The sequence below is a fragment of the Hippopotamus amphibius genome, chromosome 16, assembly GCF_030028045.1.
Source record: "Hippopotamus amphibius kiboko isolate mHipAmp2 chromosome 16, mHipAmp2.hap2, whole genome shotgun sequence".
NCBI lineage: Eukaryota > Metazoa > Chordata > Mammalia > Artiodactyla > Hippopotamidae > Hippopotamus > Hippopotamus amphibius.
In genome coordinates, this window is record NC_080201.1 from 153,960 (window position 1) to 370,382 (window position 216,423).

Sequence of the window (216,423 nt, forward strand, 5' to 3'; positions counted from 1 at the left end):
TCATTTGCTGATGAGCATTTAGGTTGCTTCCATGTCCTGGCTATTGTAAATAGTGCTGCAATAAACATTATGGTACATGCTTCTTTTGGGATTATGGTTTTCTCTGGGTATAGGCCCAGTAGTGGGATTACTGGATCATATGGTAGTTCTATTTGTAGTTTTTGAAGGAACCTCCAAACTGTTTTCTATAGTGGCTGTACCAACTTACATTCCCACCAACAGTGCAGGAGAGTTCCCTTTTCTCCACACCCTCTCCAACATTTGTTGTTTCCAGATTTTGTGATGATGGCCATTCTGACCGGTGTGAGATGATGATACCTCATTGTGGCTTTGACTTGCATTTCTCTGATGATGAGTGATGTGGAGCATCTTTTCATGTGTCTGTTGGCCATCTGTATGTCTTCTTTGGAGAAATGTCTATTTAGGGCTTCCGCCCATTTGTGGATTGGCTTATTTGCTTTTTTGGTATTAAGCTGCAGGAGCTGCTTGTATATTTTGGAGGTTAATCCTTTGTCCGTTGTTTTGTTGGCAATTGTTTTTTCCCATTCTGAGGGTTGCCTTCTTGTCTTGTTTATGGTTTCTTTCGCTGTGCAAAAGCTTTTAAGTCTCATGAGGTCCTGTTTGTTTATTCTTGATTTTATTTCCATGATTCTAGGAGGTGGGTCAAAAAGGATCTTGGTTTAATGTATGTCATAGAGCGTTCTGCCTATGTTTTCCTCTAGGAGTTTTATAGTGTCTGGCCTTAAATGTAGGTCTTTAATCCATTTGGAGTTTATTTTTGTGTATGGTGTTAGGAAGTGTTCTAATCTCATTCTTTTACATGTTGCTGTCCAATGTTCCCAGCACCACTTATTGCAGAGGCTGTCTTTTTTCCATTGTATGTTCGTGCCTCCTTTGTCAAAGATAAGCTGCCCGTATGTGTTTGTGCTTACCTCTGAGTTCTCTATTCTATTCCATTGGTCTTCCTTTCTATTTTTGTGCCAGTACCATACTGTCTTGATCACTATGGCCTTGTAGTATAGTTTGAAGTCAGGAAGCCTGATTCCACCAACTCCATCTTTCCTTCTCAAGATTGCTTTGGCTATTCGGGGTCTTTTGCGTTCCCCCTAGTCAGCTTCAAAGTCCTGGTCTGAGGCGGATGTCTTCTCACAGGCAGCCCGTGGTGAAGACTCGCTTCAGTGTTGCCTGACACCAGGCTTCCTCCAAAGCCCCTGTAGCCCTGGCCCAGCCTCTGTTGGGGAGGACCCCCCAACACACTCGTGCTGGCAGCAACCCCTGCACCTGGTGGCCTCCACATGCTGCGCTTTATCGTACTTGTGTGTGCACCCGCTCATTTTTTTATTATCTAAGCAAGTCGTTTTCAAAGAATTTTAAGAGCCAAAGTCTTTTCTCTCATGTGAAGCTATTTGGAATTCCAACTCCTGAAATACGAGCAGGATGTGTTCTTTGCAGCTGGGGAAGGTGCCCTAGCGAGGGGACGTGCCCTGCCACGTGGAGGCGGGCAGAGTTAAGGGTCACGTCCGTCCCACGCTCACTGTGCCGCTCCCAGGCTGCAGCTGTCCCCGGGGCGGGGGGGACCCGTGAGGACCGGGCTCCAGCACCCTCGCTTCAAACGGCGGCCCTGCCCCTGGGGGCCGTGGGCAGCTTTCCCTATCTTGACCTCAGGCTCTTCCTCTGAAGCACCTGCCTCACACGTTTGCCAGAACGTGTGACCTGGTGGACAAAGCGTTCAAGGCTGCCTGGCTCCCACAACAGGCCCCGCGGCAGGGCTGCCAGGGACCCCAGTCTCGGATTCCCAGGTTTGTAACTGAGGAAAAATTGCTTAGTGTAAACATGTTCCCAAGTGGAATGTTACTTATTCTTCATCGGAAATTCCCGTGAAACTGGGCATCCAGTATTTGCTTTGGCTGCCCTGGCCCCGGGTGTGAGGCCATCTCCTGGCCCCTGAGCAGCCCCGCGTGCCAGGCTGAGAGCACAGGGCCAGGGCCGGGGCCGGAGGTGTGCCCAGGTCTGGATGTCCCTGGCCCATCACCCAGGCTGAAAGGGACAGACGGACCTGAGGTAAACAGCCAGTGAGGTGGGTGGCCCCAAAGGCCATCCCATAATGCAGTCAATAATAGATGGTGCTGGGCCGGTCAGAGCCCTCCTGGGAGGTGCAGGTGAGGCTCAGTAGCTCCCGAGTGGGCTTCTCCTGCCGCCTGGTGCCCAGACAGCCCTGCAAACAAATTCCCCTCACCAATAATAACAGGCATACAGGAGCTCACAGTGAGGGCTTTTGTTATGGGCCACGTGCAGTTCCAGCCACCGTCCACGTGTGTCCCTGTTTTCAGGTGCACAGTGAACCCCTCGGAAAAGGAGTGACATAAATAAAGCACAGCCATTCACCTCACTCAAGGATTCTGCGGGTCAGGGATTCACGCAGAGCCAGGGCTGGCTTGTCTCTGCTCCACAGTGTCTGCGACGTAGGGTAGGAGCGAGGCTGCAAGTGAGGAAGACAGGGAAGAACTAAACGTCCCGGCCCCTCGTAAGAAAGGGAGCTGGAGGCTCGCGGGGCGGGGGTGAAGGATGCAGCATCAGGAGAGGAGCAAGGGCTGAAGGAAGGAGGCGCCAGGCCCCTCCCGCAGGAGAGGAACCGGGGGAGCGGCAGGGGCGTCCCAGGCTCCCGTGGTCTACAGAAGGGCCACGCGGGAAGGCAGGGTGGCCCGAGGAGGCCAGCTTCATTTACGTAACCCGGGCCAGAACAACGTCCTCACGCGTGCAGGCGCTCAGGAGGCAAGTGGATTTGTGGCATTTTAAACAAAGTGGAGAGCTACACAGCCTGGGCCAGACCCGCAGCTGTGCCATCTGCCAACTGGCAGACCCTCACTTTTCTGAGCTCGTTTCTTGCCTGGGAACCTGGTGGCGTCCCTGTACAGGTAACGAGGCGCAGGTCTGCATCCACCAGGAGAGAGCCCGGGAAGACCTGCGCCCAGGGCCCGGCACGAGCCCCGGCCTATCAGGAGCACATCTGTCCACACGCGGCAGGAGGCTCAACGCTCTGGGGGCCACCGAGCCCCTTGAGAACCTGAGCTGTGGCCGCCCCTCCCCCCCAGCTGCGTGGAGGCTGCAGCCTTGTGAAGCCACGTGCATGTGGGGCCGGGGCCCTCACCACCCCGTGCGGAAGGCCCAGCGCAGGGCTGGAACCCCAAAGGACAGTCACGCGTGCTGTGAGCCGGCCGCCTCGTGTGAGGTGGGTGGGCACAGCTCTTCAGGGTCAGCGGTGGGAGGGGCTACAGCGGGCCCAGCACGGAGCCGGCGCCGGGAAGCATCCGCTCCCGCCAGAGCCCAGGCCTCTGTTCCCTGGTCCAGATCAGCCCCTTCAGCCTCTCTCTGCACAGGTATCCACACAGAAGGTCGGCACAGCATTGTCCTGGGGCAGCGGAGCTCGATGAGACCCTGGGCTTCGAGGGCTGGGGTGTGGGGGGGGCCCGTCCAGCTCTCCTCAGACGCGCCCGGGCCCCAGGCAGGCAGCACCTCTGGGGTTCCCCTTCTGTCCCTGTGCGGGGAGGGGCGGCCAGGCTTCCCCTTCCAGCAGGATCCCCAGTGCCCTGCAGCCATGAGGAATGACCGCCGGGGGCGCGCAGGGCCAGAACTTCGCTCCCAGCCGCCCAACCCCGCCCAGGTGCTGGGGCCACAACTCCTTGAGCTGACCAGCCCTTCCCCAGGGCCCAAACCCCAAACCTGCAACACAGCACACTTTCCGGGGGTGTCCTCAAGGTCCCCTATCCTCACTCTGGTTTGGGTCTTGGCTGCCTGCCTCTAGTGTCCAGCACACAGAAAAGCCAGAGGAAAGCTCTGCGGCGTGAGTCACCTTGGGTGGGATGGGGCCCATCCCGAGTCACCTGAGAGGACCTCCAGGCTTCCTCCAGGCACGGCCACCTTCTCCAACACTCCTGCCAGGAGCTCCCCCGCAGCGGCTGTGCCTTGAGACACCTGCAGGTTCCAAACGCAGGTTGTCTCAGCCCCCACTTGGGAGACAGTGGCCCCACCGGGTCTCCCTGTCTGCCCCCCTCACCCCTCTGGCCCCAACTTTCCAAAATGAGAAGAAATCTCCAGCACCAGATGGGTATCTGACAGCAATAAATTTATTACGTGTCCCACCAAAATAGAAACACAAAACAGTAAAAAAAAACAAAACGAACCATAAAACATCAGGCCTGGAGCTGAAAATAAAGCAGAGAGACAAACGGGCCACATGGAATGGATCTGACCTATGGCAGGAGACAGCCGAGCGGACTCACGCAGGGCGGGGGGGGGCCTGTAAATGCTGAAGGACAAACCCTCGGGAGCCCTAGGCTGAGGTGACCAGACCTGGTGGGGGCGAGGGTGGGGGTGTGTCAGTGGCTACGTGGCTTGGGGGACAGACCGCTGGGTCCTGGCCGCGGCCACGTCCCACCCCTTCGCTGCTTCATTTGGGGCCCTGGGCCTCGGACTCCTCCTCGTCGTCTTCGTACATCTCGCCCTCCTCCTCGGCCGTGGCGTCCTGGTACTGCTGGTACTCGGACACCAGGTCGTTCATGTTGCTCTCGGCCTCGGTGAACTCCATCTCGTCCATGCCCTCGCCCGTGTACCAGTGCAGGAAGGCCTTGCGGCGGAACATGGCCGTGAACTGCTCCGAGATGCGCTTGAAGAGCTCCTGGATGGCCGTGCTGTTGCCGATGAAGGTGGAGGACATCTTGAGGCCGCGGGGCGGGATGTCGCACACGGCCACCTTCACGTTGTTGGGGATCCACTCCACGAAGTAGCTGCTGTTCTTGCTCTGGATGGCCAGCATCTGCTCATCCACCTCCTTCATGGACATGCGGCCCCGGAACACGGTGGCCACGGTCAGGTAGCGGCCGTGGCGCGGGTCGCAGGCCGCCATCATGTTCTTGGCGTCAAACATCTGCTGGGTGAGCTCGGGCACCGTCAGCGCCCGGTACTGCTGGCTGCCGCGGGCGGTGAGCGGCGCGAAGCCGGGCATGAAGAAGTGCAGGCGCGGGAAGGGCACCATGTTCACGGCCAGCTTGCGCAGGTCGGCGTTGAGCTGGCCCGGGAAGCGCAGGGAGGTGGTGACCCCGCTCATGGTGGCCGACACCAGGTGGTTGAGGTCCCCGTAGGTGGGCGTGGCCAGCTTGAGGGTGCGGAAGCAGATGTCGTACAGGGCCTCGTTGTCGATGCAGTAGGTCTCGTCCGTGTTCTCCACCAGCTGGTGGATAGACAGCGTGGCGTTGTAGGGCTCGACCACCGTGTCCGACACCTTGGGCGAGGGCACCACGCTGAAGGTGTTCATGATGCGGTCGGGGTACTCCTCGCGGACCTTGCTGATGAGGAGGGTGCCCATCCCGGACCCCGTGCCGCCGCCCAGCGAGTGGGTCAGCTGGAAGCCCTGCAGGCAGTCGCAGTTCTCACACTCCTTCCGCACCACGTCCAGGACCGAGTCCACCAGCTCAGCGCCCTCCGTGTAGTGGCCCTTGGCCCAGTTGTTGCCGGCTCCACTCTGACCTGCGAGGGGGAGCAGGCAGACACAGACGGGGTCAGACCTCCAGCCCCTGCCTGGACAGCCCGCCCCGGGGGGCAACTGCAGAAGCACCCTGTGCCTATCTGCCCCCCAAGAAGGGGGTGGCCTGCACCTCTCACCCTCTCCCTGGCTCTTAGCACCAGCCACACTGCGTGTCGGGGACGCTGTTGCCTGGCACCCAGTATTATGGGGTCTGGACAGAAATGAAGCACCTGGAGTTCCGGCTCCTGCTCTACCTCACGAGGGGCTCCTGGGGGAGTCGATCAGCCCTCCCCTCCAGTCCACCCACCCTCTGGCCAGCTGTGCTGGAAGGCTAAACGACAACCCCCAGAATCCCTTGCAGCCTGGGGTCAGGATGGGGGTCATGCCCATGAGTTGGGGTGCTGAACTCTGGGAGATGGAAACAGGGTGAGGCCCTCCTCCTGTCGCTGTGTGAGCACTCAGGGCCCTGGCTCGGGGCAGGACCAGAGTCACAGGCCTGAGGACCGCTGACCTCCTGACCACGGCAATGCCACACGCTCGTGAGCTGGCACCCTCTGGAGGTCCCGCTTCCGCCCCCTCCCACCCCCAGCTCTCTATCGATCCTATAAGCTCAAACCTCTGTTTTACATATTGTTCTGCTTGAAATCACAGGTGGTTTCTGTTCCTTGCACAGAACGCTTTCTCTGGGACTCTGTCGCCAGCTGCAAATCAGGGAGACCAGTTCTGCCCTGCAGGGTCACAGGCAGGGGTGACTCTGCCCTTGTTTCTGTTGATCTGGGTTTGCTGGCAGGGGAGTCCCCCACGAGAGGGACGGGGGAAACTTACCAAAGATGAAGTTATCAGGCCTGAAGAGGTGCCCGAAGGCCCCAGACCGGACGCTGTCCATGGTGCCAGGCTCCAGGTCCACCAGGATGGCCCGAGGCACGTACTTGTGAGCTGAGGGCAGAGGGGTGGGTTGTGTGGGTCACAGAAGCTAGGCGCCCTCCTGCCGCCCGAGTCCTGCCAGGCTCGTGCTCTCACCCTAAGAGCTCAGACTCTGGGGTCAGAGAGGCAGGAACCAAGTGGGAGAAGGGGGTCATGGTTGACACCCAGACAGCCACGACCAAACCCCACGTCTACATGGGCAAGCTAGTATTCTGCCAGTTCACTAAGGACACCATTTCACACCAACTGCGGAATCTCTCCTTCCCAGCCTCTCCAGGTGACCCTGCTCTGGACCCTCCAGTGGGCCCCGTGGAGGGGCCTTTGGGACCCAGCCCAGCCCTGGCCGCTCCCCTGGACGGTGCGTGAGCCTCGTGGCCATCCAACACACGTGAATCTCGCGAGGGTTACTAGCGTTCCTTGTCTTTATTCTGTGAGTCTCGGGTTACACCTGCCAGCCACCCGAAAGGAGGGCAGCGAGGCTGGGCCCCGGCAGCAAGGCCCCCCCCACCCCCCGCCCTGCTCAAGGGTGGGAGCTCACAAGAGGCCTCGTTGTAGTAGACGCTGATGCGCTCCAGCTGCAGGTCCGAGTCCCCCACATAGTTGCCACTGGGGTCTATCCCGTGCTCGTCACTGATGACCTCCCAGAACTGCAGGGGGAACAGAGGGGTCCGTATGTGGCCGTGACCCCAGCCAGGCCCCCTCCCTCCCGTGGCCTCAAAGCCCTGGGATGAAATTAGGGGTTTGGACCCGAAGCCTCCAAGCGTCCCTCTGAGTGACTTTGAGAAAGAACCCCAAGCTCTGATGTCTGTAAGAAAATTGTCATAACAAATAGGAATAAATATGCAGGCCCACGGAGACCAGAGTCCCCAGCGCAGATCAGGGCTCACCTGACACGGACCCGGGCCCCCAGACCCAGCTCTCCCCTTGCTGACCAAGGGCCTCAGACAGTCACTCTTCCATGAGGAGGTAAGTAATACTCACCCTCTTGGGGTGTTTTTCTTTTTAATTTCCTCTTTCCAGGTGAGAAAGCCGAGGCACAGGGAAGGTAAGCGACGGAAACAGGGCCCCGGGCACGCACGCCCCCCAGCGACCGGGCCTGGCAGTGTCCAGCACATCAGAGGCCCCAGCCGACAGGAACCACAGGGGCCTGAGCGGGGCACGGCTTGCCGGGGGTCGCCCAGCCCGTCTGAGCTGAGACAGCAGCCCCCCGTCGAGGGCTCGCTCTCCTCACTGCCTCCTGCCCTGCTCGCCCTGGGCAGGAACCCACCCCGCTCCTCTCAGGACTGGGGCAGGACAGCACCGCACAGGGCCTCGCTCGGGAGCGCGACCACCCCTCCCAGCTGCGTGACCTTGGGCAGGCCCTGAGGATTCTCTGCGCCTCAGTGACCTCACCTGTTCAACAGGCCTGATGATGAAGCCAGAGTGTTGTGAGGATACAGCAGGTTCCTCTGTGTGACGCGCATGAGCAGTGAGCACCATGCGGGATCATCAGCCCTCAAAGACGCGCGCCCCGGGCGAAGGCCAGGCTGCACACCGCGGCGCGCCCCAGGGGCACGTCCAGGCTGCCCGCGCCGGCCGGAGGCTGTGGTCACCGGTGCCCTCCCCTCCGCCCCTCAGGTTCGGGGCGACTCTCAGAAGAACGAGTGTGGAGGCCCCTACACATGGGTCACGTGCTGGGGAAAAGACTGCTCCGTGGGAAAGGCAGCTCGAAGTCAGTTTTCACGTGCGTCTCTGTGTACAGACGTCTCTGACAGACACTCAGCAACCCACCCCGTCCTGGGCTGGGGAGAGGCTTTTGCACAGCACACACTTTGGTTCTTTTGGAATGTTTGTCATGTGCACATGTTAACGTCTCAAAAAAAAAAAGGTTAGTTAAAAATAAAAAAAAATGTTTAAACCTGGAAAGTATGAACAGTGTCATTATTATAAAATGCAGTTCACCCAGAGAGACTGTTATCAGAGGTCGGGTCACAGCCAGGGTGGAGGCTGGACTTCTTCCTCCTTTGTGTACTTTTGTCATTGATAAGTTTTCTTCTTTTTTTGTGCATTAAGAGTGTATTAATGCTGTAATTAGAGGTGTCACTGAGGCATTCAGGGCCTGGTCAGAGCTTCCTCCCATGTCCTGGTTCCCCATGCCCTCCTCAGGAAAGCCTGAGCCGGGGGGCCTTAGCCCCACAGCCCTGGGAAACCCCAAACCTCTGGCTTCAGGGACACCCACAGAGCCTGTAGAGAAGGGATGAGCTGGAGATGACAAGTGTGGGAGCGGGAGAGAGTGACTCAGCCACCAACCCCGCCCCCCGACCATCAATACATCCATGCACAGTTCTCTGGACCCAGCTGTGGAAGGCGTAGGCTTCCAGAATGCAACAGACCCGAGTGAGTGCAGACCCTGGCGCTGGCCGGGGCCAGTGACTCCACCTCTCGGGACCTCTGTTTTCTCATCTGTAAAGTGGACATGATATGGTACCCACTTCAAGCTGTCAACTCAATGCCTGACACATGAAAGCAGTTAGCACATGCTAGGCTCGCTGAGCTAAAACGCCTTAGATGTTATTTAAATGTGTGAATGCATATTCACTGATAAATAAAAGATACTTAAAAAAATCCGTGTACTTTGCAATATTCTGTGCAATACAGGATCACCACTGGTACCAGCAGATCTCCGAGGCACACCCTGAGGGAAAGGCACATCGCCCTGATGTGCAGAGTAAGAATGAAAACCTCACGGCAGATGCTACATTGTTAATACACGGGCGTATGTGCACAGAAAATGGACCATCATAATGGAAAACAACTTGTCCCTCCTGAAGAGGGGCGAGGTGCTCAAATGCGCACTTTAGCCTTATCTGGAATGTTTCAACTTTTTAAAAGGAGAATATGTTAATAATAGCTTTGGTTGCCAATAGTAGTTAAAACGAACACAAACTGTAATTTAAATTAATAAAGAGCTTAGTAGAATATATTACCTACATTACATAACATTTAATAAATAACAAAATACTGTGTTATAAATTAAACAATAATTACGATCGTTACAGATGATAAAACTGCGCGATGGCGCGCGCGCCCCAGCGTCCCCGCCGGGCCTCGCATCTCAGAGCCCAGGGTCTGGGCGCCCGGCGCTGTCCGCGGTGCTGACCTCCGCCGGACGCGGCGGGGCGGGCGGCTCCCGGGAGCGAGGGCCGGCGGCCTGCGGGGCCTCAAGCGCCTCCAAGACCCCGCGCCTTCCCCCCGCCCTGCGCACCGCACGCGCCACCTGGACCCAACCGGGAGGTGCAGGGGGTGGGGGCGCGGGGGGCGGAAACCGGGAAACCCCTCCTCCCATTGGCTGCCAGGGCCAGAGCCCGCCCCCGAGGCCCCGCCCAACGGCCGCGAGGCTGGGCGCAGACAAAGGCGCTGGGACCCGCCTGCCCCGCGGGGGAGGAGGTGGGATCCCCAGACGCTTCGCCCCATCGTGGGGGCTGGGGATTCTCCGCCCATCCTGAGGTGTCCGCACAGGCCTAGATTCAGACTCCTGCCCTGTCCCTCCCGGAGTTTTCCTATCCTTGGCGGCAGGGCGACACCCCGTCTGACCGCAGCCTTGAGAGGCGCACCGCCCAGCACGGAGTGACCATTGTCACGAGTCACGACTCACGTCATTCGTGTCGCCGTGTCGCCTCCTAGCCCCGTTCGCCCTGACCTCCCTTCATAGCCCCCCCCCCCCCCCCCAGCACCCGGGCCGGAGGCCCGCCTCCAAGCAGGGAAGCAGCCCCTCCTGCCCTCCCCAGTCAGCGGCTGCAGGTGACGGGCGGCAAAGGGTTTGCTCTCCCCCCAGCAGGAAACAAACAAGCCCAAGGGACGGCCTGTCCACGGGGCGGGCGCCGGGTGCCGGGGCGGGCAGTGCCCCACACGCCCTGAGCACTTCCAGTCCGGCCCTGGAGATTTTCCAGGGCAGGGAGGCCGGAAGGAAGCCACTCGAATGCTTCCACTGGTCACTGCCAAGGGCAGCGGTCGCAGGGGAAGAAGCGATTCCCCTCTCCCCAAACCCACCTCTCTCTTTTAAGTTGTTCAAAAGGATCAGATATTAGTTTTAAAAACAAACAAGAGTTAAGGAAATTAAGCCAAAATGAATAAAAAGGAATGAGCAAACCCAAGGGCCACTGCACTTGAAGCGGGGAAAAACCTCCGCGGAGGACACTGTCCGGCCCTCGGGCTGCCGCCTCTGCCCCGCCCCCCACCCACGGGGCTGCCGCAGGGCATGACCTGCCTCTGCCTGGCCTGCGCCCGTCCCGCCAAGGAAGGAAGCTGCGGGACTGTGTCACCCCCCCCCCCCCCAGGCTCATGGCGGGACTCAGGCTGCCCTGCTTCGGTGACCCCTGACCCTCGGTGGAGCAGATGCTCAGGGCAGGCCTGGCCCCTGTGACCCCGTTAATGAGCCCTTGGCAGGGCAGCTGTCAGTGATGGCCTCCAGAGCCCTGATTTAATTGGAAGCCTCGGTCCCCCAGGCCTCCCCTCCCCCAGCCCCCTTCCTCAAGCAGGCACAGCTGTCTCCTCGGTGATTAGGGTGTCTCCCCACTAAGCCCGCCCCCATCTGAGGCGCTTCCACCCTAGAGCCCGAGTTGCAATTCACATGTCAGCCACGTGGCTGCCCCAGCCCTGTGGTAATTAGCTTTTTGTTCTTGCCCGGTTTCCAAGGCAACAGCCTCCAGAGGAAGCCTTTCCTGCCCCCTTCCCCTCCAGGACCTGTCTCCTCCCACTGCCTCCTTGGGGAACCAGCTCGGCACCATCCCTGGCTGGGTCCCTGGCCTTGGTGCTGACAAAGGCCCCGGCCCCTCCTCTATATTGCTCCGAGGAGAGCACAGGAGGCAGCAGGCCCCACCCACCCGGCCTGAACCCTGCGCTGGGCGTCTGCAGGGACTGAGCGCCAGAGGCGGAGAGGCTCTGTCTCCACTTGCTGTGACCTTGGACAACGGACAGCTTCCCTGGACTTGGGGATGTGACACCTGTCTCCTGGGCTCAGGCGGGGATGACGCCATCCCCTTCCCGCCTCAGTCCCAACATCTGTGGGGTGGGCTAACAATGGAGGGGAGGGGCCTAGCGGTGAGGCAGCTCTGCACCGCCCCCCCCGCCCCAGCCCGGCTTTGTTTCCACCTCCAACCCAGAGACTCTCTGTCCCGAAGTGGATTTGGTCCCACCCCATGCCGAGGGACGCGGGGTTGCCCAGGCGGAGCCACACTGAGAGAGTCCAGTCCTGGACCAAGGTCATCCCGAGTCCGGGCCCAATTCCTCCCCCAACAAAGGAGAAGGGTGGGGCCAGGAAGCTGAGGGCGGTCAAAGCTAGGTGGGGGCATGCGGGTGTCTCTGGACCCTCGGAGGATATCAAGTTCCTGGCGTGGTGGGGGTGGGGGCAGGGGAATCATTATGGCTTTGGGGGAGCCCCACCCAAACCTGCCCACCCCACCCACCTCGCTTGAGGTTGAGCTGCGACCCCAGAGAAGAGGGCCACGCCCAGCCAGCGCCCGCGACCCGCACCTGCCGCGGCGGGTGGATGGAGCGCAGCCGCTGACCTGCGCTGTGCTCCCGCGGGCCAGAGGTAACCCTGGGAGGGGCAGAGGAAAGGTGGGGGTGGGAAGGGCAGAGGGAGCGTCCCGGAGTCCCGGCCGCCCGCAGCGAGGCCAATCCCGTCCTCTTTTTCTAGGCTTGGCAGTGGCGCGTGAGGCTCGGGGTGCGGCTCTGTGCGCGCAGCGCCTCCCTGCTTCCCTCCCTCCGGGGACCGGCTCAAGCAGGGCACGCGGGATGCGCGCCGGGTGCGGGGCCCGGCGCAGGGCGGCGGCGCGCGGCCTCACCTTGGCCCCGATCTGGTTGCCGCACTGGCCGGCCTGGATGTGCACGATCTCCCTCATGCTCGGTGCGTGTGGCGGGCGGCTGCGGGACGCGCGCGGACGGGCTGGGGCTGGCTGCGGAGGACCTGCCGCCCCCGCCGCCCGCTCTTATACGCTGGGCCCCGCCCGCCGCGCCGGGCCTGGCGTCACCGCGCGCGGCCAATCCGGGGGCGCCGCCGCAGAATGCGGCAGGGCTGCAGCATCAGCACCGCGCATCCCCTCTCGACAGCGCGCTGCGGCGCCTCCTCCCGCCGCCACCAGGGTCTGGGGGCCCCCGCGCACCCGAAAGGGGGGGCTGGCGAGTTCCAGGGAGGACAATAGAAGCCCCCCTTGGCCCTCGGTCCCCGCCTCCGTTGCCTTCTCTACCCCACCCCTCCGGCAGCCTCACCCCTCGGCTTTGCGCAGAGGGTCTTTCTTGTCCACACCTCTTTAGGGACCAACCCCATCTTCCCACCACGAAAGGCCAACGTGGACGCCTCCCAGCTCCCTGTCTTGTGTCGAAGAGGGGCAGACCAGGTACTCTGAGCTTTGCCGGATCCCTTAACGGTGGGGGAGGCAGGAAAAGGCTGCAGCAGACACTGAATTCTAACGAGAAGAAAGCAAGCGTGGGGCTAGGCTCCCAAACGTCTAAGTCAGAAGGGCTGTGGGTGCAGGAGGGTGGCGGTGGGTTGATATGGCAGCTCTAAGTTTCACTGTTCTTCCCTGCAGTGGGGGGATGCCACCTGCCCCTTCTTCCCCAGGGGGCTGCCGTGAGATTCCAAACAGACCTAGCATGTGGGGAAGCTTTGTACCCCTGCCAGGCATGGCAGCTGGTATGTAGCTGCTGCTCAGTGAACACTGGTGTCAGGAATTGTCATAAGGACACAAATAAGCCAGGCACAGAACTGATGGGGGTGGGGCCGTGGTTTCTGTCTGACTCACTCCCTGATGTCACTCGCACCCCTGGAGTCTTGGTCCAAGTGAGGCTAAGGACATTTGGGGGGGTGTGTGTGGCAGGGGGGCCTCTGTAGGGAGACAGTGGTGGCATAAGGGAGAGTTCACTGGTCAGAAGAAGAGAGAGGGGTGAAGCAGACACGCAGTGGACACCACCACCGGCCTAGCAGTCTCCTGCGTCAGGCGCTATAGTGAAACCACCTATGGTAAAGTCCTTCTGATATTTCAGTAATGAAATCTTCAAGAAGGGTCTCAGTCACGGCGCGCAGGCCTGCTCCTGTCTGTGTGCTCGCACTACCCGTGAGGTACAGCTGTGTGTGCCCCGCTTTCCCCTCTTGAAGCTCCCCAGTCTGGCAAGTCTAGAAATGGGTCTTTTGTTCTCAAGAGACGCCCCTCCCCCACAGCGTGGCCGTGATGTGGCTTTCTGTGGTTGGCTTCCAGCTGGCTGGGGCCCCTCCCTGTCCCCCTTCAGGGGGTCTGGCTGCACCTCCCCGCTGAGCAAAGAAAGAAGCTTTGCATCCTGCTGACCAGGACCCATCCCCCACCCTGCCGCCCTGCGGGATGGCACTGGGCCAGGCCAGCACCCCCTCCATCCCCGGAGGGCTCTGGTGCCCGGCTCGAGGCTGACTCATCGTCCCGTCTCCCAGCAAAGGCCAGCCCTGCTGGGAACCAGCTCCCAGCCCCGAGGTCAGCAGTCAGGGCTGGGGCTGCCAGCGTGGGTTGGGGGGTACTGGCCGGGACAGAGCTGGGGTGGCTGGCCAGGGGGCTGCAGGGGCTGGCTCGTAGCATCACTTTTTCCTCCACTGAGCTTGTACCAGGAAGGGGGTCGGCCGTGTGCTGTGTCTTTGGAAGAACCGGCTAGGAACTCAGCTCAGGGTTGCAGCAGAGGGAGGACCCGTGCGCTCCCAGCACCAGGCAGCCTGGTCCACCCCGGAGGCCCCCCCCCAGGACTCGGACACCCCTGCAGCCCCTGGGCAGGCTCCCCCCATCCTGAGTGGCCTTGCCTCACACTTCCCAGGGCTGGCGGAGCACTGACCCTCCACCCAGAAGGGCGGTACCTGGAGGAGAGCAGACCCCAGCCGCCAGGCACCCTGCAGCAGAGGTGGAGGTGGGGCTGCAGGACCGGGCCGAGAGAGGGCCACGCTCTGGCCAGGGCCACACATGCGTCACCACGGTCCTGCTTCTGCTGCAGCTGAAGGCAGCCTGGACAGCGTTGGGGTCTTGTCACCATCAAGGTGACTGGGGGCAGGACAGCTGCCGTGCTTATTCCAGGTGCTCTGGGCTGGGGTTTGCACCCCAGAGAGAAAGCAAAGACACAGGGTCGCGTGTGTCCACGCCCTCCCCTAGGAGGGTCCTCCGGCACTCGGGCTGTGGTTTCCTCACCTGGGGGGCAGGCCAGCCTGGCTTCCGGCTGATTCCTGGGACGGACTGCTTTCCCTCTCCACCCCCGCCCCCACTCCTCCACCTCAAGCTTCAAGCAGCTTCTGGAAAGAGGCAAGACAGATGGCCAGGAGGCTGCACCAGGCATAGTATTTATTACTGGGCTGCTTCCTGGCCCTGAGAGCCTGGGTCCCCGTCCCCCATTCGGGCCGACGGCCCCTGCTTCACCCGGAGCAGGCGTGGCTGGCGCTGTCTGCCGGGTGTGTGTGGTGCAGACAGATGGGCTGTGTCCTGGCTCTCTGGTCACCACTGAGCCTCAGAAGAGAGAAGTCCCACCCTCCCACTGTGGCCCTGTGCCTTCTTCCTTGCTGGTCACAAAGTCCTTGGAGCAGCACTGGGACAACTCTTGCCGACACATGCCACATCCCAGTGGGTGGGGGTGAGGATGGGGGCACAGTGCCCAGAGTGGGTGCGGCGGGTCTCTGGATGGAGGTAGGGCTCTCCAGGCGTGGGCAGTGCCCCGCCGTCCCCCAGCCTCCTCCATGCCCCACAGCTCCTCCTGGAGATTTGTGCGTTTCCTCTCTCAGGCCCCAGAGGGTCCGCACATCCACCCTCTTTACCAAGGGACTGCCCCAGCCACACAGGACTCGGGCCACACGACAGCACCGCCTCTCTGCGCCCGGCAGCTCACCAGGAGCACTGCAGCACCTCGTGGAGGGTCTTCCGGAGCTCCTGGCTGCGGAAGGCGTAGATGAGAGGGTCCACGATGGCGTTGCAGATGATGAGGGCAAGAAAGAGGTTGAAGTTCTTGAAGACGCAGCCACAGGTGGGGTGCTGAGGGCAGAGGACGATGAGCGAGAGATGCAAGAAGAAGGGGCCCCAGCAGAGGAAGAAGATGCCCAGGAGGATGGTGAGGGTGGCTGCACCCTTGAGGCCGAAGCCCTGGTGGACGGGACGCTGCCTCTTGTGCAGCCGTGCGATGCGTCGGGCGTGCTGGCATGCCCGGGCCAGCATGTGGGCGTACAGCACCGCCATGAGCGCCAGCATAGCTATGAAGAAGCCGATGAAACAAAGCAGGACAGCCGTGTGGCTGTAGTAGGCGATGAAGAGGGTGCTGGCGAGGAGGCCGGCCACCCAGATGGCCGTGATGGCCCGCCACGCCCGGGGCAGCGTCACGATGCTGTGGTACCGCAGGGCGTAGAAGATGGAGATGTAGCGGTCCACGGCGATGGCGCCCAGGAAGCAGAGGCTGGACACCATGGAGCTGCAGATGAGCACGTCCATGACGTTGTCCAGCTGCTGCACCACAGCCGCGCGGGTGGCCAGGGCGCCGGCCTCCAGCAGCAGCATGACGGCCGTCTCCAGCACGTTGCTCACGCTCACCAGCAGGTCGGACACGGCCAGGCAGCAGATGAAGTAGTACATGGGCGAGTGCAGGTTGTGGTTCTTGGTGATGGCAGCCACCACCAGCACGTTCTCCACGAGACTCACCAGCCCCAGGCAGAGGAAGAGCCCGTCGGGAATGGACACCACCAGGCACGGGGACTCCGTCTGGTTGGCGGCCAGCCCGAGGCGGGGGGTGGCTGGAGGCGTGGAGTTGAGGGAGCCCAGCAGCCGCCTCTGGGGGCCAAGCACCGGCATCACCCTGCCAGGGAGCAGGAGGGGTGCTTGCTTTTGGGGTCCTGCTCAACTCATGGCTCCTCCGGGAGGGACTGCACACGCCCCCCACTCCCTGGCGGGACAGATATCGGCCCAGGCATGGTCCCAGGCCTCTCCACCAGGGTCCCGTCCCTTCCCAGCTAGGAGCCCAAGCTCCGTCCGCGGTGCCAGCCCTCTAGGCTCAGCGTCTCTGTCCTGGTCCTCAGCCCATCGCCCCGCCTTTTCTCTGGAGGTGTGGTTGCTCAGGTCCAGACATTTCTAGGCCTCTGGCCGCCTCCTGTCCTGTGGGACTGCCTGCCTTCCTTGGCATCTTTAAAGTCATCCACAGAGCCCCTCCTCCTGAGGGCGGCCACGTGACAGGCGCGTGCCCGGGCCGCACCGTGAGGGCCACGGCACCAGGCCTGCCGCTAGATGGCATGGCACCGTCGGCCCAGGCTGCTCGGCGCTCAGCCCACCGCCGCGGGGCCAGCCGTGCCTGTGCTCAGCCCACCTCCCCTCCAGGTATCGTGGGTGCGACCCCCTCTCTCGACCTGCCTCTGAGACGTCCAACCTTTTTCCAGGCCCAACGCAAAGCTACCACCTGCTGCCTGAAGCCTCAGAACAGTCGCTGACGGTTGACTCTCCGTGCCCCACCCTCACCCCAGCCCCCCGCCCCTGCTGACTGAAGGCAGCCCTGCCCCCAGCACTCCCACCCCGGGGAGGGGCGGGGACAGAGCTGCGAGTGCTCCCCTGACAGCCCCCGCTGCCTCTGCAAAAGGTCACCCACTCAAGGGTAGACCTCTGTCTCCAGCCACGTGGCGGCCCCCAGCTCGCTCCGCTGCAGCGCCGGTGCTGAAGACAAAGCCTCCTCTGAGGGGCGGGCGGGGGGCGCAGGCCGGCCCTCCACGGGTGGAGGACGTCAGAGGTGGGCTGGTGTTCTGAAGGCGCTGGTCTGTGATGTTCCCCCTAGACAGGTAAGGCCGCACCTGCTCACCAGGGTCGCACTGCTTTCCTTTCCTCCCACCCCTCACACGCCCTTTCCCCCTTTGGCTTTGTTGGTGCTGTTGATTGAAGCGCGGCGTGTGTGCAAGTACACGAACTATGAACAGGCAGGTTTGGGCACGCCTCATCCAAACACAGCCGGGAAACCAGCACCCCAATCCGTCCATCCATCCATCCACCCAACACCGATCGCACCAGACCCGGAACCTCACACGCGTGGATGCTGGACCCTTCCTCACTCAGCAGTGAGGCACCTCCGTGCGCTGCACAGGGGTTGTGACCACACAGGCCCCCGCCTGTCACAAGCATTGCTGGTGGGCGACACGTAGGGTGGGATCGTGTGGTCAGAGGCACACCTTCCGCTTTGGTGGATTCGGCCAGGCCACTTTACATCGTGGCAGACCTGTCTGCCCGTTTCTCGCCTGCGCACAAGGCCCCCGCCCCCCACGCACAGGAGGGTGAAGGAGGGCCTCCCTGAGCTCTGCGGGAACCAGGTGGCAGGTGCCCCTCCCCAAAGGGAGCAAGGGTCCCAGGGCAGGACCCCGAGCCAGAGCCACGGCGGGGGCTGTGCTGACACCGCGGCCCTGACCCACCGCCCTGCTGTGTCTGTCACGTGAGTCCAGCACCCCCCAGGAGGCCGCTGGGCGCGCAGCGTCCTGCCTGCAGCTTCTGTCCTCTCTGCTCCATAAACGAGGCCTTTGAGATGTGGTGCCTCCCCCTTCCCCCAGCCTGAGACTTCAAAGGGCGTGAGAACCGGGCGGCCTTTACCAGGAGACCACAGCCCTCTTCCTGGGGAGGCCCTGCAACTCCCTGTCTGGTTCCCACCCTGCGGGAGGCGGACAGCAGGTACAGCTGAGCTGTGATTGGCCACGGTCCTGGGAGGCATCCACGTGAAACACAGCTACGTCTGCGGTCAGTCCTACCAGCTCGACCTCCAGCACCCCCGGGAGAAAGAGTGAGGACCGGCCAGGAGACGGAGGGTGGCAGCGCCACCCCCTCAGAGGACACACCACGTGAGAGCACATGCTGACCACTCGTGAGGAGACCGTGAGAGCAGGAACCATGTCAGGGCTGGGTCCCAGCGCCAGAACAGCACCAGGCACACAGCAGGCCCGCGACACACTGGAGCTGGGGCCTGGGGAGACTCTGCCTGCACAGCCAGGGGTGTCTGTGTCCAGCCACGGCCCCGCCGCAGAGGCCTGCCTTCATGGGGGTCCCCTGAGGGCAGCCAGATCTCTACCCCACCACCACCACCATGGAGAGACCTCAGGAAGGCCTAGCCCAGAGCTGGGTCGCAGGGTCTTGGTTCAAGGGCTCATTTCCTTTGAACAAGGGGAAGGAACAGGCTTTGTGCCCACCCTTCGGTGCCCACACTAAAGACCTGAGGTGGGGCCTGACTTGGTGGCAAAGCACACAACCCATCAGCAATCCACAAGCAGTGTGAGGCCCCAGGGGTCAGCTGAGCCTTTAGAGCAGGTGTCTAGAAACGAGGGCCCTGGCTGTCTTCTCGCCCCCATCAGCCAGCACGGTATGGCTGAGCATCAGGCCTGGCGCGGAGCAGCTTCCTCATCGCCTGGGCCCAACCTCTGCTTCACTATCCCCAGGACGCTGGCTCTTCATTTTAAAGTTTGACTCCTGGTTGCAAGATGGCTGCTGTAGCTCCACACATCACACCCTCACCTAAATGTACTTAAGGTAGAATGTATTTTCAGCAAGGTACCAAGCTCTCCTTGTTTGCCTGTCATTTTCAGAGGACAAACCCCTTCCCAGAAGACCCCCCAGCAGTTTGTCTTATTGAGTGAAGTTCATCACAGGCCATCATGTGGGGGCCATGGAGCTCTAGGGCAGGCTTGGTCTGGAGCTGGGAGTGCTTGGTGGGAGGCGTAACCACGTCTGCAGGGCCCTGTCCTTGCCACGGGTGTTCAAAGCACAGAGGCACCCCCGGCTTGGGAACAGCTGGAAGGAGGACCTCACAGGCCTCCACAGCACGGCTAGGATGCCGTGACTTCCTGGAAGATGGGCTGACGGACCAGGACTTGGGTGGATGCTGACAGGAGACGGCTGGGTCACACTCCCCGCCACCATGACTGGCCTGGGGCCCCGATCCCACCCTGGAGCACACGGGCAGCCTCTGCAGGTGGAGGTCAGGGCTGGGCGGGTGCCCAGTGGACAGCGTAGCCCACGGGACTCACAACCTCGGTGGCCCAGATCCTTGCAGAACCAGACAGGCTCCTCGGTCAGGGCAGCCCGGGTGGCTCTGAGCTGTCCCTCAAGTGTGCCAGGCCGCGCCCCAGCTGACGCGCCTTCCCCTCCGCACCCCGCGGTCTGGTCACCCCTGGATCAAGGGCCCCGAGTCTCTGCCACGGACACCCCTCAGAGCTCCCAAGATGAGCTTCTAGAACACTTCTCAGCCTGCCCACCGCAAGCACAGACGCACTCTGCAGTGCCCCAGGCTGGCAGGGCAGCGGCGGGGAGGTCCCGCCCGGGGCTGGGACTGGGACTTGGCCGTGAGTGACCGCAGGGCACGCTCTCGGGGAGCCCTGGGGGCTGTGCGGATCTGGGGGCACCAACGGCAGCCCCGGGAAAGAAGAGCTGACGCCTGGCAGAGCGCACCCCGTTCACGTTTATAGAAGAGCAGAGGCAGGCAGACAACACGGCAGCGCTTCTAGGTCGGGCCTGGCTGACGCGACCCGCACAGAATCCGGAACGTGACCGCACAGCGCCGGGGCCCCGCCCGCGCCTCAGTCCCACTCCCCGTCGCCCTCGGGGTGGTCCTCGCGTGGCACCTCCAGGTCGTGGAAGTGGAAGTTGGCCATCATGTCGCGCACGGCCAGCATCAGCCTGTTCAAGCCCTGGTCGTGGTGCGGACCCCCGGCCCCTCCGTCCTCCGGCCGCTCCCCCTGCGGCAACGAGACACGTCTGAGCCGGGCCTGCGGGGCTCCGCGCCCCCGGCTCGCCCCCCAGGCCCCAACACCGGTCTCGGAGGCTGGCGGCCCCTGCGTGCCGGGCCCCACCTACCTCCACGGTGTAGTTTGGCAACAACGAACGGAAGAAGAGGGCGATGGTGTTTCCGTGGCTGACGGGGCTGAGCCTGGAGGGGAGTCAGGATGGTCAGAGAGGCCCCAGGAGGGCCACCCCCTCAGTGGCTGGGGCGGGGGGGGGGGAGGGGCTCCAGAGTGGGGCTGGCCCTTGGGAACACGGCTGGCTGAGTGGAGCAGAAAGTGGGGCCGCTGCAGCCAGCCCCCCACCTGCTCTCGAGAGCAGCTGTGTCGTGGAGAGGAGCTCCTAGGGCACGCGTCACGGGGGGCCCCCTGGACTTTCTGGGCACCCAGAGCCAGGACGACACCCAGCCCTCCTCAGTGTCCCCAGCCCAGCACGTGAGCTTGGTTTTGAACCCACCGACACGAATCGTTAACGGTTTCCATCTTACCCTACGGACCATTTAACGGAGGACTGTGTTCCCTGTGAATGTGTGCTTTACCTTTTACAATTCAGCAGAGAAAAAACAAAAGGACTTTACTCTACAAAATATATCTGCCAGAGGCCTGGAAATCAGAAAGTCTGTCTGTGACTCTCCCAAGTTGGTGACCATGGCTCTACATGAAGGGACGCAATTCCTCAGGTTTAAAGAAGGAAAAGGGGAGAAAAGGCCTCCCTGCAGCCCCATTCTGAAGGCAGCCTGCCCGCTCGGGCCCTCCTGGCCGGGCCTCGGGCTCCGACCCAGCCTGACGCTGCCGGGCCCTGGTCCCTGGCGGGGCCTCCGCACGGGCTCGGGCTTCCACACCTCAGGCTCGCCCGCTGCTCCCCGCAGGCTCTCCCTGCGCCTGACTGCGCATCCGTGCCTGGACTCCAGAGCTGCTCCCTACTCCAGCTCCACCACCTGCTGCAGAAGCTGACGGGAAAATGGCCACGGCCTGCAAAAGCTGACCCGTGACCCCAGGTCACTGTCCCCTGAGGGCCTGTGGCGGAGGCGGCAAGACCTCCCTGAGCCCCGGCACTGACCTCAGAGCCACGTGAGCAAAGGATCAAAGCAGGAAGTACCTCTCCGGCCTGACATAGGAGTAGATGGTGTCCAGGGGAGGCAGGGGGTCAAAGCCCAGCACAGACTGCGTGGTCACGTCCTTCAGAAGGGGACAGAGAGGACGGGGTGACTTTCGGCCGATTCTACTCTGGACGGGACCTTTCTGATCGGGGCCGGCAGCGTCTGACAGAACAGCCCCCGTTTGCGAGGCTGAGTTCCCTGTACTGAAAATCGGGGGCCGGGGGGCGAGATGGCCCTTCCTCCCCTAGGACGCTCATCCTGCCCTCTCAGAGGACTCGGACAACCCAGGGGCAAGCGTGTGTGTGGGAAGCACAGGGCCTCCGCTCACACGGGGCGCCTTTCCCGCACCACGTCAGGGCCTCCCTCCAGGGCTCCCAGCTGCAGGCTGCGGGGCGCCGCCGGGTCCCCGCTCTGAGCCCCGTGAGGTCACGGGACGCCGCAGGCACGGCTCTGCCTCTGAAAACGCCGTCTCCGCGAGGGGAGGGGCCTCCGCACATGACCCTGAGCCGGGGGCAGAGCTGCTGGCGGGACAAAGCAGCCGTTCAGCCGCTCCCTCACCGGAGGCAGGGCGGCAACGGCTTCCTCGATCTCAGACAGGACCACGTGGCGGTGGATGTTCCTGGGCGCGCGCTGGTACAGCACCTTGCGCCTAGGGCCAGGGCGACAGGGGTCAGCGGTGGAGGCAGCTGCGGCCCTGCGCCACCCACGAGATGCCCCTGGCCCTCCGAGCGCTGCCACACCCCGGGCCCGGGCTCACCTGCTCTCACACGCCTCCACCGCAGGGTCCCCGGCGTCCACCGCCTGCAGGACCTCGCGCACGTTCTCCTCCAGCCAGCTCATGGTGGCGGGCTCCTTCCAGAGGAAGTGTGACCTCCCGAGGTACAGGCTCACCAGCTGGCTCAGGGCGGGGGGCTGGCTGTGGGCAGTGGGGCCCGTGAGACCCCCACAGGCCCGGGCGTCACGTGCCTGCTGGCGACCCGGAGCGGGAGGAGGCCCCCAGCCCGGGACGGGAACCCCAGGGCGCGGCACACGGCTGTTTGCTTCTGTGCGGCGGCGTTGACTCAGAACAAGGTCCCCGACCAACACGCCCACATGGGGAGGACGTGCACACCTGCGCACGCAGACACCCGAGGACCCGCCCTGGTGTACTGACCGGGCTTGAGGAGGCTGGCTCCCTCGCCACATGTTTCTCTGCTCTCAACAAGAGATTTTAAAAGGTAGCCGGCGCCCACACGGACGTCTGAGCCACACGCACGGCTGCGGCAGCGACGGTACAGCCCTGGCACCTCCGCTGTGTCTGACTCCCACGTGCGTGGGGCTCCACAGGGAGGACGGTCCCGCCACCCACCCCCCGCCCCATCCAGGGCACCCGCCCGTCTGTACCTGATCTCGGCGTCGGGTCCGAAGAAGCGGTGTGCGGCCACGGCAGCGTCGGGGCGCACGCCGCAGTGCTCGAGGAGGGGCCTGAGCGCTGCGGGGGGCGGGGGGGGCATCACGGTCACAAGGCCGGGCCCAGGGGCCTCGGCCACCGTGGAGGGCCGCCCGTCCCGCTGCCCACGGCCCCACGTGCACCTGAGGGGCCTCAGCCAGCAGCCCCGCGCACATGCGCACCACGCCCTCAGCCCAGAGACCACCCCCACCCCCGCGCCCGCCAGGGAGCTTCCTGGGTTATGGAGACAGACTCCGCATCAGCGGGCGGGCCCTGCGGGAGGACAGGGCTCCGCTGTGCAGAGGCCCCAACACCCCATCAGGGGCTCAGCAGGAAGGGGTCGCTCGCCTCAGACCCGGCAGGGCAGCCCCGCGTGTGGATGGAGCCGGGCAAGATGAGTGAAAGGGGTCGCCTGAGGACAGGTCTGCTGCAAGCCCCGCGGGCCCAGGCCTCCCCTGCCCCGGGCGCCCACAGGCAGGCGCACTGCTGGGGCGGGAGCACAGGGCCTCCCAGGAGCCGCACGCGGCCCCGGACCCCAGCTCCTTCTCAGGTCACCGGCCCCCTGAGAACGTTGCCCAGGAGAAAAGCCGTGGGTCCTTTTCTGCTCCACACACACACACACACACACACACACACACACACACACACACACACACGACTTTAGGGGCCCAGGGAAGCCGAGAGGCCCCAGGAGAACCCTAACCCTGAGCTCCTCACCCCAACAAGAACTGGGACTTGAGGACAAGGGCAGACACCCAGTTTGCTGACGTGGCCCCTCCCAGCCGTTTCTTCTCACATCCAGCCCACCGCCCTCTCCCCAAAAGATGCGTCTGCTTCAGATGAGAAGTTCTGCCTGAACTGTCAACATCTAAGGACACCCTAAAACCCACAGGTGCTCTGAGAGCAAAGTTAGCTTTCAAATTGCAGCCCTGGTGTCTAAAGGCCCTGCTGGAAAATACATCTTCCAATGAGCTCAGGGCGGCGCTGGGCCCCATCCGGGCACAGGGCAGGGGCTGTGGGGACACACCCACCTCCGGGAAACATGAGAAGGGCCTGCTGGATCAGGAGGGAGGCCTTCTCCCTTGCACAGCTCAGCTCCTGGTCGGGGAGGTCTGCCTGCTGACTCAGCAGGAAGTAGGCCAGGGGCACAGAAAAGGCGAAGTTTGGGAGCTGGGACAGGTTCCGATGTGCCTGCAAGAGACGACGTCTGGGGGTCTCAAGGTGGTGCAGACAAAACAGGCAGAGCTCACGGGTGTCTGGATGTCCCTGGCCAAGCTGTCCCCTTTCCCTGTGCAGAAAAGGCAAACAAAAGGACCAGGGGTGCACGGACAGAGCCAGGCCGGGCGAGTGAGAAAAGGGCGGATGCCCACCTTCCGATGGCTGAGCGCCGGACAGGTGCCTGCCCTCGGCCAGGAGACGGGGGTCACCAGGGCAGCAGCCTCCCCGCCCCCCACCGTGGAAGCGCGGACGCACATGACATACGATGCTGTCAGGTGAGATCACGGGCTCTGGAGCCTTCTATAACCTCATCACCCCCCAACATCCTGGTGCAGCCTCACTGTGAGCGCCCCTGCTGCAGCTGCGTTTCTGTGAACTCCAAGGACTTGTGTGAACTAGACCCCACAGGTGGAATCCTCGCTCAGCTACGCCAAGTGATTCAGAGTCAACTACACACCCACACCCGCTGTGAAGGAGTTCAAGCACAGAAACGACGAGAAGGCTCTCACCCCCTTGTCCCCGCCCACCCCTGGCTAGAGGCGTCCCCCAGACGGCACCACCCAACAGGAGCACAGTGTCGGCTCACGTTTTCTAGCGGCCACATCAAAACGAAAATGGGTAAAGTTTACGTGAATACACTATCTACAACCCGGCGCATCTAGAACAGCACCCCTGGGACGTGAAACCACGATGAAAGTTATGAACAAGACAGCTGATGTCTGGTCTCGTGCCTGGTCTCAGACCCCACGTGCACGGCCCTGGACCCTCCCCTGGGGTCCCCCCACCCTGCCTGGCGGGTGCTCACACCCACCTCCCACTCCTGGAAGAGGCGGACCAAGTACTCGTAGCTCCGCGCCCGCAAGGCCAGGTGGTCGACCAGCAGCAGCATGCACAGGGGGTCCTCCTCCGGCTCCAGGCTTCCGGAGGCAGCGCGGCGAGCAGGGTGCGCAGAGGGAGACAAAGCCAGAGTGGGCTGGCGCGCACGCCCACCGGCCGCGGCCCCGGGGAGGGGAAGCGGCCCCTACCTGAGGATGAGCTTGCAGTACTCCAGCGCTGTGCGTGGGCAGCCCCGCTTCTCCAGGAAGCTCATCTGCTTGTAGAGGGCCAGATAGAAGCTCCTAGACCCAAGACAGTTCCTCGTGAATGAGAGCACGTTGCCCGCGCCTCGTCCGGCACTGCGTCCACCCTCTGCCCGCGGGCTCCGCTGGCATTTCCCGTGCGGCCTAATCAGCAGCAGTGTTCGCCAGGGTCCTCTCTGCAGAGAAGGTGACTCTGCTTGTTTGCAGTCACAGGTGTGTGGTACGGACAGAAAACCAAGCTTATTTGTGAGTGGAGACCTGCATCTTCTTGGGTTTTTTTTTTTTTAAAAACAACCATTTAAGGGAAGAGACTTAAAATCTCCTACTGTAACTACCATCTCATTTATCCTCAAATCTCAATAGCTGCCTGGTGGACTGTCCTTTTAATCAACAGCTCACTGCCCTGTTAATGCCTCGGAATGTTAGCATTTTATATCATCTCAAAGAACTAAGAATTTCACTGGAGAGACAAAACTCACACAACTAGAAGCAAAAGAGAAAATTCAGACCCAGCACACAGTGCGGACAATCTGTGCAGTAGCGGTCACTGTGCCCTGGGGCCAGGGACAGACCCCAGGCCGGGGAACACATCCCACACGGGACACAACCCACGGCGGCCAGAGAGGACCCGGGGCGGGGGACACCTGGGGCGCAGAGCGTGCCCAAGACCAGGCGGAGGGCGAGAAGCCAGAGACTGCGGTCAGCAGGGAGGCCACAGCGGCCACTCAGGCCTGCGCTGCTGAGAGCCGGGGCTTCAAGAGAGGACGGCCTGCAGGAACAGGGTCCCAAGAGTGTGCGTTCGCGACCGCCCGAGGCACAGGAGCGTGACGGGGCTGCGAGAGAGCTGCTGGCTGGAGCCCAGCACACGTGCCAGCCCGCGAGGCTTCCAGAGGATCCCAGACATGTGGGCTGCAGACTCGAGTCCAAGCACGTGAGGAAACACGGCCTGCAGGTCCCAGTGCGGTGGGGCCCTCTCCTAACGTGGACGAGGTGCACCCCAGGCCAGCCTGATCTGCCCGCCCTCGGGCCCAGCCCTCCTGCATTCACGCTTTAAACAGTGTGATGGCTGGGATCCCGGGGGGCCCCTTGCGGACAGTCCCACGCCACCAGCGCTCACCGCGCCCATCCTGGCGCTCATGTCACCTGTGAAGCCTACAACGCACCTGCGAGGGAAGGCGGCGCGCGCCTGGGAACACCCGGGCGGCCGGCTCACCTGTTCTCGGGCCTGCGGTAGTCCAGCCGGCAGGTCCCGCTGGTGAGGCTGAACAAGGGGTGGAAGGCGCACTCCATGCTGTACAGGGCGCGCTCTGCGGGCAACAGACAAGAGGCGGGCGTCGGCCCCCGCGCGCCAGCGCAGACCCGTGGCGATCGCCTCAACCACTGAGGTGCGATCTGGCCACGCCCGCTCCGGCCAGAGGAACCACATGCCTCCTCATGAGACCCATGCTGATTCCCAGGAGCCGAGGGTGGAAACAGACCACGAAACGTGGGCCATCCACCATCACAAAAGGAATGAAGGGCCGACGCACGGCTACACAGGGGACCCTGAGGGTGTCACGGCAACAGAAAGAAGCCAGATGGAGACACGTGTGTGGTGATTCCATTTACAGGAAAGTCCAGAGACAGAGGACAGATGGCTGTTGCCAGCGTCTGGGGGAGGGGAGACGACGGCTCACGGGTCAGGGTTTCTCTGACACACGGTGGAAGTGACAGAGCATCCGCAGGGCTGAGGCTGTGCAGCCCTGCACATACGAAACCCAGTGAACTGCACACTTCAGAGGGCTGAACTCTACAGTGGGTGAGGGTTATCTCAATAGAGCTGTTATTTAAAGAGCGTCCCAGCAAACCCACCGTGTCCCCAGCATCTCAGCTGCGGGCTGCCCGCTAGGCCTTACCCACGAGGTCCCGCGCCATCTCCTGGTCCTCCTGAAAGCGGCAGGCATCGCTGAGCTGTAGGAGCGAGTCCACGTGATAGGGGCTCGTCTGCAGCAGGACCTAGAGGCAGGAGGAAGCGAAGGGGACAGTCGATGCCCCGCCCGGAGGGCCCAGCTCTGCCCCCGCCCCCGCCCCGCCCGCGCACCACGATGTTGTTGGGCTCCATGGACTCCACGGCGGCCAGGAAGCGGTGCTGCGCCTGCTGGTACTCCTCGCTGTGCTCGAAGGCAAAGACCGAGCCGCCCTTCCTGGACTCCAGCAGCCGCATTGACAGACCTGGGGCGTGAGGGCGCCCACGTCAGGACGCCTGGCGCTGACGGCCCACGGCTCAGGCCACACCAGGGACGCCCCCTTCTCTCCTGTTCCTGTAAAGGTGTTTCTCCCCGCAGGAGCGTGGACAGAGCCCTGACATCTCAGGACAACAGAGAAAGGACCCGCACAGCTGCCTCCCGCCCCCCACCCTGCCCCCCCAACATCTGGTCTGTCTGCTTGGAGCCGTGATCCGGGGGGGCGTGGGGCACGGGCAGGGGCTGCTGCCAGGCCTCCGAGGCGACAGGCGCTGGGAACCCACGACGCCCGCCCTCTGCTCCTCGCGCTGACTCGGGGCAGACAGGGTCCAGGGTCTTCTGGTGAGCCTGACAACTGCATCTCCCTGCAGTACCTTCATGAGACTGCTCAGAGTCCCAGGACGCCCTTGGCCACAACCTCCTAACGGCCCCATCAGGGGCAGCCCTGCAGAACCTTGTGGCAATGAGCCCCTCTGCCTGTGCTCGGGGCCACTGCTGGCAGTGCAGGGGTGAAGGAAAAGGGGATGAGACGCCCCCCAGGACCATGGTTTCCTGTGTCCTCACTGAGCACAGGGGGTCTCACAGGGCAACCCAGGCCTGGGGCCCCACGGTCCCTGACGCCACACAGGCAAGCCCCTGGCAGGGCGTCACCCGAACCCAAAGCTTCCTGCACTGTTGCGGCTCTCCTTCCAACTTCCCGTGCTCGCAAGTTCACAAGATAAAAGCACCGCAGTTTACAAGGGAACCTGACAGCTTCCGACGGTGCCGGAGCCACCGCACAGAGGCCAGTGGAGAAACGCCGACACCACAGGGCAGAGAGAAGACAGTGGGCGGGGTGCGCACACGGGCCCCGGGGCCCCCCGGCCCCACGCAGGGCCCTTGGCCGCACACACGCACGCCGGCTCTTCACACGCGGCCCTGCGGCCCCCCCCCCCTCACCTGGTTTGGTGTACCGGGGCCAGGTGCTCTTAGGGGTGGTCAGCCACGTACACTTGGGGTACACGCGCTGTCTCTGCCGCGGCCTGGGGAGAACGGACAGGGCACGGCTTTATCTCTGCTGCCGGACCTCTGCAGGAGAGGGCAGGACAAGGACAGGACGCAGATCGCCTTGAAAACGGCCATCGCCCTGCCAGACGAGACGGCAGAGGGTGATCCAAGCAGACAAACCACCCCGCTAAGAGAGAGGAAAGAGGAAACTCACCGTCCAGCAAAGCGGCAGGAAAGGTAGAAAAGAAGCAGAAGGTGAAAACCTAGCGTGAAGAAGACAAGTGAGAGCAAGCTGGCAGCGACCTGCAGGGCACGGGGCTGTCCTCCAGCGACAAACAACAGAGATGGGCATCGGGAAGAAACACCAACAGGCTCCGGAAGGAAGGAAGCCAACCAGACGCAGGGCGGGAGCTGGCCCGGCTCCCTCCCCCAGGCTGGCTCGCTCATGGGGGGTGGTCCTCTGCTGCAGGTGCCGGCCGCTCCCCAGCTGTGGCCACACAGGGCACTCTGCTACATCACTCGCGCTCTGCTTCTTGAGCTGAGTGGTGGCCAAGTGGACTCATGGATATTACTCTATACTTTTTTGATTATCTGCATTATTTCATTAAGAAAAAAACTGAGCAAGAATCTGGATTGTGTTAGGAGTGTGACAACATGAAAGTAAAACTCTGCAGGAGAAAAAACACCTCTTCAAGAAAACAACGGTCGAAATCTGAAGGAAACCAAAATGTGGGATGATCCCGGGGAACTGGTGACGTGTAAAAGGGAGAATCAGCTGGAACCCTGGGGGGTCCAGGCCTGCGGCGAGCCGTCCGTACAGAACAGGCAGCCCCTGGGAGGCGGGCACCAAGGAGGGAGCACACACCGGCCGAGCAGGGCAGCTGGGAGGGCCCGAGAGAGGGCGGTGCACACGGCACCTGCAGATAGACCGCTAGATGACCAGACACGAGTGCAGGGAGGGGACCAGGAGGGACCACCGCTTCTCCAGGGAGCCTATGCACAGGACTCAGGTGTTTAAAGAAGAAAGTGTGATGACTAAGAAGTACAGTCACTGTGAAAACAATAAATGAGATCACTGTGAACTAATTACTAGTAGTAACCATAATTTGCATAGAAATAAGACCAGATGGACGTGGAAAGACAGACCCGCAGATGCAGACAAAGGAAGCGAGGGCGGGTGGGGTGAAAGGTCCCCCCAGAGCAACCCAGGTAAAAAAGAGGAACAGTCTGAGTTAAAACGTTTTTCATTAATATTCCAAAAAAGAAGCAAAATCAAAGACCGTTATGTCCTGAATAACTTAACACCAAAAATAAAAGCAAACTATAAAGCAAACACAATGAGAAATACAAGGAAAGTGTGGGCGAGTAACATGAAAACATCTTCAACCTTCCTCATAATCAAGCAAACAAGCCAGGGATTTCCCTGGTTGCCCAGTGGTTAGGGCTCCGCACGGGCGCTGCACGGGGCGTGCGCTCAGTCCCGGGTGGTTGGGGAGCTAAGATCCTGCAAGCTGCGCAGCGCAGCCAAAAGAAAACGAAACAAACAAAAAAAGTCAAAACATGGAGACCTTTTTCGTCCTCCTGTCGTGACAGACTTTAAACCCTCCTACACCTGCCATGGATCCGAGGAGGAAAGAGCAGGCAGGTGTGGGCGTCGGGGTTCAACTCAGGGAGGGCAGTGGGTGACACCCGTCCTGGGCACCCCCACGCCAAGTGCCGGCAGGCGCTGCAGCCAAACACACCCTGACACCCATGCTCCGGGCGCGTGCACCCCCTACCCTGCCCTGCGCACAGTACACGGTGCCCAGGACCCAGTCGTGCAAAGCCGGCACGTGAGACAGCAGAACCCTACGGTCCCGAAAAACAAGATGTGCACACGGGGCCCGGGCCGTGCAACAAACAGCCTCAAAGAGCTATCCGTGGGGGTCAAAGGCCATGGCTCGGTGCTGCTTGAATAAGTAGCTCTCTCTTATAAGAAGCATTTAGTCCTAGAATCAGCAAAGATGAAGCCTCTGCCAAGGGAAAGCTCCCACAGTCAGGGCTGGACCCTGCGAGGGAGTGGCCCAGGCAGAAGAGCCGGGACCCCCCCACGGGCAGCCAGGACCCCCACGCTCTGGGGGCTCCCGCAGCACCAGTCACCGGAACTCACGTTCACGAAGACCAAACGTGCCTCAAAACCCAAACCCCACGTCAGCGCTGCTCTTGGTTGCAAAGCAAAAATGAATCTGTCTAAGATTTCAAGGCCAGAAGCTTGACGTTTAGAGTCCCTGTAAAACTAGGACCCGTGTGGGAGAGCAGGAGGTGAGGGACAGAGCCTGACACCACAGACAGGGCCACGTGACTTCTCCCCGACTCCCCTGCAGGTCCAGAGGGCTTCCCTTTTCTCTGTGGCTCTAAACACCCTCCCTTCCCTTCCCTTCCCTCTGCCGGGAACACAGGGGTGCTGGTCTTACCTCTGCTCCCCCAGGACAGCTCGGGCACCAAAATACCTTTTCAGTTCTGTGTCTGGGTTCAAGTGTCTAGAGAATTGAAAATTTTACAGAGAAAAATGAAATTCAGTGTTTTGACAACGATCCTGGGAATGTTAGAAAGTCACACAGTTACACAGCAGGGAGCACGGCTCTCCCGCAGGCCTGCTTTCCCTGCAGCCACGCTCCGCGGGCTAAGTCAGAGCGACGAGAGCCCCGGGCACGAGACCGAGGGGTCTTCACTGCCTCAGGAAGGGAGGCGGCTGCTGTTCGACGCTGGCAACCGGCTGCGGTAGGGACAGGCTTTCATTAAACATCTGCAGGACCAGAGGATGCACAACGCACCCCCGCGCGACATCTTTTTTTAATGTAGCTCAAGAAAGAACACTCCCAGACACACAGGGCTAGAGAAAGGTCCCGGGAGCTCAGGACTGCCCCGCCCCCTCCCTCCGTCTCCGCACGTGCGAAGCGCACCTGTGCTCCACATACAGGACGTGCTTCTTGGCGCTCAGAGGGGGCGGGCCTGGGCGGCTGGAGCCACTGCCGTCCTCGATCCGCTCCAGGATGCGGTCGATGTCCTCCAGCCCGTTCTCCTGAAAGCCCCCAACGACATACTCATCACTACGCAGACGTGCTGACTTTACACGTACCAACGGATAGCAAAATTCACTTCTACAAAGAACAAGTATCATATTGTGTTTCCTTCCTGAAAGACAGTACAATCTGAACACCATGTACTGCACGTACATTTAGAAAAAAGGAGAGATGCTTCATAAGAGGACCAGTCAGAATGACAGACCAGGGAGGGACTCTGCCGTCGGAAGAGCGCCGCTTCAGAGGTCTGCTGGGAAACGGAAAGCAGAGACGGGCTCTGACCCTTAAGGACGGAGGCGAACAGATTTGGTACCTTCCCCCGACCACTGAGCTAGTCAAATACACTATCAAGTAAAAATGAGCTGTTCTCAACACCACTCCTAGAAACAGTCAGAAAAGAGCAGAGAGGAACTCAGCCAGCCCCACATACCGAGGTTTCTCCTGCAGCGTTTTTCTTATTTTTCTGTTTCCTTTTCTTCTTGCGGAGTTTGCCACTTGCATTAGACTAACAAAAGAAGCTAATTTCAGTAAATAGAAAGAGACAATGACACCTTAAACCCGAGAACTAGAGCAGCCGGCTGCAGGGGCACACGGCTGCAGGCCTGCTCTGCTGTCCAGTCACGCACCTCCTGTGAACGCACCCACTGCTCTCCAGCAACTGACATCTCCCACAGGTCTCCCTGATCCTGGTCTTGCCCCCACCCTCCTGAGGTTTCCCTGACGACTCACGGGGTCTGGACCCTCCACCCACCTGCCCTCTGTTCTCACCCTTCACTGTGTCAACCACCGCCTGCCACGCTCAGCTGGCCGGAGCCCGGGGCCCCACACCGCAGGCCCCGACACCCACAGCCCCTGCCTCAAGACCTCTCATGCCTTCACCTGGCCCCCGCCTTCACTGAGTGTGAAGGTCCTCGAGGAAGCCCCCAGCATCCCAGGACAGTCGGGTGCCCAGCTGCACCAGAGTCCTTGGCGGGCACAGACTGGCTCCCCTGAGCACCTGCTGGATGACGAGGGGCCTCCTGCAGGCCCTCCTCGCCGAGTGGCTCAGCCGCCACACCCAACCCTGACCTGGCCCGCGTGCTTCTCCAGGGAGCGTCCGCCCAGGGCCCCGGTCCACCTGGCCTGAGTTGCAGACACACAATCACTACGCACACAGCCCACCCGGGCAGAAGCAGACTCTCCCAAAACGTGGGAGGCAGGCCTCCTGCCAGGGAGACGCGTCTCGGGGACCCTGTGCCTGGCCCCCTCGCCAGCCACCACGCCTCTGGAGGACTCTCAGCCAATCCGCTCGGGGGTCCTAAGGAAACCTGGGTGCAGCCAGGCAGTTCCTGCCACGGCCCTCAGGGAACGCCGGCGGGCTGTGGGGGGCGCGGGCCGCACCTGCTCTGGAGGCAGCAGCACAGCGCCATCCTTCTTGCACGCTGAGCGTCCGCTCTGGGCCCTCCTCTGGTTCCCCGACACCACAGCATCGACGAGCAGACCGTCGGGCCTCTCCCCATTCACCCCGGGCGCCTCCTCAAGGTCCTCGATGTTTATCTGGAAACACATGAGGAGGAGCAAGGGAGTTATGGGTGCGTCCCAAAGATTAAAAAGGTCACTCTGAGATGCACGCGTGCTGGAGGGAGAGGTGGGCGGGCACGTTCCAGGTCACTGAGGCTGTAGAGGGAGGACCACCAACGTGGGCGAGCCCCGCAGCCACCCTGCTCCCCTCTCAGCAGCACAGGGTCAGGGCCACTTCAGTCACGGTCCCAGAGAATGCTGTGGATGCCGTGTGGCCACGGGATCTGTCCTCGGGGTGACGTGATGAGGAATCCCACCCAGGACAACGTCTCCCCCTACACACACTCGGCCAATGCCTCACTGATCCCCCTCCCACCCAGACTCCGGCCAGCGGGTCTACACCAGCAGATAGGACCAGCACTGAGGGAAGAGGAGGCCCAGGAGACAGGCCATAGTAAGACAGCAGTGAACAGGGACGAACCACGCTTGTGCGCACACGCAGACCTCAAGAACACAAGGCTGAACGGAAGGTCCCAGAAGACTCACACCCTCGCTCTGGAGGAGACAGGGCAGGGACAAGTCACAGGTCGAGCTCTGGCCCTTCTGCTAGTAAATGAATCAGCAACGAAAAGAGGCGACGTGCAGTAGCCACCACCACGCTTCACCAGCCAGATCTGAGAGACCCGAGCCGGTTCAGCAAGGTTCAAAAACAAAGAAAGAAAACTACACGTAAGATTCAGAACAGCCAAAAAACACAGAGCTCAAAAAATAAAAATGAGGCCTTGGCGCGACGGGAGGAACTGCAGCGCGGGGCCCGGAGGGACAGCCGCCACGCTTCAGCCAGCATCCAACACGGGGGACGCCGCCCAGGGCAGCCGGGCACGCGTTACTTTCACGAAGCCACGCTCAATTCCTTCAAAAACTTCTTATGTTTGAGCTCCTTTTTGGAAGTGTGAGGTGCTTCAAGCAATTCCACTTTATAACAAGCTGCACGCCAAAATCAACTTCAAGGGAAAGAGGACGCCTGTGGCTCCGCACGCGGGACACGGCCGCGCTCTGGAAAGGGCCTCGCCGACGAGCCGGAGCCGCCGCCACCTGCGTCCCGCGGCCTGGCGCTGCCCCGGTCCCCGGCTTCCAGAGGCTCTGGCCCGCCGCCTGGGCTCCCGGGATCCCCAGGACGAGGCGCGGCGGACACTTCCGTGAGGACGGGGCGGGGCCCAGATCGCTGTTGGGGGCGAGAAAGCTGCCTTCTTTGTTGTTAAAAAACAAACAAAAACACACTATACAATTTACATCCTTGAAACGAAGGCACAGGACACGTTTCGGCAGAGCTGTGGAACCCACACGCTTCTCAAGAGACGAAACACTCCGGTTACCCCAGAAATACAGGCCCCGCTGCACCCCCCGCTAAGCCCCCGCGGGTCAGCGTCTGCTCGGGTCTCGCCTCTCAGCGCACGGCTTCCCGGGCGCGCCCCACTCTGGCGTGAGCAGTTAGCTCCTGGGTACTGGTGACCCGTCCTCCTCCGCCTGGGCATCCAGGCCCGCGCGGCCACCGGGACTCTTCCGTTTCCTGTCGGGGCTGCTGTGGATTACGCCGCCGTGACCATCTGGGAAGTCCTCCGGGTAAGTGTCCACAGGGGTCACTGGGGCGCGAGGTGTAAGGTTTATGCTGCATTGCCAGGCCTGTTCCCAGCAGTCGGACGACTCCACAGCCCCCTCCCCAACCCCGCTCTCACTTTGGCCACCCTGGTGGGTGCACGGGGCACTGCGTTACACCTTAATTCACATTCACACCAATAGTGGTGAATGCTCTCCCACTCCTTCGGGAAGTGTCTGTTCCCTAGAATCGGGCTGACTTGCCGCTGAGGGGTCACACCCTCTGCGGAGAGGCCTCTGCCACGTGTCTTGGGCGCCCCTTCTCCATCCGTGGCAGGCCTATTCATTTTCCTAACTACCTTTTTTGATGAGCAGAAAAGTCTTGAATTTTGATGAGGCCCACTGTATCCACCCTATCTTATCATGAGCTAGAGCTCCCTGGACGCAGCCAAGGAAATCAACGCTACCCTCCTACGATTTCTACTAAAAGTGTGGCCGTTTCCACGTGTGGAGCTGTGAGTGTGTGTGTGCAGGCGCAGGTACGGTTGAAGTTCACGTCTCCCCACAAGACCAGCCAGTTATTCTAACCCCATGTCTCACAGGGATGCTACCTTCCCCACCGAACTGCTCTGGAAAAAGCAGTCGACTGCATGCGACTCCACTTCCGAAGCCCTGGCGCTACTGCGCTCACCTGCGCGTCTGCACGGACGCCAGCAGCACCCGCGCTTTGCAGAGAGCACCCTTCATGGGATGTCCTGTCACGTTACGCAAAACACACCACCTCCCAACAGCCCAGCCCACTCTGCTCTTCCTCTCCCTCCTACTCTGGCCACGTACTCTACTTCCATGTGTTAAAATTCCAACAATACACTATTATTTTTGCTTTAAACAGCCAATTATCTTTAAAATAAACATTAAAACGGAAAAGGTTGTATATTTACCCTAATATTGACCGTTTCCTGCACTCCTTCATGTACATCCACATTCCCATTTGGTATTATTTACCTTCAAAACAAGGTTTCCTTTCACATTTTTCTTAGTGTAGGCCTTCCGGCAATGCATTTTCTCAGCTTCTGTGTTTATGGAAACCTGTTTATTTCACATTCATTTCTGAGAAACATTTCACTGGCTATAGCATGCCAGGTGGAGCGTTCCTTCAGCGCTTTAGGGCGCTGACCTGCTGGCAGGCTCTGCTCTGAGGGCAAGTCAGTGATTCCTTCCCGGTAGATCAGGTCTCTTGCCTCCAGCTACTTCAATGGCTTTTCTTCACCAAGGGGTTCAGCAACCATGATTTACATTGTTGCCAAATCATATCCTGCTTAGAGTTTGTTGAACTCCTTGAATCTATGATATGGGGTTTTCTTTTGTGTCAAATTCTGGACTTTTTCTACCACTATCTCATCAATTATTTTTTCTGCCCAACGTCCCGCCTCTGTTCTGCTTCTCCATTACAGACGTTAGGCTACTGGATATTGTCCCACGAAGAACTGAGGCTATCTCCCCCTTTCTGGACAGTCTGGGTAGTGTCTGTGCCCTAACTTCAAGATCACTGCTCTTTTCTCAAGTACCTCATCTGCTATTCATACCGTCTAGTTATTCATTCCAGATATTAAATATTTTTTACCTCTAAGATTTGCTCTTTTATAGTTTCTACTTCTCTAGTGAGATTCCCTGTATTTTCCATCATTATGTGCATGATTTCCTTTAAATCCTTGAATATACTTATATCTTGTCTTAGGGTTGTGTGTGATTTTACCATCTGTCATTACCGGGTTTGTTTCTTTTTGTTTGTTTGTTTGTTTCTTTTTTAATACTTATCACCAGGTGCAGAGGATGGACTGGAGAACTCAAGGTTTGGGAGGGGGCGGGGGGGTGAAGGGGAAGCTGAGACAAAGCGAGAGAGTAGCACAGACATATATATACTACCAACTGTAAAATAGATAGCCAGTGGGAAGCTGTTGTATAACAAAGGGAGTTCAACTCGAGGATGGAAGATGCCTTAGAAGACTGGGACGGGGAGGGTGGGGGGGACTCGAGGGAGGGTGGGGGGGGGAGTCAAGGGAGGGAGGGAATACAGGGATATGTGTATAAAAACAGATGACTGAACTTGGTGTAGCCCCCCAAAAATAATAAATAAATAAAAATTTAAAAAAATACTTATTTATTTTTTTAATTTTATTTCTGGCTGTGTCGGGTCTTAGTTGTGGCATGCAGGATCCCCTGCTGTAGTGCACGGGCTCCTCGTTGCAGTGTGTGGGCTTCTCTCTAGTTGTGGCCCACGTGCTCAGCAGCTGTGGCACACAGGCTTAGTTGCATGTGAGATCTTAGTTCCCCAACCGGGGATTTTGAACCAACGTTTCCTGCATTGCAAGGCGGACTCTCAACCAGTGGACCATCAGGGAAGTCCCCACCGGGTTTGTTTCCACTGAATGCTTTTTCTCCCAGTTACAAATCACATGTCCTTGCTTCTTCATGTGTCTGGTAACTTTCTGGTGTGTGCCAGCTGTCGTGATGCTGCACTGCTGAGTGACTGGATCTGTCCTTTTCCTTAACAAAGCACTGGCATTTGTTCAGGCAGGCAGTTACTTCACTGGCAGATTAGCACAATACCTGCAGAGATATTTCTAAGGTATCTTAAGACAGGCACAGAGTATTCTTCAGTGGAGGGTGACTTTAGCCCTACTTCTACAGAAGCAGCTTTCTGAAGTCTCCACTGGTCACCAGGCTTCTCAGTGAGGCCTGTCTGTACTGGCTGGTCAGAGCTGAATGTCCTCCCAGCCCTGTGAGCTCCAGTGGTGGTGAATCTCTGGTGTTCCCCCCCCCAGTGGCTGCTCTGCACCCGACACATCTGAGCATCAAGCCCAGGACTCCGTACAGGCTTCTGGGGCTCCTTCTTCCCAGCACCCTCCCCTTTGACTCCAGCCACCGCGGCAGACCCCAAGTCTGACCTGCCCTGGCTCAGCATGAGCACCAGGAGCTGCTGCGACAGCCTCGCTGTCTGACCTCTGGAGAGTGTCTCCCAGCAGAACGCAGGCACGGGGGCTCGGGGACCTCAGACCGGCGATGCTTGCTGTCTAATGTCTGAAAACAGTTGGTTCTTGTATTTTGGTAGTTTTACAGTTGTTCAGGGCAAGAAGGCTATTCTAGTACCAGTTATTCTGCCATGGCTGGAGATGGAAATCTTACTTTTGTTTCTACTCAACCCCTGCTTGGTATATTGAGAGATTGTTTCTGGCTCTAAAAATAAGCCTTTTGAGGGATTCCCTGGGGGTCCTGTGGTTAGGACTCAGCGCTTTCACTGCCAGGGCCAGGGTTCAATCCCTGCTCAGGGAACTAAGATCCCGCAAGTCGCACAGCAGAGCAAAAACAAACAAAAAACACCTTTCATTTTAGGGCCCCAATAGTGCTGCTGGAAAAAAGTTATTTTTCTCATTGAAAGAGGAGAAAACACTAAACCTTTCCATTACTGAGGAAGTACTTGTACAGTGTGCAGTCGAGGATGACAAAGCCTCATCTACTGCCTGTAGGCAGAGACTGGCATTGGCGAGGCCACCACGGCTAAAGGTTTTCTCACAAACTTGAAGATAAAAGTGACGTGACATAAGACTAACCTGAAAAATATTAGAAAATTATGGTAATCCTTGACCAAATGTGCCCTTGACCAGTGAAAAAAGCTACAGGGGTTCTAATACCATCATGTTCCTAAATGCATCTGTGAATGTGAATCCAGGGTTTTGCTCCTGCTGTCAGTAGAAACTGGACTTCAAAGATGAGGATCACATGTGTTGGTGAGTCGACGGCCACGGAACACCATCAAGTTCTTATTCCAGTCAAACAAGAGCAATGTGATCAATGACTCTTCTTTTCGAACAAGTCTGCTTTTAGATTTCTTTCAGAGACTGGCCACTATATTGTACATGAAAACTGAGAGACATACACACGTTATTCTTTGGAAAAGAATAATCTTCCTCACTAAAACTTTTCAATGATATAGTATAAATCCTGACAGGTTTTAAAAGTTCATGTGGTTTTTATCAGATTATCAAAGAGGTCCCTGACCCCAAAACGCTAGTAAGTTCTATCTTCCAACACCATTTTTAACAGTCGCACAGTACGTTATGTGGCAAAACTCAACCTATACCCTTAAAACAGGTGTGTTTATTACATATAAATTATATTTCAATAAAACTGATTTTCAAAAACCACTCTGAATGAGGTAGGAAAGATGATCTTTAATCTTAGGCCAAGGAAAGTCACCTAAGAGCCAGCAAAGAGGACAGCGCCAGTCATAAAGTCACAGAAGGGTGTCTTCCCGCTGCCCGGGGGTTGGGGGGCACCCGCCCCTAGAAACGTCTCTAATGAACCACTCACGGTCCCATGATTCTACTCCAGGTCTTGGTCGTCAACATTATTCAACACCAGTATTTGCTGAGTGCTGCACGCCAGTTCAGTGACTCCTTGAGACAAGCCCATGAAGCAAATAACATCCCCTCCAGGAAACAGCGGAGCTGATGCATATGTCAGGAACCCTGTCCAAGTTCTCACCGCTAAGGGGGGGGGGGGGGCCAGGACGCAAAGCCCGTGTGGGGACACTCACACTCCGGCCTTAGAGGAAAGGCGGACTCATGTGGTGGCCTCCTGCACACGTACGGGGCAGACACTGCTGCGGAGGGGACACGTCAGGGAACAGCACAGTCTCTGTTCGCACGAGGCTGACGCTCAGGCAGCGGCAGGCAAGCAGCACGAGGTGAAGAGAACACGCAGGTAACCTGTATGGTTTGTTTTCTGATAACTTCCGGGGAAAAAGGAGGAAGACCAGAAGCACGGGGATGGGAGTGGGGGGCGGAATTTAAATTGGTGGGAAGGGCAAGCAAGATTGAGAAGGCAACATCTGAGCGGAGCCTGAGGGGGAAGTGACACGGGAACACGGGGTGTCCCGGGCAGAGGGGAGACCTGTGTCCCTGGAGCAGAGAGAGCGAGATCAGGGAGAGACCAGGCAGCCGATCCGGGCCGTGGGGGGCTGTGAGGAAGGAGGGCTCAGGGCAGACATGGGCCCAGCAGGATCCCTGTGGCTGCTGCACCCAGACAGGTCACAGAGGCCTACAGGACAAGCAGGACCAGATCAGAATGAAAGGCAAGGGCTATACCGCAGGTGCTACCCCTGGAGTCGCCCAGGACTTCTCCAGGGTCTGCATGTGGTGTGTGAGAGAAAGAGGTCAGGCATGCCTTCCACCACACTTTCATTGTATCAATGAGACATTCCAGGTGGTGAGTGTGAGGCAAATGTCTGCACCCCGACTTGAACGGAGCCACTTGGCCTCACATCCTGGGATGCAAGCCATAAACAGAGATGACAGAAGCTGCACATCCCACCTCATTCCCTAATCCCTTCAAACGAAAAGCAATAAATGCGCTGCTACCTTAAAAAAAAAAAAAAAAAAAAAAGAGGTCAGGCATGCCTTCCAGGCTGCTGGCCCTGGCAACGGGAAGAGTGGAGCTGCCCTCAACAGACAGGGAAGGCTGGAGGAGGCAAAAAGGGCAGTTAAAGTTTGGACACACTGAGCCTGAGATGTGTGCGACACACCCAAAGGAGACGACGTAAAGATGACGTATGAGTCCGGAGACCAGGACAGAGGTCTCTGCTGGCAACATCAATGTCTTACAGGAAACCAGAAGAGAAGCCACAGCACAACACTACACAGGTGCAGCCCCGGATCCCTCTGACCTGACTGATTCCACAGGGAGTGCACAGAAGCATCTTCTTCCTCTAGTCACACACAAAAGCACTTGCTTCCCCCCCCCACCCCCATTTATCCCACACTATCCACCTACCCTTCTTTCTTCTTTGGAAGGAACACTAATTTTGCTTCAGAGACAAATACCAGAGCATGCTTAAGAGTACAGCCACGACTTTTTAAAGTCAGAAAGCCTGGATTTACACTGTGGGTGTCACTGACTACCTCATTTGTACAATGAGGACAACATGGCCTTCCCAGACAGTAAGACACACAACATTGCAGCAATGCCTAGAATATGTGAACAATCTCCAAATAAGTTACTGCTGTTTAAGACTTAAAAAAAAAGGAAAGAAAGAAAAAAAAAAAAAAGACTAAACCTGGAGGATGCCAGAATAAGGAGAAAGTACACCTGACAGAAGGTCCGTGAAAAAGGCTGACTTCAGCACAAAACCCATTTCAGCCTGGTAACAAGTGGGATGGAAAGAAGCCTTAAAGGTTTTGAGAGAAGTCAAAAAATGACTGGAAAACCTAGGGGTAAATGATGTCACGGAGCACTGGGGAGAAACAACCGGCCGTGTGTGGGGAACCACGGAAGCTGGATGCGGGCACATGAAGTCTTCTGGTACTACTCTTTTTTTGCATATGTTTGAAATTCTTCATAATAAAAAGTTAAAAAAAAAAAAGAAACAACAAGAAACAAGGGGGCGGGGAGGCTCAGAAGAGATGGGCAGAGAGTTCGGAGAATGGAAGAGTTCGGAGAATCTGAAGCCAGACTTGGTCCCACCTCCAGCAGAAACTACAAGGGGAGGCTCTCTCTTACCTTCGAGGGACGTGGACAATCTCTAAACCAAACTCCCCAGTCTTAGGATGGGCCCCTGACCTGCCAACCTTGTGTAAAGTTGGGAACTGCTGCCAGACCAAGAGAGCGCTTGCAAAGGGCAGCTGGTTTCTCCACAATCTTCAGACCTACTGCTACTCCTCCAATCGGCAACAGCGGTCAGCCCCCAGCGTGCGCCGGGCACACGGTGCTGGGGACACAAGGCGAGCAAAGCAGACGCGTTCGAGAACGGGCACGGGCAAAGCTGCAGACTGAGCCCAGCGTCACGGAGACGCCTGCTGTGCCCCAGACACTCCTCACAACCAGCAGGTCCTGGGCTCTGAGCACAGAGGGCGCCTGCAAACGCCCCACCACAGCACCGCGCGCGAGACACTGAACCCTGAAATCAGGGTTGCAGCCCCGCGACGCTGGGCGCGAAGCCCCGCCCCGCGCGCCGCTGCCCCGCCCCCCGCGGCACCCAGGACCCCACTCACCCCGCCCCCGCCCCGCAGCCCAGGCCGAACGCCGCCCCGCCCCCTGGTCTCAGGCCACCGCCCTCTCCCTTCGCCCCGCCTTCCCCTCTGCAGCCCAGACGCCGTCGCCCCGCCCCGTGACGTCACGACCCTCCGCACACCGCCCCCACCCGCGGCCCCCCCACCCCAGGCAGCCCCGCGCCTTACCAACTCGAACCGGTTGTTGACGCGGACGCCCTCCTTCCCCGCGCCCCGGGGGCGCCGGCCACCTGGCCCCCGCTTTGGGCCTTCTTCTTCCACATCGTCGTCATCATGGAGGACAAACTGCAGGGCGCCGGGACCCAGGGGCTCCTGGCCGCGCTGTTCCCCCCTCAGCCTCCGGAGGGCCCGGCGCGACATAGGACCCAACAGCCACTGACGCCTGGAGACGGGCAGAAAGAAGAGCAGAAAAGAGAGCTGCCGGCGCGCCTGCGCACTTAAAGCGCGGTGGCGAGAGGCTGGCGTATCGCGTCTGCGCGCTGCGGCCTTCCGGAACTTCCTCTCTGTCGGCAGCGGCATCAAAGAAGGCGCAGGCGCTTCCGGGCGAGTTCTCGCGCGATTTGGGCGCCTCCGCGGGAGGGTGTCTCCCGGTCTTCTGGAGGCGCGCGCAAGACAGATGTCTGGACGGGGCGGGGCTCCGAGCCTGCAGCACCGGGTGCGGGCCGGCGGGGCGGGGCTGGGTGGCCTGGGCCGGGGTGGGGGAGCGAGGCCCTGCGGGCCGCCTCCGGGGCTGCCGGCGAGCCGGTGCTGTCCTGGTTACAAGTGGGCGCGTGCAAGCAGAGGAGCTTTCCAAAGCTGCGGATCTGGACGCCCCTCCTCGGACAGGCTGAAACCGACCCTTAGGGTCCGCCCTCGGAGTTTGCTTTTTGTCGTCATTAGTGCGTCCCAGGTGACTCTCCTGTCCATCCAGGGGTGGGAATCCGTGGTCTACGGTGGAGGCTCGCCAGCCTTACTGTGTGTCGTAACCTCCCGGGGGGATTTGCACAGTGAAGGTCGAGGACTCTCCCCTAGAAATTCCGACTTGGGGTCTGGCGTTGATATTTTGAAAAAGATCTTCAGGGAATTAGAATGTGCAGGCAGATTTGAGAATCCCTGCATTTAAGAGGACCAAACGCTAGAGCAGGATGACCTGGTGTGGGGAAGGAGGGGCGTCAGGCCAGGTCCTGTGCTGAGGTCTTACCTCTCCCAGGAAGATAGATATCCTCCTTTTTATACTAAAGAAACTGGGACGGAGAGAGGAAGGAACCGGCCCAGGTAGAATGTGGATGTACCTTCGTGCCTGTGCTTCCAGAGTTGAGACAGGAAGCTTGTTGGCAGGGGCCCAGCAGGCAGGCAGGCGTGCGAGCCGGTGCTTGCACCGCTGCCCTGTCAGCCACACATCCCTGGGACCTTGAACGGCCTCACGCCGCTGGCATGTGGCTGCTGCCTCAGCGTCCCCCCACCCCCCAATCCAGCCACTAAGAGTCCTGCTCCGCACAGACGGGGCCTCCAGGGCACCCTCCTCATGACGGTTCTGGTTGTTCAGGGCCAGGCTCGTGGTTAAATAGATTCGTGGCACCCCTGGTCCAAGGTGTGACCAGCTGTCCCAGGATGGGCTTTCATTTCAAAGTGTTCCTGTGAAGATGAGAACCAGGTCTCTCCTGTTGGGAGCGTGGCCCTGCACGTGTCTCCTGCCCTGTTTCCTCACCTGTATGCTTACCTGCTCCCGAGGTGCGTTCTCCTTGCCGGCTGTGTGACGGGCAATCCTTTCCGTGCTCTTTCTCGTTTTAAAATGGGGATAATACTCCCTGCCCCAGAAGTGCTCAGTTCATGCTGGGAACTGGCTGTTTTTACTGGCTGCGCTAATTTGTCATTGAGCGTCCTGGACCCCAGCTGATGAAAGCATTATCACCCAAAGGCCCATCTGTTACAGGTTCTGTCCTTTGGGGCCTCCTCCAGGCCCATATTCTGTGTGCTAGGCCTTAGAGCCTGGCATCCAATAGGCCTGGCTGAAGATCCCAGGCAAGCTGTGCATCTGTGGCCAGATTCCCTCCCATCTTTGAGCCTCAGTTTCCTCATCTGTAAGATGGGGTGACAAGAGAAGCCCCCTCCTTGTGGGCAGGCAGAGCACTCGCTGCTCACCCACACGTTCCCCCCAACCCTGCCGGCCCTGCGGGAACCCTCTGACTGGAGAACAGGAGTAGAGATCTGGAGGATGAGGCCAAAGGGTACCCCAGGCTGGCAGGTGTCAGGCAGCAGGCTGAGCGGCTGTCCCACATGCAGCCCTGCTGGCTGTAGGACCAGGATGGCCAGATCACGGAGTGGGCCTGAGTGCCCTCATGTCATAACGGAACCAGAGGACAGGTGGCCCCTCAGAGCCCAGCGTCCACCCTTGGAGCACAGGCCCACCCCTACAACTGGAGAGCTCTCAGTTCACGCCCCAGACAGGAGACTGTGAGGCCACCTTTATTAGGCCAAGGTTGGCCATGTGTACAGTTCACAGAGCTCTTTCCCATACAGGGACCGATGGCATCACCAGGGCCCTGGGCCAGCCCCATCCCCACACCTCTGAGTGTGAGGCCAGCGACAGCGGCTGCGTGGCAGATGGCCTGGGTATGGGTGCCAGGTGGGGCCGGGAGCGAGCTTGGCCTTGGACTGTCCAGATGGAGGGCCGGGATGCCTGGGAGGCCGAACAGGGGAATCTTAGGCCACTCAGGGGCTTCCCAGGTGCCTCCACAGCCCACAGCCCTGCTAGAGAGCACAGGTGCGAGGAGGGTGCTCCAGGCCCCAGGGGACCAAGGAGCCCTATCCCAGCCTGCACCTCCACCCAGGGAGCGGAAGCCCACCTGTTCCCTCCATGTCTGAGTGAGGAGACCTGTTCCCATCCTCCCCACCCCCACCTGCCCTGCTCAAGGAATCCTGAGAGGAAACAGCCTCCCCCAGGGAGGGTCCTGGAGTAAGCCTGACCCCAAATGAACTCTGGGGCCAGGAAACATGAATATAAATATATAGGCTGTGTGTATATTATACAAATGTATCTATATATGTATACATGTACATGCACATCCGGAGGGCAGGGGGGCCACTGTGCTCCAGGATGGGGACTGCTCAGCCTGGTCCAGGACGAGCCCAGCTCCTCCCCGGAGGGGTGGCCACCTAGGGGCACCTTGAAGAGCCTCTGGCTGGGCAGCCCAGGGGGCCACGGGCCGTCACGTGAGGTCGCGCGTCCAGGTGTTGGGGACGTAGAGGGACTGGGTCTGGCGGGTGCGGCGGGGCGTGGTGTTGAGGGCATCCATGCTCCTGCGGCTGGAGCGCACCACGTCCACCACAAAGCCGGTGCAGTCGCTGCAGATGTCCTTCAGGACGCAGCCATGGGTGTAGATGTGTGGGAACTCCTCCTCCACGTTCCGCCACTGGGACCCCTGCAGGGATCTGGGGCAGGACGGGGCTGTCAGGGGCCTCTCCCGAGTCTCCACGTCCCCCCGTGCCCACAGCAGGCAGAGCGAAGTCCGTCGCACAGGATCTCTTCCTCGGGAGGAACGTGGGTCCTGGGCTCTCAGCGCACCCCCCACCCCCAGCAAATAGGACCCCGCCCAGCAGCTCCCAGGTTAGGGATGCCTGCCCACCACGGGGATGTCACCAAGGGCAGGCACGCACTGGAAAGCGTCTCTTCTCTGTGTCGGTGTGGTTTTGGCAGTTGATAGCCTCTGAGGACTCTCGAAGCCCAGCGTGTAGACAGGGATGTGTGCAAACCTCTTAGAAGGCATCTTCATCTGCAACACACAGGGAAACGCTGCAGGCACCCTGGTCCCCCAAACGGCCACTAACACACAAGACGTAGCATTGCGGCTTGTGTGTAATCGCTACTTCACACTGATGAGGTGGTCTATGGCCAAGTGGCAGCATAAAAAGTAAGGGTTTGAAAATCGTGGTGGTAAAAAATTCCTCAAACACATGATTGTTTCTGGGATGAGGTGTAAAGGGGTGACATCCTTCCAAATGTTATCCTTTACCTCTGTGCACTTTGCGTGTGCACAGACACCCAAGCTGCTACAAAATGAGCCTTTCCAAAAACACTCTGGTGTCAGAAGGAGGACTTTTAGTGGAAGAGAAGGGTTTCTCGGCATGAGCCCACTAACATGGAATATTTGAAAAAAAAAGAAAAAAGGACCGTCTACAAGGGTTTTTAAAAACTGCGGTCTTGGGAAGTGTAGAAGTGGATTCCTCCTGGTGGAAGGAGGTGAAAGAGGTGACTGGGGAGGTGGAGGGCTCATCCGACAGGAGACAGCAGAGCCTCTGTCCCACCCCCACCCCGCCCCCAGACAAACCCCGTCAGGCTGCAAGGCTCTTGCTAGATGCCACCGGACCTTGCTGTGACCCCAGGTGTCCTCACCTTTATGCTACAGGAACTGCAGACAGCTCTGGAGAGGAAAGAAGAGGGTTAGCAGTCAGCTCTGCGGGACCCAGCACCTGCCCAGCACACAGCCCAGGCCAGACGGTCGCCGCCTCCTGCGTGACCCCTGGCCACGTCAGGGCTCCACCTGCATCTTCCTCCCAAATCTTGCTTTTCTTTTTTACTTAGCTCTGCACCCAAAATACGTCTGCCTCCCCTGGCTCTTTCTGGGGAGCATCGGATCTGGAGTGGAGGGTGCCTGACCCCTCCCCACAAGCACTGTCAGAGCCAGAGGGCCCTCAGGTGAGATGTCCAGCTCTAAACAGTGAGTAATGTTTTTCATTTCCCGTATGTGATTTCGAAAGTAAATGCCTTCTTATAAAAATTCAAACAGTAGATAGAATTTTTAATTTAGACACGCGTCCTCTCCTGTAAAGCCCATCCTAGAGATGATCCCTACTGGCAATAGTTTCCATTCTTCAGGTCGAGGCATAAATTAAGAGGAACATACATTTAAAATAAAAATAAAATACATGAAATGGGGTATCATGTGTACTATCATATAAAAACACACCAGGGGCTTCCTAGGTGGCGCAGTGGTTAAGAATCCGCCTGCCAATGCAGAGGACACGGGTTTGATCCCTGCTCCAGGAAGATCCCATATGCCGCGGAGCAACTAAGCCCGCGCGCCAAAAAAACAAAAACAAAAACAAAAAAAAAAACCACCAGGGCTCTTCTCCCCATCAGTACAAATTGTCCAAATTCATTTTTTAAAACAAGGGAGGACTTCCTAGGTGGCGCAGTGGTTAAGAATCCGCCTGCCAATGCAGGGCACAGGGGTTCGATCCCCGCCCCAGGAAGATACCACATGCCGTGGAGCAACGAAGCCCGTGCGCCACAACTATTGAGCCTGCGCTCTAGAGCCCGTGAGCCACAATTATTGAGCCCGTGTGCCGCAACTACTGAAGCCCACGCACCTAGAGCCCGTGCTCTGCAACGAGAGGCCACCGCAATGAGAAGCCCACGCACCACAAGGAAGAATAGCCCCCACTCGCCACAACTACAGAAAGCCCGTGTGCAGCAACGAAGACCCAACACAGCCAATAAAATAAATAAATTTATAAAAAAACAACAAGGGACCATGTACTCTTGCATGGATGTCCCACGATTAATCTGCCATCAACAAACACCTGTATTAATTTGATTTTATCTCACTGTGGTCAGGGAACATACTTTGTATGATATTTATTCTTCCACATTTTTGAGACTTCTTTTATGACCCAGAATACAGTCAATTTTGGCGAACGTTCTGTGTGCACTTGACAAGAATGTACATCCCACTCTTGGATCTGGTTTCCCTAAATGTCACTTAGACCAAGTTGATGACAGTGTCGTTCAAATCTCCTGTACCCTTAGTTTTTCACATGTCTAATTATAACCATGGGCTTAGCTATTTTTCCTTGCAGTTCTGGCAATGTTTTGTTCCATGTATACTGACTCTCTTGCTAGATGCGGGAAATGTTCAGGATCATTTCCTCCTTTTATCATTATAAAATGAACTCCTTTAACTCTGATGATACTCTTTGCTCCATAGTCTACTTTGTATGGTATTAATACATCAACTCAAGATTTCATTAGATTACTGTTGGCATGGTGTATTTTTCTCCATCCGTCTCCTTCCAACCAACTTGTGTCTTTTATTTAAAGTACATGTCTTGGGACTTCCCTGGTGGTGCAGTGGTTAAGAATCAACCTGCCAATGCAGGGGACACGGGTTCAAGCCCTGGTCTGGGAAGATCCCATAGGCCGCGGAGCAACTAAGCCCGAGAGCCACAACTACTGAAGCCTGAATGCCTAGAGCCTGTGCTCCACAAGAGAAGCCACTGCAATGAGAAGCCCGTGCACTGCAACGAAGAGTAGCCTGTGTGCAGCAACAAAGACCCAACGTAGCCAATAAATAAATAAATACATAAATTTATTTATTTTTGAAAAAATAATAAAGTACACGTCTTGGGAATTCCCTGGCAGACCAATGGTTAGGACCCTGTGCTTCCTCTGCAGGGAGCATGGGTTCGATCCCTGGTCAGACAACTAAGATCCCGCACGCTGCGTGGTGTGGTCAAAAAATAAAATAAAATAAAAATAAATTACATGTAGACAGCAGATTGCTTTCTTTAATCAATCTGGGAAACTGCCTTTTAATTGGATTGTTTAGACCATTATTGTTTAATGTCATTGTTGATAGAGTCAGGTTTAAGTCTATTGTCTTGTGATTTGTTTTCTTTTTGTATTATTTGTTCTTTGTTCCCTTTTCCTTTTTCTGCTTTCTGTATTGAGTATTTTTTGTGATTCCATTTTATCTTCTTTCTACTTACGAGCTATTCCAGTGGTTGCTTCTGGGCTCACAGGATAGTCTTTAACTCATCACAGTCTTCCTTCAAGTAATATTTCACCATTTCATGTTCAGTATAAAAACCCTACAGCAGCATACTTCTGATCCTCCGCCTCCAATCTTAATGCTACTGTTATGATATTTTTATTTATAAAATATGTGATAAACCCCAAAATACATTTTTATTAATTTTTTGCTTGCCTGGTAGTCTTTGATTGTATGCCAGACACTGAACTTTACCTTGCTGGGTGCTAGATATTGGTTTACCTTTTAAAGAGGTATAAGCAGATAATCTTAAAATGTCAGGAGTATTACATTTTAGTAGTTGCTGTTCTTAGTGCTCTTATTCCTTTGTGTATGTTCAGATCTCCATCTGGTGTCATTTTCCTTCTATGTGGCAGACCTCGTCTAACATTTGTTCCAGTGTGGGTCTGCTGGTGAAGGCTTTTGTATTTCTGGAAATGTCTTTACTTTGCCTCTGTTTTTGACACAAATATTCTTGCTGGGTACAGAATTCTAGATTGACCATTTTTTTCCTTCTTTCAGTACTTTAAAGATGTTCCATTGACATCTTGCTTGCAGTGTTTTGATGAGAAATCTGCAGCCATCTTTATCTTTCTCTGTACATAACACATCTTTATTTGCTGACTGACTGTAGGAATTTCTCTTTATCACATGTTTTGATCAATTTAATTATTACGTGTCTTGGTGTGATTTTATTCATGTTTCTTGTGCTTGGGGTTCATTGAGTTTCTTGTAGGTTTATTTTTTTCATCAAATTTCAAAAACCTTCTTAGCCATTATTTCTTCAAATACTTTTTCTGCCCCCACTTCTTTGGGGACTTTAATTACACCTGTATTAGGCTTCTTAACATTACCCCACAGCTTGCCAACAGCTTTGTCTTTTTTTTTTTAATAAATTTATTTATTTATTTATTTATTTATTTTTGGCTGTGTTGGGTCTTCGTTGCTGTGCGCGGGCTTTCTCTAGTTGCAGCGAATGGGGGTTACTCTTCATTGCAGTGTGTGGGCTTCTCATTGCAGTGGCTTCTCTTGTGGAGCACAGGCTGTAGGCACATGGGCTTCAGTAGTTGTGGCTCGTGAGCTCTAGAGCGCAGGCTCAGTAGTTGTGGCACACGGGCTTAGCTGCTCTGAGGCATGTGGGATCTTCCCGGACCAGGGCTCGAACCCGTATCCCCTGCATTGGCAGGCAGATTCTTAACCACTGCACCACCAGGGAAGTCCGCCCTTTTCATTTTTAAATTCTTTTTTCTCTCAGTGTTTTTGTTTTGGATAGTTTCTATTGTTATGTCTTCAAGTTAACTAATCTTTTGTTCTGCACACTCCTCTGAATGTCTAATCTACTAGAGATCATCCAGTGTAGTTTCCATCCCAAACATTCCAGTTTCCATGTCTAGAAGTTTGATTTGTCTCTTCTTCAACAGCTTCCATGTCTTTAACTTTTGCAACATATGAAATACAGTTCAAAACGCTGAAGGTCCTTATCTGCTAACCCTGAGCTCTGGGTCAGCTCTGGGTGATGAGACTGATTTTTCTCCTCGTGGTCATGCTTTCCTGCTTCCTGACGTGCCTGATAACCTCTGATTGGATGCCAGGCGTTGTATCTTGCCAGGTGCTGGATATTTTTTTATTCCTATTCTTGAGCTTTGCTGTGGGAAGCAAATAAGATACCTGGGAATGGCTTGGTCCTTTCCGGTCTTGCTTTTGTGGTTTGTTAGCTCTGGAGCAGCACTCTGTCTAGAAGCACTTATTCCCACTAGTGAGGCGAGACCTTGCTGTGTGTTGCACTCAGCAGCCATGAGTCACAGCTTCCCACTGGGGCTGGTGGGAACAGACACTATTCCCGGTGCTGTTCCTTTAAACCTTCAGAATGGGGTCAGCAACCTTTTTCTGTAAAAGCTCAGATAGTCAATATTTTAGGTGTGACTAAACGGATAATAAACAAGTGGGTGTGTCTGTGTTCTCATAAGACTTGACTTATAAAATAGGCAGTGGGCCAGACTGGGCCCATGGGCTGGAGTTTGCCTATTTGTGCTTCAAGATGATTCTTTCCAAACCCTCAGTAATTTCCTTGCATGTGAGCACTGACGAGAACTCTGAGTACTCAAGGGGGACCTTCTACAGGTCTCTGAGAACTCTCTCCAGAGGGGAGAACTCTGGCTTCCCAGGTCCCCCTGGGTCTCAGCTTTACCTCCTCCACTGCAGGAGCTGAACAGGCTCCAAGTCCAGAGTTGAGGCGTCACAGGCCAGCGCTCACCCTGTCTGCTTCCCATTGGCTGCTGGACACCCGATGTCTTGAGAACCAATGTTGCATGTCTTTGAGGTTTTTTCTTTTTGGCTGCTTCACGTGGAAGATGCCTGTCCTGCTTTCTGTTAACCCCACCTCGGCTGAAAGTGGGGGCCCCTCAGCTGTTAAAATTAAATTAGAAATTCTGTCCTTTCGTTGCACGAGTCACAGTGCCCGAGGGAACAACCCCAGAATCACAGGAAGCTCTACTGGACAGAAGCCTAGAGGCTTCTTACCCCCTTCTTGGCATGTTAACTCACAGCCAAGGTGCATACAGAAGGCTCACCTCTTGCAGAAGAGACAGGTGGGCGGCCATGAGAACAGTGGGAACTTGGTTCGGCAGCAGCAGCAAATCTGTGAGGAGAGGCCTGGTTAGAGCCCAGCTTTGTCCAGGCCTTGTCCAGAACTTGCAGTCCCGTCCCACCCTCGCCTGCCCCTGCCCCAGGCTCCTCACCTTCCCCTTCTTCAGACTGCTGAGGAGCTCCTTGTTCTGCAGGAACTTCTCCATCTCGGCCTTCACCAGCACCCGGCGCACGCCCATCACTTCCTCCACCGTCAGAGCCAGGCTCTCCACGGGGTGGCTGAACTCCTGAGGCAGGAGGCCCGAGGGGCTGCTCGCAGGCTCTCAGGGAGTCTCCACAAGTTCCCCTCTTCCCCAGGACCCTGGCACCTTCTTGACCTCAGTCCACCAAACCCAGCAGCTCCCTAAAGTGCCCTCTCCTCAGCTCATCCACGCTGGGGAGCCGTGCTGCTCCCTGGGACTTCTCTGTCCACTGCTACAAGCAAGGGTTCTCTGACCTGGCCCTGTCCACCCATCTGGCCAGCCCCCAGCCCCTCAACAACCTCACTGCACACATAACCCTTCAGTCCATCCCACCTTTGTCCACGGTGCTCTCAGACCTGAACCATCTGCCTCCACAGCTTGTTCCCTACCTGCAAACGTACCAGGCCAATCAAAGCCAACCAAAGTCCCCAGGCCACTGCCCCTCCTCCTGGAACCCTGCCCCCACTGCGCCCTCTCCTTGCCCCCCCCCCCTTCCAGTGCCAGCCGCCCACGGGCAGTCTGTTGGGTGCCCCTGTCCACCTTGCCATAACCGCCTGGCCCTTTGGGCAGTGGTGGTGAGTACAGCCTGCCCTGCCCCCCAGGGAAACAGTGCTGTGTTCTGGCACAGAATTCAACCTCTCAAAGCATCCATTCCTCTTCTACAAAGGGGGGCATTTCAGCTCCACGAAGAGGATGCAACGCCTGGCACCTGAAATTGAAACGTTAGCTGCCAAGACGAGGCAGCACAGGCGGCACCCGAGGCTGGTGGGAGCGGGCGCGTGTCTGTGGATCAGGCCTTCACGATTGCCCACTCAGGCTTGTTGTCCGGCAGGTGCTGCCTGGCACTGGGTGAGTCTGGGGCCCTGTGTTCTCCTCAGACCTGAAGCCTGGTCCTCTGGCCTCTGATTTCTGTCCCCAACAGCCTGGTGGTGCTGTTCCTATTTGAACAACTCCCCTCCATCCCTTACACACGTTTCCCTAACTGCACACGTTGCCAAGATGTCAAGTTGGGTGCGCGTCAGGTGGTGCAGAGCACGTGCTCAAGGCAGAGGCAAGGTCACTCAGGCTCCAGGGTCTGCCAGCCGCGCCTCTCGGGAAAGAGACCCTTACGGGACTTGCCATTCAAACACGCCCCCTGGTTCCATGACATCCCTCCTTTCAAGAAGTGGTCCCCTGAGCAGGACTTAGGGACTCACTTGTATTGAATGCATAAGGTGGAAACGACAGTGTGTCACCTCTGAGACGGGGTCCTGAAGACACCGGCTCCCTCCTGGCTCTCAGATGGCTCACCCGGGGGCGGGGGTGGGGGGGGCACGTTGTGAGGGCGCTCAGGCAGCCCCGGGGGGAGGCCACGTGGAGGAACTGAGGCCTCCTGCCCACAGGTCAGGGAGGAGCCTCCTTGGAGGCAGGTGGAGCCATCAGGAGAGACAGGAGCCTGGCCGACACGGCAGCTGCAGCCTCCCTCGGGGCCGAGCCAGGGCCACCCGGCTGAGCCACTTCTGGGTTCTGGACCCACAGAAACTGTGAGATTATAAATGCGTTGTTGTAGCTGCTGAGTTTGGAAGTGAATTTTTATGTGGCAGCAGATACCTAATACAGGACTCAAGGGAAAGCATCCCCTTCAGCTGGGGAGTATTAACAGTAACACGACTTTAACTTTTCAAAGCCTTTGAAGCTCTGTTCTCACTTGAGCCTCTTGGTAAAACTTCAAGGAAGTGATGATGACAGCCAGGCTCTGGAGGTCCCTCCGCACGCCAGCAAGATGCCCTGTGCCCCACCCCAGGCACTTTGCTTCTCTCATCCCCTTTGATAAAATTGTGGCCTGGGGCTTCCCTGGTGGTGCAGTGGTTAAGAATCTGCCCATGCAGGGGACATGGGTTTGAGCCCTGGTCTCAGGGCTCAAGGAAGATCCCACATACTGTGGAGCAATGAAGCCCATGCGCCACAATTGCTGAGCCCACGTGCTACAACTACTGAAGCCCACGCGCCTAGAGCCTGTGCTCCGCAACAAGGGAAGCCACGGTAATGAGAAGACTGTGCACTGCAATGAAGAGCAGCCCCTGCTCACCACAACTAGAGAAAGCCCACGCGCAGCAACGAAGACCCAACGCAGCCAAAAAATTAATTAAAGAAAAAAAAAAATCGTGCACCAAGGTTCAGGTCCAAGTGGGGGCCTCAAAACATCAGCAAGTGTTAGCTCCATACAATTACAAGTCACACAAAACTCACAGCGGAGGAAATGGAGGCACAGAGAGGGAGCAGCACAGAGCAAGGCGAGACCCGAGAAGGCACCTCCGGTGTCACCACGCTGCCCTCGGGGCACAGGGTGCTGGGCGTCTCACCTGTCCTGACCCCCCCAGAGAAGGGACTAACTAGGCTGTCCCCTTAGCAAGGTCCTTCTCCAGCCCGGGGCCCGCAGTGCCCAGAAGGTCCAGGAGGCGGCAGCACAGGCCAACTTCCCCAGATGAGGCGGCTTGAACGTGGACCCCACACACCCCTGAGGGGAGCCCCCTCCACTCCTCAGCCCAACAGGGGCACCACCCCACCCCAGCCAGCCTGGACGACAGCACCTCTGCCACTCACCAGCCACAGGTGACTGGAGTCTGCGGCCGCGGAGGCCCCCGGCCTGTCCTTGACCGAGTCCAGGTCACTGCATGGCGGGGAGCGGGGATCAGGCTGGGACTGGATGCTGGCAGGGAAGGAACCTGGTGGAAGGGCCAGGGGCTGTCAGGACACCTGCAGGGCTTCTGGTGTCGGGATGGCCTTGCAGGCAGCAGGAGGTGGTGGGGTGGTTACCCAGGGGCGAGTGGTCTAGTAGAGGCACGTCACCCACAGTGAGGGCCCGTGCAGTGCGGCAGGCCTGAGGGGCCCATATCTGAGCCCCAAGACAGGGCACACGGCGCCAGCCACGCGGAAAGCCTCCATCAGCCCCACGCACTGCACTTTGCCTGGAGGCCCAGAGGGGCAGAGACAGTCTGCCTCCACCAGGGCGGGGACAGCGAGGTACGGAATCCCTGGCCTGGACCTCTTCACGCCATCAGTGCATCACAGCTACAAAAGGGGACCATCCAGAGAGGGGCCAGAAGGCAACAGGGGAGCTCAAGGTGACCTTGAGGGCTGCGGAGGGGGCCTGGCCGTGTGTGGCAGGAGGCAGTGGCTGGGCTGGCAACCGGGGGCGCTTGCTGGAGCCCAGCCCTCACGGCCAGCAGAATCGTCCTGTCCTGTGTGCGGACCAGCGGGGCCAGGGCCGGCTCCACAGCAGTGCTGCTCCGTGGACACGTTCCCACTGGCAGCGGGGAACGGACTAGGAGGGTCTGTCACTCCGTCTATCTGTCCAGCTTGCTTTCTGTACACCAATGTGTCAACAGGAGTTATCTCTCGTAATAGAGATAGGAATTTTTTTTAAGTTTTACAATGAACACAGATTACTAATTTAGTAAAGCTTTAACCTTAAAAGGTGGGGAATGGCTGCCTGAGGTGATAACCCCCGCTGCAGGCGCGAGCACCCGGCACCTTCTGAAGCTGCTGGGAAGCAGGGAGGCACAGGAGGGCTCCAGGGGAGAAAGGGCGGCGCTCACCCGGCTCCTGGGCGCTCGGCCTCCGGGACTGCACGCTGCCCGCACGCGGCCGCGACGGTGCCAGGCCTCCGGGGGGCGGAGTGGCTGGCTGCAGGCCAGAGGCCCCCTCGCTCCGGAGCTGGGCCAGGTCGTGCTCCGAGAATGAGCGGTCTCGCTTCAGCGCCACCTCCCCGCAGGGCGACTCTTCCTCCTGCGGACACGCCAGCGCAGCACCGCCCTGACCTTGCAGCCCGCCCGCGCCCCCCACCTGTCACGGGCCTCCTCTACGCACTGCCCAGGCCAGGGCAGGCGGGCACCTCAAAAACCTGACCCTGGCCTGAGGCCCCCGGAGTCCTAGAGAGGACAGGTCTAGGGTCAGCTGTGGCCTGTGCAGATGGCCACCACGGTGGCACATGTTGGCTTTTCACCTCCCACGGGAGCTGCCCAGCCGCCCATCCCCAGGAGAACAGAGCACTCCACTTCAGACCTTTATGTGCCGAGGCACCGGTGGCTCAAGGCCACCGCCCCAGTGACCCTTCTGAGCCACCAGGAGGGGAAAGGGTCCCTGAGCCCCGTCACGCTTGCGCCCAGGGCAGACCCAGCCCCACAGCAGGACACCAGCTTCAGAGCAGGGAGCAGCCATGGCCCTGAGCAGAGGGGGCCCCACACAGCTGGACACTGCACCCTGGCTGTGTCCTTGCCCCCTCTCTCCTCCCCCCCGCCCCGCTCCTCTCCTCCTCTTCCTCCCTGCTCCCCCGCCAGCTCCTCAGTCTCCCTCCAGGAGCCCGTGGGCTCTGACCTCGGATGTGTTCATCTCCTCCATCTCAGCCAACGTGGGCGCCTTGAGCAGGACCCGGGGCCGCGGGCGCTGGGCGTGGCTCCTGGCCTCCGTGACGGACAGGTTGATACAGGAAGTGGACTTGACATCCCCAGAGCAGGCATTGAGAATGCACGGCAGAGAGCCGAACCCTGGGGGAGGCAGGAGGTGAGGCAGGACGGGACAGGGGGCGGGGGGTCTAGAGGCAGGGGAAGGGCGTCCCAGCGCACCCCGCTCACCCCGCCCCTCCCCGCGCCTGCCCTCCACGGGGCGCAGCCTGTGTTCCTGCTTGATCTCCTCCAGGATCTTCTCGTGCAGGGTTCTCTGCTTCTGGGGTAAGGGGCGAAGCCTCCTCTCTGAGACCTGCATGGGGCGTGGCAGCATCCGGTGGGAGCCCGCTCCCGAGGCGGGGAGGGACCCTGCGCGGGGCACCTGGAGCCGGCGGCACCACAGGGCCAGACGGGAGATCCCTGCGCGCCCCCGGAGCGGGGGGCGCCCCAGAACCAGCCTTCCAGACGCCCCACGGGGGCTGGTACCTGCTTCAGCGGAGGCCGGGAGCGGATGAAGTCCAGGATGAGTTCGTGGGCGTCCTTCCTCACCCTGGGAGGGATGTCCCCGTCGACCTGCGGGAGAGTAGGGGGTGGGGAGCAAGGCTGAGCGCCCACCTGCCGGGGCTGCAGCCGGGAGAGTGGCTCAGGCAGCCCCGCGCAGCACCTGGGCCTCGCTGCAGCCCCCCCTCAGTGGCTGTGCAGTTGTGGCCTTCAAAGCCTGATCACCCGCTCTCCCTGCATCGCAGATGCTCCCCGTGGACAGGGGGTCAGCGGCACCACCGCACAGGGTCGTCACAGGAATGAAACCGACTCTCACGCTTACGATTCTCAGCGATGCCGGCACGTGGTGAGGACTACGTGAGCGATAAACGGGACAGTCCTGCAGCCTCAGCTCCCGCCCCTGGTCCCCTCCCCCTGCTGTTGTCACACCGTGTCCCTGAGAGGACTGTGAGCCGTGTGACTCGAGGCCATGACTACCCTGTTCCCACAGGAAATCCCGGTTCAGTGGCCAGCGCACCAAGCAGGGGCTCCAGTGGGCAGAGGCGGCAGAACGTGGACCCCCTTCAACACAGCTCACCATGACCTTGAGTGGCCACCATGACCTTGAGTGGCCCCCACGACCTTGAGCGGCCCCTCCATGACCTTGAGTGACCCACCTTGACCTTGAGCAGCCCCCCATGACCTCGAGAAGCCCCCACGACCTTGAGCGGCCCCCATGACCTTGAGTGGCCCCCCACGACCTTGAGCGGCTCACCATGACCTTGCGCAGCTTGTAGTTTCTGGCGCGGATGTCCTGCATCAGCATCTCGAAGGGGGTGAGCTGGAACTCCGTAGGCAGGGGGTTGAACTCCTGCTCCTGCACCTTCTTCAGCTTCACCCCGTGGCGGAGCTCCCGCATGAGCTGGACCCAGAGGCGGGCCTGGGCCATGAGAACACAAAAGTGGCCCTCAGCCCCAAGCAGGGCTCCCAGGCTGCACCCTGTCTGTACCCCAGGCCAGCGGGGGCCACGTCTTACCCAGTCTGTGCGCCCCAGGCTGTCAAGCTCCACCACGGGCTTCTCTGACTGTGGCTCCTCCTCCCGGAACTTCTGCAGCATCTGTGAGTCCAGGAGAAACGGGAGAGCGGCAGCCATGGGGTATAGGCCCTGCTGGTCGGTCCCCCTGGGGACCCTTCTGTACCACAGAGGCTACTATTCCACCAGGTAAAAAGGGATATGTGGGCATTCTGGACAAGGCTTTGGGGCTCAGAAAGATGTCTGGGGGGCCGAGGCATCAGCCTTGGAGCCACACGGGAACATGTGTCCCACTGGCCACGCGTGGCCGCTTCTCCCAGCAAGGGCAGGGAGAAAGCACAGCCTCCACACAGCACCCGCACAGAACCTCCTGGCTGCAGTAGAACCTGCCCCTCTTCTCACTGACCCACACCCCTCCACCACCCCAGGCACCACGTCCTCCACAGACAGCAGACACAGGCTTGGACGCTCCTCCCCCACCTAGGAAGGGCTTCAGACCTCAGCTCACAGGGCCCCCGGCCCATGCACACCCACCCTCCGGGCGCACCCATGCCTCTTCTCTGCGTGTGTTCCCGATGGGAGTTTCACATTCAGCTGCTGCTCTGACTGTTGTCTGGATGGTTGGCTCCACGAGGCCAGAACCACGTGTTCCATTTCGGAGTTTTTCTACCTTAGTGTTCCTGGCTCCCAGCACTGTGTGGCACATGCTAGGTCTTAAACACTGGTTGAATGAGTAAACAAATCAACAAATGGATAGTTGGATGGGTGGGTGGGTGGGCGAGAGGGCGAGTTACTCAGCAGGTCCTGGCAAACAATCACCGGGATGTATTTCACGAACTGGGAAAAATGCCGCCATCATGGTGAGGGCCCAAGAAGGAGGCTGGGATGGTTGGGTAGCTGTTCTGTGTTGAGAGCCTGGGAGGAAGCCGCTGGGTTCACTGCTCTGGCTCTCGGCAGCAGCGGGCGCTCTGCCCTCACCAGCCTCCACCCTGAACAAACATCTGCTTTCAGCACACAGTCTCCCCCACCCCATCCCCCAAACAAGACAGAACCGGTTACCCTGGCTTTCACCCCAAGCCGCTTGCCAACCTGCTTTGGGAGGCTCTAGAAAACTCTGCCAAGTCTCTGAGAAGCACAAGGTGTGTGATTCTAAAAACAGAACTGCATGTGACCTGGCAGTCTCTGTGGACAAAGGGCACGAAGGTGGGAGTAGCTCTACCTGCCCCAGAGTAGGCTGTTCCTGCCTGAGATGTCAGCCCAGCTGCACGCCTCCAACAGCCCACCTCTCTCTGCCTACTCCAATTCCCTGGACTTCTCCTGGCTCAACTGCTTGAAGTCTACAGCTGTTTGCTCCTAAAACAAAGAGCTTTTATTTTCTGGGTAAGGAACTGATCTCGGCAACAGGACAGGAGACAGAAAAGCATTAGGAGCATCCACATGTAGAGCACCGGAAGGAGACATGGGGGAAGAGCGGGGAGGGGAGTCAGGGGCTGGGCCTTGGGAGGCGGGGGTGGGCAAAGGGACCACCTGCCCCTGGGCTGTGACTGGGCTGAAGTGGCTCAAGCAGCATCTGAATTTGGTCCTCCCCTAGGACCAGGCCCATCCATCAGAGCAATCCTAAGAGCCTGCTCAAGCTCAGGGCCAGGGAAGCTGAGCAGGAATGCTTCTTGGTCAGAGGAAATGAGAGACATACGCCCATAAAGGGTCAGGGTGGAATCAAGGACCAGCATTAGCTAATTCTAAAAATACCTCCTGACCTCTCCAAAGTCTCCATTATTTTCTCATCTGTGAAATGCTGGTGGAAGGCAGGGGCCCCTGTGGGCTGTGACCCCCCTTTCAAGGAAACACCTCAGTTCCCTCCAAGAGAGAGGCTGGGAGAGTTAAGGCAAAGGCTGTCAACTTCTGATTTTGAGACCATGAAGAGGCAGAACGGCCCTGGGGAGAATGCCAGCTGGGAGCCAGGTCAGGGCCCCTGCGCTCTGCACTAGCTATGACGTGGCGCAAGGACACAGCCTCTCAGGGCTTCCAGCTGCTCATCTGGGAGAAGGGTGATAACCACGGAGGGAGGTGGAGAAGAACGTCAGACTGTCACCAGCAGGGCAAACATTAGGGCGAGCGTCATCTCACTGAACCGCCCCCCTCCCTAAAGCTCCAGGACACGGGCACCCCTGCATGGGTCCTGGGCCACTCCGCACCCTGTTTTCAGAAGGAACCAGCAAGCGGGCAGGTGAGCCAGGGGTGGGCGGCGCAGCCCCTTTGGCAGATGTAAACATGAGGGCTGGGGAAGTTAATAATTAACTTAGAGGCAACAGGAGTGAGGTCACCGGATAAAGGTGCCAGTTACCTAAGGTTCTGAGCCTCAGTTCCCTCCTGTGCAAAACCAGGTAAACAGGAGATGTGCGGGTTAAGCTAAAACCTACCAAGCGTTCAAGACAGCCCCGCACAGGAAGCTTCGCGCAGAGGATTTCCACCCGCTGTGGACCAAGAGAGGGACAGAGGGAACGAGGCAGGGATGGGGACAGCCGGGCCTGGTCCTGCCCACCCGGCCCCGGCTCTGCGGATGGAGACGCCTCCGTGGCCGCACCCCTTGCTCCACCGGCCCCACCCTCGCCCCCGGGCCTCCCTGGCGCCCCCGTGTCCTTGGCCACTCCAGCGGGGGCCCCCTCGCTCCGCTCACCTCCTTGGCCTCCCGGACCCTGGCGAGGAAGGCGCGCAGCTCCAGCGTCTCCACGAAGAGCGCGCGGCACACGGCCTGGTAGTGGGTCTGCGCGCCGCGGGGCTCGGTCAGGCGCGCGGCGCACAGGCGCATGGCCTGCGCCAAGGTGCGCACGGCGCGGGGGCCGCCCTCGGCCTCCTCCTCCTCCTCCGGGCCCCCGTAGCCCTCGTCGGCCGCCCCGCCGCCGCCGTCGTCGTCGCGGTCGCTGTTGGCCATGAGGTCGATGAGCCGCTCCAGCTGCGGGCTGAGCTCGCGCTCCTCGTGGTCGGCCAGCCCCCAGTCCAGCGCGCGGTAGATGGCGAAGCCCAGCGACTGCACCACCTGCGGGACAAGGGCCCGTGCTCACGCACAGGCGGGGAGACATACTTGGGAGGGGCGCCGGGGTGGGGGCCCGCGGCGGGCCTGGGTCCCAGCCACCGCAGGAAAAGGTCCCCAAATGCAACGGCCGCTGTCCTGGGGGCGGGGGAGGCGGGGATGCGCTGAGGGCCACCCGAACGGGGAACGCGGTGCCCCCTGCGGCAGGGCCACTGTGGAGAACCCTGGCTGTGGCAAGTGCTTTACCGCGGGACTGCAGTTGCTCTCCAGGGGGTTTAACCAAGAGAGAGGAGAATCGCGTATGCACAGAAGTTGTGAGCGCGGCGGTGTACATCGGAACCCTAGTCAGTTGTGTGGAGCCCTGGACCCCTCGCCCTGCCGGGAACCAGGACTCCAGGCTGCTGGGCTCCGGGTACGCGGAGCTCTAGGCCAGACTGCAGCCACAGGGCACAGGCCCCTGGCTCCCGGCCGGCATGGGGGTGGGGTTCAAGGAGCACGGGAACTTTGGGAAAGTTGGAAAAGGTCTGTATTCTTGAGTATGGTGTTGGTTACATGGTATACACATTGGTGGGACTTGCCAAACGTAAAGTTTACCTGTAACAAGTTTATTTAAAAAAAGACAGAGAGGCAACCTAATGAAACATTAGCTTTTCATGTGCTATAACAGTATATTTTAAATCAGAGGGGAAAGACTAGCTTATGGAACAAATGCTGCTGGAGTCATTGTTTAATGACACGATAAAGTTCGACACTGGAACTCACAAAAAGTGAGATCCCCTCCCTTAAGTATTTTAAGCTGTGTATAAATTTCAACGTATACAAATTTAACCTGAAAAAGAAAAACCTAAAAAATAATTGGACCTGTGTAGGGGGGAGGGGGTGGGGTCACCAGGGCACAGGTGGGGAGGGACCGGGCGGGGCCCACAGGGAACAGGTGTGTCCTTAGCTGTGGGGCCCCCCATACTTTGTATATGCTTGAATGCTTTCTCCATAATACGTTTTTTAAAAAGCAGATTAGCACATTAGAAATCTGAGTCCTGCGGTAGAGAGACCTCTTCACCCTGCTTTCAGTTTTACTTGGCAGGGAACCCTGTTTTCACAGACTGCCATTAACATCTAGGAATCGGGTTCTGTGGAGGATGGTCATCTGTGCCAGTGCACGCGGCAGTCCCTGCTCACGCATCGCCCGGGGTGCAGGTCTGCCCTACAGGGTGGTGCCAGGAGGGAAGCAGTGCCCGCCAGCGGCTCAGCCGAGCGTGAGGAGTGAGAGCAAGGCAGCTGCTTGCAGCGTGCACAGCACTTTGTTTTTATGTTTGAAACAGCTTTCGTGGTTTCCTTTGATGACAACAAAAGATACACACACCCTCAAATGACAACAGCTCTTTGCCACTTAACCGTGCCACGAGCCTCGAGGTAACTCTCGTTTCACAAGTGGGGCTGAGACACGGAGCATCAGTCTCCCGCCCAGGGGTCAGGCTGGCCCGCAGCCTGTGCCCTGGCCTCGTGCTGGCGGGCACAGCCGCACCCTCGTCAGGCACGTGCGGGCCACCTGGCAGCCGGGGCCCTTTTGGCCTCTCCTCTTGTTTCCTGCGAGCCCCCTCCAACCCCCGCCCCCCAGCCCCCAAGGGAACAGACCAGAGCAGAGCTTAAGGACAGGGGTGAGTGCCAGAGCTGAGCAGGGGACAGGGCACAAGAACAGGCTTTCCCTGTCCCGCAGGAACGCCTCAGAAGACGCCCTGAGCCTGGAGGGGGTGTAGGGGGGTCAGCCTGGCTCAAGGGACGCGTGGAGAGAGCAAGGCCCCGGTGGGAGCAAAGTTCCAGTGACAGTTAACAACGCTCCCAGCCTGGAAGTGTCTTATCTCTCCCTCAGGAGGCAAGGGTCAGACCCGGCTCCAAGCCGCACCCTAGAACCATGAGTCAGGGGCCTGAAGGCTGAAGGCCGGTCACACCTGACAGGTGACCGAAGGGCCCTGGCCGGGGCCGGTGGAGTCCCTGGAGTAGTGGGATCTCCAGGAAGTGCCCGGATGCCTCTTGGGCCCGCTGGGTGGGTGAGGGCCTCACGTCACACACGTTCCCACCGATCCTTTCTTGGCCCAGAGGCAGGCGCTGGGAAGGAGATGGCGGTGGGAGTGAGCTCCCAGCCCGCAGGGTCTGCCCCACAGTCCTGCCGACCCCAGGGGTGGCCCTGAGCCAGGCTCTCCGGAGGGGACCCCGTACCCCGCGGGGCAGGGCAGGCGAGGGGCGGGCAGCACAGCTCCCCCGCCCGCGGGCCTCGCAGGCCCTCTGGGTCGCTGGCCTGTGCTGGCCTCACACCAGGGAAAGGGTTACGCGGCTTAGAGCCTCTTGTCCGATCGCTGCTGGAGGGAGAGACGCTGGAGCCTCTCCCGAAGGCAGAGGCCCCCGGCTGCCCGCTGAGGGGACGTCGGGGCAGCCGGCCAGCCTCAGGACCCTGCGCCCTGCCCGCCCCCGGCAGCGCGGGAAGCAGGCCCCCGTGGGCCCAGCGGGCCGGCCCGGCGATGGGCCCGAGGTGCGAGAATCCAGGAATCCAGGCAGACGGCGCCGGAGGCGGCCCGGCCCGCCTCGCTCAGGCGGGGCGCTCAGCTGGATTCCCGCACCTCCGGGCACAACAGTCCAGACCGGACCGCGGCTTACAAAGCTCCTTGTGAATATTTTCAGAACTGAAAACAACAGGCCCCCTTTGGAGCGGGAGGCGGTGAACGCAAGTCTGCCTGGAGACTGTGGGCAGCAGCTTGGCGGCGCGAGCTGTGCAGAGCAATGAAGGCGGCTCTTGAACATACGTGGCCGGGGTCTTCCCACCCAAATTCCAGAACACTGCACAGCACAGTTCACAGCAATCCTGCGGAAATCCGTGTCGCGTAGACAGCAGGGCCTGCACCCCGCCAGAGGGGGCGTCCCATCCCTGACCTTATCAAGAGGTGCCAGCACGTGGTGATTAGAAACAGTCAGAAAACTCTGGGATGGTTTCATTATTGTTTTTAAATTCTTCACAACAGACCACATGTCCCCTTTTGGCCTGTGTCCACCCCCTTGCTATATTTTAATATATAAATATGGATCTGCACAAAACTGTTTTTTATAACTCAGTGGAATGGTGAACATCGAATTCAGTTACCTGGGGGTGGACATATAGGACGGGAGACACGGGAAGAGGTCCTGCTGGTGAGGTTTGCGTACTGGGGGTGGGGGGAGCTCCGGGACATTGGCTATGGGCTGCTTTTCCTGTTTGTCCCCCAGACCCAATCCCTGTCCGACACTCTGTGACCAGGGAGCCCCAGAAACCACGTCACCTTGGCCTCCTCGCCCCTCTGGTCAGCGGGAGGCCCCTTCAGGAGCCTGGGGGGTCACAGGGGAGAGGAAGGTGGGTACCTCACTTCCCCTGCACTTCAGGCCCACCGAGTCCACACCACCCTCACCTCCGTCACCGCCTGCCCTCTGGGCACAATCTCCCCATCAAGCCCTTCTTCTAAGCCACTGAGCATTTATCCTCGGGTCCTGACTCACAGGAACAACTGTACAGCTATGCATTTTCTAATTTATGTTATACAATATACCTAACTGTTAACATGTATCAAGTAAACAAAGTTTGTTTTTAAAGTACCTGGGCTTCCGAGTTGGCTGGCAACACCATCGTTGTGGGCCCTGCAAGGGGAGAGAAGAGGCAGTGAGGACCACTTTCAGTGTCCCCGGGACCCGACACACAGGGCCACCCCCCATCCTCCCCCCCTTCAGGAACACACAGCACATCTCCCGAGGTCTCCATCAGAAACCAGAAAGCTGAGCCATCGGTCACTGGACAGACACCCACAAGACCCAGCTCTGAGCTGGATGCCAGGTGAGCCCTGCAGCCCTGACCCGGGGCGGATGGTCAGCTGGCAAAGTCAGCCCCTGCCCGCCCCGAAGTGACCACTGAGAGGGGAACAGCCAGCAGGGCCATGGAGTCCATCCCGCCCCCTCGGGAAGCAAGGCTGGGGCCCCAAGTGAAAGGGGAGAGAGGAAGTAGCCGGGGGCAGCTCCGCTCAGCCAGGCCTGAGGAGAGCCCTCACGCTCAGAAGCCGTGCGCCCCCACGTCGGAGTCAGATGAGAAACCCGGGCGCGGTAGGAAGGGCAGGCTTTGCCGCAGCGTTCCCAGGAGCTGCGCGGAGTGAGCGGGCACCTGGCCACCACCTCCGGATTGGGGATTTCTCCCCAGACTGCCAGCACCGCTGCCAGAGAGTCAGAGCCCCCGGGTGAAGCCCCGCTGCTGCACTGGCCTCCAGACATTTCATTATGTTTATTCGTATCCACGGCACTGAGCTGGCACGTTCACAAGCACTCACTCATGTAACCGGTATATAACCTGGGAGGTAGATGGTTATGGTACCCATGTCACAGATTAAGAAACAGAGGCCCAAGGGGGTGAGCTCATCTGCCCTAAGGTGTCACAGAGAGTAAGTGGTGGGGCCGGGTGCAGCCAGGCTGGGGGACACCAGAATCTGTGCTCCAGCCACTTCCTGAGCCACCCCTGGGCCTCCCAAGAGGCCGGGCTGGACGAGACACAGAAAACCCACCTCCTTCCACAGGCTTCCTGGACTGAAGCACGCGGAACTGTGTTAGGGTATGAATTTCAGCTGCCTTAAATAGAGGTAGATTAAAAAACACAAACCATGAAATTCTCTGTGAAGCGAACCTGCTAGCTCTGCAAATACTTTCAAAATGCCATCGGGAGACAGGAAGATTGCCAGAGATGAAGGGCGTTTGCGTCAGGCGGGTCCGTTACAATCATGGAGAACACTGCGCTCCCAGCAGCAGCGGAGTTAATGGAACAGTGAGTGTCTGACGTGTGCTTCAGCCCCGGTCTGGTGTTCAGTGAGAGTCTGTCACTGTGACTGGATGGAAGCCGTGGAAGGGGGAGAAGCAGCCTCGACAAAGGTGCTTCCTGGAGGGGCCAGGGCCCCGAGTTACCCTGATATCAAGGGGGCAGCCAGCCGCCCGCGCGCTTTACAAACCCAGCACGGTCTGGGAGGTGAGTGTTCAGCCACCCAAGTGCAGTTTAAGTCACAAGGACTTGGGGGCCTTTGGGTTTTGCACAGCGAGGGGCCCCCCTCCCTCAGCGGTTCTGTACCCAGCGCTTTGCTGCAAAGCTAACAAATGACTTCTCGTGGCTTCAGTTTGCACAGACACCCCACTGAGGCTGGTGCCTCGGCTCTCTCTTCACAGATGAGGAAACGGAAGCTGAGAGACGCATTTACCAAGACCACACAGCCAGCAAATGGTAGAGCTGGGAACCCCCACCAGTTGCAGCCAGACCCCAGGTGCACCCTCCTGACCCCCAGAACTGCCACAACTTGGTTACCAAGCTGGCCACACGGCATCCTGCAAACTACCTTAGGCTTATTTAAAAACCTCTCTCTGGGGGAGAGCACAGGGACCCAGACAGATGCCAGGACCGTCTACTGATGCCACATTGAGGTGGGAGCCAGAGGCAGGCCACCTGGTTTCCGTGGCTTCACCCTCCACCTGGGGCCACGTGCAGCCTCACCAAGATGTGCTGGGAAGGAAAGCTGCTCTGGTTTCTTCCGTAAAATAACAAATGAGGAGAAAGCAAGAAGCGAGGGCGTTTTCTTGGAAAGGATCCTGTGATAGTAAAAGAAGACAGGTTTTATTTGGGGGAGAGAAATCTGTGAGGACTCTGCAGCCTGGAATTCCCGGGGGGTTTCACGGAGAGGTGCCTGCACTCACCCAGCAGGTGCGGGGTGGTGTGTGTGGTGCCTGGCAGCCCCAGACCCCGTCTGCCGGGGGCGCGGTTGTGAGGAGCTCTGGACACCTGTGGTTATGAGTCTGGGGGTCCTGCCTCCCTGACTGCAGAGAACAGGTGAGGTATAGATACAGACACCTCTAGGGGCAGTGCCTGGGGAGGATGTGGGGAAGGTGGCCGTCCACTGATGATGACCCGGCCCGAGGCCATCCTGCCTGCGGCTCTCTGGGCTTGGGGTCAGGACGGGGAGTGGCCTTGGAGGAGCCCATGCCTGCCCTCTTCACCTCCAACGTCTTCACTCTAGAGATGAGGTTTTGAAAGCACGGGGCCACCTGAAGCCAGGAGGACATATCTGCTCGAAACCCAGGAAGCTGTTTGTTCAGCAAATGGGTCAAAGGTGCCCTGTGTTTGTGGCAGGTCCTTCCTCCTCCAGCTCGCTTCTGCCATAAACTCACACATCACCTACTGGGTGTGGTTTCCTCTCCTGCAAGCAAGAGCCTAGGAAGCGAGTCAGTCCCCGGGGAGACCCAGGTCGGGGGGCGTGATGGCCAGAGCATTGCCTGCCCCTCAGCAATAGGGGCTCAGTGAGTCCCTGCATTTTCGCGAAAGTGCTGGTTAAGGGAGGCCTGGGGCTTCTCGGCTCCTGCACAGCTTTCACGCCAACCCCTGCCCGCTTGTCTTGGGGACAGCCCCAGGGAGACCTGACTGCTGGGCACAGCAGACAGGCAGCAGCCCTAGTGCTGATGCGCCGAGTTCTAACTGAGCTGTCCTCCGCGTGGCAAACACGCTCACCTGGGCTTCCGGAGCGCTGCTCAGGGACTAGGCCGCTGAGTCCTCGCTGTGGACCCACAGCACAGCCCAGAGCGGGTGAGGACGTCCCCCAGGTCACCTGGCAGAGACTCAGCCCCAGCTGGCCTGGCTCTGAAGCCGACCCCTGGAACAGGCGATTCACCAGAAGATGGAGTGAGTAGTCCAGCACTGGAGATGCCCCAGCAAGAGCCGGAGGCCCCCTTGGTAGGGCGTGGCCCGGGGTCCCAGAGTGGGTCCCGGGACCAGAAGCATCAGCGCCGTTGGGGACCTGTTATAAATGCAGATTCTCAGGCCCTCCTGGGCAGAATCAGACACCCCAGGGTGGGACGCAGCATTCTGTGGGTCTAACGTGCCCACCAGTGGACAAGAGCTGGGGGGACTCTAATTTCAGAAGCCAGGCTCTACTGATGCTGCTGGCAGATCCAGGCGGTAGGAAGTGTCCATTCTACCCCCATGACTCTCCCCTCTGTGGTCAGCAGAATAATGGCCCCCCAACCTGTCACATTCCAATCCCCTCGGCCCACGGACACAGTATGTTATGTTGCAAGGGGAGCCTGGGGTCCGGACGGAGGTCAAGTTGTTAATCAGCTGACCTTAAGGCAGAGGGGTTATCCTGGATTTTAAGAGGGTATATTTGTGTAAGTAGTAAGTTTGTATAATTTGTTACCACAGCCATAGGAAACTCTTATTCCCTGATTTTTAAAAATTAATTAATTAATTTATTTATTGGCTGTGTTGGGTCTTTGTTGCTGCACACAGGCTTTCTCTAGTTGCGGTGAGTGGGGGCTACTCTTCGTTGTGCGCAGGCTTCTCGTTGCGGAGCACGGGCTCTAGGCGCGAGGGCTTCAGTAGTTGCGACACATGGGCTCAATGATTGTGGCTCATGGGCTCTAGAGCACAGGTTCAGTCGTTGTGGCGCATGGGCTTAGTTGCTCTGCGGCATGTGGGATCTTCCTGGAGCAGGGATCGAACCCGTGTCCCCTGCACTGGCAGGCAGATTCTTAGCCACTGCGCCACCAGGGAAGCCCCTTACTCCCTGATTTTAAACTGCTTCGCTTGCTTGCATTCTCCAACCCCTGTGGAGAGGCTGCGGGAAGATGTCTGAGTAGACACTGAACCAAGGGGGGTTCCAGGCGGAGGCGAGACAGTGGTGGGCACAGGCACCCTGCGCTCAGCGCAGGCTCTTCTGCCTAATTACCGGGGTGTCAGCTCCAGGCCGCCTCCTCCTTGACTGGGCTGTACCTGGAGGGCAAACTGCCTCTGAGGAGTCTAACAGCATCCCAGGGAAACCCTAGCAGCGGACACTCAGTGGCATATCTGCTTAGACGGCCACGTCCTGGGACCAGACCAATCAGTACGCATCACTCCCTTTGGTACCTCTGCCCCATGCTCGGCCCTGGCACTCAACAGCTGATTCTGTCCCGCGGACCGAGGACCGCCTCTGCGTGAAGACCTGGGTAACAGGCACTGGGGCCCTCTGAGCCAAGCCTCCAGGGCACACAGGTCCCCCAAGGACCCCTAAGGCTCCAGGCCTCTCCTAGAAGCACAGGGCAGAACTGGCAAGCGGCCGGGTGAGCTGCGGGCTGAGCTTACCGTGGGGTCGTTTGTGAGGGGACCCGGGCACGGGTATGTCACAGGCGTCCCAACAGGGAACACAGCGCGTCGAGGGACTGCCTTCCTGAGGTAACGCCTGCTCACAGGTGAGACGGAATCACAATGCTATCTACACACACACCAGCTCACACGGTCACACCCAGACAGGCGCCCTTCCCACACGCGCAGTCCTGCATCCTCGCCACACCCGCCCGCCCCACGGGGTGCCTTCGGCCCTCAGCCCCCATTTTCTGAAGCGGGTGCTTGGCGTTCTCTGGGGTGGAGGATGTTTTACATCAACTACTGTGCATCAGAGCCGCTCCCGGGCCCCTGACTCCCGTCGTCCTGCTCTGCGCCCACCGCGTGAACCCGCAGCAGGTGCTTCCCCAGCTGCGTCTGGGTGAGGTGCACATGGGGACACGCAAGCAGGACCAGGACACCCCGAAAGCCAGTGCCTCCCCCGGCCAGGAACGTCCCAAGGCTCCACAGAAACCCACACAGCCTCGGGGGCCGTTGCTATCAAACCCCCATTTCACAGAGAATGAAACTGAGACACCCAGAGGCCTAAGTAACTTCCCGAGGTCAGGCAGGGGTGGGCATGAGCCAGGCTAAGTCTGCTCGCCAGCCATGTCCCCACCTCTGCCAAGGGGGACTGCACGGCTGCTTTACTTCCTGAACCTCAGTTTTCTCATCTGTACGATGGGCTCTTGGCAGGGCCTCCCTTGCTCCCGTCTCCCTGGATGGCGAGGCAGAGCCACTGCACCCCTGCACCATGTCTTGATGGGGTGGCCCTCACAGGAGCAAAGGGCCCGGGAGGACCCCTGCGAGAGAGCAAGGGTGGGGGCAGCTTCAGTGGGGGTTCAAGAGACAGGAAACAAAAGCCACATGGGAGGGACCTGGTTGAAAGAAAATGTTTCAGCCAGAAATACTCTAGCTGCCAGGAGGAGATTCAGGGACGTATGCTCTCCTCGGAAGCAGGATTTCATCTTTCCAGCCAGCGTTTCCTCTTCCCACGTTGCTGGACATTCATCCCTCACCTGTACGTCCATCCATGTGAAAAACCATTTAAAAAGATACAGGCAAGGGACTTCCCTGGTGGCACAATGGTTAAGAATCCACCTGCCAATGCAGGGTTCCATCCCTGGTCTGGGAAATCCCACGTGCCACGGGGCAACTAAGCCCATGCGCCACAACTACTGAGCCTGAGCTCTACAGCCCATGAGCCACAACGACTGGGCTCACGCACTGCAACTGCTGAAGCCCGTGCACCTAGAGCCTGTGCTCCACAACAAGAGAAGCCACTGCACTGAGAAGCCTGTGCACTGCGATGAAGAGTAGCCCCTGTTCTCTGCAACTCGAGAAAGTCTGCACCCAGCAAAGAAGACCCAATGCAGCCAAAAACAAGTAAATAAATAAAATAATAAATAAATCTTTTTAAAAAATAAATAAATAAAAATAAAAAGATACAGGCAAGCTAAAGAGAGTCCCCAGACACTCAGGAGGCGACTTGCCAGTGAGGCCCAGCACGTCCAGCTTGAGCGCTTGGAGCCCACAGGACACACAGCGCTGCCCGGAACACCGAGGTCCCACTTCAGCTCCTGAGGGGGGACACGCTCCGCCAGGAGACACGTGAACGGGTGTCTCCCGTGGGCACAGGCGGCGCCACGTACACACGCAGTGACAGCAGCACAGAAACAGTAGCAGCAGTAGGGCAACAGCACCGTGTGCGTCTGTGTGCGCGTCTGTGTGCGCGTCTGTGTGTGTGCGTCTGTGTGCGCGTCTGTGTGCGCGTCTGTGTGTGCGCGCGTCTGTGTGCGCGTCTGTGTGTGCGTGTCTGTGCGCGCGTCTGTGTGTGCGCGCGTCTGTGTGTGTGTCTGTGTGCACAGGTCCCTGGGCCCAGGGTAGATGTGGGCTCTGTACGGATGTCCCTCGTGAGTCCTCCCCCTCCCCGGGCACGTGCCACTCTCACCCTGGTTTATGGAGGAGGAATGGGGGCCCCAGCTGCCTCCCTGCCTACTGGGCTGCAGGTAAAGAGGCGGAGAGAGAATGACGAAGCTCCCAACACAGGGATGCCCAGGCCCAGCACGGGACAAACTAAGTCGTCTCTATGCTTGGACTCAGGGCTGCAAACGAGCTGAACGGGGAAGGCCTTGCCTCCAGGCAGCGGTGGGCTGCAAAGGGGAAACTTCACCCTGGAGACAGGGGCCCGTGCTTGGGGTGGGGGGGTGGCTGGAGGAGGCGGCGGCCTCCCAGCTACAGGCGGAAAAGGACAGAGCGGGAGGAGGGCTGCAGGAGCAGGTGTGCCCTGGTGCACAGGTCATGTGAGCACCCAGGCATGAAGAGTGGGGCCTGTGAAACATTCTAGCATCAAAACTGACAAGAAAAAACCCCAGAAAAGTAGGGCAGAGTGTAAGTTAGCGTCAGCAGAATGGAGAAGGTCGGAGGTGAAAGGAGGACTAGCCCCATCAACACCCCACACCCACCCTCTGTCTGCCCAAGGGGGTTTTCATGGTGGAGAGCCCGGTGGGTGGCGGTGGCAGAGAAAAGTCTGTGTTTCCCCGCAGATGTCTGCTAGGAGGGCAGGAGGTCTCAAGTGAGGTGAGAGCCAAGAGCCCTGCTTTGGGGGGCCTGCCCTAGAGGCATCAGGCAGACAAATGCCACCGAAAGTGTCCCAGGGTCAATGACCACTGGCCACGCTGCATGTAAGGAATGGGCTTTGCCTCAGGGAACGGTCAGCACATGAGCTGCCCAGAGATGCCTGATGGAGTTTCTTGCCTCAATTAAAAAACACAACAAAACAAAACAAAAACCCTTCCCGTCAGGAGGTTTTGATAATAGCCTCTTAAAAATAACTCCACTGCTAGCCTGTTTTTCATTTTCCCACTTGGAAAGGGGTGCTTCCAAGCGGTTAGGAAGAAGTCTTCAGACTTTTGCCAATTGGGAAGTTTACTTGAGTCAGTAAGGTTTAGTTTGGTTGATTTCTTTTCTTTTCTTCCCTTCTTCTTTTTGCCCCCCACAGGGCATGTGGGATCTTAGTTCCCTGACCAGGAATCCAACATGTACCCCCTGCAGTGGAAGTGCAGAGTCTCAACCACTGGACCCCCAGGGAAGTCCCTGGTTGTTCATTTCTTTAAAGTTATTTTAAACACTAACTTAATGCCTACATATACCAGAACTTGGTGAAGGAGGATGGGAACCTTTTTCTCGCCTACGATTACAGCATGAGATAAAAGTGCATCTTTCAGTGAATCCACTGATCACTCAAGTCCCAGAGAGATGCTGGGTTAGCTACCTTCGGGAGAAAGCTGGTCTAAAGTTTCAGCTGATTCACGAAAGTTCAACAAGGACAGAAGAGAAAGTTCAGGGTAATCTATTTTTCTTAATCTTTAAAGAGGCAGCAAGTCACAAACCTCATCCACCTTTATGAGACATGTTTATGGACAGAAACCATAGATGGTATCTAATGGAAAATGAAACTGGGCTGCTCTGTGCCACGGGCTCCCCGTACAGGTCAGTGGAGAGTAGCCACACGTGAGCGCTGACCCTCAGCCTGGTCGAGCTCTGAGTATGAGGAAGCACAAGCGCGGGGCCTGCAGGCACCAGGAAGAAGGGGCCGACACAGCCCTGGGGCCGGAGAGTGGACAAAACCAGATGACCACCGTCCCCGAGGACGGCCCTCGTGGGCCACTGTGGACAGTACTGACTCCTCCACAGTCAGAGAGACGCAGGGACCGCTCAGTTCTAACCATCTACCAGGACTGGTGGCGAACCACTTACCACTCCATGCCTCAGTTTCCCTATCTTTAAAACCAGAGGGTCAGACCAGGCTGGCCCCTATAGTCCTGTCCTGCTCTGCAGTGCCAGAAGCCAGACCCTGGTTACACTGTTTGTCTCCAGGGATGAGGAGGGGCACAGGGAAGGTCTTCTACGGAGGAAACACAGATTTAAGAGAAAAGCGCTTGGTGAGTATGCAGTCTCCAGGGCCTCACCGGTGAGATGCAGCCGTCCTGTACCATGCTCTCGGCCCAGCCTCTGAAGACAGTGCACACAGGCATTGAGAGCATCAGTGCTGAATCCAAATCCTGCTGCTTCCTGTGCGACTTTGGGTAAGCCTGAGCCTCAGCTTACCCGCGCGTAAAATGGGAACCGTCCCATTTGAGTCCAACTCATTATTTTCTCCTGCCAAATAGTGCTTGTTGTGCAAAATACAGCGACTCTCAAGCGCCACACGGCTGCGGTGCTCAGGGAGGTGGGAGCAGCGCACGGAGATGAGAAGGAGCTTGTGGAGAAGCAGTGATGCTCCCCGGGGTGAGCAGGTTCAGCAGACCCCTCCGTTACCAAAGGAGCGGCTGCTTCTGGCCAGCTCTGCCCGGGTCCTTCCCTGCCCTCCACCCGTCTGCCCGTGGATGTGCGGACCCACCCCTCCAGCACACAGCAGCTGGCCTGTGTGCTTCCCCGAGGATATCACTTTGGGGGTGCTATCACCCTATGCTCCGTTCTCCAAGAAGAAAACTTTTTTCTTAAAAAGGCTAAAAATCACTTAAAGTCATCATTCTCCACAGACGTCAAGTATCTTTCAAGGGTTTCATTGTTGGTTCTCGTTCATGGTTAAGAGCAGAACACTAAGCAAGTTGTTCCCCAAATTTGACACATTCTCCTCGGTCTATTAAATCCTCCTACCCACGAAAACGAGCCCAAGGAAAACGTGTTCCCTTTCCTGCCGAAACACCTGTCCTGCAACTACCAGTCCAACTACCAGTCACTGGTGGGAAGGTCCGAGGGCTGCAGACCCCCGGGGGGAAGAAAGCAGCCCAGGTGGGGAGAACCGCGGGGAGGAGGGGCAGAATCCAGTCTCCCTGCTGAACGGCCTCAGGCAAGGAGCCAGGGCCCCTCTCCTCCCTAGCCAGGTGGGGGATCCAGGAAAGAGAGATGGGGGTGGGGGCCCCAGATCGAGAGAGTGATTTTCACGTCCATCAGAGGCAGAGAGGAAAAGCAGGGGCGGGGGGGCGGCGGCGCGGGTCCTAGTGGAGAGTTGGTGGGCTCCCAATCCTGAAAAGGGAGGAGAGGGAGGGCCCCCGGACCCCTAGACAGAGAAGGCGGAGGAGGGGCCTCCAGTGCGGCAGACGGAGAGCGCGGAAATGGGAGAGGGCGGCGGGTCCAGAGAGGGAAGGCGTGGGAAAGGGGGCGCCGGATCCGGGTCCAGGTCCAGCGGAGGGAGGGAGGGAGGGTTAGCAGCCCCTCCCCCGGGCGGACACCGCCCCCCCCCCCGCCCCCGGCCTCACCAGCCGCGCCGGGCTCCCGCCGCGCGCCGACCGAGCCGTCCCTGCGCAGGAGGATGTCCGCCGTGTCCCGGATGCGCCGCCGGCCGCCCGGCGCACCCCGCAGCCCGCGGCAGCACTGGAAGCACACGGCCCACGCCTGCTCCTCGTTGATGGGCTGCTCGTACGCCTTCAGCACCTCCTCCAGGGACAGCTCCCACGGCTCCGGCCGCCCGGCGCCCCCGGCCCGCCGCCCCGCCGCCGCGTCGCCGCTGGAGCTGCCGGCCCGGGCCATGGCCGCCCCATCATCGCCGCCTGCGCGCCCGGCCCGTTTCCATAACAGCCGCGCCGGGGCCGCCGCGCCCGCGAAGCGCGGGGGGCGGGTCCCGCGCCGCAGGCCGCTGCTTTGTCATCGCCGGGCCCCGCCCAGCGCGAGCGGCCGCAGGGGAAGGCGGGGGAGGGGGGAGGGGGAGGGGGGAGGGGAGGGGAAGGGAGGGGAGGGGAAGGGAGGGGAGGGGAAGGGAGGGGAGGGGAAGGGAGGGGAGGGAGGGATGGGGAAGGGAGGGGAGGGAGGGGAGGCGAGGGAGGGGAGGCGAGGGAGGCGGAGGGAAGGGGAGGCCCTTGGAGGGAGTGAGGCAGGTGGGAGGAGTGGGGAGGGGAGGAGGAGGGGGCAGAGGGGGAGGGGGAGGAGGCAGAGGGGGAGGGGAGGGGGAGGGGAGGGAGGGGACGGGGAAGTCCGATGGAGGGGTTGAGGCAGCTGGAGGGGCGCGGAGCTGGGCCAGAGGAGGGGGTGGAGAGGCCGGGATCGCGCTGCTGGGGGGCGCAGAGCAGGGAGGAGGAGAGGGGAGAGTGGGGGAGGGGGCGGGGGTGCGCAGGGCTGGGAGCCGCAGAGGGGCGCTCGGAGGCAGGCTCGTTGGGCGACGCGCTTCTCCCCGCCCTGCCCGCGAACCCACGCCGAGCTCTCGCGCGCGTGTCGGGCCAGCATCCAGCCCGAGGCGCCGCGGGGACTGCGGGCCCCCGGCGCGTGGGACGCTGGGCCGCGGGAGAGCCGGGGCGCCCGGGACTCCGGGAGGCGCAGACGGTGCCGCAGAGCCGGCTGGCGGGGCGACCGCAGGAGTCCCCACGCAGGGTGGTGAGCGGCAGGGAGACCCGCGTGGGAAGCACTTAATAAGCGCCCCTTGCCAGCGGGGGCGCGCGGCCGCGTGAAGGGCCCCGCCGTCGCCGTGGAACGGGAGCAGCGGCGCAGGTCGCCGGCGGTGGAGCCTCGCTCCGTCCCGGGCCTGCTGCCTTGGTCCGTGGAGGGGGGTGGGCACCGGCTCACAGGCTCCCCCGAGACCTCTTCAGCCGTGGTCGTCCCGGGTCGGGATAACCCGGCCAGGATGCGCTGCGAAGTAAGAGGCAAGAAGGCACGGGTCGTGCAGATTCCTGGAAATTTCTCTACGCCGCCGATTCTTTCAGGTCTGGGGTGGAACCTGGGACTTGAAAGCTCCCTGGAATTGTGAACAGAAACGACAGCAAAGCAGCAATTTCATCTCATTTGAAGGAGGTTGGGGGTAGGCTGTCCCCGGGGGCCCTAATGTCAGATGATCCCATCTGGAGTTTTAATCTTCCAACAGAAAGGAGTCTCGTAAAAAACTAATTGTACCAAAAGTTTTGGTGTTCAGTCGCTGGGCACGTCCACGCTTTCCTGGTTCTGGACGCTTCTACGGCCAAAAATCGCCCCAGCGCTGCCGCTTTATAGAAGGAAAGTTGGAGCCTGGCGTGCACGTTCTCCTGAGTGAATTGCAGGCACCTGGGACTCAGGCTGCTCTCCCTGCCTAATCTTTACCCACCCTAAACCCCCACCCGTGGTTGTCAGTAGGGGCAAGGGAGGATCTCCAGGTCTGTCTTGAAAGAGCAACAGCAAGAAACCCCAGTGGGGCGGTCCCACAGGGTCATCAGGAAAGGCCCTGACTCACAGCACCCGGTGCCCTCCCCGGTGTGGCGGTTCCTGATGGGCCCACGCCAGGGGGTGCTTTCTACTTTCAGATTCCGTGGGGATAAAGACTTCCACTCCGAACACCACCAACTCACTGGAAGTTGGGGTCATTGCTCCTAGCACTGGCCGAGCCAACCCTCCATTTCCTGGTGGTGGGAGCATCTCAGGAGGGGGCACCCTGGCCCCAGAGCAGAAGGTGGTAATTATGTAACTGGAAGCTTGGTTGGGTTGTAGCAAGAAGTACCTTCCCTGTTCTTCAAAGGGCCTCAGATTTCCCTAACCGGCCACATGGTTTTAGGATCTCATTTGATGAGCACAGGCCTTGATAAGGACCTCAGAGGCGACTGAAAAAAATGCACAATGTGAGAGTTGTGAATTCAGTTTTATTTGGGGCAACGTGGGGACTATAGCGCGGGAGAGCATTTCTGACAGCGCTGAGAAGCTGCTGCAGAGACGCAGGTGGCGGGTCACTGTTGTATATGATATTTAGGAAGGGGGGACGTGCAGTCACGCGCACACTGGCAGAGGCCTGCTGCTCGTCACAAGGACCAAATGTCACCAGGAATGATTTCAGTGCTTTTTTAGATACGAGGAGATGCAAGAGTTGGGCTCACAAAATGTCCTGAAAATATCTGTCTGAAGGCCTATTCTGCCAGTTTTTCTCAGAGCACAGAGTGCCTCCTTCCTGCTCTCCACCCTGAACTCCTGTCAGGGAAGCTGCAGATGGCAAGCACCAGTTTGTAGCTGGCGTAGTGGTGCCTTGTGCCTGCCTGACCCAGGGCCCTCAGGCCACCTGTGTAAGGTGTGTACCCTTTCTGATCTGGTAGTGACTGTTTTTTCAGGGATCCCTGTACACTTCAGCCAGCAAGGTTTAGAACACTGGGCTTTTACTAAAAAAAAAAAAAAAATTTAAGTTAGGTGGGTTCTACTTCCATATCTCTTGGTATCTGAAGGTTTGTCCCTCTAGCCACAGCAAATAAGGAAGCAGAAGCATCAGTGAGCTCTCCAGATGTTCCTAGAAACCATATTGCTTTCTCCTACTAGGTCATTTATTCACACATCTCCCAAAAAAGTCCCAGATGAGATCTAGAAATGGACAGAAGGTGAGAAGGGGCAGCCTGCAGATGGTGGTGGCAGCAAGCGGAATTTCAAACTCTTAGACTGGGAGTCCGAGAGTGGCTTCTAGGTCGGCAAAGAGAAACAAAGTGAATCCACCCAACCAAAGGGGCCAAACCTTTGATCACAACGGGGCCCAGGACTCGAATGTGCAGATGCAGCGGCTCAGGTGTGGTTGCCCGTACAGGGACAAGTTCCACCATTGGCCACAAGTCAGAGTCAAGGTAATCACTTCCTTCTTGCGGTGGAGTACCAGGCACAGCGCACACTTTTAAAAAAAGCTTAGTCAGTATTTTCAATCCGGCTGAGGGCTCTGCTGTGAGGCACTCGTGTGGGTAAACTGACCGCTGTCTGGGCTCCACACACTGAGGGAGCACAGACAACGCCTGGTTAAAATGGGGATGGGAGGGTTCACTGGCAGTCCCGTGGGAATGCGGTTTATCTCAGTAGAAAGTGGCTCTCGGGTTAAAACATGGCGCTCTTTGTCTGCCAGGTGTTCAACACAGGACATCAGAGTCGGAGGAAGTTTAGTTCTTCCACCACTGGAACTTGCCCCTTGGGTTTTAGAAATGCAACAGTGTATTTCCAGCTATTCGGGGTTTCGACAGAGAAATGTGATAGAAGCTGATGGTCAGTCATGAGCCCAACGTGGAGAGCATTGGATCCAGATCATTTCTACGTGATGGGATCACCAGGAGCCCACTCCTGAGCGCATGTCCTTTATGCTGCATTTCCAGGACACGAGGAACCCCGGGGAAGGAAGGCTGTGCTCGGAAACAGAATCAAAACATTGAGAGCAGCGACTGCTCCACCAGTGCCTGCCACTCCCCAGATATTCATCTTGTAGTGTAGGCTGTTCATTCACACATACTTGCTGAGTGCTGTGCCTTGATGTCTCATGCCTGGGAAAGACCAGTGAAAAACCTAACCAAGTCCCCCAAGAATCCACCTGTCTCTCCCGGAAACAGACACAAGGAAACACAGGCTCTGTAGGCGGGGAATGGCTGCAGGTGGCTGCATAACCCCGCTGGCTGTGCTTGTTTTTCCCATGCTCTGTGCTTGATGCTTGGAGGGAATTTCAGATCACGTCCAATCCAGGGCAGCGCAATCAGAGGGGTGGGTGACTCATGGCTGCTGGTGGCCAGAGATTAAAATCTGCAGGAATTATACCTCTGAGCATCTTTGCAGACACAGAAACTAAAGGATCTTAATTTTTGACCCCTGGAAGCCAGAAAGATATGTTAGGTCTGGAAGCCCAGGTGCCCTGTGGAATGCAGTTACGTGATCCCAAGGAGGGTAGGTGGTAGGGCTCCAGGGTCCAAGCTGCCACACTGAGAGCGGGCTGAGGGTTTGGGGACAAAGGTCAGAGTGAGTGAGGCATGTGAGCAATTGGGTTAAACATCAAAGACAATTTGAGATGAAGGCCCCTCGGCTCCCCTAGACACAGGCAGAACCACTTGGCCTCCTGTGAGGGGAAGGCAGAGGCTCTCAGCCTGCACCGGATTCCACGTCAGCTTGAAAAACAGGTCGGCTTCTCCCAAGAGATCTGTGCACACTGAACGCTGTGAGCAACCAAGCCCCTGTGGCCATGACTCAGAGTCCCCTGAATGCCCTCTTTGTCACGATCCTTGCAGCAAGGCAGGGCTCAGGGGTCTGGGAGGAAAAGCTGAAACTCGAGAGGCTGTGGTTTTGTGCTTTAGGTGTATTTTGGGATAATGAGAAAGCCCATGAATCCCCTGGGATGCCAGATTGGGCCAGGCTGTGCCTGATCTCTAAAAGGGAGTCCAGTACAGCTCTGGGGGAAGGGCTCTGGGGCTGGGCGTGGCTGCAGGATTCCTAGGCTGGTATTAGGAAGAGGTGGTATTAGGAGGCGGGGACCCAGAGCTCAGCCCCGGGGGATGAGAGGAACTCCCATACGACAAAGGGAAGTGGAGGGCAGGCAGACAGGGCTGTCCTGCAAGGTGGGGACCGGGAGCGTTTATGGGAGGTGCTCACCCTGGATCCCTGGTCGGGAGCCTAGAAAGTACTTGAGACCTCTGCTCCCCAATGGTGACTCTGGCAGTCATTTGCAAAGTTTCATTTATGTTGTAAAATTTAGCAGAAACCTCATTTAAAATGGAGTCGGGAGGCCAAAAGGGGGAACGCTTATGCCCTACGACCCCATCTCAACTGCAGACCCAACAGGAAGAAGTTTACCACTTTCCTACCCATCAGGGTAAGGAAGAATTTCTCCCCACCTGGCAACAGCGCAGCCAATGAAAAGCCACTACACTTCCAAATCTCAGTTTCCTCCAAAGGACCCTTTGTTTACAACACCCCTCCCCCAACCCATTTCTCTCTTCTATTAAAGAGGTTCCTCTCCTTTCTCCTCTGGACTTGGCTGGGGTTCACCATAGATTACTTGTGCTGAGTTGCAATTCTTTGGTATTCCTGAGTAAACCCATTTTGCTGGTAAGATAATTGGCCGTTTCATTGTTTTAGGTCAACAATGTTTTGAACAGGTAATGTGGGAATTTAAAAATGAGTTGAACACTTTCCACATGTATACTCACACACTAGCTGCTGTAGGAACCTCTCCGTTTTACCATGTCTGCCACTGCACAGACTGAAGAAAGCTTTACCTCAGAGCTGATATCTGATCTTGGATGGTGGGGTGAGCCTCAAAGGCTTGCCGGGATGTGAACTTGGTGAGATAACTGTGTGCACTGTTGTTGGCTAATTTGGCTTGGATTGATGTTCAGAGGTACAGGCAGGTATAAACTGCAAAAGCTTCTACCAGACACTGTTCCCAGGGCGATCACTATGTCTGGTCTTTTGTTTATCCTTCTAGAACTGTTGTGCCTGTTTCAAACACAAGTCCCCATTTTACACTGAGGGCTGCCTGTCACACACCCTGTCCTGTGCTCTGCTTATTCACTCATCATTGTGTGTGTGTGTGTGGGGGGGGGGGGGGGGGTGACGTATTGAGCTTCTGCATTCTCTGCACAGCTGCATATCCCTGCTGGGGGGTTGTGTAGGTTGTTTCCAGTCTTGAGTGGATTACGTTGTACATAGTTATGTCGTGAAGGCAGGGATTTTGTTGGCTTAATCACTGCTGTACAAAGTACCTTGGACAGTGTGAGAGCACAGTTGATATTTGTGCAGTATAAATTGTAAGAAATGGATTTGCTGGGCCAAAGGATATACAAATCTGTCATTTTAATAAATATTATCAAAATGCCCTTCACAGAGGCTGTACAATATACACTCCCACTAGTGGTGTTTGAGAGTGTGTATTTCCTTAAGCTTCCCCCACACAGAGTGTGATCAAACTTTTAAATCTTTGATGGGTGAAAAAATGGCTTAATTTGCATTTCTCTTATTGGAGTGAAGTTGAACAAAAGATTCTTTTTAAAAAATTATTTAGGGGCTTCCTAGGTGGCGCAGTGGTTAAGAATCCGCCTGCCAATGCAGAGGTCACGGGTTCGATCCCAGCTCCAGGAAGATTCCACATGCCACTGAGCAACTAAGCCCGTGTGCCACAACTACTGAGCCCATGTGCTGCAACGACTGAAGCCCATGCACCTAGAGCCTGTGCCCTGCAATAAGAAAAGCCGCCTCAATGAGAAGCCCACGCACCACAATGAAGAGTAGCCCCTGCTCACAGCTAGAGAAAGCCCGCATGCAGCAACGAAAACCCAACACAACCAATAAATAAATTAGTTAATTTAAAAAAAAGAGCTTTAAAAATTATTTAACTCCACTAGTATTTACCAATGCATTTCTAAATGCTAGACAGTATTCTCATCGATGGGCATATAGCAGTGAATGAAATATGCCAGGCTTTTCTTCATTTGCAAAGCAACAGCACATTTTTAGTGATGACCCTGACCATTCGGGTAAAAATTAATTTTATGTGAACCATTGCACCTGAGGTTTGCAGGTCATCACAGTTATTCTATATTCCTAGAGCCATGGCTCTGACACTTGGGAATGCATCAGAATCCCTGGGAAGTCTTGTTAAGACCTAGGTGTCTGGAGCCCCTCCCACATTATTTTCTGTTTCATTTGCTCTGAGGTGTGGCCCAAGAATTTGTATATCTAACAATACCTGGGTGATGGTGAGGCTGCAGCTGGTCTGGAGACACTGAGAACACTGCCTGAACTCACCTTGTCCTGTGACGTAAACACCTCCCTACTCTTCTCTGATCGGTGTTACAAATTGTCAAGTACAGACTACCTGCATGGGATATCTTACTAGACAAGGACTATCAATCCAGGTATTCTAAAGACTATTTTTTGTCTGTAAATGTTGCCAGTGAGCGTTTGGTGGGGCTGGGTCCTGAGATGGCTGACTGGTGGTCAGGGGGAGGGTCCAGGAGATCCCAGGGCTGGTGCCTGCCCACTGCTGGGTGAAGCCCCTGGCCTGGGGGCTAGCACAGGCCCGCTGGTGGGCAGAACCGACCTCGTCACTTCCCTCCCTCTCATGACGGCCACACGGGTCAAGCAACTCCTGTTTCTGTTGCGTCGCTCCCGTGTCATCACCAGCCCAAAAGGAGGGGACAGAGACGGGGGGAGGACTCATGGCCACTTTTTGCGACCCCCAAGGGCCATGTGCTGTCTAGCAGGCCCCACCACCCGTGGGCCTTTGTTTACCCAAGGACAGCAGCCCCCAGCCTGGAACGGGCAGCAGCAGTGATGCAGGGTGGCCATGGCCTGCCCCCAACCTCGAAAGCGTGGCGTCTCCAGCCACTTGGAAGCAGTTCAGGAGGTGGCAGTGAGCGCTCTTTGAGGGCATCCCGCACCCCCAAAGTGTTCGTGCCCAAGGAACCACGTGTGAAAACCTGGACACTGAGAGATGGGGCTGCACCGTGACCGTGAGATAACAGAAGCGTACGTCGGTCTCTGCGCCCTGTGCTGGCACTGACCTCCTGAAAACTCCTAAGTGGCAAGAATGCTAGGAGCATCTTTTTCGCTGACAGGGGGACTCTGGGTGGGTTCCTGGTCGGCTCCGGGACGGGGGCTGCTCACCAGAAAGACCAAGCCATGGGCACGAGCCTGGGGTTTTCAGCCCTCCTCCCCGCACCCTCCGCAGAGGGGAGAGGGGCTCGGAAGGCGCTTAGCGTGTGTGACCCCCGCTGCCATACACTACTCCCGTTCGCGCTTAAGTGAAGCCAAGGGAGAGCCATGCTCAGCTCCCCAGCCGCACCGCCGCCCGGGCTCCGCGCACGGTCCCGGAGAGCCGCGCGGTTTCAGCGTCTCCCTGGATTTGCGGTTGCCGGGCTGTTTCTTCATGCCCAGGCCTGGGTCGCCTCGACAGGAATAACGACCGTGATGCGGGTCGAATCATCACGGCCAACCGCCAACTTCCGGGAGACCCACCCGGCCCAGGCGTCGGTCAGCCCGCGGCCCGCCACCACCAAGATGGCCGCCACACGCAGCCCGCAAGATGGCCGCCGGGACTCCGCCCCAGAGGGACGGCTGGCAGCCAATGGGCGCTCGCGTCTGTCCGCGGCCAATGGGAAGGCAGCGCGGGCCGCGGCCAATGGGAAGGCAGCGCGGGCCGGATGCCGGGATCCGTCGCCCCGGCCTCGTTCGCGACATGTCGGCCTCCCAGGCGCGGGCCGCCGTGTCGGGCCCGGGGCCCGGGGGCCTCAGAAGGTCGTGGGCCGAGCTGCTGGGTAGGTGGGCGCGGGGCCCCGAGACCCCTTCCCGCCCCAGCCTCCTTCGGCCCGTCCCCGTCTCCCCCTCACCCCGACCGCGGCCCGTCCGCTCCCTCCGACCCCCGGCCCTTCTCGTCCCCGCGCCCACCCTGAGCTGCCCCCTCCTGGAAGCCCTCTGTCCACTCTGCCCAGCGTGCGGCCGAGAGGGACAGTTCCGGAAGGTGGGGGTTAAGGGTCACTGGATGGCGGGAACTGCTCAGCTCGGCTTAGCCCCGGATTCACGTAACCTCTTTGAAAGGATCAGTCCCAGGAAACGAGCGTTGGCAGCAGCCGGCCCGCTAAACTAGACCTCACTCAGATGTCACCAGTTTTCCCCACACTGTCCTTTTTTTGTCCAGCCTCCCGTGAGACAGTGACTCCCTTCTCCTTGGGTGACAGTTCCTGGGTCTTCCTGACCTGGGCGTTTTGAGACGTGTCCCTCAGTGGGATGTGTCTCATGTGTCCCAGGATTCGATGAAGCTTGTGGCGTTTTTGGCGGGAAGCCCACGGAAGTCACGTTCCCGTATGCGTCATCTCCCGGGGTACAGGGTGTCATGGTGTCTCCTTGCCCGAGTTTTTAAAGAGTGCTGTAATTTTTTGAAACTGATTTTCTCCCCTAGAGGGAAGGGTCAGGAGGCAGAAGTTGGGTCCTGAAGGGGAGCAGAAGGTGAAGGAGTCGGCTCTGCGTCTCCTGAGAAGCCACCTAAACCTGGGGGACCTTGTGCTTGAGGTGAGAGGAAGTTGGTTTCGCCTTGGGGAGCACATTTGAGTTTGGGGTTTTGGGGCCTAGCCAAGGCATCATCTTCATAAAGAGACACCTGGGAAGCAGCATGGTTACCTGGGAGAAGCACCCGTTAAGTGCCGTCCAGGTGAGAAGAGTGATCAGGAGCACTTGTCTGTTTGGAGGGAAAACAGTCCAGGGAAGAAGCTGGTAGTTCTCAAAGGCTTCAGTAAGTTTCACCTTTTAAAATGTTTTCTCACCTCAGACCATTTGGGAGTAGCACAGTAAGCAAGCGCGGTGTACGCTTTGGTTGTTTTCAGGACGCGGCTTGAGTTTTAAAATGGAGTGTTTGGTGTTTGGTTTCTAGGTGGAAGCTCCACCCGGCAAACAGTTATGTCTCAGCCGCTGGTTTGATTGTGACAGTCCTGGGGCCCACAGTGACCTTTCCTGTTCATTGATAGGTAAGTTAGAGCTTCATTTTCTTAATGTATTGAGTTATGGAAGAGCTTTACGTCAAGTGGCTTTGTTGTTTTTTGAAATTTAATTCTTATTGGTATACCATTGCTTTATAATGTTGTGTTAGTTTCTACTGTAAAGTTAGTCACTGTAAAGTGACTGATTTACCTATAACAAGCAGACATGCAAATTCCCGCAGGTAATGCCTTTCTGCTTATATGTGTGGTCACAACTACAAGTTTTTGTGACTTGCTTGGGGCTTGTTTTGAGGCTCTTGTTTAAGAACAGTGACTCAGCATCTGGCTCAGAAGCAGTAGGAACCAAAGTGACCCTTGGAAAAATGAGACAGAAGCGTGTGCCTCGTTTCTGGAAGTTGTGAGAGCAGGCTCTGCTGTGGGGAAGAGCAGCAGGCAGCCAGAGACACAGGCTGATTGGGGTGCAGACCACTGCCAGACAGCGGCTATGGCAGGGTGGCGAGTCCCAAGAATTGTCTGGTTCCCTGATGCATATGAATGCTATGTTTACACAGTACTGTAGTCTACCAAGTGTGCAACAGCGTGGCTAAAAAATGTACATACCTTAATTAAAAGATGCTCTATCACTAACGTTTAAAAAATACTTTGTTGCTAAAAATGCTAACCAACATCTAAGCCTTCAGTCATCATCTTTTTGCTGGTGGAGGTCTTCCCTCAGTGTTGATGGCTGATCAGAGTGGAGGTTGCTGAAGGCTGGGGTGGCTGCGGCCACTTCTTAAAATAAGACAACAATGACGTCTTCTGTATCTTCCTTTCACAAATTATCTTTCTGTAGCCTGCAGTGCTGGGTGATAGCATTTTACCCACTGTAGAACTTCTTTCAAAATTGGAGTCAGTCTTTTCAAACCCTGCTGCTGCTTTATCAACTAAGTTTATGTAATAGTCTAAATTTTTTGTTGTCATTTCAGCAGTCTCCCGGCATCTCACAAGGAATACATTCAGTCTCGAGAAACCACTTTCTTTGCTCAGACACAAGACACAACGCCTCATCCTTCAAATTTTATCATGAGATTGCAGCAGTTCAGTCACATTTTCAGGCTCCACTTTTTTTTCTCTTTTTTTTTTTCAATTTCTATAATTATTTATTTTTATAAATTTATTTTTATTTATTGGCTGTGTTGAGTCTTTGTGCACGGGCTTTCTGTAGTTGTGGCGAGCCGGGGCTACTCTTCATTGCGGTGCAGGGGCTTCTCATTGCGGTGGCTTCTCTTGTTGTGAGCATGGGCTCTAGGCACACGGGCTCAGTAGTTGCAGAGCATGTGCTTATCATTAGTTGTGGCTCGCAGGCTCTAGAGCGCAGGCTCAGTAGTTGTGGTGCACAGGCTTAGTTGCTCTGCAGCATGTGGGATCTTCCCCGACCAGGGATCGAACCCGTGTCCCCTGCATTGGCAGGCGGATTCTTAACCACTCTGCTACCAGGGAAGCCCTTGTAATTTATTTTTTTAATTGAAGTATAGTTGACTTACAGTGTTTCAGGTGTATAGCAAAGTGACTCAGTTATACACATGTAGATAGCTCTCTCTCTCTCTCTCTAGATATATATTCTTTTTCAGATTCTTTTCCATTATAGGGTATTACAAGATATCGAATATATTCCCTGTGCTGTACAGTAGGCCCTTGTTGTTTGTTTTATATATAGTGTGTGTGTTTTAAACCCAAACTTCTAGTTTATCCCTCCCTGCCTCCCTTTCCCCTTTGGTAACCGCAAGTTTGTTTTCTGTGAGAGTCTGTTTCTGTTTTGTAATAAGTTCATTTGTGTCATTTGTTTAGATTCCACACATAAGTGATCTCATACGATATTTGTCTTTGTCTCACTTCACGTAGTGTGATCATCTCTAGGTCTGTCCATGTTGCTGCAAATGGCATTATTTCATTCTTTTTTATGGCTGAGTGATACTGCATTGTGTGTATGTACCACATCTTTTTTACCCATTCACTTGTCGATGGCCACTTGGGTTGCTTCCACGTCTTGGTTATTGTCAATGGTGCTCAGGCTCCACTTTTAATTCTAGTTCTCGTGCTGTGTCCTCCACATCTGCAGTTACTTCCTTCACTGAGTTTTTGAATCCCTCAAAGTCATGCACAGTGGCTGGAATCAGCTCCTTGCAAATTCCTGTTACTGTTGACGTTTTGATTTTGATACATTCTTCCCATGAATCACAGATGTTCTTAATGACATCTAAAATGGTGAATCTTTTTCAGAAGGCCTTCAATTCACTTTCTGCAGATCCACCAGAAGAATCACTGTCTACGGCAGCTGTAGCCTTACGAAGTATATTTTTAATTTATTTTTTATTTTTAATTTTTTTAAGCTCTTTATTGGAATATAATTGCTTTATACTCTTGTACCAGCTTTTGAGGTACACCACAGTGAATCAGCTGCATTTATCCACATATCCCCATATCCCCTCCTTCCCGCGACTCCCTCCCGCTTTCCCTGTCCTGGCCCTTTAAGGCATCACCCATCATGGAATTGATCTCCCTTTGTTATACAGCAACTTCCCACTGGCTGTTTTACAGTTGGTAACATATGTATGTCTATGCTACTCTCTCACTTCCTTGCAGCTTCCCCTTTGCCCCTCCACCCCCCTCAATCCCATGTCCTCCAGTCCATTCTCTGCATCTGCATCCTTATTCTTGCCCTCTCACTGGGTTCATCAGTACCATTTTTTTTTTTTTTTTTTAGGATTCCGTATATATGAGTTAGCATACAATATTTTTCTCTTTCTGGCTTACTTAGCTCTGTATGACAGACTCTAGGTCTATCCACCTCATTATACATAGCTCCATTTCATTCCTTTTTATGGCTGAGTGATACTCCATTGTATGTATGTGCCACATATTCTTTATCCATTCATCTGTTGATGGGCATTTAGGTTGCTTCCATGAAGTATATTTTTTAAATAATGGGAGTAGAAATTTGAAATGCACTGCTTGATCCGTGGGCTGCAGAATGGGTGTTGTGTCAGCAGCTGTGAAAACAGCAGAAACCTCTCATCGTCCATCTCCATCAGAGCTCTTGGGGGATCAGCTGCATTGTCCATGAGCAGTTGAAAGGAATCTTTTTTTCTGAGCAGTAGGTCTCAAGGGTGGGCTTAAAATATTCAGTAAACCATGTTGTCAACAGATATAGTGTCACACAGGTTTGTTCCATTTTTTAGAGCACAAGCAGAGTTGATTTACCATAAGTCTTAAGTGCCCAAGGACTTTCAGATGGTGAATGATCACTGGCTTTGACTTAGTCACCAGCTGCATTAGCTTCTTCTTTTTTTTTTTATTGGAATATAATTGCTTTACACTCTTGTACCAGTTTTTGAGGTACACCAAGGTCAATCATCTGTATTTATACACATATCCCCATATCCCCTCCCTCCCTCGACTCCCCCCCACCCTCCACATCCCAGTCCTCTAAGGCATCATCCATCATTGACTTGAACTCCCTTTGTTATACAGCAGCTTCCCACTGGCTATTTTACAGTTGGTAGTATATTGCATTAGCTTCTAACAAGAGAGCAAGCCTGTCCTTTGAGGCATTGAAGCCAGGCACTGACTTCTCCTCTCTGGCTGTGAAGTCCTAGGTGGCATCCTCTTCCAGGAGAAAGCTGTTTTGTTTACACTGAAAACCTGTTGTTTAGTGCAGCACCTTCATGAGTGATCTGAGCTGCATCTCCTACGTGGCTTGCTGCAGCTTCTCCATCAGCACTTGCCGCTTCACCTGGCATTTTCGTGCTGTGGAGATGGCTTCTCTCCTTCAGCCTCATGATCCAACTGCTGCTGGCTTCAGACGTTCCTTCAGCGGCTTCCTCCCCTCTCTCAGCCTTCATAGAATTGAAGAGAGTGAGGGCCTGGCCCTGGATTCAGCCCTGGCTGAAGGGAATATTGTGGCTGGTTTGATCTTCTGTCCAGACACTAAAATTTTCTCCACATCAGCAGGAAGGCTGTTTGGCTTCCTTATCATTCATGTGTTCACTGGAGTAGTGCATTCATTCATTCATTCATTTATTTATTTTATTTTATTTTATTTTATTTATTTTTTGGCCACATTGGGTCTTTGTTGCTGCGTGTGGGTTTTCTCCAGTTGCGGTGAGCAGGGGCTACTCTTCGTTGTGGTGCATGGGCTTCTCATTGCAGCGGCTTCTCTTGTTGTGGAGCATGGGCTCTAGGCGCACAGGCTTCAGTAGTTGTGGCACGTGGACTCAGTAGTTGTGGCTCACAGGCTTAGTTGCTTCTCAGTACATGGAATCTTCCCAGACCAGGGCTTGAACCCGTGTCCCCTGCATTGGCAGGTGGATTCTTAATCACTGCGCCACCGGGACGTCCCCACTAATTTGTTTTAAATCTCTACTACAATAACCTTATACCCCAGGCTCGCTGTGGCAGCTGATCCTTGAAGGTCATGGTGTTGCTTCTTTTGCTGGAATTGTACGTGGATTTCACAGGCTGGGCAGGGTTCAGGGAACCAGCTCAGCCACACACTTCCTTGTGTGGACTTTTGGATCAGAGCATAAGAACTTCAGTAAGAAGTTCATCTTGGCCACAGAAATATAAATAGACCCGCATGAGTTTTTTAGTTGTTTTCCCTGCTGAAGATGGTGAGTACCATATGTGTTCATATTTGTAACAAATAAAAGCTATGTAAACAGAAACAGGAATAAACTTTCCCATGGACACAAATTGGAAATAAATGGCTAGAAATGAACATTTTCTACATTTCTACCATAAGTTATTTCTTGCCCTCAGTGGTGGGTGATGTACTGTCATTTGGAACCTTTATAACTGCGGCCTGTGTTTTCGCTTCTGTAGTGGTCTGTGTTCCAAAGCCTTGAAGGTGATGGGCGTGTGGTACAGTTTCCTGTGTTTTAATTAGTTTTGGAGTCAAATACACTAGAAAACAAGTTGCTCGTAGGCATTCCCTATTTCCAGGCTGCCCAGCATTTCTCCCTTTGTCGCGTGCAGACCAGAGGCTGGTCCTCAGGAGGCGGGTGGCTGTCTGTGGGCCCAGCTTTCACCTGGCAGCCCAGGGGCTGGGTACACCTGTGGCCTGTGCTGCCCACCACGTGTGGCTGGTATTGCAAAGCCAGACCCTGTGTCCACTCAAACATCAGTGCACGGTTGTGGGGTTTGTAACTATAAAAAACAGGAATTTGTTAAAAGTTCTCAGTGTATTGTGCTCCTTTGGAAAGAGTTGCTGAAGTTCTTCGTCAGAACATATCTCCAAGCTCCCTTGTTTGTGTCACACAAAATGCACAGATATGTGTGTGCCACCATGTGCTTCAGGTGCTGCCCTGATTGTTGTGAGCTTTTTCAGTCAGACTGAAGTTGTCTTACTTTTAAACCTCGTGTTTCCCCCCAGGTCTCTTCTCCCCTTCGAAAGGCAATTTTCTGTGGTGCTGCAGCTGAAGAGAGGGCATTTAGCCAGTCTACTTCAGGTGTAGGTTTTGGGTGTCTCCATGTCTCGTCTTGTCTTTAAGGCTCTGCTCTGCGGGATCGAGCCGCGCGGCTGGGTGTTCCGGTGGCCGTCCTGTCCAGCCAGGTGGTGGCCTGCGGCCTCGTGCGGGTCTGTGAGGCGGACGCGGGGCTCCCTCCGCAGGTGCTGCTGTCGCCGGAGCAGAGGGTGAGATGCAGCACGAGTGAGGGAGCTGTGCGTGTTGCTTTTGAGCTGTTTGGGAAAATTGGACATTTAATATGGTTTCTTAGAAAAGATTTAATCTCTCTTTTCAGAAGAAACTGTCTTCCTTGTTTGAGGTCGCTGAGAATTTGTCAGCACAAAACATGTTCTCCCGTCTCTCCTTCTGTCAAGAGTTATGGAAAGTGCAGGTAAAGTTGAGATTGCAACTCTAACTCTAGGGTTTTCAAGCAACGTTCTGTTGGTTTTGGTGGAGCCAATAGAATCCTCAGGTTTTGTTAGGAATTCCAGCAAACATCTCATTAATTACAGAGACGGGTGGAAAGCTTTCAGCAAGTGCCTCTGTGGGTGGGAAAGAAGGACCCTCAGTTACCGTATTTGTCAGTTTCCCCCATCGTTAGTAATATTTATTAGAACAGACTGTGCACGGAGACGTCATATTCTGCCTTCTTAGGCGTAGTATGGTGAACAATTTCCCAGGGTAGTGAGCTAGAAAATGTGATTTAAAATTATTCTTTTTCTTTCTTTTTTTATTTTTTGTCCATGCTGCTTGGCTTTTGGGATCTTAGTTCCCCAACCAGGGATCGAACCCGTGCCCCCTGCAGTGGAAGTGCCGAGTCTTAACTACTGGACGGCCAGGAAGTCCTTTATCTGTTCTTTTTTGAAATGTTTTGAATTCAGTAGGCCTATAGATTTTTTTTTTAATTTTTAACTTTATGTGGGAATACAGTTGATTTACAGATTTTTGAATAGTTACTAAATGAGATCAGTTAAGTATATACAAAGGAAAGAAAAAACCCCAGGTGATGGCGCAGTCATGGTTTTCTCCCCTTTTATCCAGCATACAGTGTAGAGCTCAGTTGACCGTCAGACGGTGGTACGGCCCCCCTCCGCCCGCCATGCTGGCTAAAAGCGCGTGGGTTGTGATGGTCCCGTTGTCTGCGGGTGGCAAGGAAGAGTGGGCGGCTGTGTCAGGTTGGGTGGTTAGGAAAGACTTCCTGGAAGGAAGTTGCATGGAGTGTGAGGCCTGAGTCCAAGTTCCTGGGTGAAGAGGAGGGCACAGTGGGCATGGGGGCAGAGTCAGACTGGGGCTCCTTGTCTGAGGAGGAGGGCATGTTGGTGCTACAGCCTGGCCTGGAGGGCATCACTGAGAGGACAGACGAGAGTCTGAACTTTGTCCTGAAAGCTGGGAGGAACCATGGAAGGGCTCTAAAGAAGAGGGGAGATTGGCGTGGCCAGTTACATTTTGGAATCTTGTGTTAGCCACACTGGGAAAAGGCTTGGAAGCGGGTTGAGCTGGAGGCTGGACAGGGAACAAGCCTAAGCCTGAACATGGGAACGGTGGTGGGGATGGGAGGGGGATGAAGGTGGTGACGTGAGCGTCGGGAGGCTCAGTTTTCGGGAGAGCACGTGGTTGAGCACACAGGCTGAATGTCTTGTAGGAAAGTGTGTGCGTGAAAGACTCATAGTTTCTGTCGTTCTCTTCAGAATTCTTTGCTGCTTGAAGCTGTGTGGCGTCTTCATGTTCAAAAGATTGTAAGCCTCCAAGAGCTGCTGGAAAGGTATACCAGAGATTATTTAGCATTAAAAGTAAATTAAATATTTAAATTAAAAATTAAAATTTTTATGTAACATGAAATTAAACTAGTATTACATGATTTATTTTTTCTAACCTAGTCTGGTATGACTTATTTATATGTAAAGCCAAAAGTCACCCAGAGAAGCAGTTGCTTTATTATTATTATTATTATTATTTTATTTATTATTTTTTTGGGGGGGTACACCAAGTTCAATCATCTGTTTTTATACACATATCCCCGTATTCCCTCCCTTCCTTGACTCCCCTGCCTCGAGTCCCCCCCACCCTCCCTGCCCCAGTCCTCTAAGGCATCTTCCATCCTCCAGTTGGACTCCCTTTGTTATACAACAACTTCCGACTGACTATCTATTTTACAGTTGGTAGTATATATATGTATGTGCTACTCTCTCGCTTCGTCTCAGCTTCCCCTTCACCCCCCGCCCCCTCCCAAACCTCGAGTTCTCCAGTCCGTTTTCTGTATCTGCGTCCTTGTTCTTGTCACTGAGTTCATCAGTACCATTTTTAGATTCCGTATATGTGAGTTAGCATACAATATTTGTCTTTCTCTTTCTGACTTACGTCACTCTGTATGACAGACTCTAGGTCTATCCACCTCATTACATATAGCTCCATCTCATCCCTTTTTATGGCTGAGTAATATTCCATTGTGTATATGTGCCACATCTTCTGTATCCATTCATTTGTTGATGGGCATTTAGGTTGCTTCCATGTCCTGGCTATTGTAAATAGTGCTGCAATAAACATTATGGTACAAGTTTCTTTTGGGATTATGGTTTTCTTTGGGTATATGCCCAGTAGTGGGATTACTGGATCATATGGTAGTTCTATTTGTAGTTTTTGAAGGAACCTCCAAATTGTTTTCCATAGTGGCTGTGCCAACTTACATTCCCACCAACAGTGCAGGAGAGTTCCCTTTTCTCCACACCCTCTCCAACATTTGTTGTTTCCAGATTTTGTGATGATGGCCATTCTGATTGGTGTGAGGTGATACCTCATTGTGGCTTTGACTTGCATTTCTCTGATGATTAGTGATGTTGAGCATCTTTTCATGTGTCTGTTGGCCATCTGTATGTCTTCTTTGGAGAAATGTCTATTTAGGTCTTCTGCCCATTTGTGGATGCTTTATTATTTAAAGAGAACATTTGTTGTAATTGAAGTCCTCATCATGCACAGACTTGTAATGTTTTCTTTGTATAAGATATATAATGAGATAAAGTTTTTCACTTATTTTTTTATTGGAGTATAATTGCTCTACAATGTCATGTTAGTTTCTCCTGTACAGTGAAGTGAATCTGTTATACGTGTACATATAGCCCCTCCCTGTTGGACCTCCCCCCCCCCCCCATCCCACCCACCTAGGTGGTCACAGAGCACTGAGCTGAGCTTCCTGTGCTTTATAGCAGGTTCCCACTAGCTATCTGTTTTACGCATGCTAGTGTGTAGATGTCAATCCTAATCTCCCAATTTGTCCCACCCTCCCCTTCCCCTGCTGTGTCCACACATCTGTTCTTTACGTCTGCATCTCTATTCCTGCCCCGCGAAAAGGTTCATCTGTACCATTTTTCCAGATTCCACATATATGCGTTAATATACGATATTTGTTTTTCTCTTTCTGGTTTACTTCACTCTGTATGACAGACTCTAGATCCATCCTCATCTCTACAAATGACCCATTTTCATTCCTTTTTATGGCTAATACTCTATGAGATAAAATATTTTTAAAAACTAAAAAAGACATGTTCAGGTAAATATGGTTGGTAGAATGTGTGCAACTGTTACCTCCTGAAATCCCACTGAGAGTTAGAAAGGGGGTTTTATGAAAGGAATAACCCCATAAAGTTGGGAGAATCTAGGAGAGGAGAAGCAGGAGGTGGAGGGGCCGGTGGTGAAGGACGCAGCAAGTGGGCCAGCGGTGCGGTGGCTCCAGGTGCCTCTGGGTGTGGGGAGGGGAGGCTGGCTCAGACAGAGCTGCCGAGAGCACTCGAGAAGCACTCGGGGCTGCCGGTGGATTGTCTTCTCCTGCATGACGCCTGACGTCAGGGCACCAGGTGCAGGAAGCAGGCCTGACGGTTGAAGGGAGGGATGGACTTTCAGCCGCGATGGTTGGGGCCTTCAGTCCCCTACTTTCATTAACGGGTAGATCAACTGGTCAGACCAGCAACGGCCAAGAGACACGAGAGAGCAACACTCGCCCAGCCGACTTACCCGACACCCGCGAATGTCCCACCCAGCGGTAGCAGGGCACACGCTGATAAGCATGGAGCTGTCTCCAGGATAGGTCACATGGTTCAGGCCATAAAACAAGTTGGAATAAGTTTGAAAGGATTGAAACCATACCAAGTATGTTCTCAAACCACAGAGGAACTGAATAGAATCAACAGAAGAAAATTTGGGAAATCCACAATATTTGGGAATTAAGTAACACACTTTTAAATAATCAATGGGTCAGTGAAAAAAATCACAAGGGAGATTAGAAAATACCTTAAGACAGACAAAAGGAGAACAACATACCAAAAGTTATGGGATGCCGCTAAAGTAAGTGCTTAGAGGGAACTCTGTAGCTGCAAAAGTCTATATTAGAAAAAAGAATGACCTCGGGACTTCCCTGGTGGCGCAGTGGTTAAGAATCTGCCAATGCAGGGGATACGGGTTTGATCCCTGGGCTGGGAAGATCCCACATGCCAAAAAGCAACTAAGCCTGTACGCCACAACTACTGAGCCTGTGCTCTAGAGTCCTTGAACTACAATCACTGAAGCCCACGTGCCCTAGAGCCCATGCTCTGCAACAAGGGAAGCCACTGCAACGAGAAGCCCGTGCACCACAACGAAGAGTAGCCCCCATTTACTGCAACTAGAGAAAGCCTGCGTGCAGTGGCAAAGACCGGATGCAGCCAATCAGTGACATAAACTTTGCGCCTTAAGACACTGGAGAGAGGAAAGCAAACCAAACCCAGAGCAAGCAGAAGGAAGGAAATACAGTAAGAACGATTAGAGCGAAATCAATAAAATAGGAAAGGTAATAGAGAAAAATCGATGAACAAAAATGGTCTTTGAAAAGGTTAGCAAAATTGATAAACCTTTAGCTAGACTTACCAAGAAAAAAAAAAGACACAGCCAAAATCAAGATGAAATAAGGGTTATCACTGCTGACCATACAGAAATTAAAAGCATTTAAGGTACTACTGTGAACAGTTTTATGCCAATAAATTAGAAAACAGATGAAATGGATGAATTTCAATAAAGATGCAAAAGACTGCACTGGCTTGAAAAGAAAAGAACTGAAGAGATTTGTAGTAAGAAAGGAAACTGAGTCACTAATACAAAGGCTTCCCACAAGGAAGATCTCAGGCCCTGGCTTCTCTCATGAACTCTGCCAAGCACTTAAAGAGGAAATTCACGATCCATCCATAAATTCTTCCAGGAAATAAAGAAGGATGGATGGAGCACTTCCTGTCCTGCCTGCTCCATTAGGCCCGTAATACCCTGATATCAAAACTGGACAAAGATATCACAAGATAAGACAACTGTAGACCAATGTCTCTAATGAATGTAGATGAAAAAGTTCTCAACAAAATATTTGCAAACTGAATCCAGCAACATACAAAAAGTTCTAAACAACCATAATAAGGGGGACTTCCACGGTGGTCCAGTGGTTAAGACTGCGCACTTCCAAAGCAGGGAGCTCAGGTTTGATCCCTGGTCAGGGAACTGAGATCCCATGTGCTGTGAGGTGCGGCAAAAACAAAACAAAACCAAACCATAATAAGGGAGATTTCCCAAAATGCAAGGTTGGTTTAACATGTGAAAATTATTTAGTGTATTAATAGCACAAGGGACAAGAGTGATCGTCTTAATAGAAGCACAAAGCAGTTGAAAAATCTGTTACTATTTCATAACAACTCAGCAACATAGGAGCAGAGGGAACGTCAACGTGATAAAGGTTATCTGTGGAAAACCCACAGCTCACATCATCGTCATGAGACTGACGGCTCTCCTGTGACCAGGAATGTTGACACGTGTGTTCTGCATCAGCAGAGCTTCTAGCCAGGGAATTAGGCAAGGGGTACAAAAAGGCATCCAGGTTGGAATGGGAGAAGTAAAACTCTACAGATGACATGATCTTGCACATAGAAAATCCTGAGAAATCCACATCAGAAAGTTTTGGAGCTAATAAATGAGTTCCATGTGGCTGTAGGGTGCAAGACCAATACACAAAAATCACTTGTATTCTTAATATAACAGTGCACAGCCTGAAGGTGAAATTAAGAAATAATTTTAATAGTGCATCAAAAAGAGTAAAGTAGGAATAGTTCAAGAAGAACAGGACATGTGCACTGAAGACTACAGAGCATCGTTGAAAGAAGTTAAGACCTAAGTAAATGGATGTTCCATGTTGTGGGTTGGATTCTTGATGTCCTCAAGGTGGCTCCACTCCCAGCATGGTCTGCGCGCTCAGCCAGGCTTTCTTACACTGACGAGCGTGTCTTAATACTGACGTGGAAATGCAGGGGACACTGAATAGCCAAAAATTATTTGGAAAGAAGGAAAAAATTGGAGGACTCACACATCCTGTTCTGTTTTTATTTTATTTAATTTATTGGCTGCGTCTCGCTGGGTGCGAGATCTTAGTTCCCTGATGGAACCCATGCCCGCTGCAGGAAGCATGGCATCCTAACCACTGGACCACCAGGGACGTCCCGCATGTCCTGTTGTGAGAACTTACTACAAAACTGTAATTATCAAGACATTGTGGTCCTGGCATAGGACTGACATGTAGATAAACAGTAGGATTGAGAGTCCAGACGTACAGTCATACGTTTATGGCCACTCGATATTTATTTAGTTATTTGTTTACTTATTTACTTAAATTTATTTTATTTGTTTATTTTTGGTGCATTGAGTCTTCATTGCTGCATAAGGGCTTTCTCCAGTTGTGGTGAGCCTGGGCTACTCTTTGGGGTGCGTGGGCTTCTCATTGCAGTGGCTTCTCTTGTTGTAGAGCACGGGCTCTAGGCGTGTGGGCTTTAGTAGTTGTGGCTCTCGGGTTCTAGAGTGCAGGCTCAGTAGTTGTGGCGCTCCGAGGCATGTGGGATCTTCCCAGACCAGGGCTCAAACCCGTGTCCCCTGCATTGGCAGGTGGATTCTTAACCACTGCGCCACCAGGGAAGTCCCTGTTTTTAAAAAAATTTTTTAAATTTATTTGGCTGCATCAGGTGTTAGTTGTAGCATGCAGGATCTTCGTTGTGGCATTTGGGATCTTTTGTTGTGGCGTGCGGGCTCAGTGGTTGCAGTGTGCAGGCTTTCTAGTTGTGGTGCTCGGGGTTAGTTGCTCTGAGGCATGTAGGGTCTTAGTTCCCTGACCAGGGTTGGAACCCATGTCCCCTGCATTGGAAGGATTCTTAGCCACTGGACCACCAGGGAAGTCCTACCGTCAGTTGATTTTTGACATCAGTGCTAAGACCACTTAATGGGGAAAAACAGTCTTTTCAGCAATGATGCTGGGACCGCTGGACAGCTACATGCAAAAGAATGGAGTTGGACCCCTACATCACGTTACAGATGGCAGTTAACTCAATGCGTGAGACCTAAACGTAAGGGCTAAAGTCGTAAACCTCCTAGAAGGAGATCTAAGGGTAAATCTACATGATCTTGGATCAGGCAGGGGTTTCTTGGATATGACACCTAAAACTCATGTAACAAAAGAAAAAATAGATCACTTAGGCTTCATCAAATTTTAAAACTTTCATGTGTCAGTCCTGTCAAGACAATGAAAAGACAATCCACAGTAATTGTTTGCAAATCAGATATCTAGTACGAATATAGTGTCTGCAATAAAGAATTCCTATACCTCAACCATAAGAAGAGAAATAATCCAATTTAAAAATGGACAAAGGATTTCAATAGACATTTCTCTGAAGAAGATCTGCAAATAGCCAAGCACGTGAAAAGGTGTTCACCATCATTAGTCACCAGGGAAACACATCTGACAGGCAAGGCAGGTGAGGGCGCCCCGCCCTCTCCCCACTGCTCTGCGCCCAGGCAGGGACTGTCCTGCAGGGCTGCTGCCTTGACATTTAGAGCCCATTATTGTCCAAATAAATACACTGTTTATAAACAGCGATGACTTTGAACACAGGTGACAGCCATTCCTGACAGCCCAGTGCGTGCGCTGGCCCGGCTGTGACCTGGGGCGGGAAGGCTGCGGCCATGGGGAGAGTGTGAGAGGTGGTGGGCGCTGGGGTCAGCCAGCTGTGTGCTTGTACCTGCAGCCGTGCCGACCCTTGTGCCGTGGTGGCCTGGCTCTCCAGGGACCTGCGCCTGCTGTGTGAGCAGACAGAGGCGCCCCCTCCGCACGCCGCCGTCGCCAGGGCTGTGCTTGCTGGTAAGTTCGCTGTGGAGGCAGGCCCTGGGCTGAGGTTGCCTAGACCTGTGGGAGCGCCTCCTGCTGTGACCATCTGTGGGGAGCACAGCGGCCCCTGCAGTCGTGGTGTGGACACCCAACAGGAAGTCATCGCAGTCCGTAGCTGTCGTTGTGCATTTGTTTGCATTGAACTTGAATTGTGTGGAAACTGGTCCATCAGCCCATTGGCCCATTGGGTTGCACTGATGTGTTAAGGATGTGTACATTGTGACCTGCGAACAGAGGCAGGTGGCTCCCCCAGTGTCCCAGCTCCCACTTTGGGGGGTGAGAGCCCAGGGCTGATTGGACTGAAGGCGCAGTTCCTACACACCGCACAAAGGAAGTAGGGTCACAGATTGGTTAGTTACAGATCCCAGGGAGCCGGGGTGGGCTGTCCTCTGTCCCAGGTCACCAGCAAGCAGCAGACAGTGGGGCAGCAGGCACCTAACGCTTGTACGGTGGCCACTGACTTTCCACGGCTCAGCTCTAAGTGGTTAGTTTTGTTTTTCTGTTTTGTTTTGGCCACTCTGTGCAGCTTGCGCGATCTTAGTTCCCCAACCAGGATTGAACCCATGCCCCCTGCAGCGGAAGCCCAGAGTCCTAAACACTGGACCGCCAGGGAATTCCCCAAGTGATTGTTTTAAAGGGTGCCCTGGAGGAGCAAAGTGGGAACTCGGGCAGGAATCCTTTTCTGAATGTGGGGAGTCCGGGCAGCGCTGCGCCCTGTTCTGGCACCTTCCCTGAGGTGGCCCCAGCCCTGCTGCCCTCCGCCTCAGCAAACCCGCCATTGCCAGTCGTGCCTGAGGAGTGCAGTCCACAGCAGATGGAAACCTTGACAGGAGGGGTTCCCTGCAGGTGGCTTGTGGACTGTTTTCCTTTGCAAAAGGTGCATTCCTTTTTCCTAAAGCTTTCTTGGTGATGTGAGTTATTTCCGATTCCTGAATCCTGTAATCTGGTCCCAGATTAAGTTTAAATTGAAATTGGACAGGAAATCTTTTTAATTTCAGTCCCCAGCCTCATTGCCCGCAGTGTAGTGCTCTGGGTCCTAGACCGTCCTCGTGTGGCTGGTGTAGGAGACTGGCTGAGAGAAAGGCCACGAGAAACCCTTAGGAGATACTTTCTTTGTTTTAAGTGAGAAAGTCCTTCCTTAAACCCGGTGGATTGTGGGTTTCCCTTTTGCATAGAGTGTGGCTCGGGGAGGCTCTGCTGGCCTGGGTTTGGTGGGCGTGGTCGGTGGGCTCCCCAGGGCCGGGAGCCGGCATCCTCCCAGCGCCACGCAGGCCCTCACCCTGCCGGCCCCTCTGAAGCTGGTCGTCTGTGTGGTTCGTGGCCACGGTGTACCTATGACCACAGTGTACATAAATGCTTTATTTTTGTGGTTTTCAGATTTTGTGCAAATGTTCGTTTTGAGGGGATTCCAGAAGAATGCGGATGTGAGAGGAAACGTGGAGCCGGAGCGGATGCCCCAGGTGGGAGGACGCTGGGCACGGCTGCAGCACGAGGCCCACGCTGGGGTTGTCAGCTCTTTATGGGGGGCTGCTCTGCCGTCAGCACGGGGCGCTCCCTGCGTCCACATGTGAGGGCGTGGGCCTGGGTGGTGGTCTCTGCCCCACAGCTCTCAAGGGTAAAGTCCTCCTCCTGGCCCAGAACCGGGGCCTGTGCTTTAGGCCGGAGGGACGGGTGGGGTCCTGGGCCGTGTCTGCCTGAGAGGGCGTCTGGAGACGAGCTCGTTGTGAAGTCGAGTCCTGCTTTACTTTGGGGTAGTGGCTGGCTCGCCTGTGCTGCCCCCCCCCCCACGTGACCGCAGTGTCCTGTCCCCACAGGTGGCCGTTGCTGTTCTCGAGAGGATGCTGGCTTGTGAGTGGCTCTGTGGCCCGCGTGGATTCCCGTGGTTTGCCGCCTTTCCGGCTTAGCCCTGCTCCTGGGGGGCCCCTTTCACAGCTGTAATTGGGTGTAAACTTAGCGACGTAGTCATTCTCCTCCTGCTGTCACTTTTGGTGGCTTCATGTTTGGTCTCCAGAGCAGCAGTGGTGAGCGGTTGAGTGGCTCATTAGGGGAGCACCTTCCTGCCTGCATGTTGTGATTGGTTTTCGAGGCACTTGGGAGCTTACAGGCTTGTGCGTCGCACTTGGGGGCCCTGGAGGCCCGTGGCTGCAGGTGTCCTTTACCTGACTTGCCCGCAAGCACTGGCTCAGGGCTGTTTCTGATGGACGGTGGCGACGTGCTGCTGTCTCTCTTTTGCCTCAGCTGCGCTTGAAGCTTTGGCGGCCGGGATGCAGGAGGGGTCCCCAGCACACAAGGCAGTGAGCTGCTGGTAAGTTCCTGGGGGCGGGCCTGCCAGCTGAGTGGTCCCAGGTATGCTGGTCCCTCTGGAAGGCTCCGTGCTTCTTTGCCATTGTGGTGATGTCAGGAGGTGGAGAGTGCTAGAAGCCCTCTGAAGACGAGGCCCTTCCTGTGGCAGCTGTGCCACCTCTGGGTGTGGGGGGGGGGGCGTCCTCAGGGTCCCATCCGGGGTGACCTTACCCGCTGTGCCTGCCCCATGGCACCCTCCATTGGCTCTCTCTGGTTCTGGGGAGGCACGTCCACGCACTTGGGGACTGAACTTTGGGGTGTCGGGTTTGCTTCAGAGTAATGGGGTGAGGCCACCTGGACCTTGGCTGTCTCCGGGAAACCCAGGAGATTTCGTAGCATTTCCAGGCTTGGTTACTCTTTCCGTTTTTTAATTATTTTGTTCCTGATTGCCTGTTCTCCATGATTATTTTAATAGTCCTCAAACCTGCTGTGTGGTTGAATACTTTACCAACTGGCATATAAAACACTGCTCTGTTCTACGTTTTATGTTTTCACGATGTGCTGACTCCGTGCTCAAACTCATCCCGAGAGTCGGATTGTGACTTTTCACATTTCTTAATTAGTTGCCAACACAATAAAATCAGACATCGCCTCCCAGTCTGTGTGGCCATCCTGCCCGGAGCCTCCTCACTGCACATGTGGTGCGGGCAGTTCACGTGGCTGCTGGGGCTCCGGATTCTCTCCCCTAAGGGATTGGGTGGGGGCGGCTGTGACGCCCTACTGTTGGCTCCAGTCCCCCTCTGTCCCTCCTGACCTGTCGGTGACATCCTGCTCCCTCTCTTCCTTCCTTCCTTCTCCTTCTTTCCTTCCTTCTCCAACCGCTCTGTGACTCCAGGAGCGGTTAAGAGCCTCTGTGTGCTGGGGCCAGACGAGGTGCTCAAGCAGGGCTTGGCACAGCCCTGCCACCTCTGGTTCCCATGTCACAGAGGGAGACTGAGGCTTTGCGATGTGTGCTGGGGCTGGGCCCGGCTGCTGGCTGCGGTCACCATGGCCTCCGTCACCCCCTGCGGGGCCCAGTCCTCCATGACCTCCCTCTGACCTTCCTGTTTCTCCATGCGACAGCGACTCCCTTGCCCTGTATTCTGTCCTGTGGAAGTGACGCTCCCCTGGATTCCATTTCCACCTGTGGCACGGCAGCCTGGCTGCAGGCCAGGCCGGGAAGCGTGTCGGGGGTGGTCAGGGCCAGCCTGGGAGCCTGTGCTGGGGGTCTGGAGTCGGGGCCCTGCAGGTCCCTGCCTTCTTTCCCGATGAGCTGCTCCTCGTGCGTGAGGTGCTACTGTCGGGTGCTGACGCTGTCGGGTGGCGGAAACCTGCAGGGGTCTTCTTCCCTGAGAGCCTCTGCTGCGTCTGCAGGTTTGGCATATTCAGTGGACACATGTATCGGAGCATAATTTCAACGGAGTCTCCAAAGAGGTTCTTCTGTCACACTCTGACCCAGATCCTCACCCACAAGCCTGTGCTGAAAGGTGGGTCCTGGTGCCCCGGGTGCCTCCCCTGGTGGATGCTCGGGTGCAGATGTTAATGCCAGAAGGACAGTCCTGTCGTTCAACACCTTCTCGTTTGAAAGCGACACTTTGCCGTAACAAAATTTAGAATTAAAGACGCTTCACCCATTCCCACAGTAGCGATGGAGTATCTTTAACATGAAGCCCTTCTTGTCTTTCCTAGATAGGTTACTTTTGTTTGTTTGTTTGTTTGAAATATTTATTTCTTTATTCATTTGGTTACACTGGGTCTTAGTTGTGGCAGGTGGGCTCCTTAGTTGTGGCATGTGAACTCTTGGTTGTGGCATGTATGTGGGATCTAGTTCCCTGAGCAGGGATGGAACCCGGGCCCCCTGCATTGGGAGCCCAGAGTCTTACCCACTGAACCAGCAGGGGCGTCCCTGTAGATCGGTTTTACAGCAGTGCTCATACTGTGGATTCCAGAGTTCTGTTTCCGTGGCTCGCGTCATCATTTCCTCTGTGGGTGCGCGGCTTTCTAAAAGGTGTGCGACGCCAAGTCACCTCGTGCCTGTGCGCTGTCCCGTGAGCGCGCTGCGTCTGTGAGGCTCGTGACGGTGCCTACTCTGCGGCACTGCCTCCTGGGCGACGTGGAAGACCCCACTGGGGGCTGCTGCCCCCCAGGAGGGCCTGGCCCAGCTGACCCGTGCTCTCCAGCCGCGTCCTTTCAGCACATCCTTGCGAACTGCTTATTCACAGTGAACGTTTAAAAGCTGCAAAATCAAAGTGTAATTGTCGGGCTGAAGGATATGTATAGCAGATATGATCAAGGATTAGCGACAACACAGACATTCCCTGGCAAGTGGGAAAATGGTGACGTTCACGTGCATTTGGGAAAGTGCAAATGAAAACAAGGACATGTGTTGACAGTGAACTTTGTGATGGTTACTGACCGGATGTTTTGTGTGTTTCCTCCCGAGTGAAGTTTCTGACGCTATTCAGATGCAGAGAGACTGGAGCTTCGCAAGGACCCCTCCTCTGCTCAGCGGCCTGTACCGCAGGGTGAGTGGGGTGCTGCACAGGCTCTGTGCTCCCAGGAGACGCCACAGCCACGGCCATCCACGCTGGACCGCCATCCGGGTCCAGAGACCGAATTTGTCATTTGGGCAAAAGCACCTTGTCCTGGATGAGAACCCCCTCCAGCTGGTGCTGGCCACGCGGGTCAGGAGGCACAGTGTCCCACGCGGAGTGGGAGGGCGAGGGTCCAGCTTTGACTCTGCTTTCAGCTGTTTGTGATCCTGAGCCCAGAGGAGCTGGTGGGCCACTTACAAGAAGTTCTGGAGACACAGGAGGTGAACTGGCAGCACATGCTGTCCTGTGTGTCCACGCTGGTGACCTGCTTGCCAGACGCGCAGCAGCTGGTTGCTGGTGAGCAGGGATGGGAGCCCTGTCGTGTTCCCCGTGTGTGTGCACGTGTGTGTGCGTGTGATGTGTGGGCCAGTGTTTGTGGGCAAGCCTGTGGGTGGAATCACCGTGTCCAGCTCCGCGAGGATGGAAGCCCTTCCCGCCCGCCGAGCTGGTGCCTTGAGTCCTGCCCTCTGCGGTCAGCCCACTGCTGGGCTGTATGCGGGCTGTCCTCAGGGGCCTGGGAGTCGGCACTGGGCAAGTGGGCCGTCCTGCCCGGCCCTGGTCCACAGCCGTGCTGCTGTTCTCGCCTAGGTTGGGTGGCCCGTTTGCTGGCCCGTGCGTTCGAGAGCTGCGACCTGGACAGCATGGTCTCGGCGTTCCTGGTCGCACGGCAGGCCGCTCTGGAGGGCCCAGCTGCCTTCCCATCCTACGCCGCCTGGTTCCAGGTTAGTCCCTCCGCGGCTGCCCGGCACCGCCCGGTTGCCACCGTGGGCAGCTTTGTCGGGACGGTTCAGCCTCCCACCTGCCCATTTGGGCCTCTTGCCGTCTCTCATGAGAAAATGAGTGAAATCTGGCAGGAGAGGGTGGAAAGGAACATCGTTGCTTGTTCTGCACGATGTGCTGCGGTAGGGGGAGCACCCTCCTCTCCGCCTCGTTTCCTGCCACGTGCGCACGTGTGCTGCTCTTCCCAGGCTGCTGAGCCCGGCCAGGCCTGGGGGGCATCTTCAGGACGTTGGCTTCGAAGGTTGGGCGTGTGTGGATTTGGGTTTACGAGCCCTGTTCTTTGCAGAAGCTTTGGGCAGTTTAGCTGTGGCCTCTTTGGAGAGCCTGCCTCCCTCCATGTCCTCCCTGCTCTGCCTGGTTCTGTGCCTAGCGTGCCCATAGGGAGGGTGGGCATGGTTCTTTCCTTTGCTCTCTCCTGGCCCCGTGCTTCCCCCAGCTCCGCACAGCAGGTCAGGGGCTATGTCCACAGTCTTGGCACTGAGGGACTTAACCAGAAACACCCAGTGCTCCGTTGGCAGGTCCGATGGTGTCAGCTTTGTGTCCTCTTTGCTTATTCTGATGACTTTGAGTCTGTGTGTCTGACAGCGTGTTTGTTCAGAAGAACCATGGGGTGTGCTTTGGAGGAGGAGGTGGCGTGAGGAGGGTGCTGGCCTTCGCAGGCTCATCAGGACATATTCAAGGCCGACACCTCTTCAGAACTTCCCAGGCGCCCTGGGTTCTTTAAGAGCTTTCCTGCTATGACCTGGGCGCAGGAGTCTCGGACGGGTTTGGGGCTGGAGTGGAGTGAACGTGTCTGTGAGGAAGGGGCTCTTAGAGGGTGGGGGCGGGATAGCCAATCCTGTCTCCAGGTTTCACAGAAAGGCTCCATGTTTACCGCTTTCTGCAGCAATGTGTTGTGTTTTGTTTGTTTTCAGCAATGTGTTTTTGATTTTTTAAATAAATTTTCAGTCTGTCTTTTTAGCTAGGGCACAGCTGTGCCATCCTAAAAGCAAATGAACTGAAATGGCTTTGCCTCCCTTTTCTTGCTGTTTCTGAGGCCGCCTTGAGTCCGGTCCTTATGTCGCCCCCGCCTCCCGTGCGTCCTCCCCCACAGGCCACCTTCGGCAGCACGAGAGGCTTCCATGGCTGCAGCAGAAAGGGGCTGGTCTTCCTCTTCAAGTTCCTGTCTGACCTCGTGCCCTTCGAGGCCCCCCGGTACCTGCAGGTGAGAGGCCAGCAGCACCTTTGGCTCAGGGCACCCCTGCAGGTGACAGTCACATGATGCAGACACCACCCTGGATCGTCGGAGTACATTCCTAGGGAGGCACGTTTCTTACAGTAAATGCCTAGAAACCAGCTGCGTGTGGTCCTAGGAGCTGGTGAGTGAGCAAAGCGTCTTCGGGCAGGGAGGTAGCAGAGTAGATCTGCGCGCCTGCACAGAAAGGGGTGCTCACACCTTGGACGCCGAGGCGAGCGAGTGTCCTGGGTCCCATGTTTGTTTTTTAAAAGTGATATATATATATTTTTTATTTATATTATTTATTTATTGGCTGCATTGGGTCTTCGTTGCTGCACATGAGCTTTCTGTAGTTGCGGCAAGCAGGGACTCCTCTTCATTGTGGTGCACAGGCTTCTCATTGCAGTGGCTTCTCTTGTTGTGGAGCATGGGCTCTAGGCACACGGGCTTCAGTAGTTGCAGCACATGGGCTCCAGAGTTGTGGCACACAGGCTTAGTTGCTCCACGGCATGTGGGGTCTTCCTGGAGCAGGGATCAGACCCATGTCCCCTGCATTGGCAGGCAGGTTCTTAACCACCGTGCCACCAGGGAAGTCCTGTATTTTTATTTGGAAGGAGAAGTGTCTGGAAGAATATGGCCGTGGCCATGACTTCTGGGGGTGTAGGAGCTCATGCTGCAGTTTGCGTTGTCACTGTGTGCATCAGTCTCGTGATTAGGAAGTGCCTTGCGACGAGCTTACTGTTGTAATCAGATGATTACCCACCGCATTTGTTTTGCGGGGTAGGGCACTTGGAAAATGAGTCTTACCTTCTCTTTTTAATTAAGAGGCATGTATTTCATTTCAGAGAATACACGTGATGTAACTCACACAGACTGGAGTCCTGCCTCCCCTTGCACTGTGGTCCGTGCTGCCTCTGGGGCCCCAGTGCCTCCCTGAGAGGGGAGGAGGGCTGCCGTGTGGGGGCCGGGGAGCCGGCTCTGTGGCAGGACCCTTCCTGCCTTCTCCCGGCCCCGTGCAGAAACCCTCACCCAGGACTCCGTCTGCTCTGCCTCCAGCCGTGACCCTGGGGCCTTCGGCTGATTCTTCACCTGCTGTCGTCAGTTCGCGTGTCTCCCCCGGGAAGTCAGGGTGGCTGACGGGCCCACTCTGCCCTCTGCCCGCAGGTGCACGTCCTCCACCCGCCACTGGTTCCCGGCAAGTACCGCACCCTCCTCAGTGACTACGTAGCGCTGGCCAGGACGCGCCTGGCCGACCTCAAGGTGAGTCCCGGCCTCCCCTGCTGCCGGTCCCTCCTCTCCCTCCTCGGAGGCTTGTGCCTGTCTGGGTCCTCACGCGCACACGTCTTTGCAGGTTTCTATAGAAAACATGGGGCTCTACGAGGATCTGTCTTCAGTCGGGGACATCATGGAGGTAACGTCCCCGCGCTCGTCTCTGAGCGTCTCTGTGTCTGAGCCTCTTCTGTCTGGGCCCCGGTGCGTGTGCAGCTGGGCCGTGCTCTCCTCGGGGGCTTGTCCTGTCATATTCACGCTGTTCAGAGCCGCGGCAGGGGTCACCACGCACAGAACATTTCTGGGGATCCCCTTCACGTGGTCTCATGGACGAAGTGATCTATAAAACAGTTGGGGGTGGGCAGGGTCATGTCTCTCTAGGAATTACAGAAAGAAACGTTAACTGTGTTTATGTAGACCAGATGTCAGATGGCCGTATGGGGTGTGTGTGCGCTTTCCTAAGACACCTTTACTGCAAAGTTGCAAGTCTCTGGAACGCCCTTGTAGATGCTGTTGGCCTGTTTGGTGAATACTTTAAATATTTAATGTAGTTTTCCGTTCAAGATTTATTGCTGTTCGCAAGTTGCCATCTTGTAACTTTTTTAAATCTCAGAAATTAGGTCTCTGCACCTTCCCACCTGGAAGTCTGGCACGGGAGCCTCGTCTCTCCCAGAAGGGCAGCGGGGAGGGGGTGGAGGGGACGGATGCGTGGAGCCTGGGCTTGGGGTGGCCGTGGCCGCCAGGTGCTGCGCTCCCCGAGGCCGGGGCAGCAGTCAGCCCCGTCCTGTGAGTTTGCTGGTTTCAGGGAGTTTGTCCCCTTGCCCTGTTGCGCCTCTCACCCGACCGCAGAGCGGGGGCCCTGCTCTGCTCCTGCCTTTCCCTTTAAACCTGCTGTTCTTTCCCCGTCCTCCTCGCCTGCTGCCAGCCCCACAGCCGAGCGGCCCGGGATGTTGAGAAGGCCATCGTGGTGTTTGAACACACGGGGAAGATTCCTGTCGCCGTCCTGGAGGCCAGGTGGGGTCACGCTGCCCGGAGGGCTTGTGGGCCAGCCCTGGCGCATGTGTGACGCCAGGTGCCACCGAGTCCCTGCTGTGACACGCGCTCCCTTTAGGAAAGCCCGGGTGCCCTGCAACACAGACTGTTCAGAGGGGCCAGATCCGGCTCTCCCTTCAGCCATGGTGACCTTTTTCTTATTCGTGCTTCAGTGGTGACCATGTGAGTGCAGGGAATTAAATAGAACAATTTTGTTGAATTTGATGTGACCCCAAAACATGTCGAATTCTGGTTGCTACCAGTGCGGGGTAGCTGTGGGCTAGCTTTCTGAAGGCTTTGCCTCTGAGAAACGTGCACGGCTTCCAGCTCCCACAGTCTACCTCATGGCCGTGGACAAACCCAGACTGCAGGGCTCTGCGTCTGGAAGCCTCCAGATTCCCTGGGTGCAGGTGGTCCCCAGCACAGAGTTCCCTTTGTGTTTAGTGTCCCAAAACAGTGAGAAGGAAGTCTTAAAAACGTGATAGAGTGTTATAGCCGGGAAACGCGACAGCACCTGGCCCACGCTCTGGCCTGCAGGGATGGCCCTGGACGTGGACGGTCACCACCCTCACTGAGGGTCCCCTGCCTTTTCTGTTGCAGCATATTCCGGAGGTCCTACTACCTGTCCCACTTCCTCCCCGCCCTGCTCACACCGCGAGTGGTCCGTACACGTCTCCACGAGCCTGGGGCCGGGTCGGCCGAGCACGGGGCTCCCGTCCGCGTCTCACCCGAGTCCTGTGTTTTCTCTCAGCTCCCGAGGGTCCCTGATTCCCGAGAGGCTCTCGTGGAGTCCCTGAGGAGGTATGCACGGCAGCGTGTCTTGTCTGGGGGCCTAGCAGCAAAGGCTCTGTGGCTCTTCTCTAGAGAAATGTGCTTTGTCACGTGTGTGCTTTCTTTATTGAAAGTCGGCTCAAAAATAGTTGGTTAAAATATTAAAAAGAAAAGTTCTTTGATTCTGGGTATCACAGCGTAGATTTTTCAATGAACTTTTAGAATGGTTAGTCTGGGAAATAAAGTAGCGTTTTTGCTACGTAGCCATTGGGGAAAGGAGGAAAATGTAAGCAAAGAAGGAAGAGGGAGATGTGAAAGCCTCCCGCCGTGGTGGTTTGGGGAGAGTGGAGAGCGCATGTGGGACAGGGCTCCTGTCCCCCAGCTCCCATCGACGACCTCCTGCAGCAGTGCTGGCAGAAACAGAGTAAACACTGTTTCCCAGTGTCTCGTGTCCAGTGATGGGTCCTGTGAGAAGGTTGACGAGATAAAGAGCCTGGAAAGTAAAAGTGAACCTTTTCGTCTAACGATTAGGCCATTGTCTGGGATCCTTACTTCATTTATTTTTAGCATAAGATATTCCAGAAGTAAAGAGACCAGTAAAAACATACCTCTGTGCCCCATTCCCGTTAATGTTTTTGCTGTCTTTCTTTTTTTTCCTTAAGATAGTCTAGATACACCTTAGCCCGGCTCTCTGATCCCCTCCCCTTTTCCTCCAAGAAAACCATTATACTGGAGTTTGAGCATAAATTTTTCCTCTATTTTTTATCCTTTTGTTTTATGTGTTTATAGCTGTAAATTATGTCCACACGCACACCCCCTCCCCCCCCGCCCACGCACAGTGTGGTCTTGTGTATTTTCAAAGTGGATTTGATAACAGTGTGTGTTGTTCGGTGACTCACATTTTCACTCCTCCTGCTGCTTGTGAGCTCTGATTTGTTTAATGCTGTGTGGAATTCTGCTGTGTCTGCAGACTGCCACATCGCACACCCCAGGGTGCAGGCCACGTGGCTACAGAATGAATAAACTTACCACACTGGAATTGGACCCAGTGTGATATAAATAAACTTACCCGCACTGACATTCCACTGTTATGCTTTGTTCACAGCGCTTCAGTGAACATGCTTGGCTATATCTTCATGAAAATGCTTAAAATTTTAAGTGCAATTTCATTGACTTTATAGATTAATTTAAGGATATTTGGCTTTATTATGATACTGAGTTTTTCCTTCCATGAACATAGTACGTCTTTGTTTATTCAGATCTTTTAGTAGTGTTTTGTGATCTTTAAATTTAGAAAAATCTTGTAAATATTTTGCAGCCTTGCTACTCGGTAGCTAGATTTTGTTGTGAGCTGCATGTTCTTTTCTGTTTTTTTATCAGCTGTGGCTGAAGTGTAGGTGCCCTTGTTTCCATTAACTGTTGAACTTACTCCCAGTGAGTGGTGAGATTTTCTATGCAGGCACGCCATCCACAAGCTCAAGTTTGTCTCCTGTCCGATTTTTACACCTCTTACTGATCACTGTATTGGGTGGGATTTTAGTATAGGGAGGAGTAGGAGTGATAAGCTGGCCTCTTGTCTTGTTCCTGGCTGAAAAAGAGCTGCTTCTAGAGTTTTACCATTGATTATATTTGCTTTAGTTTTTTTATATATATGCTCTTTACCAGATTAAAAGAGTTCCCTGTATGAATTTGCTAAGGACTTTTAGCAGGAATTCATGCCTTTTTTTGCGTCTCTAGGTGATCATGCCATTCTCCTATCATCGGCTCTGTGATAATTACATTGATAGGTTTTTCCATACCCCCTAATTGGTAACAGTTTTTTGTTGCATAAACTGCTGAATTTGGTTTGCTGATATTTTACTTGGGATTCTTCAGTGTCTCTAATTCTCTTGGACTCATCTTGGCTGCTTTGCCGTTAAGGTATTTGCTTCCTCATGGAACAAACGGAGCAGCTGTCCCTCTTTCCTGTCCCCTGAAATACTTTATGTGACACAGGGATTGTGTGTCCCTTAAGATTTCGTAAAATTTGGCTGCAAAATCATCTGTTCTTGGTGTCTTTTGTGGAGGCAGAGACTTTTGAATGCTGAGTCAGTTTCTTGAATGGTTTAATTGGATTTTTTATTTCTTTTTGAGTTAGTTTATATATATTTCTAGAAAATGGTCCATTTCATCTAAGTTTGCAAATCTATTGATGTATCATTTTTCATGATACTCTATTGTGTTTTTAAAACTGTCTCTGCCTCATCTGTACTTCTCATCCCTTCTTAAAAATTTTTTCATGCTGGTATTAATTTCGCCTTTTTTTATGACTCATTCTTTACTTGAATACTTGTCTGTTTTATTAATTTTATCACATAAGCAGTTTTTTATATTGTCCTCCCTGCTGTTTTTTTTTTTTAATAAATTTATTTATTTATTTATTTATTTATTGGCTGTGTTGGGTCTTCGTTGCTGCACACGGGCTTTCTCTAGTTGTGGCGATCAGGGACTACTCTTCGTTGTGGTGCGTGGGCCTCTCATTGCGGTGGCCTCTCTTGTTGCAGAGCAGGGGCTCTAGGCGCGTGGGCTTCAGTAGTTGCAGCACATGGGCTCAGTAGTTGTGGCTCACGGGCTCTAGCGCGCAGGCTCAATAGTTGTGGAGCACGGGCATAGTTGCTCTGCGGCATGTGGTACCGTCCTGGGGCAGGGATCGAACACGTGTCCCCTGCATTGGCAGGCAGATTCTTACCCACCGCGCCACCTAAGAAATCCCCTTCCTGCTGTTTTTAAAAAAAAACCTTCTATTTCACTATTCTTAGATTTTAACTTTATTATTTACCTTTTGTTTTCTTTGGGTTTACTATGTTGTTCTTTTTATAACTTCTTAAACTGGTTGTTTCATTTATTGTTTTATAACTTTTCTTGTGTTTTAATACAGGAATATTTTAATAAATTTTACCTCCAAATATCACTTCAGCTGCCTTGTGAAAGTTTCAGTATGTAGTTCTTACACTGTTGGTCACTTCTAAATATTCAACCATTGTTTTATGATTTTCTCATAATTTGTAAGTTAGTTTTAAGTGATTTTTTAAAACTTTTAAACATTTAGGTGTTTGCCTGTGAGTTTTTAGTTGTTGAATTCCAATTTTAATTACATTATTCACAAAGAATATCATTCACTTTGTATGGATTTTTCTGTACTTATCAAGACTTCATTTCAGAATTTGCTCAAATTTGCAGACATTCCGTGCATCCTTGAAAACAACATGTCCTTCAGTTTTGGGGTGTAGGGTCTGTCTGTTAAATTGCGCTTATTATCAAGTTTTCTGTCCCCCTGAACAGTTTTCTGTGCCTTTGGTTTATCAGTTTATTATGGAGAGGTCGTGATTTTTGTCCGTTTCTCCTTATAATTCTGTCCAATTTGTCTATATGTGTTTTGAAGGCTATATTGTTAGTCGCAAATAAGTTCGTGATTGTTAATGTACAGCCTTCTTGTGCTGGATGTTTCTGTCTGTTACTATGTGATGTGTGTATTAGGCTTTTTCCCTTAATTTCTATTTTGTCTGCTATCATAACCAGCTTTCTTTCTTTCTTTCTTTGGTATTTGCAGGGTATAGCGTCTTAATTTTTTGACATTTATTTTCAGTCTTTAAAAAAAGTGTGTCAGAGTTAAATGTCAGTGTGGATGAAAGAGTCACGCAGCAGCGCGGCTGGACCTAGAGATGAGCGCGCTAAGGGGAGTGAGCCAGACAGAGACCAGCACCATGTGACGCGGCTTCCCTGTGGGGTCTAAAATACGGCACGAATGAAGCAGAAACAGGCTCACAGTCATAGAGGGCACACTCGTTGCTGGGGAGCAGGGGGCTGTGGAGGAGGAGGGATGGAGTGGGAGTTTGGGATTAGCAGATGCAAACGGTTATATATGGAATGTGTGAACAGAAAGGTCCTGCTTATAGCACAGCGAACTGTTGTCATATCCTGTGATAAAGCATAATGGAGAAGAATATGAAAAAGTGTGTGTATAATAATTGGGTCACTGCTGTACAGCAGAAATTAACACAACGTTGTAATTCAACTAGAATAAAACTAAAAAAAAAGGAAGTTAAAGAGTCAGATATTTCTATGAAGTTTATTAAGAGAAATAGCCACGCCCCACCTGTCCCTGCCACTTCGCTTTCTTTCTGGAAGCACTTTCAACTCTTAACTGATATTTTGGTATTTCGCCCCAAATCTCCAAATAACACTCTTATGTTGGTACTTTTTCTGTTTTAGTTTTCTTTTCTTCACCAACACACATAGCTGTCCTTCCTGTAATAGGTTGTTTTGTTTGTTTGTTTGTTTGTAGCAAGGAGTATGACTCTATTCGGAAGGCCGGCAGAGTGAGAAGATGGCCAGCTAAAGTCTGAGGATAACCATCTTCCTGTAATAGTTTTAAAATGCTTTTTTAAGGCTGTCTAAACACTATTCAGAGTCAGTCATTAGGAATCATTACTTTTCCTTTCGTTTTCTCTGGAGTTCTTAATTATCTTTGTTTTATCTTAGTTTTCCTTGTCCATGTCAGGATTCACTGCAGACTCTGCCCGTTGCCTAGCTGTTCTCTTGTTCAGAATCGTCAAGCGTCCCAGCCGCTGTGCCTTAGGGAAGTCTCTTCTCGAGCCTTGCACCCTGCTCAGCTCTGACTCACTAGCTCTTATGCCTCTAAGACAGCTGCCACCCTTGTGTCTCCCTTCAGCGTCCCCTGGGGACGTCCTTTGCTCTGGCGTGTGCTGGCTTCTCTTTGCTGTGTCTGAGATCATCCGCTTTCTTGGTTTACTCCTTTGTCTTGGTGGAAAACTTCCTGTGGAAGCTCTTACAAAAGGATGGGTGTGAGGTAAATTTTTTGACACCTTATTTATTCCTGACATTTGATAGGTAGTTTGTGTATAGAAATCTAAGCTGGAACTTATTTTCCTTCAAATTTTTGAGAGTCACTCCATTGACTTCTAGCTTCCAGTGTTGTTATTGAGAGGTTAGAAACTAACAATTTCTGACTCTTTGCATGGGAAGTGTGTTTGCTCTTTCTGGAGGCCTATGGTGTCTTTTCTTGGTTCCCTGTGTTCTGAAATTTTATAGCAGTGTATTTCATTGTGGGTCTGATTTCGTTTCTGGGCTGGGCACATGGTGGGCCTTTTAATCTGGAAACTCATATCCTTCAGTATGAAGAAATCTTCTTGGATATTTAAAACCGTTTTGTAATGAAAAATTTAAGACAGAAAAGCAGAATGGAATCTGTCACCCGGATGTAATAGTTATCAGTACTTGGCCAATCTTGTTTCGTCCACAGCCTTCACACTCACTTACCCACCCACTATTCTGGGTTATTTTGAAGCAAATCCAGACACAGGTTATTTCATCTTGGCTTTATTTCATTGCAGCTTTCCGTGTTATGTCCTTTTCCTTCTTGGAACTGCTTTTTTTTAGATATTAGATCTCCTGTATTGTCTTCTGATTTTTTTCTCTTCTGTCATGTTTTGCATATCTGTTTTGTTTTGTTTTTTCCTCTCCTTTCTGGGAGATTTCTTCAAGTTTACCTGCAGATCCTTTTACTGTTTCATTTCTGCCATCAGATTCTCCTTTGCACAGCAGTCCATTCTTGTTTCACAGCCACAGTGTTTCGTCTCACCTCTCTGAAGATATTAATGAGAGTGATGACTGACGATTTCTTTTCTGTGAATTTCTCCATTTCCTTGAATTTGCTCTTTCTTCTTTATTTGCATTGGTTTCTGTTTTTTAAGCTAAAGGCTTTCCAGTCCCCAGGGCAGTGGGTGGTGGCCCTCAGTTCCTAGTCTTCAGCCAATTTCCCTGCCTCCCTCCAGTGCCCGTGTGGATTCTCATACTGGACCAGAGCCACGTCTCTGTTCTTCCGCTTGAATCCACCGTGGTGGGGTGGGGGTGGGGGGGCCAGGCTGTATAGCGCCTGTCCTTGGACTTGCCGCTGTGCCGTGAGAACATGCCACCCGGGTCTGTGCCCTGCAGGGGCCCGTGTCCTCATCATAGAACTTGTTTTTTTAATGGCATTAATTGGGTGTTTTTCTTAGCATTTTTCATTAAAAGTGATATAAGTTCATCTTTAAAATTTGGAAATTACCAAAACTTGAGTGAGAGCGGTGAAACTTATTTATAATCTCACTACCCAACAGAAACCGCTGTTGGCAGATGTTTACATAGGACATGTGATGAAGTAGTCAGGACCGTTTAAGTCCAGTGGACTCAGGGCCATGCTGTGTGGTGCTGAGGGATTTATTTAGATTTACTCTATTGCATATTTTTGTTTTATGATAGTTTTTGGAATCGTAAGCTTGAGAATTAATTGAAGTCACAGTTGACTATTTTAGTGTTTTCTTCTGATCCAGAGCGGATAAAATCCCCCCATCCCTGTACTCCACCTACCGCCAAGCCTGCTGCACTGCTGGAGAGAAGCCAGAAGGTAAGGTCAGTGGGTCGCCTGGTTCCCAGACGTGCCCGTCTCTGCTTCCCTGGTCACGAGATCACGAGATGTGTCGGTAGCACCTTGGTCTGTCTGGCCTGGTTGTGTCATGCTGGGTCTGGTCAGAGCTTCGGCTTCAGAGGCTGCCCAGCAACGGCCCTGGGACAGTCGTGACCCCAGGAGGGCCGCCTGTGCCGTCTTTCCCTGAAGGATGCGTGTGGTACAAAGTCCACCTTGTCATCTCTGTGCCCCGCAGAGGTTGTGACGTGGTTTCTGTTTGCCCGTCTGCGTTTGCGCTTTAAAGTCAGGTGACCAGCCAGGCCCAAGGCCCATGGTGCTAGTTCTGCACAGTGTGTCGGTGAGGGGTCTGCCATGGCTCTCTGGCCATTTGGACAGTTGGGGATCTCTCTGCTTCTAGGGGACAGTGATGTAGACCTGGGCCAAGTGTCTGAAAGTGTGCCTCAGTGCCAGAGCAGCTGGGCAGACGGTCCCCACCCTCCCCTCCCAGGAATGAGGGCCTGGTTTGTCGGTGCTGAGATGCTGCAGCTGTTTGCTGATGAAACCCTCTGACAGCTGCCGGCTCAGTTAGGCCAGATGAGTGACTGCAGCTCTCTTTTCCAGTTCTGTCTGCCAGAGCCCTCCTTGCAGTCTTCCACCCTTTCTGACAGCTGTGGAGACCCACACCTGTTGGGACCAGTATTGAAACATCTCGCAAACGGGATGCCAAGGGGGCCATAGGGCTGTGTCCATTGTGGAGTGAGCCCTCGCCCTCCTTTCCCAACCCCATGGTCCTGCTTTTGGGGGCTTCTAGAATGTTCTCTAATGCTATATCTGATAGGGCTAATATTTTTTAGTAAACCTATTAAATGTATGTTGAGGACTGGTAATCCCCTCTTGTATACTGATTTTAACATCCTATTGTAAAAAACAATGTCATAGTCCTACAGAGTGAAGTAAGTCAGAAAGAGAAAAATATCGTATATTAACACATATATGTGGAATATAAAAAAATGGTACAGATCAGTTGGTTTGCAAGGCAGAAACAGAGACACAGATGTAGAGAACAAACATGGACACCAGGTGGGGAGGGTTGGGGGAGATGAACTGGGAGATTGGGACACCAAATTGTGCACTCTGGATATATGCAGTTTATTGTATGTTAACTGTATCTCAGTAAAAGTTCTTAAAAAAAAAGGCAATGGCATAATGTTACTTAAAAGTTGGAGAAACGGACTAAACCATCATCTGTCCATAACTCTGTCCTCCCCACCCAGCATCTCTCCACGTGTGTCTGGGCTTTTCTCGTTACATGTGTGCTTTTCACGGTTGTCGCGATGGTGTGTATAGAACCATGGTTTTTCTTAAACTTCCTTATAAATGTTTTCGTTTTGATGTGACATTAGCATCTGCCGTCGGGGGGAGGGCTTCACTTTCTGCCTCAAAAGGCCCAGTCCTCTGCGTGCCCTCTGCACAGAGAAGCCAGGGACGGGGTCAGTTCCGTATGCTTCCTGTCTGGCCTAATTGTTTAAGTTACCTCCTGTCTCTCAGATGCAGCCCTGGGAAGGGAGGTGGAGCCCAGCTGTGCGGAGGAGCCGCTGGGCCTGCTCACCGCTGCCCTGCAGGAGCTCAGGGCCTCCGTGATGGCCCCCACCCGGCACGACGGTGAGGACGGGGCTGTGGGCCGGGCTGTCTGCGGTGGGCGTCGGTGGGGGCGCAGGCACATCTGCTGTGCTCGGAGCTCGTGGCTGCTCCGTGGCCCGCAGGGACAGCGGTCGGTGCGTTTCCTCTGCAGTTCAGCGTCTGGTAGTGACGCCCGACCACGGCCTGGCGGGTGTGGAGCACGCAGCCTCCTTTCTGACACTCAGGCTGCCCCAAAGCCTTGGCAGAAGGTGGATATGCTGCTGCTTGGCCTCGCGGTGGGATGGGTAACGCAGAGGAGGAAGGCCGCCTTGCAAGGCTGGCTGCAGCCCTCAGCCCTCGGCCTCTGCTTCTGGGACTGTTTCCTGCGAGGGGTCTGGAGGACGAGCATGTGCGTGGCCACAGCACTCCACAAAGTGAAATGCACAGTTCCAGTATTTTTAGGTTTTTGTTATGCTAAATGCAAAAACTAAGCCATATTTTTACCTAGTAACTTCAATAGATTTTTAAGTTTTGCCATAGAGTTTTTCATTTGTATTGATTGATTGATTGACTGATTGATTGGCTGCTTTGGGTCTTGTTGCTGTCTGTGGGCTTCTCTAGCTGCGGAGAGTGGGAGATGCTCTTCGTTGTGATGCGTGGGCTTCTCAGTGCGGTGGCCTCTCTTGTTGCGAAGCAGGGGCTCTAGGCACATGGGCTTCATAGTTGTGGCTCGTGGTCTCCGTATCTGTGGTACACGGGCTTCGTTGCTCCGCAGCATGTGCGATCTTCCTGGACCAGGGCTTGAACCTGTGTGCCCTGCATTGGCAGGAGGGTTCTCAACCACTGTGCCACCAGGGAAGTCCAGTATATGCAGTTTATTTTCAGTAAATATACTAGAAGTTTTTTGGAGATAAAAATGTGAAAAAATTCGCAGATAAACCATGTAGCCTAGAAATACTGAAAACATTCAGTATGTCGCAAATGCATAAAATATATGTGGATTCACATACGACACACGAAGTGCGCAGAACGCCGTGAGGAGTGAAGGTTGGGGTCGGCAGCCCCAGCCCTGCACTGTTAGCCCCGCCTCCGCCCAGGACGTCCCCTCGTGGCCAGGGCGGCCTTTCCGGACTCTGCTCCTGCAGCCCGTGGTCCTCAGGGACACTGAGGCCTGTGTGGGGCCCCAGCGCTTCCGCAAGATGGCCAGCGGGTCAGGCCCGCGGGGGCCGGCTCAGGCCGGGCTGCGAGGCCGCAGCAGGCGTCCGTGTGTGCGGAGGCGGCGGGCGACGTGGCAGGGCGGGATACAGGCACGGGGGAGGTGGTGACGTGAAGAGCTACGCCCGCCCGTCGGAGAAGCCTGGCCACCTGCACCACAGAAAACCTGTTCCACTGCCGTCCGGGTGGGGGTGCAGGCGGCCCCGGGGTCCGTGGAGAGTGTGGCCCCTGAGGTTGCGGCTGGGGGCTGGGGCCATCGCAGCCCCGCTCATGGTGCCGGTCCCTGCCCTGCAGCGCTGGAGGCTCAGATGGCAGTGGTCTCTGACCGGCTGTGCTCCGCCCTGGGCCTCGGCGAGGACAGCGTCGGCGTGGAGGAAGCCCCGGTTCAGCTCAGCATCCGGGCCCCCGAGCTGCGGCCACGGGAGCAGAGGGTGAGTGTGGGGCGCCAGGGAAACCACGTGTAAGCTGAGGGTTTCAGGCCGGTACTGCTGTTGGCGCACAGGCTGCATTTGGGAGGGAATTGTGGCAGGGGCTGCTCGGGGCCCTTTGCAGGCAGCTTTGCTGACCCTTCCCCCTGCGGAGAGGCTCCGTGATGACCCCTGGGGGCCCCTCCGAGGGTTTGGGATTCTTGTGCCAAGGGCGTCGCAGCCTCCTCTCCGGACGGGAGCCCGTTCTGCAGTCTCGTCAGCTCTGTGCATCTGGGGTGGAAACGCTGTGACACGGGCTCACGGCCCTGAGCCCTCTCCCCCCTCAGGTCGTGGACCTTGTGCTGACCTCTTTCTGTCAGAACCTCATGGCAGCCTCCAGCCTCAGCCCACCAGACAGGTAGGGGCTGGGTGCCCTCAGCGGGTGGTTTGGAGAGTCCCGGGGCGGCCTGGGTGCTGGTGTGAGCGTGGCTGCCGTTCTTGGTCCAGTTCAGAGCCCTGGGCCCTAGTCCTGCCCCCTGACTTCCTGCTGTGCCGGAGGAGGGCCCAGGTGGCGGAGGGGCTGACTCACCCAGCAGGGACAGGGCGAAGGTCGGCATCACAACGGGAGACCCAGCCGTTTGGGAAACAGCCTGGTTCTTCCTTGGGCCTCCGGTGCCGGACTGCTTGCCCACCGGGTTCCAGGAGGGCCGTGCAGGGCCAGGCCTGGCCTCCACCACGGTTCCCTGTGGCTGTCCCTGCAGGCAGGGGCCCTGGGCCTCCCGCTTCGTGAGGACCCTGTGTGGACGCAGGCTCCTGCCGGCTGTGCTCGCCAGGCTCTGCCAGCTGCTCCGTCACCAGGTAGGGCCGCCGCCGCCTGCAGCCAGGAGACGCGCTCCCGCTGCCCCTCAGCGCTGAGCCACTTCCCTGTCCTCCTTCAGGGCCCGAGCCTGGGTGCCTCGCACGTGCTGGGGTTGGCCGCCCTGGCCGTCCACCTCGGCGAGTCCAGGTCTGCTCTCCCGGAGGTGTGTGTGGGCCCTTCCGCCCCTGCCAGGGGCCTGCCCGTCCCGCAGCTCTTCGACAGCCTCCTGCCCTGCGGGACCCGGGAGTCCTCGGCCCTGTGTCTGAAGTGAGCGCTCCTCTTGTCAAAAGGAACACATGGTCATCAGACACAATTAGCACAGGCACACGTGCTCCACTGATGCTGTCTTTGCTGTGTCGGTCTGTGTCCTTCTAGAACCTTCTCTAGTGTGTATGTATATGTGTGTTGCTATCTTTGGTTATAAAAGTGAGATCGTCCTACTTTGCTACCTGCCTTTTGAGACGCTCACAACGGGCTGCAGGTGCCCTTCTCCAGTTCGGGTGGCCGGCAGCTGGTTGGACTGGCCCCTCGGGTTAGGTTCCCAGGTCTCCCTGTGGTGAGCAGCTTTCCCTGGGGCATATTTCTATATGCGCAGCTGTCCCATCCAAAGGGTTTTGAGATCCATCGTCCAGTCACGCGCCCGTCCACCCCCTGCACTCTGTGCGCCAGGCCCCCTCCCAAGGACCTGGTGAGTCGCAGGGAGCGCGGAGCCTAGGGTCAGCGGGTGAGAGAGGGGTACGGGTGGAGTAGGAGCGGCCATCTCGTGGGCAGAGCCCTGAGGAGTCCACCTGGGACTTGGGTCCAACGCGCTTTCTGCGGCTGCTGAGGTGACTAGACAGAGGTCAGGACAGAAGCCAGAGACTCTGGTGGGAGATGTTAGCTGGGACCAGGGTCACGGCCCCTGGACTGAGCTGGCGTTAGGAGAGACAGGAGCAGCCGGGCACAGGCAGGCGGCCCGGGACCAGCGCCGCCACCCACATGCACCGTCCACAGCGGCACCACTGACAAGACCCATGGGAGTCGGGCCCCTTCCTCACGACCGCCCTGCCTCTGGGCTCAGGGTCATCTCTGTTCTCCGCAGCCTCTCCCTCCCATGTCACAGTCCACCGCGGACGGGCAGAGGCTGAGTCTTAAACCGGCCGTGCTTCTCTCTGGCTCTGCGGTTCTTTTAGGCGGGAGCAGTGAGTCATCTGCCATCACACAGGTGGACGAGAGCCCTCACGTGATCGCACGAGGAGCGTGCTCCCTGCACCTCCTGCTTCATTCCCTTTGTTCTGGCCGTGGCTCTTGACTCGCCGGGAAAGCCAGCCCTTACGGGTGGAGCCTGCGTGCTCAAGTGTTTTCTGAATGGCTCTGGTCAGGCCAGAACTGGGCACTGAGTGGCCACTGAGCTGGGATGCCCTTGGTTCACTTTGTATAATTCACACTGACTTGTCTTCTACCCTTTATTTTGCCTGGATCCCATTTGTTTGTTATAATTTCTGTTTTCCATTTTCAGGTTTTGTACAGCGGCAATTTCTTATTCTTTGTGTAAGTTTTCTTCTCAGTCACATGACGTCTTGCTCAGCTGCTTGTCTCCAGGCCTGATAAAAAAGGTGAGTCTCCTGGGTTCCCTTTCCCCGCTCTCTTGCGAGTCCCGCTTTGGTACGGGTTCCCGGCGTCTCGGCGCTCCGCGCTGGCCTCGTCTGTAGCAGACTCTGTCCGGGGCCCCACCCCACTGTCTGCTTGGGTTGGACGTGACCTCTTCCTTCCATCTGAGGCAAGAGGAGGGGGTTTCAGTGACAACTGCAGATGTCCCTCTTTATGTATGACCTAAGGAAATTAAAAGATCAATGTTCCTAAAAAGTGTCTAACCATATAAAGAAGCACCCTGCACATCCTCTGAAGACGGCCCTGGAAACCGTGTTAGAACCCTCAGTGTCAAAGGCAGCGGTGCCGACACAGCGGGAACCGGTGCTGCTGCACCTGCAGAGCTTCAGGGAATGTCTCCCGTGAGGTGTGAGCCTGGTTCTCTGTTCCAGGCTCCTGCTGGGAGCTCTAGGTGCCCTTGTGCTCTCTGGTCCCAGGTGCCAACATTTTAAAGTGTGGGATGCAGATCAAGAGTGGCCGAGAAAAGGAAGTTCCCACCCTGTGTCCCAAGCTCCCCGTGGTCCCCTCGAGCAGCCTGTGGGCAGGGCTCCGACCTCCTAAGGCAGAGAGGTGCGGATCAGTGCATCTCTGAGGGAGTGTGTCGCGCAGGCACTCGGCACACGTCTCACTGAGAATGCCAGTGCTGGCACGTCTCGGGGGACAGCCATGCGCAGCTGCAGGACGTGGCGGCTCAGAGATGTGCGATCAGGGCTGGCCGCCCACTGAAACCAGGGGCTCTCTGCTGCCAGCCACGCGTGGCCAGGCCCCTGAGTGTTTCCTCAGCCTCACAGCATACACGCCACTGTCTTTTTCCAGTTCCAGTTCATCATGTTCAGATGGTTCTCAGAGGCCCGAGACCCCCCCTCTTGGGAAGACCCGGCTGGCCCTCCCTGGAGGCCCCTGTGCCTGCCCGCCGTGGACTGGCAGCGAGCCGCCCTCTGCCTGTGGAAGCAGAGGACCTTGCAGGAACTGCTGAAGCAGGAAGGATTCCAGGTAGGTCCTGTGTCCCAGCTCCAGGCTGTGTGGGCTCAGGACGCGGGCAGGCCTGACCTGACAGACATCACTCCTGGCATCGTTGTGTTTTAAACACTTCTGCCAGGCTGCGAGCTGGGGCCGGGCGTCTCCGAGCACAGGCACAGGAGCTTGGCTCTCAGACGCCATGCCTGTGGTACTTTTTCTGCTGCCTTTTCGTAATTTTTCACTTATTTCCTGGATGTTTGCCTGCTTGTTTTGGTCTTTAGAGAAAAAATTCTGTCGTTTTCGTGTATGTTTTTTTTACCTCTTTTACTGTTAACTGTGTCAGTTAGTCACACAAGAGCAGGTCTGTCTGTCTGTCTGTCTGTCTGACACCGGGGTGATGAGGCCGCTGTGCCTCGGATGCTGTCCACACGCGTGTTCCCGCTGGTGCCCCCCACTGCGGCCTTCACACATGCCGCGTGTGCTGCACGCGTGTCCCGGGGACATGCTGCTGCACAGCGTGAGGTTTTGCGGTTAGTCCGTGTTGACGTGTGGAGCTGTGACTCTTGGAAGCACGTTATCACGCCAAGTTTATCTTTTGGTTATTTGCCCAACGCGGTGAGCTAGAGACGGACTTGTGTGGATGCCACAGGCTGTCCAGGACCAGGCCGTGCTGTGGAGGGCTCCGGGGAAAGGCCAGCCTGGGGACGTCCCCCGTGGTCCAGTGAATAAGAATCCACCTTCCAATGCAGGCGACTCGGGTTCCATCCCTGCTTGGGGAGCTAGATCCTACGTGCCGTAGGGTAACTGAGCCCATGTGCCGCAACGACTGAGCCCTTGCTCTAGAGCCCGTGAGTCACGGCTAGAGAGGAGCCCATGCGCTGCAACTAAGACCTGATGCAGCCGCATAAATAAGTAAATATTGAAAGAGAAAAGACTGGTTTGCACAGAGTTAGTCAGCTTCATGTTCAGAGTTAAATGACTGGTTCTTCATCTGGGCTTGGCGCTGGTTTCCCCGTCCAGCACTGGCGAATGGCCGAGGATGGGGTGGTCTGACAGACACATAGGAGACCTCCAGCTGCAACAAGAGGGCAGCGTTCCCAGCCCAACCTGTGGCTTCTGTGCTCTGTCCTTGCCGTGGGGGTCACTTGGTCCCATTCTCTCAGTTGACTTATAGAGACTGGTTACAGCTGGAACTAGAAGTTCAGCCAGAAGCTGATTCTCTTTCAGATACAGAAAGGTAAGTGTTTAAAGGGTCTGCCCTTTAAAGGATCTGCCTAAGTTTTTTCATTATATCCTCAACCTCATGTTCAGTTAACATACAGTCTATGAGTACGATTTTATTCATTCATTCTTTTATTCAAGAAACACTTATTGAGCTCCTGCAGTTTGCCAGACATTTCCAGAGTGTTCTAGAAGCTGGGGATGCCGTACGAACAGGACAGACAGGGCTCACAAGGCACATTCGGGGCTTCCCACTTGCCCTTATGCCCCGACACCCCTGACCAGACACTCTTGCTGAGAAGCCGTGCAGAACCAGACCCTGTGGGCCTGGAGCAGGCAGATTGATAGATAAGGTGGATTCTAGGGCCCCGAAGACACCAGTCAGGGCTGCGGGGGCAGGTGCAGAGGAGGCTGTGCCAACCGGGGAGGCCGAGGGTGGGCAGTGTCTGGCTGAGTGCTGGCTTTGAGGTGAGTGCTGGCTACCAGGGGGGAGCGAATTGAGGTCTGAGGCCCTGTGGGTCCCGGGGCCTGTGACCGAGACCGCCAGGGCCTCAGGTGTCTTGTCCTGGGCTCAAGCGGGTGCTGAGAGGCCATGGGTCTGGGGGTGGGTTGGGGGCCCAGGAGCCAGGGGTGGCTGTCCTCACTCCAGCCACCATCCCTGGAGTCTTCGGAGGCGTCCCCGCCCACGGGGATGCTGTGTCGTGGTGTCAGGTCCTGATGGAACGAGTAGAGTGAGCGCAGTGATGGCGACGGGAGGGGCGACCCGCTGCCTTTCCCCGCTTGGCGGGCACTTCACCTGCCTCCAGAGGCCTTCGGGCACGCGCGCGCGAGGTGTGTGGATCTGCGGTGACCTTCTCGGCTCACCTCCAGGGCCTTGTGTGTTGATGGTGCGCCGCCTGTTCGGGCCACCCTCCTCCTCTCCTGTCTGCGGTTCCAGACAGGCCCAGGCGGCGCACTCCCTGCCCCTTGCCGTTGTGTGGGGAGGTCCTGCGTGGGTCCTGTTCTCCCTTTGGGAACAGACCGCAGCGCTAGTGGGCTGTCACCAGCGGCTTCAGCACCGTGGAGCCTGGCCCAGATCTGGATGCTTTGCTGGTGGACTTGGGACAATGCAGGCACCCCCTCCGCCCCCAGCTCAGCAGCTGTGGACCTGCCGTCCCCCTCACCCCCGGTCCAAGGGGACCCTGCTGTTTGCATTGCAGGCAGGAGTTCCAGCAGTGGGCCATCCACCAGCACTTCCTCCCTGCGCCCTCTGGTGCCGGCGGCTGTGACGGGGACCTGGAGGTCGCCTGCACCACCCTTGTCGACGTGCTCATGGACGTCTGCCAAAGGTTAGCAACATTCGTGCCCAGACGTGTCTGTCGTTTGATTTTGGTAGCTCTGAGAATGTTTTTATTGCTCCCAGTCCAGTTTGTGTTCCATGGAGCACAACTGAACATCTCCTGATAGCAAGTCTGGGTCCTCAAGATAAAGGCAAGCTTCCGGAATCCGCTTTCTCTCCGGGCATAGATTTGCCAAGGGCAGTGACGTGGTCTTGCTGCTCTGTCACCTGGGTCAGCAAATGTGAGGAGAATAAAAGGTCTAGCAAGGGATGGGTGCCAGTCTCACCGCGCATGGTGCAGGAGGCATTGGCGTGGACTGCCTGCGGTGAAAGGCAGGCGTTCCCGGCACCGTCTGGGCTGTGCCGGGTGTGGGCTTCTGACGCGGCCTGTTGTCTCATCGTCCTCGTGGTGCCGTGTCGAGGTGGTGCATGACCTTGTCGCGGTGTCATTTGCTTTTCCCTGATGACTCATGGTGTCGAGCATTATGTGCTTGTTGACCATTTATGTGTCTCTTTTGGACGGATGTCTAATCAGATCCTTTATCCACTTAAAATTGGGTTATTTGTTTATTGAGTCGTAAGAGTTCTTTATACATTCTGTATACCAGGTCCTTATCAGATGCATGAGTTGCAGATATTTCCTCCCCTTCTGTGAGTCATCGGTTGACTCCCTTGGCGGAGTACTTTGATACACAACAGTTTTAAATTTGGAAGAAACCCTATCCATCTACTTTTAGATTTAGCTTTTTTTTGACTCATTTTGATTTTGAGTTAATTTTTTATATGGTGTGAGGTAGGGACCCAGGCCCATTCTTTTGTATGTGGATGTCCAGTTGTTCCCTGTTGTTGAAGACACTGTCCTTCCCCCATTGAATGGTCTTGCTGCTCTTGTGGAAAGTCCGTTAGCCATACGTGGAGAGTCCACTTCTGGACTCCCGACTCTATTCTACTCACCTATACGTCTGTCCTTGTGCCTGGACCACACTATTTTGATTACTATAGCTTTGTAGTAAGTTTTAAAATTGGGAAGTGTGGGAATTCCCTGGTGGTGCAGTGGTTAGGACGCTGCGCTTTCACTGCTAAGGGCCCAGGTTCAATCCCTGGTCGGGGAACTAAGGTCCCACAAGCCGTGCAGCACAGCCAGTAAATAAATAAATAAAATTGGAAAATGTGAGTCCTCCAACTTTGTCCTTCATTTTCATGATTGTTGTTGGCTGTTCTGGGTCCCTGCAGTTCCATCTGAATTTTAGGATCAGCTTATCAGTGTCTACAAACTGAGCTGGGTTCTGATAATGACTGCATCGTGCCTGCAGATGAACTTGGCTAGTACTGCCACCTTCCTGTCCATGAACGTGGGGTGTCTTTCCATTTATTTAGGTCACCTTTCATATTTTTCAGCAATGTTTTATAGTTTTCACTGTACAAGTCTTGCATCTCCGTTAAATTTCTGAAGTATTCTTTTTAGCACCATTGTAAATGGGATCATTGCTTTAATTCCACTTATTGCTCTGATGGTTTTTTTATCGTGAGTTCTGCAGGAATTTCTGTATATAAGGCCTTGTCATCTGTGAATAGAGATGGTTTAACCTTCTCCTTGCCAGTGTGGATGCTTTGTATGTACTGATTTATTTATTTGCTGAGCTGTCCTGGCCAGAGCTTCCAGTGCCGTGTTGACTGGAAGTGGTACAAGCAGACACTCTGTCCTGGTTCTGATCTCAGGAGGACAGTTTTCCCTCGTTCATCATTAAGTACAGTGTGAGTTGTGGGTTTTCCATAGCTGCTCTTTGCCAGGTTGACGCAGGTCTTAGTTTGTGGAGTTTTTTGTTTGTTTTTAATCATGAAAGGACACTGAATTTAGTTTAATGCTTTATCTGTGTGGTTTTGGTTTTTTCGTCTACTCATATTTATTGCATCAGTTGATGTTTTCATGTTGAGCCGACCGTGCGTTCTTGGGATAAATCCCACTTGGTCATGGCATGCAATTGTTTTGATGTGTTGCTGGAGTTCGTTGCTGGCTTTTTGCTGTTGTTGGGACACCACGAGTGTCCCACGTCCCCAGGTACCTCCTGGCCCTGTGACCACAGGCCCCTCTAGGGGCAGGAGGAGAAGCAGGCGGCCCAGCACAGTTCAGAGGCCCTGAGGCGGCGCCACTGTTTTCATTTCAGTTCAAAGAATTATGATCACTCACAGAACTCGGATTTGGTCCTTGGTGGCTGCACAGGAAATCGGGATATTTTTTCCAGATTGCAGGTGAGTTAGAAGATGCAAAACTCAGTGTGTGCACTGCATGTGAGGTGCGCGCTGTCAAGAAGTTTATAATGAATACCCACAATGAGCCCTAAGGCGCTGAGCAGAATGAAAGCTTGAGTCACATGCACGACGGCTCAGGCCAGAGAGGCCACGTGCTCTGTGAGTTCACGTCACCGAGAACATCACAGGAACGTAGAAACGAAAGCTGTAACAGGGAAACATCTCCAGGCTTTAGGACACTTAAAACTTGAAAAGAGGAAGTAAAAATACTGACTTTGGTAGGAACATGGTTGCTACTCCTGTTCTCGGCTTTTTAACTCCTGGTGCTACATTCAGAGGTCAGGCTCTTAGAACAGATCTAAAGAACCCTCCACTTGGCCGAGAATCAAGGGTTTGCAGAAGTGCGAGGCTCGGAGACGCGCCTGTGTCCCGGGTCCCTTGGCGCCGAGGCAGGAGCACTTGGGAGACTGCGGAAGCCGGGTTCTCGTCTTGAAGTGAGACGTGCGCTTCTGCCAGCACCCTGCTCTCTCCAGACCTCCTAGGAGTGAGCTCCGGGTCAGAGTGCAGACCAAGGCCTCGCCGCGCTTCGTCCGCTGTGTGCACCGGGAGTCTGTAACTTTGAAAGTGTCTTATAGGATTTGGTGTCCCCACTGTCACTCTTAAAAGTGCCTGAATGTAGCAAATGTGGGGAATGAAAGAGAAATCATGGAGGATATGGTTTGGAGCCCTGGGAAAATGGACTTAAAAATGAGTAAAACATCCCACAAAACAGGGACCCAAGTGCCCCAAGGTGAGGACCTTGACCTCTGTCCTCCACGTCGGTCATGACTGGATATGGAAGGGAGGGACCTGGGAGGGCGGACGCAGCAGGGGTCGTGGGGTTGGGCTCACACGAGGGGCACTGACGAGCCAGGCGCTCTGCCCCCCGCGTGCCTGCCCGCGTGGCCTGATTCACCCTCGGGATGTGCACACAGCCACCTGCACAGGGAGCAGGTGACACACGGGGGGAGGTGTCCGCCATGGGGCGTCTGGGGGATGGTGTTCTTTGCCCTGCACTTGCTTCATCTTTGCAAAATCCTGCAACTGTTCCGTGATTTCCAAGTGAAAAGGCTTTTCGCAGGCACCCTGCCAGCCCCACCTCGGGGCCCTCCTGCGTAAGAGGCCCCGGGATTTCTGTCTCTGGCCGTGCCTCCTGCAGGAGATGGCTGCTGACCTGGAGCAGGGCCCGGCGCCCCCCGGCCACGCTGTGGCCCGGGAGCATTTCCTCTTCGGAGTTTTCCGCAGACGCCTCCAGGCCCTGGCTGGAGGGTGGGACGTGGCCAGCCGCCTGCAGAGACAGCGGGAGCTGCTCACGTGCAAACGGTAACACGGCTTGGGACCCCAGGCTTTGTCTTCACGTTGGGTTCTGTCCCCACTGGCCTCTTGTCCCGGCCCCGCCCCAGCCTGGGACGGCGTCTCCCCGGGGTCCCCTGGAGAGCAGGGTCTGGAGGTGTGAATGCAGCTGTGGGGAAAGTTCTTCTCCCGGGCCTTGGGAACCCCTCAGTTCAAAGACCTAGTGTGGCGTGTGCCTTCGGGGTCCTCCCAGCTGCCGCGTCACTGCTGAGCTGTGAGTGGCGTCCTTCCTGCTCTCGGGAGCGCGCTGCCCCTCCCCCGCTCATCGGGCAACTTCGCAGCCGGTGTGGGGACACAGCGCGTCCCCGTGGGCCCAGCAGGGCAGGACCACAGGCCCGCGGCGGAGCAACGGGCCGCAGACCAGGGTCGGTCCCGAGCGGGCCGGAGGGGGGCTGCGTGGCCCTGGGGTCACCATCCACGCCCCCCTCCTCCCCAGCGTCCTCCTGGGCCTGCCCCCCTCCGTGCTCGTCGGCGGCCCCCGCGCGGAGCAGCCGGCCGACCCCAACTGCGACGACTTCTTCCACTGGGTCAACTCAGAGCTGGTAGGTGTGGGGCGAGTGAGCTCAGGTGCGGGGATGGGGGGTCATGTGGGCACCGCGGGCTGGTTCTGGGAGCTTCACGCGTGCATCCGTGGTCACGTGCAGCCAACAGCCTCGGTGCGTGTCCCGCCAGAGTGGGGTCGCTGAGGATAGGACACGGCGCTTGGAGTGGCGGGCGGTCCCTTCCCCCGCCGGGCACGGGCCGGCGAGGCCAGAGACCAGGCTGCTCCCTCCTCCAGAGCACGGCTCCCTCGCAGAATCTCCCCAGGGTGACCGCTGGGGCCGCGGGTGTGCAGGCCGTCCTGCCCGTCTCGCCTCTGTCGGTTTCTTTCGGGCGCACGGAAGCCAGACGGTGCCCACAGCTGGCTCTGGTCAGGGGCCCCGAAGGGTGATGCTCCTGTGGCCCGTGTGTGGTCAGGGTCAGGGAGGTGCTGGGCGTCGGTGCTCTCCCGCCCACCGCAGGGGAACGGCTTCTACGCCAAGGACGGTTTCCTGCTTTTTAAAAATGCACACACGTGACTAGAGATTGACCTGAGGTTCTGTTCATTTGCCTGGAGCTTTAAAAGGTAACTGGGGAGGTGGCGGAAATGAAATGATATTTTCTTTAAGTTCCTTTTAAAGGCTGTTTCCCTTCAAGCTCTGAGATCGGCCTGTGGAAACAGCCGGGTGAGGACACGAGGACAGCATGCGGCCCGGCCGCCTGGGCCCACGGGCTCTGCGCCACAGCTGGCGGGCGTGGGGGTGGAAGCGAAGCCGCTGAGGCCGGCCCTCTGTGGGCCGCGGCGGGGCCGGGAGCCGGCCGCCGTCCTCACCGCGCGTCCTTCCGCGGCGGGGCCCTGTGCCGCCCTGCCTTCCTCACTGGCCTCTGCTGTTTTGCAGAGAAACGTCTCCCATGGCGGCGCCCTGACTCACGACGTCACCGCCCACTTCTTCAGGGTAACTCCCTGCCCTCTGCTCCTCTCGCGTACGCGGCAGCTGCCAGGGCCTGGGTCCCCGTGCAGACCCTGAGTGCGTGTGTGTACGCGTGTGTGTGTGTGTCTCTCCTCCCACAGGGGCTCCTCAACGCCTGTGCGCGAAGCAGAGACCCCTCCCTGGCAGCCGACCTGACCCTGACCGCCTGCCAGACCCAGTGCCCCTTGCTCCTGACCTCTGCTCTGGTAGGCCCGCCGTCTCCTCAGGGTGTTCCTGGACCTTCCATGGGCGGGGCCCCCGTGCGGGCTTTCTCACCTCTTTCCGGTTGTCGGGCGGGAGGAAGTGGCACGTCCCCTGCCGGGCTCCCCGGGGGCTGTGGCCTCTGGCTGGTGGCTTTGTAGCTCAGGAGGGCCGTCTGTCCACATCCCGTGTCCTCCACAACGAGGATGAGAAGGCCTCACGGGGCTGCGTCGGGCCTTAAATGCGATGCTGTCCTCGCAGTTACCACGCCCGAGCTGAGCAGGAGACGGGCTCTGGGGGTGTTGGTCAGCGGGTGGACGTCGCCCGGGGTTTCCAGATCTGTACGGTGGAGGGACTGACCTGTTGGTGCCCGTTCTCTCCCTTGAGCTGTGGTGGCCGTGCCTGGAGCCCGAGCTTCACCGCCGGTGGGGGAGGTGCTCCCGCAGCCCGCTGCCCGCACAGCTGCGGAGGCTGCAGGAGGCCCAGCACTTTGCCGGGAGGTGAGTGCGGGTAGCACGACCCGTGCTGGGTTACGTGCGTGGTTTGGGGGGGGAGCGCTGGGCAGGGATCACTGCCCCATCCAGCCTCCGTACGTCCTCCTTTGTGACCTGCTTTTATCCCCGAGGCACTTGTGTCCCCTCCAGAGAGTCAGGGGTGCTCGAAATCTCAGAAAACAAGGAAAGCAAGCCTGCCCACCAGCTACTTCTCCGAAGAGTAGAAAAGTGTCTTAAATCACTGCGTTATATTCCATTTGTAACTTCTGGCCCAGTTTTAACCTGCTGGAGAACCTTGGACATCCCATTGCAGTTGGAGCGGGGGCCGAGAGGGAGGCAGGAGCGGACTCTTGGGTCTAGGGAGCAGGGGGACTCCTTCCAAAGCTGAGGCTGCCGGGACTGGGTGGTACCAGGGCAGGGGGCAGAGGGGAGAGGGGCACGCTGACAGCCAGGGGCCTGTGCAGAGCTGGGGCCGGGGTGGGGGGGCGGCGGGGGGGCTTGGATCCTGGCTGTGATGGCGTAACGGGCTCGGTGACACACACCTCTGTCTACGTCAGCGTCCTCTCCCGCCTCGTGGTGCCCCCTGCGCCTGGCCCAGCCTGGCTCTGCGCGGCTGCCCTGCACTTCGCGATCCGACGGGCCAGGAAGGAGAGCATTGGGCGGGAGCTGGGGCAGCTGGACGGGCAAGGAGAGGAGGTGAGAATGAGACCCTTTCTCCGCATGTCCTTCTCCAGCAAGCTCACTCCTTCTTGGGGTTCTGGCCACACTGTGCTTTTCAAGGACAGATGCGTTTGGGGTCCTTGTAAGCTTATTTGGAAGCAAAACTGACTGGGTATATAGGTTTAGGAAGACTTAGACCCGCAGGTTAGCTGGTAAAAATGTTACGTTTCACTCTCAAGTGCTTTTATTTGGCCTGTTTATCTTTACTGTGGGGTGGGGTGGGGTGGGGTGGCAGGTGGGTTAGGGCTGGCTGTCCGCCGTCCAGCAGGACTTTCCCTGTTCCTGTTTCATAGCCTCGAGGCACCCCCCACCCCAGTTAGCGGCCCACCAAGACCGAGGGCAGACAGAGGGCTGCTCTGGTGGCAGGTTGGTGTCCCCACCGGGAGCTGTGGGCCCACCACCCAGAGCCACAGCACACCCCCGCTATGCCTTGCACCAGACGAACCCCTGGTTCTGTAAAAGCCAGGGTCCGCCAGAGCTCAGGCCTGACAGTGATGGCTGAGCTGTGGGGTTTTGGTGATTATAACTTAAAGTAAGAAACGACCAGGGAGAGACTGTTCTTCGAGTTTTCAGGTTGTTCTTGGTAGCATGTTCGCGGCTCCAGAGCCTGCAGGCCGCCATCCCCTCCACACGCTCTGGCCCGGGGGTCAGGAGAGACAGGCCCCCCCCCACAGTAATAGTTTATGACCCATTCAATTCTCTCTTTAAGAATGACGAGAACTTTTTCTTTCTGTGAAGATCCACTTAAGAGATTTATAACCTAGGCCAGTAAATGTTCAGTTAACAAGGAACGTGTTCTTCCCGTACTTACAGTCACTTTAAGGGAACAGAGCACGGGGTTTCATGGTGAGAGTGAGCCTGTTTTTATTTGCAGCTGTTGGTTTCCCTATTTTTTTTTTCCTTGATGGGCCTGCTCTCTTCACATCTGACCCCGCAGGTATGTCAGACCCTCTCTCACCTTGGGCAGGGCGCTGAGTAGCCAGTGCGACCCCCCCCGGGGCACTTGAAACCACGGGTACCCAGTGCCCCCCAGACCTCCTGAATTAGGGTCTCTGGGGAGAGCGGCTGGGACCTTTGTGTCCAAGGCTCTCTCTCTTGAGAAGGCCCGGGGACCCAGGTGGACACCTCTTCCCGTGTGGGTCACAGGCCGTCAGCTCCCCGAAGGCCCTGGACATCTGTGCCGAGGTCCTGGGGCGTCTGCAGGGAAGGAGGATTTCCTGGCTGCCGCTCTTCCAGCTGACGGAGGCGGGTAGGAGTCCAGAGGCCGGCCGGCCGTGTCGGTCCCTGTTCCCAGGCCTCTGCCGGAGCACGGGGTGGGGGGGGGCGGGTGGCAGGGTCAGGCTGCAGCCCAACTCCTCAGTCCTTCTCTTCCGAAGCCACTTTCAAATGGTTAATGGACGTGACCCCTCCTTGGGGCTCACTTTAAAATCTCATTTTTGCAAGTCTATGTTCTTGGTGAGTGTATAAACTCAAAGTAACTCAGTGGAGTATCGAGGACCCCAGGCTCCACTCTGCGGCGCGAGGACGTCAGCCACCCCCGCGCCGCCGGGCACACAACGCCCCCTGAAGCCCTGACCCCGCGGGGAGGCTCCCGCACTGCTGACGGCGCCCCTGTGTTGCAGATGCCGGCCTGGGGCGCACCCTCCTCCGCGTGGCCCCCGACCACCAGGTCAGGCTGCTGCCCGTTGCCTTCTACAGGTAGCTCACGGGGCCTGGCGGTCAGGGGAGGGGCACGGGGCTTCCTCAAGGTGGGAAAGGCTGCTCTCCTGCCGCGGCCTCGGGGAGGTCCTGGTCACCTGTCTCTGCCTCCAGTCTCCTCTCCTACTTTGATGAGGACGCCCTCCTCCAGGAAGACGCCTTCCTACACGTCGCTGTCAACATGTACTTGAAGCTCATTGGCCTCTTCGTGGCCGGGGAGACCGGGACGCTCTGGACTGTGGCCTGTGGCGGGGAGCTCCGGGCCCAGGCAGGTGCAGGGCCAGGCCCATCTCCAGACAGACCCGGGCGGCCAGCTCTCGGGGAGCGTGTGGCTTGGGCAGCCCTTTCCGGCGCAGCGCACAGCGGCGGACGTTCTGACTGTGGTTCTGCCTGTGTTCTTTCCAGGGTGACCCCGTAAGCCTGATAACAGATGCTCGTCTCTTTCTCCTGCGAGCGATACCTCGGTGCCCGAAAAGGAGCTTCTCACACGTGGCGGAGGTAAAGATGCTCACCTTGGTGTCTTTTAAGTCCACGTCAGTGTTTCACATGAGGACGTTGGACACTTTTGGGAAAAGGAGCATTTGGTGTCCAGCACGTGGCATCTCCCCAGGCCCTGGGTGTCTGGGGGGCAGTGCTGGGTCCAACACACGGGCTTTCTTGCAGCTGCTGGCCGCGAGTGGAGACTGTGACCCAGACGTGAGTGCCGCCCTCCTGCACAGGCAGCAGGCCCTGCTGCACCCTGACCTCCACCAGGAGCCCCGGCTCTTCTGACTGGACCTGCACAAGGCACAGCCCAGCTCCCCAGGAAATAATTTATTATAAGTGTGACATGGGAACGCTTGTTGCCCTGAAACGTGGGTTACAAATCTCGATTGCTTTAGTGGGGAAGAGGAATCAGTTCGCTAACATCCGCGTCTGGCCCCAAGTAGCTCAGTGTTTACAGGAGAAGAAACTGGTGGCCCCAGAGCAGAGGCCACAAGGCCCCGTGAGCCGCGTGCTGAGCCCCTGCCACCCAGCACGCGGGGCAGGGCTCGCTGGGGCGCCACGACGCGCTGCCAGGCCTGAACCCCCGTCACCGCCCACTGAGCTCAGGGGCCGGCGTGCCCTCAGGTGGGCTCGGCCTTCACAGCCTGTCCCCCCGCAGGCCCAGGCGGGGGCTCCGCGGCCTTGTCCAGGGTCTGCGTCAGGGGGTGCACCATGGACATGTGCACGTTGAGGTTGTGCGCCTTCTCAAACCGCCGGCCGCACTGCTCGCACGCGAAGTCCAGCTCCGTCTCGGCCTTGTGCTTCGTCATGTGGTACTTCAGGGACGCCCGCTGCCGGCACTGGAACCCGCAGACTTCGCACCTGGGGGACGGGGCAGGTGAGCCAGGGCCCGGCGCCGCCGGCAGGGGGGCGTGCCCCGCACCCCACTTACTGCAGCGGCTTCGCTCCCGAGTGGCGCATCTGGTGGACCAGGAGGTGCTTCCGCTGCTTGAAGGTCTGTCCACACTCATCGCAGATGTAGTTCCGCACCTCTGGGGACCAGAGAGGGGGTGACCACGGGCCCTGCCGCCCTCCCCGCGGTGCCCAGAGTGCCTCCGTGTCACCTGAAGATGTCACCTGGCTGCAGCTTCCTCCCCAGCTATGCGTACGTTTCATCAGAAGCCTGTTTCCTTAAACTTTAGGTCTGTTTCCTCGAGCACAAGTTCTTAGAGGAAGCCCAGTCAGGAAGGTTTCATAGATGACTGGTCACAGCCGCTGCTGCTCTAGCAACCACCCCATGTTGGGCCCACCACACAGGCACCCACGGTGGAATCCACCTCTCACGCTCTTGAACAGAACCTGAGTCATCAGGCCCCACACCCCGGGTGCTGCTCCCGGCTGAGCCCCGGGGGCAGGTGCCACACACTTCTCCCCCGTCACTGCACGTCCCCCTGCTCGTCTACCAGTACCCGAACCAGCCTCACGGACAGGCTCCTCCCTGACTAGGCACAGCCGTCCTGACTGCAGCAGGCTAGCCTCTTCTGCGTAAACACACAGAAACTGCTCATGGTCATGACCACTGGCGCCCTGACTGAGACACAACAGTGTGACCCAACCCAAGGGAATGACTGTGTCAGGAGACACGGACAAGAATGCTTAGGGCAAAAAAACACAAGAAAAGTTTCATGGTGGAGCCAACAATTAAATGGGCAAATCTGAATGAAGTAAATCAAAGTTGAAAAACTCATTTGGGAGTAGACACAGATGTAACAGATCTATCTGGAAGGTGGGGTGTGGTTCTGGAGAGCTGCCTTCAGGGCAGAAGCAGCAACGACGCGCGCCAGGCACGTGGGAGTCCACGGCTGTGCACGCGTGTTCCGAGGGAATCGGGGGTAACCTGTGTGTGCTGATGGCGGTACTGACCAGAGCACTGTCTTCACTGCTTTTCCCCGGTCTCTACAGTGGATGTGGGTCCCTTTTATAATCCAGAAAGCACGTCATTTTCTTAAAGTAATGATTTTAAAAGACACAATAAGCTCACAGAAAAGCACCAGGGTTTTGTTTGTGCCAGTTCTCCAGGACAGCCCCGTCCTTGGGGGTGGGGCGGTTGGGGGGACGCACCTGTGTGGATGAGCTTGACGTGGCGCTGCAGGTAGCGGTCGATCATGAACACCTTGTTGCAGCCAGGGTGCGGGCAGGGCCTCTCCCGCACCTCCTCGTGGTGCTCCTTGACGTGCTTCTGCGGGAGAGACCGGGGGCGTGCGTGCCTCGGCCTGGCCGACGTGCCGTGGGCCCCGCTCAGCAGCCTCCTCTCCCCAGAAGGACGGAGCCAACCAGGTGTGGTCAGCAGAGCTGGGGGCCAGCTCTCCCAGAAGCGTGGGCCTGTCCTCCCCGCCCCCTTCCCCGCGGGCCAGGGCCCTCACCTTCATGCCGTCGGCCCCACGGTACACGGCTGTGCAGCCCTGGTGAGGACACTTGTAGATGGTGGGCAGCTCCTCCCTGCAACGCAGAGCACGTGTGGAGGCGCGGCCCCGCTGGCCTGCGCGGCCCCAGCCCCGGCCCCTCACCTCTCACAGCGCGGCTTGCCCTTCCAGCCCGGCTTGGGCCCAGGTTTCTTTCGAATTTTTGGTTCTTCTGACTTCTTGGCTTCTTTGCTTTCACTCTTCTTACCAGAGACCCTGGGCGGGGGGGGGGGGGAGATGACAACCGTCAGTGATGTTTCTGATCGTTTGCAAACGTGCTGTTCACTTTTCTTCAAACGTGAGGTAGGCCTCCACGGCTAACCTGCTCCGGTCCCCATGCTGACCGGCAGGCCCTCAAATTGACCCCTGGCCACGGAAGCCAGAACGACTCTGCGGGGAGGTAGAGGCCCCGCAGTGACACAGGAGTGGACCTTGAGGACAAGTTTCACCCCCTGTCCTAAATGTCAGCACAACTTTGGAGACAGCAGGGAAACTGCTGGAGCAAGGGAGACGCGGGGGTCAGTCCCTCAACGAGAGAATCGTTAAGCTTGAAAAAAGCTCAACTCTTCTGGAACGTGCCGGGAGACTCCCAGCCACCAAGGGGCAGCTCTGCGCCTGCTGCTGTCCCCAAGTCCGCAGCCCCTGGGCAGTTGGGGCCTTGTCCTCCAAACGTGGGGTCGTGCATTTCAGCCAGTCTTGCAGGTCCCTGAGGACCAGGCCAGTCACAGCAACTTGCCCCTGTGGTGTCCTTCAAAGACTTAAAAAAGACATGCACACTTCTCATTCTGGATCTAGGAATTTAAGGAAATCTGTCAGGAACAGTAGGAAACGTCTAGGGCCGTAATGACTAGCCCAGAGCTGACACCATGCTCAATGGTCGAAGACTGAAAGCTTTTCCTTTAAGATCAGGAACAAGACAAAGATGCCTATTTTCACCACTTCTCAACAGAGTGCTAGAAGTCCTAGCCAGAACAGCTGGGGGGGGGGGGGGGGGGGGGGGCCCAGCATCTAAATTAGAAAGGAAAGAAAATTACCTCTATTCACGATGTCATGATCTTATATGTAGAAAACCCTAAAGAACCCACACAGAAAAATACATTCAGCAAAGTTGCAGGGTAGGAAGTCAACACACAGAAACAAGTTCTATTTCTATACACTAACAACAGTCCAAAAAAGAAGTTAAGAAAACAATTCGTTTTTAAGCACATCAAAAAGCACAAGATACTTAGGAATAAATAACCCAAGAAGGTGAAAGACGAACACTGAAAACTACAAAACACTGCTGAAAGAAATTAAAGACCTAAATAAGTATAAAGGCATCTCGTGTTCATGGATTGGAAGACTTAAAGTAGTAAAGATGGCAGTAATCCCCCAGAACAGTCTATACATTCAATCCCTATCAAAATTCTAATGGTGTTTTTTTACAAAAATAGGAAAAAAAAAATATCCTAAATTTCACATAGAATTTCATGGGACACTGAATAGCCACACAATTTACACACTTCCTGATTCCAAAACTTACTACAAAGCTACAATAATCAAAACAGTGTGGTCCTGGCATAAAAACAGACATACAGACCAACTGGATAGAGAGACCAGAAATAAACCCTTGCAAGTACAGTCAACTGACTTCAACAAAGGTGCCAAGACCGCTCACTGGGGAAAGGAGAGTCTTTTCAACAGAAGGTGCTGGGATGACCAGATACCCAGATATGAAAGAATGGAGCTGGATCCCTACCTCACACCCTATACAGAAATTAATTCAAATGGATCAAAGACCTAAATCTAAGAGCAAAAACTCTAAAATCCTTAAGGGTAAATCTTCCAGGACCTTAGATTTGGCAATGATTTCTCTTAAATATAATGACATCAAAAGCACAGGCAACAAAAGTAAAAATACCTATTTTTAGGTAAACTGGACTTCAAAATTAATTTTTTGTGCACCAAAGGGCCCTATCAAGAAGGTGGAAAAAGGGAGAAAATATATTATACAACTCAATGGCAAAAAAACAATTAAAAAATGTGCAAAGGGCTTCAACAGACATTTCTCCAAAGAAGTTACAACCACGTGAAAAGATGCTCAGCATCACTCATCACTAGGGAAACACCGGTCAAAATGACAGTGAGATACCACTTCACGCCCGTTAGGATGACTATTAAAAACAAACAAAAAACCGGAGGATGTGTAGAAATCAAAACCCCTGTATGCTGTCGGTAGGAAATGTAGAATGTGCAGCTGCTGTAGAAAACTGTATGGCAGTTCCTCAAAAAGTTAAAGAAGTACCATATGACCCAAAAAATGCAAAATGGTCTAGAGCAGACACTTGTTACACCAGCCTTTAAAGTGTTATTCACAGTAGCCAGAAAAGTATACACAACCAAAAGCCACAGGTGAATGTAGTCCATCAGCTGCACGTGGGATCTTCGTTCCCATACCACGTGTTGAACCCAGGCCCCTGCAATGGAAGCTCGGAGTCTTAACCACTGGACCGCCAGGGAAGTCCCTTTACAACAGGATATTATCCAGGCATAGAAGGGAATCAGACTGACATGTCACAACACAGATGAATCTCGAAAACATTATCCCAACTGAAAGAAGCCAGTAGCAAAAGGACATACAGCATGTTATTCCACTTGTATGAAGTCCCCAGAACAGGGACCTAGATTAGGAGTTGCCAAGGCCTGGGGGGTGGGGAAGAGAAGTCATTGCTTCATGGGGACAGAGTTTCTGGCTTGGGATGGTGGAAGTTTGGAAATAGTGGTGAGGGTTGCACAACACTGTGAAAGTACTTAAATGCCACTGAATTGTACACTTTAAAAAATGGTAAAATGGTAAATTTTGTTACGTATTATTTTACCACAGTTTAAAACAAATAGTTGGGACTTCCCTGGTGGCGCAGTAGTTAAGAATCTGCCTGCCAGTGCAGGGGACACAGGTTCGAGCCCTGGTCCGGGAAGATCCCACGTGCCTTGGAGCAACTAAGCCCATGCACCACAACTACTGAGCCTGTGCTCTAGAGCCCAAGAGCCACAACTACTGAAGCCCGTGTGCCTAGAGCCCATGCTCTGCAATAAGAGAAGCCACAGCATGAGAAGCCCGCACACCACAATGAAGAGGAGCCCCCGCTCACCGCAACTAGAGAAAGCCTACACGCAGCAACGAAGACTCAATGTAACCAATGAATAAGTAAATAATTAAAAAAAAAAAAAGCTGTCCTCCTCTTTAAGCAGTATATTGACAAGAAGCTTCTCACAGACCATACCAGCCACTTTTCCTCCTTTCTCTGTCTCAGGCCACAGCCTGGCCCCCACAGCCTCCACCTCTGCTGTGTGGCTGGGCTCCCAGTCAGAGCCGAACCGTGACCAGGGCTCACAGGCTTCTGCAGAGAGCCCACAGGTTTCCGGGGTGAGTCCTTGAAGGATGAGGGGCTGGGGTCCCTACAGACGCGGGAGGATCGTGCTTGCAGCGCCCGGTGTGGGGCTGCCAGCACCTTTCCTTCCCGTCGCCGCTCACCCTCCTGCCCTCACTTCCTGCTGGAGCCCCGGCACCGAGCGTCTCCTCCGGCCACCTGGCCGAGGACCCCAACAGGCACGTCCGCTACAAGGTCACGTGGACCGGGGCTGCGTCGGAGGCTCCATCCTGGGACGTCAGCTGGCACTCACATCGTGGCACCTGAGGCACCAAGTGGCCATCAGGGCTGAGCACAGAGCTGCCAGCAGCCAAGTGCCACCCAGGACCCCCCCCCCCCCCCCACAGGCCTCTGAACACACACCTTGCGTGTCCCGTCCTACAGCATGTGTCTGTCTGCCCTCCCGGGCTTGGGACTCAGCCCCGCACCCTGACTGGGATCTCCTGAGCTGCCTCCCTCCTGTGACTCTACCCACAACTCACATCGGGACTTTAAGGAGAAGAGGAGGTCCAGCCTGCCCCTGTGTGGTTGTGCCCTTTCCTGGCCGGTGGTGTGGTGCCCCTGGGACTGGGTTCCACGTCAGAGACCCACGCTGGGCATCTGCTAAGGGGGTGTCTGGGGTGCTAACGGAGAGAACACAAAGCCCCACAGGGCACAGGCGGTCTCAACAAGCAAGCGGCGCAGCCGTCAGTGCCGGGGCGGGTGGAGAGCGGCCGCAGGGCCGTTGCGGCGTCTCCAGGGCACAGAGGGCGGAAGCTGAGCAGGGAGAGTGCGGGCCAGCAGAGCGGGCGCGGGCGGGGCCACGCCCGCAGGGCTCCTGCCACCCTCACGTGGCCGGCTGCTTCCTTCTGGGGTGACTCCAGGCCAGGTCCCAGAGCGGAACTGGGAAAGCCCTCCCGGGTCACCAAGAAGCCACACTGCTGGGCTTGGAAGCAGGGCGAACGCAGGCCCGCAGGTCACCCGCGGGACACCCCCCCGCACCGCGCGAGCTGGCAGCACCACGGTCCCCCTTACTTCTTTCCTGGGTAGGGCTCAAAGGACTCGTCCGAGGACGGGGCATTCTGCTTCTTGTCATTTTCATCTTCACTCAGGAAGTCTCTAGGAAAGAAGAGAGAACCTTTAGCAAAGCTCTGGGGTCGGTGATGGAGGCAGCGAAACGTCCTGTCTAAAGACACCACGTGAATTCCCACACTGCATGTTCTAGTTCTCCTCAAAGGCCTAAAATCCCCAAGTCTCCAATCCCATCCCCCAACAGGAAGGGCAAGCCAAGGTCACAAGCTGACGGTCCCCTGCAAGCCACGCTTCTCATCACGTCAGGACCCCAAACTCAGAAAGAGCCTCCCTACCGGGGTCCCAGGCAGGGCGTGAAGACCCTCACAAGAGGTGGGCTCCCCACCTCAGGCTGCCTGGCCGCCCCCATAACTGTGAGCACCTGCCCAGATGACACGTCAGCTGTCAGCCATCTCAAAGGTCACAAAGGCCAGAAAAACATCTGCACGTCTGTGACGTTCACCCTGAGACGTGAGTCACTGCACAGGCTCTGCCAGGCAGCGGCCAGCGCGCCTCGGCCTGCCCCACAGGCTGCCACGCGCCCCCCGGAGAAAGGCCCGAGGCTGGCGAGCGGCCGCAAGACAGCCACAGCCTCCTGGCCCCGGGGAGTTTCCGGCACACACGCTGGGGTTCCTCCAGCACCTGGGTCACCCGTCACTGGCACCAAACATCATCCTTCCACTTGTTTGGACAAAAGTGCATCTGCAGTCCGGCCAGAGCTCGCAGGGCAGGTGGGGGAAGGCCAGCCGCGTGCAGCCTCCGCCATGAGCGATCTGGTCTCGGAGCCCGGGGGGTGTGGCCCCAGGAGCAAACAGGTGCCCCTTTCAGGAAGGTGTGTCCTGCAGGGAGCCTCCACCCCACGTCCCAAACACCTCGCATAAAGGGCCAGAGGCTGGCTCTGCTCTAGTGACATCTGGGCTTTTGGCACAAAGCTCAGGTCTTGGGGGAAGAGACAAGCAGCAGCGAAGGACCGGCCAGAGGACCATCCGGACAGAGGAGCCTCCACACCACCCGGCCGGGCCCTCGCTTCTCCGTCAGGGCTCAGGGGCCCCCGGGGCCCAGGAAGCACCCCCCCACCACTCCCCTCCTCCCCACAGAGAAAGGGGGAGGCTGGCCGGCACCCAGGCTGCCGGCGTTTGGTTTCCAAGGAGGAGTTTTAGGCTATGTAAACCCACTCTTCTCTCACCCCTCAGAAAGGTCACTGAACTCGTCTTTTACCCGATCATCCGAGGTTGGAGATGGAACCTGCTTCTCACCCAACTGCCCTGAGAAACAAAGAACAAGACTCCAGTCACCCGTCACCCCCAGACAGAGAGGCAGTGCTCCCCACAAGGACGACAGGGAGCCTGGGGTCCCCTGCCTCCAAACCCACTCGCCTCCCGACCCATCCCCCTCCAGGCCCCTGCACAGCCCAGCGCGCCGGGCCACCCCCGCGTGCAGCCAACAGTAGCAAGGCCAGCCAGCCCGGCCCCTTCCCAGAGGTTCAGATCCAGTCGTTCTGGAACGGGATGACGTGTACTTTGCGGATGTTCTGGGACGTTTACAAAACCACTGTTATCCAAGTATTGCAGGCACACAGTTTAAAAACTCAAGCAGTTCCAAGAACCGTGCAACCCAGGTGCCCTCTCGCCCGCAGTACCAGCGCCGCCCTCGCTCCGCACCACCGGATGGCCGCGGGCGGCCCACAGAGCAGCCCAGCGCCCACGTGGAGGCCGAGAGACGCGGGCCGGAAGCCAGCTGGGCCCTCGCAACACAACGTCCGTGAACAGCTGCGCCCACCCCCAGGGCCACAGGGTCAGGCGCCACGCGAGGGGCCCCCCAGAGCAGCCTGTCCCCCCGGGTCCCGCCGGGCGCGGCTGAGGCCCGGGGAGCGACCTGCAGCTGGCTCAGAGCAGCCTCAGACACCAGGCGCCGGCGTGCCCCTCGAGGCCCCCGTCCTCCTCCTCCCTGTCCCCTGCCCCGGGCAGGCGAGGACGCCTTCACCGGCAGCGGGAGCAGGGTCCTCGGGCCCCCCCTGCTGTCAGGTGCCCGTCAGGAGGCCCCGGCGCACGACGCCACAGCCGCTGCCCCAACACCCACTTCCTGCCGAGCGCCCTGCCCGGCTCAGGACCAGGAATCCCGCTCAAACAGCCCCGAGGAGCCTCCTACCTGGGGCCCCACTGTGGGGGGTGCTTGGCTGAGGCGGGGCGCCCAGCCCAGGCCCCACTGGGTCACCCTCTGAAGGAGGCCGGGCTGTGTCCGTGCTGGGCAGCGTCTCGGTCTCGGCCCCGGCCGCGGTCGCTCTGCCCTGGGAGCTCTGAGGGGCGGCCTCGGTGGGGCTGGACCCCCGGTGCTGGGGGAGCCGCGGGGCGGATTCCTTGTCCCACGCCCACGTGACGCCCAAAGCGCTGTCCAGCAAGAGGGCCCCGCAGCTGGAGTCGGCGTCCATGGTGTAGTCGTGGCCCTGGCCGCAGCTCCACACGGCCCGGATGATGCCACAGTACTCGGAGGACAGGGTCCTCTGGAGGCTGGGCAGGGCGCCGCAGCCGGCTGCGTGTCCATGCACCCACCCCACCAAGCCGCGCAGGCCCTGGGGGCTCGAAGCGATCAGGTCCACTGAGGAGAGGCACAGAGATGCCAGCCTGTGGCCGGTCAGCACCCAGCCCCCCCCCTCCTGCCCCCCGCCCCAGGGGCACACTCACCCACACACGCGCCCTCCTCCGCCCCCGTCCGCGGCTGGACACCGACCCTGCAAAGAAGCAGTGCCGCTCACCGACAGCAAGTGTGGGGCCCTCGACCACCCCGCCTGCAGGTTGAGCCTTCTCCCCCGAGGCCGCCTGCCAGGAACCCCCCCCCGCCCCCCGGCACTGGCGCTCAGGAGCCCCTGCCTCACCGGGCACAACGGGCTTCCCAGGCAGAGGCTCCCACCCGGGCGGCCCTGTGCCCACACAGCCCCGATCACAAGGTCTCCTGCACGCCCCCAGCAAATGAGGGAAGGAGCCTACTTCGCACAAGGCTTCCGGCGGCCCATCGGGGGGACATTGACTCGCTGCAGGAAAGACGTGAGGAGGCCACGGCACTGGTAGAACTGGGAGTGGCAGTTCTTGCAGACGAACTGGGACAGAGCCGGGTCCTCATGGACGGCCACCCCCAGGAGACTCTGGAAGTCCTGGACAAAAACACGGTCCCCAGGGGGCGGCCCCTCTGAGCTCTCCCCAGGCGCCCTGCCAGAGATGCTGCGGAGACTCCGGGAGGAGAACTTCCCGTGGCAGAGGCGACAGTGCCCCATGGCCAGAGCCCGGGCTGTTCCTGGCAAGCACAGGAAGCATGAGGTCAGCACGTCACACAGCTCCCAGGGGAGGGGAGGCCACACTCCGCCAGCCTCCCAGCTCCTGCCCCTTAAACACACGCCCAGGTCTGGGCCTGAGGCAGGGTTCTGACTCTGGGCTCCCAGAAGCATACGCAAGCTGTGGGGAGAAAGGCCAGTGGAGGGACTTCTGGGCTAGAAAACCTTTCAAAGAATTCTAAATGCCCCCAAAACAAGGCGAGTACTACTCTGATGCTAAAGCCAGACAAGGACATAAGAAGAAAAAAGATTACAGGCCAATATTCCTAATGAATGTAGATGTAAAAATCTGTAACAAAATAACAGCAAACTGAATTCAACAATTAATTAAAAAGATGATGCACGAGGGTCAGTTGGATGTATTGCAGGGATGCAAGGCTGTCAGCCTTCCCAAAGCAATGCATCTGCTCACATTAACAAAACAAAAACTAAAAAGCATATAATCATCGCAACAGAGGCACAAAAATTATGTGACAAAATTCAATATCCATTCGTGATAAAAACCTTAATAAATTGTGTACAGGTAGAAAGTATCACAACATAACAAGACCCATATATGGGGACTTCCCTGGTGGTGCAGTGATTAAGAATTCACCTGCCAATGGTTCAAGCCCTGGTCGGGAAAGATCCCACATGCTGTGGGGCAACTAAGCCCGTGCACCACAACTACTGAGCCTGTGCTCTAGAGCCTGCGAGCCACAACTACTGAGCCTGCACAACACAACTACTGAAGTCCGCACGCCTAGAGCCCGTGCTCCACAACAAGAGAAGCCACCACAATGAGAAGCCTGCGCACTGCAACAAAGAGCAGCCCCCACTCACCACAACTAGAGAAAGCCCACGCACAGCAATGAAGACCCAATGCAGCCAAGAAATAAATAAATAAATTTAAAAAAAAGAGAGAGAGAGAGTGCCATATGTGACGAGCTGAGAGCTAACATCATACTCAATGATGAAGAGCTAACAGCTTTCCTCGGGGCTTCCCTGGTGGCGCAGTGGTTAAGAATCCGCTTGCCAATGCAGGGGACAAGGGTTCAGTCCCTGCTCCAGGAAGATCCCACGTGCCACGGAGCAACTAAGCCCGTGTGCCACAACTACTGAGCCCATGCACCATAACTACTGAAGCCTGCATGCTCTCGGACCCAAGTGCCACAACTACTGAAGCCCATGTACCTACAGCCCATGCTCCACAACAAGAGAAGCCACCTCACTGAGAAGCCCAAGTACCAGAAGGAAGAGCAACCCTGCTCGCGACAAGTAGAGAAAGCCCATGCAGCAACAAAGACCCAACACAGCCAAAAATAAAATAAACCAATCAATTAAAAAAAAAAAAAAAAGAATCCACCTGCCAATGCAGGGGAAGCAGGTTCGAGACCTGGTCCAGGAAGATCCCACATGCAGCAGAGCAACTAAGCCTGTGCACCACAACTATTAAGCCTGTGCTCTAGAGCCCACAGGCCACAACTACTGAGCCCATGCGCCACAACTACTGAAGCCTGTGTGCCTAGAGCCCATGCTCTTCAAAAAAAGAAAGCACCACACTGGGACGCCCACTCACCACAACTAGAGAAAGCCGGGACACAGCAATGAAGACCCAATGCAGCCAAAAAATAAAATAAAATTAAATTAAAATAAAATAATAAAATAAAATAAAATAAATAAAATAAAATAAAATAAAAGCTTTTCTCTAAGTCCAGGAACAAAGTAAGGATGCCTACTCTCACCATTTTTATTCACCATAGTGCTGGAAGTCCTGGCCAGAGCAATTAGGCAAGAAAAATAAAAACCACCCAAATCATAAAGAAAGAAGTAAAATAATGTCTATTTGCACATGACATTACATATAGAAAACTCTGTAAGATTCCACCAAAAAAACTGTTAGAATAAATAAGTTCAGTAAAGTTGCAGAATACAAAATCAATATACAAATATTAGTTGACTTCTAAATATTACTAACAAACTATTAGAAACTAAGAAAACAATCAGATTTACAATTGTATCAAAAAGAATAAAATCCTTAGGAATAAATTTAACCAAGGAGTGACTTCCCTGATGGTCCAGTGGTTAAGAGTCAGCCTTCCAATGCAGGGGATGCGGATTCGAACCCTGATCAGGGAACTAAGATCCCACATTCCGCAGGACAACTAAAGCCCTCACGCGGAAGAGACCCCGTACGGCAACAAAAGATCCCCTATGCTACAACTAAGGCCCGACACAGCCAAGTAAATAAATATTAAAAAAAAAAAAAAAATTTAACCAAGGAGGTGAAAGACCTATACACTGACAACTATGAGACACTGATGAAAAAAATTGAAAATGCAAATAAATAGAAAGATAGTCCATGCTCATGGCTTGGAAGAATTAATATTGTTAAAATGTTTACACTCCCCAAAGCCATCTACAAATTCAAAGCAACCCCTATCAAAATCCCAGTGGTACTTTTCACAAAAATAAAACAATCTCAAAATTTACATGGAACCAAAAAAGACCCTGAATAGCCAAAGCAATCCTGAGAAAGAAGAACAAAGCTGGAGGCATCATGCTTCCTGATATCAAACTACCACAAAGCTACAGTAATCAAAACAGTATGGTACTGGCATCAAAACAAACAGAGAGACTAATGAAACAGAATAGAGAGCCCAGAAATAAATTCATGCATTACAGCCAATTAGTTACAACAAGCCAAGAACATACAATGAGGAAAGGACATTCTTTTCAATAAACAGTGTTGGAAAAACTGGACAGCCATATGCAAAAGAATGAAACTAGACCACCATCTTATACCATACTCAAAATAAACTCAGATGGATCAAAGACTTGAAAGACCTGAAAGTATAAAACTCCTTCCTCGAAGAAAACATACATAAGCTCCTTGACATCTGTCTTGGAGATGATTTTCTGGATTGACACAAAAAGCAAAGGCAACAAAAGCAAAAATAAACAAATGGGCCTACGTCAAATTAAAAAGCTTCTGCACAGCAAAGGAAACTAGCAACAAAATGAAAAGGCAACCTACTAAATAACAAAAAACATTTGCCAATCATGTATATAAGGGGTTAATAATCAAAATATGTAAATAACTCATACAACTCACAACAAAAACACAAGTAATCTGATTTTAAAAATGAGCAGAGAATCGGAAGAGACCTTTTTCCAAAGAAGGCACACAGATAACCAACAGGTGCATGGAAAGGGCTCAGTCTCACTAATCATCAGGGAAACGCACGTCAACACCACAGTGAGACATCACCTCTCACCTGTCAGAATGGCCACCATCAAAAAGACAAGTAATAACAAGTGTCAGTGAGGATGTGGAGAAAAGGGAACCCTTGTGCACTGTGGGTGGGAATGTAAACTGGTAAAGCCACTATGAAAACAGTACACAAGTTCCTCAAAAAATTAAACATAGAATACTATATGATCCAGCAATTCCACCACTGGGTGTTTATCCTAAGGAAATGAAAACACTAACTCAAAAAGGTATGTGCACCCGTATACTCACTGCAGCATTATTTACAATAACCAAAGTATAGAAACAACCAAAGCGTCCATCAACGAATGAATGTTTAAAAAAACCGCGGTACATATACACAACGGAATATTTACTCAGCCAAAAAAAATGCAAAAGTTCTGCCATTTCCAACAACATAGATGGACCTTAACAGCATTAGACTAAACGAAATAAGTCAGATGGAGGAAGGTATAAGTACCAGATGGTCTCACTAATAGGTGGCATCTAAAAAAAGAAAAAGTCCTGAATCGTTACAGAAAACATAGTAGCGGTTGCCAGAGAAGGGCGGGCGGAGTGCTGAGTGAAATGTGTGAAGTGGTCCAAAGGTGCCAACTTCCAAAAGAAGTCCTGCTGGCGGCGTATGCAGGGTGGTAAGCACAGTGACTGCAGCATAGTACTGTATTTCATCTCTGAAAGTTGCCAAGAAATCTTAAAAGCAGATCCTAAAAGTCCTCCTCACAAGGGGAAAAACGTGCAGCTAGGAGTGGTGACGGACGTCAGCGAGCACACCTGACACCGATTTCACGTCACGTGCCAGGTGGACCTCAAAAATCTTCCCAAAACACCAAAAAGAAAAATGTAAGTGAATAATCCGATGCCTGCGCAGCGCTGCAACGTCGCACACCAGGCTGGAAGCTGCCCCGCTCTCCCCGGGGCCGAGCCCACCCTCCGCTCCGGCCCGGGGCGGGCGGCAGGCGGCCGCGCGGAGAAGCCCCGGCGCGCCGCCTGCCCGACGGGGCCGGAGCGATGCGGCCACGAGCCGCGAAGCCCCGGCGGCAGGCCGGGCGCCGGAACCCCCGGGCCGGCCCCGCAGACGGCGCGGCCGAGCGCCCACGGCCCGGCGAGCTCCGGCCGGGCGCCCGAGGGCCGTCTCGCCAAACGCGTCCCCGCGCGGCGGCGGCGGCGCCCCCCGCGCGCAGGCCTGGGCCGCTTCCGCGGGGCCGAGACGCCGGCGCCGGGCCGCCGGGCGCTCACCGGGGCCGGAGGACGCGGGGGCCGGGCGCTCACCGGGGCCGGCCCGCCCGCCGCCCCGCCGCCCCGCGCGCCCGGACCCACCTGCCTCGTCGGCGCCGTCCGCGCCCGCGTCCGCGCAGGCCCGCGCCGGGCCCCAGCCCAGCCGCGCCGCCACCAGAGCCGCCGCCTCGGCCACGTCGGGCCCGCCGCGGGCGGGGCGGCCCCGGGCCCGGCCGCCGCCGCCGCCGCCGCCGCCCGAGCTCCCGCGCTGCGCGGACGCGCCGGGCGACAGGAAGCGCCCGAGCCGGTCCCGCTTCATGGCCGCGGCGGTGGCCCGAGTCCGGCGCCGGCGCTCGGCCCCCGCCCGGCCCCGCTCGGCCAGCCGCGCCGAGAGGCAGGGCCAGGTGTGGCTCCGCCCCGAGCCTCTCGTCCGCTAGGCTGGCCTGGGCCCGCTCGTTTCCATTCGCCTCCGACGTCCGGCTCCGCGGGGCCGGGAGATGAGGAAGCGGCGGGTGGAGCTAGGGGGGCGAAGAGGGAGAAGCAGCAGGGGCGGGGCAGATTGACGAGGGGCGGGGCGGGCGAGCGGAGGGGCGGGGCGGGGCGACGAGGGGCGGGGCAGCGTGAGGAGGGCGGGGCGGGCGGGGCAGCGCGGCAAGGGGCGGGGCCTACGCCGTGGCCCTGCCTCGGACAGGGTGTGAGGGCGTCGGGAGTTGTTGCACTTACACGCTTGCGGCAACTGCGTAAGGAGGTTGAGGGCTCCGTCACCCTCCGCTCCGCCCCTTCGGCCACAGCGGCGGAGCGCGCAGCGCGTCTGGGGGGCGTGGCTGCCGGAAGCGGGCCCACGCCGGTGCCGCCTTTCCGGAGGTCCGGGGCTCGGGTGGCACCCCCGCCCGCGCGCCCTGCGTTCCGGGCCTCGGGCCGCCCGCCCCGCCCCTCGGCTGCCGCCGCGTCCCCCCGCCGGCGCCATGGCCGCTGCGGCCGGGGACGGCGCGGTGAAGCCGCTGCAGTGCGCCATGAAGCTGGCCAACGGGGCGATCGAGCTGGACACCGGCAACCGGCCCCGGGTGAGGCGGGCGGGGCGGGGCGGGGCGGGGGCGGTCGCCGAGCCGCGGCCGGCCCGGTGGGCGTGGGCGAGGGCGGGGCGCGGGGTGGGCGCCGCCAGGCCTCTCCCGAGGCTCCGGGGCGCGGGCGCGGGCTTCGGCCGTGACCTTGGACAGCGCCCGCCCTCGGCCGTCCCGTCCGCTCTGCAAGTCGGGAACGCAAGCCGCGGTGTCTCCGCCCGCGGAGCGCCTGGGGGGTCCGCGAGGCAGCCCCCCGGCGTGCGGGCGGCGGACGGTGCTGCGGCTTCGCGGGCCCTGGGGGCGGGCCCTGGGGGCTCAGGCGCTTGCCCCGGGGGCGCGGCACCCTTGCGAGGTTGGCCGCGGCTTTGCAGCCGTCGTCGGAGCTCGTTCGGAAGGCGGTGCCGGCGGGGGCGGGGTGCGGCTGGCCTCCGAGAACAGGTGCTCGGGCCGAGGGGGAGCGCCCCCGGGCCGCCCCGGGAGGGGAGGCGGCCGCGGGTGCCTCTGCAAGGCATTCCGGCCTCCCGCCCGCCGCCTTCCCCACGTCAGGATCCTAGGGCAGCAAATGCCCCCGCAAGTCAGAAGTCCTTCCCGGGATCCGTGTCCGCCTTACCGGAGGTGTAGCCTTAAACGCGGGTAGCTTGAGAACTGGGATGCAGCAAAACCAGCAGAAAGCCGAGCACCGTGCTGTGGCTGCAGACGCCCCGAGCTCTGCCCGGGAGCCCGAGCGAGCAGGACGGTGCCGTGCCGGCCTCGAAGTGCCGACGCTCCGGTGTCAGGCTGCTGCGTGCCCAGGGGAGACTTACTCCGGGGGCTGGGAAAGGGATTTCCCAGAATCTGAGTCAGAATCGGACTCTGAGAGGTACACTCCCTAACTCACCTCCCGGGAGACATTTTTTAAGCTACTGAATGGATGGCCCCTGAGTTTCACAGGAAAAGGACGTGTTGCATAAAGTGAAAAATGGCTGCTTAACCTGGCCCACTGAAAGAGAACCTCCGTTCCCTCCTGTGCTGGAGGGAAAGGCCATGATGCCAGCTTCAAGTCTAGAGAAGAGGGTACTCGCTGTGCCCCAGCAAGGCAGTTACCAGCGAACCAGCTCGGCCACAGCAGGTGTACCTCAGAGACAAGCAGGCTCCACGGTCCCTGTGTTTCCACAAGGGCACTGAGCAGGCATGGTGGAATTATCTGCCTCTACTGGCCTGACTGCTGCCATTTCTCTTCCCTGGGCACAGGAGGCATACACAGAATACCTGAGGAGCGTCCACTACATCTCCCAGGTGCTGCTAGAAGAAGTGGAGACCACCAAAGGTACAGCGTCTCCCGCACCAGGCAAACTGCACACAGCTTAGCCTTTGATGGGCCCCAGGGCCCCAGGCCTGGGGCCGTCCTGTGTCCATCCTGCCTGGTCATAGCAGAAGGTGAACAGCCGAGCACTCAGTAAGCATGAATGTGACATGGAGCAGGAAGGGACAGCTGCTGTGACCAAGGGGACGGAGATGGGCTGCGACATGACCACAGACTAGACACTGAGCCCCAGTCCAGGGAAGAGTGAGCTGCGTGATGGATGGACGGTTGCATTCCAGCAGAGGGAGGTGCAGGGGCCCTGAGGTGGGAGTGGGTGCCAGATACAAGAAGAGTAGGTAGGCTGCAGAGAGGAAGGTGCAGTTGGGGTCCGGGGGGGCTTGGATGGACTTGGGGTTGTTCTGGCATGAGGGGAAGCCCAGGGAGGCTTTGTGGGGAGAGGCTGGCATGGCAGCAGAGCCTCCAGGAGGCACCCACGGTGAGGAAGTAGTGGTGGGACTGCTGGGAGGCGAAAGGAGTGAAGGGCTTGGGGCACGTTCTCCGCAGACCTCCTCAAAGGACAGTGAGCTGCCAGGTGGGGCGGGGCCAGCGAGCCCAGGGGCAGCGCAGGAGGTGGCAGGAGCGGACACGAGGGAGGGACTGAGGCCACCGTCATGAGCACGCTCTGCTCGAGGTGTCCAGCAGCCTGATATCAGTCAGGGAGAGGGCGAGTCCACAGGAGCTGGGGAGCTCAGCAGAGCTCTGGGCACTGGGAGGAGGGCATGGTGGGCACAGCCCTGAGGGGGTGTCCTAGAGGAGAGACCCTGAAAGGTGAGGGAGACCTCTGAGAAGGGCAGGACTGAGTGGGTGAGGGCCGTCTCAGTGGGAGTCAGGCAGCTGAACTAGGGTGTGGCGAGGGGCTGGCTGTGAAGGGAGCAGAAGGTGGGTCAGGAGCTGAGGCTGGTGGGGTCCCGGGGAGAGTGGCAGGTGGCAGCTCCTACAGCCTGAGTCTGCTGATAGGAGTAATTCCCAGAGGAGGGAGTGCAGGACCGAAGTCCCGCGGATGCACCGGGGTGGGGCTGACCACAGCCAGAGGGCGGCAGATAGGTGGTGGAACTGTCTCTGTGAAACAGCCGTGCCAACTGCGGGGAGGTACAAGGTGGGGCTGTAAGTACAAGTGGAACCATCAGTGAGGAGAAAAGGCCCAGTTAGTTTGAAAGAAGACTCTGATGGTCCCGGTGAGAGGACGGGACGGCCACATACAGGGCCAGGAGGTAAACCCAGGGCAGATGGCCAGAGATGAGGAGGAGATGGGCTTGCCTTTGTTATCTCAGCAAGAATCTGATGAGTGATAGAGATGATGGTGACCATCCTTCTTCTCGCTTGCTCCCCAGAAGCTGGGGAGACTGTGACCCCTGACACCTCAAAGATGCTGAAGCTGGCTGAGCAGTGTCTGGAGAGGGCCCAGTCGACAGCTGCCAAGCTTGGTGGGTGTCTGGCAGAAAGCTTTCTTGGGGCATCCCCCCCAGTCTGCACCTCCTGTGTGGAATGTGGGGCCCCTGTGCAGACCCTTGGCTACATATGTCTTACAGGGAAAGCATGCCTGAGGCCAGCCCTGCCTGTGGCTGCCCCCATCCCCTCACCGACCAGCCGACACCGCCGGGTGTACTCAGATGAGGGAGGGAAGCTCTCTCCATTTCTGCCGCCTGAGATCTTCCAGAAGCTTCAGGTCGTAGAGCCACAAAGCTCTAAGAAGTAAGATGGGGCAGAATGGAAGGTGGGCTAAGCCTGGATTTAGAGGCAAAGTGAGCTAACCATGGTGGATTTAGTCAAAAGGGATCCCAGAATGGAAATACCAGGTGCCCAGCAAAAACAAATGCAAATAGTCTCTGGACAAAAGCGCCTTCAACTTTCATAAAATGAATGGTATATAGCCAAAAATAACCAAGCACAAAAAGAATCAAGAAACTGTGAAAGAGAGGTAGCAGAAACAGACCTGCAAAGTCTTCAGATAGAGTAATGGGACACGGATTATAATACAATCACACTCTCTATATTTAGAGAAGTAAAAAGCATGTTCGAGGACTTCCTAGGTGGCGCAGCGGTTAAGAATCCACCTACCAATGCAGGAGACATAGGTTCAAGCCCTGCTCTGGGAACATTCCTCATGCGACAGAGCAACTAAGCCCGTGAGCCACAACTATTGAGCCCCTGTGCTGCAACCATTGAAGCCCACGCACCTAGAGCCCGTGCTCCGCAACAAGAGAAGCCACTACAATGAAGGAGGCCACGCACCACAATGAAAAGTAGCTCCCTCTCGCAGCAACTAGAGAAAGCCCATGTGCAGCAACAAAGACCCAATGCAGCCAATAAATAAATAAATAAATAAATTTATATATATATATTTTTTTTTAAAAAAGCATGTTCAAAAATACCTTCTGGGAACAAGAAACTATAAAATCTGACCCTGACTTATAATAGGGGTCAAGTAAGAACCAAGTAGAAAAAAAATACTGAAATTATTTTTAAACATTAATCAGAAACAATGACAATAAATTACACTCTCCTGTAAAAATACACATACGCACACAAAAAGAAGTAGACAAGTTTATAACAACAGAGTAGACATAGCTGAAAAGAGAAGTAGAAAATTGGATAAAAAGTTAAAAGATACCCTGAATGGTGTAGAGACACAAAAAGAAAATTGGAAAAAGACATGGAAGTTCTAACAGGTTAAGTTAAAAGATACCCTGAATGGTGTACAGACACAAAAAGAAAATTGGAAAAAGACATGGAAGTTCTAACAGGTTACTGGAATTCCAGAGAAAAATGGGAAAGAAAACGCGAGAGGAGCATTATTTGAAGAGATAAAGGCAATTTTCTAGAACTGATGAAAGACAGCAAGACGCAGATGCCAGAATCCTAGCAAGACAAGCAGGGGGACAGGCTTTTGCTGCTGCTGCCGCCGCCAGGCCCTGAGCCACTGCTGCACCTTGTCTCTGCAGATGCAGCTTTGGGTCAGGGCCAGGCACCAGGCTTCCATCCTGGGACAGTCTTATGTCCCCACAACTTACCTCCTCCCACCCATGAAAGCAGGAAGATGGGGGGGGGGGCAAAAATTTTGATGGTGAGGGGGCTGTTACCAAGTAGCTGTGACCTCCCTTTCAGCGGTTGCAAACTAATCTAGCTGTTTTGGCCCACATTGTGCCTGCAAAGAGTTTCATGCTGTTCACTAACACGTGTGACTCGTTTGCATAAAGGTCTGGAGTCCAGGCAGCAGGGCTACATTTCAGGGGGCAGGTGTCTCCCATCCACCCCAGACCTCCTCCCTCCTTTACATTCTGCCTGCCCGCATCACTGCCTCCTCACTTTCTGGTCTCAGGACAGGGTCAGGAAGGGTCCTCAGGTGACCAGAGTGTTCCTAGGCTTCCTGGAGCCTGGACAGCAGTTTGTCACCATTCCAGGGAGCTGACACCCCTGGAGGAGGCCTCCCTGCAGAATCAGAAGCTGAAAGCTGCCTATGAGGCCCGGATGGCCCGTCTGGACCCCAGCCAGGCCATGCAGAAGACATCCCTGGTAAGCAGGGCCCAGGAGGGTCTGAGCAGGGAGTGCGGGGGGAGCAGGCCTTATTTCCGCCTTCTCGTCCTAGACCCTGTCCCTGCAGCGGCAGATGATGGAGAACCTGGTGATTGCTAAAGCCCGGGAGGAGACAGTATCCTTTCTGTCCATCCTTGGTGTCCAGAGGCTTCAGCTGAGGGAGCAGGAGGCAGGCAGGGGAGTGCAGGTGCAAGGGTCCAGGCGTGGGAACAGAGTTCTTCCAGCTTCGGAAAGACGTGGCTTCGGAGTGGTTCCTGCCCAGCCCCGCTTCCTCTCGCCTCCCAGCCTTTGCACAGGCCACCCTGCCCTTCCCAGCACCTACAGACTCCTGTCCACCCTGACAGGGACTTGCCGTCCCGCCCTGAGCGGGCCCAACCTCTTGCCCTGCCCCTCCTCCCACCCACCCCGCGGGGCCCTGTGTCCAGCACGGTGCTGGGACGCCCGGGGGTCTCTGCCTGCCGCGTCAGGAAGGATCTTGACTCTGCCAACCCCAGCTGCAGAGGAAGATGGAGGAACGCCGGCTGCGGCTCCAGGAGGCCGCCAACAGGTGCGTCTCCACCTTCGGTCCCGGGACTTCTGGGGGCCAGGTGGGGACTCCCGCGCCCACCCATCCAGCCCTGAGACCCCCAGACCTGTCCTTCCTCCCAGGAGGTTCTGCAGCCAGGTTGCCCTGACCCCTGAGGAGCGGGAGCAGCGGGCCCTCTATGCCGCCATCCTCGAGTACGAGCAAGACCACGTGAGTGCCCGGGGCAGGGGCGGGGCGTCTGCGGGGAGCCCTGGGCCCCTGGGGGGACCTTGGCAAGGGAGGTGGGTTTCCTGCAGGCTCTCCCCCAAGGTCTCCTGTCCTGCAGGACTGGCCAAAGCACTGGAAGGCCAAGCTCAAGAGGAGCCCGGGGGACCTGTCCCTGGTGACCAGCCTGGTCTCCCACATGCTCAGGTACCTGGCCGTCAGCGCCTCCCCCAGCTGCAAGCTGGTGGCAGAGGGAAGGATTAAGAAGGAAAGAGGAGTGAAGAGGTCTGGGGTGACTGCAGGGGCATAAAGCCACACTGGCTCTCTCAGAGGCCCCGGCCCCGGGCCCCAGTGCCCCCTTTCCACAGGTGGCCTTTCACGGACCTTCGGCCTTCTCAGAGGGGTGGGGCAGACCTCATCTGCAGCATTGATCCACAAAGACTAGCCCGTGAGGCCTGAAATCCCTCATCGTGGGGCCACACAGCTGATGGGTGGGGGCCAGGTGGGGGCCTCGCAGGGCCAGTGGGCTTTCTCAGCCCCCAAGCCTGACAGGGCTGCCCCCACCCGCAGTGTTCCAGACCACCCCATCTCGCAGCTCCTGAAGAAGCTCCAGTGCGCAGTGTACCGGGCGCTGTACCCCATCGTGAGCAGGGGTGCAGGGGGCTGCTGTTCCCTGCCCCCCGACACCGACGGGCTGCTGCCTCCTGGAAGCCGGCGGCTCCGGCCCTCTCAGAGCCTCTACTGCATGCCCTCCCCTCCAGAGCCCAGCCTGGCCCCGAGGCCCCCAGACGGCCCCTCCGCCAGCCCCCCCACACCCCCACCCCACCCCGGCAACCCGGACAGAGGGGCGGACGGCAGCCCCACGGCGCCTCCCTCACCCCTGGTGGACACTCCATCCCACCTGCCGGGCAAGGACAGCTCCTTTGAGGACCTGGAACAGTTCTTGGCCACTCCTGAGAGGAGGGGCTGGGGCCCTGGGGGGCGGCCTGAGGCCCAGCCCCCAAGGGTGTGGAAGGGGCCCTCGCCGGGGCAGCTGGAGGGCACCGTGCAGGACATCCATGAGGCCATCGGTGAGGCCCGCGCCGCAGCCTGGGTAGGCGGTGGGGGAGCTTGTTGACTGAAGCCCAGGGCCCTCAGAAAGCTCGTCACAGGCCTAGGGTGGGCCTGGGCACAGAGAGGCCCTCCTCTGGGTGGCGGCCAGGCTGGCCACGATCTGCAGAGCCCGCCCCTGGGGCCACAGGCCCTGCTCAGCAGACAGGTCGGCACCCTGCCCTGGCTCTCCCTCCATCCCTGGCTGTCTTCTCCTGGAGTCACATGGGGAGACCAGCCTGGGGCATTTCAGTCTTGTGTTCAGCGTAGGGTCTGTCGTCAGAGCCTCTGGCTGTCGGGTGGTCCCAGCTGCCCCATTGGGTCAGATTCCCACCATTCCAAACCCAGGATTCTCGGCTGTGTGAGGCGTGGTGGCTCATCTTCTTAGCGTTTTCCCTTTGGAGAAGCGTGTGTGGGTTCCCTAAGGGGCCCGGGGTGGCAGGGGACTTCACGTCCCTTCCAAGGAGGAAGGTTGTCAGGGTTTCCTAAGAACCAGCAGTCAGGGGCCCATATTCTCTGAGGGACTCTGGGTGAGTCCCCCTCCTCCCTGGTGGGGGCAGGTTCCTTGATCTCCCTGGGCCTCAGATTTCTTGTTTTCAAATATGCCTCTGAAGTTTCTTTGGGTCTCGCAGTTTGGGGTACAGATCCTTTTCAGAAAGAAGCTGTCTTATGCCCTCCCTCCCAGGCTTGTCTGCTTGGCCCCTTGGAGGAGCTGCATATGACCCTGTGACCCCCAGGACGGGGGCCGACCTCCCTGCACTGTGGGCCAAGGGTGGGGGCAGGGCCAGACAGCGCCCCCTCCTGCCGAGCCCGGAAGCCAGCTGCGGCTCCGCCCTCCCCGAGGCTGCTCCAGGCGGGGCACGGGGGAGGCCGGCGGGGGCGCTGGCTGGGCACCCGAGTTTGGCTGGGCGGGAGGGGCCTCCCGGGGCTGCCGCAGGGGCTGGAGGTCCCAGCCGTCCCCACAGCACCGCTGTGCCGGCTCTGCTCCTGGCAGACAGGCTGCTTTCGCTGACCCTCCTGGCTTTTGAAGGCCTGAACACGGCCGCCTCCAAGGACCGCTGCCTGGCCTGCATCGAGGAGCCCTTCTTCTCCCCGCTGTGGCCCCTGCTGCTGGCAGTCTACAGGTACGGGCCGCCCCGTCTCCACCCCAGAGGGGCGTCCTCCTAGGCCTCCTCACCGGCTCGGGTTTGCGGGCGGTGCCCCCCCCCCCGCCCCCCGCCCCGGTCCAGTGCGGGCAGCCTTCCCAAGCCCCGCCTGTGTCCTGTCCCGGGCGGGGCCCGGGGCAGCGGAGCCTGGCCTCTCTCTACCCCAGGAGCGTTCACCGCGTGCGGGAGGCCGCCGTGAGCAGGAGCATGGAGCTGTACAGGAACGCGCCCCCAGCGGCCATCGGTGTCCCCACCAAGCTCCTCCCCCAGGACTCTGAGGCCACGTCAGCCGGCGCCTACCCCTACTGTGCCGCCGCCCAGGAGCTGGGGCTGCTGGTTCTGGAGAGCTGCCCCCAGAAGAAGCTGGAATGCATCGGTGAGGGGAGGACAGTCTGGCTGGAGGGAAGGGAGGACGGGGTCAGCTCAGACAGGATCCAATCCCAGAGGGCGACCAGGAGTCTGCGCCTTCACCCCTGAGCGGCAGACCCTTCCGTCCGGTGGGGACGTGTCCTGTGGGACCTGCGTGGTGACGGTCCTGGCTCTGCTCAGCCCTGCACGTGATGGGGGTGTGGGCCGTGTCCGGGGCCACCCGGGGACAGGATCCCCCACCCCTCGCCCTAAGCCTGGCTTCTGCGCCGCAGTGCGGGCCCTGCGGGTCATCTGTGCCTGTGCGGAGGACTACTACCGGGCCCGTGAGGCTGCGCCCCAGCCCGGCATCGCCGCCATGTGAGTCCCAGGAGGGCACGGCCTGTGGTGGGCACTGGGCAGTAAGGGTTGCCTTCAGAGGCCGAGGGAGGCAGGAGCCCTTCTGCCCTGCCCCGGACCCTGGGACCTGGGGGTCCTGCCCGGCACCAGGCCCTGCTTCTCCGTGAGGAGAGCGTGCGGCCCGTTTCCACCAAAGACCCCGGGCTCCAGCCCCACAGACGACACGGCCCTGCCCCTCGCTAGCCCGCTGACACTCAGGATGCGTGCCCTCCCCTCAGGCGTGCCCTTGGGGAAGCCGCCCCCGTCCCAGTCCCAGGCAAGAGCCTGTCCCCTGCGCTGAGCCCCGTTCCGGGGTTTCTGCATCTTCCCTGCCCCAGCCTCCCCTGGTGGGCGGGGTCTTCCCCACCTGGGTCCTGCCTTACCGCACCTGGACCTGCCTATAGCCAGCAGCCTCCTTCCCTGACCCCGGTGCCCACCTGGGGGTGACGAACCCTCCCCCTGTGCCAGAGACCAGGGCTGCCCTGGAGGCGCCTGTCCTCGCAGCTGGGCGGGTGGGCTCCAGGGTTGGGCAGAGGGCCCCACGGGCTCTCACTGGCCACTGTCATGGTTCCATCTGGCCTACAAAACAGCTGCTGCAGGTGAAAGGGTCCCAGCTGCAACCCCACACTGGCTTCCTCCTCAGAGCATCGCGGGGGTGGCGCCCAGGGAGGTGGGAGCAGGAGTCCCTGGTCGTCAGGTTCAGACCAGCCTCTGCCCGCCTGCTCCTCCAGGAGCACTGACCCATGGGGCCTCTGCCGGGGCTGTGAGCCTCCCCAGGGCCTCCCTCCCTCCCTCCGGTGCCTCTTGTGCCCGGTGTGGCAGGTGAGTGACCCCGATCCCAGGAGCGAGCAGGCTGTCTGGGACACGGACCGCCTTTTCCATCATCCTGTCCCAGGCTCAGGCAAGCTCACAGGGGCGCTTCACTGTGGGGCCTTCCGGGTCCAGCCCTGAGCTCTGAGGCACAGGGTCCCCATGCGAGACGGCCTCCGTGCTCCCAGGTGGTCTCTTGCCACACTGACCTGCGCCCACCCCCAGCCCCGAGGCCGGCGGGCGGGAGGGGCACAGGGAGGGCGGGTGGCAAGCCCACGGCCCCTCCGGGGCCCGAGCTGGGAGGCTTCAGGGCCGTGGGACGGGGCAGCGCCCCGGTCCCCGGAGCCTCCTGGCCGCCCGTGGTCTCCCCAACAGTGGCGCCGACGACCTGCTGCCCATCCTGTCCTTCGTGGCGCTAAGGAGCGGCCTCCCCCAGCTGGTGTCGGAGTGCGCGGCCCTGGAGGAGTTCATCCACGAGAGGCGGGTCCTTGGGGCAGCGTGGGGCCCCTCTCCCCGCCCCTTGCTCAGCACTCCACCCAGAGGAGCAGGTGCCTGGGGCACGGGCCGGCCCCCAGCCCGGCCCCCGACGGCCCCCGTGGGACCTCAGCGTCCAGATTCTGCCCCGTGAGGGCAGATGCCCCTTCCAGGACATCGGGGTCTCCTTGAGTCCCCCCAGTGACCGGTGCCTCTGCTGCCTCCATGCAGGTACCTGATCGGAGAGGAGGGCTACTGCCTGACGTCCCTGCAGAGTGCGCTGAGCTACGTGGAGCTGCTGCCCCGGCGGGCCCTGGGCAAGTAGCGGAGGGCGGGCCGGCCCAGGACTGGCCAGGAGGCACCTGCACGGGGCGGTGAGCCGGCTCTCGCCCCCGCCTGACACCAGCCCCCAGGGCTCGAGGAGGCCCCTGCTCCTGACAGGATGGGGCTGAGCCGAGTCGGCTCCCAGGAGCCGGGCCCTTCTCTTTCCCATCCCCACCCGTGAGAGGCGCTGAGCAGGGAAACGGGGCTCCGCTGGGGCCCGCACCCTGACAGCTCAGCCCGCCTGTGCCCCGCGGGCCCCGCCAGCCCAAGGACGGGGGGGGGGGCTGCAGGCCCGGCTGAGGGCAGGTCTGCTTCTCTCCCTTCTCGTCCCCTGTGGCACTCGGAGCCTCCTGTGCCAGGTCCTTGAATGAGTTAGAGAGCCTGCCACCCGCCCAGAAGCCCGGGCAGGTGGGTTTCTGCTGTGCAGCTTATTTGTTGGCCACTGACCACTCCACTCTGTCCTGGAGGCCCAGGTGTCACCAGGGCAGCTGCCCACGTGTGGGAGCTCTGAGCCACACTCCCACCCTTGGCAACGGGCACAGACATCCTGAGACCCCTGGTGCATCCCCACCTCCACTCAGCCCCTTCAGGGTCAGTGTGAGCCCAAGGGTCGGTGCCTGCCTGTGGCCCACCGCCTGCCTAGTCTGACCGCTACAGGCAGCCGCGGACCCAGCTGGAAATAAAGAGGTCCCTGGTGACTCCCTCCGCGCAGCTCACTTGCTCCCCACCCCACTGGCCGGGTGGAGGCCTGAGCAGCCCAGCCACCCCTGCTGACCAGCAAGAGCCAGACTGTCCCAGTGACCCCCGGGGCCCTCGCCAAATCCAGCCTGCCTGTCCGCTCTCTGCACGCGAGGGGGATCCTGGGGCTCCTTCCTCTAGCACCGGACGCACTCCATGGGGCCTAGCAGGTTGGCAGGGCCAGAGGTCATCACTGGGCGGGACCTGAGCCCTGGAGCCCTCTTTGTTCCCCGGGTAGCTAACGCACACGGGCGCCTGCGGAGAGACGGCGGGCGGCCTGGCTGCAGCCCCGGGCAGCATCTGCAGGGAAGGAGGCGGGCGGCTTGGCCACCGCGGCGGACGCCAGCTGTGGGAGCAGCGTGCGGGTCTCTGGGAAAGGCTCCGCTGGACCTGACTGCACGTTCTGTGTGCACGGGGTCCCAGGGCTCTGTAGGAACCCCGTGAGGAAAGTGAGGCAAGGGGAGGGGAACCGCCTTCTCCAGGCCAAACCTCCCGGTGGCAGAGCTGGCTTTGAGCCCAGCAGGTTGACTGCGAAGGCCAGAGGGTACCAGGGGATGTGATCCCAAGGGCAGGCCAAGCCAAGTTCCTGGGGCAGCTGCCTCCCTCGGGAGCCTTTGTGGGCAAGAATTCCCTGCCCACCAGCACCCCAGGAACAGACACACGGGCACCAACCCACTCACCCTGCCCTGCCCTCAAAGCTCACAGTCCCTGAATCCCCACCCTTGTCTCCCAACCCTGCCCTCTCCAGAGGAAGCCCCCCAACCCTGGACATGAGTCCCAGTCAGTCATGAAGCCTGGGGAGGACGCCTTCTCCAGGCCTTGGCCGTGACATCTCGAGGATGGGATTTGAAAGCCCCCCTTTCACGGAGTAGGTGGAGGGTGAAGGTGTGTCTCGAGCTAAGCCTGACCAGGGGCGCTGCTGCAGGCTTGGGGGAGCTGTCTGGGGTTGTCTTCTTGCCCCTGCTGGAGACACTGACCAGACGGCCTTCCTGCTGGTGATTCTGGGCCAGTCCTTTAGCCCCTCCCAGCCTATGGCCCGTTGTAAAACGGGCGAATGATAGACTCTTCACATAAAAAATCCTGCAGGTCAACAAGAAAGAGGCAAGAGCCTGGGTTAGAAAAATAGCAAAGGCTGCGAACAGGCTGTCATCAGAGGAGGAGATTTAAAAACTAATCAGCATAAGAAGAGGCGTTTAACTCATTTTAAAAATCAAGAAATGCAAATTAAAACACTAAGAAGACAGAACTTCCCATGCACTGAACTGGTGAAGACGAGCAAGCTGGACGATGCAGAGGGTGGGGCCGCCTGGGAGAGGCGACCCACTGCACGGTGCGCAGCGTGCTGGGCAGTGGGTCCAGGGAGTAGCCATCAACTGACCCTCCCACCCAGAGGCTCTGCTCCTGGTTGGTTGTTGCCCAGGGTCACAGGAGGACCTACAGGCAGCTGGTGCTGAGGGAGTGCGGTGTCCACCCCCTGCTGCGTAACAAACCAGCCCACTCACTGGCTTAAACACACGACCACCACTGGCTTTGCTCATAAAACTCCCATTTCCAAGGGGCGTCTTGTTTCTGTCCCTCCTCCAGCATCAGCTAGGTCAGCTTCCAAGTTGGAGTGACCCAAGGTCAAGGGGTTGGGGCCATCTGGAGATGTGTCTACACATCTGCCATCAGCGAGGGCCTCAGGGCTGTGAGAACAGCCGTGAGAGGCCTGCAAGTTGCTTCTGGTAACTAGCTACCACAGAGCTTGAAACAACAAAAATTTCCTCTCAAGGTCCTGAAGTCTGAACTCAACGTGTCCACAGGGCCACGGCCTGGCAGAGTGCTGGAACAGGACTGCTGCCTGCCTCGTCCCGCTGCGGGGGCTCCTGCAGTCTCCGCCTGCAGTTGCAAGTCTCTGCGTGCATCACGTGCCTCCTCCCTAAGGTGTGTGACCCTCCTTACAATGACAGGGTTTAGGCTCCACCCTAATCCAGTCTGGCTTCATCTTAACTTGATTATATCCGCAAAAATCCTATTTCCAAATAAGCTCATATTCCCAGGTTCCATGGATTTTGGACATAATTCAGCCCTCACTAGTTGGCCCCTTCATGCGGCCGCCGGCTTCCTCCCAGTATGTGGCTAGGTTCCAAGAGTGAGCATCTAAAGACAACAAGGCATTTTTATGACTTAATCGGGGAAGCCACACAATGTCCCTTCCATTCAACGTGTCCTCCGTGGGAGGACGGTGCAAAGACCTGCCCAGGTTCGAGTGTCACACTGAGAGCCGTGCTCTCTTAATACAACACACAGATAGGGACAAACGGCTGGAGCCACGCACGGCGACACACAGCCCTGAGAACAGGAGGGGACTCGGACCTCGGGAGCAAGGCGCCTCCGCACCGCCTCGAAGAGGCCCACGGTCCTGCTCTGGTTCTCAGCGGCGAGGTGCGGCGGCCCGGGGCTAGGACCCGCGCTCGCGCTGCCGGGCCAGGGAAGTCCCGCAAGTCGCAGTTTCAGAGGAAGACGGCCCCGCCCCGCCCGAGGTGGCTCCGCCCCTCCCTCCGTATCTGGCCAATCCCCGTTAGGCAACAGGGGACCCCGCCCCCGCCGGGTAGCCCCACGCAGGGGGCCCCGCGGCCCCCGGCCCCCCGCCCGGCGGGCGCGCGAGGAGCCCCGGTACCTGCTTCCCGGGCGGCCCGAGGGCCCAGCTCGGGGGGTCGGCGCCCGCCTCGGGGAAAGCGCCCGCCGACGGCCCCCCGTCCGCGGCCCCGCTGGCTGTTCCCGTGCGTCGCGTTCGCGGGCCCCTTCCGAGCCCCGCCCACCTGCGTCGGCGGAGGGGGCGGTGCCCAAAGAGACCCCGCCCCGAACGTCACGGCCAAGGCCCAGGGGCGGAGCCGGCCCCGGCGGAAGCGCGCTGCTGCGGGAGAGGCCCCAACGGAGCGGCGGGCGCTCGGGGACCGCTGGGGACAGGCAGGTAGGGCGGTCGTCCGCCGGGCCCACGGCACGACCTGCTGGGCAAGGGGCTCTCTGTTGGGAAGGGAGACTCAGCCGGCGCCAGTCTCCAGGGAAGGGCGCTCCGCTGGTGGGGAGCTGTGGATGCAGGCGGGGGCTCAGGAGGCGCGCAGCGGGCAGGGGGGGCTTCTGGGCCCTGACACGCTACTCCCGCCCGCCAGCATGGGCAGCAGCTCGCTGTCCGAGGACTACCGCCTGTGCCTGGAGCGCGAACTGCGGCGCGGCCGCGCGGGCGTGTGCGGGGACCCATCCCTGCGCGCCGTGCTCTGGCACATCCTGGTGGAAGACTTTGACCTGCACGGGGCGCTGCAGGATGACGCGCTGGCACTGCTCACCGACGGCCTGTGGGGACGCGCCGACTTGGCCCCCGCGCTGCGCAGCCTGGCCCGTGCCTTCGAGCTGCTGGAGTTGGCCGCCGTGCACCTGTATCTGCTGCCCTGGAGGAAGGAGTTCACCACCATCAAGGTAGGGCGCCGGGCCGAGTGGGGTCCCCTGCCCAGACTGCTTGGGGGCCGGCCACCATCGGGAACAAGGGATTTCAACGTCCTCAGAGCCTGATAGGTTTCAGAGGGCTCAGTGTGCTGAGGGGTCCTGGGCGTGTTGGAACATCTCTTGGTGGAGGTTCCCCTTGGTACTCCCAGGGCTGAGTACATGGGGTGAGTGGAGGTTACCTGTGTGGGTACCTGCCTCCTGAGAGGATCCTACCCCTTAAAGCTTGTATCACTGCTCTCTGCAAAGTGGCCCCAGTTACCATAGAAATCTTAGGACAGGCGCACAGGAAGGACAGGCATTCCACCGTCACCCTAATCCCTCCAGGATGTGGGCTGGTCCCATGTGTAGAGAAGGACATGGGATGGGCGTACCACCTACGAAGTAGGCAAGGGCTGGAGATGCCCCTGCATGCCCTAGGGGAGCCGGACTAAACAAGAACCCAGTTCACCCCCCGACCTGGGTAAAGCTGTGCCCAGGACTGGCCTGGCCCCTCCAGGTGAGCTGCGGGCTGGCCGGAGTGGGTAGGCTGCCTTGTGCCCTGAGCTAATTCAGAAGAGTGGGAAGGTAGTGATGTCACTGGGCATGTGGGCAGTCCACCTCCGCTGGTTGCCATGGCGGCGGCAGCCTCTCAGGGAGGTGAGCTCTGGAGCCCACTGCTCCACTGGGACACCTACTGGTCTGAGGTTCTAGGACATTCATTCATCCCTTCAGACCAGAGGGCAGGATCCAGCCCCCATGGGGGGCCGAGAGCAGAACAGACAGGCCTGATTTTGAGATGCTCACAGGCTTCAGTGTTGGGGCAGACGTGAAGTGAACATGGTCTGCTTCTGCCTTCTCCTGGCTGTGAGAACAGTGCAGCTCAAGGTCCGTTGTGAGGGGTGAAGGCGCAGCCCTGAGAACAGTCTTACACACAGCAGTGCCCCATCTGTGGAGATATGGTCATCCGCTGTAAGCAGAGGGACACTCACGGGATTCCAGAGTCATGGAACTGCAGACACACGAGAGACACGTGGTCACCATCCTAGGAACCCTTCTAGCTCCTCTGCACTCTGGAGCCTCGAAAAACTACAGATGTCTCACCCGTGTGGTGGAAAGCTACGCAGCTGGAGAAGTGAATGGCTAGGCCTGTCATGACAGGGAAAGCTCTTGGAAACTGGAGAAGCAGAGTTCAGAATGAGGTGTTTAGGAGGCTATGTGCTCAGAGGAGCAGATAAGCACTTCTATTTTCTGTGTGTTTGCAGGTACAGGCACTCAGCAGGTATGTAGGAAACTAACTAGAGTAGCAACCCCCAAAGGTGAGAGGAGCTGGGGGGACCCAGAAGACCGTGGTATGTCTCAACATAAGGGCTCTATTTAGTTTGTTCTATAACCCAGATGAAATGTATTAGATCTTAAAAAAAACTGTGACACCTGGGCCTGCCTCAGCCAATGAGATTAGTCTCTGGGGGCGGACCTGAGCACCTATGGGGTTTTTTGTTTGTTTTTGGCCATGCAGCTTGTGGGATCTCAGTTCCCCAAGCAGGGATTGAACCCAGGCCCCAGCAGTAAAAGCGCCAAATCCTAACCACTTGACCACCAGGGAACTCCCAGCATCTGTTTTTAAAAACCTCCTCTGGAAGGAGTGTCAGTGCTGCCCAAAACCACCCTGGGGCCATGCCACCCGCTGCAGTGAGGATGGTGGCCTCAAAGTGGCCGTGGCCAGAGGAGCCAAGGCCAGGGCAGGTCTGCGGGAGGGTGGGCTACCGCCAACTGGCCCCCTCCCTTTCAGACCTTCTCAGGGGGCTACGTGCACGTGCTGAAGGGTGCACTCTCAGAGGACCTCCTCATGCAGAGCTTCCAGAAGATGGGCTACGTCCGCAGGGATGACCACCGCCTCATGGTGGCTGCCCCGCCCCCCACCCACCAGCTGGTACAGGTGGCCCTGGGCTGCTTCGCCCTGCGGCTAGAGTGTGAGATCCTGGGCGAGGTGCTGGCGCAGCTGGGCACCAGCGTACTGCCGGTTGAGGAGCTGCTGCAGGCGCGGCGGGCCAGTGTGGACGTGACCTCCTGCGTTGCCTGGCTGCAGCAGCGACTGGCCCGCGAGGAGGAGCCGCCGCCCCTGCCCCCCCGTGGCTCCCCGGCCAGGTGCCAGGCCCAGCTGGACCTGTACCGGGAACTGCAGGAGGACGAGGGCTCGGACGAGGCCAGCCTGTACGGAGGGCCCTCGCCAGGCCCAGACTCACCCCCCTCAGAGCTGGCCTGCCAGCCTCTGTTCTGGGAGCAGAGTGCCAAACTGTGGGGGGCGGGGGGCGGGCCCTGGGAGCCGGCCGAGGCCAGCAGCCCGGGCTCCGGGGCCTCAGAGGAGGAGCCGGAGCCGGAGCCGGAGCCCTTCTCCTTCCTCTCGCTGCGCCGAGAGCTGCTCACTCGGCCTGGGGACCTGGCTGCTCCCCAAGCCCCTGGAAGCCCTGAGCGGACCAGTCCCCCACGCCTCCCGGAGCCCCCCGGCTACCAGATGCACAGCTGCCTGGCCCCCGGTGCCCTGCCTGCCTTCTGCTGTGATACGTGTCGCCAGCTGCACGCCACCCACTGCTCCGCCCTGCCCGCCTGCCACCCAGGCCACGCGCTGCGCACCCTGCGCGGGAACAGCCAGCGGCGCCTGTGGCTGCAGCGCGCCCAGGTGGATGCCCTGCTGTACGACGGCCCCGGGGCCCGGCCCTAGGCCCACCCGGCCCTGGGTCAAGGGCTTCCTGGAGACACTTTCCATGGTGCTTTTTGGGCCTCGTCCCTCCTCAGGCCCAGGCCAGTGGCCACCCTGCCCCTCCTGCCCCCCAAGGGGCCCAGGGTGGGGGGTGAGGGAGTGGAGTCTCAGTCCCACTAGATGAGAGGCGGAGGCTCGCTTTCCATGGAAAGTTCCCCCCCGGCCCACCCCCACCCTGGCACCCAGATCCACGCCCAGACGTGTTGGGTAAAGGCCAGCACGCCTGTCCCCAGGGAGGACCCTTCCCCTCCCCTTTCTCACCCCCGCCGCCACGGGCCCAGCCGTCAGCCCGTAGCTCCTGACCTGCTCCCTGCAAGTGCCCAGGGGGGTGCTCCACAGGGGTGTCCTCGGGCTCAGGTATCCTCGTGAGCCCCTGAGCTTTGCTGAGACCATTCTAGAGGCTCTGCCAGGTGCACGACTGACCCGGCCCCGCCACGGGCGTCACAGGCCAGCACTGAATGAGCTGAGTGCTGACTTGAGACCAGCCCCCTGGGCCCCTGTCACAGCTGAGCGGGGAAGCTGGGCCCAAGGACGGAGAAAAAACGTCCTGATCTCCAACCAGAGCGAGTACCCAAGAGTTCCGGAGAAAGGCAGCTGGGAAGCAGGGAGCCACAGAGCCCAAGAGGCTGTCACCCACTTCCAGGTGGAGCACGGGGGCTTCTGAGCAACCAGTACCCCAGCAGCCCCCCTGCTGCGTCCTCCTGACGTCCAGCTCTGGAAGCCAGGGTGGGAGATCTCAAAGGCTTCCCAGCCCAGAGCCCATCCCCACCTCTCAGGGCTGGAGGGGGTGGGTCTGCCCACTTGGGCCCTGAGGGCAGGGCCCCTGCTCACCGATGACCCTGCTCAGGCCATCTGTCCCACTCCCCTGCACCTGTCACATCACACGAATCACAACCTCAAAGTACATTAAAGGACACTGGATCCAGCTGCATCTGTGAGGAAAGCATTTATCTCTGAGGCCTACCCACACCCCCTCCCCTAGGGGCCTCAGCAGGGAGGTGGTCACTCTGGTGGTCTCAGAGCAGCCCAGACGCCAGTCCACCAAGCTGGCTGCACCCCACACCCCACCCTCCCTTCCCACTCTGAGTCCTGCCAGCCTCTCCCTTCCCGGGCAGACCCTGGGGATCAAGTGAGGACCACAGCGGCCACGTGGAGTCTGCTCGCCCCGTGCCAGCGATACCCACTCAGGTGGGCCCAGCCGGTTCCGGCCTGGGACGGGAGAGGGTCTGAGGGTGGACCCAGCCCAGCCACCAGATGGCACCACACAGCCCGGGGGGGCCAGCCTCAGGGGAGTCTGGGCCCTGCGGGGCGCATCCGCCCCACATCCGCACCCGGCCGCTGTGGAGCCGTGGTGGGCAGAGGGGCGGGACGTGGTGTGGTCAGCTGGAGCCGCTGTCGGTCCCGGCCGAGTCAGGGCTTGCAGCGCCTGCTCTGGCTCTCGGCGCCCAAGGACGTGGCCAGGGCGGCGCGCTTGTTGCGGTGGTGGGGGAAGGTGGGCATGAGCTCCGGCTCACAGGCTGCGGGGAGGGGGCTGCTCAGCGCTGGGTGGGGCGGCCCCCACACCTCCCTCTGCTCCCCTCCTGACCCTGCCCACGGTTCATGTGGCCAAAAGCAGCCCCTGCCTACCTCTGCCCCACTGCCCAACGCCCCACCCCAGGCAAGGGCCCCCAGCCAAGTGCCGGCCGGGACGCGGGGAGACTCACGCAGAGGCTTCTCCTTGAAGTAAGAGCTCTCCAGGCAGTCGCTGGCCGTCGCCCTGGAGAGACGCGCCCGCTGTTCACAGGGCCCAGGCCTGGCCGAGCGCGTCTCCCTCGCCCCCACCCGCGCACAAGCCCCCAGGTCATTTCCACACCACGGACAGCGGAGTGGCAGGCAGGGGCGGGGGCCCAGAAACCAACAGGACCCTCGGCACGGGCCCTGTGACCCGGGTGGGCGGGGTCCGGGCCCCACGCGCGTGTCTGGGGCCAGCGCCCTCGGCCGTGGCCCCCCGCCCGCCCGCAGTCCGGGACAGCACCTCTTCTTGGGGTCGTACATGAAGAGGAGGTTCAGCAGGCGCAGGCCGGCCTCCGAGAGCCAGGGGAACTTGTGCTTCAGGTTGTTGTAGGGCTGCTTCCTCAGGCTGTACTGGCTGACCAGCGGCAGCTGGGAGAAGCCCTGCGGGGAGCGGCAGCTGGAGGCGGGCGGGGGCGGGAAAGGGGAGGGCGGTGGGGGGCTGGGCCGGCACTCACCGGCCAGATGTGCTCACTGGGTGTCCCCAGCAGCTGTACGATCAGGTCCACCTGGTGGATCTCGGACGTGCCGGGGAGAAGGGGCTTGTGGGCCAGCAGCTCGGCCAGGATGCAGCCCGTGGCCCTGCAGAGGAGCGCGGGGCCTCGCCTCAGCCCCTCCGGCTCCGCAGGGCGCCGTCCCACGGGGACCCGCGCCCCGGGTGCTGGGGTCAGAGGACGGGCGGAGCGGGGAGGAGGTCGCGACAGGATAAGCAGGCGACCCCTGGGTTCTCCCCCGGCCACATGACCTGGCCCCAAAAGGCCTCTCTGGGTGGCCACGAAGGTGGGGGCCGTGAATGCTGAAGCCGTCTCACACCGCCTCTCAGGACCCCAGGCACAGGTCCACCTTCCTGGGAGCTGGGAGGCTGGCGACATCCCAGCCCCACCCATGGCCCCCGCTGGCTCCCGTGAAACACCCCCCTTCCCGAGGCCCAGGAGCACCCAGCTCTCACCACATGTCGATGCTGGTGGTCTGCGTGGTGGTCCCCAGCAGCAGCTCAGGGGCTCGGTACCTGCAAACACAAGCCCCCTCCACGTGCCTGCAGCTCCTCTCCCTCGGCCTGGCCTCTTCAGGTCGCCGTGGCTCTGCGCCAGCCCACCCACCGGCCCGCACCCTCCCTGAGAGCCAGACACAGCCCGGAGGACGGAGCATGAAGTCCAGCTCAGGTGTCCCTTCCACTAAGCTTGACAGACATGGCAGCACGTGAGGCGGCAGCTGCCGGCACTGGACGGCTCCTGCGGGCAGCGGTGCCCTGTGCCAGCCTCTGCCACACAGGCCTGGCTGAGCGACACGCAGCAGAAAGCATCCTGCCGTAACCACACCCCATTCTGCTTCAAAACACTGAGTGAGCAACGACGACAGAAAGACACACGGGTCCCACCCTGCAGTCAGTGACTCTGCCGCCCCTCCGAGCAGCCCAGAGCCAGGCGGCCCTTCCCTGTGACCGCCCTGCGCTGTCTCAGGAGCTGCCCACATCCAGCCTCTGACTGTGTGCAGCCCCTCAGCTTAAAGACCTCCAAGGTCAGTGCTTCTGCAACTTCAGCAGGACCTCCCCAAACCTCCCCTGGTCCCCAGGGACTCACCAGAGGGTGACCACCTTGGGGGTCATTGGCTTCACCGGGATGCCATAGGCTCGGGCCAGGCCGAAATCCGCTGTGACAGAGGCGGGAGGGCGCGTGTCACCCAGCGAAGGCTCCCGTCGCCGTCTGGAGCCAGCTTGTGGCGTGCAGGGTGCTTATAGGGACTGACCTGACGCCCCCACGCGGTGGCACTCACAGACCCCCACCACAGAGCCAGCACCTGCACCCACCTGTCTTCACGCAGCCCTTATCCGTCATGAGCAAGTTAGAGACCTTCAGATCCCTGTACCAGGAAAAGAACACCAGGGGTTCCCAGGAAGCTGCGAGGACTACCGAGGTTGTCCCTGTCGCAGTGATACTTAGAAGGCTTCCCCCACCCCTCCTCCTGTCTGCACTTTGTGAAAACAAGGAGGGGACTTCCTAGCTGGCAAAGTGGTTAAGAATCCGCCTGCCAATGCAGGGAACATGGGTTCGATCCCTGCTCCAGGAAGCTCCCACATGCCGTGGAGCAACTAAGCCCACGTGCCACAACTTCTGAGCCTGCGCTCTAGAGCCTGTGAGCCACAACTACTGAAGCCCGTGTGCCTAGAGCCCGTGCTCCACAAGAGAAGCCACCAAAATGAGCCCGTGCACCACAATGAAGAGTAGCCCCACCCTGCTCGCCGCAACTAGAAAAAGCCCACATGCAACAACAAAGACCCAACTCAGCCAATAAATAAATAAATAAATAAATGTATTAAATAAATAAAAATAAAAATGAGGAGGGTGAGCCGTGCAAGGCCACCTGGCAGCTGGGACTCGAGAGTCAGCTCTCAGTACCTGTCTGAGAGAGTGGCAGAGCCAAGTCTCAAGCCCACATCTGACTCCCCACCCAGCCGCATGAGCCACCCCAGGGCACAGGGATCTGTGCCTGCGAGGTCCTGTCCAGGCCTGCATGGCCCCTGCTCCGCCCCCTCCGGGCTCCGCCCTTCCTGGCCTAGCTCCCAGGAAGGCTGTCACCACAGCGGCAGCGCTTCCCAGAGCCTGACTACTGTCACACCATCAACCTCCCGAGGGAAGAACAGGCATCATTCGGTCCTGGACCACGCCCCCGCCGCCCCCCCGCAAGCAGCTCCAGAGCCTCTACTGCCTCGAAGCTGCGGCTGCGCCCCGGCTGGACACTGGGCAATGTCCCCCTGGTGCTGGGTCAGTACAGGCGGTCACCCTTCCCCTGTGTCACAAACCAGCACGCCTCTGGAAAAATGCCTCCTGAGGCCCTGCCCCCATCCAGGCCCACGGACCCCGCCCACCTGTGGAGGATGAAGTTCTGGTGCAGGTACTGGAGGCCCCGGAGCACCTGCAACACGATGCACTTGACCTGCAGAGGGAGGCCTCAGTCAGGGCGGCCTGCGTCTGGCACAACGTGCTGCACAAGGACTTGGGAGGCCTCCCACCAGAGCCCCCAGCCTCAAACCTGGGCCTCGGAGAAGGGTGTCGGCATGTTCTCCAGCAGGCTGGCCAGGTCCTGCTCACAGTAACCCATCACCAGGAAGATGCTGAGGAAGAGAGAGACACGCAGGCCACCTCCCACCTCCTCCCGGTGGACCCAGGGAGGGGCTGGGCAGGGCCACTGCGGGGGTGGCAAACAGGCGGCTCACCTCTCCAGGTGGGTCCCCACAACCACCTCCTTCAGCTCCACGATGTTCGGATGCCGGAGGCGCAGGAGCAGAGTGATCTCCCGCAGGCTGCTGATGGGGACTCCTACAAGCCAGCCCCGCCTCAGTGCCCCACCCCCGCAGACACGGACCCCTGCCAGCCAGGTACCTCAGTGAGCCCCCATACCCAGTCCCCATCAGCTCCCAGTGACGCCCATCCTGCCGCTGCCAGGGCTGCCTGCTACCTCAAGGAGAAGCAAGGCCATCCTAACCTGCACCTTTATCTGACCTCCCTTCATCAAGTGCAAGCTGCTCTCTGTACTGACCACGATGCATGGCAGGCAGCCCCCAGTGAGCCCAGCACAGCCCTGCCTGCACAGGCAGCTAAGGGGCGGGCAGCAGGGGGTGCGTGGGGCACAGGGGCTGCCGGCCCGTCTTCAGGCAGAAAGCCCCGCCGAGGGGCGATGCTGAGCTGAGACGGAAGATGAAGCAGAGTCACCAGTGGGAGGGAGAGGACAGGTGAAGGGGAGGCGCTGCACAGGGCGGGGGCTGAGGCCTAGAGTGTGGGGCAGGGATGACAAGCTGAAGTAACGGGTGAGACAGGCAGGGCCAGGCTGCAGACCCCAGAGACCAGCTGCCTATGACCATCATGCAGACGCCCTTGGGAAAGCAGGTGTGACTCGGGGGGGCCTCAGGCAACTCGCAAATTCCTACCCCCTCCCACTTGAGCTCAAAGTGGTCCAGCGGCCCCTCCGTGCTCACCGTCCTTCTCCTTGTCCATCCGCACTTTCTTCAGGGCGACAATCTCATCCGTTTGGGTATCCCGGGCCCGATCTGGAATTGAAACTCCTCCACAACAGGATCAAAGCCCCACCCCACCGCGTGCCCTCCTGCCACACGGGAGCTCCCCTTCTCTTCCTCCTGGACAGCTGGGGAACCTATGAGAGTCCATCTGCACTCCATGCAAACAGCACGCCAACCCTGCGAGACATGCTCCTGCGGAGCCCTCTGATTTGAGCTGCTGCAGGGCCCCGAGTGTAAGAAGCTCCCTGTAAGTTTCCCTTCTTAGAGCTGGTGTGCAGATCACTGCTTTGTGTTCTGTAGTTACTAAGTTCTAACAGCAAACAAGGTACCTCATCTAGAAAAAAGAACACTTGTCTGGTAAACGTTGGCGCCCGAAGCGCTGTGCTCATTTGTGCAGCTTCCAAACCCGTAGCAGTCCTGATGCATAACAACGTCCCAGCTCCTGTGGCCTCAGCTCTGGCTGCTTCTCAAGGTGCTACACGTTACAGCTGTAACAGCTACCTCCACACCTGGGCACACGTTAGCAACCTGATGCTCACGTTTATTCAGACATGGTGTGAAATCCACGGCGATCACACCAGGGATTAGAGGGCACCTGTCCCCTCCTTCCAGCCCTGACACAGCTGCTGCTGGGACAGTCCCTGGGCCCCAGGCCTCCCACAGAGGCCACTCACACACGATGCCGTAGGTGCCTTCCCCAATGCGGTTCAGCTTCTCAAACTCCTTCACGCTCCGGCACCGGCCCAGCTGGAAGAGAGGGGTGCTGGCGGTGAGGGGCTCTGGCAGCTAACACAACCAGAGATGGATCCAGACACTCAACGTGTACCAAAAAGCCACCTCATGTCCTGCTCACAGACAGAAAGGTGACCACACACTGGGGTTTGTAGGTAAGAAACTGGGGTGCTCACGCTGGCCAGAAACTTTGAATGTGACATCAAACACAGTCTAACGACTCCCTTCACTCCCATGGTCCAGATGTGTGCTGCCAAAAAAGAGTAACCAAAAAAAAAAATAAAAATAAATAAAAAATAAAAAAAGAGTAACCACCAGCCACATTCGGCTAAAATTAACGAAAATGAAACTTAAAAGTCCATCTCTTCAGCTGCATGAGCCGTGTGAGGTGCGTGACGGTCCCCTGTGGTCATGGTGACAATACTGGACGATTCAGAAAACAGAACATTGCCATCGTCACAGAAAGGCCCCGCGCAGCATGGGTCTAAATTATGCTACACTGGCCTCGTTAGGACTGAAGCTCACCCACTACAACAGAATCACTCCTCCTGTTACTGCAGTCAGATTGCAGTCACTGAAGACCTAAACTTTCTGTCTGGCAATAGAAAATAAAAATCTAAATATTATTTACACTTGAAAACTTCTCCGTTAAAATTATTTTAAAATGCCAAATATGTGTGCTCTTTCTAGAAAAATATTTATGTTTGTTTCTGTTGTAACTTTTGACTGCATTTCAGAGAAGTGTGACCTGGGGGACTCAATACATTTCTGAAACGCTTCCCACTACAAACAGATACTTAGATGACTGCTGATTACGAATGTTACAGACATCTCCAAAAACTAATTTTAAAAACCATTAAATCTTGTTTTTTGTCTTCTGATATACTCTTGACAACAGAAGCAAACCACTGCTGTGTGGGATTCTTGGAGTGTGCTGTGAACATGCTTTTTAAGAAATTAAAAATGAAAAGTTCTTTTAAAAATAAATAAATAATGCTCTGGGGAATTCCCTGATGGGCCAGTCGTTAGAACTCCGTGCTCTCAATGCCAAGGGCCCCAAGTTCCATCCGACTGGGGAACTGAAATCCCACAAGCTCAAGGCGCGGCAACAAATCAAGCAAGCAAGCAAATAAGCAAGCTCTGGACATGGAAAAAGCATGAAAAACCTTCACCAAGCATTTGCCAGACACACTGGAAACACTTCTGTGGCAGGAACTGTCTCAGCATCCACACATCACTTCTTCCTTCGGGTTTTCCTGTTTTGTCTTTTTTCCTTCCTTCCTTCCTTTGGGTTATGAAACACTGCCCAGGGGCAAGTGGCCACCCAGCCGGTGGCCACAGTTCCCAGCCTCCCTTGCAGCTCGGTGTGCGCCCGAGACTAAATTCCGGCCAATGAGATGTGAGCAGAAGGGATACGTACACCCTTCTGACCAAAGGAAGCTGGTCGTAGCTCACTCCTCTCTGCCCCTCCAGGCAGGCTGGGATCTGGGTGGCGCACAGGTGCAGCAAAAGACAGACGAGGCGAGTGCCTGGCCCACCTGCGTGATGTCAGGGGCGCCAGAAACAAAGTCCTGAACTTAAGCCGCTGTGTTCTGGGGTCTCCGTGTTCTAGCAGAGCGCCTGTACCCTAATACACCTTCACGTGCCGCAGACCGAACGAGCACCTCCCGCTGGGTCGCAGAAGCGCACGCGGCAAGGTTCTAGCAGCCCCTGTCTGGACCGCCGGCCTCTTATCTTGTCCTGCACCCTGGGGACCAAGTCAGGGTCACCTGGCCCGCCCTGAGGCCCTTCCGGGGCCTCGCCTCAGCCCAACCGTCCTCGCTCTCGGCGGGACCGCCGGCGCCTCCCGGACACACAGCGCGTCGCGGGGCTCTGCTCCCGCCGCTGCCTGAGGCTGCCGAGCCCGCCCCCGCCGCGCCGCGCCCCGCCCCGCGGAAGCGCCGCCCCTGCTCCAAGCGGCCTCCCAGCCCCGCCGAACGCAGCTCTCTCGGACCGGCCCCGCCTGGCGGCGCGCGGCTCTAGGGCGGGGCCTGCGCTCACCCGGCCCGTCCGCGGGGACCCGTTCGGGGCGCCCGCCGGCAGGCGACACCACCCGCGGCCGCGGCTCACGCCTGCCCGGCACGCGCCGCCCGCCTGAGCGACCGCGCCCAGCGTCCCCGCCTCACGTCGGCCAAGGGCCCCGGCGGCCTGAGGCAGCGCGAGACGCGCCGGGGCCGCGCACGGAGCACGGCCGCGCCGCCTCACTGGGGGCCCCGGCGCGGGGCACCCACAGCCCGCGGGGAGACGCGCCTCCCACCTCCCCACGGCCACCGTCTCCCCGCGCCAGGCGCCCGTCCCCGGGGCAAACTAAGACACGCCCGCGCTACAGCGCGCTCTCGCGAGGAGGCCGGCGGCCTGAGAAGTAGCCCGCCCCGCGCCCCGCCCTCCGCCCTCCGCGCCCCGCCCTCCGCCCTCCGCGCCCCGCCCTCCGCGCCCCGCCCGCCGGCTTCCGCGCCCGCCGCGAGGGACTCCGGGACTGTAGTTCCCGCTCGCGCCGGAAACCTGGCGCTGCAGCGCCACCCTGAGGGCCCTGGTGCGTTCCAGCTCCGCCCGGCCGCCGGCGAGGACACAGCTACCCCGAGCAGCCCCTCGTCGCACCCTGTGCTCCGGCGGCACCGTGAAGAAGCCTTCCTTGCGGATACACTTCAGACGGATCTGCTCCGGCTCCGGCTCCGGCTCCCCCATGCTAAGCGCAGCCACCGCCCCCCCCGCTCCCCTTGTGCGCAGGCGCGGACGGGGTCCCTCGGCGCAGGCGCATAGCCTACTTCCGGGGTGTCACCGCCAGAGCGACGGTTACCAGGGAAACCTCCCGAGGACCACCCACCCCCGCGAGGAGCTCAGCTCCTACGAAGCGCTCAGGTTACCAAGGTTCTAGCTTTATTTTAGTTTCAGGTACCGGCATGGGACCGCGCTGGGGCGCTGGGGAACGGCCGCCGGAGTCCGCGGGCCTGCAGTGGGCTGGGAGGGTTGCTGCGGGGGCCCAGTGGGCCCCGGGGGGCTGTGGTGTGGAACTCTCCCGTGGGGCCCCGGAAGGCTTGGGCGGGCCGCTCGGGGCCGAGAGATGCGGAAAGAACTGACAGGACGCGGCGAGGGACGGGCTGTGGGACCCAAGGGTCACGCAACACCTCCGTGTGGCGCACCGTCAGGCTCTGCCCTGGCGGATCCTACGCTCCAGCTGGAGGCTGTAGACACGGTAAGTAAAGTGGACGGCGTGCTACGGAGAAGGACGAGGCAGGGCGTAGGAGGGGGTGCAGCTTCTGCTGTCAAGGGGGCTATACTGTACATGCGAGAACGATACTAACGTAAGTTGAAGATGTTTGATAATTATGAAATTAATCATGAGTCAAAATGGTTTAATTTAATTACCACATTGAGTTCATTCTGGTCTTTTTTGAATTCTGATAAGCTAAACTTATAGCTAATAATGAGATTAGAAGTAATGCCACGGTAAGTATACTTTTTGGATTATTTGTTTGAGACACTCAGGGCAGGGGTAGGAGGAGGGCAATTTCTAGGTCAAATAATAGAAATGCAACAGCTCCTGGAAATTGTAGAGAAGGAGAGGCGTGCTGACCCTATGGGATCAAATTCACCTTTGTATGGGCTTGATTTTTCTTTTTGAATATTTAGTCGTGGCGGTCAGAATATATAAATAAATGTACTAAATACATACAGACAACAACGTTGAGAGCGTGTTAAGAAGCTGCGTCAGTATGAGACTTCCTTCTTCTTGGGTTTTTCCAAAACTCATGGATTGGCAGTCCTTTGTACTGTTCACTCCTGAAAGAACATGACCAGCAGCAGCAGACAGACGGCCTGCTGGTCATTCCAGGAGTGAAGGCAGCTGCCGTGTGCTGTCACCAGACGAAACGTGTGAGCTCACACAGGGCAGGGCACTCTCTCCAGCCTCCCCCGAGGAGAGCGGACTCTGACCGAGGCTGCTGGTGGGCATGGAACAGCTGAGGCTCCCCTGAACGGCCCCTCCCCACCGGGAGCTCTCACACACAGCCGGGAAGACGGGAAGCTGTCAGTTCAACTCACCTTCTACCGGGAAGCTCTGACAAAGCCACTTCCACAGTTCTGAGTGGTGCGATTGCCACCACTCCCATTATAGGATCTTCTGGACCCTATAATGTCTTGCATCCTTAATACTCAAGCTAGGAGCCCTTGGATCCTCCAAGATGACTGTGCACTTCCCTGTTCTGGGGCCTAACACCTTAAGGTTTCCTCCTCAGAGTCCAACCTCTAGTTTAAGGGCAGGAGGCACCTCCTTCACTGTACCTGCTCCGTGCTCACACCGCCCTCCTTCAGGAGCAGGCAGGAAGGGTTCTGGCCCATCCAGAGTCAGTGACCTGTTCATCCCTCTGCACAGCCAGCCAGCACCATCGGGGTCAGCTCTTCCCTGACTACCCCAGAGCCGAGCTGCCTGCAGCTTGGAGAAGCCTGGGGGAGCCTCGGTTACTGAAGGGCACCTGCAGCTTTCCACAGGACAGGGTGGCCCTTTGCTGTCACCACTGAGACTCGGACCGCAGATACTGCGGTGCCTGTTTATTCGTTGGTCTGTAAATTGTAGGCATCTACCATACTGGGGTTCCGATGTCGGTTGTAGGGGCCCTGTTCAGCTGTTCAGCCTGTTCCCGAATGGTCCTCTGTTCCTCCATGGCCATGGAACCGTAGCTGATCAGAGTCTCTTTTGAGGCTGTGGCGATGACAATCTGTGGGATGGCAAATTTCTTCTTTTCTGAATTTACAGCAGGTTTCTCTAGAAGGAAGAAAACGTCCAGGTATTTCATAAGTCTGTGGAAAATCTCTTCTGTGAAACAAACAATGTCTGTGTTAGGGCCAGAGCAAACGAGTTAGGTTTGTGCTTGGGAAAAGAAATGGGTGAGGTTGAAAGCAGTCTAAACCAAAGCTTCAGCCAGCTGACATCAGCCACCTGGTGGTGACCCTGCAGCGCCCCCCTCCAGGAGGAGAACGCAGAGCCACCCGCCACATCCCCACGGAGAGCCTGAGCTGCTGGACGGCCCAGGCGACAGACGCGGGAGAGAGACCTGGAAAAGGCAGGGTTTGCCCCAGAGGTGAAGGTCCAGACACACAGCTTCCAAAGGATTCTAAACCTGGTGGAAGCTCTCTGTACAGAATTTCACCAGTCAGGGTGCTGTAGACACGGAGGCCACAGCAAGTTTTCTCAAGCTTCTTAAGGTAACCAGGAATGGACAGGAGGTGTGAAACGTCACAAAGGACGGAAGCAGAAGCTCCTTCACGGCCTCCACCCCCACCTCCTAGCCTGCTCCCTGGGGGTCGCCAGTCTGCAGCACCTCCGTTCAGGCCTCTGTGTGCACCTGTGTGCACACCCCTGTGCTGAGCAGAATCGGAACACGTGGCCACCTGCCTGCTCCCCACGTGATACCGCAGTAACTCGGCTCCGCGGGGGCAGAGAGCTGCCTGTTCTCCGCCAGACATTGCTCTGAGCCCTAGGATGGTGACCCGCACGTGTCTGAGGCAGGTCTTCATAAAACCTGCATTTTACACACGACAGAGCTGAGGCACAGAGGGGCTGGCGGCAGAGGAAGACGCCGGGACTTTCAGTGCTGCGTGTGTGGCTTTAGTCATTCTAACCGCTGCCCAACGGCCCACGGCCCACGGCCTGCACTGGGCACTGACAGGGTCTTTTGTTTTCATTTTTATCATTAAGCCAAATGTGCATTTCATCATATTTTGGATTTAGTTTAAATGGAGATCATTTTTTCACATTGATTTACATAAGCTTTTTTACGTATTAAGACTATTTAAATATGTTAAATATTTAATTTTAAAATCATGCATGTTGCGGGACTTTCCTGGCAATCTAGTGGTTAAGAATCTGCCTTCCAGCGCAGGGGACGCAGGTTTGAGCCCTGGTCTGGCAACTAAGATCCTACATGCCACAGGGCCACTAAGCCCGCGTGCTGCAACTAAGACCTCATGCAGCCAAATAAATGATTTTAACAAATAATAAAAATACACGGTTAAAAACTGTGCGTGGATGGCGCCTCTCCGTGCAGACCCGTCACACGCATGCGCAGCTGGGGTGACACCGCAGGGCGAGTCTTGCAGTGACTGTGCGGCTCGGCTGAGCCCCATGTCCGCACAGGGGCGGCTCCTCCTGCACGGCAGCCTGTAGGTCACTGTTGGGGCCCATCGTGTGTAACCAGCTCCCTTTGACTAACATAATCCAGGTTATTTCCAAGTTTCCTCTTTAAGCAACGCTGCGGGGAACATTCTTGCATTTGTGTACACACCTGCAGAGGTTTCTCTGTTGGGTAAGTTATTAGGAAAATTTTGGCAAATATTTTCAAATTGTTTTCCATAAAGATTGTATCAATTTCGGGATGTCCCTGGAGGTCCAGTTGTTAAAGACTCTGTGCTCCCAATGCAGGGGGCCTGGGTTCGATCCCTGGTCAGGGAACTGTGTCCCACATGCATGCCTCAACTAAGACCCAGCACAGCCAAATAAATATTAAAAAAAAAGAAAAGATGATGTCAATTCACGTTTCCGCTGGGAGGCTATCGGCAGGACATCTCTCCACATTCTCCTGCTTCTTGTGTGTTTTCTAAATTGCTTCCCAGGTGACAGCGACAGTGGAAGTGCTGACTCCGGCCCCCCCACCCCGAGTCACCACCAGCTTCCCTGAGCTTTGCCCCACCCCCCCAGGAGTGGGGAGGCTGGGCATCTTGTCACTTGTTTGTGGGCCCGTGGCATGTATCTCCTGCAAATGCGTGTCATTCCACATTTTCTATGTTGACTTTTTTTTTTTTTTTGGTGAGCTATTTTATATTTGGGAAATTCACCCCTGGTGATTTATTTTACAAATAGCTCCTGGGTTTTAGTTTCCTTTGTTGCTTTCTACAACAGATTGATCCATCTGTTGCTTAATGGCTCTTAGAGTTTGTCAGAGTGGAAAAGGCATCCCCTGCTCCAAACCTATAAAAACATTTACTCATTTCAATTTCATACTTTTATAGTTTTATTCGCCACGTTTAGCCCTTTGTTTTCTCAGTTGTTGTGTGAGCTGCCCCAGCACTCGGGGAACAGCTGTCGTCCCCCACGCCTGCAGCACGGCACTTCCCCAGGACCCCACGCAAGCACGATGTGCTGTGTGCACCAGTGTCTGACACACTCCCACGTCAGAGCACTCAGTCCCTCTGCTTTTCCAGATGTTTCCTGCCATTCTTACATTTTTATTCTCCTAGGTCACCTTTGGGATAATTTGGTTCTGTTCCCAAAACGACCTGTGCTCTTTTGATTGGGGTCACACTGATCTGCTAGAATAAGAGAGAATGAACATCCTTATGGCCGGAGGCTTTCTAATCCAAAACTAGATGCCGTTTATCTTCCTCAGAGGTTTAAAGCTTCCTCATGAGTTTTTTTAGGGTTCCTAAGAAACAGGACCTGTACTATTTACCGCATTTTAGGGGCTAACTTAAAATAGCACACACATCACCTGAGGCTCCACGGGTCTGGAGTCCAGGCAATCCAGCTGTCAGCCGGGCTGCGTTCTCATCTGGACCTGGGAACCTTCCACAGCCACTCAGACTGTAGGCAGAATTCATTTCTTTGTGGGCCAAGGACGAAGCCCCGTTTCCTTGCTGGCCGACGGCTCTCACGTCACGGGAGCTGACTTCTTCACAGCCACCTCTCTGACACTTTCACCTTTTTCAAAGGCTTTTCTGATGGGGTCAGGCATGCTCAGGAGAAGCTCCATTTTTTTTTTTTTTTCACTTTTTTTTTTTTTAATTTTATTTTATTATTTTTTGGGGGGTACACCAAGTTCAATCAGAAGCTCCATTTTGATTAAGGCAAAACCAACAGGTTCCCAATCTGATCCCAGGAGCCCACCCCATCTTACTTACAGGCTCTGCCCACACGTAAGGGAGTGGCTCCTACAGCCTTGTTCACAGGACAGGGATCTGGGGGGCCCTCTGAGAACCCTGCCTCCCACATTGCCGAACTGCCTTCAGGAAAGTGTCCGACTTCCACCAACGGTGTCTGAGCTCTTGATCTATCACGTGTTACTCTTTGGCCTCTCATTTTTGTTGCAAATATTTTTTGAGCTTACCATTTGTTTTACATTTGTTTATACAGGGCTTGGGGAGATGTTTTACATTTTAATGTAGTCAAATCCTTCAGTATTGCTTTGTAATGTCTTTGCTTTGAGGTTTAGAAAGGTGTTCCTCACTGAGGAATCAGAATAAAATTTACATCTTATTTTTTGTAGCCACCTTTTTTATCCTGCAAAGAAATTTTTTTTTAAGATGACTACACACTGTGTCCTCTGGAAGATGGTTCTAGCCGTTGTTTTCCTTTACCCCTTGAGTCACCTGCATCAGCTTATAGTAAGTCTACCTTTTTAAAAAACGTAAGTCTAGCTGATGTACACGTGATCACTTTTCATATTCGCTCTTAAGGCCTCCGGGGTTTATCAGAGCACATGCCAGATTACAGACCAACTTACATTTTCTCGTAAAATGTTAAGCCATTTTCCTAACGCAGTTTATTATATACTCCTTCCTTTTCCCACTTACTTTTGGTGCCAGTTTTATCGTACTCTAATTATATATAAACATACATAACATTTATACATACTCTGGTCTGTGTTTTCTATTTCATTGAGCTGCTGTTCTTATTTTAATTATTATAATTTTTATGTATTTTAAAACGTTTTACTTTGACATTATAAATTCACAGAAAGTTGCAAAAGTAGTCCCGAGAGGTCCCTGTACCTTTGTCCTTTCTCCCTCGATGGCAGCACCTTCGGTAAGTGCAGCGGAGCAAGGCTGCCTGTGGTGCTGTCTGTGCTGTGCCACGTGATCCCATGTAGCCGCCGCCACGATGCAGACCTAGGGCCGCCCCACGTCACAGCAGTCACCTGCGTGCCCCCAGCCCTGAGCCTGGCAGCCCCTCGTCTGTCCTTACCTCCGCCATTCTGTCATTTGGAGAATGTTACATAAGTAAAATCATATGCCACGTGACCTTTTGAAACTGGCTTTTTTCAGCGTATTTGTTGATAGATGAGGATTTTTCTTAGCATAACGACATGAGCACTGTCACATCTAAGGATATTACCACTGATTCTTCATCACCTAATACCCAACTTGATTATCTCAAGAACAACTCAGCCCAGATCCACACACTGCTTTTTGTTTATAGGTCTCTCAGGTCTCCCTATGACAGTCCTCTCTGCTGTGGACTCAAAGTCTTTGTCCCCCAAATTCATATGTTGAAGGCCTTGTCCCCAAAGTGATGGTGTTTAGAAGTGGGGCCTTTGGGAAGGGATTAGCAGGCGGGAGACACCAGAGTCCTCTTTCTAGCCACGTGAGGACGCAGCAACCACACAGCCGTCTGCAGGCCCGGAGGGGCGCTCACAGGGACACAGCCGGACTGACGGCAGCCTCTGCAAAGATGAGAAAGAAGTTCTGCTGTTTAAGCCCCCAGCCCGTGGTATGTGTTTAGTTTTTCTTTTCTTTTTTTTTCTTTTTTTTTTTTTTTTTGGCTGCACCACGCGGCAGGTGGGATCTTAGTTTCCCAACCAGGGAGCGAACCCACGCCCCCTACCGTGGAAGCGTAGGGTCTTAACCCCTGGATGGCCAGGGAAGGCCCCAGCCCATGGTACTTGTAATGGCCACCTGAGAAGACTTATAAGACGCCGTCTTTTTTTCAAGTCATTTATCTGTGGAAAAATTTTCAGAAGAATCTGCATTTTGGAATTGGCTGACTGCCAGCCTGTGGTGTGTTAGTCTCTCTAATGTATTTGTGTGGATTTTGTAATTCAAAATTTGAAGCAGATACAGAAGCAGCGGCAACAGTACAATACACCCCATCCCCCAGCTGCCACAATAATAAACCCGGTCAAACCAGGTCTCCGCGCCGCCACCTACTCCGGGTTCTGGTTACTAGTCCTGCCAGGTAGGGACCCACCCCAAAGCTTAGCTGCTTGAAACCACTATTTTCTTACCATTTTACGGGTCAGGAACCAAGGGAAGGTGGGCTGTGGCTTCCCAGGGGCTGCAGTCAGATGCTGTCGGAGGCTCGACTGGGCTGAACGTGGCAGGTGTCCACGCACAGGGCTGCTCGTGCTGCGCGGGGCTCAGGCCCGAGCGCAGACAGCGCCTCCCCCGCGGCCTCGCACCTCCCAGCCCAGAAGTCTCCCGCCGCTCTACTGGTTACCAGAGAATGTCAGGCCCAGAGATTTAGAGATGGGATGCAGACCCCCGGGTCACAGCACAGGACCTGTGGGGGAGGGGCTGCAGCGCCTGTGGAGACACATGCACCCCTGCACTCGGCAGCAAGTCCCCCCCAGCATGTCCACTTGCACGGAAAATATCTTGGATGAGCGCTAAGAGACAAGGACTCGTGTGTATTCCATGTTTTCTGAGGTGTAATTCACACCAGACAAAATGCACAGTTGTTTGGTGTTCAGCTGGAGAGTTTTCCACAACTGCATACACCTGTATAACCACCCGGATGAGATGAAGAACTTTCCATCACCCCAACAAAGCTCCCACGGGCCCTGTTCCCAGCCCAGCAATCATTTTCTGATTTCTACTCAACAGAAGTAAAACCTATTTTTAATAATTGTATGATACACAGAATTTTTGACTTGAACTCTCCATTTCTCTAAGGTTTTTACGGCATTAGGTTAACTTAAAGAAACGTGATTTCCCAAAGTTCTCACTTTTCCAAATCTGATAGGGGAATTCCTCAGCTTTAAAACCAGAATGTGGAAGAGAAGATGCTCTTGCCCTACCTGAGGTGGTCCTCCTGGCAGACCAGGTCCTGTCCTCACCCCTGACTCCCGGATGCCTCTCTTTGCACGGCCACCAAGACCAGCTGCTGGTCTCATTCAACAGTCCTCTCTCGGTTCACTCCATCTCTCTGCAGCATTTAACACTGCCAACTAGTTCTTTCTTAACAGCTTTATCCAGTACAATTTAAATACCATAGGGGCTTCCTAGGTGGCGCAGTGGGTAAGAATCCGCCTGCCAGTGCAGGGGACACGGGTTCCATCCCTGCTCCAGGAAGATCCCACATGCCGCAGAGCAACTAAGCCTGTGCACCACAACTATTGAGCCTGCACTTTAGAGCCCGTGAGTCACAACTATTGAGCCCACGTGCCGCAACTACTGAAGCCCACGCACCTAGAGCCTCTGCTCCGCAACAAGAGAAGCCGTGGCAATGAGCCTGCACACCACAATGAAGAGTAGCCCCCACTCGATGCAAGTAGAGAAAGCCCGTGTGCAGCAACGAAGACCCAACACAGCCAATAAATAAATAAATTTATAAATGCCATAAAATTTACCTGCTGAAAACATACAGTTCAATGGAATTTAAACATTCAAAGTTGGGCAACCATTGATTCAGTTTTAAGACTATTTCCATCACCCTCAAAAGAGCCCTTGAGCCCACCCGCAGCCCAGGCTTCCCTCTCTACGGATTTGCCTTTGCTAGACTTTCACATAAATGGAGTAAGCGTCCACCTCTGGCTTCTTTCACTGGCATTGTGCTTTGGGGCACCCTACACAGGACAGCACGTGCCAGTGGCTGGCTCCCTGTGACTGCAGTCTTCACCTGCTTTCCTGAAGCCACCTTCGCTGCACCCCACGTGAGGGTGTGCAGACAATGAGGTGGAGCCCCGCCCACACCTTGCCTGCTGGCAGAGGTCCAGCGCATTCCTAGGCTGCCAGCAGGCACGGCTCTGGGGGAGGCGCTCCTTGCTAAGACAAAGCAAGAAGTAACACCGCTCACAAACCTGAGGCATTCCCGTGTGTGTGACACCAAGAGCCGTCCAGCCCTCTGGGGACCATGGATACTGAGGATGATGAAGTGTGAACACACAAACTCTTGACATTGCCATGCCGAGGGCCCTGCCTCTGACCTCTCCTTTATTTGGGGGACACTGAGTCCCTTGGCAGGAAAGCCATGTCTGGATGGCTTGTTTGTGACTGGCAGCCAGAAGCCTCCTGAAAGGCTGGTAGCAGTTTTCCAAACCTCCCCGCTAGGACTGTGGCCCCTCCTGCAGTCTTCAGCCCTCAAGTAAGGGCTCCTAAATTGGGATATGAAGTCCAGGCCTTGCTCCCAAGGCCAGCGTCCTCATCTCTAACTGTTTCCTGCCCTTGATGACACCCCAGAGACCTCAACCTGAAGCCGCCTGTGCCCAGCTCCTCTCTCCCCACCAGGCCGGAATCCGTCCTGTCCTTCCTTCTCTGACCCACTGGCCGTTCATTCTCATGGTCACCGAAACCCACGGTCCTGGCTCCCTGCTCTGCCCACACACCCTATCAGACAGCAATTCCCCGTTCCATCATTGGGCCTGAGAGAGGCCTCTGTTCTGGGGACAGACTTTGCCACAGCACAAACCCATCATTCCTCCCTTTGTTGAATTATCTAATAGTTCTCTTTCCATGACCCACATGACACAACTGATAAAAGACTTCACATGCTGCTGTTTCTGTGGCTTCTACCCCGACCCACATGCAAAGGCTGTCACTAAGTGAGTACCTTTGCCCAACTGTTCCACCAAGGTCCTATCCCCTCCGTGATGCCTGTGCCCAGGCAGAGAGCTCCCACAGGACCGTGCTCCGCATGGGAGCAGCTTCCCAGGCTCTGTCCCAGGCTGTGTAAGGCTGCAGAGATGACAGTGGGGCCAAAGGTCTCCAGCCCTCGGGAGGACGGCGCGCCTGCTTTGATCTGCACATGTGTTAGCGCCCTCGACTGTGTTATACATCTATCACTTGGGAACTCACTTAAACCTTTACTCAACGTAGTACATCTTCCACCTAGAACTCTGATATTTGCCTCCTAGATAAAGGTGGTAAAACCCCCTGTCATTAGGGCATGCCACCTGCTACCAGCGTCCCACCACAGGCTCCTGTCCGCCCCGTCCCCAAACACACCTCCGATTCCGTCTCCTCCTGGGCGTGTCCTACCTTCCACTTCAGACGAAGGCCACTGCCGCTCAGCTGCTTCCTTCTTCTCCTGTAAGCTCTCTGCAGGCTGGATGTCTGGAGTTTTCTCAGACGCTTGTGAAGCCCTGTCCACCGGCCTTTCCGCGGTCTTTGGGACTGAATAGGTGCGCCCCGTCTGCGGCTCCTTCCCTGAAACATACGGGTAGTTAATTAGACCTATGTATTACTGAGTCAAGGGCAATGGGTCCCATCCCTCTTCAGTTGCCTGCTTTGGTCCAGAATGAAAGAAGACAGCCTGAAAGACGCGGGTCACTCCACTTCCCTACACGAGGATACTCCCGGGCCGGCAAGGTCCCTGAGGCACGGTCATCAATAAGGACGCGGCGCGGAAGGACCTGCGGGGGCCGGGCCACGCCGGGGGGCCGGCGGCCCTTTACCTTTCCCGAGTTCGTGCCTGCTTTTGGAAAGTCCCATAGGCGAGCCCACCTGCCCCGCCGGCGCAGCCCGGACCCCTGCCCCTCGGCGGGCGCGCAGCCCACTGACTCACAGAGGCGCGGCCGCCGCCCCGCTGCGCCGCGCGGTCACCACGGCAACGCGGCGGCCCGCGGGACCCGGGCGTCCTCTCGCGAGAGCGCCCGGCCGCCGGAAGTGGGGGCGACCCGGAAGTGCCCGCCCACCCGTGCCGGTCGGTTCGGTGGACGCTGCGCGGAGATCCAGTCTGTCCGCCGCTGCCAGGGCTCCCGCTGCCGGACCGGCCATGGACGGTGAGAGGCTGCCGCCCCCCGGGGCCGCGCGGGGCGGGGCCGCCTCTCCCGCGGGCGGGGCTCAGGCGGGCGCCCCTGGCCCCCATCCCGGACCCTGGGCCCCGATCCCGGGCCCCGGGGCCTCCACCCGGGACCCCGAATCCCGACCCTGGACCCAGGACCCCGATCCCGGGGCCTCGACCCGAGACTCCGATAGCCGAGCCCCTTGCCTGATCCCCGGCACCCTTCCGCGGCCTCCTCAGGGACCGCGGCCCCCGCCCCGGCCCCGCCTCGCCCCTCCCAGCTGCGGAGCTGGGGAGGGACAGCGGCTTTCGGGGCCCCGGGGTGCCGGGTCGGAGGGCCCCTGAAAGCAGACGTCTGCACCACTGCCCCCGGAACACCGCTGAGAGAAGCAGTGAGCGCTCTGGCAGGAAGCCCTCGCTCCGCACAGGCGCGACAGCCCTGTGAGACGGAGCCGAGTGCGCCCGTTCTGCCCGTGGGAAAGCGGGGTGAGGGGGTCCCCGCAGGCACGGCCTCGGGGGGCCTGGTCCTGCGCTGCCTGCAGCGCCGCCTCAGGGCCTCTGCCCGGCTCCGCTCGGGAACAGGAAGCATCGGTGGTAAAGTGCAGACACCTACATTTGCTTGAATGTTTAAGTGCTGGTGGGATAGAGTTGCTGTGCAGTGATGGTCATGAAGGAAATTTGGCACGAATTGCCTGAGAGAGAAGATCAACAGCCCCTCCGCCCCTCCCCGCAGCGCGCACACAGCACACCCAGCCTACCCAGCCACAGCTCTCCAGGGGATTCTGTTTGGCCCATGTCCCTTTTCTCCAGGGTCAGGTTTTACCCTTCATCGTCTGTCCCTCCCACTCAAGTCTGGGCCACAGCCAGCCCAGCCTTGCTTTCTCTGCAGTAAGCGTGGTGCCTGCCACCTGTTCTCCAGAGGCGCAGACCAAGGCCTGCATCGATGGGTGACAGATGCCCAGAGCTCTACTGGGCTTTCAGCTGGGAGTTTTCATGTACCTTTGTGGTTCTGGATTCTGGTTGCAGGATTTCATTGCTTCATTCTTGGCAAGTGTGGTAAAGCCTTTCGGGAACCACTCCCCAAATTTAGGAGTGGAACACACTGAGGTAGTTTAAGGTGAGGCTGAATCGACCTAGCTCTTGAGTTTGGGTGAGTAGCAAATTCAGATCCCAAGGGACACAGCTAGTAACACACGCACGTCTCCAGTTCCTCACTGTGGGTAGGTGGGCAGCCGACCCTGACTGGGTGGCTCAGAGATGGCAGCGCCCACGGAGGGCAGTCTCTGTGGGCCAGCTCTTTTACAGCGTTAGAGTCATCGCCCTGCTGTTTTTAGCCATAAAAAATAGACTGTTGAGTACTGACCCTCATTAAGCTGGGGAGGACTCCCAAGGGTCCTTCGTAAAGCTGCATTGACTCCAAACCATCGCGCATGTTCCCTGTGGGCCGTACGCTGCCCCTGTGACCTTCCCCACACACTAACCCTTAAGGTCAGCTGGTGCCGTCATGGTGTCTCCTGGAGGAATCGGAGGGTCAGGCCCGAGCTCTGTGGCTAGGGAGGGCAGAGCTGGCGTGTTGGGCCTCGCTGCAGGCCCCGGGTCTGTGGCAGCTCTTCATGTCCAGGAAGGTCCCAGAGACCCCATCAGCTGCTCTCACATTTCTTACAATCCTCAAATCATTTCCTCTCTTCACAGATACCCTGTTCCAGCTGAAGGTACGTACTGAACGGCCCTTCACCCCTTTCCCTGTCCTGGTGGTTGTCAGTGGGCACAGATGGTGTGAGTCACACTCAGGGACAGTGCTTGGCCAGACGAATGGCTGAGGGGTCAGTGAGTTGGCTTGTTGGCTTGTCTCGGGCTGCGCGGAAGCGGGTCACTTAGGCTCATCCCCTTAATGTTCCATGAGGTGTTGACAGTGGTGGCCTCACGTCCTTCAGAGTCACGTGCAGGAGAGCGTTGTGGGCAGCCGAGTGGTCCTCCTGCCTGGGCTGGGGTGGGCGAGCTCCTGCCGCAGTTCCTGGAGGTGCCCTCGTAGGCAGCCATCCGTGCTGGGTGCTGAGGGACACAGGGAGGGATGTGCGCCGGCCCCCGACTGCAGCCGCCGCGCGGGCTCTGCCGGGGGGCCTCCAGGCCAGATTCCCAGGTGGGGAAAACCTGGACTTTTCCATGGGCGGGCGGCGGTAGACAGACAAGAAGCCTTTCTTCCACAACAGAAAGTCCCGAGCGCGTAGGGGAACCCAGGGCTGTGGGAGGGCCTTCCCCTCCCAGCTGGGTGAGTGAGGTTGGGAGCCGGTGCGTCGCGCTGCCAGCTGGTAGAAGGAGGGGCTGAGGCCCCCAGGAGCTGGGCTGTGTGTGCAGCGAAGGCGGGTACGGGGCACGAGCACACGAACAGGACGCTGGCAGTGGGAGCAGGTTCTCTGACAGAGGCAGCGATGGGGGGGGCGGGGCAGGCTGGCGTGGCGACCCGGCCTGCTGTCCCCCAGTTCACGGCGAAGCAGCTGGAGAAGCTGGCCAGAAAGGCGGAGAAGGACTCCAAGCTGGAGCAGGCCAAGGTGCAGAAGGTGAGTGTGGGCGGCCCTGGGCGCCTGGGCCTGGACAGAGGCCAGGCCCCTCCGTGCGGCGGGAGGCTCCTGGGGCCGCCCGTGCTCTGGGCGGGGACCTTCTTACAGCTGTTTCATGCCTGCAGTAGCTCTGGGCTGTTGGGTTTGGGTGACCCCCCCCCCACCCCAGACTGAGGCTCCCAGGGCAGCAAGGACACGCAACCGACCCCGCGGGCTGAAGCCTTGTCACCCCACAGTCACGGTTCCTTTGGAATCAGCATTGCCCGCGCTGGCTTGTCAAGCTCTGGCTCTTCCACGTGGAGTGATGCCGTGGGGGGCTGCAGGAGCAGCCGGGGGTGCGTGTGTTGGTGGGCGTAGAGTCTGGAAAGGCGGCCGGCTTTCCTGGGCTCGGCTTTCTTGTCTGATCCTCTCTGGAGGGCCGGTCGGGGCCCTGCCCCCGGACACCCTCCCTCCGGAGACACTGCTGAGGAGAACCGCCGCGGAGAGGCTGAGAAGGGGCCGCCGGGCCCCAGCTGGCATCTCCCCCTGGATTTCAGGCCCTTCAGCAGAAGAATGTGGAGTGTGCCCGCGTGTACGCCGAGAACGCCATTCGCAAGAAGAATGAAGGTGTGAACTGGCTCCGCATGGCCTCCCGCGTGGATGCCGTGGCCTCCAAGGTGCAGACGGCCGTGACCATGAAGGGGGTGAGTGCTTGGCGGGGGACCGCGTGCTTGGGGCCAGCTTCTGCTGGCAGAGTCGGGGGTGGGCCAGGGGGCACCCCAGGATTCCCTCCCAACAATAAGGGCGGTGCCAGGAGAAGACGCCCCCCGAAAGCTCTCTCGAGTGTCTGTGCTCCTGTGGACGGTACCACCTGGGGACGTGCCACGTACCACGGCTGGGTGGGGCGCGGGGGCCCTGCTTGCCTCCTCACTCCCGCCTCTGTCAGGTGACCAAGAACATGGCGCAGGTGACCAAAGCCTTGGACCGGGCCCTCAGCACCATGGACCTGCAGAAGGTCTCTGCGGTGATGGACAGGTTCGAGCAGCAGGTGCAGAACCTGGACGTGCACACGTCGGTACGTCGGTCCGTGGCCTGAGTGTGCGGGTGACAGCCTGGCCTGTGCTCCCTTCCCCCTGCGGGGTCACCTCCTGGGCTCCTGCCTCGCTGTGGGGAGTCCAGGCCAGCCTGCAGAGGTCCAGCGGCCGGGGCGGGGGGGGCGGGCCTGGGGCCGGGGTGGGCTTCCACGCAGACAGCTTTGTCCAGGACCAGCGTGCCAGAGGGAGTGTGCTGGAGGGAGCGCCCGCGGGGGGCTGGCGGGGGTGGGGAGGAGCCACAGGAAGCCCGACAGCCCTGCACGCGGCCCCCAGGTGATGGAGGACTCCATGAGCTCGGCCACCACGCTGAGCACTCCGCAGGAGCAGGTGGACAGCCTCATCATGCAGATCGCCGAGGAGAACGGCCTGGAGGTCCTGGACCAGCTCAGCCAGCTGCCCGAGGGTGCCTCTGCCGTGGGCGAGAGCTCCGTGCGCAGCCAGGAGGACCAGCTGTCTCGGAGGTGGGCTGGGGCACCTGTGCTCTGCGGGCGGAACGTGTGTCCTGGGCGGCAGCTTGGGAGGGATGCAGAAACCTGGGCCTGGGTGCCTGCAAGCCCGGGAGCAGCGCGCTCCCCGCCCCTTGTTTAGACCCTGCTCACCGTCTGCAGCTGCCCCTAGAAGGGCAGGAACAGGACTAGGACTGCCTGGAAAAGGGCCGGGGTGGAGCCATCGCCAGGGCCTCAGAATCCTGTTGTTGCAGGTTGGCCGCCCTGAGGAATTAGAAGAGCCCAGCAGCTGCACCCCCTCCCAGCCTCATGGGGGAAGGGCTGGGAAGGCCACCTCTGCCCCCTCCTCACTGGTCTCGCCTTACGGCAGCCCTGCTGCTCTCACCCTCTCACCTGCCAGGCCTGGGACCCTTCCTATTCTCTGAGCATGGGCGTGGGTCTGTGTCCCGCTGGGTGAGTTTGCACAGACTTTTGACTCCTGTGGGTAATTTCTGTGACTCTGGGCCACCAACTGCCGGCTCCCCTCCATCCACCTCCTGCTGAGAAAGTGACAGGGACTGGTGCCTGCCACGTGGGTGTGGGGGCCTTCAGACTCCATGTGGTGGCAGATGTGCTGGGAGTGGTCCTGTTGGCAGGCACCCCTGGAGGCCCCCCCGCCCCAGCTGGAACGGGTCCCCCAGCTGGACGGGCCCAGCCCGCAGTCCAGCGGCGCTCTGGGGGTCTGCGTCCTCACTGCCCTGCGTGCTCTCCTCTGGGAAGCCAGAGTCTGTGGTGAGGCCCCTCCCAGCCAAGGAGCAGGTGCTTCTCCATCCTGGGTGGGATGCTTTTCTCCTATCACTGTAAATAATGGGGTGCCTCCCCTGACTGGCTTTTGCTGCCTTCTGGGCTCACACCATTGACCTTGAAGCTGGAGTGGCTGGTGGGCGAGCTGCCCTTGGTGGGGCCAGCGGTGACAGTGCTTCCTACAACGTGCTGGGGTGGCCTGAGAGGAGCTTCAGACAGGCTGCACTCTTCTGTTTTCTCCAGTTCCTGAAGTTTACTTCATTTTTCTGAAGCTTCCAGGGTGTTTTGGGGTTTTTTGCCAAAAGAGAAGGAGCAGTAGACAGGGAGTGGTCGGTGCTGACCAGAGGCCTCTGGCCAGCCGTCTGTCCTCACAGCGGTGGCTCTTGTGGACAGACATGTGGGAGAGCTTTCCCTGTCTCGCCACGTTTGATTCTTCCTGGACTTCGAGCCCTTGGGTGTTCTGTTCAGTAAGTTGTGCTGGGGCCACCGCACACTCTGGCCCGTGGTGTGAGGCCGGAGAGGATGGCATCCAGGAGCATCTGGTTTTCTTCTGTGATGCCGACCTCGACTTACTCCCTGGCCGTCATCCCTTGGGCTGCCACGTGCTGGGGGGTCATAGAAGGTCCTGAGTGTCTCCCCAGGGGGTGCAGGGCTCCACCCAGAGGCCGGCTGGGGGCAGAGGCCACGCCTCATCAAAGGGCAGCGGGCGAAGTTTGCCTTTTCTGAAATGCTGTTGTAAGTAAAGAGATTGATCCCTGAGAACTGTCTCCATCTTTGCTTCAGTGGCCTGGGGCGGGGTGGGGGCCTTAGGTGGGACCCTCCGTGTGCTGTCCAGCCCCCCAGCGGGAGGCCGATGGGGTCCTGAAGAGGGCAGATGGGGAGTGAGATTTCCAGGCCCTGCTCAGTCAGGCCGAATCAGATCCACAGTTTCTTTACGATTTTACCTTGAAATAATTTTAAACTTATGTAAAAGTTGCAAACCAAGTACACAACTTCTGTGTATTTCTGTGTACGAGCTTTCCTCACGTCAACCTCCTAGTTATGGAGAACCACCTAAATCGGGAAATCGCCCTCACGTTACTACCTTGTGGTCCCTCCAACCCCGGATCTGGGACAGGCCCTCTGGTTTCTCTGTGTGACCTGGACGGTCTTGAAGCCAGTGAGTCTGCACCCCTGTGCTCACAGGAACCGCGTCTGGGCGCCTCCCAATCCCATGTGCACCAGAAACTACGTCCGGGCACCCCTCTGTGCTCACGGGAACCACCTCCATGCAACCTCCTGTGTGCACCAGAAACCGCAAGCGTGCGCCCCCACTGTGTGCACCAGAAGCTACGTCTGGACGCGCGCGCGCGCGTGCACACAGCCCACCCCACCCCCACCCCCAGGGGCACGGGAACCGCTCCCTCAGGCCTCCGCCTCTGGTCTGTTACTCCTTGGACGGTGAAAACCCCGTCTTCAGGTTCTCACCCCCCTGCTCCCCACACAAAGCGCTGGGGTGAGCACCGCTGGCTGCACGGCTGTGAGACACCCTGACCCGCCAGAGGCCTGGGTTTGTGCGCTGGCCTCGCGGGGCCCTTGGTACGTCATCAGAAGGCTCTGCTCTCGGCCACTCCTCTTCCAAGTGGCTGGGGGTCTCTTATTTGGGCCGTGTTCCACGCAGGCGCTTCCCAGCCTGGCTGGTCTTGATCCGTTTTGGGGGGTGTGACCCGTGGCAAGGCTTCTAGAGGCCCTCGTACCCAGCCCGCCTGCCAGAGTGACCACGCGTGGCTCTGGGTCCCCTTGTCCCCGCTCCGAGCACATCTGGGTTTGCACGGGGCCTGGGGCTGCTTGTTGCCTGGCTGGAGAATCGCTGATGTGGGCCCTGCCCGGAGGGATGGCCCCCAGGGGCTCCAGAGCAGACGCTGCTGCTGGGTGGGCTCGGGTGTGGCACCTCCCTCCCTGGAGCCTCTTACCAGGACCCCCAGGCAAGGCCTGTGGGCTTGCGTCTCTGGGGACTGCACCTGAGGTGTGGCCTTTGGCGTGATTCTAATGTGGTTACAATGACTTCAGACGACTGTTAAAGCGGTTCTTACGGGAGTGAGGTCGGGCATGCCTCGCCGCAGCCCCCGGGGCCGCCAGCCTGATGAGTCCGCGGCTGGCTGGCGTGTTGGGTGGGATTCAGCCAACTCGGAACAGAAACCCTCATCCTACGTGATCAGTAGAAGCCCAAGGTGTCCCTGCTGGTGGCTTTAGGTCTCCCTGGGGAGGGTGCCGGTTGGGAGAAGGAGGCAGGGCCCCCGCCCAGAGGCCCTCCCTGGCTCCCAGGGCCCAGGCTGGCAACCAGCAGCTCACAGCACCGAGGAGCGTCCTTGGGGGCTCTGGCTCCAGTTACTCGCCCCAAGGCACATCCACCAAATGACCGGGGGCCGCGGTGGCCCTGCCTGCAGGGTCCGTGTGCGTGGTGTGTGAGGAGACCCTGAGGTCCTCCCCGCGCCAGACCTTGCTCTCCTGTTTACCAAGAGAGGCTGGCTCAAGGGGTGGGCTGTGGGCACGCGTGTGTGGGCGTGTGGGTGTGTATATGTGTGTGCGTGGGTGTGACTGGTGTGAGGATGCGGGGTCCAGGTGCGCACGTGTGTGTGCGTGCACCTGGTACAGGTGCGTGTGGGGAGGTGGCAGCTGGAGCCTGGACTGTTTTTAAAGACCCTCCAGCAGCGTCCACGCGAAGTCTCTCAGACCCTGACTGCTGGCCCTGACCTTCAGGACGCAGGCCCTCCTGTGTCCGGCGTCCAGCCACAGCCCCCTCCAGGGCCAGGGTGCTGACGACACGAGACTCGAAGCGTTGGTGCCTTTATTGAGGGTCCAGCTGTGCCTGTGTTTCGTGGTGCGCAGGGAAGCCCAGGGGCCTGCCCAGGTCAGGCCAGTCTGAGTGCCCCGGGAGGCCCCCAGGGCATCAGAGGAGACACAGGCTGAAGAGGAGGCCCACGAGGGCAGCCAGGAGGGCCCCCGGTTGGAGGTGGAGGCCGGGGGCCCCTGCGTAGCCGTAGCTGGTCCTGCAGGAAGCCTCCAGCTGGCCCAGCGGGATGGGCTCCTCGCCAGGGGCCTGCATGTGATTGCTCGCCTGGGGACAGACACGGGTCAGCTGCCTGCCCGAGGGCGGGAGACGGTCGGGGGAGAGAGGGGAGCCTGGCAGCCCCTCCTCACCTGCTCCACGGCCTGGAAGACCCTCAGCAGGTTGTCAGCCAGGGCGCCCTTGACCTCTGCCTCCGTCCAGCGCCTCCTGAGCAGCTCGGCAATCAGGTCCGGGTACTTGGACACATCCTCAAGCCCTGAGGGGAGCCTGCGACGCGGGCGGAGAGCCAGGCTCTGCATGCCAGGGGTCAGGTCCTGGCCCGCCGCCATCCCGAACCCTGGAGGCTCCGGGGCGCCACACCCCCGGCCCTCACAACGCGTGGATGGAGGTCTGCCTTACCTGGACACCCCGTCATAGTCCCCACCAAAGCCCACAGCTCCGGCTCCCGCCACCTTCTTGATGTGGTCCAGGTGGTCTGTGGGGGCAGCGCGTGAGGGCCCTGCAAGGGGCCCCCCCCACCCGGCAGCCCGGCCGCTGCCGCCTACCCACCTGCCACTTGGGACAAGTTGGCCTTCGCTCTGCAGGAAACGTAGTCATTGTAGAAATTCACCATCACCAGGCTGCCCGTCTGCTTCTGCTCCGGAGAGAGAGGGTGGCGCTGTGGGCAGGGCAGCCAGGCCGAGAGGGCCAGCCCGGGGGGGCACGGTGCCGGCCCCGCCGCTCACCACCAGCTCCAGCACGTCGTCCGGCACGTTGCGCCGGTGCGGGCACACGCTGTAGGCCGAGGAGTGGCTGAAGACCACGGGGGCCTTGGACAGGCTCAGAGCGGCCTTCATGGTGGCCACGGACACGTGGGCCAAGTCGATGATGACGCCCAGCCGGTTCATCTCCTTCACCACGCTCTGGGGGCGGGGCGGCGCTCAGGGGACCCGCAGGCCCGGAGGGTCTCGGCCGGCACCCTGGGCCCGGGCAGGGCTGTGCACCCTCGGGATCACACGACCTCCGGGGGTTCCTGGCGGCCTCCGGGGAGGTCCAGCCTTGGGGGAGGGCACTGGACGGGCTAGGTGTGAGCAAGCCCTTCGGTGGCCCGAAGGCCGGAAGCCACTGGAATGACCGGTGGGTTCCAGCAGAAAACCGTCCCGCTGGCCCACCTCACAGGTGAGGAGAGAGGTGACGCTCTGTGTCCTCGATGGGTGGCCGAGGCCCCACCCCCCACTCACCTGCCCAAAGGGTGACAGGCCATGGCTCTGGGCCTTGTCTTCCCCCGTGTCCACCAGCCAGTTGTCGGCCCTGGGAGAGCAGAGGGCAGGCGCCCGAGGGGCAGAGCAGTCGCCCGTGGGGCCTCTCGGGAGGAGAGCAGGGTGCCGGGGCGGGCCCTGCCCTGAGACCCTCCCGCCGGGCCAGCTCACCAGGGTGTGTTGCAGCTGTGCGTGAGGGTCAGGTAGCGCATGCCCAGGTGGTAGAGCGCCCGCAGGACGCCCAGGCTGCTGTCAATGGAGTGGCCGCCCTCCACGCCAACCAGGCTGGCCACCTTCCCCTCCCGGAAGGCCTGCTGGATGCCTGCAAGGAGAGTCCGGCCAGGGGCAGTGGGCACCGGGCGGCAGGTGTGCCTGGGTGTGGGGTGGCGGGAGGGACCTCGATGTGAACAGACAGCCGAGCGGCGGCAGCCGACTCTGCTCAGGACGAGGTCGGGGGGCGCCGGGGCCCACCTGTGCTGTCGGTGACACACAGGAAGGTCTCGGGGTACAACTGGCACATGCGGTGGACGACATCGATCTGCTCCAGCGTCCTCTTCACGGCATCCTTGTTCTGGGTGTCGCAGGGCGTGTACGCAGACCAGAACTGGGGGACCACAGTGGGGGGGGGCCGGGAGCTGAGGAGGCCCCCCGGGCCCTGCCCCACACAGGCACACGGGCCTCTGGCTTCCCTCCTGTCTCGCAAGCCCTCCCCACAGCCTGGGTGGCTGTCGGAGCCCCTCTGAGGGCCCAGGGCAGTATGCTGTCACCAGGCAGGGGCGGCAAAGGAGGAGGTGACGGGCTGCCGGGCTGCAGGCTCAGGGCCGGATGGTACCTGGGCCCCCACGAAGCCAGCCCTCAGCTTGGGGATGTTGGTGTGTGTGTGGCTCAGGCTGGTCAGGTTGGCCATCGGGTCCTGAAGCTGATTGTTGAACAGTTTCAGCAGCTGCCAGGGCAGGTCGTTGTGCCTGGAGGGGGCAGGAGGAGCGGTTGGGGCAGGTCAGGACGGCCACTTGGACTTGGGCCCCCTGAGCTCCCTCCCAGGCAAGCTGGACCCTCTCCAGCTCCTCTTCTGGGCTGAGGACCAGGAAGGTCTCGGGGTGACTGCTGTTGTCGGAACACACCTGAGCACGGGTGAGCTTCTCAACCGGTCCCACCCCAGGCCAGGTCCTTGGGCGAAGCCCTAAGTGGGTGGGTCTTCCCTCCCGGAGTCTTTCACTGGGGAAGCGGGAGGGCGGATGCTGGTTTTGCTTCAGAACCTCTGGGGTGGGGGCGGGGGAGGGGAGTTGGAACACTCCACGAAGGAGCTGGTTGACAGGGGGTGGCTGGGGGTGGGGCCTGCGGAGCCTCACAGATTAAAGACGAAATCCTCCCTTTGCAGGGAGAGGGTGGGGACATGCGGGGCGTGGCCTGCTCTGGGTGGGGGGCCGTGGGAGCCGTGCACCCGTGCGGGATTTGGGGGCCCTGCGGGCCCTCTGCTGCCTCTGTCCTTGGGGACAGTCCGGCACCATGTCCAAGATCCTTCTATGCTCCTGAAGGAACGGCCTCTGGAGTTTCCCAGGAGCCAGTCGACGGGGAGTGCACTGGAGGAGGGGGTTGGAGAGGAGGGGACAGGCGGTGGGGGGGGGCTGTCAGCAGCGGGCGGGGGTCTTCCGGGCAGGACCCAAGGGGCCGGGGCCCCGTCCTCCCTGGGTCCAGGAGCTGGCGGAGGGGGCCAGGAGCAGCCCCGAGGGGAGAGAGCGCTGGGAGACATACGCTCCGGGTGCGGGACGTGGCCTTGGCCCCGGGGAGCTGGTCAGAAGCGCAGGGTCTCCGGCCCAGCCCCGGCCCACCGGCCGGACCGGGACGTCCAGGGAGCCGCCCGGCCGGGCCCCTAATGTGGTGACAAGGGGGCTGTGAGGACAGCCCGAGGGGGGCTCTGTGCCCGCGGCCGGCCCTCCCAGCCGGCCCCGCCCACTCTCCCCAGGACCGCGCCCCCACCCCGCCCCCACCTCCAGCCCCGCCGCCCTCCGGAGCTGGCGCGTGAGGGTCACGGCCAGCGTCCACACTGTGATGGGCCCTTCCACAGCAAGGTGGCCACGGCTCCTGGCGGGACGTGAGGGCTCCCGGGGCCCCACCCGGGGCTCCAGACCCTGGGAGCCGCCCCTGGCCTCCGGGGGCTCCTGCCCCAGCCGTGTTTTCTGTGAACTGGGAGGGGTGCCCGCTGGGCGCGGGCTGGTGGTCAGGACGCCTTTGCTGACTGAGGGTTGGATGCGCTCCAGCGGGGCGAGGGCGTCGCCTCAGGGCAAGGTTGGGGGGTGGGGGAGCGCTGGCTCCAGGCGCTGTCCCATGGCAGCGCTGGGCAGGACTTTACTCCTTTGCTGGTCTAGGAAATGCAGCCCCACCCTCCAGCTGCCTCCACTGTGCTCCTTCCCCGCCAGCCTGTCTTCCCTCCACAGGCCTCGGCACTGTGCTCAGCACCGCCTCCTGGAGCCTGGCGGATCTGTTCTCCTTACCTGTGTGGTCTGGCTAGCATCCTGAGCCCTGACAGAGGACCCGCCATCCCACCCAGAGGGGCGGGGAGGATTCCGAGTGCTGGGAAGTGCTAGAAACAACAGCCAAACACACACTTAGGCCAGCTGTGGCTTACAGATGTGATGGCCAGAGCTGGTGCAGCCACGTTAAACCATGAGGTAACTGTGGGAACGGTGGCCACACCATCATGCAATGCTGTGCAGGGACTCCCTGTCTTCTCTGTTGTTGAAGCTACTTATTTGGGTCTCTTACCTACAGGAGTAGCTAATACAAACTGGTGTTGATTCTGTCAGCCTAATCTTGGCTTTCTAAGATTCTGGATAATCCCAGATCCCCAAATCCCAGCTCCCTGAGTACTCCTGGCTGGCTGCCTGGGCTCTTTGAGCCATCTTACCTCTCACATGGACCTCTGGACAGCTCCCAGCATCTAAACTCGCACCCCCTCTCCCTGTGCCCAGCTGCCCCAAGACCCCCGGAATGAAGGAACAGCTTCCCTGGCTCGCTCCGTGGGCATCTTCTACATGCCCTTACTGGCCTGGGATGTCCAGTCCCTGGGCTCAGACCTGCCAGCCGGCAAGGCCTCCTGGGTGGGAGCCAAGGGTAGCGGCCTCTGCAGCAAACCCCCTGCACCTGTGAGGAGACCTAGCCCCGCGGGGACCCTCAGAGGGGAGAGCAGGGGGATGGGAGGTCGGGGGGGAGGGGAGGGGCCAGGGGAGGACTGAGGGAGGGAGGGAGGAAGGGCGGGATGCACGCTGACCCCTGACAGCCACGTCCTTCTCTAGGGCTGCCCCCACATCACCCTGCAGGTTTTATGTGATGAGACACCCGTTTTCTCTGCTTTTCTTGCAGAGCTTTTGTCCAACAAAGCCTGGCGGTGAGCGGGTGCCCCCAACCTTCCCAGAACCCAGCGGGGCAGAGCAGGCGGGGCGGGAGGGAGTGTGTGTGCAGGTGTCTTCCTTCCCAGGGCTGGGAGAGCCCGCAGGAGCGGGGCGGGGGGCCTGGAGTGGCGGCAGGGCGGCAAGGGCCATAGGAGGCCTGCCTGCAGTGTCGAGGGGCCCTGAGGGCCACTGGGGGGACTCCGGCGAGTACTCGGAGCTCCGCGGGCGCCATGGGGGCGGGGGCGGGGTTGGGGAGTTGGAGCTGGAAGGACAGGGGCTGGGACGTGTGTCTCCAGAGCTGAGACCCGACGTCAGGTCGGTGGGGAGGGGGGGCAGTCAGAGGTGCAGGGCTGGGGGCGGCGGGGGGGGGACAGGCTGTGTCACCAGGGAACGACGGACAAGGTGTCACCAGGGTCTTGGCTGGAAGGGGGGCACGGTGACTGACGGGGTCACCCCAGCTGGACGGAGAGGGGGTGGGCTTGACAAGAGGGTCTCGGGAAGGAGGGTTAAGAGGGCGCAGAGGGCCTCCCAGGGACCAGGCCAGCCGCCGCCCTCACCTGCACGTCCCGTGAGGCAGGACCCAAGGGCCCCCGGCCCCAGCCCCACTCTGAGCTGGGACGCGGCCCCCAGGGGTCCAGGTTGTGGGGTGTCCCAGTTGCTGCCGAGGCCACGGGGGCCTTGCTACGTGCCGCCGGCCTGCCGCCTTCCCGCAGGCCCTCATCTGCTGAAGGCTTTACTGAGTCCAGCAAAGGGCAAAGGCCATAGGTGGAGAAACTGAGTCCCAGCGGAGACAAGGCAGCTCCCGGCCCAGGTCAAGGGCGCACGAGGCTCGGTCCCAGCGGCCCCGGCCCCGCCGCGCGCGGCTGCTTACCCGTCCACCACAGGCGTGCCCTGCATGATTCTCACAGCCGCGTCCCGGAACTGGTCCGCAGCGCACACGGCCAGCAGGGGCCAGAACCACCAGCGGGCCCACATGGCGCCGTCCCGGGGCGCTCTCCCCGTGGCTCCTGCCCGGCCCTCCTGCCCGGATGTCCTGTGCGCCAGAAGACAGAGGCCTTTGGTCCAGGTGACGGTTGCCAGGAATTCCCGTTTATCAGTAATCAGCACATTCCCCGCGAGGGTGGGTAGATGGACGTTTCTAGCCCCCACGGCTGGGCGTCGCTGTCTGGGCCAGGCGGAGGAGTAGTAAAACCCCAGGGGCGGGGCCGGTGTCCAGAGCCCGGGCGGAGGAGGGGCTAGAGCAGCGAGAGGGGCCGACAGCGCGGGTCGTGTCCTGCCCCCAGAACCCGGTGTCTGAGGTCTGCAGATAAGATTGTTTTGCATCCCTGAATGGACCCCTTTGTTTGCCTGTAAAATTGTTTCATGTTACTTTCCTTGGGAGGCGGCGCACAGCCCTGCAGGCGCTCCCACCGCACCCCACCCCAGCGCTGGGGGCGTCTGCACAGGGACCCACATACCCGCGGCAGGCGTCTCACCAAGCAGGTTGGACGCTGGGGTTTGGGGTCAGGAGCCTGGAGTGTCTGCATTTCCTTAGCGCTGGGTCACACACTCAGGTCTCCTGGGGGCACGGTGGGCGACGGCTCTAAGAACCGGATGCCCGGGCAGCAACAGAAACCAATGAGTCACGAGTCCTGGTCCCGGGGCTGGGCCGGCACCCAGGATTCTGGTGAGCGGCAGGCGACCCCAGCCCACTCTGGGTCCTCAGCACTGCTGAGCTGTGCAGACCCTCTCCCCTCGCCGGGCTCCCTGGCACCTCTGTGCACGGATGGCTTTGTACCCTCACGCAGACCTGCCCTGTGGCGCCCAGGTCCCCGAGCCCCGACCCGGCCCCGGGCCCTTTCTCCAGCCTGGGAAGGGGGGGACGTCCCCGCCCTGGCTCTGCCACCATCAGCCTGCCTCCCGGGCCTCCAGCCCCGCCTCCATCCCGTTGAAACGGCAGCTTGCAGGGGAGACTGGGCGCAGGTGGCAGCCATCTACCTTCCCTCCCTCCCTCCACCACTGGCCCCTGGAGGAGGGGCTCCAGGGTGTCCTCCACCCAGATGCCCAGGGACGAGGCTGCCAGCCCCAGACCCCACTGAGGACTTGCCCCCGCATGGGGCATCCTCAGTGCCAGGCCCTGGGATTGCACCCTCATCACCACCCTGTGCAGAGAAGACCCCCTTGAGGAGTGAGGAGTCCAGGGCTCCGCCCACACTGCCGGGGGCCGACGGTGCCCCTCCGCCCCAGCCCGGACCGTATCTACCCTTTGCTCCGTCCCCGTGGCCCCGGTGCCTCGACGGTCCTCCGTGCTCTGTGTCCACGGCCTCCACCTCTCCGGCCTGTCTCTGTGACCTGACGCTGCTGCTTCGTGGTAGAGGACGCCTGATGCTGTGGGGACGTCTCCCTGGAACCCCCCCCCCCCCGACACGGCTGTAGCACACGAGCCCCTTGTGCTTGCGGGCCTGCTCCATTTGTCTCTGCACATTTTCAACGTTTTCCCCTTATCCTTTTTGTTTCAGAGTTGGTTTTTTTTAAGAACATATAATTGTATTTTTTTTAAGATGTTTTTGCTATGGACCATTTTTAAAGTCTGTATTGAATTTGTTACCATACTGCTTCTGTTTTATGTTTTGGTTTTTTGGCCTCAAGGCATGTGGGATCTTAGCTTCCCCGACCAGGGTTCAAACCTGCGTTGGAAGGAGAAGTCCTAACCACTGGACCGCCAGGGAAGTACCAAGAGCATACAGTTGCGTTTTGTTTCTTCACCTCCTCTGAGCATCTCTGTCTGTAAAGATGACCATTTAAACCAATACAACCGTGACAGCACAGCCACCTCCCTCTGTCTTCGCTGTTTCCTGAGCTACGGCCGTGCTCCTCCCGGTTCTTGCTTCTGCTGTGTTTTTCACGTTACTTTGATTCCCTTTCTGCCACAGTTAGAACGTGCTTCTGGGACTTCCCCGGTGGCTCTGTGGTTAAGAATCTGCCCAAAAAGAGAAGCCACCACAATGAGAAGCCCACGCGCCGCGACGAAGAAGAGCCCCTGCTCGCCACAACCAGAGAAAGCCCGTGCGCGGCAACGAAGACCCAACGCAGGGAATAAACAAATACGTAAATAAACATTTTAAAAAAAAAGAAAAAAAGAACAAGTGATTCTGCGTGTCACTGCTTTGCTGGTGTGTTTCCTCACACTTGTAACAGTCGTATTTAAGTCTGTTTCTCTTTCAACATGTAAAGCCCTTAACACTAAAGTCACAGCCCACCGCCCGGCCTTCATTTAAATTCTCCACACGTTTCCCTAGTGTCGCGTCTCGGGTGTTTTGTCTCCTCCTCTCTTGAGATGCTTGCTCTGATTTCCTTCTCACTTGCCTGTGGCACTTCCTTGGCCCGTTTCCCCGGGAATGGTGGTGTCCTCCGTGAGCCACGTGGCTCTGCGTCCGTGGCTGAGGGGCCACCTCCCAGCACTGCAGCCACGACCCCCCCCAGGCCTGACTGTTCTTTTGTGAGCACGCCCTCCAGGTCTGCCTATTCTCCTTTATGGCTTCGCCCTCCCCAGGGGGCTCCACGGGTTTGACTTTTTAATCTGCTGGACGCTTGACTTTGACTTTCTTTTCATTTTAAATTCAGAATTCATTTAATTGCTTAAAATTTTTAAAATTCTCTGCTCATTCCTCTGTAATACCTTATTAGTTTGACAGCCCAGCAGAAAGGAAGGAAGGAGAGGCCCCCAGCCCAGTCCCACGGCGGGAGCGGGGCTGTCCGTGTTGTTTTCCCCGTTGTTGCTGTGTCACTGACAGGCTCCCCACCACTGACTCTGCACGTCACCTACTGACTGTCTGTTCCCCGGAGTAGAATCTGGCCCCAGCCTCCCACCTCTGCAGGGCAGGGAGAGCAAGGCAATGTCTCGGGGGCAAATTTCAACGTGGGGCACTAGGAACCTCCGTCACGGAGATAAATGGTACTTTAATGCAATATTTTGAAAAATCAAAAATTCCTGCCAAAAAGAAAACTCCATGATGAACGAACTATGAAACCTTCAGGCAGAGACAAGGCCACATCTGACCTTTCCCCTGGCCCCGGCTCCACCGTGGTTCTGCATGGCTGTTCTCACCAGATCATTCACGTTCAGTTTCGTGACTTAAGCTGCAGAAGGATCTTGCAAGTTGGTGACAGAGGCCGGCACTTCTCAGAGCGAAGCTGTGGGCGTGACCACACTTCCTGGGGTGACCCCAGAAAGAGAGCACTCAAGGCCACTGGGCTACACCTGCGGCAGGGCCAGGTACACCCTTGTTCAAACAGGAGAGGCTTTCCAGGACGAAGGCCCGGGAACAGGACACCCCAGGGGCCCAAGTCCGTGCTCAGGAGGGCTCGTGCAGGGCCTGTTGCACGCCAGCCCTCTGTGACTCAGAGCCTTCGGCCGGCGGGGCTGGGCGGGCTGCTGCGTGAGTGGTCAGACGTCTCTGTCTATAAACGCGGTACCTCCAGCTGGGAGTGCCACCCTGTGGACCCGCGGGTCAGGCCCCCCACGCCTCCCACTCAGGCTTGAACCCGTCTGGAGTCTGACTGTCCATCCTGGGGTCCCTGATTGCCTTTTTTCCTCCCGTTGGGTGCTGTTGCCATGTCCTCACAATCTTTCAGGCCCTGGGCCTCCCGCCCTCCGGATCTGTGGCTCCCACTTCATGTCTGCCCTGAGCCTCCGCCTCTCAGTGTACGTCCTTCTTGTTAGAGCCGGTCCCCAAACCACCCCTATCTGTGGGTGTGCAGGACGTGGATTTCCGAGTCCTGGCCTCTTTGCACGTGACTTGACTATGCCCTCATAATTGAGCAGCAGTTTTGCTGGCCATGCAATCCTGGGTCATAAAACCGCTTTCTCTTAGAAAGCGAAGGTTCCGAGGCCGTCCGCCCGCACCGTTGCCGGAGCCGAGCTCTCTGCAGGAGTCGTGTTGCTCTCACACCATCTCCTCTTCCTCCGTGGGCTCTGTGCTTTCTCAGCGACCGTGCCTCACTGGAGACTCTGTTTCCATCCCGACCAGCTCCACATCCGCGTTCACCAGCTCTGCCTCTGGTCCGGGAACACACCCCGGGATCCCTTCTCTCCTGCTTCCTCCCTGCCCCCACCCCGCTCCCGGCCCCAGGCACGAGCTCTGTCAGACGAGGGGCGTCCTGCGTCGACCTTTCTTGTCCCTTGTGTTTTTCTCTCTTGTTTTAGGTTTTCTTGTGCTTTTACTCTATGCATTTCTATTCTGTGAATTTATGAATAGAATAGAAATTCTGTTCTTTGAATTTATTCTATGGGTGACCTCAATCCTGAATTCAAGCACTTTTATCCAAAGTTTTCTCTCAGGAATTATATACTTAATCTCCCAAGTGTGCTTTCTTGTGTTTCTGTTGGTGGTGAGGCGTTTTTACTTTTCCTTCGCACCTTGTTCTTGTTATGGAAACAATGTTGTCTGATGTCAGTTGGAAGTTTTGTTTTGTTTCCGCCTGTTTACTGGATGATAATGTCTTCTCCGCACCCTTTTCCCCATTGTTTACCAGGACCTTCGGCTGCATGTGCAGGCTGTCCTCAACGAGCTGGAGGTCTTTGTCACTTCACCGTAATATTTAAGGATGAAACAGGACCCAAGCTGCTGTGCTGCGGACACACAGGCCGCCTGCCAGCTTTAAGAGGGGGGCTGACAGTACAATGGAGGCTCTTAACGTCAGAATCTAACATGAGCACATCAGCAGAGACCCTGATTCTCAAAACAAATATATTTTTAGGGAAGGACCCACTGATGTCTTTTCCTCCCGAGTCAGCCAGGCCGTGTGTGGGCCCCCAGGGTTGTGCGTCTGTGCACGTGGACACTGGGGGTCAGCCCGTCCACGATCCAGCCGTCCACAAGCCCAGTTTCAGCTGCGTCTCTCACTTCCACCCCCTCCCGTGACGTCTGAGCCGGGTTCCTCTCCAGTTTCGGCGGGGCGGCTGCCCCCCTGCTCCCCGCCGCCCCCTCTGTGAACACTCCCGAAGGGGCCGCCTCTGTCCGCCTTCTCCTCCCCAGGATCGGCTGGACCTGGCTGCCGAGGACCCTTCCTTTCGCCGACACGGCAGGTCCTGCTTGACCTTGATGGACACGGCGAGGAAATGCCCATCCCAGGCCGACCTTCTGACCCAGAGGATGCGGCGGGTGTAGCTACAGAGGGTTCTCACAGTGTTTCTGCTTCTAATTCCAGTTCCCTCTTGTGCTGTAGCTGGTACCTGCGATGTGAGCCTCAGGGACAGAGCTGCGGCCCAGGTCCTTTGATTTTAGACTCACCCTCAGGAGGTGGGACCAGGGCTTTGTGAAGAGCACAAGCTTGGAAACCAGGCCACCCGGGGTTCAAACTCCGGCTGCATTTTCCGGAGCTGGCGGCACCTGCGTCCCCATCCAGGCACCCTCCTTACTGTCCGCCGAGAGGAGGGGCCGCCGGGTTGACCCTCGGGCAGGCCCGCGGCAGAGAGAAGGCGGAGGGCGTGACTTCCGTGCAGCCGCCCGGCTTCGGTGTCAAATACTCCGCTGCGAGCACGGCCACCAGCCCAGCTCCCCCGCCGCCAGCCCCCGGCTGAGCCGGACTCCGCGGGCCCGACACCAGCTGGCCCTGCTGGCCCGGGAACGTGAGCGCGCGGGCGGAGCTCTGCAGGGCGTGCTGGCGGCGCCCAGCTGACACGCTGGCCCGTCTCCGCGGCCAGGGACCGGCCTCCCGGGCTGTCACGCGGGGTGAGGGAGCCGAACCGCCCGGGCTGCCGGGGCGGCTGTGCCCCCGGGGTCTCCTTAGGAACGAGAAGCCCCAGGCCGGTGGCCCCGAGGCCACGCGCCCTGGGAGGAAGCCGCCGGCTCTGCCCTCAGGACAGCTGCTTCCAGTCTGCTTTAAAGTGTTATCACTTTTTGTTTAAATGAAGAGAGTAATATCATTCACTGGAAACATCAACATCACAGAAGGGACACGCTGAGAGTAAACACATGAAAACTAAACAGCGCTGTTAGATTTCAGCCCCAGAGAGGTGGCCGGTGACCAGACGGCAGATGCCACGTCCAGAGAGCAGTCAGGGCCCAACTGGGTCCTCACCACCCGCACCCCTGCAGGCAGGCCAGGCGCCCCGCCCCCCGCGCTCCCAGGACCGAGGCTGGGTCAGCGAAACCGCCCCCACCCCCGGGGCGGCACCGCCAGCCACCAGGAGGGACCGGAGCCCAGGCCCAGACACAGGCCAGGGCGGCACGGAGGGCCCACGTCCAGAGCCTACGTCCCTCAGGAACACACGCTCCGTGTGTGTGAGCAAACACACTCAGAGATGTGCAAACACAGCCAGCCACACACCCCCCCGAGCCGCAGAGCACACCCGCGTGCCGCGCGCAGCCACCCGGGGGCCGGTGTGCAGCTGCCCGCACCTCCACAGACACCAGCACAGCAGGCGTGCACACACACCTCGCGGCCACCCACACGCCGACACACGTGTGCAGCCGCGCATGGCAGACGGGAATGCTCAGACACACAGCGTGCCCGCGTGAGCAGACAGCACAGCCTTACGAGTACACGCAGGCAGACGTGCACTCAGAGGTGCAGACGTGCAGACACACACACGCGTTCACGCGCACGCCGACCCACGCACACGGATGTGACACACACGCGCGTGCCCACCAGGCCCATCTCATTGGGTGCGCAGCACACGGTCACACGTGCGTGGCCTTGCAGGCGCCCCGTCTCCGTGCCAGTGTGGCCGCCCAACCCCCACGCCCACCTCGGGGCCCACGGCTGTGCCCTCAGCCCGCGACCACCCACCAAGCCTGGCCCTCGGCAGCCCCGGTGGGCCCGGAGGGAGGGGGCGCGGGGGTGTGTCCTGGGAGGCCCTGGGGCACAGACAGCTTCACACCCGGCCACGTCCGCGTTGGGGTGTCCTCTGGCCCCTCAACCGTTCACGCCCGGCTGTGACGCCACCCCCCAGACCTCCGCCCCCACATTCTCGCTGCCCGGGGGGCACCCTGTCCAACCAGCCCCCAGGAGTCCCCTTCAGGCTGGTGGCTTCTCCACAGCCCTCCTGGTCCCTCCCTGGCCCGCCCGGTCTCCCAGTCCCGGGGCAACCGCACAGCCCCGCCGGCTGCCCCCACCGCGCCGAGCCCTGTGACCCACTGTCCACACGGCGGCGGGCCCCCTCCCTCAGGGGCTCCCGAGACGCTCCCGCGAGGCCCTGCGCCCCCAGTCACCCCGAGAACCCCAGCCCGGCAGGCCCGCCCCCTCCCCGCCCACGGGGCCCTCACCTGTCGGCCCCCTCGGTTCAAGCTGGGAGGCCTGAGCGGGCACACAGCAGGTGCCCACGGACGGAGGCACCGGCGGGTGCTGCCTGACCCGGGCAGCCGCCGTGGTGGGAGGAGACGGGCCTCCGGCAGCGCGGAGAGCTCTGGCCCCGCGCCGGGCTCCCCAGACTCCCCGGGGCAGGGGGGCGGCCCGGGTCCCGAGGCCCGGGGCTTTGTTTCTGTCTTTCTCACGTTCCATCCCGCCCCTGAGCGCCGCAGGCGCCTCACCTCCCTCGCGCACGGCGCAGGATGCAAGACGCAGGACGCAAGACGCAGGACGCAGGTCGCAGGACGCAGGACGCCCGGACGCAGGTCGCAGGACGCAGCACGCAGCACGCAGCACGCAGGACGCCGCTCCCCGGGGCCTGCGCGGCGCCTCAGAGCGCAGGGCGGAGGCGCTGAGAGCCGCGCACGTGTCCGCGGGTCGCGTCTCTGCACGAAGCGGGCGCGGGCACGCACGGCCCACCCGGGCTCCGCGCCCTCTGACCCTCGGGCTGGGCCGGGCCACGGGGCGTCGGGGTCCCCGGACGGCACGTTGCGGGTTCTCTCGGGCAGGCTGGGTCGGAGTCGTGGGAAGGAGGCACACAGGGGACACCTGGGCCCTGGGACCGCCCCCGCCAGGCCCACAGCATCACCAGGCAGCAGTCAGCCTGGCACCTGAGGCCCCGGATGCCAGGCCTGCCCGCCGCCCTCGCTGCTGGGGTCGAGACGCCGCTGTGTCCTGGGCTGAGCCGGCCCGGAGGCTGGGGCCCTGGTTTCTATATATGTGACAGGAGGATCGGAATGTCCTCTGGCACAGACGCAGGGCTTTCAAAACCGGGGGGAGGTCTGTGTGGAGACCGGCCCCGTGAGGGGCTAATTGGTTTCAGGATTCTGAGGTTAGGGTGGGGGGGACACGCCCTGGTCGGCGCTGGCAGGCAGCTGGCGGCCAGCTGGCAGCCCCATTCCCACCCAGGGAGGGGCACACGCAGCTGGGCCCACCCTGGGCCCCAGAAGCAGGCTGGGGCACCGTGGGGGCGTGCACGGCCCCGCTCCTGCCCCTGCCCCTCTGCCCTGGCCTCTCCTGGCCCACGGACTCTGAGTGGGGACAGCCACCTAGCGGGGCACTGCCGTGCGGAGCTCAGGCACCAGGACTGGGAGGACGGGGACGTGGTCATGGGGCCTGGGTGGGGGGCTCTCCCCTCCTCAAAGTTCAAGGGCATCTAGAGTGAGAAGGGGGTCCAGGGAGTGGGGGTCCCAGCAGCGGGTGCAGAGCTAGGAGGCCAGCTGCTGAGGCTCTGGAGGAACTGGGCTCCCTTGACCCTCCCCTGCGGGGGGTGGGGGGTGAACGGCACCACTGGGAGGCTGAGGGCCCAGGAGGACGGCTGCGCCCGGGTGCAGAAGGGCTGCGTGTTCTCCCCTGGGCCCTGAGGACCAGGGCCCAGGGGAGGCAGCCAGGTACAGCCCCTCCGTGGAGGACCACCCCCCAGTTCCACATGTGGGTGGCGTCACCCTGGAGGCACAGGGGCTGGAGAGCACGACTTCCCCACTGGGTCGACGCGGGGCCCTGGGACAGCGGGAGGGCCACAGGCACGGAGGACGGGGTTGGGGAGTGAAATTTCTACTTTTGATGTTATTACCCTTTGTACTGTTTGAAGTTTTTAGCATGTGCATTAAGATGGAAAAATCAGATTAATTAAAACAGAAGTAAGAGGGTCCAAGCGGGCTCTGCCCAGAGCGGGGGGCCCGGGCACCTTAGGGCTCCAGCCCAGCCCTGAGCCGTCCACTCGCAGGGGCGTCGGGTGAGACCCTGCGTGCTGGCCCAGGCTCCCCCCTCCCCCCCACTGTGGGGCTGGCCGGTCCGGATTCCCTGAGGGAGGAGGCTCAGGGATTGCCAGCAAGTGTGGGGACGCAGGAGTCCAGTCTGCTGCACCGCACACGTCCTGCTTTCACATCTGTGACCCTGGGGGACACGTCTGTCCTTCTGAAAGTCCCCAGAGAGGAACCACGCCGAGTCGGGCTGAGCCCAGGGAGTGGGCAGATGCAGAGTGACCCTCCAGGGCACCCGCCTCGGAGAGGCGACCTCAGGAGGCCTGGGGTTTAAGGGGCGCACACCCCATGGCCAGCTTCCCTTTCTTCTGGGGTTGGGGTGCCCTGGGCCCCGAACACTGGCTACTGGTCCAGCTCACAGAGCCGGCGCCTGAGCCTGGCAGGGGGACGTCTCCGAGAGTCCCAGGGTGGCTGCTGGGGGCCTCGGAAGGGCCACCAGGCGCAGACGGAGGTCACGTGGCTCGCGGCCAGAGCTGGGCTAGGCGACGCTTGCTGACAGTCTCTGTCCTGCCCTTGCTGGGGTCTGGCAGGGGTGTGATGACCAGGGACCCCCACTTGCTGCCCCCGAGGCCCCGTCCTCACTATGTCTGGGTTGCGAGTGTCCTCGCTTCCAGGCCAGGCCAGGACCGCAGGGTGTGCAGCAAAGCAAAGGCGGGCACAGTGGGGGGGCAGCCTCCGGTGGGCTTCCGCCTCCAGGCTGGCCCCCAGGATTGCAGCCGCTGGGTGGGCTCCGGGCTCCTTCCCGCCTGGCGCCTGTGGCCACTGGGTGAGCTCCTGTGAGGGACTCTGGGTCTCCTGTTGGCTGCTGGGCTTCTGTATTTGCGCAGGAGACTACCAGGAGCAGGTAGAGAGTGCCCAAGGGCCCTGCCTGGGTCTTCTAGGCCTCCAGGTGGGTCTTGCAGGCAAGCCTGAGGCTGCAGGCGCCTCCCCGGAGGGGCAGGTCTGGGGCCCCCCAGCTGCTCCTCCAGCACCCCCTCCCCGCACAGTGCCCCGTCCTGGGGCATCACCCGTTTACACCCCCTGTCCCAGAGCGGCCACAGGGAAGCCCTGTCCCGGCCGGCCCCCTACGCAGGGAGGGTGATCGCTGGGCTGCACGGGGGGCAGGGCAGGCGAGGGCCTCCCACTGGGGTCTGCCCGCCGCCTGAACTGCAGGGAAGTGACAAGGCGCCCAGCAGCCGGCCTCAGGACCCTCTAGACTTGGAGGAGATGCTGGTGTGAACATGCTGGGGGCTCTTAAGAGCTGTGTGGGGCCGCCCGGTGCTGCCTGTGCAACAGGCCGGGAGCCCGCAGCACAGCCCGAGGCTGGTGGTCACTCGAGGGTGAGGCCAGGGGCTCGGGTCCCCCTCCGGCTGCCCGTGGTCCTCAGACCCACACCCCGCGGCACGGGCCCCGAGTGGCCCTGGCAGCGGCCCCCACCCTGCCCTCCACTGCTGCCCTCTGGTGGCCGGTCAGGTCCCTGGATGTGGCCTGGAGGCCACGACTGTGGGGCAGTGCCTCACAGACCCGGAGGGTCCACTTCCCAGCCTGGACACGGAGCTCAGGAGGTTACTGACCCCCAGCACGTGCTCTGGGCACACAAAGACACGGTCATTTACGGAAGCGTGGCGTCTGCTCAAGAAAGACAAAGAAGGTCTTCTCTCGCTCCCCGTCTTCCTTTGATTATAAAAATGTAACCCACTGCGCACCTGGAGCAGCACATTGCCTGCCTGCCTGCCTGGAAGCCTCACAAGCGTCCTGTTCTAGGAAATCACTTCTCACCGATCACGTTGCCTCTCACTGAGTTCTTTCTGTGCTGAGACACAAAGGACCAGGCTCCGCGGAGCCCCCCGAGACCACACCTGTCTGTTTCACTTGTACCATGTTAACCTTTAAACGATTATTTCACTTGATCTGAGACAGACTTGGAGACCCTGACCGGCAAGGGGAGGCTGAAGGCGCGCTGCTCCGTGGGGCCGGGGCGGACGTCCGCGGGGCACTCTCCCCAGTGACCGGCCGACGGTGGCCGGAGGGGCTGCGCAGCCCAGGGGAGCAGGACCCACGGCGCCCGAGTCCCAGGGCTTCAAGCCCGCGGCCGCTCCCGGTTGAGAAAGGGGAAGGGACGCTGAGGAAATGTCTCTGGCGTCTGCATCAGGCAGGAAGGATACGGCCCACCGCCCTTTCTGTGACTGTTGCGAGCTCGACTGCTGCTGCCCCGCGCGGAGGAGGGAACCTTCTGAGCTTCCCGTGTCACCCCCCCAGCAGGGGCTCCTGCGGGTGGCCCCCTCCCCTTCTCCTCCTCTCCTGCACTCGCTCACTCAGCACATCCGGCCCACCTGGTGGGCGGACAGCAGGGCGCCCAGGCAGAACTGCAGAACAGGAAGGCTTCCTGGAGGAGGGGACAAGCTAGCTGAATCTTGAAGGGCAGGTGGCCAGGGAGGAAGGTTCTAGGCAGCAGACAGCAGAGGGGTGGGAGAGGGAAAGCTACAGGAGCCTTGGCGGGTCTGGACCACGTCCTAAAGACAGCAGAGGGGCTACTGATGCAACGTCGGGGTGCAGAGAAGAACACTGTGAGCCTCAGTTTCGCCTTGACCACGGCTCTCCCGCCTTCTGGAATTCCATCCCAGGCCCCCCGCCGTGCCCCCGCCGTGCCCTGCCGAGCCTGGGCTCTGGCCACCTCCCCTCCAGACAGCACCTCCTAGGGTGGCAGACCCCCCCTATCCCCCAGCCTACTCACCGCGGCCTCTGCGGTGACGCGGGCTCCTCCCCTGGACCTCCCCACTGCACTGGCCCACCGCAGCCACCTGCCTGTCCTTCCAGGAAGCTGAAAATGCCCCATTTCCGCCTCGAGAAGCCCCGGTCCTCAGACTGGGGCGGGGGGGGGAGCGAGGGGAGCCGTGGGGGTAGGGACAGGCTGTTCTGCCCAGGAAGCTCTCCCCTCCCCTCTCAGCCTCCCAGTGCCCTTCCCAGGGTAGAAGCTTCTTTACCTCCCAGCCTCCGGTGGCCAGCTCACAGGAGTGGGAGCCTGTCTCATCTGCTGCGTCTAGCTTTGCAACCACAGATCTTAGCGCCTGCTCCACGCCGGTACATGTAAGCCTGCTTCATTCTTTTTATTTAACATTTTAACTGTGAGAATATAGCATATATATCTAAAAGTATGTGAGTCATTTATGTACATCCACACAGAAACATGCACACACGTGTCCAGCAGCCAAAGAGGCACAAAAACCCAAATGTCCACCCACCGATGAGTGAACAAAGTGTGGCCCATCGCGGCCGTGTGGTTGACAGGCCAGCACGCAAGGCAGGTGTGTCCCTGCCACCTGCTGGCGCACAGGGAGGGTGAACTCCAGGAGCTGCAGTTACGGGCCAGAGGTCACACGCATCGTGTAGCCGTTCCAGAAACACAGCCCAGCTGCCTCAAAGACATTGCTACCCCCGACCAGACACACAAGCCTCCCTCCTCATACCACCGTGTGAGGGTGAGGGTTTCAACATGCAAAGAGGAGGCACGAACATCCAGAGCCTAACAGACGGTATGTGAGCCGTGTCTCAGCAAAGCCGTCACAGCCGCCGTGCAGGGAGCAGCCGTGACGCCCACCCCGAGGGGACAGACCCGCAGACTGTAGCGCGTCCACACAGCAGCATGACTGAGTGCCGCGAAGAAGGACAGAAGGACGCTCAGCCTTAGTTTCTGGGCGCAGGGTGCTGGGACCGGTCCCCTGGGTAGTGGGACGGGAGGGAGGGGCTGGGGGTTGATGGGGGCCCGAGGGAAGTTTCTGGGGGAAATGTCGCGTCTCATCTGTGGAGTGATCACGTCGTGTGTGGATAGGTGAAAACTCAGAGAACTGGACTTTTGTCCCCAGTGATTTGAGGGTCACGGGCTGGTTTTCTCTGGGAAAATCTAGAGGACGGGGTTCATAAGGTGGCAGGCAGGTCTGGAGGGACAAGGAAGACAAAGACTCCGAGGTCTGCGCCTTCTCTGGGCCCCCGGGAGGCCAAGGGGCCGGCCGCGGGCCACCCCAGCAGGGGGAAAGAGGGCCCATGTGAGCCAGGGCGGGCCGTGGACTTGGGCCTGCCCCAGCGCTGCCCTGCAGGTCCAGTCGGAGCCCAAGTCTTGCCCCTGCCGCCCCCCCTACCCCCCGACCCGCCTTGCACGGCTGGCCTCACACCACCCCACGAACCCAGTCACCCGCTCCCTCCCTGAACCCGGTCACCTGCTCCCCGCCTGCTCCCCAGCCAGGCCCCCAGCGATGCCAGCCTGATTAGAGCTGCATTTTCCCGAACACATCACGTTCACAGACCAGAGGCCGTCCCTCTGGAGGCCACCATCCCACTCACTGCAAGTGGGTCTCATTAGGGCCACATTTCACAGACAGGATCACCACCCGGTCAGGGGTGAGCTCCAGACCAGGGGGTGCGGAGCTAACGCAGGGACCCCCCTCACAGAGATGTATGTCTCGTGCAGGCGGGGTGCGAGGGGACTGTGTGCCCTGAGGTCACTCTGGGACACTGCCCTGCCCTCCGCGGAGGAGGGCATCACACAGGCCCTGAAACGCCAGGGCCGGAAGACCCCTGACACGTCCTTCCCACGGGAGGAAGGTGTCACAGGAAAAGGGCAAAGCAGGATGACAGGGGAGAGGTGAGCAGCCCCCGGTGACGCACACGCCTGCGGCCTCTCTGCCTGTGAAGGTGAGGGTGGGGGGGGGGGGGAGGACAGGCCGCACACGGTCCCCGGCTGGGGGCCCGGCGGTGCTCTCGGGGCCCAGCTGGTGTTACGTGTCCAAGTCTCACCACTGGTTACTGACGGAGGCAGGACCAGGCGCCCGGCTCTCTGTGGTCACCACGGCCGGGTCGGTTCAGGAAAAATGGGGCTGGAATTCGGCCTCTGTGCCCTTTGAATGGAAACAGCTGGTCTGAATCCTGAGTCAACGGGACACCGACGTGGAGGACGGATTTCACTCAGTGACCACTGCTGTGAAAGGGCAAGAGTCCCACGTTGCAGCCAGGCAGGGGGCTGGGGGTGAGCTGGGCCCCGCCGTCGGGGGGCAGGAATCTCCAGAAGCGGGAAGGCCCCCGGGCGCTGGCCTTGGGAGCTGGCAAAGGGCAGGAGGGTGGGGTGGAAGAAGGAGGCGCGGCTCCCCAGCCGGGTCTCTCCACGGGGAAGACACGCCTGTGTGCGTCACTCCCCAGACAGAGCAGACGCCAGGGCTCGACAGGAATCTTGACCTCTGACCCCACAGACCCCGAAATTCCCCCACACTCCTTGGTGAGCGTCTGCCTGACCCCTGCTCGCTGGCGAGCCCCCAAAGGCAGGGGCACTATGTGTCTTACTCACAAAACCGTATCTCTAAATCAGGCACAAAGTGCGCATCCCAGAAACATGCGTGCACAGACTGCTCACAGCTTCGGCTGCCACTCGGTCACGTGGGAGAATATCCGTGGGACATCTGATCCTGCTTTCATCCACCAAATGCCCAAACGTGAGGGAAGAGGGGGGACAGACATGGTGTTTTCCCTCCGGAATGAGCACCGTCCTGCACGGGAGAGCTGGGAGGCCCCCGGCCGAGCAGAGGCAGCTCACGGCTCACCGCTCTGCTTAGAACACTCGAGAAGGCTCAGCGCGTGGGCACAGCAGCCCCGCAAAGCCGTGGGTTTTAGTAAATTGTATTCAGACAAGGATAACCATCTGAAAAACAGGTCACTCTACAAACCCCATGTAGAGCGATGCCTTGCATAATGGAAAGAAGTCACAAAGCACTGGAAGTGGGCAGATCCAGGGCATTAGAGAAAAGGACGGCACAGGCCAGCACACCGCGGGGCAGGGTCAAAGACCAAGGCCAAACGAGGAGAGCACAAAAATGTGCACAGCACCCGGGGTCTTGGAAGTCCCTTTTTTAAAAGAAGCAATCCAAGAGAAAAACGGGCACAGGGCACGGACAGAGAGATGACAAAACAAAAAACAACAAGCAAAACACGCGGAGCCTCACCCAGGATGAGAAAAAGGCAACTTAAACTTCAGCAAGATTCCTGTACCAACCAGACTGTCAAACTCCAAAAGGTGGTTAAAATCAAACTGCCTTTGCCCTTTGAACGAGGAGCTGCCCTTGGGGACGCCGAGCCTGCAGACCCCCGGCACACATACCGCAATGTCTCTGCCGCGGGGTTCACTGCCCCGTGTCCACCTGGATGAGAATGGTTTTAAAAAACTGAGGTATTCTCAGCAGCTGTTGAGAAATGAGATGAGAATGCTCTCTGTACACGGATGAGAAGTCGGCAGGACGGTCCAGAGGGAGCGGTGGACACACGTGTAATTAGTTATGGTGGACGCGGTACCGGGCTGGACGCCCAACGTGGCAGGAAGGCCACCTGTGGGATGTCTGGACGCGCCCTGCCAGGACTCAGATTTCTTTGTACCATGTGAGGGTGTCACTGTGCTCACTCCTTACAACAAATATATTTTGTAGTTAGGTGAAAGCTGTGGTTTTAGATGGTAAAGGCATGTCTGTCCACTTCTGTTCTCAAGACAAACAGGGAAGCCAGCTCCGTGCCCGCCCCCTGCACAGCGCTTTTGGAAGGGAAAGTGATGCTGTGGTTTCCAACGTACCATCTACTGAGTCACCCTTAACAAGGGGCTGCAGGCTCTTTGGTCCCGGTGACGTTGGGGTCAGACCCCTCCCACCTCCCCTCCAAAGCAGAGTCCACACCCAGGCGGCTGGGGGCTTCGGTGTTGGGAGGCCCCTCTCTGTTGTCTGACCCCACATGCAGCCCAATCCCAGCCGCCTGGCTGCAAGGCCAGAAGTTCCCAGTTTGGGGCCTTCCTGGGCCGACCTGAGTCGGGGAGGCGACCTTCAGGGCTGGCAGCCTGGCAGAGCCAGGAGGTTGCCCGGTGGGTGGGGGGCTTGGACTGTTCCGGGGGTGCCCAGGGGTTCTGTCCTCCTCCTGGAGCTACAGAGGGTTTGGAGCCTTCTCAGGGACACCAGACCCAGGGGAGCACCATTCACGCTCCGAGACGGGTGCCTCTGCGATGGCTGTTCACGCTGGGGCATCAGACAGGATGGAAAGGCTCATCTTCACCCCCGTGCGGTGGGGCCTCAGGACCCCCTGACCAGGCAGCCGCCTCCAGCCCACGCCCTGCCCCACCCACTCCATCTTCACAAAGCAGCCACGTCGGCCCGAGGCCGCAGGGCCTGACCTGCCCATGCGCATGAGCGCGCACATCCGTGGAGGCTGAGTGCCGCTCAGGGCAGCTCCCAGCCCGAGGTGAGGTCTGGGGAGCCCTAAGGCAGGGGTCCGTGGGAACTGAGGGCCGGGCAGAGGGGCACGGGGGCGGGGGCTGCTCAAGGCCCTGAGCAGGCTGGCGGAGGGGCGGTTCCGGGGCCAGCCGCTGGGAGAAGGGTCCCCCACCTCCACCCATACTTCAGGGTTTCTGGGGGTGAGACCCACAGCGTGTCGTAACCACCAGAGTTCGATGCCAAAGTGGGTCCTGCCTGTGGCCGCGGGAGGGTGTCTCCGGCTGGATCCTGCCTGGGGGAGGTCCTGTGGCCCAGTGCACCAGCTCCCCCTCAGCAGGTCTTCCCCTTATTTATTTATTTATTTATTTATTTATTTGCTTTTTGGCTGCACTGGGTCTTCACTGCTACGCTCTGGCTTTCTCTAGTTGCGGCAAGCGGGGGCCAGTCCTTAACGGTGCGCGAGCTTCTGACTGCCGTGGCCTCTCCTGTTGCAGAGCATGGGCTCCAGGCATGCACAGGCTTCCGTTGTTGTGCCACGTGGGCTCAGCAGTTGTGGCGCACAGGCCTAGCCGCTCGGCGGCATGTGGGACCCTCCCAGACCGGGGCCTGGACTCGCGTCCCCTGTATTGACAGGCGGACTCCCGACCACTGTACCACCAGGGAAGCCCAGGCCTTCCCCTTCTAACTTTGATTTTTGTGTTTGGCTCTTTTGTTTTGAACAGGTAATGCATTGGCAGGTTCAAAACATCAAGATGATTTTAAATGGTACCCGTGGGAGTTTTCTATCACGGCCGAGAAACGATCACAAACGCTGAGGCGGCAAGAGCCTGGTTCTGTGGGTCTGAGTCTGGGGGGGCCTGGCCGGCTCTCCCGCCCTGGGTCTCACAGGCCAAACCGAGGCAGCCCCAGCGGGGGGCCCTGAGCTGGAGGCCGCGGGGAGCAGCCCCGGTTCAGGCCCCGCTGCCCCGAGGGATGTGACTGGACTCCTTCTCTCCCGCTGCAGGAAGGTCTCATTCAAGGGCTTGTACGATCCCATCAGGCCCACCTGGATCTCATGGGCCATGTGTCAACACACAGTAACGTGACACGCGGTTACGTGACACACGGTACTGTGACACGCTCGGGGTTTGGGAATGACGTGCGGCAGCTCTGGGGGCCGTTCTGCCTGCACAGGACACCCCGAGGCAGCGCCCCCCGGCCCTGGTACCCACCCCCTCACCCCCCGCCTGGGACCGGCAGCCTCCTTCGTCCACGCGCTTCGTGTGTGTTCTCCTCTTGTGTTTCCTCAGACAGGCACTCGTGCGCGTGTGTGCGCCCTCACACACCCTTCTGTCCGTCTGGGCGGTGGGTGCTGGGCGTGTGCAGCACAGGGAGCGGCCTGGAGCCCGCGGTGGGGCCCACCAGGCGGTGGGGTCCACCCCGCCAGCACCCGAGCAGGGCTCAGGGCGTCTTCTGAGAGCTCCCTCACCTGCCAGGTCACCTCCCAGCCACTGGAGGCAGTCAGAGGTGACTGCATGTCTTAATCTTGAGAAACACCACAGGACCCTCCGGGAAGGCTGCACCCCAGGGCCGACAACCAAGGAGAGTCCCTAGGCGTCTCCTGGTGGCCACGCGGGTGGCCCTGGAGTGCCTGTGGGCCCTCCCCCTCCTCACCGAGCACGGCCTCCCTGCCCTCACACGCCCGAGATCCTGCAGGAGGACGAAGGGTCCCCGTCAGCGTCCACATTTCCTTGGCTTCAACTGAGGCCCCTCAGAGGATGGGGTGAGGTTTGGGGGAAGCCCGTGCAGCGCGGGCAGGACCCAGGAATTGGCCGGGGGGTGGACGCCTCCAGCCAGCCCTGAGCCGTCCTTGGCCCCCCTCCGGGTTGGCAGCAGGACCCCTGGGCCAGCCCAGCACTCAGGCTGCTGCCCACCCCTCACGCCCTGCCCACACTGCTGGAC

The 216,423-nt window shown here is 57.9% G+C and overlaps 11 protein-coding genes and 1 long non-coding RNA gene across 70 annotated transcripts; 5 read left to right on the forward strand and 7 right to left on the reverse strand.

Moving 5' to 3' along the window:
* Positions 1-4,102: 4,102 nt before the first annotated feature.
* Positions 4,103-16,891, reverse strand: LOC130838932 (uncharacterized). The gene is made up of 8 exons (XM_057712657.1): positions 15,311-16,891; positions 14,780-14,838; positions 14,298-14,353; positions 13,785-14,082; positions 12,271-12,392; positions 6,984-7,092; positions 6,347-6,457; positions 4,103-5,523 (listed from the first exon to the last, which is right to left on the reverse strand). Exons 1-8 carry the CDS (start codon positions 16,258-16,260, stop codon positions 4,448-4,450), a joined length of 2,781 nt encoding a protein of 926 aa, XP_057568640.1. The 5' UTR covers positions 16,261-16,891; the 3' UTR covers positions 4,103-4,447.
* Positions 16,892-18,620: 1,729 nt separating this feature from the next.
* Positions 18,621-41,821, reverse strand: TCF25 (transcription factor 25). 2 transcript variants are annotated; one of them, XM_057710667.1, is made up of 18 exons: positions 41,630-41,821; positions 32,679-32,834; positions 31,729-31,803; positions 31,179-31,297; positions 30,690-30,755; positions 28,189-28,271; positions 27,108-27,238; positions 26,923-27,022; positions 26,241-26,334; positions 24,974-25,066; positions 24,760-24,865; positions 23,762-23,921; positions 22,685-22,772; positions 22,059-22,217; positions 21,860-21,950; positions 21,301-21,380; positions 20,278-20,350; positions 19,863-20,159 (listed from the first exon to the last, which is right to left on the reverse strand). In XM_057710667.1, exons 1-18 carry the CDS (start codon positions 41,819-41,821, stop codon positions 20,001-20,003), a joined length of 2,025 nt encoding a protein of 674 aa, XP_057566650.1. In that variant the 3' UTR covers positions 19,863-20,000. The 2 variants fall into 2 exon arrangements, with proteins under 2 accessions (XP_057566649.1, XP_057566650.1); XM_057710666.1 differs by lacking the exon at positions 21,301-21,380 and having other exon boundaries at positions 18,621-20,159.
* A 96-nt stretch (positions 41,822-41,917) lies between these two features.
* LOC130837947 (uncharacterized) lies at positions 41,918-49,142 on the forward strand. 4 transcript variants are annotated; one of them, XR_009049615.1, is made up of 3 exons: positions 41,918-42,350; positions 45,847-46,158; positions 47,541-49,142. It is a non-coding gene; the product is annotated as an uncharacterized LOC130837947 (long non-coding RNA). The 4 variants fall into 4 exon arrangements; XR_009049616.1 differs by having other exon boundaries at positions 45,847-46,136; XR_009049614.1 differs by having other exon boundaries at positions 46,023-46,158.
* On the reverse strand, positions 43,864-73,843 carry SPIRE2 (spire type actin nucleation factor 2). 6 transcript variants are annotated; one of them, XM_057710663.1, is made up of 16 exons: positions 73,486-73,841; positions 63,665-63,705; positions 59,692-60,051; positions 59,435-59,488; positions 57,018-57,098; positions 56,757-56,921; positions 55,988-56,074; positions 55,712-55,814; positions 55,434-55,603; positions 54,656-54,845; positions 53,661-53,782; positions 50,988-51,122; positions 50,820-50,887; positions 45,834-45,861; positions 45,098-45,213; positions 43,865-44,872 (listed from the first exon to the last, which is right to left on the reverse strand). In XM_057710663.1, exons 1-16 carry the CDS (start codon positions 73,754-73,756, stop codon positions 44,650-44,652), a joined length of 2,214 nt encoding a protein of 737 aa, XP_057566646.1. In that variant the 5' UTR covers positions 73,757-73,841; the 3' UTR covers positions 43,865-44,649. The 6 variants fall into 6 exon arrangements, with proteins under 6 accessions (XP_057566643.1, XP_057566646.1, XP_057566645.1 ...); XM_057710662.1 differs by having other exon boundaries at positions 55,691-55,814; positions 73,486-73,840; XM_057710660.1 differs by having other exon boundaries at positions 43,864-44,872; positions 55,434-55,814.
* An 8,233-nt stretch (positions 73,844-82,076) lies between these two features.
* FANCA (FA complementation group A) lies at positions 82,077-131,788 on the forward strand. 21 transcript variants are annotated; one of them, XM_057713479.1, is made up of 43 exons: positions 82,087-82,215; positions 82,857-82,966; positions 83,325-83,418; positions 88,920-89,062; positions 89,170-89,265; positions 90,563-90,636; positions 96,944-97,056; positions 98,461-98,543; positions 98,898-98,931; positions 99,322-99,388; positions 100,780-100,892; positions 101,854-101,930; positions 102,155-102,296; positions 102,588-102,721; positions 103,873-103,983; positions 105,160-105,255; positions 105,347-105,406; positions 106,190-106,278; positions 106,897-106,957; positions 107,048-107,097; positions 113,439-113,512; positions 115,061-115,174; positions 116,642-116,778; positions 117,102-117,172; positions 117,516-117,612; positions 117,693-117,880; positions 119,112-119,208; positions 120,059-120,235; positions 121,366-121,439; positions 122,623-122,751; positions 124,907-124,991; positions 126,190-126,353; positions 126,820-126,925; positions 127,802-127,858; positions 127,975-128,079; positions 128,462-128,574; positions 129,126-129,264; positions 130,163-130,225; positions 130,435-130,537; positions 130,911-130,986; positions 131,101-131,254; positions 131,392-131,484; positions 131,650-131,788. In XM_057713479.1, the coding sequence occupies exons 1-43, from the start codon at positions 82,137-82,139 to the stop codon at positions 131,755-131,757; spliced, it is 4,350 nt and encodes a 1,449-aa protein (XP_057569462.1). In that variant the 5' UTR covers positions 82,087-82,136; the 3' UTR covers positions 131,758-131,788. The 21 variants fall into 21 exon arrangements, 12 of the variants coding, with proteins under 12 accessions (XP_057569463.1, XP_057569462.1, XP_057569456.1 ...); XM_057713480.1 differs by having other exon boundaries at positions 82,077-82,215; positions 106,897-107,097; XR_009049795.1 differs by having other exon boundaries at positions 126,112-126,353; positions 131,101-131,484.
* Positions 131,785-147,018, reverse strand: ZNF276 (zinc finger protein 276). 6 transcript variants are annotated; one of them, XM_057713501.1, is made up of 12 exons: positions 146,887-147,018; positions 141,358-141,661; positions 141,055-141,101; positions 140,522-140,968; positions 139,560-139,638; positions 138,338-138,421; positions 137,806-137,946; positions 134,019-134,129; positions 133,875-133,950; positions 133,573-133,690; positions 132,404-132,503; positions 131,785-132,333 (listed from the first exon to the last, which is right to left on the reverse strand). In XM_057713501.1, the coding sequence occupies exons 2-12, from the start codon at positions 141,639-141,641 to the stop codon at positions 132,093-132,095; spliced, it is 1,728 nt and encodes a 575-aa protein (XP_057569484.1). In that variant the 5' UTR covers positions 141,642-141,661; positions 146,887-147,018; the 3' UTR covers positions 131,785-132,092. The 6 variants fall into 6 exon arrangements, 5 of the variants coding, with proteins under 5 accessions (XP_057569484.1, XP_057569480.1, XP_057569483.1 ...); XM_057713497.1 differs by lacking the exon at positions 146,887-147,018 and adding an exon at positions 146,266-146,679; XM_057713500.1 differs by lacking the exons at positions 137,806-137,946; positions 146,887-147,018 and adding an exon at positions 146,266-146,679.
* Positions 146,841-159,848, forward strand: VPS9D1 (VPS9 domain containing 1). Of its 12 annotated transcripts, none has more exons than XR_009049804.1 (16): positions 146,845-147,227; positions 148,455-148,530; positions 149,898-149,990; positions 150,096-150,258; positions 151,968-152,079; positions 152,153-152,215; positions 152,595-152,647; positions 152,731-152,836; positions 152,952-153,037; positions 153,401-153,900; positions 154,914-155,043; positions 155,335-155,440; positions 155,706-155,790; positions 156,994-157,098; positions 157,324-157,466; positions 158,903-159,845. XR_009049804.1 is itself a non-coding variant. In XM_057713487.1 (16 exons), exons 1-15 carry the CDS (start codon positions 147,129-147,131, stop codon positions 157,415-157,417), a joined length of 1,971 nt encoding a protein of 656 aa, XP_057569470.1. In that variant the 5' UTR covers positions 146,847-147,128; the 3' UTR covers positions 157,418-157,466; positions 158,903-159,843. The 12 variants fall into 12 exon arrangements, 10 of the variants coding, with proteins under 10 accessions (XP_057569476.1, XP_057569475.1, XP_057569477.1 ...); XM_057713487.1 differs by having other exon boundaries at positions 146,847-147,227; positions 149,901-149,990; positions 155,232-155,440; positions 158,903-159,843; XM_057713491.1 differs by having other exon boundaries at positions 146,848-147,227; positions 154,950-155,043; positions 155,232-155,440; positions 158,903-159,842.
* Positions 159,849-160,986: 1,138 nt separating this feature from the next.
* SPATA2L (spermatogenesis associated 2 like) lies at positions 160,987-165,192 on the forward strand. Its single transcript, XM_057713503.1, has 3 exons — positions 160,987-161,107; positions 161,307-161,610; positions 163,406-165,192. Exons 2-3 carry the CDS (start codon positions 161,308-161,310, stop codon positions 164,333-164,335), a joined length of 1,233 nt encoding a protein of 410 aa, XP_057569486.1. The 5' UTR covers positions 160,987-161,107; position 161,307; the 3' UTR covers positions 164,336-165,192.
* Positions 162,421-173,680, reverse strand: CDK10 (cyclin dependent kinase 10). Of its 11 annotated transcripts, none has more exons than XM_057713512.1 (14): positions 173,529-173,636; positions 172,430-172,638; positions 170,834-170,906; positions 170,118-170,189; positions 169,359-169,461; positions 169,175-169,256; positions 169,011-169,078; positions 167,952-168,004; positions 167,725-167,794; positions 167,094-167,153; positions 166,603-166,726; positions 166,389-166,528; positions 166,078-166,130; positions 162,421-162,562 (listed from the first exon to the last, which is right to left on the reverse strand). In XM_057713512.1, the coding sequence occupies exons 4-14, from the start codon at positions 170,134-170,136 to the stop codon at positions 162,426-162,428; spliced, it is 909 nt and encodes a 302-aa protein (XP_057569495.1). In that variant the 5' UTR covers positions 170,137-170,189; positions 170,834-170,906; positions 172,430-172,638; positions 173,529-173,636; the 3' UTR covers positions 162,421-162,425. The 11 variants fall into 11 exon arrangements, with proteins under 11 accessions (XP_057569495.1, XP_057569496.1, XP_057569494.1 ...); XM_057713513.1 differs by lacking the exon at positions 172,430-172,638 and adding an exon at positions 172,312-172,429 and having other exon boundaries at positions 173,529-173,635; XM_057713511.1 differs by lacking the exon at positions 173,529-173,636 and adding an exon at positions 172,932-173,061.
* A 621-nt stretch (positions 173,681-174,301) lies between these two features.
* Positions 174,302-184,406, reverse strand: SPATA33 (spermatogenesis associated 33). 2 transcript variants are annotated; one of them, XM_057713520.1, is made up of 3 exons: positions 184,313-184,406; positions 183,864-184,064; positions 174,302-175,692 (listed from the first exon to the last, which is right to left on the reverse strand). In XM_057713520.1, exons 1-3 carry the CDS (start codon positions 184,347-184,349, stop codon positions 175,508-175,510), a joined length of 423 nt encoding a protein of 140 aa, XP_057569503.1. In that variant the 5' UTR covers positions 184,350-184,406; the 3' UTR covers positions 174,302-175,507. The 2 variants fall into 2 exon arrangements, with proteins under 2 accessions (XP_057569503.1, XP_057569504.1); XM_057713521.1 differs by having other exon boundaries at positions 183,897-184,064; positions 184,313-184,349.
* A 94-nt stretch (positions 184,407-184,500) lies between these two features.
* CHMP1A (charged multivesicular body protein 1A) lies at positions 184,501-190,426 on the forward strand. 3 transcript variants are annotated; one of them, XM_057713517.1, is made up of 7 exons: positions 184,501-184,639; positions 186,334-186,353; positions 187,122-187,199; positions 187,736-187,882; positions 188,125-188,253; positions 188,546-188,733; positions 188,973-190,418. In XM_057713517.1, exons 1-7 carry the CDS (start codon positions 184,633-184,635, stop codon positions 188,992-188,994), a joined length of 591 nt encoding a protein of 196 aa, XP_057569500.1. In that variant the 5' UTR covers positions 184,501-184,632; the 3' UTR covers positions 188,995-190,418. The 3 variants fall into 3 exon arrangements, with proteins under 3 accessions (XP_057569500.1, XP_057569501.1, XP_057569499.1); XM_057713516.1 differs by having other exon boundaries at positions 184,524-184,639; positions 187,089-187,199; positions 188,973-190,425; XM_057713518.1 differs by lacking the exon at positions 187,122-187,199 and having other exon boundaries at positions 184,513-184,639; positions 188,973-190,426.
* Positions 190,427-192,308: 1,882 nt separating this feature from the next.
* On the reverse strand, positions 192,309-198,253 carry DPEP1 (dipeptidase 1). The gene is made up of 10 exons (XM_057712190.1): positions 198,049-198,253; positions 194,621-194,753; positions 194,260-194,392; positions 193,960-194,110; positions 193,771-193,840; positions 193,276-193,452; positions 193,100-193,184; positions 192,950-193,025; positions 192,682-192,817; positions 192,309-192,598 (listed from the first exon to the last, which is right to left on the reverse strand). Exons 1-10 carry the CDS (start codon positions 198,150-198,152, stop codon positions 192,431-192,433), a joined length of 1,233 nt encoding a protein of 410 aa, XP_057568173.1. The 5' UTR covers positions 198,153-198,253; the 3' UTR covers positions 192,309-192,430.
* Between the last annotated feature and the right edge of the window lie 18,170 nt (positions 198,254-216,423).

What these genes read in the sequence shown, in the direction of transcription:
- SPATA33 (XM_057713520.1), bottom strand. Translation starts at nt 184,349, where the DNA reads ATGGGACTTTCCAAAAGCAGGCACGAACTCGGGAAAG. An exon ending in CAGGCACGAACTCGGGAAAG is followed by an intron (nt 184,065 to 184,312) that starts GTAAAGGGCCGC and finishes CGTATGTTTCAG; the next exon opens with GGAAGGAGCCGCAGACGGGG. An exon ending in AGGAGGAGACGGAATCGGAG is followed by an intron (nt 175,693 to 183,863) that starts GTGTGTTTGGGG and finishes TCTTCCTTCTAG; the next exon opens with AGAAACCTGCTGTAAATTCA.
- CDK10 (XM_057713504.1), bottom strand. Translation starts at nt 173,615, where the DNA reads ATGGGGGAGCCGGAGCCGGAGCCGGAGCAGATCCGTCTGAAGTGTATC. An exon ending in CAGAACTTCATCCTCCACAG is followed by an intron (nt 168,005 to 169,010) that starts GTGGGCGGGGTC and finishes TTCCTGGTACAG; the next exon opens with GGATCTGAAGGTCTCTAACT. An exon ending in CTTCAAGGAGAAGCCTCTGC is followed by an intron (nt 162,563 to 166,077) that starts GTGAGTCTCCCC and finishes ATATCTCCACAG; the next exon opens with ATGGGGCACTGCTGTGTGTA.
- VPS9D1 (XM_057713486.1), top strand. Translation starts at nt 147,129, where the DNA reads ATGGCCGCTGCGGCCGGGGACGGCGCGGTGAAGCCGCTGCAGTGCGCC. An exon ending in GTCGACAGCTGCCAAGCTTG is followed by an intron (nt 149,991 to 150,095) that starts GTGGGTGTCTGG and finishes TATGTCTTACAG; the next exon opens with GGAAAGCATGCCTGAGGCCA. An exon ending in CTGCTGCTGGCAGTCTACAG is followed by an intron (nt 155,044 to 155,231) that starts GTACGGGCCGCC and finishes TCTCTACCCCAG; the next exon opens with GAGCGTTCACCGCGTGCGGG.
- TCF25 (XM_057710666.1), bottom strand. Translation starts at nt 41,821, where the DNA reads ATGTCGCGCCGGGCCCTCCGGAGGCTGAGGGGGGAACAGCGCGGCCAG. An exon ending in TCAACAACCGGTTCGAGTTG is followed by an intron (nt 32,835 to 41,629) that starts GTAAGGCGCGGG and finishes ATGTGTTTCCAG; the next exon opens with ATAAACATCGAGGACCTTGA. An exon ending in ACGCTGCAGGAGAAACCTCG is followed by an intron (nt 31,298 to 31,728) that starts GTATGTGGGGCT and finishes GGGGGCTTTCAG; the next exon opens with GAGAACGGGCTGGAGGACAT.
- FANCA (XM_057713473.1), top strand. Translation starts at nt 82,137, where the DNA reads ATGTCGGCCTCCCAGGCGCGGGCCGCCGTGTCGGGCCCGGGGCCCGGG. An exon ending in CACAAGGCAGTGAGCTGCTG is followed by an intron (nt 99,389 to 100,779) that starts GTAAGTTCCTGG and finishes CTGCGTCTGCAG; the next exon opens with GTTTGGCATATTCAGTGGAC. An exon ending in ATATTTTTTCCAGATTGCAG is followed by an intron (nt 124,992 to 126,111) that starts GTGAGTTAGAAG and finishes GGCTTTTCGCAG; the next exon opens with GCACCCTGCCAGCCCCACCT.
- CHMP1A (XM_057713516.1), top strand. An exon ending in ATACCCTGTTCCAGCTGAAG is followed by an intron (nt 186,354 to 187,088) that starts GTACGTACTGAA and finishes GGGGCGGGGCAG; the next exon opens with GCTGGCGTGGCGACCCGGCC. An exon ending in CGGCCGTGACCATGAAGGGG is followed by an intron (nt 187,883 to 188,124) that starts GTGAGTGCTTGG and finishes CGCCTCTGTCAG; the next exon opens with GTGACCAAGAACATGGCGCA.
- SPIRE2 (XM_057710660.1), bottom strand. Translation starts at nt 73,756, where the DNA reads ATGGCCCGGGCCGGCAGCTCCAGCGGCGACGCGGCGGCGGGGCGGCGG. An exon ending in CAGCCAACTCGGAAGCCCAG is followed by an intron (nt 60,052 to 63,664) that starts GTACTTTAAAAA and finishes CTTGTCCCGCAG; the next exon opens with GTGGTGCAGTCGCTGGGCTT. An exon ending in ACCTGTCTCTTCTGCAAGAG is followed by an intron (nt 45,862 to 50,819) that starts GTGAGCCTTCTG and finishes TTTCCTCTCCAG; the next exon opens with AGCTGTCTGCAGTTCCTGTA.
- ZNF276 (XM_057713497.1), bottom strand. Translation starts at nt 146,482, where the DNA reads ATGAAGCGGGACCGGCTCGGGCGCTTCCTGTCGCCCGGCGCGTCCGCG. An exon ending in TTCAGTGACCTTTCTGAGGG is followed by an intron (nt 138,422 to 139,559) that starts GTGAGAGAAGAG and finishes CTTCTTTCCTAG; the next exon opens with AGACTTCCTGAGTGAAGATG. An exon ending in GTGGGGCCGACGGCATGAAG is followed by an intron (nt 133,691 to 133,874) that starts GTGAGGGCCCTG and finishes TCTCTCCCGCAG; the next exon opens with AAGCACGTCAAGGAGCACCA.
- LOC130838932 (XM_057712657.1), bottom strand. Translation starts at nt 16,260, where the DNA reads ATGCCGGTGCTTGGCCCCCAGAGGCGGCTGCTGGGCTCCCTCAACTCC. An exon ending in GCAACCAGATCGGGGCCAAG is followed by an intron (nt 7,093 to 12,270) that starts GTGAGGCCGCGC and finishes TTCCCCCTGCAG; the next exon opens with TTCTGGGAGGTCATCAGTGA. An exon ending in GCCTGATAACTTCATCTTTG is followed by an intron (nt 5,524 to 6,346) that starts GTAAGTTTCCCC and finishes TCCCCCTCGCAG; the next exon opens with GTCAGAGTGGAGCCGGCAAC.
- SPATA2L (XM_057713503.1), top strand. Translation starts at nt 161,308, where the DNA reads ATGGGCAGCAGCTCGCTGTCCGAGGACTACCGCCTGTGCCTGGAGCGC. An exon ending in AGGAGTTCACCACCATCAAG is followed by an intron (nt 161,611 to 163,405) that starts GTAGGGCGCCGG and finishes CCTCCCTTTCAG; the next exon opens with ACCTTCTCAGGGGGCTACGT.
- DPEP1 (XM_057712190.1), bottom strand. Translation starts at nt 198,152, where the DNA reads ATGTGGGCCCGCTGGTGGTTCTGGCCCCTGCTGGCCGTGTGCGCTGCG. An exon ending in CTGGCTTCGTGGGGGCCCAG is followed by an intron (nt 194,393 to 194,620) that starts GTACCATCCGGC and finishes GTGGTCCCCCAG; the next exon opens with TTCTGGTCTGCGTACACGCC. An exon ending in TCTTCCAGGCCGTGGAGCAG is followed by an intron (nt 192,599 to 192,681) that starts GTGAGGAGGGGC and finishes GTCTGTCCCCAG; the next exon opens with GCGAGCAATCACATGCAGGC.